Raw genomic sequence first — 288358 nt, 5'->3', positions numbered from 1 at the left:
AATAAAGATTGGATAAGGGAAAATGCATGCTGCTTATGCTAAAACACAATTATGATGCCCCAAATGGATTTTCAGAATTTAAGCCATCAGCAGCCAACATTTGAAGCAACATACAATTGAAAACTAGTTCTTAGAGCTACAAAGCATGTTGTGGATACTAAGCAGGCCAAAGATAGCACTTAGAGCTCAGAACCAGGGGCCTTTTAGGGATGGTTAAATGCTTGGTTGCCTGGGGTGGTCCAACAGTTGATTGCAGATTAGTTACTAACTTGGTGACTCACTTTCTCTTTTTAAATGATGGGCAGGTCATCTTGGAGGTGTTCAGTGCCACTAAGATAAATCTGCCACCTCCTTTTGTTGATATGCTGTCATTGTTTCAAACATACAATCTACCTGTCTGCTTCTGAGTTCATGGGTAGAGGGGGGCACTGTTGCTTCAAGTCACTTCCAACAGGACATGTATTGGGGACCAAGTAGAGACAGAAGGGTGGCAGCAAGTAATATTATCACATATCGGCAGCTTCTCTTTATGTCAGTCTTCCTCTCTGCTCTCACGTAGCACACATAGGCTGTCTGGGGTACAGGGCTCCAGACTGGCTGCTTTCTCTCTTCTGGGATGCCTACTTAACAATTGCCCCAAGTTTTAGATCAGGGGTCAGCAAACTTTTTCAGGAGACCTTGTGGGGGGCCGAACTGTATTTTGAAAAAAATAATAATGAATGAATTCCTACGCCCCACAAATAACCCAGAGATGCATTTTAAATAAAAGGACACATTCTACTCATGTAAAAACAGGCTGATTCCCAGACCATCCATGGGCTGGTTTAGAAGGCAATTGGGCCGGCTCTGGCTCCCAGACCTTAGTTTGCCTACCCATGTTTTAAATTATAGAAGCAGTTGTTGAGCAAATCTGTTTATGTCAGCAATGAAATTGTCTAGTCAGTTCCTCTTTTGGCCCCAAATGTAGCAGTGTGACTACTGCAGTTTGGATCTCCCCACCTCAACCTAGTGTGCTAAGTTTTTGTGTGTGTGTGTTTCTATTGAGGTGTCAGTTGTGTCTAGCAATGTATTCATTTAAAAACTAGTTCCAGCTGAACACTGGCTGAGAGACAGAATTTTTCTCCACTGGAAAAATGTCATTCTTACTAGGATTACAAGAACAGGGAGCAGAGGAACTTTGTCCAAATAAGGAGTGTGTTTGTATCTGATTAGTCTGTTAAAATCTAGCCTAGAATCTGCACATATCAGTAGCTGGGGGGGGGGGGGGCGAGCAGTTTTCTTAGCATTGCAACCTAAATTAGCAAATTCCTAACAATGTCTCTTCTTCCTGTTTTTTTTTATTATTATTTGCAGACACCAGTCAACAGGCTCGCTCTGTATCCCACAGGCCTTATTACACACTGCCTAACAGTAGCCATGAGAGGCGGTCTGTCCTCACCATTACTGAACCTCCGCGATTCCATTTCCAGGCCAAAGGAAAAAACATACGCCTGGATGCCCATTCCCGCAAAGCCACTCGGAGGAACAGTTTCTGCAATGGCGTCACTTTCACCAACCGGCCCATCCACCTCTACGAGAAAGTGCGTCTCAAGCTGGTGTCCGTGCACCACGGGTGGAGCGGGGCCCTGCGCTTTGGCTTCACCACTCACGATCCATCGCAGATGAGCGCAGACGACATACCAAAATACGCCTGCCCAGACCTGGTGACGCGGCCAGGCTTCTGGGCCAAAGCCCTGCCAGAGAGGTTTGCACTAAGAGACAACATCTTGGCGTTCTGGGTCGACCGCCATGGGAGAGTTTTCTATAGCGTTAATGACGAAGAGCCAATTCTGTTTCACTGTGGCGTCAAAGTCTCCGGGCCTCTCTGGGCACTGATAGATGTCTATGGAATCACTCATGAAGTGCAAATACTAGGTAGGTGTATATGGTCTGTTAAAAAAATCTCCTTCTGTATAGACCCTTTCGTCATGTTTCCCTTCTCTCAGAACAAGCTGTGTGAGATAGGTAGCGGTGCTTATGTTGTAAAGTGTAAAGCCCGGATACGAAGCTTGCATTTTCATTTTCATCCAGTCCTGTTACTGGGTAAAGGTAAAGGTAAAGGGACTCCTGACCATTAGGTCCAGTCGTGGCCAACTCTGGGGTTGCGGCACTCATCTCGCTTTGGCCGAGGAAGCCGGCGTACAGCTTCCGGGTCATGTGGCTAGCATGACTAAGCCACTTCTGGCGAACCAGAGCAGTGCACGGAAACACCGTTTACATTCCCGCCACAGCGGTACCTATTTATCTACCTGCACTTTGAGGTGCTTTCAAACTGCTAGGTTGGCAGGAGCAAGGACTGAGCAACGGGAGCTCATCCTGTCACAGGGATTCGAACCGCCGACCTTCTGATCAGCAAGTCCTAGGCTCTGTGGTTTAACCCACAGCACCACCTGTGTCCCTAACACTGTTACTGGGACTCGGGTTCAAATCCCTACTTAGGTATGAAGCTTACAGTCTCTCTGCCAAGCCTACCTCACAGGCTTGCTGTGAGGATAATAATGGAGAAGGAAAGAACCAGATGTGCCACCAAGAGCTCTTGGAGGAAAGGTGGAATGTAAATGTAATAAATAAATGAAATAAGCAAGCCCCTGCTTGCAAATGTGAAATCTTCAGGTGGGCATTCAGCTCCCTCGTGGTTAAATTGGATTGCACCATGGGGCAGATAAGCTGGCAACAGATATTTTTTCCCCAATTACAGTTGCCTAAATTAATACGCCAACACTTCAGAAATTTAAAACCAATGCCAGAAACTGCTCATAGTATTTATATTGGTAGCCTGTTCCTATTACATAAACTCACTTGATAAAACTGCAGGTGTATTTGTTGCATTGGTGCCCTTGGTGTGAGATAGCTTTTAACTTTTGGATCTGTGAGCCCCACAACCAAGGAGACCAAGCCAATGACATGAGGCCTTTTCCCCTTGCATTGGCTCCACAGATTGCCAGCTGTGTGTACCATTCAGTGCCATGACTCATCCTCCCTCTCCAGCTCAGGCTTTATAACCATTATCTCCTGTGACGGCCACTTAGAGCCTCTCATGTGGCATTCCTGCCCTATCAAGGTTTTTTAGAAAGCACAGCACCTTGACACAAGAGAAACGCCAGCTTCTCTGCTTATCAGAGGACTCCAGCGAGGGCAGCAATGTTGTAATTCTCTTTCCAAGAGTTTGGAAGCTTTTCCAAAGCATTGGGTTTTTCCTCTTCTTGAATCTATTCCGTCCAGGCAAGAGATTCCTCACTCTTGATTTATCACCTTGTCCTGTAGAGCTCAGGTGATAGCTTGGCTTCAGTTGGCGTACCTAGAAATACAGCTCAATGAGCCATGATTGTGGACTTATTTTTGTCCTTATAGACAAGCCTGATAGTATGTGTTTACAAAGCACTAGGGATCTTGGATGCTGCCTGTGATGTAATCTGCTGCCTCCAGTGTTCTCAGAACATGAGCACTAATACATGCGTCTAATGACAGCTTTATCTGAATAAAGCTGTCACAACCCCCTCCCCCCTTTCTGGTATTGGTTTACTGCACATATCTGCAGCTCTACAGTTGACTTCAAAGGACAGATTTGGCATTCCTGTCATCTTAATTGTGGACATGATTGTTAAAGATAACGTAGCTTCAGCAATAATGACATAATGAATGCATTAATGGAGAATAGTTCAAATCATTCTTAAATAGGCACAGTTTAAATTGGGGCTCTTAAAATTTTGAAAACCACCACCACAACCTCTCCCCATCTCCCCAAATTCTAAAGCCCCCTTTCCATGTCCTTCCACACCCCAAACAAGGGACACTTTTCCTGCTTAAAATTAAACAATCACCTATGAATAGTAAAGTGCCTTGCCAAAAGGCTATTGAAATTTATTCTGTGCCTTGCATAAGTGGGTATTTATGCCATACCAAGACCTAGCGTGATTCTGAAAATTGTCTTTACATTTTCACTGTGCCCTACTAAGCCTTGTCAGAAAGCTATGGTCTGTGGTGTGTTAGATCCTGCATTATGACCCTGGGTAGAGTTGAAGGAGCACAGCTCCTATGAAGTGAATTATACAATGGCTAGCTTGTCAGTGGAGGCAGCAGGTAGAAGCGAGGCCATTTCTCCCTCCCCCTGTAGTCTGTGGAACTATAGTTTACAATGTGCTATAGCACTTGTTGGCCACAGTCAATTAATTTGGACTGTGTGCCAAAAGCCCATTAAAATAAATGAGCATAACAGCACTTAACTCTTGCTGAATTTTGATTAGAGCCTTCAAAAGTGCTTGGCCGCCTCTTTCCCTTCAGAGCATCCATATGAAATAGATCACTATTATTACCATTTTACAGGTAGAAATGTAAGAGAAAGTGAGGGCCAAGTTGGATCACTTTTGTAGTGTCAGTAATTGGGGAGTGGCTGGAAGACGGGAACAGAGGGTATCCCAAATATAGAACTGTAGATGCTTCACAAAGCAGGATGCACTATGTACGAATTCATTATATCAACTCTTAAGATTGTAGATGTGAAGCTTTTATGACTTAAGCAATTAGAGAAAGCCACTCCTTTGAAATATTGAACTGGCTACTTGAGATCCTGAGGAGGAAGACAGGCTTTACTTTAACACCCCCTCCCAGATTCCTTCTGTCAAGAAAAGCTATGTGGCTAATCAAAATTGAAAGCTGTTTATACATTTGATTTTTCCATATATTGCATTGATAATCAACTTTAAGCACTTCAGATAAATTTTCAATACATTTCCACTTTTAAGGAGGCTAAAATACATGCAAATGCAGCAGAGTTATGTGTAACTTAAAATCAAGTTTAACAGTGTAAACCTGTGTACGTTTTCCCAGAAGTAAATCCCACTTAATTCAGTGTGTTTTATTCCTAAGTAAGCACGCACAGTACTGCAGCCTTAAGCTGCCATCCACAAGTCATGCCATGATTTCAGCATGAATTACTGTCTAGGTAGTGGCCCCCAGATTATAGATCTAAGATTTTGGGGAAATAATCTTATGATGATTCTTCCTTTTAGAAATCTGAATGTCCTAAATCAAAATTTGCCGAAGTATCTTGCCCTTTGCTTTCCTCATACCCATTCTTTTTCTCGTTATCAACTCTCAATAACTATACAGGGGAATGGTTCATATGGAGTGATGTGCTTCTAGTTTTATGCTTTGGGGCTAGAAATGTTTGTGGGTTTTTTTGTTTTTTTGTTTACATTGGGCACTATCAGATGGGAAGTTGTGCTGGGAAAGAGTTTGTCGCTTGTTCACATAGCCTGTCAGTAACAAATAGTCTAGTGTGCTTTGAAACATTTTTTTAAAGGTCACTACTGCTATTTTAGCATGCAAGTACATTACACACAATTTATTATTAATGGTCTAAAGTGATTAAAAGAGACTCTTTCCAGTCTCTCTTACATGAATTAAATTGGCAAGGACGGGGTGGGGGTGCGGAGGTATGAGAGAGATGAGACGAGGAAGGAATATTTATTCTCTCAAGTAGGTAGTGTAGTTTGCAGAATCTGCTTTTCTGCAATTAAGTGAGGCAGTGAACAGAAACAGGTCTCTTTTTGTGAGCACCAAATACAAGTCTGCAAGGAATAGAGGCCCCTGCATCAGGCAACCAGCTTGTAGTACGGTGTTCCATTGGACAGCGCTCCCGTAGAATAGCAAATATTGGTGGAGCTTTGTTTGATGGAAGAATTCCTAACTGCCTTGAAAATTCTGTGTTTCCAGATATTTTTCTTTATGTTCCTTTTTCCCACTTTAATTGGAAACACAGTTGGACTAGGAAAAGTATCATATTTGATGTTTTAAGTATGATGAAGGAGTGGCCAAAAAGCAACGATCAAGCCAGGGTAAGCTGCCATTTTCAGCTTGCCTCTAATACAGCTTTTCCTTCTCATTGCCTCACAGACAGCATGTTTGCCGAGACGATGACCTCCACCCGTCTCAGCAACGCACGACTCAGCACTTGCCTTCCACAGAGCAGCCACGACTCAGCCAACTTCAACAACAACGAACTGGAGAACAACCAGGTGGTGGCCAAAATTGCTAATCTGAACTTGAGCCGTATGCCTGCGCTGCCAACAGATAATCACACCATCCCTTGCTGTCCAAGCAGACGGCAGCTTGCCCAAGTGGTGCCTGCCTTTCTCGATACAGATCTGCGTTTCCACCCTACTCGTGGGCCCGACATTAACTTTTCTCAGGACCGGATGTCTGCCTGCACCAACTGGCAAGAGAGCAATAGGACTTTGGTGTTTTCCGACCGGCCTTTGCACATTGGCGAAAGCCTCTTTGTGGAAGTTGGACACCTGGGGCTGCCGTACTATGGAGCCCTCACGTTTGGCATCACTTCTTGTGATCCTGGTACTTTACGAACAAATGAGCTCCCAGCGGATCCAGACTTCCTTCTGGATCGCAAGGAATACTGGGTGGTTTGCCGAGGTTTCCCAGTCCTCAACAATGGGGACATCCTCAGCTTTGTGGTCTTGCCAAATGGAGAAGTGCACCATGGAATAAACGGGATCAACCGTGGGATGCTGATGTGCGTTGATACCTCGCAGTCACTGTGGGTATTTTTCACGATCCATGGTGTAATCAATCAACTCAAAATATTAGGTAAGTGCAGCTCAAAAATATGGGTGTAGTGTAGTGTAACGCTGAGATTTCTTTACAGCTTTGGAGAGGCATTGCATTCTCCCTGGCTTCAGTGGGCTGTTGCCTCTCTCTCTGGCATTTTATAGGCCAGCTAAACCCTTGTTGCCACCAGCTGTGCCTTGCATTGGCATTGCTGAAGCATGATCTTATATTTGGGGAGATATTCAAAACTAGATGACTCTGCCGCTTGTCTGGCAACTTGCATGTACTTTTTCATAAACTGAAGCTGGTAAATGTGCATACTGTTCTACAGTGGTACCTCGAGTTACAAACACCTCAGGTTACAAACGCTTCAGGTTACAAACTCCACTAACCTGCTAGAGTTACCTCGAGCTGAGAACTTTGCCCCAGGATGAGAACGGAAATTGTGTGCCAGCGGCGCAGCGGCAGCAAGAGGCCCCATTAGCGAAAGCACGCCTCTAGTTAAGAACAGTTTCAGGTTAAGAATGGACATGCGGAATGAATTAGGGTCATAACTAGATGTACCACTGTATACTGTTTCTACAAGCCTATGTGATCCATGCGATGGAGCAGAGAGGGATCTCGGTCACATCTGACTAGAACACTCAGGTAGGCCCTGGTGTATGGATCAATGTTACGCCAGTGCTGTAAGCTGCTGTAAGCAGCTTCAGTGGCCCTAGCACAGTTGCAAAGATGCAGATTGCCCTCTTGTACCACCACCAGTCCCCTTTTTGGTCACATACCAGTTTATGGGCCGTTTTGCCAATACAGAGGTCAGATCACTACTTGAGTTTTATATTCCTGGCTGAAAACTAGCATTGCTTTGGAATAGGGCTGATTGTAGTCCCATAATTCAGAACATCAGAATTGCCTTGCACAATCAGCCCAAGATTCCTCTGCTCCAGCATTCTCTTGCCAAAAAGCAGCCAAGCAGGGCATGAGGATTATGGCTACATTCCACTCTCACTTTGTTCTCAGCTTCTGGTCTGGATACATGTACCACTTCTGAGCAGGGAAGTTCCATTTAGCTATCCTGACTTAGAAGGCATCACTCTCAGTTGGCTGCACCCTTTTGGCTAGGTGGGGGTAGGCTGTATTTTAGTAACTTGACATCTTTCTTGGGGTCCTAAGTTCCTGTTTACAAGGTCCTTTGTAAGTGGAATTCACAGGACCTCTTTTCCTTTTCTTCAGACTGGTGATGCCTGCAAACCCTGCTTTGGACCAAACCACATACCCCACATGTATGGTGTCAGGTGTAGGGGCAGGTGGGTGTGGCTTGGTCAAAACAGTCTCATGGGCCCATGTTCTAGAGATTCTCCACCACTGGTCTTCAACCTCCTGGTTGGATCTTGCCAGTAAGATTTTTGCCCCTATCTGAATTGGGTGGGAATAGAGTGAGCTTTAACGAGGCAGTTAAGGCAAGCTTGGAACCAGAGGAAGCTCATTGTCTTTAAACAAATCAACCTGCTAATAAGTATTACAAAATACCAAGTTCCCAATTACACAGTAAGTCTGTTGTGGAGATGAAATGGATGGCGTTGTCCCAGGGTAGACTCAGTTCAGCACTGCATGCCTGAGAGATTCCTGCCCCACCCCTGAAGCTGACGGAACCTGTTATTTTGTATTTTCAGGCACTGTGCAGTCCAGCCCTGTGACAGTCTCTCCCTCAGGATCCCCTGGAGGCTCCCAATATGACAGTGACTCAGATATGGCTTTCAGCGTGAACAGGTCTTCTTCCGCTTCTGAGTCATCCCTAGGTAAGGGACCCTTTCGCTTTGTGCCTCCTGCACTCTTGTTGTTTGAATACACACATTTCACCCTGCCCAAAAGTTACGAGCCAGACCTTACAAGTTGAGTCTTGCTTTGCCTGAACGAGGCATGTTGCAATTTGCACAGTGTGTGCCGAACTTCCTCTTTCTTCCTGTGACAGAGGAGCGTCCAGATTTCCTGAAGCTGCTGTTGGGGTTGTGTTAGACTTTAATGCAAGCAGATGGAAGCCCTGAGAGTAACAAATGAGGTGACACCTGTTGCTGTCTGTAGGAAATATCTGTTACATCTTCCTACCTGAGGGATGGCTCAGTTGGTAGAGCATGGGACTATTAAGCTCAGGGTTGTGGGTTTGAGCCCCACATAGAGCAAAATATTCCAGCACTGCAGAGGGTTGGACTAGATGATACTCATGGTCCCTTCTAACTCTACAATTCTGTGAAGCCTAGAGAAACTAAAGCTACTTTACAAACCTGTCACACCCAGAACTCCATGGCATGATAAGTAAGAAGAGGAGTTTGGACTTGATATCCCGCCTTTCACTCCCCTTAATCTCATTTTCCCTTCTGTGAGGTGAGTGAGGCTGAGATACTTCAGATAAGTGTGACTAGCCCAAGGTCACCCAGCGGCTGCATGTGGAGGAGCGGGGAAGCGAACCCAGTTCACCAGATTATGAGTCCACCGCTCTTAACCACTACACCACACTGGCTCCCAAGAGTAGATGCCCCACTTTACCTGAACAGGAAAACCCATTACATGGCAGCCTGTTCTAGGGGAAGGGGAGCAAGGTGCTGCCCCAGTGCCCCCACAGAGCCATTGTTTGTCTATCTCAAGGGTGGGGAATCTTTGGTGGATGCCAACTCTCATCAGTCCCAGCAGGCATGGCCAATGAGTGGGAATCATGGAAATGGTCATGAGTCCAGCATCAGGAGGGCCGCAGGTTTCTCAGCCCTGGTCTATTCCCACAGTGGTTTCATGAACTGCTCCAGAAGGGGCTCCCTTGGTTGGGGTCATATGATCCCCATGTGACATTCGTAACAAGAAATGACCTTGTGTATGAAGAGCTGTCCTATGCTGTGTTTTTTTGCAGAACCAGGGTAGATAGAACATGAAATGCAATACAAAATCATTTGTATTAAAAACCAACAACAACCCAAAATTCACACAAATGTCACTCCACATGGCGCTACTGAAATCCTGCAAGGAATAAAGTTCCTATTGATGAGTGAAATATGGACTTCACAACCACTGAACCACAGCTGGATGAAAGCCAATACAGCATAATCCATCATCATGAGCTACTCTGCTCCATAAATATTAAGAGCTGGTAAAACATCCTTTGCTGGTTCAAAGCTCATGCTATAGGATTCTATTAATGGAGCTTTAGAATACAAAGTATATGATTGAAAACATTTTCTTAGTACTTTTATACTTTTATTTATTGAATTCATTATTAAATCTCCGACCATACAAATATTAACGCCAGGTAGCTACGAACAGCCCCAAATCCCATTCATTAAATGCAGAGCTGCTGTGCCAGTTACTGTAAATATTTTTTAAAGAAGCCAGCTTGTTTCTGTGATAAGTTTTATGTGCTGCTATATAAAATTCAGCTGAATATTCTGCTATGCACTTTAGAAATGGACTTTTAAAGAAAGTACCCCACCCCTTGCAAATACCAGATTCGGAAAGTTGCCGCAGCTGGTATGACTGCCAGGCAGCGAAACGGAATGGATAAGTGGTTCCTGCAACAGCCACAGCAGGGACAAATTATGATAGACAAAGTCTATGTAGCAGCACCCCATGCAAGTCATACTGCATGGCTTTGGTCTTTTAAAACCTCCTAAATGACAACTGTTTGAAACTGTAGTTTTTATGAATGTGGAAACAGGATTGATAGAGGTTTTGCTTCCCACAAAGGGTATATATGCAAACATTTCTTGAGTTCTGCTGTTCCCCCTCTGTGTCAAAGTGTTGCTGGTTTTAAAACATCCCCCAGACCTTTTTGTTCACAGGACGTTTGTCTAAAGGAAGCAGCCCTTTGCGTTCCCCATTTTTCTTTGCAGCCTGACATAAGAGGCTCAGATTAAAGGGAAGTGGTTCTGACTCGAGGTTTCTCTGTTCCCCATTCCTTGCAGTGACTGCTCCAAGTTCACCTCTGAGCCCTCCAGTGTCTCCCGTGTTCCCACCTCCGGAGCCGTCAAGCAGCAAGAATGGCGAGTGCACCGTTTGCTTTGACAACGAGGTGGACGTGGTGATCTACACCTGTGGACACATGTGCCTCTGCAACACCTGTGGTCTTAAGCTGAAGAAACAACTCAATGCCTGCTGTCCAATCTGCCGACGGGTCATCAAAGACATTATTAAAATCTACCGCCCTTAAACCCCATTTCCAGCCGTCCTGAGGGTGTGTGTGGAGGGGGCGAGGGGGCAGGAGGAAGAATGTTGTTACTCATTGCCACAACTTACCGTCACCGCTTATGGGTTATTGTGCTGGTTACAGAGTGGCTCTTTTGTCTATATTTCCGTGTTTTGACCAGTAGGAACCAATCAGGGATAATTAAGTGATCTGGGAAACACTCTGGTCCTTGTAGATGCTGAAGGTACAGCTGCTGAGTGGGAAGAGCTTCATCAAGATGCTGCTCTGCTGGGTTAAGGTGGGGGTGGGGGTGGGGGCTGAGCTGTAAGTACCTTTGCCATGAGGAGTCTCTCCCCACCCAGCAAAAGAAAATAAGACAGTGAACCCCACTTTGGGGGAATACTGGAGAAAACAATTGTTTGAATTAATAATAATAATTCTGGGCACCTCCCCCCACCATAATCATGGGATATTTACTGAATTAGGCAGTTTAATTACTGAAACAGCACTCTGGCAATTTCAAACAGGGATGAATATATGGGGAAGATTTAACAGAGGCACTGTGGAGTGAAATGACTCCTGTCATCTTGTTAAAATTGTGGGGAATAGGCAATGGATGACATTTGCTTCCTTCAAGGCACTTTTTCTCATTTATGGTTCAACAGGGGAAGCAGGTATGAGGAATAGGGAAGAAAAAGCTATCGATGTCCTTGGAACACAGCAAGTAAACAATCCCACTTTCCTCCTTTGTAAGTCACAGATTGAAGCTTCCTGTTGCACTGAGCAACTGTGAAGCACTTCTGTAGCTGGAGAGTGTTAACGTATTGGTAGGAGTAAGCCTCTGCATGCACAAGAGAAGCAGCTTCTTGCATGGCGGTTCTGAATCGTCACAGAAAGTAACCATGCTTAGAACCAAGCTACAAAGAAAGAAAGCTGATGGGGGGACTGTTAGGTTTCAAATGTCCAGAGTTCCCTCTCTTGAAATTTGTGCAAACAGCTGATGGATGTTTTCCTCTATTACTCCCCAGAGATTTTGTCAGTAAAGTATGCAGCCATGTGGAATCTCTCATTTCTTCCTCTCCAGGAAGTTGTCATCTACTCCACAATAGAGGCATCTTACTGAAATTTAAAAGCCCTTTTCTTGGCATTGTTTGTTGGAAAAAGAATTTGCAAGCTATTATTAGATGCTCCGGCTTTTAAGATAAATGCATTTTGATTGTGGTTATAGGAACCTCTGAACTCTACACTAGCCTGAATGGGATGTGAAATGTCTTGGGGCTTTAGGGGAGAGGTGCCATGCAAGCAATAAAGCAACTTTGCTTGACCTATCCGCCGATTCTCTTTCCTTGCTCAGTCTTTGTGTGGCAGCATCCTGCTACAGTGCACACAACTGTAGTTGCCCATAGGCAACCTGTCCCATTGCCATCTAAAAGCAGTAGAATTTATTCAGAGCAGGCTTTTTGCTGCTTCCACCTCAATAGAGGCATTCCATTCCATTGTGCAACAGATGCTCTAAAGCTGTGATCCTGATGTTTTATCTGATTTATGACGAGATCCTAGGATCTACTGTGGTGGAGCAGCTTGTAGGTCTTTCCAGGGCAGAAATGCTTACTTGGGAGCCTGCTAGGAGCCATTCTCAGCCCCAATATATGGCTGCATTCTTTTCCATAAAACAGCTATTCTGATCCTATGGGGCCCTTCTAGCAGGAAGAAGGCAGTTTTCCTTTTGGACAGCATACTTTGATATGCTGTGATGTCAATAAGGGAAATGTAAGCCAGTGCAAATTTTGGCCATAAATGACAAGGCATGTGGATCCCTTAGTGTGGAAAATAATACATAGTTTAAGGTGGAAGACAGCAATGGCTTTAGAGGGACAAATTATGTTTAGGGAATACGGAGTGCTTTGTAGACAAAAATGTGTGGACTAAGCTTCTCATAGTCCTTTGAGCAACATGGTAGCTGTACCTCATTGGGTAGCTGAGCCTCTCTTCTCCTCTGTCTTTAGTTTAAATGCTTTTCTAACCTTTAGCTCCTGGCAAAGTTGCTGTACTAGCATCGTTTGTGGGCTGCACTGGAAGCCAATGAATGCCAATGACACAATCCTAGCAGTCTTAAATTGCCACTGGCTACAGTTACATATTGGATAAGGAAAGGCATCAAACAAGACAGATAAGTTTCCATTTTCTTTAAGGTGCAGATAATATCTTTGTCAACAGGAAAGCCTGTTTCTTTTCCATTTTAGAGTGGTTTTGGACAACACTGTGGTGCATGATGACTTCCAGTAACTTTACAATAGTTTTGAGTATCCTAATTACCATACGGAAATGTGAAGGGCAGCGAGGTTAGTTTAAAAATGCCATCAGTTACTCTATAAACAACTTTTGCCTACATGGAATGCAACTGCTTTGTGATGAGATGAGTAACTGAGGCCTCCTAAAACCAAACAGGAGTCCTAGTCAGTGATTAAGAATCTCCATGAGCATTTACATTTAATTTTTGCACCGTCAGCTGTAGTCTATAACCATGGAGGAGACAATTAATAAGATGATTCCAGGTTGTTGAATCCACTTTAAAGAGTGGATCTTTGCATTTCTTGACCTCCACAATCAGCTTTTGCTGGTGTCAGCTTCTGACCCTGTTGTGCATGTTAATGATGGACAGCTGAAAAGTTTAGCGGGCAAAGGAGATGTGATGCTTGAATTGAGAAAGGGAGCAGATTTAACTTGGGCTACTAGTTGCACAGTAATATGTTAAAAAGCAGAGAGAAAGGGCAAAGCCACTCAGCTGATTGCAATTATTTAATCACCTGCTAAGTTCATTGCCATTGTTGGCACTGCTGTCAAGCTTTGTGCACGAAAGGCAGATCCTCCAAAAGTTATTTTTCACCATGCAGCTGTCTATTTGCTGTTAATACTTCATAGAGATACTTGTGTAAAGCAAAACTTCTTACCTTCTTCTTATGAAGCTGAGTCAAGCCAGCAACATGGAAGGGGCTGCCCACTTACTGACATGCGTTCCAAGGGGGTCTTTCCGCTCACTCTATTTCAGGTGCTGCTAGCTGCGCATGACCACAGTGCCAGATGTTTGCCGGGGACATGGCATGAATATATTCCTAGCATTTCAATTCCATCCTCAATTCCATCCTGCTTACTTAAGATGCCACTGAGCGACATAACTATGAATCAGAGTTAATTTGAATGAAATTTATTTGTCGTAGGTGCCATCACTGCAGCTAGAGTTAAGCTCTGGAGAAGCTTACCAGAAAGAAGTCAACAAATTTACATTTTTGCAGAGATGTAATTCTAAGGAAGGGTGACCATTTTTGTAGTCAGTGGGTTTGCTGATCAGTACTGATCACTACCTTCCATTCTACTCCCAACTCCCTGTGTAACGGGATTGGATTGTTCCCACCCCCTTTTAAAGTGCTGTAATTTTGGTAAAACTCTGCCAGCTGCTGTGTCATAGCAAAGCGCCCCTGAGCATTGCCCTTAGATACCTTTGGGCTAGAACTAGTTTCCAAACAGCAAGCCTATACACCACATACACCTGCCAGTAAGTCCCAATAGTCTCAATGGAGCTTACTTCTGCATTGACAAGTTGTGCTACAAGCGATCTTGGAAAGGTGTGCCTTTTTACTTTACTAGCTTCCAACTGCAATGGTATTTTGAAAAAGAAATTTGTAGACCTATGATAGTTCAAAATAAGTGGAGGAAAAGACATACGGTGTTTAATCTTTTCTGTTGGGAACAGACTGACCAAAAGGAGCAGCATCTGACATGAGCTTTATTAGGCAGAGTTAAGTCCACAGCCTAAGTGTTGCTGTGAAGCAAGCTGGGGAAGCAGCGTTAATGGACATGCAGCTTTACTTATTCCAGTCTCACAAGGAATTCTCAAACTCTGACAGACAACTTTTAGGAAGTAGAGGCTATTTAGCAACTTGTTCTTGCTATTGCTTTTTTTGTTTTGTTTTGAGAAAAGTATCTGTTCAGAAGATCTGTTTGTGCCTTATAAGGTGTCTGTGCACTTTTTATCCTTTTTAATGCTACTTTTAAAAATGGAGAGAAAAAAAGACCCTAATCGATGGTTGGTAGTTTTTATAGAATTTTATGTGTTCACCAAGAACTTTGCTCTTTTTTTATATTGGAGTGAAAATTTTATGTTTTAATTGAAACTTTGCTGCCGTCCTCCTCCCCATCTCCTCTTTGTATAAAAGCTTTTTAAAAAGTTTTGAGATTTCTGAAACTTCTTGATATTTTTCTGGTTCATGACAGTGATCTGTATATCACATTCTCAAACAAGCCAGATTTTAATCTCTCTGTAATAGAACTTTCAATGCAGATTCTTTGGGGAGGGAAGTTTGCACTTCTCTACATGTTAATACTCTCTAGCATTGTGATCTGTAGTGTGTGTGTGTGTATGTTTTTTATTTTGTTCTGTTTTACATTAATATAAAATTTTACCTGTTTTATGAAACAAAATGTTGGCTTGTAAAATATTCCCACCGGCCTGAAGTGGAAAAAATGGTAAAAGCAGAGAGCATGTCTGTTATAGGCTTTAGAAGCAGGTCCTTGCAACCTGAAACTTCTTTGATGGCTCTTGCCCAGACCTTTCACCTTCAATAAACAGGGATTTGCTGCTTAAGTTTGTCTGCACCTGTAGTACCCTTTGTTGCCTCTGGTAAAAATCCAATTTATATGCAGGACTACCACCGGTCCTGTTGTTAAGGTGACTTGTTAAAAGTTGGGGTGAAAATGAGAACAAATCAAAAGATCAATGGATCCAGGCCAGCATTCAGATGACCATGCCTCATGACTTTAGCCTGTTCATGTGAGCTGTGGTTAAACCAGGAAGCCACAAATGAAACAGTTTACAATTTTTGTCCAAACTGGAACAATATGGTTACCTGCTTTAGACCAACCCAGCATCTGGGTTGAAGCTGATTTGAGATCCTTGATGTTTAGGAGACTTCCTAGTTTAACCACAGCTCGCACAAAGGGACTCCATACAGATTCAATGGGCTCATTCATATCAGATCACTGTGTAAATTTTGCAAAGAAGTCAATGATCAAGTTGTCAAGTGGTGTTCATAGTTCGAATTACATTCTGTGAAAGGGCCTCTCTCTGCACACTAAGGTAATTTTGACCATGAATTGACATACCAACTATAGAAACTAACCGTAAGTATAAGAGTGACAGGTTTCCTTCTGTCTTTACAAGCCTATGTTACTAGGCTAAGCCTTGCAAAGAAAAGCTTTTTTTTTTTTTTTTTTTTTTTGGAAGAGAATTATCAGAATGAGGGATTGTTGTGGATCTGCATACACAACCATCTGTTTTTGAACGAAATGGGATATGAATGACACACAGTAGCCTGCTAATAAACTGACTACTGGGAAATGTACACAGGCTGTACCTGAGAAGGGTGATAAGCAAAATGTTGGCTAGTGTTCAATATCTGAAATTTGTGAAGCAACCCATACTGCTTAGTGTCGCCAATGCAGAGTAAACCACCTTTTCACTCTACTCTCACGCACAAAGGTGTTATGTGCAAAGCCAGTATGGAAAATTAGCAGGAGTTAGCCCCAAAAGGGGATCCAACATATCCTCCAAACTCAATGTTTATTTACCATGTCAACTACGAGAGCTGAAAAGGCTATTCTGGTTCCACGACTGCAAAGTACACTAACAAGAGTGACTTTACCACTTGTATCACTACACTCTGCTCCTGCGCAAGAGTCCTAACTCCTCTACATATGACACAGACAGTGGGGCCACAGACACTAACAATATCAGAATGCAAGACAGCTAAATGGATAGTTCAGGAGTTTCCAAGACAGCTTGCCTTTTTTTTAAAAAAGAGAAGCCATCAATTCAGCATCTTTCAACTCTAAAAGGAGTCATGGTCCCTTGCCTACCTGTAGCTGTCGGCAAATCCTCCCAGGCTTACGTTAAGCTAGGTTGTCACATCATTTTCCATTTCACTGTAGATAATTTGACAGATTCTAATGCTTGTGACATGGAAGGATGGCGAGAGGCCCTGGAAGGTTACAAAAAGCATACAGTAGAGACAACTCCCAAACCATTTTTGCTTGACATTCAGTCACTTCAATAACTGGGCACCGTCTCTTTGCATTAGCATATTTCTTGCAAAGAGTGAAAATACCAAGACTTAACTGTAACATCTTAGGCTAACTAATTACCTGAAGGTGCAAAAGGTTTTTAATTGATATTACTTTTCTGTCCTTCAGTTAATAAGTAATATTTATTTATTTATTTAATAAAATTATATACCACTTGGTTGTAATAAAACCTCTAGGCAGTTGCCAAGAAATATTAAAGTTATCAATAAAAAGCATTTTAAAACAACTGAAAAGTCAGCAGACAAAAAACATGTCAACATTTAAGCAACCCTATCAGGACACGTAAACAATCAGGCCCTGAAAGCAGGATACCACCTTAGATGCTAATATCAGAGGAGATTGCTCATAAGAATGTAACACGAGTTCTGTGTACACTTGTGCTGCCTTATATCCCATTAACTGAAGCATAGAATTGCTACTCACATGGTCACCTCTGCCAAAATGAATTTTCACAAATTCGCCATGCTGTCTATTACTGGGTTTATACACTTTTCAGACATTAAGCTAATCATGGAAGGCTTCCACTTTAAGAGCAGTTATGTGTGGAAACAAGTGAGACGTGCGACTTGGACTTCCTGTACATATTTCAACAACTCTTGGGAGCAAATAAAAGACCAATGATGGGCAAGCAACCAGAAAAAGTGTGTCTCTGTCACAATTAATGTAATTGAGAACACGGCTTGAAAAGCACAATACTTCCATCATTTCCATCCCACTGTGCTGTTGCTCATTTAGGTGGCCCTTCCAGGTCTTAGTTTCTCAGAGAGAGAAACAAACAAACAATGGAAGTAAATAATCTAAAACCACTTCTAATGCAACCTGCTTGGTTATTTGGACACAAGCATGGCAGTTAATGCTGTCTGGAAATGGTGAATGCATTTGAATTTCAGTTTAATCATTATAACAGGTCAAAGTTCCAAGTTGCTGCCAAGAACCTTCTCTTTATCAGGGCTCCAGGGAATTCTGGGTGTGGTGCAATCTGCTCCATGTGCCTCTCCATTGGGAAGGAAGCCAGTGTTGAGACTTGATGGGTTTTTGGGTTATTAACACCGTAAGGTTGGCTGCCACCCACAGTGCAGCTTGGACTACAGTGAACAGAACACAATGGCTCCCCATCAATCAATTCAAGCCCAAGATACTTCCTTGCCATGTGCTTTGCTGTCTGTCAAGCCCAAGCACAATTTAGGAACGAGGCAAAAGTGAGAGACATTCAACCAAGTAAAATTTGCAACTGGAGTGCTAGGACAACTGAAGGTGGGGGTTGGTATGGGAAGCCATCCTGCAGTCAGTTGATAATACTAGCCCTCTGGTCTTCACCGTGACTTTCACCTCATATACTACAATAAGAAGCCTTTATCTCCTACAATATAACATGGGTCTGGGCTGCTAAATGCCAAGTAGCACTGCCATTCCTTTGGCTCCTAACAGCACAAGGGCAGGATTGTTGAGAGTCAGGCACCCCATACGTAATTATAACCAAGCCTTAAGGCACATGCAAAACTACTCAGCTTTCTGCATTTCCATTTCTGCTATGTTGCTTCTGAGTAATTTATCAGGGACTAACTGAAGAGATCAAAGGCAGCAGCTGAAGACCAGAAATTCACTTCCACCGCTGCCTCTAGCTAACAGGTGCTACTCGACAGTTACAAGGCTTAATGCAATGGGGGAAACAAGATTTGGGTAATTGCATTAATAGCACCACATAGTGGTCATTTGAAGCTCAGAACTGCACTAAAGAAGGCTAGAAGCAGGTCATATCATAAGCACAAAAGGGGCTCCTTATCTTTCCCTCCTGGAACTCAAAACAGTTGCTCCTTTCTTACTGTTGGTACGTCCAGAATGTTAGGTCCTGGAGTGATGTGCAAAACAAAGTGATCCCCACTGAATGACTTAACTTCTCTTGGAAACCACACAAGCTTTTGATCTGTGCACAAATTTCTAAAGTAGTATATGAGAGACTTCGTTTTTTTCCAAACAAGCATGTAATTTAATAGCTCAGCAACAGGGGGACTACTCCATGGGATGGCAAATTTAACAAGCAATATAGCCTAGGAGGATGACTCTGAGGAGCTGGGTGAATAGGCTTAGTACTTACCCCTGAATTCAGCTCCCTGTTCTTGAGGTTGGCCTGGAGCAAAGATACTGGATGCCACTGTTGCACGAACATCTAGACTCCAGCTATAGGCCTTATGACAACCCTCCCTACTGCTTGCCTTCCTGCAAAATGATATTAAGTGGCACAACATTCTTTTTCTGTTCTATACTGCATTGTTTATTGGGCAAATAAACTGGAAAATCTATCTACATACATACACAGGTGTGAGAAATGCAGCAAAGTGTTGCAGTGTAGAGTGAAGATGCTCCATTCTCTTTTTCTCCCTGCCCATACCCCATAGCAGCACATCAACACTCCATGCCCAGTTAGATGCCCCGTCTTCATTGGGTGATTCTGAGTTCTACCCCCTCCCACATACAATGGATGGGATTAGCCTAATAAGTACTGTCAGCACAAGTCTTGCATGGGGGCTTCCGTTGGCACACACTGGGTCAGAAGGGACATTTGCCATAGCATGACATTGAATTCTACCCTATAGCAATCCCTCCCCGAAAGGGGTGGGGTATTTTGGCAAACCTTCATATGATCACAGCACTGGCACAATAGATTGACTTGCCATCCCCACCTAGCTGTAGAACCATCCTTGCCCTCACTGCTGTGCTCTGAGGAAGGGGCCCGGAGTGAGACCTTGAAGCTGAGATAGCCACAGAAATGGCCTCCACCAACACTGCTTTGACCATGACAATGCCTCACGCTAAGGAAGGACCCTTGCCTCAGAATAAGGAGTGGTGCGCCCATAGTGGCGTATGGAAGGCCACTGATGCTCCAATAAACTGCTGGAGAGGCACCTGCTGCTTCCCTGCAGCAGCTGCACTCCATGCCTGGGTGTGGGGGAGCAGCCCAGGATAAGCTGGGAACAGCAGCAGGAGCAAGGGACCATTGCAGCTGAGCAGCAGCTGCAGACAGGCCAGCAGCTGCCCAGCCACTATACGCATGGCAGGCAGAGGTGGATGGTGCAGTTTGCTACCCCTGATGCTGTACATTGACCCCACATTCTCACTGAACTTCCCAGCAGTGTCACCACGTGTACTACGAAGTTAGGAATGTTGTTGCATACTCACCCAGTTTGGACAAACACTTTTGGAGCTCTTTGCAGTCCAGTTGAGATCCTTTGATGCCATCCACACATGTGACCGCTTCACAATTCCTCGCTGCAGGTAATTTATGAACAAAGAGGACCTTATGGGACACCACAACTTACTACCTTTCATTGTGAAAACTTTGGGTGAAGGACTTTTTATTTTCGAACAAGCTTTATAGAACGTTTAACAAACCACTTGTATCCCCATTGCTGCTTGAGCATTCAAACTACTCCAAAAGGTAAAAAGGTCACTGCAACAGGTCTAGCCTTGGCAGAAGCAAGGCCCCCCCCCCCCCGTGTATGTTTAATAAATTCACGCTTGAAATAATGCATTATTCCCATTTCTCTAGCAGGTATGGCAGAGAAGGAAACAGTACAACCTTGGTAAAAACTTAGCTCTGGAAAGATTACACCAAGAGCAAGTAATACTCTTGCTTCTTTTGAGAGACAGATAGAGGCCACTTTCTAGGACTGTGAGTGGGGGGGCCTTGCAGGCCCCTAAGTAAGGCATTTGTTCTGTTAAAACAGCATTTGACACGTCGGATAGACAGAAGGAAAAAAGCAAAAGTGTTGTAACAATTCTGCTTGAAACCAGTCAAGCTCATTTTTTTATTTCTTTTCCTAAAAAAACCCCAACAGTCACCACCCTTTAATGTTGGAAGTATACATGATATTTTACACAGGCTACATCTATCATCCTCAGAAACCCTTCCCCCCACCCCAAATCCCACCCACGGTAAAGTACAGATTGATACAAGTTTACATAATACGAGACATTAAAACAGGCTTCTAATGTTTGCACAGGAAGGCAAGGCCATTTAGGCAGCCTCCCTCTGCCTCCAACATCCCAGTCAGAGGGCTGCAAAGCTGGCTTTGGTAAGCAAAAGGCTGAATATCCTTTATCCCCATAGTAAAGTTAGTTACCCTGGGATGTGATTTAGTGAGCTTGGTGGAAGGAAAACACAGTATGTGACTGTGGGCAAGTTTCACCTATGTGTCACAGGCAATAATTAGAATGACCCTGCCCCCCCCCAATTCAGCATAGGACAGCTTTCCGCAGCCTGTGCCATTCCAGATGTTGTTGTACTCTCAACATCCCTAACCTTGTTTGCTGGGTCTAATGGGAATTGTAGTCCAACCACTTCCGGAGAGCACTGGTTGTGGGAGGCTGGCCTAGGACAAAGTACTGAGGGAAGGGTTAGCTCACCAATGCTTCTCATGCCCAGCAAGTTAGGTCAGTATTATTGTCTGCATCCTGTGCAATAATAAAAAATGAGGCACAGAGGTGTGTGTGTCATGGACTGCTTTCAGACACAGCACTATCAGTCCGGGGCCCCTTCTGTGAAGGTTTTGCCAAGGATAGAGAGGTGTGTGGAAGGAGAGCAACTGGGACTCGCGAGGAAGCACCTCAAGATCTAGCAAAATGTGAACAAGAAAGGCCCTTGGAACTGAGACTGGGGTGGGTGGGGGAATGAGTCAAGTTGCTTCTTTTCACAGTAATTTATTTTGGTATAAAGCAATCTATTTTGGCATCGTGTTGTAGTGTTTACTACCACACACATATAATCGAACAGAGAAGAGGGGGAAAGCACCTGGGCAGTACGTGTTGAGATGACATTACAGGGTTGCAAATTCTTTACCTATCTGATGACATCACTAGAGCAGTTATCATAGGTTCAGAGCACAAAAAGTGAATAATCAAATTTCATCTCCCATATGGTACAAAGGATACCTTGCTTACTGGCCATGCAAAGATGAATGAGACTTATCTAACATAGAGATAACAAACGTGGTATCTTCCAGACATTGTCAGACTACAACTCCCATCAACCCTGATCATTGGTTTAGCCGATTTATTAATTAATTTTGGAATATTGATAACTGCTAAATGTTACAAAATGCCATAACAGTATACAACAACAAAACAACAACAACAAAAGTAAAAATACAGTTTTGAAAAATAAAATACTGCAGTGAACATACAGGTACATAGAGGTGATGTATCAGATACCCTGGTACCAAGCTGTTTAGGGCTTTATACTCTTAACAGTAAAATCTTAAATTTGGTCCTGTAAAGCTTTTTGCCATCCAGTGCAGTTCTCTCCAGAAGGCAACCTGGCCATAAGCTGTGACTCCACATTCTGCATCCGTTGCAGCTTCCCAACCAAACACAAGCTCTACACAGAGCACACTGCAGCAATTCCATTGCAAGGGGACCACTGCATGGGCCACTGAAGCTAAGCTATCCCTGTCCGGAAACAGCCATAGCTGGCACACCAGCCAAAACTACCAAGCATTCCAAGGTACTGGAGCCTCCAGTGATAACAATGGATCAAGCATCACTCTCAGACTACATACCTGTCCCTTCAAAGGAAGTGCAACCCCACCCACAGCAGGTAACTGACCTCTATCCTGGACAGTAGGTGCACACACACACAGGGCCCTGAGACTTACCAGGATTCAGCTTCAGTTTATCAACCCACCACTGAGTCCAGACACTGGCTCTGGGCTTGCACACCATACCCGACTCAAATGCCAAAGAGAAAGAGTTGGGTGACACCAGTTTATCAATGGCAGTTAGCTCCAAATATTCTAATGGCCTCACCCAAAGGCTTCATATAGGCATTAAACAGAACTGGGGACAAGATGGTAAGCTTTGGGACCTCTTAACATAACTGCCAGGAAGCCAACAGGCAATCTTCCAGTGCTACTCTCTGAAACAGGCTCTGAAGGTAGGAACGGACCACTGAAGAACATGCCCCCAGGTCCCATCTCTCAGAGCCAGTCCAAGAACACCATAGCAGATGGTATCAAAGGTCACAGAGATCAAGAAAGAGTAACACAGTCACACTCCCCCTATCCTTCTCTAGACAATGGTAATTTATCAGGGCAACCAAGGCTGATCTGTCTCCAAACCAAGCCAGAATCCAGACTAGAATGGATCTAGATAATCCGCATCCTCAAAGAATGCTTGAAGTTGCTTGAAGCTGGTGATGGGAGTTGTAGCCCAACATCATTTAGGGTACCATGTTGGCTACCGCTGATCTAAGGGATGGACAAAAGAAACACTACAGCACTAAAAGGACAGTACCTGTATCTAAGCTGGGACCAAAGCAACATGTCTTTAGGGAAAATGACATGAAGTGAACTTCAAGTGCTGATTTTCAGAAAGCAAAGTTAGGAGATGGACTCCTAAATCCTCCATTTTTTAAAAATACCCATTATATAGGAAGATTTATGACAGTATGCAGATTTAACTTAAGCCAGCCTTCCTCGAACTAGTACCCTCCAGGTGTCGAGTTGCATGTTCTCACCACCCCTAACTATTAGCCCTACTGGCTGGGGCTCATATGATGGGGGTTGTGGTTCAACATCTGGAAGGCACTAGATTGGGGAAGGTTGGCTTAAGTTAAATCTGCATACTACCTGATTAAAGCAGGTAAGTAGAGTTCAGCCCATGGGAGACCAAACTAGGCAGACTCAAACCAATAACACACACATGGGAAATCACTGATCCTCTCTTGGTCAATGCAAACATGATTTCTTTTTTTACTGTTAGATCAGCAGTGAATCTATCCAGGTTTATATTTCTGAAAATAAAACCACTGATCCATTGCAGCAATGGTAAGTTTGAAAACATCTAAGATTGAGAGCAGGAGGCATTGCTCATCTGGCTTTTTCACACCCTGGAGATAAATACACATACACATGTATTAAATGAAAGGGGGGCAAAGTATGGGAAGACATATATATTTCTAAACGCACATTTGATATTTCTTTCTCTGATGCCTCATGGCCACTGCTCCAAAATATACATATGTCGTATTAAGCACATTGTGCTCTGAACCCAGCCCTCCTCTCATGAGAGCCATTTCCATGGCATCACAGAAATTGGAATGGTCCATAGTTAAAGAAGCCAGGATCAGACACATGCCTTCCCACTCAGATAAGTCAGAGCAGTTCACATTGCTCCAAGAACTATTGTTTTAGCCTCGCTGCATAACATCCACATTTCCCCCTCTCCACCCTACAACTCAACACATGGGTGAGAAACATGCTTTTTGAAAAGGATAAGGAATAGATAAAGTGGGGAGAGGTACAGCAAAACCTCCGTCCCTTGTAAAATCTAGATGCTACTTCCAGGTTGGGAAGCCTTGCAGTATAAATTATTAGCACCCACTGGAGGGCTACCATCCTGGCAGCTGTCATCTACCAGACCTGAGGAATCATGATAGGACAGCACTAGAGATCTACTTGCGTACAGGCGTGAATGCAGCTGTGCAATCTGTCCCTGAAGAGGCAGCACTTTGTTCTGCTAGCAATCCTCCTGCCAGGAGGTCTTGGGAGTTATTTGAAACCTTACAGCGGAACAGTATAGATAACCTAATATAATATCTGCTTTATTTACTAAAAGGAGACTATAATACTGGGAGGGGAGCCTATACAAAGAGGTCAGCACAACAGACATCAAAAGAGGCATTAATGTGGGACCTACAGTGGCAGAAGGATTGCTCAAATATGGGGCAAAAGATACTTATACAAGGCTAGAAAGAATCTCTTAGCAGCTACTTGGACGGGCCTTTCCACCTAGGCATATCCTAGAACATCAAATTACTTATTCAGAGGCCTATTAGCACCTGAACAACAGCAAAATGTGGCACATGGTATTTAACAAGGGAACTCAGCACAAACAGTGGCTTTTCAATTTCTCATTTCCATTCATTGGTTAGTGGGACTCACTTCCATTTCCTCACCAAGCTGAAAACAAATCATCTCGCAGGTTTTTACATTCTAACGTGTGTGTGTGTGTGTGTGTGTGTGTGTGTGTGTGTGTGCAGGCATTTTGTGTGCTACTGTGTGTTCCAGAACTTGAGAGACAATTTTAAAGAACACTTTTTTTTATCAGCCAGCCCTGTGAGGGGCAGGTGGACCTAAACCACATGGAGGCTGGGGAAGGGATCAATTGTGTGTGTCTCTGTGAATTAACCTCTTAAAAATTATTTAGGGAATGAGCTGCCAAGAGTAGCAACAGTAGCAAAACTACACTAATAGGAAGGCCTGTTTCTCTTGCTATTCTTTCTTGGAAATGACACAAGTTGGAATGTATGGTGTCCCAGATACTTAAAAAAATAATAATAGAGCCAGCCTTATGAAAAACTATAAATAAACTAATTAAATATTTTGATACTAAAATGGGGAATGTTGAGCTGCTGCTTAATCTGAAGACAAATGGAAGGGCTTATGGCTTTTTTCTGAGATAATTGGAAGGAATCCAGCCTTCCCAACATGGCGCTCCAGCAAGGACCTTGCAGAACCACCAGCCGCTGCTGTTCTTCTCTCGGACTTCAAACAAGGTCCCTTCTTTAAAGCTGCTGGTTTCTTCATCGCCATCAAAATCTGCCACAGCCACATAGAGGGCTTCTCTGGAGATGTCTGAACTGGTGATGGGGACGGATCCTCTCTCCCTCTCCACAGGCTTGGGGATTCCCTTTGGGCCTAGGCCGCTTTTCGCTTTGGCTTCATCTTGGCACGGAGCTGGCAGGAAACCTTTGGCTTTTGGTGGAACCAGCATCGGCCTGCCAGGGACAGAGGCAGCTCTCAGTTCAGGCACTTCCCTCTGTGGAGCTTTATTTTCTGGAGAGGGGGCAAACGAAGATGCAGGCGATGGTGTGGAGGCTTTCTTGGGAGGAGGAGGCCTCCTGGGTGGCACTACGGGCCGCTGAGGTGGTTCCCTGGAAGCTGGAAAGCTACCCTTGGAATCAGCCTCACTCAGCTTTGCGGAGCCAAAAGGAACTTTGGATGAAGCAGCCTCCTTGAAGACTTGGCTGTCTGGTCTGGATGGAGGCCTCATCTCCACAGCTGGCCTTTCCTGAGACCGGACGGAAGATTCCACAGGAAGTGCGTTGTTACTGAAGGCACTCTCGCCAGCCGTGGGGTCCTGATCAGAAGGCTTCTCTTGCGCCTTGGCAGGCCTGAGTTTGCTCCTCAGGTTGCAAATGTCTAGTTTGTCATCTCCCTGAGGGGGATCTGTCCTAGGGGCTGCTGCTGGCTTGGGTCTGACCTGAGGCTTTGATTTCAGGAAAGGGTTTGGGGTCCCGAGCTCAGGCTTGTCCTCCGGGGGCTCAACTTTTGGCTTGGCAGGCTTAACAGTGGGCCGAAGGTTCGGCTTCTTCACCTCTTTGGGAGACACCTTGTGCCCACACTCTAGCCCCATTTCGTTTTTCAGCTGGAACAGTTTCCCCTTCTCTGTTTTGAGCTCTGGCTTCCTGTTGTCCCTCGGAGGAACAGCCTGCTTGGGGGGAATCGCAGGCAAAATCATGCCAGGAGGCTTTGGAGGTGGCCTCTGTTCCAACCGCTGCCTTTCTATCAACTCCTCTTCGGATTTAATTATGGATTCCTTCCTCGGAGGGAGGCTCGGCTTCTCTTCGGTGTCCCGATCACAAATCTCCTCGTACCCTACGGAGAGAGATGCATCGCTGCTCTCTGGCAGGGCACCCTTGGAAACCTCCTTCGCTTTCCATTTCCCTGCACTGTCTATGTCATTGGGTGGTGCTTCAGGCAGAGGCCTGGACGGCCCAAAGGCTTCTCCATTAGAGCTGCTCTCTGCCACACTGTCACCAAGCCGGAGCTGCGCCATTTCATTCGGCAGCGGTGCCAAGAAGTTAGGCCTAGATGCATTGCTAGTTTTCTTGTACTTGTCAATGAAAGTAGCTGGTGCCCAGCCTTCCTTCTCCTCTATCTGGATGTACCACCAACCACTCAGGTTCTTCTCAATGACCTGCGGAAGGAAAGAGAAACGCCATGCCTTAGATCTCTTGCCGCACCAGTTGCTTCAACTGCTCACATCAAAGCTGAGGGGGTTACTTAAGAACAGAGGTGTCTAACCCCCAGCCCAAGGATGAAGCCATGCCCCAGCAATTTCTTTTCTGCCTCCCTCCCAATTCTAGGAGCAAAGGTGGTGGTGGAGATTAAGGAAGAGCTTCCACTTTCAAAACCATCTTTTTAAATTGCCATGGAGTCTCATTTCAGCCTTGAATCTTTTGGCATTTCCTCTCATAGATAAGGAACTGCAGAAAGCTGTAGCTTCCTTATATTGCTCTTTAAACTTCTTATATTGTCCTAACCTTGGCCTTTCACTCTGCTTAACAGAATCTTCTGTTGTTGAATTTATCTAACTGTCTGAAGGCGAGAATCATTTCACAAAGGACATTTCGTAGGTGTACAAGTAATTTTGTGTTTGTGCACACCTAGAAATGTAATATGTGGATGCCATGCATGCATCTGTTGCAACAGGAGCCATAGAATGGCTGCAACTCCTTGTTGAGTTAACACTCAGTAACACAACTGGGCTTGTCTCAGTATAATGTATGAAATGGCTGAGGCCCTTGTGCAATACAAAATATAATCATGTACTTCTAGCTAGTTTGCACTATTAAATGAGAATCACTCTTGTACCTGAGCATCCACACATGCATATGTATACAGAGCATCAAAAGTAGGCCACCTTTCACAGCACAATAATCCAATTGGCCAAGAAAACTACTTGGCCACTAGGTGTCAGCAATGAGCCATAGATGAGGTACCACCAGCAGGATACTAAACTCCAAATTTTTAAAGGCTGATACAGCTAATTAACATCCCCATTTCTAAATGCACACACACACACACACACACACACACACATAGTGTAGTAGTGTAGTTGCGTGTGTGTTTTTATGGAGCGAATCACTTCAAGATTCTTGAATATAGTGGTTGCATATATAAAATAAATAAAAATATTTTTAAAATGTAATTTTAATTGGGGATGGGGAAATAAAAAGTGGGAGAGAAGTGCAATAAATGAATAAATAGTAAGCAGTATGCAAATATTTTAAGCTGATAAGGCAAAAATCTGATGAAGGAAAATGTGAAAGTTCAGGGTGAGCAGGCAGCTGGAGAAGATCACTGCCTGCATTACCAGAAGATGAAAGATGGTTGCAGTTTCAGCAGACATTCCATTCATGGCGGAGAAGCAGAGAATACCTCATTTTTATACTTCTACCTTCTCCCAGTGAAAGGGGCTGCTGTGCATGTGTGGAGGGAGGATGGAAAGGTGAGCTGTTCCACACACCTTTTAAAACGGAATACGAACATACCAGTCAGACTAGAACACAGCACACCAGGGAGGATTATCCTTCCTTACTCACCGATAGAAGGACAGAAATTTGACCCTAATCCCCAGTGCTTTTTTCTGGTGGCGGGTGCAGGAGTACGCATACCCCTAAACAATTTGTGAATCTTTGTACTTTGTCCATTTACTGTATTTATTTTCCCCGATTTGAACTATAAAATGGTGATTTTCTTGAGTCAAAATGAGAGTACTCCTAAACATTTTTTTTTAGGAAAAAAAGCACTGCTCATCCCTGTCAATCATCAGCATAAATCAATTGTATCAGACAACTACTGCAAACACAAAGGATTTAGCATGCGGACCCGTGGAAAGCCCCAAAGGGCCTGGAAAGAGCAGGGCGGATGCAGCCTCACCTCTACTTTCATTCCTGCTTGGAAGCTGATGCCGTCCGGGATAGTAGTCTGGAAGTCAGCAATAGTGTAATACTCCTCTTCCACTTGCGGGGGCACAGGAGGCTTAGGCAGGTTGAGGCCACGGGGCTGTTGCAGAAACAACACACATCAGCCTACTTCTGTCCGAAGATGACAAGGGACAATATACCCCACTGCCCTCCAAAATAGCCCACAAGGAAGGTAGCATTTGGCTGGCAGGTTCATGTGGCTTCACTGATTTTACAGTTACTGCTGACAAGCTCATCTTTCAAGAGAGGCCACACGGGATTAAAGATGCTGGAGATGTTTAGCAGGTCTGGGCCTGGAAATGAACTTCCAGACGTCATACTCCTTGCCTCGAAGGGGAGGAGAGCCTTAGAAGCTCATGGATTCTTGGGCAGCTCAGATTAAAATTCAGGTCTGCAGAGAAGTAATCCCAGCTTCAGCCCTGCTTTGAATGGCTGCTCCTGGGAAAACTATCGCTGAAGAAGCAAAAACCCCTCACTTTTCCCCAAGGGATCTTCTTACCCTAAGAGTTCCCTCTGTGGGGTTTTATTTTCAACTCTCTGTAGACTCTTTTATCAGTGAATATAGTCACTTTCTAATACTATGATATAAAAGGAATGACATGGAAAATGGGCCAAGTTTGCTTTAAAAAACAAAATCTATTTCAGGGACATCTATACAGGACATATTTCAACTGCTGACCTGCCAGCTGTGTGTGCTCCAGGGCCTCATGGAGAAGGCAACGTTTCCTTGGTCAATCTCTGAACTTGAGGGAAAGTTGTATGCATAGAGAAACACATGCATGAGGCTTATAAGCAAAGCTTTCCTTAGTCCATGCTCCCACGACAGATTAAGCATATATACTCTATATACATGCAGTGCACATTGTCATATATGGTAGGTAAGTAGGCTTATTTCCAGAGCACCTGTGCTATGGAAACTGCCACACCTGAAGTATATTTTGTGGGCAGCTGCAGCTATCTGCTGGCCATAAACACAACAGAAGAGGCCTGTGCAGCTACTTCAAAACAGAATGGTATATACTCATTCGTAAGGCAAGAGACCCTTGACAGAAGAAAGCAGATGGGGGGGGGGGGTTTAAGCCTCACTCCTGCACCAGCTATATTAGGTAGAACCACTGCACATGTGGATCACAAGGAGGAAGATTAGGGAAGCTTCTCATGCAATGAATTTTGTGCATGGGATCAATTGCACTGGGCATGCATGCAGAAAGCACTATTTCCCCCTTTATATATTGCGGCAATGGTCTGATCCTTGCCAGAGCATTATTTTATCACTTCCATATTCATCCATTCATTAAGAAGCAAGTTACATATACGGACATGTTTGCACATGGGAATCTATGCCAAAATGCAAAATGCGGCAAGACAAGCTGTGTCCCTTTCTACCACCACCACTGGTCTAGCTTATTTTTGTTCTATGTATTTAATAATGCACCAGAACTCCCCAGCTTAAAGCAACTGGGGGCAATACTTACTATTGTGAGATCTCGACGAGGAGGGGGTCTCTGTCTCATCTTTGGTGACTCTGCCAAGAAAATATTTCATTGTGACTGAAGGGTATCAAAACATGTTTCAAAAAGTGATACTTAAGAAGAACTAACAAGACCCCACCAGTCCAGTCTGAGGAAAAAAACAGCAAGAGGGAAAGAGAGACTGAGTACATATATTATAGAGACGGGGTGGGTAGGTTCTTCACACGCAAACCTACACTAAAATCCTGAACAACATGCCCCCCTAGATGCATAATGTCCAAACAACTGCCACCAAGTTTGAGATATGCTTCATTGGAGTAGCAGCAGAAGTAGAATGCAATACAAACATACACTAGAAAGGGTTCCAAAATTTACCATCAGCTTTGCTGAACTGACCTAAATAACCCCAGTTCTTCCAATTATAATTCTCAAGAAGCTACAAAACTCAAGAGCCATGAAGACCTTCCTGCACCATACCAGGCTAGCATGTCCTACAAAGAACCCAAAACTTTTGTTCATTCTTCCCAACTTACTTCGCCTAAGGTCCACATTTGGCAATGGGCGACCATCAAACCTTCCATCTCTTTGGTTGTTCGGCCCATCCTTGTCTCGGCCCGCCGAGTTCTGCTGCCGGGAGATTCCATCCAGGTCTAGTGCATAGGAGTGGGTGGAAGTGGCAGATCCCAGTTTTGGAGCAAGCATGTCACCACTCCCCTTTTTCAGGTATGACGCTGGGGCCCAGCCCTCCTGACCCTGATACCTGCAGCAATATGCATAGTCAAATTATTTAGACTTCTGTCTCGTTCTTATCACGGCTACAGCCATCCTGATTCATAGCAGTTCTCGAGAGGCGCAAAAAGGGTTCTAAATCAACATTCTGAGAAATCAGACTGATCAATACAGATTCCTCCCCGCCCCCCATTTCATTCTTCCGTTATCTGAGAGATACACTCTTGAGTATCTTTCAAGACCCCATACCTTCACATTTATGAATGTTTGCTTATTGTTGATTAAGCTGATTTATCTCCCATCTTTTCATACAGATGCCCAAGGTGGCTGTACCTCATTGGGGGGGAAAGGCTATATACTGGCAGTATGCTGTGCTGTAATAACCAGTCTCCAGAGGTGGAATGGATTATGGCATACAGCAAGACTAATCTGGAACACAGGAGTCTCCAACCCATTCTGGGTGCATCATGGGCACAGAGGAAGACCCTCTGATCATTTGTTACCTGTGCATTACGTGCCTTCTAGAAATGCACTGGACTACTCTAATGTATTGAGTCCAGAATCCTTTCTGCTTATTTTGAAGCCGCATGACAAATGTCACAGAGTCTAGTGGGCCTGCCTAAGGGCCACATCACATATTGCTGTGTCCCTCAAAACGCAAGGATGAGGGAACCTGTGGCCCTCCAGATGTTGCTAGCCTACAATTCCCATAATCCTTGACCACTGGCCATGAGGCTGGTGGGAGATGGATGTTAAGAGCATCTGGAGGGGCCAAAGACTGCCCCACCTCTGCTATATTGTGTAGAGGCAAACTGTGTACTCTCACCATGTAGACACCCGGGGGTGGGTGGAACTTTTTCAGCCTACACCCCCTTCTGGGAAACCACAGGCAAAAGCAGTCACAGCTGCAAATGCGAAATTTGCTGTTTGTACACTAGATTAGTTTTTACACATTCACACATCCCTCTCCATCCAGGCACATTCTAGCCAGGCAAAAAAAACACTCAAGGAGGGTGCAAAGCAGGACTGGTGAGGGCTGTGTGACCTTGGAAAAACCCTGAGGGCCAGACAGGCCTAGAAGGCCTCATTTGGCCCCTGGACCTGAAGTCCCCCATCCCTAATGCATACACTGCATATACATACGAGATCTATGGCCAATTACATTTCTCTGTGGCATAATGTAAAAAAGAAGAAGGTATAACAAGAAACAACACTGGGGCATGTGGTAATAACAGGTGCATCTACTTTTCTGTCACATGCAAAGCAGTCTAACTCTTGGTGTTTCCAGTTCTCATACAAAGGTCGCCACTTTTCCAGTGTGCCGTTTGTCTTCTTTTCTTACATCAAAACCATTAAAAGAAGAGAAACCCAAAACAAAACAATAGCCCTAAACCTTTACCGTGACTCAGAAACCACATCCACCAAGGACATCTGCCAGAGAGGAGGGACTGGTGCCAGCCACAGGAAAATGCCACCTTAGTGGCCAGAGGCAAAGATGCTAGGATCAGATGACGCCAGCTGCTGAGCCTTTAATAGACTCGAGATTCTTTGAAGCAAATTTCCTCGGTTTAAAATGTCAACACACATTCTTTTTTCCTGGTGTAGTGGTTGCCAATGCTGCAGGTTCATTGGAAGGTTACGGAAATCAAAGCCTGCTCTCTGCTTTACCTCGACACACACTTTGTCAGTGTCAGCCCAGTGTCAAGACTTACAACTATAATGTAGCCAGAAGAGACCTTTAGCTGACCAACCAAGGGTTAGATCATAGTCATCAAGGCATTCTTTTTTGTGCTTAGTTTGCCCATTATTTCTGCCTGCGTTCTGTTATGGCCCTGATCAATATGGCTGTAGTTGCCTTGTAAACAGAGTGTTGTATTTTTGCCCCATCTGATTAACACATACATTTTCAACCATTTTCTATTGCAAATGTGAACCATATTTTAGCTGCCCCGTTACAAGGCTGGCAGATACAGCTGATTCTCAAGTGGTGAACAAAGCTGTACTAAACACTTCAAAAATCTATAGCCAGAAAAAAATTCTATTAACGAAAAACCAAAACCAAACAGCAGCCTCTTTAGGCAACACAGATGCAAAAATCTGGTGGATGGTTGACTTGTTCAACAGCAAACAGAGTGGACAATTGAGAGAGATGCTTTGATTTAGGAGCAAGAAATATACCAGGCAAAAAGAACAGAACGATGGGAGACCTTCCCCCTTAATTTAAGGATGCTGGAGAATTTCACTCATCAATCTGCAGTTTCATTATGTTGGGAGTCAGAAGTGTAGAAATGGGTCTCTTACAAAAAGTAGGTACTAAAATAACGCACATTTTTTTGCATCTAATGAACCAACCTGTGCACCATCCAGCACTTTCAGTTGCAGTCATTGTGACAGTGCTGTGTGTGTTGGTTTGGTTTAAAGCAGAGACTGTGTGATAAACACATTTTACCACTAAAAGGAAGTGCCCTTAACTGCAAAGACAACTGCAGCAGCATGCAGTTTAAGCCAATAAAGAAGCATGGTTCAGGGCATTCTCTACAACCTCTTTCCCCAACTCAACTGTTCGAGTACCTTTCCCCCCTATGCATTACAGCATCTTTAAAGGGTTTTTTTTTTTTAAAATAGCCAAAGAACCCACCTCTTTGCACCCACCATTTTGTGATATGAAAATGTAGCTTCAGTGGCACATCATGCCTTGTTACCTTTTGGATAGTTCCCTGCACATGTTTCCGAAACCCACAAATGTGTTGGCAGGACCACCTTATATACCAGAATGTGCCAATGAGACTTTCAGGGCATCTGTTCATAATGCAAAAAGCAATTCCTTTCAACACTAAAGTATTGCCTCTGTGTGTCCACTCCTCTTCCAAAAAGAGCTTGTGTTATCTAATTTTTAACTCCTAGAAACAGAGCAGAATGCCACAAAATGCATTCCTCTACATCAGTCACTGCTGGAGCTTTGTGTGTCTTAACCTGATCTTTCCTTCTGTCCCTTCCTGGATGGAAGCTACCCTCTCCTAAGGGTGCTTTGCAAGAGACAGAGATAAACATCATTGGGTTTTAGTACACAAGACTGCAGTAATAAATAAATAAAAGTAGCTTGCCCCTTATATTCGGGCATGCCTGCCTCCCATTGATTCTTCTTCATTAACCCCAAATGAAAGGTACCTGATCTTCCACCATCCTTCCAGGTTTTTCTGGATCACCTCCACAACAGCCCCTTTGTCCAGGTTCATTTCATCTTGGTCCCGAGCAGTGTAGGGGTAAATGACCATATACTTCTCCTCTGTTGGGAGCAAAATAGAAGAGAAGAAAACAAAGCTTGTTAGAAGTCCCTGTTTTGAAAACTCTTCAAACTTTAAGTCTTGCACTCTGAACTGGATTACATGGCATGGAAAGGTTGGCAATCGGGTGCATCACACACCAGGGTCGAGAGATTATCCACCTGACACAAGCTTCCAAAAATCTACTCACATAACTTGTAATACCCTCCTGCAAGTCTAATGAACCCTATCAGCCCCTGCCTGGTGCGTGACAACCTCTCTGTTTTTCCAGTTGAAGACAGGCAGCTGTAATAGGTGGTCAGTGGAAATGAGGTGGGCTGTGTACGCCAGGCTTGTCGGGGTGGGGTGTTGCACAGGCCTGTTCTAAAAAGAATCTGCTTTTCCATTAGCCCTAAGTGTCCGATACCAAACACCTTAAGCATCAGTTCCGATGTTGTTTCAGCAGCTTTATCTGGGTGCACAAGTGTTCATTTGAGTGCTCTACTCACATGAGCGCTGTAACATCAGAGACTCACAGATAGCTTCTCCTGCGCAATTGAAGAGACCACGCTCCTCCCATGTTATAGCACTCAAGGAACCACACCACTCCAATAAGCAGCTATTTCACAGCTCTTGCAATAACTCCACTGGTTCCAAGATTGCATCCCATTCGTTTCCTCTGTTTCTCCTCGCCTGGGGTCATGATGCCACTGTCGAGCTCTCTTGTAAAAACAGTGTGCTTACTTGACCTCTGCCCCTGTTACCATGACAACCATTCCCTATCTCTTACATCACAGATAGCCAAGGCAGTAGTTTCCAAATATTGTCGGACTGCACCAACTCTCATAATCCCTGACCATTGGACATGCTGGCTAAGCCTGACAGGAGTTGGGAGGCCAAGCACATCTGAAAGGCTACAGGTTAGCTGCCACTGCCTTACATCCTCCCTAATAACAGACTGTTGGTAAAGTTACAGGGGAATGCGAATTATGCCAACACCAGGGCCATGACTTTTAACCAATTTCCAGCGACATTCCAGAGGAAAAGGAAGTAACAGCTAGCTAAGACTAGGCAGAATAACCTGGTATCACGGTATCACTAAAAATATAATCGCGGCAACTCTACAGAAAGAGAAGCAAGAAATCCAAACACACACACACCACCTGCATTACCGACAAATAACAAACGATGCTTTTGTGGCCTGCTTTCCCTATGCACAGCTGCCAAAGTGATGCCAGCTAGTCTGCCTCAGCAAGACTGCCATTGGCATTCAATACTCATCTGCAGCCTATACTGTGTCCCCATTTCTAGAAATGCCTTGTGCAGAGCCAGGAATCAGTTTCACAGCTAGTTTAATGATATCTCTGGCAGGAAGAGCTGAAACAACATGCACAGTCCTTTCCACTTACAGAACTGCAGTATATGAGCTCATCCACACTTCAGTTTGAGTCGCCACATTCTCCAGGAAAAGCTGCTCTTTACTGCTGATTCGGAGCAGGTTTTTCGTGGACTGACGTTTCCTCCGATTCAGTTGCAAAGTACAGGTTTTCCCGGGGAAGTGGTGGGGCAAGCAGAAAACCACTCAGACCCATGCTTTCTGGGATGGGACAAGCAAAGTGCGGACAAGCACTTGGTTAGACTAACATAACCTTGAAGTGCCAACTTCACAATGAGGTACTTCAGTGGATGTATGTGTCCACTTGAAATGTCTAGCCATAAAATGTGTTCAAGTGCCTGAGCACACAACCAACATGCTCCACACTTTACTTCCTGACAAATCAGAAGCACATCAGCAGAGCATCAAACAGATGTCATGGCATCAGGATGCAACAGGAATTATAAGGAACACAGCCAAGGCATGAAAACTCTGAGATGTGGTCGATTACATCAAGCAGGTCTGTGCCAGTCTTTGTTTTCCTTCTAGATTTAAGATAAGCTAGAAACACAGTGCAAGAAGGAAATATCTGAGTCAACTAAGGGCAACCAGACAAGACATTAAATGTAGCTTCATATTTAACATGCTAGTGTGTGCTTATTAATTGCATCAGCCGGACATGTGTGTGTGTGTGTGTGTGTGTGTGTGTGTGTGTGTGTGATAATTTATAGGCTCACAGCAGTTATGGAGGGAGAATTTAAACTTTGCACACACATATCCTTGCAGTCTTGAGGAAATTCCTCTTTTGAAAGGTGGTATTTGCTTTGGGAGAAAAATGTCTCCGAGAACAAATACTGGCTTCTGAGATTTTCCTTAAGACCATAACAGGGGAAACAAAGAGAAAAATTCTCTCACCATGCCGGCTGTGAGCCCAGTAATTATCAGCCCACCCAATGCAATTTGCATTTTTTAGCACTTGCAAGTTGAATGTAAAGGAGCATTTAACATCCTCTTTAGTCTGGCACAGAAGAGTAGAACTCCTAAATCATGAGGCATTGACACAGTAAGTACCAGAAGCAGGAGAAAGAGGGGTTGGTGGGGGTTTAACATATATGACTAGCAGTGAACACAAGGAAATACAAAGGGTGGATTCCCAGTGAATAAGTAATATATTACATGCAACAACGCATGCAAACACCACAATGGGCAGCACATGCAGAAACGGTAAGTAGACAAATGTCCAAAGCACAAATGGAGGTCAATAAAAGCAATCTCCACAGCATCCACCTTGACCCCATCCACTGGTGTACAAGTCCCCAAGAGTCCGACGGCGGCCCACGTGCCTGGGAAGAGACCAGTATCTCCATGGGACTGGGAGGAGCATGTTGGGGAAGCAGGAGAGGGACAAAACAGGGTGTAAGGAGGCAGCTCTTCACTCCTTAAAAGTATCAGCCTTGTTTAATAGAGCAGACAATTCCACAACCAGACAATGCACCTTGATCCCTCCACAGCTCATATGAAAGACTTGGATGCTTTGCTTAACAAAGGTGTCAAATTAAAAATGAGCAGTATCTGCACCTTCTAAAAAAGGAAGGAACGAAGAAATCACAACAAACTCAATAAGTTCCTCAAAAAGTGTTGTGCCCTTTGGACACTTTTGACCCGTTTTGTTGATGTCTGTCTCTGCATTTCTCATTCCATCACAAGAAGCCACCATGGGGAGGACCTAGCAAATGCCACAGGAGCACCTGCTGTTGCAGCATTGTTGAAAAGAAGTGCATGTGAACTTGAGCAGTAAGGGGAAGAGAAACCACCGTGGGGTCCATGTAAACCACTTGGGACTTTCCAGTGTGGACAGCCATAGCAAATATTACTCAGGTGCAATACAATAGGATAACAGCAGCTGTCATTTTTTAAAAAAATTACCCAACAAAGCACCCATTTAGGGGTCTTAATTCAGAATGTGCGCTCTTCATATCAAAGGCTGGTGTGGCTTGTGGCTCAAAGATGGAGGAAAAGTTGGATACTGAAGGCTGGAAAAGGCTCAAGCAAGCTCATTAGCACCACCTTCTCTGTCAGTGATATCCAGGTCAGCCTTCATGGGAGCTTGCTAAAGATGAGAGATACTAGGACTTTTTAAAATGCAAACCAAACTGGAGTTTTAGCTCCCTGGACAACAGCCTGAAAAATTTAGCTGGACTAGAGCAGTTCACATAATAAACCCAGGAATTACTGGGGAGCTTCTCTCAAGCCATTTTCTTACCTTCTTCAGGTTGCATTGAAAATTCATCCTGGGCTCCATCCTGAACTTCTAAGCATGTAGCTGGGACCCATCCTTGTTCATCTGATGTGCTCACAAACCACCAGCCTAAAGGGAAAGAAAAATAGCATTAGCATCTCGCTTTGGAACTGAATCCATTCCATCCATTCCAGCTGTGGAGAAACAGCTGGGTGGGACAAGAGAAGGAGAACACCTTCTCAGTGGCTGGACCAAGATAATGTATTACCTTACACTGTGAAGTGCAATTGTCTCCCTCCTACATGGCTTTACACCAGTTACTGAATATCTTTTTATTCTGTCAACGTTCTATTTCATGAAGCAATGATTTTTTTAAAAAAAGAAGTTACTATTTTGGAAATGTTTTGATAAAATTGTACTTCATCTGTTGTAAGGTCCTGGAATTCTGTGTTTACACTAAAATACATGTTCTAACCCACAAATAAATAAAACCAACCTCCAAGGAATTGGCTCGTCTTTTATTTTAGGCTATGGGAGAAAACATTCTCAGAGTTATCACATCTCAGCTGCTCCCACACTACAGACACTTAATTTTTAGAAGGTCACACAGTGTTTGAATATTTTTTTATTAAAATGATCACATATTTTAAAAGGCCATTGACATAATCATAGCTATACCCTATACTGCTTCCCAATCGCAAACGTTACATCAAATTGTCAGGATGTCCTTAAACGCTAAATCACTTGGTCTATATAAAAAGAGCTCAGTTCTTCTGGAAAGTCTCCAATAAGCTTATAAAGTTTTATGTCACCTGCTAGAAAGTAGATCAGCACTGGAAGAGCCTTCAGAAAGGGGAGAAGGGATATTCTTTAGCCTGTCAGGAGCAGGGGAGATTGGCATTATTTTGCCTCCTCCACAATATTGTCTTCAGGTAGTAGTTTTTGTCATATGAAAATGGAAGCCATTTGTTTTCAGGGGTGAAGAGACACCAGCTAAACCTGCTGCTGATTCTGGAGTGTAAAACAGTCAACAACCCTCTCAACTAGGTCCTAGACGGCAGCCCATAATGTTCCACAGAACCCAATGGAAGCTGCAGAGAAACAAGCAAGACTGTGTTTGCATAGCTCTGCCTTAAGACTTTCTTAGTCACACTAAGCATAACACAATGTTTGGGGAGAATGACAGAACGTTAGGAGCTGACTTTTACACATAGATAATTTTATTTCTTTATCATTCTCTTTATGTTGTTGAGCTCGGACAATAAACCCAGCTTAATTAATACAGTAATTCAATTTATTGTGCACTTGTCTTTTTATGTGAATTCAGAATTCATTAAAAAAAAAACTATTCTGAATGGTAACACAAGGTATTCAGGGAATAACTATGAAATGATTTGACCTCTATATGACATCGAAGCAAATCAAGATGGTAATTTATAGAAAGCTATTCAATAAGAGAATAATGTGAAGTTTAAAATTATCCATAAAAATTCAGCACAGTGTGCTTTGAAACAGCAACAACGTTGGTGTCACTGCTTCACAATGGATGGCTGGTGGATAGAAATTGAGCAGCAAGTAATTTGCTTCATTGTGCTGGAAAAAAACACAAATCGCCTACTAGTATAATCCTGTAGTGGAAGTTTCTCTGTTGTCAAAATGCAAGTCCAAAGCTATTTTTCAAGGCGACTTCTTATTTTACTTAAATAAGGAAGGCAAAAGTATTGTATATATTATTTCCTTGGGTGGGGAAAGAAAGAGATTAATTTAATTCTAAGTGCAGTTCCTTCTACAATGGGTCATGTTACTAAATAAACTAAGATAATTGTAAGAAGGTGAGCACATTACTTTCCCATCAAAAAAGCTGGACTGGCAACTAAGAATGGCATGGTCCTTTTATTAATGTAATATGGGGACTCTGAAATGGGAGCTTTGTGCCTGTGTAACTTGTTGCCAAGGACAATACCACCTAAAGCATACAGCTGAGTGATTTGTGTATCAGAGGCTGCGGTAGAAGCCCTTAAACCTTGGCATTTATTGCATGTAGATGTTAGTCATCACAAGCTGATACTTGTATGACCCTCCTATATAGATAGATGCCAGCCTGCTTAAATGTCCCATCCACCTCCACAAAACAGGCACTGGGCTTCAGATCTCATTTGAAACCTACAAGGAACAGGAGATCCTGTTTACAAGCTCTATTCATAGAATCATAGAATTGTAGATTTGGGACCCCAAGGGTCATCTAGTCCAAGCCCTTGCAAGGCAGGAATCTCAGCTAGATTGTATATGACGGGTAAAGGTAAAAGGAAGGATGCGGGTGGCGCTGTGGTCTAAACCACTGAGCCTCTTGGGCTTGCTGATTGGAAGGTCGGCAGTTCAAAAATGCACGACGGGGTGAGCTCCCGTTGCTCTGTCCCAGCTTCTGCCAACTTAGCAGTTTGAAAGCACACCAGTGCAAGTAGATAAATAGGTACCACTGCAGCGGGAAGGTAAACAGCGTTTCCATGCACTCTGGCTTCTGTCCCAGTGTCCTGTTGTGCCAGAAGTGGTTTAGTCATGCTGGCCATATGACCCGGAAAGCTGTCTGTGGACAAATGCTGGCTCCCTCAGCCTAAAAACGGAGATGAGTGCCATACCCCATAGTCGAATTCGACTGGACTTAACCGCCTAGGGGTCGTTTACATTTTTAGCTTTACATGACAGATGGCCATCCAACCTCTGCTTAAAAACCTCCAATGAAGGAGAGTCCTCCACCTCCCGAGGAGTGAGTGAACCAGCAACAAATCCACCTAACAATTATCTTGTCCAGTACACATTTCACCAGTTTCTCTGCAAGAATATAAAGGGGGGCTTTGTCAAAAGCCTTACTGAAATCTCAAGGCATGTATATAATTTAAAGCTTCCACTGAGCTCTCCTTACCAGATTCGTTCTTCTCAATTATGTCCACCACTTGGCCAGCACACAAGCTAATCTCAGAGCTTTCTTGCTTCTGGTAATCTGCCACCACCACATACTGCTCCAGGACCATGGGATCCGTAGATGCCAAATCTCCACCTGTGTCATAGGGAACAAGACAAACACTTTGTCTCCACATGTGCCACAGACTATAATGTGCTTTTCTTGTGATCATGGCAACATCTTAAGAGCCCAATGTGAGCTTTAGGAGGCTAGGTGATGGAGAGATGAAAACAGGTGACAATTGAGATTGGTGCAGATAGGTCCTTCTTGATACTTACTTGATACCATTGTTGCATGCTCTGAGCTATAGAAGCAATTACTTTACCAAAGATACCACCACCACCCACCCTATGAATGTCTAATAAACTTAAAATGTGATGGCACCAGGCTTGCCCTCTGGGGAAAGCATTCCATAAACAGGGAGCTGCCCTGAGTCCTCAGAGGAGAGCATAAAGATGGGTATCAGATGCCCATGTTGATTCCTATGAGGAGAAGTGGTCCTTGTGATAGGACCACTTTATAGACCAATACTTTATACTTTATAGACCAAAACCAGCACTTTGAATTGGAAACTACTTGGTAGCCAGTGTAGTCACATCAGGGCATGCAAGGAAAGTGACTGGGTATTGTAGTCAAAATAAGATGTAGGAAGAATTACTTTGAGAGCAGAGTCCTGAGCAAAGTCTTCGGCAAAAATTCCACTAACTCAAAACTTTGCAGGATTAGGCTACAGTATACGGTTGTTGGGGCAAAAATCTGATTACGCTAATAAACTTGCAAGACCTCACTCTTAACTTGGTTGTTAAAAAATGATGAAATGTTTAAGAAGGAGGGTGTTAATTCAAAAGCCTTTTTCAAATCTATGTTGCAATTAGGATATTTCCAATTAAGCACAGCTAGCCTATCTAGAGAGCTTAATTTCAGCTGGTGGTGGGGAAATCTACATTAATTGCAAGGGAGAGTAACTCTCCCCTTACATTAGGCTATTGCATGGCTCTTTGCCAAAGATGACTATCTGGAGTCATTTCCTGTGGTCACCCCATCTGGCCCAGCAAGAACTCAAGCTTTGTACTTCCGGAGGATGTGGTTTTGGGCTACAAGGACCACAGACCTCAAGAATTCAGCTGCTCTTTGCAGTTTAACACATGGCTCTTCCTTTGTATCCCAGATCATCATCCTGGCTGCTGTTTGTAGGGCAGATGCAGAGGAGATAAAGGAAAGGAAAAGAAACGAAAAAAGGAAAACCTGTAAGGCCCAGAAAATGTTTTCAGCTTATCCATGCAAAGAAAGAAGCTACGGGAAAATAAACTCTTTAAGAAATCTGTGGTTTGCTTAAAAATAAAACAAATAAATTCAGAGCCACTAAGGGGCAGCAGTGTTTACTCACAAAGATAAATGCATCCGAAACTGGATGTTAAGAGGGAGCAAAAAGAGAGAGAGAGAGAAAAGTGCAACAAAGCATGCTCCCTTAGAGGACCATTTCTTATGGCCATCAAACCCTTCTGTTTCTGTGCAATGTCACATGCACCAAGGCAGAACTTTAATCCCATACACTCTAAGTAACAGCCCAATTTTATGCATGCTTCCTTAGAAGTATATCCCACTGAGCTCAAGGGGACTTGCTCTCTCATAAAAGTACCCAAGACTGCAGTCTCAGGGGCAATGCTATTCTTGGCTGCAAAGACCACAAGTCACTTTTGCTTTTAACATGTTTCAGCACCATTCCTTTCACCTATGAAATATTTCTGTTCAGAAGACACAAAGTAAACTGGTCACACACTATTTTACACCACATTTACTATCTGGTTAACCTACATGCACTGACATTCTTTTTTAAGTTTGACACCCCCCCCATCTTAACAGCAAAGGAAAGGGGGGAAACATTTAATTAGATGGTGCTTGAGGGTGGGAGAGTTAGAAATCACCTTTTCTTCTAAACCTTTGATCTCTTTTCATAGTTTGGGTGCATTTCCTATATAACTTGTCCACCTCTTAACAAATAATGTTTTGCTGGTAAAGGGGAGCTGCAAAAGTTTCTTTCCCCCTCTATACTTTAGGCCAGTGATGGCCAAACTTGGCCCTCCAGCTGTTTTGGGACTACAGCTCCCATCATCCCTAGGTAACAGGTCAGGGATGGTGGGAATTGTAGTCCCAAAACAGCTAGAGGGCCAACTTTGGTCATTACTGCTTTAGGCAAAAGAAAGGTGTGATCAGTACCAGAACCAAGCTCACATGTCCTTTCACACAAAAATCCATTCCTGCCCCCCCACTTTTTAAGCAACCTAATCTAGGTGAAAGTTTCTCAGTTGTTGCTACTGTAAAGCAACTGGGAGTGTGCAACTTTGCAGTTCTACAGTAAGTCACTCAGAGACCTGCATGCAAATCCCAATCAAGCTCTGGACTTATGACCCAGAACCCTGATACTTCTTTGGCTTGTAGACTATCTAAAGATTTGAAGGCAACACTTAAAAGGTATCATTTAGAAAGCCAAGACTTCCATAATTAGTTCCCACTTGCACCTTCAGCACAGAGGAAATTTGAGGTGAGTATTTAAAAACCCATGTTGATTGAAGCAGAGCTTTCCCATGGAACACTGTTTCTTGGTTCTCTGGGCTCCTGAAGATAGCAAAGCACTCTCATGTAATAATAGCCAGAGAGCCCAAAGCCCTCAGAAGTTTCTGAAATGACCTAAAGGGGGCCTCAACCATTTCAAGGGTTAAAGAAAACTGAGCAACAGGGATCCTGGAGGGCAGTGAAAACAGTCAATACTCAAATGAGGGCAACAAAGCTAGTTTTATCAAAATGGACTGGTTTGACTGGAGAAAACAGACGGGAAACTCCACAATGAAAACTGCAGCAGAGAAAGACATGGCAGCCTTGCAGAAAGAACAGCACCGTGTGGCACAGCCAAAGGATCAAAGGATTTTGGCAAGGTTGTAGCTGCTTTTAGTTTATTGGATTCTAAGCTTGCCAAACAATTCAATTTCTAGGAAAGTCAGTTTTGTACAAGACTTGAAAAAACAACTGTAAGGAATAAAAGGAAGGCCCACTGTAAGGAATAAAAGGGCATTTTCTACTATGTTAGATCCAAACCAACTTCCCTCAGCATTCCAGGTGAGCAATGCAAAGCCCTACTTACTACTAATTAAAGCTCCCAATACAGTGAAGTGTATTGGAATATGTTGCCAGGAAGAAACAAATATAACTTTGAGAAAATAATGCCTGCGCTGTAGGACTGTAGGTCCCATCTCCTGTCTGAGGCCAACTACCACTCTGACTAGACCCAAGCACAGAGTGACTTGGCCACAGTAGGAAAACAACCACAGGATGAAGAGAAAGGAACCCTTTTCCGGACCCCAACCTCCCTATATAATTACTCATAGTGTTCTTGGGCTATTTGCAGCTTCAACAAGCAGCTCTGGCACCTCCAAACTACCTATTAAAACAGCAACACAATGCAGTAAACAGCACTGAGCGGAAAAGGTAAGGATTATTTTCAGCTGATTCCCTCTCAGGACAATTATTCTCAACCACTAAGCTGTGAGGCTGCGTTAACAGGAAAAGTGGTCATCTTTGGGACTAACATGAGCTCTTAAAAGTAGCACTGCTTTTTTTAACCTCCTGAGAGAAGGTAACAGAAGCCAGGATTGCCGTTTGATCACAATTCACAACAGATGGGACTTTCATATCACCCAACAACTTCAGTGATGACAGATCACACTTATGGTTGGAAATCACCAAAGGATTAGATACCAAGCAATGAACATGCCTGTGTGAAGTAGATTCAACATGACCAAGAAACAAATGGATTCTATGAACAAATATTGGACTTGAGAATGCTATATGGATCTGTGAATTGGTGACCTGTCACCAGAAGAGACATGCATACAACATATTTCACTCTGAAAGAGCCTCATGACTGAGGCATGATTACAGCTAGAGAATGGATCTACTTAAAATTGCAAATCTAGGTTTTGAACTTCCTCACATTAGCCTTGTTTGTAAGATTGCCTGCTAAGTCATGGATCCAGACCAATTTCTCATCTACTCCAAAGACAACAACAAAGTTATAGGTCACTTAAGATTCCTTAATATGCTCAGTTATTTGATCTCATGCTCTGCAGAAGGCCGAGCTGCAGGCTGGGCAAAAATTTATGCCCTCTTTTGACTTCTGAAACTGGCTTTGACCCCCCCCCCCAAAAAAAACACTCACACATCCTTTCATACCCAAAGAACAAGACAAGTTATGAATGATCATAGAATCCCATGAGGCTTCCACTGCAGCTCACATTTATTGATAAGCTTTGTCAGACTGTGGAGATGTACTTTAACTCCTGTTGATCAATACATAATCACCTGACATGTCCATTTAGGCCAAGTGGGCTGCCAAGAACAATTACCCAGCAGAACAAGATTTTAAAAGCAGCCTTCCAATTACTTACAAAGAGGTTTAAAAAATTAAAATAAATTAATAGCCACCCTAGTACATGCATACTAGCTAAATTAAGGACAAGTATATATGCACAATGAGCTGGATGGGTGAGTGTGGAATTGTCACTTAAAATTCAGATGCCAACACAACCTTTCACAACTAAGCACCTAAACTTTCCCTTCAAAGCGGCAAATCTAGACAGAATTTTGCAAGATTCCAGATTCCATTAAAAAGAGGGCAAAGCGTAGGATTGACACATCTTTTAAGTATCAGTATTTGCATCTAAATGTTGATCAATGGCAATTTGCATATATTTAAATGAACATGCAAATGTGCAAAAGCTGTTCATTTGTGTCAGATGTGGCAATGCTCCCAATCACCCAACAACTCCAGTTTTTTCTCCCATTAAAGCCACAGTGTAATTTATTCCCATCTATCACCCAAACCTTGAAACCACCACCAGCAAAGCAGTAGAGTTGCCATGTAGCGGGCTATAAACCATCCTAGTTGGGTTTCATTTGCTTATCCTCAGTGCAATTCAATGGAGATTTTTTAATAAACATCCCCTACCCACCCCAGCACTCCCCTACCCAACGGAAAGCAGCAACCTGACAAAGCAGTGGCAAGAGAGAGGAGCCTAGACTGCCCAAGAGGAACAGCACGTGTTGCCCAGCAGGGAGGAAACGTGAAAGCAAGGCCCAAGCAACAAGCTGCTGTTACTACCTCTCAGAAGGAAAGAAGCCGTTCTCTGGATAAGTCCTGATGGAGGAACAAAATGGTGGAGAAAGGCAATGAGGACACAAAAAAGAATATAAATACACAGATGTAAAGGTAATGAAAGATTAACAACCATGTGTTGTCTCCATTCATCAAGATGAGGCAAGATAATCATAATACTACGAATGAACTCCTACTGCAAGTGCAGATCTTCATGTGGTCAAAAGGCACCACACAGATACAGATACAGATACAGACACAGACACAGACACGGACACGGACACGGACACGGACACGGACACGGACACGGACACAGAAACAGACACACACACAGCAGTCTGGGGAGAACTTGAGGTCTGCAGAAGTAAAAACCAAGAACAAACTTGAGCAAGAAGTAATCCTTTGGCAGATCACAGCGACACAAAATATGTGCCCAATCTTCTTGAGCGACATGTGACTACCTGAATCTGCTCCAATATCTCTACCTTCCTTTAATGTTGTGTGTGGGTGTATTTATAAACTAGAATATGGTCCATGGTATTAAATTACTCAGGTTTGCAGAAACAAAGCTGACCAGTATTTCTGCACTGGGAATAAATAAACTTATTATAAAGTTCATTGTGTTTTCATGCTGGCAAAATTCAGAAGTACATAGTACTCCACTAAGGAAGCTGAAAGAAGCAGGCAGGTGCTTAGTTGCCCTGTAGGGTGGGGTTCCTGGTTTGCTGGTGTTTGGGAGTGCAATCAGCTAGCACTGAGTTTCAGAGCCAATGCAGAAGGATTTGCATGTTCAAGCACAAACTGCTACTGGCAAGCAGGTATGTATGTGATTGTTACGCTCCTTTGACTAAAACGGAAGGATGAATCCATTGTAGATTATTATTGGGAATACTGCCCTTAGAGGTCCTCTGTTTGCCGCAATCAGCTCCAGGCACCAAACAGCAAGCAGAAAAGGAAATTGGTCTTCTTTGACAAATGCAATAAAGAATACAAAAGAAAACAGAACAGCTCAGAACAAAGCCTCCTGCTGATGTTTACAACGATGCATGCTCAAGTTTCAGCTCAAAGGACTTTCTGAACTCAAAGAGCCCTCTAAGAACACGTTTCACACATCTTGCTTCTAAACAGGTTACTATTTTTCCCTTTCTTTCATTTCTACTGTGCAAACTCTGCAGCCTCTCCTATTATTCACTGCTACCTCAACCATCATTCAGCATACAGGCAAACTAAATGTAGTGTAAACTGCAACTAGACTAGGTGTTGCAGTGAAAGATGGCAGACATGCACAGATAGGAGTCATAATCAGCTGTGCTGGGGAAAAAGGTGGGAGTGATGCAGCAGCACAGAATATAGCTGCTCCAAATGCCAAGTTAGTAAACAAGACTACTGATCACTCCTACTGACAGCTATTAGCATATAATTGTACATCACATGTGCACTACACTTCAAGTGCCATGTTTAACCTGCCTTAATTGACCAAAGCCAACTTCAAAAATGGACAATGACATTTTGGCTAAACAGCAATCCTAGCTACAAACAGAACAGAGGGCTACGGTGCCAATCTGCTCTCATACACTGCTACAGGGTAGAACAGGGTGGGGAACCTTTTTGGCTTCCTGGACCAGATCTGTAATGGGATCACCCTCACAGAAGTAGAAACAAAAGAGAGGATGACAGAAGGACAAAAGTGAAAGAGAAACAGCACTTCTGTGACAAATTCGTCCAATCTCTTCCACCTCATCAAAGAGAAGTAGTATAATACAGATGGCCTGTGGAAGCACGTGGTTCAGTCCAGCTGTCAACTGGTCACTGGCTGTGGTCAATTCCATTAGCTTTATAAAAGATCAAGAAGGGGAATAAAACAAGTGTAATTGCCTTACCAGATCTCTTCTTTCCAATTGGTTCCCTGAGAAAGAGAAAACAAACTTGATTAACAAGACAACGTAACAAGCCCAGTCTATATGACTGTACATAAGTTGTTAGCATGAAGAAGAGTCCAAACTTTGGATAGTTCTTGGTCCAGAATCTGCAACTGTATTTATTTTTCTTTTATACCACTTTATATTTTGAGAAATCTATAAGCAGTTTACACATCTCAACAAAAATAACTATATATGATATAAATTTCACATTCAAGTTGCTGCTAATGGTTTATCTATTTTTTTATAAATTGTTTCATAAAATATACACATCACTTGTTTGTAAATAGAAACCTCAAAACAGTTCCTGCAAATACAGTGTCTGTCCCTGAATCACCCCATTGTTCCAAGAAATGAAAGCTGTGACAAAGATACCAGCCTTTCACCCAGCCAACATGTGCTTTTAATTTGACAAATGTGCAGCACTGACCCGATGCAGGGTTTGCAGGCAGACTCACACGACCAGCTAAAATGATAGCTGTCAACTAAGCTTTCCCCTCCTTTTAACATAAACTTCTCAGTAAAAGCCTAACTGCATTCACTTGATAGAGAGGCCTCATATTGATGTGGCCATTCTAGCCATGACAGCTATTTCACACAAGCTGCTATGTAGTGGTTGCAATTCCCATACAAGATTCTTGGGACCACAAAAACAGCTCTAAGAACATGTAGCGCACTAAGATCAATCTTTTATTTTGTTACTATAGGGAGATTTACCTCCCGGTAAAAAACACTTGAAAGCAAGCCATGTAAGATGGTTTATTATATACCTGGTATCAGCAGAACTGTGTCTAATGAAAAGTTTCCTTTCATTAGACTCATTTCATAGACTAGGCACCCCCAATCTTCGGCCATCATCCCTGACCACTGATCCTGTTAGCTAGGGATCATGGGAGTTGTAGGCCAAAACATCTGGAGGGCCGCAGGTTGGGGGTGCCTGTCATAGACTCATAGAATTGTAGAGGTGGAAGGGACCCAACACATCATCTAGTCCAACCACATGCAATGCAGGAATCACATTTGTGTAGTGCTAAACCAGGTTTAGCATTAAATTTGAACATGGGCAATGCATCTGCACCAAATCACAGAAAACATTTTTCTTATGCAAAATTATGTTAAGAGCACTGAAAACTGTGACCGTTCACAGGATGTGCTGCAGACTGCATTCCTCTTTCCAGGGATGCCAGCAACAGACTCTGGCGAGAAACAGCTGGCGCTCTCATAGCCTTAGAAACCAGACATAGGGGCCAAAGAGCAACTCAATAAAACATATGGATTCAAGTAAATTTCCTGGGTCTGAGGATTCTGCAATACAGACAGCAGCTCAGACAAGATGTAATAATGTCAACCACAGCTTGATCAGCAAACATGATAGGAAAGGCAGAAGCCTAAAGGATAAATAGCCAATCATATGGAATCCACAGTATTACATACACAAGCAGGCATGAGCCTGGTTCCTAGGCATGTGAGCAAACTAAGGTTTACACAGTTTGTCATTTCGCCAGAATCTGGCCATGTATGTTTGCTGAGAACCAGAAAAGTGTGGGGGTGGTACGGGGTGTAGACGTCAGAGGCTCAGGCTTGCTTGTACACATAACACCAAATCAGTTTGGCATTACATCTAAACCCCATCAGAATCTCATGAAGCAGACAATCAGCAGAGGGGCAATAATAATCAAGACAGTATCAGCCTTAAGCATTTTCTTTACTTGTTGGGCACCAGGGGAGACAGAGATTCCAATGGGGACCCAACTGAGTTCTTCCTGTCTAGCATACAATTTCAGTGCCTTGAAAAAGGTTGCTTTTCATTCTTGTCTGCTAAATGTATTAAGTGTAACACATCACTTCCCATCTCTTTTCTGCTATGCTTCCTGTCTGGATGAGGAGGGGGAAGGGAGGCTGCACTTTTATTTTCTTGCCAGGACCTTCTCGGGTTGACCAGATACACCTCTGAGAGCAGTAACTCAAGACAAGACAGGAAACTGCAGTAAGCTTGCAGCAACCTGCAGCTTCCTCCCCTCTGCCAATCACCCCACTCTGCAACAGGAGAAAGCAATGTGGCATTGGCCCATAAAAATACCTCTTAGAAAGGCTAACAAGTGAAAGAACATGGGGATGTTACATGTTTTAGTTCACAGGTCTGTTTTCCCAGGGGCGGAGGGGGATACTAATCAATCTGCCCTAAAATAATTACAGAACCCAGTCATTACCAAAAATGAGGACAATCTTGAAACAAAACCAGTGTTTGTCTTTGCATCTCATTCTAAGAAAAACAAGATCAACAAAGTGAATGCTCAAAACAGAAGGCAAGTCTTCATTTTTTCTGGCCAAGAATGACTACTAATGGGAGACTTTCAACACTTGCTCTATACAGAAATCTTGGTACCATCTTTGGGCTTCTAGGAACAAACCCTAGGATGTTTAGAGAACAATTCTCAATAAAAAGTTGATGTCTTCCATAACAGGACACAAAACATCTGCAATTGAACTGAGCACTCAGAAACAATCTCTAGCACAATCTGTCTCATGAAGTTATGTTTGTGCAAAATATATACAGCCTGAAAAATAGGCTTAAATTTTTAATATATAATATAAATTATAGTCCATATTGTACCACTTCCAAAATGACGGAAGGTATTTGATATTGCTCATCACCAGCTTCAAATGTAGCACATAGAAGGGTCAATTTAAATTTGACGGGTGGGGATTACACAGAGGCCACTTAAAAATGAGTGCTTCACGTTTCTGGAGTAGTATTTAGAAGTCTCTTAGCCTGTGCCAAGATGGTAGCTATGGTGCCCTGAAGAGAGGCTGCATATACATAGGTGAGTGTGTGGTCATAATCTTTTACAGTTACACAAAGCACTGTAGAGAGAAAAATGAGTTTTGGCAACTTTCACATCAGCACCATCACATTTAAAACTGACCCTAAGTAAAATCCTGTTAATTGCAACTGATGCAAAAAATGGAGTTTGACCAGACAGATCACATCAGCTGAACTCTTTTTCTGACCCATCTTTCCTCCTGGCTCCCTCGCTTTGATTTACTGGCAGTGCTGCAGGAAGCAATCAGTTACTACAAATACCGTTTCAGCCTTCACCTAGCTATATGTCTCTAAGTATGCTATACAATAGCAAATTCATTCTATGAAATGTGGCTCTTTTTATAGCCAAAATGACACCATTTGTGCACAATAGGAAGGCATTAGACTCAGCAGACTTTTCTTTGGGGAGGGAGGGAGGGAGCTTACAAAAAATGTGAAGGGGGGACCCTGCAAAACAGCCACCACCAACAAGGACTGAGCCTGGCTCAGCAGGCAAATAAGGTCAGCTGACTCTGTGTATGTGTTTGTGTGTTTATTATTTATTTTAAAAATCTATAGTCCCACTTTTCACCATCTAGGGCTCAAAATGTCTTATAATTATAAAAATAAACAAGCACTGGTGTATGGTGTAAACATTGGTGTTCCACAGAATCAGGGAAGGCAAGCACAAAAGCCACCCTGGAGTGGTTCAAACATACACACAGATGCAGCCTTGAAGAAAGATGGTAGAAAGAGGATTTTAAAACTGTATTGCTGACCTGCAAGCAATAGCCCAAAGGATTAAGCCAAAGGAATCTGAGAGTTTTAGATTGCTACCTTAATCAAAGCGTGGCTACTACTACATCCAGTTTTTCTAGGGCAGAAACTAAATAAAGATAAGGTCAAGGAAGGTGGTTAAAGAACAAGCTAAGGCTTAAATCAGGTATGAAGGAGAATAACTCAATCCTTTGAAGAGAGTTCAAGAAAGATGTTGACAGTGTGAAGCAGCTGTGAAAAAGGCGAATTCCATGTTGGAACACTGTGTCCCATTCTGGTCGCCTCCCCTCAAAAAGGATATTGTACAGCTGGAGAGGTTGAGAAAAGGGCAACCAAAAACGTTTAAGGAGATGGAGCAACTCCCCTATGTGGAAAGACTGTAGAATTTGAGGCTTTTTAGTTTAGAGAAAAGGTGAGTAAAAGGAAACATGACAGACGTGTACACAACTATGTACGGTGTGAAGAAAACGGATAGGGAGAAGTTTTGCTCCCTCTTTCGTAATATTAGAATGCAAGGCCATCCAACGCAGCTGAATGCTGGAAGATTCAGGACATACAAAAGAAGGCACTTCTTCACGCAGTGCAGAGTTAACTATGGAATTCGCTCTTCCCGCAAGACTTAGTGATGGCCACCAGCTTGGATAGCTTTAACAAAGGGACTAGACAAATTAATTCACTATGTATCTTTTGAGTTTAAATTCTGTGGATGTTTGAAATTCTGAACATCCATTCCAGAGGCAAGGCTCTGATGCTGTGTAATCAAAGTGCAGGCTTTATGCACAACCCCCAGAGGCCTCCTATTCAGTGATCCTGCAGATCTATAGATAAGGCACCAAAAATTAGATAAGCCACTAGAAATGTTTGTCAAGCACATTCCACCACAGATCTGTAGCTGCAGACAAAAACCTCGCATCTCCTTCTCCCTGCCATGGTGTAACTCACAGTGTATTATATTTCTAGTGTTCCTTTTAAGAGGAATGGCTCTGCCCTCGTTACTGGAACACAGATGACAAGGATGTACACAGGTCTCCAAGACAAGTTACTGGAAAGAACAAGAAGCCAGCAAAGAGCCTAATCTGTCCTGTCTGTTGCTTCTCTCTGGTAAAGTACAGCAGATTGTTCTTAATAGCCACTTAGGAGTCTGTGCATGGAAAGCTCAAGGCTCTCAGCATGAGGACTGTTAGCAGCTAAATCCCTTGACTCAGCAATGGCTTTTTTGTCGCACACATCAGACTTTCACAGCTTCACTGCTGCGCTCCTTTATGCCACTAGTGGGGGAAGGGGGAAGCCTATTTCAACTTGAGAAAAGAAAAGAATACAAAGAGGATTTCAGTTCCTGCGTGTCCTGGGACTTTCACAGATCCATCCAAGCAGCCTTACTGCTTTCCTAAACCAGTAAGTTTCAAAAGTTGTTACTAGATGCCCAGTCTTGCCTTCCCACTTTGTCCATGCAACCTTGGGCCCAATTAGATGAGACCAGTCCTAACCAACATGGCTAATGGCAAAGGGTGATGAGAGCTGGAGTCCATCGTCATCAGGAGTCCCGTGGGTTCCCCATCCTTGCTCCAGCCCACAAAGGCTTACATAACTATAAATATGTTTGCCTAAAGCACTAACTGGAGCCTTCTTTTACTTTTCTTTTTTTGAACAGAAGTCTCTGATTGGTTCACAGGTTATACCAAGCCAAACCATGGTTTGGCACTAATGCACAAGCATGTAAGTTCTTGGAGAGAAGAGGTCTGTTCTTGATTTACAGCCCATGGTTTGTCTAGAGGAGACAAACCATGGTTTAGCTCCAAGTAGGACAGCAGCAGCACACACAGTGCAGAACTGCAGGGCCAGCTGTGATCTTCTGTTCAGGAACATGTGCATTCCTGCTAAGCAATGGTTTTGACTTAGTGTTATGTGAACAGTGAGCCTGTACAAGTAATCCTCTGGAACTAATGTAATTGGAAACTTTAATGAAATCAGGCTACAATCCTGAATGCATAAATGAAGCAGGAAGAATAATCTGTTAGGTGGAGGAGTTTTTAATATGAACAAACCATTCTCAGAAAGATTGCTATATTTGGCTTTCAACATGATAATGTGTGCTTCACCTCACCACATATTTGCTACTTTATGATAAGGCATCTTCCTTTTACTGCAAGACCTGGCTCCAATTCAAGGTCCCAAAGAAAGTATTTATCTCGCCCATGAGTTATGACATCCGACCAAGCCCCAGATGCAGCACTACAATCCACCTAATTGTGGGTTTCATCGTGTGATTGGTAGGTTTGCAGCATATCAAGTGGTGCAGCACTGGGAAAACTGTTCATACCAGTCCCTCCAGAGGAGAGAGTCAAGGACTTTTATTAATTAACATTTTGAATTGTAGCTAATAAATATCCATCGAGTATTCCAGCTGGGCCATGAAACACAACAGAGATGTCCTTGAGACACAACAGCAGCTTGCTGCTGGCAGCCGAGAGGAATCTATTAAGCCACTCAGAACGGCAAGTCCTCTCTTTCTTATTATCCTTCTAGCAAAAGGCCAAAGGAAACAGCAAAGGGCTCACTCCATTCAGAGAATCACTACACAAGGATGCATAAATTAAGCTTCACTCTAATGTAATTATCAGGCACAAGAACACAAATATTGTTGTTTATTATATTTATCCATCCTAGCTGCTCAGATGTATGAAAGATTTATCTGTGAATGTGTGACAAGAGGTTTCTGTGAGTACCAATTAGCTTATCTTAAATTTAAGATTATTATTACAGCAAGAGGATAAGAAGACAAAGAAGGAAGTACAATTACCTCTCCCCCCCAAAAAAATTGTGCCTAAGTTTGTAATTCAGGCAATGTTTTCCATTCCATCTATAAAGGAGAACACCTTTGTCCCAAATAAGCAAAAAGGACATTTTCTTTTAAAAATCGACTCATTCAAACCACCACAAGCCCCCCCCCCACAACTTTTGCAAAAGAACTATTCAATTTCTACTTCATTGTAGTTCAGCTTCCTGGTCAATTTCAGAAGAAATTCTACATAGGAGACATTGAATGGGCTTTGAAGTGCTTCAATAAGGAGGACTATTTGGAGGGTTTTCTGTTGAAGGGAGAGGTGGTCTTGGTTTCCCCCACACAAGGACATTTGGAGTTGCAGCAGCACCTCTGAATATTGGACTTGTAGATTTTTTGCATATTGTTAGTATTACAATGGAATGAATAAAACAACATATAGTAAGGCAGGTCATATGGAATCAAAGAGAAGGTTAATGCAGGAAGGTTCAAAGAGCCAGTCCCCAAATATGAGTAGGTAGACAGATGTCAGAAAACTGTAAAGGAAGGAACAACTTGGGCTAGTGCAAGTATTTATCTGCATGTGGGATCTAAAAGAAATTCCACATACAGTAGAGAGAAATCTAGCACATACAAACTCCATGGTCAGGAGCAAGACTGCATATACTTGAGACTTGGTCTTGTTTGTGCAGTAAAAATGAAGTCTGGGCAGGCTCTGAACAAATGCCTCTTCAAAATCTAACCCCTCCTGTCTACAGTATAGAGCACTGAGGTTCTATAAAGGTTTTAACAAAAGCCCACAGCATACACCCACTTCCAGAATGATGCAGAAGCTATGCATGATGCAGGCCTGTCTTCAACTTATGTTTTTCATTGCATTAGTTGATGAATTAGCAAAGGGACATAGGGTTAATGGGCAAAGACATCTTAAATGCAGGATGGATGGAAACATAGGCTGACAGCATGTTATTAGTTAATGGGTACTAAGCCCTTGCACCAATCTAATCAACTAACTGGCAGTCATAAAAGAAACTATGACAAGCCAAGACGTCAAGAGAAATCAAAGAGGAAAAGCAATAACAATATGCGCCCAAAGGCAAATGGAAACATAAAGCCTGCCTGTATTGAAAGAGAACAACCCTTTGTGGCCAACTTGGGTGCTGAAAGACTCCATGTTCTAACACAGATAATGACAGAACTCTCTCTTCTCATTCCTCTGAAATACACATTTCTCCATGTCAACTTGCACAATCTATATCTTTGCACAATTAAGTGCTCTAGTGTCATACAAAGACAGAAATGAGATAGTGGTTGGTGTCTTATGCTCTGAATCCTCAACAAAAGAGCTTCTGGCCTCAAGCAGCTCATAGTCACAAGACCGTGTTGCGTCATGCAGGGAAAAAAGAGAGAGATTGCTGATGTTCCTTGTTTTGGGTGGAAAACAAACATGTGGTTACTGTTTGTCAGAATAAATTGCTCAAGCAACTGGCAACAGGAAAACAGATTTTGCTTGGGATTGCTCCTAAATTTAAAAAAAAACCACTACAGGCTGTTAGGCAACCTCCATTGCTCTGGGTGGAGAAAGGCATCTCTGACAGCTTACTGTGCATTTCTGTAAAGTTATATGGTTGTGTGTAATTAAGTCCTATCAGGTGAAATAAGTCACATCAGCCATATGGCTCTACTCTGAGTATGACTCAAATGGATATATCCTATGATGTTTACTATCCAACTATGAAAGTTCAAAGGCCAGTGATACTGAACAGAACAGATGCGGATAATCCTTTGTATGCCTGTAAAAATCAGTTTTCTTTATTCTTCGCAGCTAAAATTATCTAGGCAAGTGGCTAGCATGTATGATGTATTCTATTCTGTATTTTATTTTGTTGTAAACCAGTTGAATCTAGGATTATAGGTGATTCACAAACATTTTACATAAATAATAAATAATGATGATGATGAAACTGACACACATGATTACGGTGAGGGAAGGCAGGCAGCAAGATAATCACTTACTGAATAAGGGAGTCTGCCCTTTATTGGGCTGTAGTACAGGACTCAATTAAATGCATTTTGGTACGGGGGAATATAGAAGGAATGCATCTTGGCTCACACAACTTTGTTAATAGTTATAACAGAATTTGGTTTCTAGCACATAGCAGTTTCACTATCATATTATGTGTCAAAAGTTTCCAGTTACACTTAGAACATTTCTAGGCAAGCTCTTAAAAGTTCCAGCTATGCTTTAAATTGTATTTAATCATGATAGTTACAATCCATATATATTGGTTGTATGCACATAACCACATCTTATGCTTTTGTATTTATATTTCATAGTAAAAGTTCAATTTTTAAAATGTGGGCAAGTAAATGAAGGGAGTGCACCTCCCCCATGTATTGGAGAAATTGACCTCGCAGATATAAAAGATCAGATTTCAAAGTGGCAGTGACTCTCTCTTTAATGAAGCTGCCTTTATTTTGATCAGCGGTGGGGAACTAGAACTCACCAGCAGGTCAGATTTTTACCTCCCCCACCCCTCACAGGCCAAGTATGACAGGGGGCTGGAGCTACATGTCAATCACCTGATCTCACCATTATGCCAGGTGGTACTTTTTGCTTGCATGGATTTTGTGGATCACTTCTCAATGGGCTCAGCAGGACTGGGCAATCAGCTGACCATTGGGTCTTGCAAAGCCTTATGCACAGTGTTTTACATACAGTTTTGCAAGTGACTCTGATTGGCAGATGGCCAGTGGCAATAAACCCCTGTTCAGCTCAGACAGGTCTTAACCTGCCCTATACATGACATCATATATAATGTCAGGTGTAGTTCAGGTTTCCATGGCTTGGCTGAAACGGCCAAATGGGGAGTCCTGGCAAGTCTGGGCTCACATGTTGGAGGTTCCCCACCCCTGAATTTGGTAACTTAAACACTGGATAGCTCACTTGGTTAGAGTTGGATGCTGATAATGCCTAGGTTGCAAGTTTGATACCCATATGGAACAGCTGAATAATCCTGTATTGCAGAGGCTGGACTAGATGATCCTCAAGGTCCCTTCCACCTTCCAACTCAGTATGCAACATAGGCTGCATGTTTCTTTGACCTTCTAGCTTTCCCATTTTTTTTCATTATTAACTTATCTTTTGAGCTGCTTCATTCATTCTTTAATAGTGTTTTTTTTAAAATCTGATATCTGTACTATATGTTCACTGATGTTATGTGACTGCATACCTGATGTGTGAGGTTTCTGTACTCTGGAAAATATGAAACACAAATGCTGCTGTCTTTTTTTAAGAAACGGGGTTGTTCATTGGCTACATATGTCTCTCTCTCTCTCTCAACATTTCTGAAATGCAGCTGTGTAAGCTACTTATAACAAACTTACTCTTTGGGGGGATTTAAGTCTTCTGGTCTTGTCTCAAAGAACTGAAGAACTTCATCGCACTGAGAGATATATGGTGGCAGCTGAATCAGAGCCTGAAAAACAAAACAAGACACACATTTGGAAAATGAAGAGCTGTTTTGCCAATTGTTAAGTGTGTGAACATGAGACAATTTGTGCCTAGCCCAGCTAGAAAATCCAGGCACATTCTCTATCCACTGTGATCCTCCATTGCAAAAGTTTTCCTGGAACTTTAATTTCCAAGTACAGATTCTGATTTTATTATTATTATTAAATAAGTAAATCACTACAATCCCTGCTTAGAGCCATTCAACAGATGTAAAAAAAGAAAAGCCAGCAGCAGTGTCCTAGCACTTTTTGCAACTAAAGCACTGGATTTTATGCATAATGTTTTTTAGCACAATAAATCTACATTAATTTCTCATGTTTTGCTTAGAGCCCGCACTTCTATTTATATGGAGATACTGCATTTTCCAAGTAAAGTTCTTTGTGATCACAATTACTATTGCACATACTGTGAAGAGCCTTGTGATCTAAGTTTTATGGACCACTGCTGGATATTTTTGTGATGGGATGAAGGAGAACTGGCATAACTCTAATATTTCCCATCCTGAACTATGAAAAATTATTTAGAGATTGCATGCTTTTTAATACCGCAACTGATACTCAGCAATTGTACGGGGCTTAAGAATGTTTAAAGCATTTTGAAACCACGATCTTGTAGCCATCCTTGCTGATCTGCTTTACGGGATTCTTGTGTTGTGTCCCTGTTTCTGAGATGAGGGGCAGGGGCTGAGGATGGCCCACCTAACCCCCCAGCAGAGGCGAGATAGAACTGATCAGTTTCTATCAGCCTTCCCACATCTGGTGCCCTCCAGATGCTGTTGGACTGCAAGCTCCATCCTCCTTGACCACTAGCCATGCTGGTTGGGAGTGATAGGAGTTGGGGGACCCACCATTTCTGGAGGGCTACAGGTTGCAGAAGGCTGGTTTATATTGTCAGCAATGCCATTAACTGCTTGCTAAAAATCAGAGGATCGTTTACAGAGCATCTCTCAAACAAACAAACAAAACATCAAACAGCATATCAGTGCCTCAAAATTAATTCCAATGCTTTGGATGGAAGCTAGTGTGTCATCTTAATGTTCCTAAATATCCCAAGGGTCCACCACCCAGCCTCTGTCACATCCAACTGAAATCTGGACCTCTTCAGAACTTCCATAAACAGCATGTCAATCCTGTTAAATGACATTAGCCTCTCACTCTCTGCCATTTCCCCACCTTCCAAAAAGTAGGTCTGGTTTTCAAAACTGGATGTTAGCAGCATAGTTCCAGGGTTTATATGGTCACTTTCAACAATTCTTTTTCCTAAGCCAAATTTTGAAAATATAGGTAGGGGGAGTAGCTTTAATAAAACACGCTATGAAAATATGATTCTTTTTAGAGACACATGCAAGTCACAGCAGAAGTGGCCCTGTTCATTTACTACTCAGGACAGCATATTGCTTCCATAACAGAAGAGGGGCTTCATACTCAGAAAAACCTTTCCCAATTTTTGTGTGGCATAAGACACAATTTGGAAAGCCGTTGTTATTTAGATGCACCTTGTATTTCCACCTACACTCAGAAAAGGCTCCTGCAGCCTAACTGATTCTGGAGGTGAGATTTCAGCTAACAGGCAATAACTTAATTGTCTCTGCAGGAACTTGAGGGGACAGTACTTGGAATATCAGTATTTCTTTTGGACCAACGCCCAGAACACTTACTTTCCCCTTCTGTCTACAGGTGTTGGATAAATCAGGGAAATGATGCAGAGCAAGATCTGCAAAATGTTTAAGTATTCAACCTAAGAGTTTGCAGACTGAAATTAGAGAACTGAAGGTTTTACTATAGACAACATGATCTCTGATTTATTTTTATTTTTGTCAAAATGAAGTTCCTCAGCATTTCACCATTCTTCATCAACAGCAGGTGACCAAATGATCCTCTGCTTATTATTCACCACAAGTTGTTATTTCTGCTTTGACACAAATTATTCCCATGTCTGGTGGTCTATCAACAATCTGATCCATTTTTTGTGCCTTGATATACTATCCTCCTCAATACTTCATCTCTCATTCCTCAATCTATGCTGCCCAAGAAAAAGTGACCTACTAAGTACCAAGGGTTCGTAAGAATCCTGACAAACAGCAACTACTTTTTATATTGTGATCATTTGGGCTGCACAGTATTTTCGTTCACATAATATTGTATTCACTTCCTCTTAATGGCTCAAGGGAGGAGTCAGAGACTCGCCTGATATTCACATTTAAAGTGTTTCACATCTAACATGCTTACATAACCACGCTGCAAACCATTGTTAAAATTACTTTTTACAAATCCAACCTGCCTCTCTTATCAATAAATGTGATGTGAAGCAGTGAGTAAGATAATTTAGAATAAAACATTTTGCTTAATCTTCACCAGGCTACACAAATACTTGTGATTTTAAAACTCTGAAATCAGTTATTTGATCTCAAGAAATACCTGCTCTCCCAAATTTATCAACAACTCCTCATGTTATTTCTGCTTTGACACAAATTATTCCCATGTATCCCTCATGTAAGGAGGGGTTCAGGTCATGTAAAACTTTGGGAAATATGAAATGGCTGCTCTCTTCTTGCTTTGCAAAGTTATAGAGCAAGAGTCCAAGCCAAGATGGTTACCTCATAAGGAGCAAGCTAATTAAACATCTTCCCAAAGTCGTGACATATCTAAAACTGCTGTGGCCTTTTGGGAGTTGTATGCACCCCTCCTTGAGCTTCAACATTTACCATGTAAGAAATACTGATGAAACTGGGGCCAGTTTGTAAAAATATCCATAATTTATTGTTTGGGCAGAACTCCAAAACCACAGTACCTAATGTGATCAGTATTATAGCAGTTTATTATGTCAGTTTGTAGTAGCTTCTGTTCACTGCAGAATGTAATGCACAGTTTGCGTTGATATCATAGCTACTATGACTATTTGTACTTTTTTGTTAGCTTTAACCAAAAGGTTAGCATGGATCAGAACCCCTTGGTTATGGAGCTGACAAATATAGGCAGGGCTATTATGGTGTCTATTTCCTTTTCTCCTATGAGATCATACAATATCTGGCAAAGTAAAGGAAGGGGCATACAATGCTGGGAAAGATGAAGAACAGACAGGCGTTGGGATACATATGTATTCCTCTACTAAGTTTGATGAAAGCCTTCCAAGGCATGAATTTTGTACAATGAACAGATAAGACAGTAGACATTCATGTCACTGATGTGGGAGTTAGGCTGCCGCTCCCTAAATTCCTCAGCACCTGCTCAGAAGATTGATGGTTTGGGAAATGCCACGACTTTTGTGATGTGTGTGGTAAGATAGCCAAACATTTTGTTCCTTATGAGGTAATTACCTCAGCAGAGTCCTGGACTATGATCCTGTGGCCCAACTGGAAGAGAGTCTTTTACTGGTCTTCCTGCCCCACACTTGCCTTTTTAAGGATTTTATTGGATGGTGTATATCACCAACATTTTATCTGTATGCCGCTATACTGTAGTTAAAACCATGCTCCAGGCAGCTTGCAATATTAAAAGGTTTACAAAACACAACCAAACTGAACAATTGCCACATAAATCATGAATAATAATAAGATCTAAAAATGAAGATACAAAATAACAACAATAGCAACAAAATCCCACCAACAAAAACTGTTAAACAATACAGTGGTACCCCGGGTTAAGAACTTAATTCGTTCTGGAGGTCCGTTCTTAACCTGAAACTGTTCTTATCCTGAGGTACCATTTTAGCTAATGGGGCCTCCCACTGCTGCCGCACGATTTCTGTTCTCATACTGAAGCAAAGTTCTTAACCCAATGTACTATTTCTGGGTTAGCAGCGTCTGTAACCTGAAGCGTCTGTAACCTGAGGTACCACTGCATGCAGCTGCATTAGTTTAATCACCAGATTTCATTCTTAATGGGACAAATGTTGTTTGCAGTTAGTGATACTGCTAGTTCTCTTTGTTTAGTGAAGTTATTTTTGTGTGTTTTATGGTTTTCAATTTAGTACTCATTATATATTGTGGATCCACATTTTAGAAGTCATCTTGAGGGGGCTGACCTTAAAACGTAGCCTACAAATATTTCAGATACATAAATAATTGTAGCAGCCAGTGTTTCCAAGCTGGCCACAGAGGAGGGAAATCCTCCTCATAGCCAACATGGAAGTGCAGTGGACTAGTGTCTTAACAGGTAGGAATTGCTTTCTATCAAACAGGCTGGTGTAGCAGGAAACGGACTAAGGAATGAGCTTCCCTTTTTCTGCAGCCAGCATGCAAACATACAAGCTGGTGGAGGAGGGAGGGAGGGAGGGAGGGAGGGAGGGAGGGAGGGAGAGGGAGAGAGAGAGAGAGAGAGAGAGAGAGAGAAAGAAAGAAAGAAAGAAAGAAAGAAAGAAAGAAAGAAAGAAAGAAAGCCATTCTTCTCAACCAGCCCATTCACACATACTTCCATAGAACTCCTGGTCACAGCTGACCTGTGTAAGAGGTGTGTGCCACCCACCCAAATATATATATGTGTGTGTGTGTGTGTGTGTGTATATATATATATATATATATATATATATATATATGTATATATATGAAAGTGATTTTGTGTGTATTAAAAAACCAAAGCAAGTGCCCTGATCACCTGAACCCATGTTTTCTCCTGCTCCGGAGGCTAGGACACAAACCAATGGATTCAAGTTACAAGAAAGGAGATTCCAACTAAACATCAGGAATAACTTTTTGACAATAAGAGTTGTTCAACTGACTCCCAAGAGAGCTGCTGAACTCTTCTCCTTTGGAGGTTTGTAAGCAGAGGTTGAATGGCTATCTGTCATGTATAATCTAACTGAGATTCCTGCACTGCAGGGGCTGGACTAGACGACCCTCAGGGTCCCGCGCAACTCTACATTTCTATGATTCTGAAAGATTGTACTGGGAAATGATGCTTTCCCCTCCTTTCCCAAGCAAGCAAAGAAGAGAAGTGGAGTGATTGTTGCTTATGCAGCTTCTGAAAAGGATGTGGTCGCAATTAATTCTTGTAACGCTCAGCATTTGCTGTATATCCACAAACCACAGTCATCTCTGTGATTTATTTATCTGTGCTCAGTTGGAATACAATTTTCCTCCCCGTGGTGGTTTGCCTTGCAAAAAGCATGGAAAAACAGCAGCAGATAAGTTGAACTGCTAGAGTGGTGTCCATATCATGGCAAGCCAGGCTTCCTTGTGTGAGCCTACTCCACACCCATCCTTCCCTGTTAGCAAATACAGAGTTAAGTGTCAGCTGTTGGAAGGCCAAGAGTGCAGTCTTTGTTACCTGGTTATCATTAACTAAAAGAAAGAAAATACTAAGGTGGTTAGATCACATCTACAACATTATAGATGATAGAAAGTCAAATGGTTTTATTAAATTTAATGTCATCAATAGCATTGTTTTGCAGGAGCCAGCTGCTGCCTCATCACCTATGGACTTCCTTCCTCTTTAAAAGCAAATGTGTGAGTACACAGGTGTGCCTATTTGGGCATATTTTAACCTATTCCGTGACAAGAGGAACAAGCATATCAGAAGCTGAATGAATGAAAACTGTATATACACATACATGTATTTCACACACATTTTACTACAGATTATAAGAGTAACCCCAACACAAAACACACACATGATAAAACAAAACAAAACAAGCGCGCACAGACACACACAAAAACACACAGTTCCCCAGATGGTAGGAAAGATAAAGGGAAGATAATGATATCCTAATTATTTAATGCATTTCTAACTTCAAAAGGTTAAAAACCTAGAGAATTCAATATAAGAAACAGTTGCAATATAATTTTGATTAGTGATATCACATAAATTGAACAACCACTGGGGTATCTTCCCCAGAAATATGGGGCAATGCACACTGTGCTTTTTTCTGGCTTAAGCATCCCTATGACCAACACCACCACTCCAATTCTGCCGAATCCAATGCAGACTTTTGACTTCTCCATCCCATCAGCCCCTAATATAAAAAACAAATTGCTTTTTATACATGGCAAGTCCTACCAATTCCATCCCTGCAGAACTGTGCCATTTCTTTGTGTTTTTAATTAAAAATATTTATATGCGTTCCTGCACTAGCATGCACATGTGTACACCCCCGTTCCATAGGTGCTTCTTATTTCCTTCCATACTAAACTGAGAAGCATCTCTGTTCTAATGACTAGTACACGGGTAGGCAAACTAAGGCCTGGGGGTCGGATTTGGCCCAATTGCCTTCTAAATCCGGCCCGCAGACGGTCCAGGAATCAGTGTGTTTTTACCTGAGTAGAATGTGTCATTTTCTTTAAAATGCATCTCTGGGTTATTTATGGGGCATAGGAAGGAATTCGTTTGTTCGTTCTTTTTTCTTTTCTTTTCAAAATACAGCCTGGCCCCCGACAAGGTCTGAGGGACAGTGGACTGGCCCCCTGCTGAAAAAGTTTGCTGACCCCTGGACTAGTATAATGGGACTGAAGGAGGCAGTCTGAATAATATTCAAGTGAGATTCCATTTGAACTAAGCTATTTCAAAAGGGGAGTAGACTAACCTAACACACTCTGAAACCATTAAAGGCAGTTGCTTTCATTTGAGGGAGGGAGGCTGGTTACCAACAAAGCCATCATCTTCAAGCAACAATGAGAGCAGTTGTCACTTGGCATGAAAAGGAATTTTTCCAAATAACAAACAATGGCAACATTTATTAATTATCTTAGTAAGCACTGCTTTTTTCTGATGGGAATCAATGGTACGCTGGAAGGCTGGGTGGATGTGAAGTCAGGGCAAGGTGGGGGGAGAGACTGAAGAAGTGAGAGGGGGTCACAAAGTGGTGCTTCAATTAATTGAGGGGGGAGAGGAGAGAGTGTGAGGGAGAGAAAAAGGGGGGGCATGGTGAGTACCAGCACCTTCTTTTCCTAGACAAAAGCACTGTTATTAACCATTTATGTAGTGCATTGTAAATGTCAAAAGTGCTTCATTATGTCAGCAAAACTACTCGGTGGGTAAGTCTGCAGAGTAAGAAGCATTCAAGGTCATCGTTGATGAGTTCTTACTCAACTGAAAATGCATTAACACAAGCTATGGTAGCATATAATAAGACAAAACAGAAAAGATAACTTACTGTGTATCCTGGTGCCCTCCAGATGTTTGGGACTACAGCACCCCAACAGCCCGAGCCAGCATGTCCACGGGTATGATGGGAACTGTAGTCCAAAACACCTGGAGGTTACTAGAGCAGGGAAGGCTGCTGTACTGGAACCAGCTGCAAACAATGTATCTCAACAATCAGCACAAAACTTGGAAGAAAACACCACTCACCTTGCAGTACTCATCAATGGGTATAAGACGCTTGATAGCAACATCACGAATGTGGCTTCGGCGAAAGAGGATCTTGCCTACGGAATGAGAGACAAGAACAATGCAAGTCACTGCTTGTTTGGGTAATCCTCTGGTTCATTAGAACCTCACTTCTCAAATAACTCCTTGATTGCTATCTTTATTCAGCGACTCAAGCACAGACATATCCCATAAGGGCACTCAGACACATGGCACAGCAAATGTTACACTGGAAGAAGCAAATCACATTAACATAATCCCATGAAAATAATTTCATTCATAGCTGTGATTTTAGATTGCTGGCCATTCATTCCATGAGGGATTGTGGAAACTCTAAAAATATAAATTAGTTCTTTTTTCAAGTTCACAGTGTTATTTGTTGAATGCTTCTTCCCTGTTGGAACATTGCCCGGTTGATTTCAACAGAAATTAGTTATGACTAAGGATAGTGGAACAGGGTGGGTGTGTGCATTATCAGACAGGATAGAAATGCAAACCGATAAATTTTTATTTATTTATTTAAAAAAACCTTTTCAACTACACCTTTTTTTAAAAAAATACTATTAATGTTGCTCAAAAACTAGCAATTTTTTTTAAAAAAACCAATAAGAAATAAAACAGCAGTTAGCAGCAATCAAGATAAACAAACAAAAGAGAGAGAAGGGAAGGAAGCCTAATCTGTTGACTCATACTACAGAGCAAACCTGTTTGCAGCAGGTACACCAGAGTTATACTGGAGTTTCCTGCAGCAAACCCAAGGTGAAAACCACAGCTATGTATTCCTTAAAATACCCCTGTAGATATGTGTGGAAGCCTTGATTGTAAGTATGTGTATCAGTGATTTACACTTTTTGCCACAGATATACCAAGATGCTCCCTGCAACAAGTGCACCTGTCCCTCATAACGAGTAAAACTGCTTTGTCTGGAAGTTCCTGCTGGAACAAAAAGGCAATGGTGATTCCAGTCCATAAAAGCTTGCTCCATTTTCTTTTCTGCCTTTTTGGATAGGTGACCTCAAAACCGCCATGCTTGTAAGGTGAGAATGTATATACTTTGAGATGGAAGGAAGATGGGAGCTGTTCCTCCAGTGTGAGTGGCATTGAACTAAGAAAGCCAACACTCCTTTTCATGTACACATGCACTGTATGTACTCCAAGAGAGAGGACCAACGGAAACATTCAAAGATGCTTACTATAGACAGGTCTGGCCCTAAGTGAGACAGTTGCCTCAGGAGGACAGAGCTTGGAGTGTCATGTGGCCTGCTACACTAGCCTGCTATCTTCAGCTGCAGTAGAAGAAACTGTCCTTTCATCAGTATTGGAATTCCACCAGTCCAGCTGGCTTCTGTATGTGCCTTGGGGAAGGGTGCCATATTGTCCTTCACCTCAGGCAGCAAAGAATCTTGAGCCAGCCCTGGCTGAAATAACTCTGTCCTTATCCATTTGAGCGCATGTTTATGTCAAACTCTTGACTAGTAAGAGTTATCACAGGTGGAGGGGCAGACAGCTAGCCTAGAATCTATTTGCCCAACGAGCTAGTTTTGCAAATTCAAAGAAGAAATTAAGATAGTCAATTGTTTTCAAATTAATGACCGTCTGTTTGCCTTCTGAAGTTGCATAGCACCATGCAGGACTGTACCCCAATTGGATCTGATGACTCCTGAATGTTTGAACCACCCCAGGGAGGGAAGAATCTGTGTACAGAGCCTGAATGACAACTGCACAGGAGTTCCGCAAAGGAGTAACTTTTCAAAAAATATGATGTAGTAGAAAAGGCGTTCACAACTTTTTCTTCCAAGTTCAACAGCCCATATGAAGTTTCCCACCATCGTAGCTGCAGTTCTGAAGCAAGGAACATGGAAATTTGAATCAATCTGTCAGCAAGTCAAGATTGTGAAGAAGTCCTTCATGGAAAAGTTTAAGATGCTGACTCCTTTCTTATATCCACAATGGAACAAATTTCATTATCTTGGGGCTGGGGCCCTTGTTTTATTGACAAGAATTTTGGTCCAAATTCTCTGTGGCCACAAATTATAAAATGTAATGTGCCACTACATCAACTAAAATCATCATGGAATTTTCATTATATTTTTCCAGTTGGTAGAAACTGGATATTCCAGTAACTAGGGTCAGCAGTGCTTCTTTCTATATTTAGAACTCAGACAGCAATTGGGTTGGCGTCTCTCCAAGATTCACTCAGTCACCAGAGTTGAAAGAAAATTTATAACTCACATTTTCTTATTGATGTGCACATAAAACATGCAAGCAATCAGAGTAAATGGCCAGTTAATCTCTCTAGCCATTTGCACAAGCAATCACAGTAATGCATGTTCATTTCTTCAACACATCCATGAACATTATGGCTTTTCTATTTGATCCAGAGATATTGCATTCTTTTAAACTTTTGTGGGGTTTTTTAAGGCAGCAGACAATAGAGTAGGAAAAGCACAAGTGCTCTATGAGGACTCACAGAAAGCAGAACACAGCTCTCACATTTTCAGCTGGTGAAAGACACACCGCTATGCTTCCTGTACCAATTAATCTGGTCTGATACAGTTTAAACAACATTAGTGCCACATTTTTATTATTGTATGTGGGGCTAATTAATGAGAATGGATCCTGACAAGACAAAGATCTCGTGGTTGAGTGGTCCCCAGGTACAGGACCTGGGTTATTTATCTGTTCTGGATGGAGTTCCACTCTCTCTGTAGAAAGAGGCATGCACTTTGGGTGTGCTCCTGGAACCATCTCAGCCATTAAGAGGCCCAGGTGATGATATGTGCGGCTCATAATGCCTACTACCAACTTCGGCTGGCACAACAAATATTCCCTTTCCTGTATAGTACCAGGTGCACAACCTGCAGCCCTCCCGATGTTTCTGGACTACAACTTCCATCAGCCCCAGCCAGCATAGCCAGTGATCAGGGATGATGGGAGGTGTGGTCCAACAACATCTGGAGGGCCACAGGTTGTGCACCCCTGCTGTACAGGAATAGTTTGTCTATTGTGGCCTACGCATTGGCAACCTCGCAATTAGGCTACGGCACTGCATTATATGTGGGACGATCCTTGCACCTGCTCCAGAGGTTGCAGCTCGTGCAAAATTCAGCACTAGAGTGCTGAGTGAGGCAACTTACTGTACACGTGTCATTTGCGTTAAAAAAGAGAGAAAAGCACCAGCTGCCCGTTAGTCATTTTCAAGGTTTTGTTGTTGTTTAGTCGTTTAGTCGTGTCCGACTCTTCATGACACCATGGACCAGAGCACGCCAGGCACTTCTGTCTTCCACTGCCTCCCACAGTTTGGTCAGACTCATGTTTGTAGCTTCGAGAACACTGTCCAACCATCTTGTCCTCTGTCGTCCCCTTCTCCTTGTGCCCTCGATCTTTCCCAACATCAGGGTCTTTTCCAGGGAGCCTTCTCTTCTCATGAGGTGGCCAAAGTATTGGAGCCCCAGCTTTACGATCTGTCCTTCCAGTGAGCACTCAGGGCTGATTTCCTTAAGAATGGATAGGTTTGATCTTCTTGCAGTCCATGGGACTCTCAAGAGTCTCCTCCAGCACCATAATTCAAAAGCATCAATTCTTCGGCGATCAGCCTTCTTTATGGTCCAGCTTTCACTTCCACACATCACTACTGGGAAAACCATGGCTTTAACTATACGGACCTTTGTTGGTAAGGTGATGTCTCTACTTTTTAAGATGCTGTCTAGGTTTGCCATCGCCTTTCTCCCAAGGAGCAGGCGTCTTTTAATTTTGTGGCTGCTGTCACCATCTGCAGTGATCATGGAGCCCAAGAAAGTAAAATCTCTCACTGCCTCCATTTCTTCCCCTTCTATTTGCCAGGAGGTGATGGGACCAGTGGCCATGATCTTCGTTTTTTTGATGTTGAGCTTCAGACCAACTTTTGCGCTCTCCTCTTTCACCCTCATTAAAAGCTTCTTTAATTCCTCCTCACTTTCTGCCATCAATGTTGTGTCATCTGCATATCTGAGGTTGTTGATATTTCTTCCGGCGATCTTAATTCCGGCTTGGGATTCATCCAGCTCAGCCTTTCGCATGATGAATTCTGCATATAAGTTAAATAAGCAGGGAGACAATATACAGCCTTGCCGTACTCCTTTCCCAATTTTGAGCCAATCAGTTGTTCCATATCCAGTTCTAACTGTAGCTTCTTGTCCCACATAGAGATTTCTCAGGAGACAGTTGAGGTGATCAGGCACTCCCATTTCTTTAAGAACTTGCCATAGTTTGCTGTGGTCGACACAGTCAAAGGCTTTTGCATAGTCAATGAAGCAGAAGTAGATGTCTTTCTGGAACTCTCTAGCTTTCTCCATAATCCAGCGCATGTTTGCAATTTGGTCTCTGGTTCCTCTGCCCCTTTGAAATCCAGCTTGCACTTCTGGGAGTTCTCGGTCCACATATTGCTTAAGCCCGCCTTGTAGAATTTTAAGCATAACCTTGCTAGTGTGTGAAATGAGTGCAATTGTGCGGTAGTTGGAGCATTCTTTGTTACTGACTTTTAAAGCTAAAACAATTTAGGACCACCTTCCCTTGTACAGACCCAGACAAACTGTTCACCCTTTAGAGAAGGCTCTGATGGCCAGACCATTATAGTGTGTCATAATGTGATAGAACAAAAGCAGGTTCTTTCAGAGTCTAGAACACTATTTGGGAAGCTTCCACTGTGCTGGCTTTAAATGCCTACGAAAAACATGCTCATTTCTTCAGCCTTTCTGTGTCTCTATTTTCTGATCACACGGCTGGAACATTTCTGTAGTAATTTTTCACGAAATATTTTACTGGGTTACTAATGCATTTTGATATTATGTATTTATTTATTTATTGCTTGTGATACCATACTTTATGCAAACAGTTTAGAGATTTTGTTGTATTAAGTAGCATACAAGTCAAACAAACAAGGGATTTCCAGTAACGTCAAGATTTGTTTATAGTTTAGTTACAAGCAAGCCTTTAATATAGCCTTACAAATATGAACATTACAAATTTCCTAGAAATATTTAAAAACATTCTAATCAATTTATGTATATAGAGAGCAGTTGCGTGTTTTAACCTGATAAATTAAATAAAGGTATATAGCAGAGTTTGTAAGAAGCCAGCTAGTCATAAATATACACAAAATTTCTCCTCTCCTTGACTGCTAGGGGAAGTGACAGATACAGGAACTCTGCCAGCATCTTAAGATGTAGAAATGCTACTGGCTCCTTCTCCCTCCACTCCAAGGAGCAGGCATTTTATTTATATAGAATGCCCTGCCCTATTCTGAAGTCTCAGGGCAGTTACACTTTAAAAAAATCACCATAGTAGCCTTCTCCCCTTTGCAGCGGTTTCCTTTGCAAAGGCAACCATTAATGTCCCACACACAAAACCTTCCAAGAGACATAAATATTAAAGAAGCAATCTTGAAAGAGGCAGGCACCCTCCAATTATTCAGGCCACATTTTTATGACATGAACTGACCCCATACTTTTTTTTTTAAAAAAAAGAATGTATTTCTGCATAATTTAGCCATTTACTTTCAGCACAACTCTGCAAGAAAGAAAACCATGAAACAGAAACAGAAACATCAGCACTGTGTTTAGGAAAGAGTTCAAAGCCAAGTCCTTTAAAAGATACTCATACAAATATGCTTCCTTATTCCTAATGAGATTTGATTTGTTCTCAATTTTACATTCGACATCTGCAAGTATAATAGCTTCAGGTATAAAATGTTGTCTTTATTTCTAAAGCGGGCAATGCCAATGTGTGGAAATGTTGCTATTTAGGTTTGTGCTGTTCTGAAAATGGATTATAAGCACTTGCATTCCCACAACAGAGGATTTCCAAGGCAGCAATCCTGGTCAGTTGAAAAGAGCTGGACTAAGCATCCAAGCTTTGAAATAGGAGTGATGGAGAGCACAGCAATGGTGAGGTTTGTAAATCTACCACAAATTGCATCATATGCCATATGTGAAGAACTTCTACATTAGAACAAACAACTTCAGTTTCTAGAGACAGACAAGGCAGATTGCAATCGCAAATCCTTTAATCATTTAGCCATTTATATTCCCTTCCTTGGACAGTTCCATGTACCAAAATGCCTGCTCAAGAGGCTTCTTATCTGAGCATTCAAAGGGCAGGGATAGAAAAGGTCTGTTTATTTGCTTTTTAAAACCTCTCTCTCAATCACAAAATAATGTATAGCTGTTTTAAAAGCCCGCTCCTTACAAAGTCAACTATTAAAAGATTTCAAGTTTGTCACTTTAAGAAACTGCAAGTTAGCCGTTTCCCAAAAGGCAATCATTTCAATTAGCTAAGTTGTTTTGGTAGCCAATATGGCAAGCACCAAATATTGTTGAACCTGTGGCCCTCCATGTCACTGGAATACAGCTTCCATCATCCCTAATCACTGCTCATGTTGGCTAATAGGACTAATGGGAGATAGAATCAAACAATATCTGGAAGGTCCCCCATCAGTACCGTGATTTAAAGGGTAGCCAAAGTACCACCACTCACATTTTTTTAATATTTAAAGCTCAAAGTATACATGGGTTGGAATGCAAAACTATTTCCAGCAATTATAACAAAAATATCTGGGGTCATTTTAGACATCAGATAAATAGGTTGCATGCTACATAAAGGAAACCAGCAAAGCTATGTATGGGTACAATCCCCAGTGAAGAGGTAAGGCTTCACATCCCAAGCAGGCAATGTCAAAGACACCAGAAAAATCTGCACAGGAATATCCAATTACATTAACTTCCTCAATCTCCTTGCTTACATCAATTCATTTGGTTATTGCTTTTTCAACATCTGAGAGTATTAGGGAAAATCCTACATGGAAACAATATAAGGCTAAACTCTAGGAGCAGAGAAAGAAGTTCAGCTGAAAAGAGTCAAGACAGACTTTCTGCTAGGTAATTATCGAGCTGTTTTCAAACTAAATCAGTTCTTGTGTCATCACAAAGGAGCGAAGGCTGCTAACATACTAACATACATGAAGAGCTATGTGCATAAATATATATTCTCCTTAGAGATAGTTGCCTGGAAAAGTTTAACTGCAACTCTGATTTCATATTTAACAAGCATTGTACTAAGTCATACTAGGCGGCCTGAAAATTTATTTTATCAAGCAATTTTATTAAACAACTCATTTTTAAGGATAGAGGGAAAACTTTCCACCCCACATCACTGGGGTTTCTGTCAGATGTTGGATGGTGAGTCCCATCCCTCTTTGTACCTGTACAGCACTCAGGGTGGGCAGTGATTCAGCTGGCTACACCTTTTTTTAGGAAGCAAGGTTATCTTTTGGCAGAAGCTGCATTCTATGCAGAAAGTGCACCCGCCATACCTTTGAATGTAATTACGTACTGTGACTGTATTTCCTCACCATTCTCTTCCCATCCCACTTTTACACTTTTGAAAGAAATACACTTTTCATCACCTCTCAAATTACACCCTGTCTGGCTTGGCCTCCAGTTCACTTTTAAACATATGGACATCATCTCTTTCCAGGAGGAAAAATTAGTTGCCTGGAATAGGCAGATATGCAATGCGGCTACAGCTTCAAAGAGTGCTTACCACAAGAGTGGCACAGCGGCCTACTGTCAACATCAAATTAAATGGCCTTGTGAGTGCTGGTTACAGGGACACATCCTTCCGAGAGAATGCAATACAATTTTAAATGTATGCCAGGGGCTGCATGGTTGTGACACAGCATAAGGTGGAATGGCAAACAAAATCAAAGTTAATTGGGTCCAGACAGTCCAGGCAGCAAACGAAAGGCTGTACTAATAATTCTACTCACTATTCTATTATGCTGAGGTGATGTACTGCAGTGGCTAAGAGACAGCACTATGAACCAAGAAGTCCAAAGACTGAAACTTACCACGTCATGCACATGAGGGTTAAGTGCCTCACTCTGACAGTAATGGTTCAGATTCAACTTTTCACTGGTCTTGGGGAGGGGGGTGCATCTGAACTCTACTTGAAGCTTTGCCTGAGCAAAATAAGAACACAAGTACATGCCTCCCCCCCAGGTTGCCATGATTCTACAGGGAGTGTTCAAGAAATCTGATGAAAAAAGGCTAACAGGATCTCAAGCAGCGCAGCATGGGAGGGAGGCAGAAAGCAGATAACAATCTAACTTCAACATTTTTATCCTGTTAAATCTTCTCCTTTGGAAGTCCGCCATGGTCTTCAGCTTAAGCTTCCACAAAAGCAATTTCACAGCCAAAGTTAAAAACTTTGGCTTTGGGCAAAGTTTTGTTTCCATACAGTTCTATCCAGCCCCTTCAAGGAAACACTGGTGGGAACAGCCTCTAGATCACCATGGATATAGGGAGTTTGGAAAACTTAGTTCTGCTTATAAAAGCTGCTTCCTGAAAGATTTGGCAGACACTACACATAGCTAATCTAGAGGAGCTCATTTGTTGTTTCAGCTCTCTTTCTTTCTTGGGGTCTCCCTCTTTCAATTTCCCTGCCAACCCACCTTTCATCTGTAGAGCATTCTGCACAGTTGCTTGGACATTCAGAAGAGGGCATAGCCTCTTATTCTACCACAGCTTGTGAGCAGAGTTATGTATTTTGCAAGTTCATGACGTAAAAATAAACTATACATACCTACGACCATTTTAGGCTGAAGTAGGTTTGAGGTCCTGGTTAGGAAACAGATGTTAAACTACAACAGTTGTTTAATTAAACCAGGATGTAAGTACCAAGAATGGGAAGAATCACAGGGAGAGGCAAGGAGGGAGTACATGGTCTCATCACTCATCTCCAGCTACTGAACTAAGGTTCAGAAAGCCAGAAACTGAGCATCTGAATCAGGACAGAGGCTATTAAAAATAAATAAATCTACAGTTTGATATAATTTGTCCTTCCTGTGTGGGTACCTTGCAAAGCCCTTTAGGAGCTACTTCACACTGCTCCTTTAAACCTCTGAAATCAGGGCACCTTAGAAAGTCTGCTCACTTTGGTTGCATGTGCCTTCCAGGGCGAGAGGAGAAATAAGCCTTTTTCAAACCCCTGAATGGACCTTTGCAGAACACCACATAAGGTGACAAATGCGTGAGACAACCTACCTGTCAATCATGTGATGTCATGAAAGTATCATGAGACTGATGAGGTCAAACCTGATAAAGGTTCCCACCCCTGCCTTACATGATCAATATCCTATCACATCATAACAATTTATTGGTCTGTGAAGTTTCCTGGTACTGTTAGGATGGATGTTAGCTTATTGTGTGACCTCCAGGTCTGCTGGAAATGTCAAATGATACTAAATCATTTCACCATCATTTCAAAAGGCTTGTCTACTATTTATTTGAACTTTGCTTAGCCCTAAAGCAGTGTGTAAATGGAGTGAGAATAATGATGCAGAAACTTCAGGGTATTTTACCTTGATTCATGTTTCCATGGATTTTTCAAGTAGTTTGCAGTTTTTTATTCTGTGCATCTAAGAGCTCCGAGCAAGAAATGGCATTAGATTGGTCAAAGGCTTTAAATACTACCTTCTGCATTTCCAAACAATGCCAGAGCCATCTGGGTATTAAAAGCAAACAAATAAACAAACAAACAAACAAACAAACACCTGTGGCATTAGAAAACATAACCCTCAACTAAAACCAACACATCAGGACTCTGCTGGTCTGAGCTGTTATGCACATGAACAGTTTTCATGATTCATAGAGAGAATTTTCTAATATTCCTAAAGAACTAAATATTGTTGAATGCCAACTGCGCAAGATACAATATTTCATACCAAGTGTTTCCAACTTTCCTCTAATCAAAAGAGGCTGCCTTGGATCTACAGACTACAAAGCCACCTCCGGAAGTAGCTAGAGGAAAACTCTATATAGTGGTACCTTGGTTTACAGACTTAATCCGTTCCGGAACTCCATTCTCAAACCGAAACCATTCTTAAACCGAGGCACACTTTCCCTAATGAGGTCTCCTGCCGCCAGTGGCCTTCCACCGTTCAGATTCGGTTCTTACACCAAGGTAAAGTTTACAAACCGGGACACTACTTTCGGTTTTGCGGAGTTCATAAACCAAATCGTTTGTAAACAGGACTGTTCTTAAACTGAGGTACCACTGAACTCTTGCAACTTCAAGAAGATTTTGTAGCGCACATCTGAACAAGGTTAAACCCACTCTCTGATAAACTTCATTCTTATAGAAATGGTGAAACAGCACACAAGAGAAGCCCCTGTTTATATCAGTGTTTAAGGCACAGACCTCTGCTATGTGTTGCTGGCTAAATAATAGTAGTGTCCTCGTTCTCATAATGGTTGCTCAGTCTTTTTAAAAATGCACATCTATAACATGAGCAGTGAGGAAAGGAACAGGGAATGATTTCCATTACAGAAACAGTTTTATGGTAGCATTTAGAGAACTTTTTCAAATCTGAATACCAAAGTCTTTCCTAATGGTTTCAGAGGTAATCCCACACTAAAAACTAAATCTTCACTTAAAAAAAAAAAGAGGGAAAGAACTGATTGGGTGTTGCTATAAGAAACAAAACTAGAACCAATGGCATTTGTTCCCCACAGAAAAATATTTTGCGTGCTGAATCAAAAATGCTTCCTTGGTTCCTATCAAAGGCCTCAAGTCTGAATGTGTTATAGTTTTGTGAAGAATGCTAGAGGCAGCTGGATGGGGAGGATCACTGGAAACATTTTTTTTTTCAGGCGACAGAAACCACAATGTATAATGTTACCAATCAGGGCTTCCCAGAAAGCAGCATATTTGAAACAGAAAGCAGGAGCCAAATACCCACACTGGTAATGAAATTCAAGCGTTAGTATGCTATTGTGAGTGGGATGCAGAAAAAGCAAATTATAAGGGTGTGGGCGTGTGTGTGTGTGTGTGTGTGTGTGTGTGTGTGACCATTTTAAAAAAGGCGGAACACAGATAGGACTAATTTCTCCATAATATTAACCATTGGGCTACATGCTTAATATGCTACTCCTCTGGGCCAGATGTCTCCCACCCCGTTCCCAAGCTTCTTCTCGGGGGAGAGTTGGAAGGGCATCCAACATAAACATTTCTGCTGTACATAAGCTATTCTGTTTCTCCCTCCTCTCTTGAATTTCCAATCCATTTGGTCTTGGAAACACAGGAGGGTTGCTCCAATGGCTTGCATAAGGAGAGATTTAGAATGCTGCAGGGACATGGCCATTGGCAGTGGCCAGGATTTTGCTCCACCTCAGGGTTTGCTCCTGCCAGAGGAGCCAGGACGAACTCGGAGAGCTGTGCAGAGTCTGCAAGCCTGAGTTGGGCTTACTGATTTGGTAGGCGCAGATCGGGGAGCTTGATCTTCCCATGCCAAAGGTCCCCTGGCCCCTGGCTGTCAAAGGCTGTGCTTGGCCAGGAAAGATCTCCATCCCGGTGGCCCAAAGCATTTGTGAGCCCGGGAAGCTGGTGAAACTTATCCAGCTGGGATTAAAATCCAAGCTAGAGAATGATTCAGGGTCTTGTACAGCTTCCATTCCCTTTGGAACAGACTTTTAAAAGCTCCTCTGAGTTCAGCTTCAGATAACTTTGCCATCATCCCTGCTTTCCAGTGTAAAAATATTTCATAAAAAGAAAGACACGGGAAGGCATTTAGCAGGCAAAACACACCAGTCAGGGCAACCTTTCTGGAGGTGAGCCTTCCTCTGCTTTCCAAAAATAGGTTGCAATGCTTCAGAAACAGAATGAAGCCGAAATGTAATTCCTGTTTTTCCAAGTCTTGGATGCTGTCAGTTGGGCCTGGTACTATGCTCCCTGCCCCCCACCCCACCCCCAATCCCACTCTGCTGGAATGAAAAATTGCACAGCAAACTTTTTTTCTTTGCATCCAAGCCAGAGTTAGGCTTGTTTTGCTGATACCACAATTTATGGAACAGCTGGAACCAGAATGCACCTCCTGGAAGTAGCCATGGTGGTTGCTAAATTGCAATTACACCCACGTATACAAAAGGCACTCAGGTGCAAAATCGAATCTTTTAAAGGGCTTTACCAGACATATGAGCCTAAATGACTCCCTCCACCTTAAGCAGCAGAAAAATGGTTGAAATTTGCGGTGCTATAATGAAATCATGAAGTAGCAATTTTAGGGGTTCCCATTCTCTCCCATGCTCTCTCCTAAACCTAAACCCCTCACTGATCATATCTTTAAAAGTTTCTGTGTTTTCAGCACCAGATGTAGCAAAATTTCCTTTGCTGACCTGCTAAATCATCTCCAGTATCAGCAAGGAAGAGGACAGGTAAGGGGAATTGGAGGATATGGGAATTGTGAGAAAGGAGTTAGGAAACTACAATTGGGAATGAAGAAAACTAACTTTTGTATGTATTTAAGGAATTTTTTACACTGCTTTTCAGAGTCTTCCAAAGGCAACTTACAAATGTGACTGTAAGCATAATGAAATTTAAACGCATAAGTAAGAATACTCCAATGCCAAACTCAGAACAGCAATTTTAAAAGCACAGCATGCAACATCTCAGTAACAGGTGAACTAAAACATCCATTTAAAAAACCGGAGCTATGCATACCATTTCCAGGGGAAAGCTCCAAATATGTGGGGTCACTACTCAGAAGACCCTCACCATGACAATGAACCTGAGAGCAAGTCCTCTGGCACTGATTTAATGTGCCAAACATTTAGGATTTCCAAAGGTCAGTGCTTTAAGCCAAGTCCAGAAATGAATAGGCCACTATTGTTACTAATATTGCATCAGTTGAATTTGTTGAATAATCTTTGAAGACAGCCCTGTGTGAAGCAGTCTAGTATGGCTAACTGAAGCCTGTGCAACTCAGGCAAGATCTGCTTTTTCCAAGATCTAGTTGGCCAGATGCAAAACTCCCGCTAGCAAAAGGCTAGCCAGCAGTAGCACCTGTACTATCATATATGGTCTGGGTCAATAACTTTCAAGAGCGTGAAGCCCTGTCTAAATTATTGCATACCTCCATCCAGAACAGCATGCTTCCTAACCCACAGAACTTCTTCCAAATCTGGATTTAGCTTCTGCCTTCAGACATGTATCTGTTCAGGATTTCCACAGCTTCCCTTGGGATGAGCAGGTGGAAAGAACAGCATGCCATTTGCAAACCAACAGCATTGCAGCCCGACTGCCTGGATTATTAATATTATTATTATTAATATACCACCCTATACCTGGAGCTCTCAGGGCGATTCACAGACCAAAACCATCATCTCCCAACATCTGATGCACAGAGAGATTTGCTTCTCATATATATATATATATATATATATATATATATGGAGGATGAATCCTTTCAGCCCCTCGGTGTAGTAGTCTCAAGTTGTACAGCCCAGCCATAGGCTTATTTTATTTTTATATAATGCTCCCAATACATAATTTCAAGGCAACTTCACAATTTCAGCAGTGCAACATTTAAAGCAATGAAACATGCAACAGTTAAAATCTTTTACTATCCGTGAGAACTAGGTTTAAGATGTGCATCAGAAAAAAGGCTGTGAAGCAAAGAGGGGTTTACACCAAAACAGCCTCCCTTCGCTGAGCTTATCAGCAGTCACTTAAAGACACACACAACTCCCTCTGTGAATTAACGGGAAGGCTCCATTTTGCATGACAGATGCAGAACAGCATCCACCAGCCTGTTAAAATGTACACTTTTTCTGGGTTAAAAAAAAAGTGTGTTATTCTTCTGCATGTTTCAAGAGTGGAAAAAATGAGGAGGCAGCTTTGCTACTGGGTGCAGCCATGCCTGGCTTTGGGATTACTTTTTATCCTGTAGGTTAAACACATGGCTGTGTGATTCATGTGCTAGCTGCTTCAGATTTATGCTCCTGCTATCCATGTACAAGCCTTGAGTGACACTCTAGTGGTTACACACAGATGTTAAAAGCATATGGGGGATAAGATGGTACCTCTGCAGCATCCTAAAGGCCATGAGATGGAAGTCCCACAACACCACCTTCTGAACTTGTCCCTCAAGAAAGAATCAAAGCCACCATAACACTGAGTCTCCAAGTCTCAAGCGAGAGAGATGGACCAAAATGATATAATGGTAATGAAAGTTGCTGAAAACTCCAGGAAAACCAACAAGGGTTATCTCCCCATCTACCATTCCCTGATTCAAGTCACCCACCAGTATGACCAAAGTTGTTTCAACCCAAGACCACACCAGAGACAAGACTGAAGAAGATGCAAATGATCAGTATCACACAAGACTTTTAAAGATCTGTAAGGCACAAGTGCTGCCCTGGAAAAGAGCTGTTAATCTCCAAAGGGAAAAAGCCAGAACTTCTCTCTCCCCCCCCCCCCCCCCGGGCAGCATACATATTTTAAAAAGCTAGTCAAAGTGATTCCACTGAATGAAATACAGTGGGAAGCCTTTAGCTAAAGGAGTAGCAAGGAGGAGCTATTGCTGTTTTTAAAAATAAAAATGGTATGGACATGAGGAGTGTGTATCTCTCAAAAGTTGAGCCAGTAGCAGGCACTAGGCAAATACCGTATTTTTTGCTCTATAAGACTCACTTTTTCCCTCCCCAAAAGTAAGGGGAAATGTGTGTGCGTCTTATGGACCGAATGTAGGCTGCGCAGCTATCCCAGAAGCCAGAACAGCAAGAGGGATTGCTGTTCTCACTGCGCAGCGATCCCTCTTGCTGTTCTGGCTTCTGAGATTCAGAATATTTTTTTTCTTGTTTTCCTCCTCTAAAAACTAGGTGCGTCTTGTGGTCTGGTGCGTCTTATAGAGCGAAAAATACGGTATGTCCTTCACACACTCACAATTACATTCCAGGCTGAACTTAGAACAGTTGGCTAAATTGGCAGGGGCAGGAGGGGTAAGCAACAGCAAACTGCAATTTGGATTGAGGGGAAAGAAACAGATCCACAACAGAAGTGACATATTGATAAAATATCTGAATCCTCAGCAAAAAGTCCTAATGATACAAAAACCACTGCGTATAACCTACACACAAAATGAAACAAATAAATTGCAGGAGAGGTCCAAAAGGAAAGGCTATCCTCCCAACAGTAAACACCTCGGGAGATTTTAAAACTGCAGTAATCAGCTACTCTAACATATCCTCAGTTCCTTTGCCAGCAATTGGCTATAGCATTTGGCATGTCGGCTCTAGGGCTCCCCTCCGTACTTCTCCAGGCATTTTCAGAGACCACAGTAGTGTTCAGATTCCAAAAAGCAGTAGAACAAGGTATTAAAGAAAAGCCCACATGTGTGCCACTATTCCTTTAAGATGATTATGGTGGTGATAATGATCATCATCAATCTCATCCACCCATCTGAGTGGATTGCCCCAGCCACTCTGGGCAGCTTCCAACAAAATATTAAAAACACAATAAAACACCAACCATTATAAATTTCCCTGAACAACTGTGGGTACTGAACACATAAGTTTATGTTTGAAGTATATTGTTAGTGTCTTGAGGTGTCCTGTTATACAAAGGGGAGAAGGGGCAGCAAAGAAGAGGCAACATCCCAATGGATAGATCTGTATTGTTCACCTTACAAACCTGGCAGAAAGGGTATGATTCTTTGCTTAGGGTCCTTCTGTCCTCCTTCCATTGGGAATTTGTCCAACATTTGCATCTTTAAAAAAAGGGGGAGAGAGAAAATTAAAAGAACAGCAAAAGGAACACCTAACAAATGCAATAAAATAAAATAAAATCCCACATTTTTTTAAAAGAGAGAGAGAGAGAGAGAGAGTGAGAGAGAGAAATGAGGGAAAGTACAAGCAATATAATTTAACATTAACTATCATTATTTGACAATGACAGCCAAGGAAGAAAGCCAAGCATGAGATTGGGGAGGGAGGAGATTCCACAAGAGTGCAGAATAATGTTGCTGTTTTGGAAAAGTTTTGGAGTTGATAACAAGCTCCCCCATGATGTTGGTAATGTGGGTTACTTTTCTTTCACAAAGGGTTCAACAAACATGCTCCCTTGAGTAGCCATAATGACTAGTTAGCTGGCCTCTAGAGAGTAAGACTAGCCCAAGGCTTCCTCATCACAGTAACACTAGAGAGTGGGGGGGATAGTTCTCCTACCTCTGCTTTAAAGATGACCAGACGCCTGTTATTTGTTTAAGCTCTGCACTTGGTGGGTGCCAGAAGAGCATCAAAACAAACTTTCACCTGTCTTCTTCAGCTCCAAGGTGAAGAAAGAAGGCAGATAACTATTTGTCATGCCTTCTAGGTGGCAGCTGTGGGGTTCAGGCTGCTCAAGAGGGGGCAGAGACACAGCAAGGTGGGCATGCCTCTACTACTGACTGTTTCAGCAATGCTTCAGCTTGTCTCTTGACTTCAAGAGGCAAGTGTTTAATGGGTATGACACAAGGTTTGAGACCCCACCCACTGTGTTGAGGGAATGTCCTGGAGACAACACATTTCTGGCTGGCCACCAAGACCATGCAAAAATTCTCAACCCCTGATCTCACACAACGATGAATTCAAATTTGCAAGATTCTTATCTGCACCTTCTGAAGCTCATGTCAATGGAATCAAATCCTTCAAAGCTTTTCAGAGGAGTTATACATCCCAGGAGATTCAAGTTTTCAACATGAGGGTGGGGTGGGGGTGGGCATGGCTCAATGGCAAAGCACATGTTCTGTGTGCAAAAGGTCCCAGGCTCAGTCCCCCAGTATTTCTGCATAGCAGGACTGGGAGAGGCAGAAATGCTGGAGCGTCTGTGTCAGTGGACAACACTTAGCTAGATGGACTGGTGATCTGATTCAATTATTAAGCAAGTTTATTTCCAAACTGTTATGAGATGGCACCACAGTGAATCATCAAGCAAACTTGTAGTACAGTCAATACACCATGTTCTGAGTGGAGTAGAAGCAGAACACTAAACAAACGTAATAAGAATACGGCTTGTCAGGAGTTCACTTTGAACCTTTGAGGGACAGCCAGACACATCCAAAGAACTCTGACCAAGACAAGACTCCTCACATCTCAGACCCTGCCCTCCAATATTACTTCACATACTTGGCAGGGTCTATGTTTAACAGATGCCAAATTTTCAGGGTCTCTGTTCACATGCATCATTGCTGAAAAGTCAACTGCCTATGTATTCATATTGCTCCACAGGATAGGTTTCTAAGCATTTCACAAAAACAACAACAGAACTTCAATAAAATCATGATGCATCACATGAAAGGCAAGAATTGGGGGGGCGACACACCTCAAATTAAGAAAGTTTCCAATTTCAGCCAAATCAATGAAACAACGATCACTACTTGCTTTCTAGAGCTCATTAGGGAAGATACTAGGTCAACTTCCCAGGGCAGGGAGTCCACAAGAAGTGCATCATCATTGTTCTTTAAGTCCCTGCAATTTTCAGCATAGCACCACTTCGTCTACAATGCATATTCACATATGTGCGTCAAAAATATGGTGAACAGTAGAACACAGGTATGTTTTGTATGTAATATATGTAATGTAATATTAAGTATATATTGTTTTGTAATGTATTGATATTTATAATAAAATGATAAAAAAAACACACAGGTAGCTAAGAAGCTGGATTCCAATGGCCATCAGTCCCAGCCACTATGGGCAATGGTCAGAGATGTTCCAGTTGTGGCCCAGCAATATCTTGGGGGGGAGGCACCATTTTTACTATCCTTGCACAACAGCCATCGCTCAAGTTGTTTGGGACTATCATACAAATCTGGTCAAGTTCCTTTCGTTCCTCCAGTGCTGGAGCGGTAAACAAATCCTTCAACGGGTTAATCCAAAAACTTTAATTCATTGCAGAACTGTAGCTTTCTTTCATCCACAGTACACTGAAGCAAACAGTGATTACCTCATTAATATCATTCCCTTCCTGGAAATCACCCAGACTGGTGACTTAACAGATGCTTGCCTCTGTCAATGATAAAATATGAATCACTGGCTGGACACTGAGGGAACTGCTGTCACCAGAAAGTGGCAGTGCCACAAGTCCACCCTTGCCAGATCAGGGGGAAGAGCCCCTACTTGCAAAAAAACAAAACAAAAAAACAACAACAAAAAACCCACATCTTCATCTAAGTTGTAAACACATTCAACAATTCTACAATTAATACCTTTTGGCAATGGTATCAGGCCAACACAGATCAAAACAAACCAGACAAAAATGTGTAACAATTGGAAAGCATGAAATGGAGATGCAAACAGAATGGAGACAAGCAATGTCAATGGGTACAATTAATACAGAGCAGAGAAAGGATATGAACCCCAACTCTAAATATTTGCTGACCCTCCCATTCACTGTTACAACAGTATGCACACTTTACTAAAAGCAAATTCCACCAAATCAATTCCCCTTAAAGTCATTCCTACATCCAGTATTCCTCTGCTTCCCCTTCCTAAACAAAGAAACCCTCTTTTCCAACTTTTTACACTTGGTAAACAACCCAGGCAGGTCAGCTCCTTCTGCCTCTGCCCCTTCAGCCCCCTGTTCTCATTAAAGTTGCCTCGGGATGAATCAAGAAGACTGAAGTTGGGTTTCCAGCAGAGGGAGAAGCTTTCCCTGTTTTAAACTACCATGCTAGTCAAAAGCCTAGTGCTTGCCGATCAGAAGGTCAGCGGTTCCCTGTGCCAGGGTGAGCTCCCGTTGTTCGGTCCCAGCTCCTGCCCACCTAGCAGTTCGAAAGCACATCAAGTGCAAGTAGATAAATAGGTATCACTCCGGAGGGAAGGTAAACGGCGTTTCCGTGCGCTGCTCTGGTTCGCTAGAAGCAGCTTTGTCATGCTGGCCACATGACCCAGAAGCTGTCTGTGGACAAACGCTGGCTCCCTCAGCCTATAGAGCGAGATGAGTGCCGCAACCCCAGAGTCGTCTGCAACTGGACCTAATGGTCAGGGGTTTACCTTTACTAGTCAAAAGCCAGCTATCCAACAGCACCTCAGAAAATGAGCCAGATTCTCTCACTCATTCGTCCTCCGTGATCCAGGGGCAGTAGCAAAGTGTAAAGCCCATCTGGTGCTTCAGAAGGAACATGCAGGGAATAAGCCAGCATCTCATAGCCTTAAATTACAGCTGCCATCTTGAGGGCAAATGTCCAAAAAAACAGAATCCATACTTATTTTTAGTATGCTTTTCCTCCTGCCCTCAAGATGGCAGTGCAACGTGCCATGTAAACTGATGCATCCAACAGGTTACACTGGCCATGCCTGGATTATTCTGAAGCACTGCAAAACAGCATGCATGAAATGCTGAATGAGACATTCAGTTTTATGTAGAAGAAACCACAGGGCTCCAAACAAAGACACAGATAGCATAACAAAAGTGGAAGGGCTCAAGTGCATTCTCCACAGGAATATATTTGAAACAGACATGCAAAGTATTTGTTTGCTTGCTTTTCTGATTAAAGAAGCCACCACCTAAACATTAAACATGCCATTTTCTAAAGACAATATACTCTCCCTGCTAGCTGTAGTTACTGCACGGGTTTTGGTGCTTGTAGCAAGCCCCTGTTGCTCAATTTTGCTGTAGAATTAAAGGATTATGCAACATTATCATCTGCTCACATTAAAATTGTGCTGGGCCATTTTATGGAGAAAGGATGTAAATGACTAACACACTTCCTGTATGGGAAGGCCATTAACATTTACAGCAGACACTGGGTAAGTGATGAACTATCACTCATCACCACACTGATCCTTTGCGTAGGGCAGAAAGGAGAGACATTAACATATCTCTTGAACTGAAGGGGCGGCAATGATTTTGGGACGGGAAGTTCATGATTACATAACCACCACCAAGCTTTTCACCATATATGACAATTTTCCTTCTTTCTGAACTGTGTTCCTTGCAACAGAAGACGGATAACAGACATTGGCTGCTGTGAATGACAGACCATCAACATGTAGCAGCATGGAGCTGGCTTTCTAAATTGGTGGTCCTGGCAGCTGCATTTGGTCCTTACAAGGGAACAGGCTGAGGAATGGACTTTGGCCATTTTGATTCATCAGCACTCAGGAATTCCAGTGCAGAAACAATCACATACTTGGTGATGGGTTGCACTGACTCTTTGCCTATGTAGACCATGACCACATGTCCATCACATGAAACAGGTAACCGTTAACAACAAGCAACAGGCATAAAAACATAGTGATAAGACAACCCAGGTTCATATATGCTGAAGAATAAGATCAGGGATCTTAAAAACTGGAGAACATTTCAATCCCTTTGCAGCAAAACAAAATGTCCCTACATTTCCACAAGAAGCTAAGAAATAATTTTGACTCAAGAGGCGTTTTCCAATTTCTAGTCTACTAACATCTGACCTAGTAACCGAGGGAAAAGCAAAATCCGCTCTTGCCAGCCGTTCATTTAGTTGTTTCTTTTCCCTTAACATAATTTCAAATCCTCCATTCCAGTTTCAGAGCTGCAAGGCTGTGTCATCAAGGACAACCAAACAATCTGTGACCAAAAGCCTGGAAACCTCCAGACATCCAGCCTTGTTCCTTTATAACACAAAACACCTGTGGCGGCTATAGACAGCTGAGATACTGTTTTGCTTGGAGTGGATTATTAGCTTTTCTTCAGCCACAAGCTTATGTTTTAAACTGCTGAATGGGAAGAATGCTGCTCTCCCCACCCCCACCCACCTACCCGGTCCTGTGTGATGTGGCAGCCCACTGCCGGGACGCAGGCAGAGTTGACTCCATGTGGTCTGTCTGATTTACTCACTTGCTCACTCATTCTTCAAATAGCAGGGTGGGGGTTGGTCAGGGACCTTTTAAAGTCCTCTGCCGATTATTCTTATGTCCTTGGATTACTTAATGCACAATTATTCACTAAATAAAAGCCCACAAGCTTGTTATGATGATACCATAAGGTGTAAGGTGATGTACTTGCTATCAAAGTGGCAACTCTTTAGTTGGCAACGACCACTCCCAAGGTTTTGCAACACTTTGCTCCCTGATTGTGCATTCAACATGGCAAAATTTGCCTGAGTTTGAGCACTGAGAGCATGTGTGGATGTAGGAAATTGAAGAAATAGTTTTAAAACTAGGGCTTCAGGTGTCAGTTAGCGACAAGTTGCGATAAGCACTGAGGAAGGGTGTGCTGGGATGAGACTGAATTTTATGAAAACCTATTTTCAATGTTCCTCTTCTATCAAAACTTTAGGACAAAGAAAGCTTAGAGCCAGCATTATACAGCTTTAGAAATTTACAGTTGTTCCTTCAGCAGACCAAGTGCAACTGTGGAACCAAGTTCAAAGATAAAAGAAAGTCCCACCCACTGGTCATAACGCAACAGGGAATGTGCCAGAGTCATAAATCAGAGTGAACACCATTTGAAAGGGTGTGTGGTCAGGCTTTGTAAGTAGCAGTAAAATGACAGGAAACCCTTTGTACAACAATCTATACCTTTCAGAGAATAAGAAAGCGGAAATGTGGTGTTAAGTATGAGTGTGGGATGCAAGCAGGTTCTCTTCAACCTTTTCCAAAATTTGTTGCTTAGATCCCTCAAAGAAGGAATGATAGGAGTTAGAGATCAACATCAGCTGCAGGGCAAAGTGTTCCCTGTTCCTGCTTTATAGATGCTGGTCACATGCAAACCTGTTTATTGAACTTTTATTCCTATTTGCTTGCAGGAAGGTTATTTGACATTGAATCAAGCAACTGCTAGCCCACACTGTTCTGTGCATTGCCTCATCACTTTCCTTAAAAAATAATAATCAAAAAGTCAACAAGACTTTTTGCAAAAGTCCAATTTATTTCTGGAGGCAAGTGTTGTCCCCAACAGTTCTTTCACTAGGCTACTACTTTCACTACTTTTCACAGTATACAAAAGGGAAAGGCAAAAGGGAAATGAGTGTTCCAGTTTTCGAATGTTCTTTTGGAAGCCGAATGTCCGACGGGGCTTCCGCGGCTTCTGATTGGCTGCAGGAGCTTCCTGCAGCCAATCAGAAGCCGCACTTTGAAAGTTGAATGCTTTGGAAGTTGAATGGACTTCCAGAACAGATTCTGTTTGACTTCCAAGGTACGACAATATAGGAAAGCCTTTGTAGATCTAAAATGCAACATAGAGGAAAGGCATAAGAATATACTGGACGGACAATTTTCCAACCAACTACATGCTCCATGTTTTTGAAATTACACGTCTGTTATATTCTATGTATTTGTCTATATACATTCATTCATTCATTGTAGCAAAAAGTACTCAGAATTTTCCAAAACTGCTTTGGGGGGGGGGGGGAATCATTAAAAAAACAAAAACAGAACCAGAAATCAAATGCTAGCTGGAGTCTCAAAGAATAGAAAATCAATTCACTAGTTCAAATAAAATGTAGGTTTTTTTCTCCCCAGGTTCATTTTTATACATAAACAATACACATAAAAAGGATTGTTAAAGCCATGCACAAGGATATGGCTAATTGCTTCCGCCACCTAAAAGGCAATTGAAAACCCTATGTACTTACCTGGGAGTAAGCACTACTTAACCAGTAGGACTTACATTTAAGTAAATATGCATAGGATTGCACTGTTAATGACTATAGTGGTAGGAGCCTATAGGAGAACACGGAGCATCTCATACATCGATGAACAGTAGGTAAAGCAAGTCAAAAATAGAAGCTATAAAGGATGGCAACAGCATGAACACTGTAAGGAATTTCCTATGAAGTCACTGGAAACCTTATACATATAGCTATAAACTGTTCTAACTAGCTTAAGCATAAGAAAAATGTACAAAGACTGCAGCTGGAAACAGCAAAAAACAAATAGCATAAAGGCTGCCCCCAGAAATGCACTGGCAACACATTAAAGCCAACTTCAACTACTATACTGCACTGACCTCAGCTCTGACACCCACCCAATTAAATCTAATGAAAAGAGAAGTAAATCAGCCTGAAGCTGTTACAGTCCACAGTGGGGGTGGATGAAGAGTTGTGGTACAGCTCGGGTGAGGCTGCCTATTCCAAAGTGCAGAAAGCAAACGGCCTTGCAATGTCTCCTCTTCAGCACTCTCCTGCTCAAAAAAGGCCTTTCGTCTTTTGGCACTGCTTGCCGTTGCTCCCCTTGTCATGCCTGCCATGGATTCACCAACAGCAAGAAGTTGGAGCTCATCTACAACTTTGCCCCGAGCTTTTAAGGCACAGGTCTGTGCTTTAAAGCACAGTGTCCAAGCACTTTTTCTTACTTTCTTTCTGCCCTGGCACTTTCCCTGCAAAAATCCGCTCTTTAGCACTGAATCGGAAAAGGCAATTCTGGTTTTCTGCAAGTTCCCCAACCATGCTACTAGTTGAAACCATGCAAAGACAATGAAGCCTGTCTGGTGGCACAGTGAAGGAGCAGCCACCATTGCAGTCTCTAGCCGTCTCAGGAAACTAGTTTGAAAGTATATGTATATAAAATTTATACTGTAAACCCATGCTACAAAGTTCTAACAGAAATGGAAGAAAATAAGCTGGAAGAGAGTTTCATCCTAATGAATGAAACCTCTAGTGTGCTGAGAAAAACAGTTTCGCTTTCTGTCATCTTTACTATTCTAACAGGTTCTTGGGAATTCATTTGAAACCCAGTTTATAGTTGCTTTGTGCTCTGAATGGGCTTATGATCCTTCTGCAGACTGCTACGGACCCCTCTCTCCCCTGGCTCTTACTATTCCCTGCCTTTGTTACCTGGGCTGAGAATGAGAATGTCAGGAGGGGGACTGCATAAAGTAGACCACAGGCACTACTCCCAGGAATGCTTAAGTCACTGGCTTGGGAAGCCTTGCTGGTTTAAAGAAAAAGGGTGGTGGGATAGGTAGGAAGCTGTTCCCTTTGCCAACTATGAACATGCAAAAAGAATAAAGAAAGGGCTTGTTTTCAGTGGGGTGGAGAGTAGACTGTTAACACGTCTCACCTACTCCTACCCCTACCATGAAGAGAATTCATGACTATTAATGAAGCTGCCTTGGGGTTTTTTTTAAGCAGTTTTTTTATACTACATTAGTAAAATAAACTCCCCAGTTAAGCTAACTGGGGAAAAGAGGAAAGAGAAGATTCAGGATGTAATCCTACAAACATCTACCTACAAGTAAGTCCCCCAGAGTTCAGTGGGGCAGACAGATTATAAACCAAGGGTAGGCAAACTAAAGCCCAGGGGCTGGATCCGGCCCAATCGCCTTCTCAATCCGGCCCGCATATGGTCCAGGAATCAGCGTGTTTTTACCAGAGTAGAATGTGTCCTTTTATTTAAAATGCATTTCTGGGTTATTTGTGGGGCCTGCCTGGTGTTTTTACATGAGTAGAATGCATGCTTTTATTTAAAATGCATCTCTGGGTTAATTGTGGGGCAAAACATAATCCGGCCCCCCACAAGGTCGGAGGGACAGTGGACTGGCCCCCTGCCAAAAAAGTTTGCTGACCCCTGTATTTTTCAGACATAATGTATAGTAAATAATTTCTAGAATATAGGATTGTATCCAATTAAGTTGTCTTGCTAGTGCAAGGACTCCTGCCTGTACAATGGGGCATCTTCTCCCTGCACCGTCCCAAATTTATTCTGGGGGCTCCCCAACCCTCCATAGCAGATGGGGGGGTCATAAGAAGAGGAAGTCCCATTGAGCTGATGGAATTCCTTGTGCTAATGCAGTGACTTCATTGGTCACAGCCCCCTGTATATAGTTTTCACCACTTAGAATTACAATTAAGTGGTGTACAAATCTGTAACATAAAAGGAAAAAGTTACTAAAACTTTTAGAAGTTTTAGAATATTAATTGTCATTTATTTATCAACAATAGCAAACGTTGGCTTATAAGTATAATTTAAATTTTATCAATTTTTAAATGAGTGGCTTTGTCACATCAACTGAAATGTAAACAGCAAGAGGAAATTCTGTAGCCCTGTTAAGTACTAGCTTCATACCTGAAAGGCTAAAGCTGAAACAGGAAAAAAGTTAGACATGCCTCTCTCACCATCCCCCTCAGCAAATTGAGACTTTTTTCTTTATAGCCAAGAGCAGACATGCAGTTAGCTTCTGTTTTATGGAACTGGAGAGGAGACAGACATGGTTTTTTAAAAGACAATTTCTTTAGCAGAATCATCAAAAATGTCTGACTCCTTCAACTATACACCAGTACAGTATATAAAAGCCAGAGATAAAAGAACAGCATTGTACAGACGGCAATTGCCAGAAGTATCCCAGACTTGCCACAAAAGGATATTAGGAACAGTTCAACTGAGCCAGGATGCCATTATTAGCAGACTGAAGTCTTGTAAGAAGGCAGGAATACCTCAAGTTATTTCTCAATGGGGACCCAGACTGCCAGATGCACACAAAGAATCATTGCAACCATTTTTTTGCAACTCAAAACATGGATGGGCCAACAAAAAAATGGCAATAACCATTCTTTATAACAAAATGAAAGCTCCCATACCTTTTAGGCAAACATTACATAGCTGATAATGAGCTTTGCCTTTCCCTGTAGCTGGACAATAAGAGACACAGCTGGGGACCAATTTAACGTAAGTAATAATTATATCTGAAAACACAAAATAACACGCTACTTGTTTCTAATTGGTACCCACCCCAATATAGTACTCTACTTCCTGAACAAAAAAAGCACCTGAACCCAGGGAGAGAGCACATGGACTGTGTTAGGGTCCAAGCAAATGAAATAAAAAGGCATGTACCTCCAATTATAACCCTTGGTACTCACATCCTATTCTACCTGTTGCAGTTCATAACTCACGCATGTTATCCAACTCTAAGAGCAGGCTCATGAAAAGCAGCTAAAACCGCCAGAAAACGCTTCTGTGCAGTTCCTTCTTGTCGAGCTATCTAACATGGTTAGAACAATTCCTATGTGGGTGCAGCGATCATGGAAGTGACCAGCAAGGTAAGAAGAGCCTTGCTGGATCAGGTCAAAGCCCAGCAGTGACCAGCCAGATGCCTCTGGAAAGCCCACAAGTAGGACATGAAAGCAGACCCAAGGTGGATCCTATTTTTACAGACGTGCCACAGACCACCTGAGTGAACATGGAAAGCCCTTAAAACAACATGTTAAACCAAAAGGAATGTGTATGTAAATATATGTTTGTTGCTTTGTCCCAGTATCTCAAGTTGTTACAATTTTTTCTCCAGAAAGAAACATGAATTTCAATTAAAACAAGTGTGAGGACTAGTGGACAAACAAGATCCATGAGGACAGGTCAATGCTAAGAAGAAGAAGAAGAAGAAGAAGAAGAAGAAGAAGAGTTTGGATTTGATATCCCGCTTTATCGCTACCCGAAGGAGTCTCAAAGCGGCTAACATTTTCCTTTCCCTTCCTCCCCCACAACAAACACTCTGTGAGGTGAGTGGGGCTGAGAGACTTCAGAGAAGTGTGACTGGCCCAAGCTCACCCAGCAGCTGCGTGTGGAGGAGCGGAGATGCGAACCCGGTTCACCAGATTACAAATCTACCGCTCTTAACCACTACACCACACTGGCTCTGGATATAGAGCAGGGGTTGGCAAGGTTTACCTCGCCTGGGCTGCTTCACTCCAGCAGAGATCCCTCCGTGGGCCGGAGCCCGTGCGCCCACGATTTCTACATTTGCGCAGACACGATTTCCAGCGTCTGCACAGATGCGATTTCCGGCGCCGTGGAAGTGAGTCCCCGCGCCATGCTGTGCCGGTTTAGTGCAGTGCGCGGGGACTTGCCGAGTGAGCGGCTTGGTTCCAGGGTGGCTCGTGGGCCGGTTAAACGACCCCCGTGAGCCGCTTGTGGCCCATGGGCCTTAGGTTGCCGACCCCTGATACAGAGATCTGATTTCAGCTGTGTACAACATGTCCCCTTCTATACCTGCAAAAAGGAAAGCTCTTCTAATCAACATGCAGTGTCTGGAACACCTTCCAGCTACAAATGAGCATGCGAGTTGAAGTCTATAGAATGGGTAACAAATGCAAACACAAAACGGGGCAGTTACCAGGCATTTAAAACATAATACACAGGAAAAATAATCAATATGCCCTGCATAATTAATCACAGCAGACTACCATGGGTAAATTACTCTCTCTGGAAGAAAAATTTTGTGACAGAATGACAATGAAACAAAGAAGATAAATAGTCTTCCAGTCTCACATGCTTCCTTTCCACAATCCTACTATAATCAATGAACCTTTTCTCACAAGGCTGAGCCCTATAGTCACAAATACCTAAACTAGAAAATTCTGCACTTCTTCAACTGTGTCCCTGTTCAGTTGAGCAGAACCCAAACAAATGAGATTTCCAGAACTAGTCAACTTCTTAGGCATATAGACTGCTTTTATCCTGGAAGTTTATTCCTCAACACTAGTTCCTGCCAATAAATTTTGGGGGGGCCGTTTCACACGTGCATGTTAGTATGTGATTGTTCAATAACATATGACTCACAGCTGAATTTGTAAACAGACCGCAATATAAAACACTGTGTGACTACTGTGGTATTTGATCTGTGATGTGTCCGTGAATGAGCAAAGTTCTCATTGCAGTCCTCAAAGTGATAAAACATGCACAAGTGAACCAATTTTTTATTGTCTCACCACCCCACCTCTGTCAAATTACCATTCCTTCCTCATTTTCTAATTATTACACTGATTCTTAGAGGCTCAATTACAGCAGGGATGGAGGACCTCTGGTCTTCAGATGTTTGACTTCCAACTCCCATCCTCCCCGGCTAGCAATGCCAATTGTCAGAGATTAGGCTAATCTGTTACATCTAGGGATTTCCTAATTATCTTATATTACAGTATCTCACTAAATATTTTTTAAATTTCTTCCAGTCTTCTTGTGTTTCCTCCTCTTTCTGGTCGCGAATTCTTCCAGTCAGGTCAGCCAGCTCCGAAAAGTCCATCATCTTCATCTGCCGTTCTTCTATTGTCAGTATTTCTTGCAATTTCCATTTTTTGGCTAATAAAAGTCTTGCTGCTGTAGTGGCATACAAAAACAGTCTAACATCCTTCTTGAGCAATTTTGGTCCTGTTATTCCAAGTAGAAAGGCTTCTGGTTTATTAATAAATGCATTTTTCAACATTTTTCTTAATTCATTATAAATCTTTTCCCAGAAGTCTTCAACCTTGGGACACGTCCACCACATATGAAAAAAAGTGCCTTCTTTCTCTTTACATTTCCAACATAAGTTATCATTAGTGTGGTAGATTTTGCATGTGTGTGTGTTTGTTTGTTTGTTCATCACATCAAACTTGAAGTACAATTTCAGGTTTTCTGTTCTGCCACAGGACACACAGAGAGTGAGATTGTGTGTGTGTGTGTGTGTGTGTGTGAGAGAGAGAGAGAGAGAGAGAGAGAGAGAGAGAGAGAGAGAGGTTTCCCCTCTGCATCCCCTTCATGAGCTTAGTGGAGATCAATCTACAACATTATAGGAGCTTGTTAGCAAAAGGTAATCTCTGTTACAGTCTATTTCTTTTAGATTATCCACTTTGTAAATGAACTGTATTCAGAACAAAACCACCTTTCTGTGTAAGGTCTCACAACATCCCCTGGCTCTCAGGCCATAGTAGCTACTCACACTTCACAGAGAAAAGACAGGAGCTTTGTTTTGTTGCCCTAGCATTCAGTCCGCCACAGGTTCTTTTCACCTGCAAACATCAAACACACCCCTTCACAGGGAAGCCTTAGTTTGATTTTACACCTCCAATGGTCTGCCATGCTAAGAAAAAATACAGGGAGAATATTGCTCATCTCAAATATTTTGTAATATTTGTGTAAATATAATAGTATTATCTTCCACTGTGCACAGGTCACACATTTCTAGTGATCTTCACGCATTCAGAGTAATTCCCTTAGGTGCACCAAACAGACTTTAAACTTTTACAAAAAAAGGCCCATTAATTGGTTAAAGATTCCCGTTTGGGTATGGTAGAACCGATTTCACTAACAGTAAGTCCTTGGCTAACAAAAGCTGTGTGTCTTTTTCCTTCTTTCAAGTTCTTGGCACAGCGCTGTACCCACATGACACACCACACAAAACTTCAATTCTGGCATCAGTGCACAGAATAAATGGGTTGCTAGGATCAGCAAAAAATGAGCACTGCAGAGTGCATGAGGCAATTAATAATTTCCCTGAAAGCTTCACATTTTTCACTCCATATAGATCCAGTCATCAGACATGTCATGGAAGCTAAAGAGAGATATTTATACTCCTTTTATTTAGACACTGAATCATAGAATTGTAGAGTTGGAAGGGACACTGAGGGTCATCTAGTCCAACCCCCTGCAATGTAGTAATCTCAACTAGATCGTACATGACAAATGGCCATCCAACCTCTGCTTAAAAACCTCCAAAAAAGAGAGGGGTTTTTTTTATGAAGCCACACTGATTCTTTAGAGTCCTCCCATATTCTTTCTTGTTGGAATAGTCTGCATTTTGCCTTCAATATGTCACCTTAAAAAAACTCCCATCTACCTTGGATTCCCTTCTCTTTGAATATTTCTGACCATGTGATCTCACCCAGCACCTCCGTAAGCTTTTTGAAATCAGCCTTCTTAAAGTCCAGAGTACATGTCCAACTACACTCAGATTTCCCTTGCCTCTGAATCATTAAACCAAGGAGGACATGATCACTTCCTTCCAAGGTTCCCATGCTTAATATACCCACTGAGATCATTAAAAAAGTTTTTTATTGCTACCTTTGAAGGTGACCCAGAAACTACAACTAATCCAGAATGCGGCAGCTAGACTGGTGACTGGGGGCAGCTGCTGAGACCACATAACACCGGTCTTGAAAGACCTACATTGGCTCCCAGTACGTTTCCAAGCACAATTCAAAGTGTTGGTGTTGACCTTTAAAGCCCTAAACGGCCTCGGCCCAGTATACCTGAAGGAGCGTCTCTACCCCCATTGTTCTGCCCGGACGCTGAGGTCCAGCGCCGAGGGCCTTCTAGCAGTTCCCTCATTGCGAGAAGCAAAGCTACAGGGAACCAGGCAGAGGGCCTTCTCAGTAGTGGCGCCCGCCCTGTGGAACGCCCTCCCATCAGATGTCAAAGAGATAAACAACTACCTGACATTCAGAAGACATCTGAAGGCAGCCCTGTTCAGGGAAGTTTTTAATGTGAGATCTTAGTTTATTTTTGGTCTTTGTGGAAGCCGCCCAGAGTGGCTGGGGAAACCCAGCCAGATGGGCGGGGTACAAATAATAATAAATAATAATAATATTATTATTATTATTATTATTATTATTATTATTCTTCCCTTGAAACAACTGTAATAAGTATCTCTGTGCTATTTACTCTCACAGAACAGGTGAGCTAAGAAAATGAAATGCAGCAGCTACTTCTATTGTCCTTCCATCCCTGTGCACACAAAAGAATTGAGCTTGCTACTAAAATAGGTGCTGTAGAATAGAACTTGTTTCAACAGGTCACTATTCACACATGTGCACAGGGCCAAAACCAAATCAAACTTTTCATTTGACAGCTGATAAAGATAAGGCATGAAAAGAAGAAGAAACTACCGTAATTCCCAGTAATGTTAATGTTTAATGTAACTCACTGTGTTTTGGAACTGAACAAAATTGACAAATATAAAAGACCATTATATCAAACAAAACAATAAACATTGCTGGTGCTACATTTTTTAAAAGGGTGTGCATAACGTGGCACCTTTTAAAAACGTAAGCAAAACTTTTTAGCTTGCCATTGCTATTTCTGTAATTTGTGTTTAAGGTTATTGACCATTTTCTTCTTTGACACATTATTCTGAAAATATTTGCTTAAGAATGCAAAGTTACATATAACAAAAAGTAGTTTCAGTTGTATATACTGTTTTGTTTATGTGCTCTGTTATGTTTGATAAGTAGTTTCTCTTCCTTGCATTTTGTTTTTGTTTCAGTACCTCTAGCCTGTTTTGTTTACTCTGCTTAGTTTTTGAGAAGGATAATTGATCTGATTAGTCAATAAAGTCAGCAAAGAATCTCAGATTTATTTTTAAAACCATAGTCCCTTTTGCAAGTGGCATTTAGAATACAACCAGGTAGCCGCCCTCAAGCACAAATTGTAGCATAACAGCATATGGTTCAGCCACAGTTTTTGAACCAGACTGTGGTGAGAAGAGAGACAGACTCTTTGGAAATTAAGTCAAATAAACCAAGCTACACCTCCAGACCCAGCCAATCCCTGCCCATGGTTAATGGACCTCTAGTAGGTAAGGGATGATGTGATATTGGTGTCTCTTACCATGGTCTGACACAGCAACTATAGAACATGAGACAGGTTTTTGCTGCCAGACTCCACTAGCAGTAGACTAGCTGGACTTCTTTGCTGTAGCTTTTAATTAAGTGGCTGTGGGGTTTTAAAACATTAGCTCACACTTCAGGCTTCTTCAACTTAGAACCAGGGAGGGACAATTAAATTTTACTGTAGCAGTGTAGATCTGAAGGGCTTCTATATGCAAATATATCATACATCACACCCCCAGAGAGTGAAGGAGGAGAGGAAATACTATCTCACTCTTGAAAGCCAAAAGCCTATTTTTAAAAAAGTTGCCCTATCTTCAGGTTCACAGCACATGTTTCAAAATAAGTATTTTTTCCAGTGCACACCCACCTTAGGTGATGGTGAGCTTCCACCGCATCACTCTCAGAATTGGGAAACAAACAAACAGACAGACACCGTCTTCTCTTGGATATGTACACAAAAGACTACTTCGTCAAGGAAGTCACACACAGAGAGAGACATTATGGTGCATCTTCTTTTAAAGGACAATTGGGAACCAAAACTACATATTCAGAATTTTCATGAATACGGGCTTCCTGGCACTTGGAAATTGCACTTTTTGACTTCTGTCCACATAAAAATAAAATAAAAAAAATCTACATACAAAAACAAGGAACGAGGAACCTCCTAACCTAGACTTCTCCCTGACATGTTAGCATTAAAAAGATGCAGAGACTTGTTTTTGTGTGGGTTTGTCCAAACAGGCAGTCCACACAAGCATTTGGAAGATGCTGCTGCAGATGTTAGGGCTCTGGAGTCCTGCCTGCATGCTAAGTGTTTTGCTGCTGATTTATCTCCAACCAAGGCAATAAACATGTTCATTTTGAGCCTACCTCTCCAAATGGTTTGGGCACCCCTAGGGTTCAGCTGTCTTTTGCACAAATAATACACACCCATGCCCACTGAACTGCTCTCCCTCTTCCAAAAGCTTGCCCTACAAATGCTGGTGCACTTATACAACAACGTGTTCCCGTTTTCTGAACAGGAACCTGCTTTCACATGTAAAAGGTTTTGAAGCTTATGTTGTTATGAATGCAAAAAGGGTACCAGTGACTAAGGCTACGGGTTGTAGACATTCAGTGGGCCTACTCTGAATAAGACTTGGTTGGCGATAACTCTATATCCCCCTCCCCCCGCACATACCATCATGTCTACCACCAGTGCTTTTTTTCTGGGAATATAGTTGCCGGTGCTCACCATGAAATTGTTACAGATGTGTGGCATTTACTTTAACAACAACAACAAAGAGGTGCCAGTACTGTGTACCCTTGAGTACCCTCTGGGGGGAAAAGCACTGCCCACCACACATTTTACGCAAACACAGACAATCCATGCCCAGTAATGTGTTGAAAGCTGGATCTCTGCTTCTTTTAAATCTTCAGTTTAGGTAGTAGTAAATTGAGTAGTAGTAATTGAGCTGTTATGATCTTGGATTTAAAAAGAAGTTCCCCAAAGCTATGTACTTTTGATGTGTTTCTCTTATGTGCAAATTGCTTAGTGCTGCTTTAGCAAGCCTGGCACAGTTTTTTTATGGAGGTATTTCTCAAGTAAATTTCCAAAAGTAAGAATCAGATGGGATACCATTCACAGCAGTATATACAAGCAGCAGATAGTTAGTGTGTCTGTCTGTTTAAGCCAATTCCAAACCTGGCTGGGCTACTTTGGCACCAGAGCATTTGGTAGAATGAGCTCTCTGCTAGCTGCCAATGCAGGAAAGCTATTAATGGATCAAGACCAAGGAGCCAGCTTTCAACTAGTGTGTAATACATCATTATTATGTATTCGGGAGAATTCAGGGGAAAGATTTCTAAGATACTGCAGCTCCAAAGTGACTGGAATAAGCATATTTATGACTATACCCCCTGCCCCTTTAAGATTTCTTATTTAGAAGATTACTTGCTTTATAGAACTTGCACTGCTACCATACTGGGAAGTAAATTACTAATATTGGGGTTCATCTACTTCACTACTGCCTTTAAGCCTTATGCATCCTCTTAAAATCTGAATAAATAAGTAACAAAACAGCATTTATAAATGAGGCACAGGTACTGCTACCAGTACCACAAGATAATATCCCTGCTGCAAAGGGATTTTTTTGTAATGACTTAAATAATTAGTATTGTAGACTATCAAGCATTTGAGCTACTGTATCAAAATGATAACAGTAAACTCTTAGGCTAGAATAGCAAGTGTCGAGTCTACAAGAGATCCAGTGTGAAAGGTTTTTTATTGTTTTGTCATGGGGTGTGTGTGTGCTATATTATTTTGTTTATATGCTGAAAACAATGAGGTCACAGGGGCCTCATAGCCAAACTATGGTTACCATAAACAAGCAAGAATGCTGGTTCCCAGAAAGACATTCGTGGCTGTTTTACTGCTCCACTAGTCCCGCTGCTGCTGTGTTGGGAGGTAAGCTTAGTGTTTTGACCCCCACATCTGCTCTGGAGGGTTCACCCAACTCTCCAGAGCAGGTTTTTGGTATGTGAGGGCACTGTGGGGGCAGGTGGGAGGATAAAAAGGGGACAATGTGGGGTAAATCTATTCCACAAGCAGGCTAACACTGCTGGAAATCATCCCTGGCATTTAAACTGAGGGGCAGTATAAACAGATGAGAAAAAGGTGAGTTGTGCTCATAAACCTTCCCAAAAGGTGAAGGCAGACTTGAGAGCATCTCCCAACCAGAGTCAAATGGGAGTTTATACCAAATAGTGCAGTGGGAAGTAAGAGAGATAAGGATAGGGAGAGACATCTCACTGCATCCCACCCCAGTGTCAATACTATGGTCACTGGAAGGGACGCACACCTACAGTCAAAGAGAGAAGGATCAATTATGGGGCCTTCCTCTAGTTATTTCAGGTGGTATACCAACAGCAATGGCTGTAGTGAATATTATACAAGTACCGTATTTTTCGCTCTATAAGACGCACCGGACCACAAGACGCACCTAGTTTTTGGAGGAGGAAAACAAGAAAAAAAATATTCTGAATCTCAGAAGCCAGAACAGCAAGAGGGATCGCTGTGCAGTGAAAGCAGCAATCCCTCCTGCTGTTCTGGCTTCTGGGATAGCTGCGCAGCCTGCATTTGCTCCATAAGACGCACACACTTTCCCCCTTACTTTTTAGGAGGGAAAAAGTGAGTCTTATAGAGCAAAAAATACGGTAACATTAAGCTGTTAGGGCATGTCTATACAGTCTCACATGAAATATGGATTACTTGTCAGGATGTAACTCAAGGTGTGGACAAGGAGGTAAGAGTACGAAACAATCCTACCACCCTAATTCATACAAGTAAGGAAAAGAAAAGCCACTATGAATCAGATCAATGTTCCCCACCTGCACTCCCAAATTTAGCAGCAGTTATGGTAGACAGGACATAAAGCTGGCAGCTCTAAATGGGGGGCAACTGAGCTCTCTAACCAATTTTTAGTAGCAGGTGAAGAAGATGGAATTAAATTAAATTTTATACTCTAGACCTACATCCATGATGGTTTTCCTTTTTCAAAAAAAGTAAAATAAAAACCCCACTCACAACAAAGCAGTGAATGACCAAAGGAAACCTGCAGCATAATGGGAGGCAGCCTCTTGGTGCACATTACAATTTATTCTCATGCCATGTATAAAGTTTCCACCATATCTGCCAAATGGATCAGTGGCCAAAATAACTTTGGCACATTGAATGCCCAACCCCATTTTGATGGCAAAAGCACTTTGCTTCCAGGGTGGTGACACATACATCGTATCGCCTGGCACAGCACAACATGAGCTAATAGGAAAAAGGTCTGTTCTATGAGAACCATTCCTCCATCTGAAGCAACCTAGGAGAGAATAGCAAGTCCAGGATTTACAACACGTTGATCCAGATGTTTTTTTCTAAAACAAGAAATTATGGCTCACTAGTATAAGGCAGTATGAAATTGGGGGGGGGGGGGGGTATGAAAAGGAGAAAGAGGCCAGAAACCAAAAGAGCAAATACAGAGCAAACAGGATTCATGAAAGTACAAGTATCATAAAAAAATGATTTTGATTTCCATTGGAATTGGAGTACAATTCAGCAAGTTTGTTCCATTCAGGCCACTGATTACAATCTCAGCTACTTATCAAGTCTTCAGTGACTGCAAAGCAGCATTCACTGCCCCACCCCATTTTGTTTCAACAAGAACAACCATGTGAGGTAAGTTAGGCTGAGAGATAGTGACTAGATCAAAGTCACTCAGTCAGCATGGTAACTGACATCAGGACAAGACAGAGAAACCAGAAGAAGAAGAAGAGGAGGAGAAGGAGGAGTTTGGATTTGATATCCTGCTTTATCACTACCCCAAGGAGTCTCAAAGCGGCTAACATTCTCCTTTCCCTTCCTCCCCCACAACAAACACTCTGTGAGGTGAGTGGGGCTGAGAGACTTCAGAGAAGTGTGACTGGCCCAAGGTCACCCAGCAGCTGTATGTGGAGGAGCGGAGACGCGAACCCGGTTCACCAGATTACGAGTCTACCGCTCTTAACCACTACACCACACTTCACTCTCCCAGGACATTCTATACAAGATCTCAAAGTAGCTGTCTTTTTACAAAAGAATTTCAGAAATAGACTGGAAAGGGAAGTTGCTGAATTGCAACTTATTACCAACCTTAAAAGACCTGGTCATTGGATTCTTATCTCATTATACGTGATAAAGCTATTTTTAGCCATCTCACCCCTTGCTTTTTCCTGTAAGACCAATTGCAGTCATTAACAGTCATCAACAGGTTTACCACACCTTATCAGCCAATCACCCATTCCCACCACCCTTCTAAGTAATACCCCTCCCCACCCTCTCAATATATATAAGGGTCTGGTGACTTCTGTTGCAGTGTATCTGAAGAAGTGTGCATATACACAAAAGCTCACACCAATAACAAAGTTAGTCTCTAAGGCGCTACTGGAAGAATTTTTTTTATTTTGTTTTGACTACGGCAGACCAACATAGCTACCTACCTGTAATATGATAATTGAGGATTTGAACGTGGTCTCCTGATGCCTAGTCTAACACACTAGCCTCTCTAATGCCTATGAGTCAAGTCCTTTGAAACTTAATTGTGTTTAAGTGATCTGAAAGTGCTCTCTGTGATGTAATTGCTGGTGGTCCATTCATATTACAGTACAGCAAACATAATGAAGAAACCACAGATAACAATTGCAGCACTTATCTGTTCTATTATATAGGTAAACAAAAATAAATGGCTGATGAAGAACCTTCCCAAGCTGAGATCTCGCAAGTACACCTTCTCTCCTCCACCCAGTCTCAAAGGATCTTGAGTCATCCAATAGATTTTTACCCTCTGAACAGTTGTATTTCATGAATTTTGTGAACTACCTTTGCAGACTCCAGGTGAAAAAAAAAGTTGTTGCAAGGCACTCGATCAATAAACCAGTCCTTAGGTTTGCGACTTGCTATAATGCCCAGATTCAGATCATGAGGCTATGGAAGCAATTTTAACAGGTGCTCACTTGGGATTTTCCTCTTGTCTATGCAGCAGAGTTTGTGTTCTGGCTCATAAAGCACAGCTAGTGCCCTTGGCTCATCTCCCTTTGGAAAATACACTCTTCATCTTATGTCCAGAACTAGATAGGAATATTCTGTGTGGCTTTTGCCACCAACTTTCAGATCAAATCAGACCTTCCATGAGGCCTAGGCGATTTATCAATAGATCGCCCAGGACAAGTATGAGGAGCAGACCGCGATGTTGGCTTCACTCAGAGGTATATCACTGATGAAACCACCACAGCTCCTGAGTCCCTCTGCTAGTGACTTCCCCCGGCAAGCGTTACTAGCAGAGCGACTCAGGAGCAGTGGCGGTTTCACCAGTGATATATGTATCGCTAAGTGAAGCTGCCATCCCACTCTGCCCTCATACTGCGCAGAGAGACAAAAAAGCTGCATCGGCGAGGCGCCAATACAGCTTGTTCCTCCCTCTGCATCTTTAAACTGCTCAGCTGAGGAATGTGCAGTTGCCATTCCCCTCAGCTGAGCAGTTAAAGGATCCTCCAGCCTGGCACTGGCTCCCACGCAAGCAGGGGGAAACGCCAGGAATGGCTCACCTAAGGCTCAGGAGCCCTCCCATGCCCCAGCTGAGCCGTACAAACAAGCTGTGTTGTCCCAGCCTGCTAGGCACTGGGGTGAAACCGCCTCAGCTCCCGCAGTGAGACCTGCGGCAATTTCACCTGGTGCCTCGCAGGCTGAGGCCAATGCAGCTTGGTTTTTCAACATTGTGGTATATCACCAGACCGCGATGTTTTGCTGGTGATATACCGCAATGATGATATCGGCCAGCCCTACCCTCCATTGTGGTTTTGTCTACCTTTAGCAGCACCCGAACCACCCTCCTCGAAAATTAACTTACTACATATGATAATAACAGAACCACTGGGCAAAAGTAGGAGAGAGAGAGAAAGTTATGCATTAAAATTGGAACTGGCTATCACATTTGCGCTGCAGAAAAACAAGAAAACTCTGTAATATAATGTATTCTCTTTCCAGAAACCTGCAATGCATTATGCTGCCAACAATGCTGTGCAATGAATTAATTCTCTTTCTACATTCCATGGTGTGCATTACTGGCAAAATAATTCATTAGGGTCATTGTTCACGGAGAAACTGGAGAAAGGAGCTGAATGAAGGGGCTTGTATCAAAATAGGAATCCTAACCCCTGGATACAAAACCCACCAGACTCACAAAAACTTTGTGACCACCAGTTTACCAGAAACGGATTCCATTCACAATGAGCAGGAGCTAAATGAAATGTCACTTAAAAAGATGGCCCCAAACACGCACTCTGCATGTTCCAAGTAACCACATCAGACTATGGCCTGAAACATTTGGTAGCAACAAACACCCTAATTCAGCATGCTAGACATTTAGACACTATTAAGCTAATATCCAAACTCTGAAGCACCAGAAATAAAGCATCACCAATTCAACACAATTTTGGAAAAAATTAATTCCTCATTCTACAACCATTCAAGGAAGCAAAGCAACATCTGAAGCAGTAGTGGGTATGAAAACTAACACTTTCCAAACAACTGGCTCCCCCCCCTTTTTTTTACTGAAAGCTACTTTAAGACATGTAGGAAAAAGACAAATGTGCAAAATTCACATATACATTATGAAGACATGAGCATCTTGCAACTTTTAGAAATGAGATTTAAACCGGAGCTTGAAGACAAATGGGGCAAATTTTCAGGTCAAAATCTAACAGGCAAGGGATTAAAATAAGATAAATCCTGATAAAATAAACAAGTGAGCCTTTGCCCAACTGTACAGATCCACCACACCTTCACAGCAAATGGTTTGTGTTACTTGCATGGCAAGTGGGGCAAAGTCTACTAGCCACCTTCCTTGTTTATCAAACACAGCTCCATCCCTGTCTTAACTGTTAGACACAAGTGACTCCACTGGACACAGAAGGCCCATGGAACGCATGAAGGAAAGACTGAGGGAATCCAGACTACATCTAGGCTTCCTTAAGAGCAGGCCAAAATGCATCAGTTGTGACCTTGCACGTGAATCTTATGCCCAACCCATGTAACTCAAGTCGAGAAGCACTTGGGCTTAACTTAGGGTTTATATGAAGCTTCAGAGAAAGCAAGTTCTCCTCCACAACAAAGCAGTTGCAGTTTTAAAGGCCACATTCACATGCTGAGCATGGAAGACCCAGAGCAACTCTGGCAAAGTTGTGAAGTAGCTTCTTTGCTGCTGCTTCTCTCATTTATTTCCTACACGTCTAATCTCCTTTTTGGCCAAACTGACTTTCAAAGCAGCTGGCAACATTAAAATCAATCCATAATACCAAGTAAAACCTCCAATAAAGGCAGCAGTCAAAAATAAAACTCAAACACACAAAAAGGAAACAGGAGCAATAAAACATAACCCGGTTCCAGTAAAACTTTGAAGTCCAATATCTGCAGTGAACATCAAAACATGTCTTTAAAAAGCATTTCTGAAGAGGAAGATCTTAACTTTAGTTATCTGGCAGCCTCCTTGCATTTGGGAACACGCCCCCAAACCCCCAAAGCTCGCCCTCTTCTGTACTCGGGAGGTTGTAGACTCTCCTTCCTTGGAGGTTCTTCAGCAGAGGTTGGATAGCCATCATGGATGCTTTAACTGAGATTCCTGAATTGCAGGGGGTTGGACTTGATGACCCCTGGGGTCTCCTACAACTCTACAATTCTATGATACTATCCTGCCCCAGCATGTCTGGAACCAAGAGGGTGGTTCTCAGAAAGAAGGAAAGGTGTGACATGGATCAACATTAATGCTGGCACTTTCAATAAGCATGCAAAACCATAGGAGACGAACCAGCCACAGGACTTCATAATCCATTCAGGGCAGCTGTCATGTAAAAGTGTAAAACTTTCACCTGACCAAAATACTCTGCGCCATCCCAAACGTAGGTCAGATAATAGGTTATAGCCCTCCAGAACAGGAACCCCAGAATACGGCAAAAACACAGCAATAATCTTACCTGCAGGTCAAAGAACTTGCTGTACCGTCGGTAAATTGCTTCAGTGGCGCCATTGGACCAGGTGACTTTAATAATGTATACCTGTGGGGAAGAAGAAAGACACTTTAGGGAACTTAGATCACATCAAAATGCTGTTAAGATGCTTCCATAGTCCATTAAAGAGATACTTTAATTAATCCTTAGAAGATGATCATTGTCTGGGCAGCTATTCAGAAAGGGCAGTAGCTGGGGGTGGTTTCTTTGCATCATTTATATGCAAACCTTTTTTGTATTGAAAGGGGCCGCTTTAATGAAAGTCCTTTTTACTCACCTTTCTTGCCCTTTTTAAAGATTTATCTGTAATCCCCATAGCTTTGATTTTCAAAATTAACCCACAAGAAGCCCAAGTGAGGTCAGAAAGCATTAACTGTCATTCACACATTCCTCACATGTAGAGCTGCTGTGTTTTAACTGAGGACCAGGACCACACTTTTAACCCTGCTACCTAAAACAACCGTACATTGTCTACAATAGTCTGTAAGTGAACTCTCAATGCATGAGCTGCTCCACACATGAAGCTGCTCTGCGCAATCAGGCCACCCAGCTGTGCAGGTGTGCCAGCTGCATGGAGCCCCTCTAAAAGCAAGCAGAACCTTGCAGGTTTCTTGTTTCTTTCCAGGCAACCGCACACAATGCAATTTTGTTCCAGGAAAACAGATGTGCTCCCAGGGACAGAGCTAAAAGGCACAGCCCCACTTTACAGTCAATGCACAGTTGGCGCACAATTGTGTGAACAGGGCTTCCAGTTTGGCTGTATGATGATGCAATAGAACAAATAAGAGCCAGCTATGTGATAACATCTGTAACAGCTAGGGGAACACTTCCTGGCTTCACCGTGGACTGCGTTTTTTAAAAACTGGTGCTCAACAGCAACTGCAGGGAGTACTGTACAATCACTGCTATAGGCTTCATCCACGCTGCCCTGGAACCTTCAGGGTTGTGCTGCTGGGAAACATCTTGGCTTGATCTTCCTAATGGATGCTCAAGATAAATGAAGCCCCACAATGAAGAACCCTCACGCGGGCAAAATTAATGTATCTGACGTTGTTTCACAACTGTTTGTTTGCCTGTTTAACACATTTCTATACCGCTTAATCATTCCCATTTCTAAGGAGCTGCTTTCATCAATATCTATGACTAGCAGTTTGATATCCTTCATACACATTGTCTGTAGCCACAAATTCGAGTCTTGGAAAGGGACAAGAGTAAGCCTCGCTTCATTATCATCTAAATTTGGCTTCCAGTCCCTGCACACAGACATAAGTAAATTTATCACCAACACTACAATCCCAAAGGCCGGAGTGCAATGGTGGCACAGAGCGGACAGGGATTAAAAGCATCAGGAATATGCTCCCTGTGAATGTTCTTCAGAGTTAGCTAATTTCCCACCCACTTGCAAAATTTACTGCCCTGGGAAAACTGGTAAATATTTAGAGATCGCAGGCTGTTAGTCTTGGCTGTTGGCCATGCCAAACAACAGCCATATCTCCTCCTGGGGTTCTGCTGCTGTCACTGCTTTCCTCTGTTTGCTCACCTCTTGGGAAAAAGAGCATGTTGCATCCAATATTTGTTGTGTCTAAGAATCTGAAACCACTTTACCCAGCCTTGCTAGCTATTTAGGGGTGGACTGACCTGGGGCAACAAAGTTTTCCCCACAGTGCCATGAATTCACATCCCTGAGAAATAAAAAGTTCCAGTGCCACAAGGCTTGGTTTCCCAGGCATGAGAGCACCTTAAAACAAACACTATAAAAGGCACCTTATTTTATATAGAGAAGCAGAATATAAGTTGAGAGTAAGCAAGGGCCTCAGCAATACAGATTCATAAGACAGTAATGGGCAGCCTCAAACCCTCCAGATGCTGTTGCACTAAAACTCCCATAAGCCCTAATCATTGGCCATGTTGGCTAGGACTGATTTGAACTGTAGTCTAATCTTTAGGGCCACAGGTTCCCCAGCCCTGGTCTAAAGAGAAACATGGACAGCCCATCCTCAAGGCTATCCCCACTTTCTGCTAGCTCTTGCCAGAAACTTTCCTCTCTCCACCTCTTCCAAACCACAAACAGCAGCTTCTCCTCCTCTCCAAACGCACACACAGCTGTCATCCACTCCCTTCAGTTAACAAGAAATCACCCTCTCCAAGCCCTGATGGTCGCAAGGAAGTTCCTGATGATCAGGAAGCCATCTCCTAATTATTAGCCTCAATGGCAACAAAGAAACATCAACAGTTCATCCTGGACTATTAACCAGCATTCTGACCAACAGAAGCATATACCAACATGTTTCTCTCTGATAAAGCTTCTCTGTATATTTTGTGAAAATACATATTAAATGTTAACTTTATTCCATCTCAAAGCTTTTGTTACTGGTTGAGCTTACCTATGCAGGTCACTCCCACCACAGACAAGGTCACAGAAATGGAACCTCTACTGGGAGCCTGCAGCTTATTTCATTCTTTCCTTTTGCTCTCCTCCCCCTGAAGCTGCAATAACAATTCTGGTGTGACTCCCATGTGCAGAAGCACCACCATCTGCTTGGAAGTGGGACCTATAAACTGCACTTGGTTACATACTTCTCTATGGCTGGTATTCCAGTTCAGTTATAATAACAGCTCAACCACTTTTGCTACCTTGCCCACAAATCCCTGAAACATCTCCCCCCCCCAATGTACACACAACCTTCTGTTTCTGGAGAGCATCCATTCTATTTCCTAGGCTACCCCCATCTCCTCCACTCCTTTCTCTGTTGCACCTACACATTTAACATTTGTCATGTTGCAATCAAGTCCCTCTCTATAACTTTTTCTTCTCCTGCTCTCCATTCTTTGCCTTCAGTGGCCAGAATCACATACAAAGCACCCCTTAGCAACAGGTACCAGATGCTCCATGCTGTATATTGCTGAATTTCATGTCTGAGTGTGCACCACACACACACACACACACACACACGAGACTAGGGATGCATCAATTCCCATTTGAAGGAAAAGAGCACCCCTGAAGATTTGGTCCAGCTTCACCCCAGTCCTTTACAATCCTAGCAAAGATACCATTTCGAAAACCCCAAGTAGGAAGTCAAAATTATCGCTTTTGCAAGATGGATGTGGATTTCTCTCTCACACACACACTTTTCTTTCCCCCACCCTCCAGTATTGTATTGCAATCTCTTACTTTCCCAGGTTTTGTTTAACTACTCTGAGCTTTAAATAAAATCAGTCCCCTGTAAGTAGTTTCCACAAATCTGATTAAAGTCTCATGAGAATAGGCTTGAAATACAGGCAGCATAAAGAAGGGAAAGCAACAAAGATATACAGGCTTTTCCAGCCTCAGTAGAAGGCTCTCTCCCTCTCTCTCTCTCTCTAGGCAGGCTGCCAAAAGTGATCCATTACTGAAATGCTATAGAATGCTTAGCGAGCCAGAACTTCTGGGGGCCAAAGACCTAAATGATGTCATGCTGGCTGCTTTGCGGCAAGCCCTTTTGGTGAACCAAGTGCATCTTGGGAGTCCTCTAGAGGAAATGGAACACTTTATTAGCCAGAGATAGCCTCTGCATGCTTGATCATACTGCAGAAGGGGACTGTGTGTCTGATTTGCACATCCCAGGAAGACATTAAGAAAGAAAGGGAACTTTCCCAGCAACCTTTTAACTAATCATTCCGTGATCAGTATGACTCATGCACAATGAAATCGTGGATTGGCCCACACACTCACCATTTTGATAATTTCATATGCATAGTGGGACACTGGAGCTGAATGAGGTAACTAGCAACCTGCTCAAAGCAGCATCCGATGCACGACAAGAACACATATACTGCACACCACAAATTTCACCATACGCATGTCTTGCTTATGGGCTTCCCATGAGCATTTTATTGGTTACTGTGTAAATAGAAGGCTGAACTAGACAGGCCTTTGTCTGATCCAGCCGGGCTCTTCTTACATCTAAAGGAAGGCTCCCCTGTTGAAAACCCAATGTCCTAACTTCAGATCACCATACCAGCTATGACTTCTAGGTAGAAGGAAAAATCAGCTGGCTAATTTGTAGGGCTTGCTTATCAGTAAGAATTGGAAATTTGGTAAAAACTATTCCCCCCCCCCCCTGCTTTTTGGATCAAGTATCCACTATAGAGATGAGTATTCTCGTCACAAAACATTCTCCTTTCTACCCACACCCATTTATATGGATGGGAAAATGCTGAGGAAGTGACCATAGCAAAAGGTCAAAATAGAACAAAGGTACTCCATAAAGTTTTCTTCAAATGGACAACTTAAGTCTGAGCTGTACCAAATATTGACCTGTGATCCAAAGAACTGGGCAACAAGTTCTACAGGCCTAAGGGAGCTTCAGGGCCCCATTTCCTTAAGGGTAGTATCCTGTCCCATGTTGCATGGCAGTTGGCTTTTTTAAATGGAGGGGAGCAATAAGGCATGGATTAAACAAATGCATTTTACTGGGTACAGGTGATCCCTGGGAGACACATCTGAAGTAGCCCTTCAGATCACAGTCACCATCTATTCTTAAACAGTTTTATATAGAGCTTGGGTTGGTGTAGTAATAATAATTTATTTCATACACTATGGACAAATGTTTCTGACTCCCAAATGTTGACCAATGCTAAGAACAAAATAATTTACCACCACCACCACCAATTATGTCGCTGAAAAAATTGGGGAGGAAATAAACAGGGCTGGATTTTGTGCGTGGAAGTTCTAGTCTTCAAAAGAAAGTCCTGGGCTCATCATTCTTTATCTCTTGAACCTAGTAAAAAGCAAAGTAGATCCTACCAATCTGAACTCTACCCACCTGTGCCCTAAATGGCTTGGGAACACATTACCTCAGAAACTGCTCCCATGAGAATCTGCCTGGCACCTGGAGGCCCTGCTCTTACACTGGTGCCTTATGTGAATAATATGAAAATTAAAATGTGGTACGTTCTCCATGTATTTTCAAGGGGGGGAGAATCACTTTCAACAACATAAAATACTACTAGGATTGATCTCCAACATAGATGGGAGGTGCTGTCTCTTGCTAATTATGTTTTTAATTTGTGGTTTTATATATAAAATATGCCTGTGTGTTATATTACAAACATTTAAAACATGATGGGCATTTAACCAAGTTGGGTTTTAAGAAGTCTTTGTATCGTCAAGCTTAACCCCTGACTAATTAAAACCTTGCTGTATATGGAGAAGGAAAATATCTTTCTGGGTGATGTCCTGGCTCAAAAGAATATTGTTCCTCACAGATACCTCCTTGTATGATCTCATCTATATAATACAATTCCCTCCCAATCTTCCATGTCCCTTCACTAGCTGTAGCAACCACATATTGAAGGAAACAGGACTGGAAAAAAATAGCCAAAAGGAAAACTGCCAAGAGTGACAAGCTGCTAGAGAAATGCAAATGGTATCTGTCCAACTGTAACAGAGCTGTCAGAGAGAGGGGGAAAAAACCCTCAAAGCAACTGAATAGGGAGAAATAAAACCCAGCGAGTCACAACCCCCATCTCCACTCTTGAAGCCACATGATTCTTTCAATATGAACTTACACCAGAAGTCAGAGGGAATTTACCAAGTTCATCAGATGTGGCATCACTTAGCATTATCAACAGGGGAACCAAGTGCCAGAACCTTTTAGCAAGAGCAGAGCCGGTGGTCTTGAGACAAACCAGGCGGTAAGAGGAAGACACACCACAGGAGTCCAACAGGACTAGAGTCTAACCAAAGTTTACATTGAGGGGGTATTGTTTTCTTCTTCAAATACTTTCAGTTTATTGGCAACCACATCCTGCAAAACAAGTACATTTTAAGTGTGCACAAGTGGGTTTAGAAAATAAAATTTGACTTTATCAGTGACTTGGGGATAAACGCAGGGCAAGCCATGGAAATAGTGGATCAGGGATCCCATGTTTCATTTGGAAGACAACCCCTCCATTTTCTGCCTATTTAGAGATAGGGAAGCCAGAAGAGTAACGCTCCATCTGTTCTCACATTTCAGAATTTTCATGGTAGCAGCTTTGCGGCATGTTTCAGGACCAGATGTAAGTTTACACAATGCCAGTACTGTTAGATAAGGCACCAAGCCACATCTCATACCTTCCTATACTACCAAATGATAATCCGATGCCTGGCACAGCTCAGCACTGAACAACTGCCTAAATCACCCAAAGTCGACATTACAAAGCACCTATTGGGGGGGTATCTTCAACTCACCTTACAGTCATCGACCTAAACAAAAGAGGATATCATATCAGCAATTTCTGCAAATGCGCCAATTCATGAGCCAATATGCCTTCAGATGAGTGCTAACACAGAAGTCCAGCCACTTGTAATTCATATAGTGCAGTGGTTTGGTTGTACGTTGCAGGAAATACCAATGTATTTCAATGTAATAGAATCAGCAATGTTGTGCTGGACCAGTCACTGCCCCCAACTAAAAAGCTGCAGCTTGGAGCAGCGCATGCATAATCTTACAAAAGGAGCACTTTATCTGTCCTCATATTTTAAAAATAAAGATTTCAATCACTTACTTTTCTCATCCATCATTCATTACTGGTCTGGCATCACTAGCAAACTCCATTACTAAGACATCCATCAAGAGCTTATTTCCAATGCATTCATCTACTTGCTAGCATTATTAGAAGAAAAACTGTTAACAGCTACAAAAAGATGTAACCCTTTGTCAGCTGTGGAAGAGAAAAATGTTCTTAACAATTCCCAATAACACTGGAAGTCTAGCATTGCCAATCTTCTAGTCCAACCACACCAACATATGTCACTTCACACCGGCTCCTAGCTCATCTCTAAATTCAGAGCCATAATAGCATCTCCATTTTGTAAGTTGTGGAGCAGTATGTTGTGGTATCTATACTTTTTAAAATTGTATTCCTGAACCCTGGCCCCATGTAAGGGTTCCTATAGAAAAGGAACCAGATTACTGATATTTTTGTAAAGAAGAAAGTGTCTTGTGCTTTATTTACTGTGTTTGAGAGGATTAAGGGCACAGACATAGGATAACAGGCCTTGTACTCTTAACACACAGCCTTTCCCTTCAAGTCTCAGCAGTTGCATGCAGACTGCAAACAAGTACAACAGTCCTCTTTTTGAGGTTGCCACTGAGAAATCCAGGGATTAATCTAGATCAGTTGGAGCCATGGTACTAATTCAAGAGTGGGGAACATTTGGCTCTCCAGATGTTTCTAAACTACAACTGCCATCAGCGCTGGCAAGCATGGCCAATGGCCAGGGATTATAAGAGTTGTCATTCGGCAACATCTAGAGGACCAAAGGTTTCCCACACCTGTACTAAATAGTTCACTTTTGCCTTCCTCCACCTCCTCCTCCTCCACACTTACACTCCTCCCAGACTCAATCAATATCTGTCTTCAGACTGTTCGGCAACCCAAGGCAAAAGTTCAGATCCCTAAACACAAAGCTGACCCATTGCCCAAACAGGTGTTGACCCATTCATCAACCATGAGATGAGAGAAAAGGTTAAGTTCATTATGAAACACAGATTTGATATCATAACCCCACTAACTAGATGCAACAAGTTCATTTGAAGCAGGTTTCTCCAAAGCTGAGGGGATGTGGAGAGGAGGAAGAAACAAAAGTTATTTGCAAGTTTAACTCTGCACTCTGTTACAGCCACCACAGAGATATATGAGGACAGAAGCAGATCCTCAAACATCAGATCTTCTGAGCACTCAATAAATGAGTAGCAACTGTTACTCAAGGCCACATCTTCCTCAGTCTTTTCTCAGAACCAGTCTCCCCATTACTGCCCCACAGCTGAAAATACAACTTTCCATAGAATTAAGTGCAACTGTTTGTCTGTCTAGGGGTAGGGGTGGGGAATGCACAGGTCATTTCTAGGTCAGACTATGACACTCTGAAAGTAGGGAGTTTTCCAAACTCATGAATACTAAGAAACTGCCTTCAGGGAAGAGAAAGGCAGGTCTGTGCTCAAAGTAGTTGAGAAGGCCTAACAGGCCTATTTACGGTTGGCTCCAACCTCACAGAAAGAGCCTTGTAGGTAGCCAACAGCAAGATGACTCAGCCTCTCCACTTATTGTGTAAAAATAGGTTTGGAGTGTATATAATTAACTGTCTTTGGGAATCTGTCTTGTTCTTATGTACAGATTCAAGGGCAAACACTGTTCTCTTTCACTTCAACGTTAATCTAGTTCACAGGGTTTCAGAAACAGAAACATGATTTTCTTTAAAATGCATTTATTCCTCTAATGAACTGAAGGCAGCAGCTTACACCATTTGTCCACTTGTGGTAGTTTAGGCTGAGAAACAGTGTGCCTGGCAATGGCCACACAGTGAGCTTCATGGCCGAAAGTTTAGTGCAACTACGTTGTCCAACTGTACTTTTTTTAGCACCTGGGCACAGAGATGGTTGCAGGCTGCCTATGTGTACAAACTGGTTTACCATTCTTCATGTGGTCACTGTATGTATGCATGTACAACTGTCCATGATGAAATGGGGGCGGGGGGAGAGAGAGAATGGCCTTGCGAATCTTTCCCATTCAAGCTTTCTCTGAACAATTCTAATTATTTTTCCACAACTATTGTTGGAGTGGGGTTCTTTTGCTTTGGAATCACTGGAATGTCACCAGTGAAGAAACAGTGCATGTACCAAAGTAGTAAGATCTCATTGCAGGTGACAGACAAATTCACAGACAAAGCCTCTTAGATAAAAATATGTTTGGAGATGTCTTCTATCTGCAGGTTGGTGGTATAATCACATCAATTTAAATGTGTGTGGGTGTGAAGGTTTCAAAGTCTCAGAAACAAAACAACATAGGATTCCAGAGACAAAAGAAGACTCCTAAAATTGTCCTTTATTTTCACACCAGCCCTTCAAACGATGGAAATACATGGCAAGCTGAAAAACTATGGATTCCAAAGGAAATCTCATCCTTTATTTTCATCCACTGGGACGAGTGGAAAGCATATGTGAACATTTAAAAATAGGGTGAAAGACTCCTAGCTCAGGTACAAGATAAAGAACAAAGGTCTAGTCTTGGTGTGTAAAGGTCAGCAGCAACCAATTTCAAATCAACCACAACACAGATATTCCTGCAAAGGTTGTCAGAGCTGAAATACATAATCATAAATTCATTCTCTTTTCAAGGGCTAAAAACTTTTAACTGTTAAAGAATCATCTAAGGAATCAAATGAGAGCAAACATATTTGTGGTGGGTATTTTCCATTGCTGGAAGAAGAGGAAGGCTCACAGTTGCCAAGAGGGAAGGCAGCCTTTAATCCTTCACTTAGAGCAGTACTGTAATTTGAAGAGGAATTATGACATCACCAACCATTTTCATGCTACTCCAAAAGGGAGAAGTCAGTATTTTTTCCATCATAAATAACTGGAGGAAGGGCAAGACAGAAAAAAAAGATCTGTGTAAATAACAATGAGCCTCAGGCCTAGTTCACACAACATATTCTTGCTCTGTGCAAACAGTCCCAGGTATGCAGACAGAGAGCTGAACTTGTCTGAAGGAACTCATTGGATATATATGGCCAGCAGAAATCTTTGGACATAAAATAAATATAGGTTCTAGAGCCACCATATCATTATCATCCTTATTTGCCTTGTAATACTAATGGGGGGGGGAGGTATTTGCAGGTGAGAACCAGCACAGAAGGATGCTTAACCCTTTCCCTGTTCATCAGTTCTCCCCTGCAAATGGTGTTCTCGTTCTCTCTCTCTCTCTCTCTCTCTCTCTCCCCCTCTCCCTCTCTCTCCCCCCCCCCACTCTTTTAGTACATCCCCCCGCCAGCAGGGCTGCCCAATTGGAATCAACACTGATTAAGCTTTTTTCATTAAAAAAAAGTGAGGAAGAAATTTACAGGGCAGAATTCCTATTCCCACCCCAATTTTCCCATTGCAAGTGCTGTTTGAGAACACACATTGGCTAGCATGAAGTGTATTTCCCATCTTAATATTTGCTTCTAAAATCCAAAATCACAATTAACCACGCTGAGGCATCTGGTGAGCAGATGGAAACCAAATGCTTGACTAGATGGATATTTCGGTCTGATCCAAGAGGGCAGTTTGTGAGCAAGCTGATTTTTCATAACACACAATCCCAGTATGCAGGTTGCACACAGTAAGATGTATGCAAATGCACTCAGTGGAGACCCACAAATTTGGTTTGGGTCTTGGTAGTCAAGCAAAGATTGGTTGTCAGGACCTTACCCTTAAGAACAATTCGGTGCATTTTCGCACAGGAGTCCCATTGTGCTCACTGGTGCTTACTCCCAGGTAAGCGTGCATAGGGGATTGAAACACAAGTTTCTGACCTCACACTGCATCTTACTGGGAGGCTGGGTACAAGCCCCATTTCCTCCTCCACCTCCAAAACTTTCAGAGCTGGGAAAGGAGACCAAGGAATTAATCTACTCAAAGGAAGGAGGAGTGCAAATTACAGAGCTGATTTCTGCAGTAGCAACCATGGCATTTGAATTCACCAAGATACAAACAACTGCCCAACCCTACAGTCAGCTAGAAAGCGGGACTGCCTCATTTAAACAACAACAGGTCATTAGGGTATGACAGTGTTTTTCAACCAGTGTGCTGTGGCACCCTGGGGTGCCTTGAATGATGATCAGGGGTGCCGTGGGCAACACTGGCCTCCATCCATCTTTCCTTCCCTCCCTGCTCTGATGCCCTCTCTTGTCTCTGCCTCCCAAAGGCTTGCACAGCTGTTTGTTGCAGCAGCCCTGGCCATAAGCTCCATAGGTGAATGGTGCCTCTGGGAAACACCTCTCTTTGGGGCGGGGGTCAGCTCATGGACAAGGGACAGCTGCCCCAAGGACTCCCAAGGAAAAGGGAGAGAAGAGGCTGAGGGAACACTCCACAAGGGAGGGTCTTCAAAAAAGGGTGAGAGGCTGCCAGCTCTGCAGGCAAGGGGTGACATAACTGGGCTCCTGAGCCCCACAGGAGTGCCACAGAAAGAATGCAATTGGTTAAGGGAGCCGTGGACTCAAAAAGGTTGAAAACCTCTGGGGTATGATAATCAAATCTTATGTCTATCTGAACTGAAGAGCTATACCAAACTGATTCACTTCGCCTATCCTTCATTACAGGAAACAATTTCTTCTTGATTTTCCTTCTGATTTAAAGGATTGTCTTTTCCCAAATGACTCACTTTTTCTCTTATGTTTAAGAGCCTACCATCTTTCCCCCCTTTGATTATGCATTTCCTCCATACTATGATGTCCCAGACAGAACTAGAACACAGCTAAGAGCATCTCTATCTGTAGTCACTGGCAGATGCTTCCAAAGATTAAAAAAACCTATTCCAGTCAACTCAGGAATGTATTTCAAAGGATGAATGTGGCCAGCACTATAGCATCATTTGGTGCAAAGGCAGCATTCAGTTTTAAGAAACAAAAGAAATTATCCATAGTGAAGAGTAAAAGCAAGACCTACTAGTAATTCTGTCCCAGTCTAATAAGATACACAAGGAAATGTCATGCTATAAGCAAGGTATTTTAAAAAGCAAGCATTATAAAAAGCAGCAGCAATCTAGTAGAAGAGGCTTTTAAATGTGTTTGTGGAAGGGGGTATTGCTTTCTTGTTTTTGTTTTAATTATTAACTGGTGTTTATACCTTGTATTTTTATCCTGTGAACCACCTTGAGATCTTGTAAGGGTGGTATATAAATCTAATTAATTAATAATAATAATCAATATTTTTAAGTAAGTAGAATCTCATCTCCAACTACAGCCAGTTCTAAAGCACATGTCTGCAACTGCATTTTGGCTGAAATCCTAAACATATTTAACAAGGAGTAAACTCTAATGGACACAATAGTTTATTGGCATAGGATTGTACTGTAGATCATCCCCACTACTTGTTTCCTTTGTTTATCTTCCTATCCCCACCCGCTTCCCTGTGTTGCCTTCTCCACTATCAAAATTTGGCAGATTGTAGCTGTGGTGCAGTGGTTAGAGTAGCCCTCCCCAACCTGGTGCCCTCCAAAGGTTTTTGGACTGTAAATCCCCATCACTCCTGACTACTGGCTGTGCTGGCTAGCACTAATGGGAGTTGGGAGTCAAACAACATCTGAAGAGAACAAAGTTGGAGCTCAGAGACCAGGTTCAAATTTTTTCTCAGTAGCTTATTGAGTGGTCTCTGCCAAGTCCATCTCTCTCTCTCTCTCTGCCTAGCCTAACTCACAGTTACATTGTGGTGATAAAAATGGGGAACCCTGTATACCACCTTAAGCTCCTTTGGAGAAAAGTGGGATATAAATGCAATAAAATAAAAGGTCAGATTGTTATGACATTCTAAAGCAAAGTGACAATTGTTGCTGAGAACAGTATAAATATATGAAAACTATCACAGTATCATAGTTTTTTTATCTCAAAAGGACAGGGGAGGGATCATTACACCATTAGGGGTAGGTATAGTGAAAGACTGCTGCACCAATTTGTACAGTATAAGAGGATATGGAATTAAAAGACCTGCATTTTCTACTCATGTTTCATCCTATGCTACCATTCACTCCTTGTTCTCCTCTGCATCCTCCTGGCTGCCTCCTAACTTAACTCCTTTTTTCATTATTCTCAGAAACAATCAGGTTCCCATATGTGAAGCACAACCTTCCATCTCTGCTGTCTCTATTTGCACAGTCTCACCCCTCCGGCTCCTAGTGTGTGTGTGCATATGTGAGTGTGTGTGTGTGTGTGTGTGTGTGTGTGTTGTGAATGAATTAAACATTGCCATAGATTCTTTAACAGAGTTGCCAGTCAACTCTTTGGGTAGAGACTGTGTTCCCTCGCAATCTATAATGCACGAAATATTTGTGTTAAGGATTCAGCACAGAACAGGCAGGATATTAAAAGTGGGAGAACAGACCCTGCAAGAAGGGGAGGTGTTTGCTATTCAGCAGGCATACCCCAGTTTAGGGGAAATGACAAGCTGCAGCACCCAACCTGCCAGTCACCAGCCCCAACGGATACACACTCCAAACAGAATCTGACAGTTCTGACACATTGCAGCCAGGTTCCCACAGCCTTACAATGCCTGTAAAGCATAGCGGGCACAAAAGCAGGGAGTACCAGAGGTCTTATTGCCTGGGTATATCGAAATCTGAGCAAACTTCTCACACACCCTACAGATGCACTTCTAGGCTGCTGAACACAAATCTGGCAGGAAAGCCACTACTTTCCTTTCTGAGAAAGAAGAAACCCATGTAGATTTCTCTGCCAGGAGAGCAGCTGCTCTCCAGATCCCCTCCAGCAGTTTAACTTTCCAAGCAAACCATTAAAAGCAAACGCCAAGGGAGACTTATGCTTGCCCATCCCACGATGGGACCCGTCCAGAGCACTGGCCAGAGATTTAAAGTGACGGGCTGGTCAACATGCACAATCCTGCCTTTGTAATGTCAACGCTGGTGAAAGAAAAGAAAGAGCCAGGCGGCAAGAACTTCCTGCCTGGCTTGCTAGGAAGTTGCAGTGTGTGCACAGACAGACCATTCCAGCTGCAACATGCACTCACAGTGGATCCAGGAGGGAATGGAAGAGACCGCACAGAACCGGCTGCGGGGAGGCGACCCCATCGCCTCTCTGCTAGCTATGGAGCTGCAGCCAACGCCCCCCCCAAAAAAAAAACACACGAAGGGGGAAGATGCCCGTGCGAAATCCCAGCAAAGCAGCTGTATCAAGGGCAGCAGATCTGCCCCAGCATGTGAGGAAAATGAACGGCTGCAGTCCCACAACATCTGGGGACCCAAGTTTGAGAAACAGTGGGCTGGAGGATTTCAAGGCGCTCTCAGCAATTCTCCCCACCCGACCGCGGGTTACACACAAATACACATGCCACGCTCACTCACATAGTGTTTGTTGGGAATTCGCCGCTTCTGCACGTCCAGCACCTTCACCTCCAAGATACTCTTCCGGGGCATAGCGCTGGTCCTCTGCAACACGAACCCCAGAAGCAAGTAACAAAATAAAGCGGGAGGGCGGAGGGAAGGAGTGTAAATCTCGGAGACGGGTAGAGGGGAAGATAAGACGAAAGAAACCCCTCCTCCGGGAGGGTCGGCGCAGCCAACGCTCCTGGACCCAAAGCGCATAAACTTTTAAACGCAGCGGTTGCAGAGATTGCGCTGCTAAGGGATAGGCGAGCCTGAGCCCCACAGCACCCTCGGCGCCTGCCTGTGTCCCCCCCCCTTTCCCCTTTCTTGCTTCTGCTTCCTCTTCCTCCTCCTCCTCCCCCCCCCCAGCTCTACCCCCTTCGCTCTTTCCCTGGCCAGAGTTTGCAGATGCAGGAGGGCTCCTCCCAGCCCATCCCTGCCAAAGCAGCCTATCCCACTCAGGCGCAGGCGGTGTGGTTATGGCGCTCTCTGATCCAGCCCCGCTCCCCGGGCTTCTTAAAGGGCCACGACCACCGTGCGGCTCGCCAGCGCTTTCAGGCCAAACACGCAGAAGCGCCTCTCCGCGCCATGCCTTTCGCTTGTGCAGCTGAGAATGGGGGGTGCTTTGGGGGGCAGAGGCGGGTGAAAGCAAAGGCGCAACTTTTCAGCTGTGGCCGGAAGACCGGTGGGAAGTTGGAGCTGGGCGGCAAATCCACACGCTCCTGCCCACTGCCAGTAACACAACCAGCCCGCGCACGATCCTTGCCTTTCTTTCACGTCACCCATAACCAAGAACAGCAAGGGGGAAATGGAGGGATTAGATTAATATGAGGAGCGAGTCTTTTCCACACAATCCCAAGGACCATTTTAACCTCCATTTGACCCCCCAACTCGCCCGCCTCTCTCTCTCTCTTTGTGAAGTGAAGGAAGAGAGCTCGAAAGCAGCCGAGGTCAAACGCAGGCGTCGCCTTTTTCTCAAAAGAGGAAAAGGCGTCAATGAATCCTCGTCTGAATCTGGAATTGCCACACTTTGAAACGCTCCTTGTCGCGACAGGAGGCGGCGCAATTGGTTTCCGAGGGAGGCCTAAGGTCGCCTTTCGAGCCGTCGTCGCATAAAGCACTTTGAGCTCCTTTTCCACAACTCTCCCTCAGTCCCTCCTATGGAGTAAATATCCCCTTGCAAAACTTCGCCACCTCTCCTCCCCCCCCCCCCCGGCTTCAACTTTACACGCTTGCCCCGCCCCATAAAGGGGACGGGTGGGTCTTGAGGGGTGGATTCAGCAATCCCACCCGCCATTGTGCACTCACCTAGGGGATCGTGTTGGGATCTGAAGGGAGAGGGTGCGTGAGGCCCTGGGAGATTAAAAAGCATGGCCCCGAAACATAAACCAGCTCCCTCAGCTGCTGTAAAATACAAGAGGACAACGACTGGTTCCAACGCTGGATCTAGACGCATCGAAAGAAGCGTTTCAGTTTAAAGCGGCATAAATTTAAACGGGTAAAACAGGTAGAGAAAAAACGGAGCTCCGCATCGCCATCTGGTGGCACAATGTTATATCGCACATACAAGGCATATACAGTGGTACCTCAGGTTACACACGCTTCAGGTTACATATGCTTCAGGTTACAGACTCTGCTAACCCAGAAATAGTGCTTCAGGTTAAGAACTTTGCTTCAGGATGAGAACAGAAATCGTTCTCCAGCGGCATTAGCTAAAGTGGTGCTTCAGGTTAAGAACAGTTTCAGGTTAAATACGGACCTCTGGAACGAATTAAGTACTTAACCTGAGGTACCACTGTAAATCGCTTTTTCTTTACCAGTCTAGCTGAGTCTTGGCTGTGCTGAACTGCTTGAGAGGTGGCCGGTCTGTCTGCACCTTGGCGGGCAATTTTGGCCACAGTGAATCTAGCCGCTATGCTAGGTTGCGGGGGGGGGGGGGGAATCTGTGAGGCGGTGGCAACAAGTGCTCAAATAACTGAAGGTAATGAGCCAGGAGCCTGACAAGATTTTGGTGAAGACTGAGAAGGCAATAAACTTCCTGCTTGAAGATATGAACTGTAAATGCATGCCTATTGATGGCTTCACTTTGTGACAGAAGGCTCTCAGCCTCTAGGTACTCTCCCAGCCTTTTGCTGAGAATGGGCAGCCTGGGAAGGCATTCAAAGCCAGCCCCAGTTGGCTTCAAAGCTTTAAGATCCACTTTGACCTGGAAAATGTGCACACAACTGATGCTGCTGCACTTGCAGACAAAGAGGAGCAGCTAAGATCATGTACAGAAGACAAAGATGAGGATGATGGGCAGGATATGCCAGCAAGTTGGAATCTGCATCAGTTTGCTCTCCCAAGCACATGAAAACACGCGAATGAATTGATTGTTGACTTTCATCCTCCTATTGAACAGAGACTCAAAATCGCATGGGGCTTTACAGACACTTTGAGAGCTTATCCAGAAATGCTCCAGCTGTGAGACAACAGTGGCAGTTGCCAATCACCATGTTTCTCACAACAAAAACAACCAGCAGCAAATCAGTTCACACAATCAACTTCTGAAGCTTAACGAAGGCTAACCATGTCATCTGCAAATCTCTATTGGTTTCCAAAGCCTGTCCGATCATCTCCTGGGGCAATACCATGCTTGGAAGAGGATGACAATAACAACAACAACAACAACAATTTATTATTTATACCCCGCCCATCTGGCTGGGTTTCCCCAGCAACTCTGGGTGGCTTCCAACAAAATATTAAAATACAATAGTCTATTAAACATTAAAAACTTCCCTAAACTATGCAACACAGAAGAGGAAGAAGAAGAGGAGGAGGAGGAGGAGTTTGGATTTGATATCCTGCTTTATCACTAGCCGAAGGAGTCTCAAAGCGGCTAACATTCTCCTTTCCCTTCCTCCCCCACAACAAACACTCTGTGAGGTGAGTGGGGCTGAGAGACTTCAGAGAAGTGTGACTAGCCCAAGGTCACCCAGCAGCTGCATGTGGAGGAGCAGGGAAGCAAACCCGGTTCACCAGATTACGAGTCCACCGCTCTTGACCACTACACCACACAGTCGTCATGCACCAGTTTTTGTGTGGCATTTTCTGTTTTTCAGAGGGTTGTTTTGACTACACACAATTTTGGCTTTATGCACTATCCGTGGAATGTAATTCCCACATAAATTGCAGGTTACCTGTACCCTCCACTGAGGGAACTTGCCTGTGACACACAGGATGGCAACTAAAAATGTTCCTAGTCCCCACCCCTTGAAGCCTGCAACAAATAATAGGAGTCTGGATCTACATAGTTCCTTCATATATTATAGATCAACAGTGTTCACTCAGCTCCACATAGTGTATGAGGCAGCTGTTTGTATCTTTCATGCAAGTTGTAAACTCACTAGGGACGTGCTGCTTCACCACAGGCCAAATGAAGTAATATACAGGGCCATGGAGGGGTGACTGGCCGCCCCCAGAATATTCCAGGACCTCCGTCTGAACAGTCTGTTTCCATTAAAAGGTCTGTGGGCCTGTGACTTTAAAAATTCAGTATTAAGCACAGCTGAAACCAAATAGGGTGGGTCCTGAAAAAAATGCACCTCAGGTGTCAAAAGGCTGGGGTAAAAAAGTGCATCTTTAGCATTCCCTGAAAGCTGTCCAGTGAAGATCGCAGACACACCCCTGTAGGGAGGAGTGCTGTGGGAATGCTTAGTTACATTTTAAAGGGAATTCAGATTTAGTGCTGGCACATCACTGACTTTCAGATTAATTGGATTCTCTTATAAACATCTCATCTGTGTCCTTGGCAGCTACTGAAACACATCCCCCTTTCTTCAGCAGCAACAGCACTCAGCGCAAAACAGTATAATTTAATATACAGCAAAGCATATCTCTAGAACCTCTTTAGTTGCAGAGACTTAGTTCTGTTAGCATCCATTGGCACCGAGTAGTGTAATTGCTGCTACCTCTGTGAGTTGCTTTTGTACCAGTTGGGGCCATTGGAAGGACTTGTGATCCAAGTGGTTTTTTTAAGAGCATTTGCAAATTACATTCCTACCAAGGGTCTGGTACCACTTGTATGGCATGTTAGAAAGTGTTAGGAAAGCCTTTGGTCAGAACTTTGCACAGCCTCCAATAACACATGAACAAAAATGGAGGAAGCAGCAATTGCATTGTTTGGGGGACCATGTAAAGGCCTCTGCACATCTGCATTGTAACAGGTTGGAAAGAAGGGTGGGAAAAGAGCCTTGTGGTGTGGTGTAGTATGAGGCATGTGGCTGTATCATCTCTTAATGCCCTAGATGATTTTACAAAGTATAAGCGATGCAATAAACTTGACTTGAATTGTCCTTGAACAGCTTCAGTTTTAAAAGGACAGCTTTAAATTCTGGCAGGCAGCCCTAAGGACTATTATGTGTTTAACCCTGCCTGTCGCCTACACAACAACTGGAGAAAACTGGAGACACTCCCTATGTCAAGTAGAACTGCTATCCATTCTGGAATTTCAAAATTCAGTGCTAGCAAGTTTGGTGTTAGGGAGAAATGTAGTTTTCCCAGCTCAGACATAGGATGTACCATAATTAATGGCATCTCTAATTTTAATTGGTCCAAGGAACGCACACGCACACATATAAAATCAAGGTGGGGCTCTGGGGATTTACAAAAAAACTAGGCCCCAGTTTTTGTGTTCAGTCTACCTGATATCTGAATAGGAGACAGATGGCCTACTCTTGAGATCTGGAGAGGTGAGAGAAGCCAATCAGAGTACCTTGTACTTTCTGAAATGGCCTCAGCTGGGGATAGGGAACCTGGTGCCCCTCCACAGGTTGTTGGGCTGAAGCTCCCATCAGCTCCAGTCTGCATGGGCAATTGTACCGGGGATTATGGACAATAACACTGTACCATAAATTCCTGTGTCCTACACAACTCTTTCTGCAGGATACAGGACACCTAACAAAGGAAAAATATGGTTTCACTAAAACCTGGAAGACATACATTTGGACTTTCATTCTCACCGGCTTAGCTAAGAATTAAGGGTGTTAACAGTATGCAGTACTTTGTTCTTATGAAACAAAATATGCACCATTTTGTTCAATGTATTTTTAATTAGTTTTCCCAACTTTCATACCACCTGCACACTCATCCATAACTATATCCTTTCAACACAGGGTATTCATTAATTAATTAAACGAACATGTTAATTGCACCTAGGTAAAAGCTTCTGAAGTGTAAAATAACTGATTATAGACACTGGGTATTTAGTCGCGTTTCTGCCATTATGAAGAAATCACTGTTTTTAACATTTGTTTCTATGAAACCTGACCAGTTTTGCAACAGCTTTCAGAGAATCCGCAACACCCTTAGGCAGCTTATTCCAGTAGGGAATTAGCGTTAAGAACAAAAGCGTAAGATCAATCTACCTCTCTCTCTCTATAGTTTAATACCACACAAACTCACTCACACATGCCTTTAGCCTTTGTTTGGTGACCAACATGTAGTCAGCAGTCCCTTGGTTTGTTTTAATATTAATTGAGATTAATAATGTTTATCCTCGCAGCAGCTTGTTAAAATAAATCCCCCTTGCATATCTCTGTCCTCCATCACAAAGCCACTCCAGTGCACCACTTACAAGAAAACTGGCGTGAGGCCAAGATAAAGCCAAAGATCAATGGGAAAGCACTTAAGCATCAGAATGCCTCACAGTGCTGATTAATCTGGATGAAATTTTATTTGTTAGAAGGACTGTCTTCCAACCGGGGTGGAAAGCATCCGTGTGTATCAGTACCATTATATGCCTCCAATATTTATGTTAACAAGCACCTAGACTCCAAGGTATATGGTACAGGAATTAGGATGTTCCCACTGCCTGTCAAAATTCATGTGCATTCGTTTTTTGTTTTGCATGAAAATTGCTTAATACTAATGTAGTGTTGTATGGGCAGGGGAGGGGGCAAAAACATCTTTCAAAAAGGTTTTGGGTATAATCTTTTGTTTTATGGCTTGCTCAGTGCTGCTCCAGTTTTGACTGCTGTTGCTATTCTTATATAGTAATCTTGGGTGTCTTATGACTGTTAGCAAAAGTAGGTAAGATATGTTGCTTTTAAATATTGTGTTTTCAGCTTTGTTTGCTGCCCTGGAAAATAAGGTGGGAGATAAACAAATAAATAAACAATCCACTTTACTTGCCTATTATTGTATTGATAATAGTTTCGCAAGATGTTACCATAAGGCTACCAGATTTTTTTCAATGAATCCGGGGACACTTTTCAACTTCAATGGATTTTGTATGGGGACTGATTTGTAAATCTGGGGACTGTCCCCAGGTCTTATGGAGTGAATGTGTGGTCCCTGGGGCTGGGGGAGGGGGATCCGGGCTTTCCCCTCCAGCCCCAACAAACTCTGGGAGCAGCGGGAAGGCTGAGTGCAGCCTTTCCGCTGCTCCCCGACCTGCTTTTTGGGGCTGGGGGAAAGCCGGGCTCCCACCGCCAGCCCCACAAGCCCTGGGGAAGCTTCGCGCGGCTATCCCTGGCTTTTGTGGAAGGTGGGGGAAGGGACAGAGCGAGGCTCTCTCACTTCCCCCACCTCCTGCAAAAGCCCCCAAGAGTCACGCTCCCTTTTAAGAGCTGCGTGGAGTGTGTGTGTGGCTCTTGGGGGCTTCTCCCCGAGGAGGGAGAAGGGCAGCCCGTCACACACACACTCTGCGTGGTTCATGAAAGGGAGCGCTGAGCAAAGCCTGGGATACACACAGGCTCTGCTCAGCGCTCCCTTTAAATAATTTTTTTTTCTTGAATCCCCCCCCCCCCAAAAAAAGCGGTGCGCCTTATGGTCAGGTGCACCTTATGGAGCGAAAAATACGGTAAATTCTAATTTCAGAATACACATTCCAGATTCTTAGGCAGACAAAGCTAGTCATTTCTGCCATCTGCTGTTTTTTTTTACACACACAAACTCCTGTATAGGGTTGCTGGTGTTTCTTTCTCTGTGTAACCAGGTTAACAACAAAGTAAAGCTTAAACTTGCTTAGGTCTCAGTGGGCTTGCTTGAATTCTTTTCTTCACCAAGTCCTTTTGAATAATCCTCATTTCTATTTCCCCTCAGCTTTATTTCCCCCTTTTTCCTTTTGGGTGTTCACTGTGCTTAAATAACAGCTCTGTGTGGCTCAGTTCACACCACCACTGGGAATCTTTCCAGAATCTTTAAACTGGAAAGTTGCAATGCCCTTGCTGCTGATTTCATAATGCTGGCCTCTGAGGGAATGGGGTGATGTCATAGTTAAAGTGCTAGGATACCAGCATTCCTGCAGCAGCACAACTGGTCAGTCCTTTTGCTAGTCCCTGCTCATATCTTCACATCAAACTGCCCTATCTCAACAAATTCCTCAAAAGAGTAAAAAACAACAAACCCTTAAAACACACCATTTATTGATGACATTTAAGTATAAATCAGATTATGACAGGAACATCTCTCAAAACTTTAAGTCGAGCCCAATGTTTTAATGTGGTGCCCTCTAATGGACACATTGAAGAAATGCGCATTATATGGCCGCAGCAATTAAATATGTAATTCAGTAAAGGCTAACACTGAAGGGGGCAGAACTGGTCTAATAGAATCATAGAATTGTAGAGTTAGAAGCAACCCTGAGGCTCATTGACTGCGACCCCCTGCAAGGCAGGAATCAAGACTCTTATTCCTGCATTCTTATTAACAATGCCATAAGCTAGGATACATAGTTAGAAAGCGCTTTTACATCTTATTTCCAATAGCAGTTAGCTCAGGGCTCAAGGCATTTTAAAATACAACTTTATACAAAAGGATGAAGAGTGCTCACACCAGAAAAAAAATTAATTTGCATCTCCTGTGATGTCTGAAGTCATTCTTTGTCATTATTACACTGTGGATGAAACTTGGACTGCTATCAGTAGTGTAGTGGAGCAGGAATGAAATGCTGTTACTTTCTTCACAGCAGGAACAATGGTATTTTCCTGGTGCTATTTACCCATCCTTCCACACAATGCCCAATAAATAAGCTTTCAGCAGAGAGAAACCCTCCCATTCGCTAAGCCAGGGGTCAGCAACCTTTTTCAGCCATGGGCTTGTCTACCGTTCCTCAGACCATGTAGTGGGCCGGACTAAATTTTTTTGGGGGGGAAATAAATGAACGAATTCCTATGCCCCACAAATAACCCAGAGATGCATTTTAAATAAAAGGACACCTTCTACTCATGTAAAAAGCACGCTGATTCTATACCGTCCACAGGCCGGATTGAGAAGGCGATTGGGCCACATCCGGGCCCCGGGCCTTAGTTTGCCTACCCCTGCGCTAAGCAAAGGAAGAGGCAAGTCACCTTAGCATGCATGGCTACGGGTTTAACTGCCTCTTCAATTTTGAGCAATTCCAAAATCTATTATTACCACCCAAAATGCCACAAAATAGGGAGCAAGCTTTTGAGTCCAGGGAGTGTAGTTATAGGACTAGTCACAAAGGTTGCCTGAACTTCAGAATCTACCATTGCGTCATTGAGCAGGGTGCTACAAGTTTCCACAAAGAATGTCAACAGAGGGTTATGGAGTGAAAGCCCTTACCTTTTGTTTGTTTGTTAATGGTGCATCTCATATTCAGCAAGCCACCAAACTATGCTTTAATTTCAGAGGTAAAGAGAAGCCACCTCCACCAGCTGATTTGAAAATGGATGCAGGTGTGCCCAGGTTGTTTTCCCCAGTGAGATTCTCCATCAGCTGCTCTCACAAAGCCCTAATAATTAAATCAGGTGCTTAAGATTCTGTTTGCGGGGAACTGGGGGTTTTTTGGGGGGGGGGGGCAGCAAGGAGAAAGGTGCTGCTAGAGAAATGCTACAAATAGCCTGAGTGTTCTGCACACCTTGTTTTTAATAGCAGCCTGATTAGCAATAGAATATTAAAATCAACTTAATTATTCCCTTCCATCAGGTCTGGAATTCTAATACTATTATGGAGAGAGATTCCCCCTGCTTCATTTTTTAAGCTGTTGCTCTCAGCCCACCCATAAACTTGGGCCTACAAAATGATGTATAATATTCCTCTGTTCCCCAGTTAAGCCCCCCCCCCCCCCGGAAAAATGTATTTACTGTTTTGTTCTACTTAGTCTATAGATGGAGTTAATAGTTAGACTACTGGAGAATTGTGTTGCTTTTTATTTCTAGTACATATCGCATCAGAACATCTGGCTACCTTTAAAAGATTACACCTCCTTTTAAACACCAGATTTTAGGCTCCAGGAATATACATTGACTACTTATGCATCAGGAAAGAAGTAGGACTTGTGTGACCTAAAGCCAGTTTCTGCCAGTAGGTGCATCATGCATATTTTGCTCTGGGCAAGGGAACAGTATAAAATAGTCAAAATTCAGAGAAGTCTGCACATGCAGCAAACATAATGATCACGGAGTTGTGTTCAACACATCACAGCATTGCTCTAGCTCTGTTGCCAGGATATTTAGTCTCCTCCCATAACTATCCCACAACAGCCAGAGCTTTAAGCCAGCCCATAATGACTTGCTGTTGTATCAAGCTGTTTGACAAGATAGTTTAATATCTGACTTGCTCTCAAGTACTGGATTCTATCCGTATACTGGCTTTCAGCGTATCAGTTGGATAGACTTCCACCCTGATTGGATCTTGTTTTCATTTTCTCTCTGCACAGAAATAGGATACATCTGCTGCCATCTGTTCCTGTTGCCCCAGACATAAACCTCCCCCCACCTCTCTATATGTACATATCAGTTTAAGAGACCACACATTTAATGGGCTTTATTTAGCCCATAGAAACTTACACCACTTGTTAGCCTTACGTTACAAGAAGACTTTTTATTGGTTACAGAAAACACCTTCTGGAATTTGTCATCTGGAAATGCCACATTTTCCTGCATGGTGGTGGCATAGCAGAATAACTATCTGGGCCAATTCTTGTGCCTGTAAGCATGTGCATAGGTGCCTCACCACACACTCATTGCCCAGAGCATGGATCAGAGCTGGTGACCTCTGACAGATCATACAACAGCTAGCCAGCCCAACAACAAATGGTTTTGCTCACGTGTGTGTATATGGGGGGGGGGGGCGGGCGGGCGGCGGAGAGAGATGACACTTGATTGACAGTCTCTGTTTTATCTCACTTGGTTTCCTCAAGCTCCAGGAAGAGGACTGGAGCTCAAAAACAGAAACTGTGGGTATCTGGAGCTGAAGTTGTAAAATAGCACAATATGTGAATCTGTGTCTTCTGCACCATGTAATATGTAATGGAAGAAACTGTAATTTACCATTTCCATGTATTTCAGTACATGTGTGCATTTTAAGTACCATTTTCTTAAATGTAAGGTCTCCTAGAACAACTGGTTCCTACTTATAATAAACAATGTTTACTAAACTTCAGGGCTAGTCATGACAACATCTGTGCTTGCTGATCAATTACAATCTACTTGAGGGCCATGACAACAGCATTTATTGGTTTCTTTGACCTCAAAAGCACAAGATTCAACACAATGTTCTCTCTGCATGTGCAGAATTTTGAAAAGGATGTCATGTAATTCCCAGCAACTCCATCACATTGAGGGAATTGTGGAACCCCTACTCAGCAAAGATGACGGACCCATCAGTGGCAATTTCCACATGAAAACACTATCTAGCACACGTACTGTATAATAAATGGCTAGGTGACTATACGGGGGTCTTCATCCCAAGACTTTGCACATGCTTTTATAGGCACTGTAGGTGCTCAATAATTGCTAATATCAAAACATAAGAGCAACAGATTCAAAATGGGAGATGATGTGACGGCTGGTGGTAAGTGCAGGTCTCCTTCTTCACCAAACAGTGTCACCCTTTAGCTATTCTTGGATGTTTAGCAGCAGAAAATTAAAAACAGCTCCAGCTGGTCACAGCTAGCTTTGAGAATTAATAGCTTTATTACCAACACATTTCAATGCACACATTCTCAAAATGAGACAATATATATTTTAAGAAAAGTTTGTTTGGTTCCGAGCCCGAAAGCTGTTGATTGTGGGGTGATTTGAATCTCAGTAAGCAGGAATCAAATTCCATTACGCTCAAGCCAAATTTATGTACAAATACAAGTCAGCACTGCTGACCAAAACCCACAGGCAACAAGTACAACAAGTGTTCAGGACGCAAATGCAGGCGCTCACCGTGGTAACGTTTTTATTAGATTATTTACATCATAGTGGTTTCCCCAAAAAATAAAACCCTTTTGAGTAGAAGAATCAGGTCCCCCCATGTAAAAAATATTGTAGTTTTAAGCCAAGGAAGAGAAAGAAAAAGTTGGTTTTGTTTGGGTTAGGGGAAAGAGAAAAATAAAGAAAAGTGACACTTTCTTGCCACAAAAGGAGTAGGACATCCTTGCAACACTGCACGAGGTAAATATTGCACTTTTGTAAAATTACAGCAGCGCTTGGTAGCAGTCAAGACCAGACTGGCACACAAAGAAAGATAAGCACACACAAACTTGCAGCAGTATTAAAATTAGCAACTCTTGTTTGATTTCTTGGCCAAGGATGAAGACAAGTAGATGAACTACTGGCTGACTTATACGAGATTGAGCTGCATGTGGGTGTGTCCACAACATACACAAGCCTGTGCACAATGCAAACTATCAAAAATTTGCAACATAAAGTTAGAACAGAAACTGGCTATCAGGTTTGGAGAAAATTAGGATCTTTGAGTTTTCAGAACACAACCCATTCACAGGCTCTGTTCCAGTTTCTCTCAGTCTCACCAGACAGTATCTCAAAACACAATTATTTAGAACAGGACAGTAACCCCATGGTTTCTGGGTGCACATTTTCTAGCCTCTAAAATATCCAGAATATGGAGTCTCTTAAACAAGACAGTGAAACTGCAGCCTGGCAGCAGCTGATGCATTTGCTAGACTTCCGTTTCCATTCCAGTAAGTTAACTCTGAGAACAGAAATCACATCAACAGCAACATGGCTTTATAGGAAGACAGGGAAAGAAAAGCATTATTTCCTATACAGAGCTAGTGCTGGAAAAGTCCTGAGTGATAGACAAAAAGGAACACTGGAGCATTTTGCCAACCTAAGTGCTTTGAGACGGCACAATGAACTGTCAAGACTTTGTTTGAATGAAGTACCAATGAACTGTGAAGACTTTGTTTGAATGAAGTACCAAATTTAAGCATTTACCACAAACAACTGACCCAGATGGAGGATTATGTGAGGTGCACTGTGCAAAGCATCAAGACTTCAATATAGATTTAATGTCTAGGGAAATGCAAATTGGCGAAACTGATAAAGCCTTGACATTTCCTGAAATATGTGTTTTAATAGTGAAATGTGGAGTGAGCAAGGTGTGAGGGGGAAATAACACATCTTTGGTTTAAAAACAGCCTTTGGAAGACTTAAAGATAATGACATGCTGATTATCTTCAGTATTTCACATTCTATTCTGCTATATGGGGCTCCTCTTACCTGGATCATTCTGGCTTGCTACAAACTCAAAAGTAGCAGCAAAGGGATACACACTGGCCAAAATGCTGGTTTAGGCCAACATCATGTTCTCAAATCACAGCACACCCAATAGTTTATACAGTAGACCTTAAAAAACAAAAACTAAAAGCTAGCAACTGATGTCCTATGAAACTCGCATGAGATGATGCGAAACAAGATGCCTTTAACCTTAGGCCAGTTGTAAACTTGCTGCTACAAGGCATTTGCACTTTTCTTCTATTTAATATATTGGAAAGAGCAGCCATTAGCTCTTGCCATAACCTGAGCACAAGTTTTGCCTTCTGGACCAACTGGGCTGCGGAAAGAAATGGAGACAGGAGAGACAGAACTCTCTGTTGATGAACACAGGGAAAAGAAACCCATTGCCTCACAACAGAAGAGGAGGGGAAAGTGAAGAGCAAAGACCAGACCTTTATGTTACCCACCATTTTAGGATCTGAACTGTGTGGGCCTCTGCACGGCTTATTAATTGGGGCAGGTGTGCAAAGTTAAACATCCCAAAACTGGGCAGCAATTTCCACAGCTGACCATGTATATGCAGCCTTCACAATTGTTGAATTGCACTCTAAGTTGGATCATAAGCTTCTCATTGCCTTTTTGGTCAGCCTTTGACTTGGGATTGATTTGATTTAAACACTCCACTTGTATGTTTCAGGCTGTGGTAACTCTTTGAGAAAGGGCAGAAATTGTGTCACACGTTAGCAGGGTGGTGTTCTGGGTCACTTCAAAACAAGCTGAGGAATTGATGAGTTTCAATGGGACGGCCTAGATTCTAGGCCCTAGAAGGAGAGAAGAAGGAGCCCTTTGTTTAACTGATGGAGGCCACAATAAAAAGATGGAGGCCACAATAAAAGCTAACAATTTCTCGTCTTTTGTAAGCTGTGAAGCTGAACTCCCAGTGCTTCAAGGCAGTAAATGGTTTGACCATTAAGACTAAAAGGTTAAGTGAGATCCACTGGCAGATATAGCAAGTTGGGCCTAACAGGAGAACTAGTTAGAAAATTAAACAGGCAAGTTTATCAGCAGCACTTAACAGCCATCAACAATCTTTTAGGTCACCAACATTCATCCCTTCAAGAGAGAAAACTGCCCAAGGTCTGGGCAATGGGATCAGCAAGCAGTGTGAACTCTGCACACAACCCCGTTAGCTCTACTCTCTGAAGCTCATCCACAACTCTCCAAGTGCACCTGGTCAGCACCAGCCAGGGCCACATGAATGGGAAGCTGTCTCATCTCTAGGGGAACAGACCTCAGGCCACATTGGTTGTCTCAGACAAAAAGAGGAAATCAGAGTTGGCGCAGGAGAAAAGGGAGCCCTGACAGTCCTTTGGGTCAACTTCTCTGTGGACAAATTGCCTTTCTGTCCACTAATCCAAGGGTTATGAAGCCTCTGCAGAACTGAATGGGACAAATTTGGCAGGCTTGTTTGGTGACCTTGAAGGCTGACCATCGGTCTCATCACTGAGTTTGAAGAACATTTCTTGCTCTCGCTTCTTCTGATTCAGTTCATCTTCCAAAGCCTGAAATGCGAAGAGAAATGAGCTCAGTTGGAGAAATGCTTCAAGCTGTAATCACTTCACTGTTCTCAGCCACCTGGATTCCTGTCAGTTTACATCAGGGATGGGGAAAACTTTCTGGCCAGGAGGGGCCAGATCTTAATCTCCCAAGCCCTGGCAGACATCATAGTGATGTCACATGATGCTGCACTTTGACGCCCCTGTTTAATAGCCATTTGCAAACATCCCCATGCTGCTCCTTACATCTCTGAAAATCTGAGGTTTAAAGAGCAGTACTGGACTGTTTACAAATGGCAATTTGAATGCCCTTTTTCTCATTATTCCTTAACCCTCATTACTCCTTAACCCTCTGAAAATTGGGGCTGCCCCATGCTACTCTTTGAATCTCCAATTTGGGGGGGTTCAAAGAGCAGCATTAGAAGGGAAGAGTTTCCATGGAATGGAAGCCACTTTCCCCTTCTTAAGCAAGGCATGCACCCATGCACCCATCAGGTATGATGTCAGGTGGAGGGTGAGTGCAGCTTCCCAAAAATGATCTGGCAGGCCAAGTTTGGCCCATGGGGTAGAGATTCCCCAACCCTGGCTTATGTACATGAGTTGTCAAAAATGAAACAAAATTAGATGAAATTAGAGGGGGAGAGAACCAAATCAAAAAACCTAAACTTGCAACATTTCAGAAATAGGTTGTCCTAATTCAACCCTCCTCCAAATCCAAATTGTTTATTTATTTCATTGCAGTTCTGAATAGCTTCTTAGGAAGCATCTCAGACAATAACAACATATAAAACACTTTCAAATATAAAAACAATTTTAAATCCAATAAAAATACAGAGTGGAATAAAAATTACTGCTAGCATTTCAATGAACACAAAGTATTTCCCCCCAGAGTATTTGATTTGGCAAATTGATCTGAAAGTCAAAAGTTCAATACTGAACCTTTGATTCGTTCCCCCCGCCCAAAAAACCTCCTCTAATGGAGTTTGAAGTTTTATTCCAACTTTCTTTAGCTGTCACCTTTTTTCGTGGCCTCAGCTTATCCCGCCAGTCCTTCAAGTTCTGATTGTGGTTTTCATCCAGAGCTTTCAGTTTCTGGGTCTCATGTTCAACCAAGAGATGGCACTTCTCATTCTATACAGATTTAAAACATCAGAAGAAAAACAAATGAGGGAAGCTCTGCAGAGCAAAAAGGTCAGTATCAAACCCAGCATCCCTGCTGACTTGATTTATAAACCCAACATGACTTTCCAAGACCAGGAAAGAACAAGATTTACTTCAAAAGCAACAAAATCCCAACTCATTCTATGCTCATTCCAGAAAACTTTTGCATCCACTCAATTTGGAGCTCATGAATGTCATGGTTAGTGGCTGCTCAGCCACAAACCCCATTGAGAGGCTCTGGAAAATTCACTCTCTCCATGTCTATCATACCTCACATGGTTGCAGTGAGGATTAAATGAGATAGCCTTCATATATATATACCATCTTTATGGAAAGATAGGATGCAAAATGTCACGACATGCCAGAAGCAAAAACAAGAAATACTGAAGCACATTTTCCATTTCTGGGAGGGTTTTGTTGTCAGGTAGGATGAACCAACTTTTCAGAATGGATGGCAGATTTTTCTCTATGAGCCAAATTAGTGGCACGCCACACTCCGCCCAAGCATACCTAAAGCTGAGCCGGTGTTAAGTTACCTGTAACTGTTGGAGTTCATTCATGTTGCTCTCACACTGGGCACTCATATCCTTCGTCTGCATCTCATGTTTCTGCTGCTGCTGCAGTCGCTCAGCTTTCTGCCTTTTTTCCTCCTGCTGTGCAAACTGAAACAGAAGGGAGCAACCCAACATCACCATCGTTCACTGTGGTTTTAAATCACCAGGCTATGTTCACAGGAATTTTAAACATGGCTCCCTACATTTTTATATATATACCAGGAGCTAGAATGCTGCACAACGAAGACATGGAGGGTCACCAATGTGAGAACAATTTATTTTCAGGGGAAAATGCCCCCTCTCAGCTTCTGCGCTAGGAGTAGGACCCTCAAATACATGTACTCCTTTGATATCTGTTGGTGTGAGCACAATATGATCTGATTCCACGGCACCTTGTATTGGTTGCACCACAGGTGCCAGAGCAATGCAGGGGGCTTAGCTATGAACTTCCCACCCTTCCATGAAACCATTAACAGGTGTTGCAGGAAGGTTTCTTGAGCTACCCACTGTCTGAAACCTTCTGGCAGTATTAACTTGTGCTTCATATAGCATTGGAGCTTAAAACGTCAGTGATATCAGATGGAACTGAGCAAATATCTGTCAGCAGCCTGGACCAGTGGCTTCTGGAAGTACATGCTGTTGAGCAAGGGACCCTCCATGTATAGTCTACAATCCTCCTTTCCACATTGGGTGAAAGATTCCTGTATTGCAGGGAGTTGGACTAGATGATCCTCGTCATCCCTTCCAACTCTACAATTCTATGATTAACAGTCGTCGCTTGCAGGAATCCAAATGCAGTGTCACTGCCTCTCAGCCTAACCTACCTCACAGGTTTGTTGTGGCGGTTAACTAATGAGTGGGGGGCGGGAATTGTGTGTGCTACCTTGACCTCATTGGAGATCCATCTATAGATGGACGGATGAATGAATGAATGAATGAATGAATGCAAGCGCCACAAATCGAATCCTCCGTCAAGGGTTCTAGTGCTATCCTTCACCTGTTTTATCTTCTCCCTCTGTTCTGAGGCGCTTCCACTGGAGCTGATATGGAGGCTCTTCTTATACATGGCCATGCGGGTCTTCCCTTCGCTCCTCTGAATTTTAGGGAGACGGCCTTTCTCTTGCTGCTGCCGAATTTTCAGCTGCTCCATCATTCGCTGGTTATACCGTTGCATTTGCTCACGCTCCTGGAATAGCAACGGCAGCCCAGGGTTGGGGGGGTAAGTCAATACAATAAATGTTGCAAGTTTAGAGTCAAAGCGAATGGTGACATTGGATATTTGCTCAGGGTAATATTCAACAGACCACAAAGGGGACAGACAAAGATAGTGCAGGTTTAGTTTAAGGAAAACAAAACCACTTCTATGAAGATTCACCATGGCTTACTCCAGGGGCTCAGTCAGATAAAAGCTGATGGAAATGCAACAGACACTATGGCAAGAATATTTTGACATTTGTCCTATTGAAGCACACTCACTCACACAAACAAACCAATTGCATGAGAGAGAGAGGCTGTGCTGGCCTGGGCTGATGACAGTTGTAGCCCAAAACATTTGAGGGCACCAGAATGGTGAAGGCTGGCCTAAAGTAAGTAGTGGGCTCTTCTTCATTGGAGGTTTGTAAACAGAGGTTGGACTGTCATCTGTCGGGGATTTTTCAGCTGCGATTCCTGCATTGCTGGGAGTTGGTCTACATCAGTGTTTTCCAATCTTGGGTCTTCAGCTGTTCTTGGACTACAACTCCCATCATCTCTAGCTAGCCAGATCAGTGGTCAGGGATTATGGGAATTGTAGTCAGAAAACAGCTGGAGACCCAAGCTTGGGAAATACTGATCTAGATGATCCTTTGAGTTCCATTCAGCTCTACAATTCTACGAGTCTATGAATCTATAAGCACAAAACTGTACTCCTATAATTGACCATAGTTATTCCGTCTCTGGACTTTATATGTTTGACTGCATTGACTATGGTTAAATATATGCAGTACTCACACCCAATGCAAGCAAGCAACAGGGAGGCCATTTTCTGTAAATCTGCTGAGGTCAATTCTTTTACAGCAACACACCTTGCTCATCCGTAGGAAGCATTAGAGTCATTAAAGAAAATAAATCAGACTGAAACTCCGCTACCTTCTCGTGTTTCCGGACCAGTTCATGCCTCTGGAGGAAATACTGGTCTTTCAGCTGTTGCTTAATAAGCTGGTGTTTCTCCTGTAGGTGGTGCTCTTCCAGATCCCAGATGGTAGCTTCCCGATCTGAGAAAAAGGTATAAAATGGCATATAGTCATTACACACTTTACCACGGGGGGGGGGGGGGTAGGCAAAGATGTTATCAATCACATACAATTCCAGAAGATAAAGGGACTTCCCAATGGTGGCTGGTGCCCATGGGGAGCAGTAGGGCAGAAGGCAGCAAGACCCACAGCAAATGGAGCCAGAGCCAAAGACAGGCAGAGCAGGCCAAGCAATTCTAGTTGTATCCCCATCCTTCTCCCTGCCAGATTCTACAATGGCAACACTGAGATTGAGGAGGAGGAGGAGGAGGAAGATGACTGGCAATGCCACTTCCTGGACTGGTTGCCAGCGAGAAGGCAAGAAAGTGGAGGCTGGCTGATGGACCATCCTCCACTGGAGAATCCAGTCATTTCTCCGCTCCCCTTTCCAAGCATAACCACCACCTCAGCCTAACCAAATACCGTATTTTCTGGTGTATAAGACGACCCCCCAACTTTTCCAGTTAAAATATAGAGTTTGGGATATACTCGCCGTATAAAACTACCCCTCTTCCAACGCACACCAAATAAAAATTAAAAAACCAGTCTCCAGTCCGGCTCGGAAATCCGCTCCACTTCCCAGTGGCCGGGAGCTTCTGGGGCCAATTTTCAAGCGTATTTCTGCTTCATCTAGAGAGCTTGGTGTCCTCTGATTTAATTTGCTGTCATTTTATCCTTTGGTGGGGAGTTGCCTGGTGTCTTGCAGATGTTTTGAATCCCATCCCCATCAGCCCCAGCATGCCTGACTAATGGGAGCTGTAGTCCATCAACATGTGGAGGGCACCAAGTTAGAGAAATCTCTTCCCCACTTTTTTTTTGGGGGGGGGGGACAACACCCACTCACCTCTCATAAGCTGTTGTTTTTTGTTGAGGCACTCTCGCTCCTTGTCACAGATCTCCTTCCGATTTTGGGTGGTGATATTCTTCATGGCCTGTTCCAGATCCTCAGCCTGTTTGGCTTCAAACTCTTGCTCCTGGAAGAAAGGAGACAGTAGCAAAAGAGATGCTCTTATTGGTATGATGCCTAAAACTTTTCTTATGAGTGAGAGCAGGATGGGTGTCATGATTCTGCTTCCTCATCCTGCCTTACTCATGATAACTGGGAGGCAGGGAATCAAATGTGTCCATATGGGTCTTGGCCACACCACGGACTTAATATCTCTAGAGCTTACCATGACTTGCTTTCTCTGTGCAAACTCCTCCATCTTTGTTTTCATGGTCCCCTTGCGCTGTTGTCGTGGAAGCTTCTCAATGTCACTCTTGAGCTTGAAACGAAAGACACCAACAAAAGCTCTTACTGGTCCAATTTCCTAACAAGTCTGAGCAAAAGTGATTTATCACGTTGGCCGTGTCACCTGATGGTTTGGCTTTCAATTCTCCAGTTTTATGCTGACATTATGCTATCACTTTGATTTGCTTTCATTTCACCCTCACCTATTTTTCTGTTAGTGTTTCTTAAGTCTCTTGTTTCTGGGTGGTGGTGGTTCTTACTTTTATGTTCTTCCCTGGCAGCATAGTTACATACAAGTGAATTTAGAAAAAGGGTAGGGAACCCTCAGGGCCCAGGGACAGAATGTGACCCTTTGGCCTCTACCTGGCCCTCAGGAATCTCTAGGTCACGCTCCCTGCCCTGGCTGCACCCCTACCCACCTCCTCAAGTGCTTTTGCCTGATTGGAATGTGCCCCTGAGCTGTGACAATGGATGGGCAGGTGTCTGTCTGTGTGCATTTGCATAGCTTCTGTTTTGCTGTTCGCTGTTCACTCTCCTCCCTTTCTTCAGCACCCCTCAATCTTGGCGCTCTGCCCTCGGCTTCCCTTCCCTTGCACAGCTTGTCTGTGACATGAGAGCACCTCAGCCAATGACAGCAGGAGGACTGAGAGGGCTTTCAGATAGGCCAGTGCCAACAACTAAATCTAAGATTTCCCTGTGCAAGATTTTGGCCCAACGTCGACTCTCACCTCCTTCTTCCTTTGCTTCAGCTGCTCCTGAAATTTAACAAGATCTCGTTCCTGCTCAGCACGGATACGCTTGGACTCTTCACGGCGGCGCAGCGTGTGGTCCTGCTCCATCTTTTCAATTTGCTGCTTCTGCTGACGTTCCAGATTTTCCAGTTCAGTGTCATAGAATTTCTTCTTTGTCTATACGAGACCAAAGAGGACATTCAGACTTAGTTGAGAGATTTGACTACGTTAGTATTTTGGAGTATTATATTATATATAATATTATATATTATAATTTATATATTATTATATTATAATATAATATATTATATAATATATTATATAATATATTATATATTATATATCATATAATATATTATATATTATAATATATATATATTATATTATATTATATATAATTAGTATTATATTATATATAAAATACTCTGTGTAAGCTACCTCTGACTAGCAGAGTGACACAGAAATGGAAGAGAATAGTAAACAAGCTGCAGTAGCCTTCTAGTTCCCTCACATATATACGGCAGGGAGCAGACTAGGAGCTAGATGTGTGTGTGACAATGTTCTCTCCTGCCACACACCTGGATCTCCTGAGCAGCACTGCCTTCTGACACATTTAGCAGCAGAGATGCCTGGAGGGCATGAGCTGGAGCAAGCAGATGAGATGGCTGCATCTGCTTACAGGCTGTGGCTGAAGCAGAACAGGAAAGAATGCTCGCCCGCCTTTTCCTCACGGAAGGAGAAATATCTACCAGCAACAGGACTGAAACCAGCGCGCAGGATTTCGGCAGAGTTTTACAATAATATTTGGGCTAAACCAACTCAGTGAGAGGGTGGCTGAAGGAACACCCAATAATGGAACAGTCTGCATGTGCAAACTCTGCATTACTCCCTCTGGTTCACAGAATACTTCCCCACCCCCGCCCCACTTTCCATACCACAGTGCCTGTGTAGCTATTGCACTTCCTCCAAAACCATTCACACCTTCAGAAAGCCTTCTTCCCAAGAGAGATCTTAACTTACATAAGGGTGAGAAATGGAAACATTTTCCAAACATACTGAGCCTTAAGTACAGCAGAGTCCTAATGAAAATGCATTGTGTGGGTCACACATTTAACTGCTGCAGACAGAGCTACTGACGTACTGAACTCCACTTTAAAGGAAGGCTGGGAAGGAACCAAGTCACACCACTTGTCACTCTAGCTCAGTATTGGTTACATTGACTAGCAGGGTCTTTCTGGGATTTGACAGGGGCCACTGTCTGATGTTCCCTTAAACGGAGCACTGTACATGACACTGCTAGAGACACCTTGTGTGGGGGATTTTGTCAGGGGCCCAGCTCAGCCCTGTAAAAAGTTCACCTGTGGTCTCCTAAGGTCAGTCTCAGTCAATCTACTGGCACAGATCCTTGAAGGCCTAATAACCTTTTGCAACCCCCATTGTACACCCTTTGCCATTCTTTTAACTGTATGCCGTGGGGCTAGGGAAGGGAAAGGCAGGAGGAGTTGGCTTTAGCAATACTTAAAGTATGGAACAAGCACACATGCTGCAGAAAACTGGGGACTCCAGCCCCCAAATATGTGCCCTCGCTTTTAAGCAGAAATGAAAATGTGGAATACCTGCATGAGAGAGTTCGGGAAATTGTTAGGCATATGACGATACGTCAGCATCTTAAAAAGTAGAGACATCACCTTGCCAACAAAGGTCCGTATAGTAAAGGCTATGGTTTTCCCAGTAGTGATGTATGGAAGTGAAAGCTGGACTATAAAGAAGGCTGATAGCTGAAGAATTGATGCTTTTGAATTATGGTGCTGGAGGAGACTCTTGAGAGTCCCATGGACTGCAAGAAGATCAAACCTATCCATTCTTAAGGAAATCAGCCCGGAGTGCTCAATGGAAGGACAGATCCTGAAGCTAAGGCTCCAATACTTTGGCCACCTCATGAGAAGAGAAGACTCCCTGGAAAAGACCCCGATGTTGGGAAAGATGGAGAGCACAAGGAGAAGGGGACAACAGAGGACGAGATGGTTGGATAGTGTTCGCGAAGCTACCAGCATGAGTTTGACCAAACTGCAGGAGGCAGTGGAAGACAGAAGTGCCTGGCGTACTCTGGTCCATGGGGTCACGAAGAGTCGGACATGACTAAATGACTAAACAACAACATGAGGATACGTATATGGGGAGTGCCACAATAGCTGTGAATGTGTTGCATTGCAGTTTCAGCAAGTGCCTCGTTATTTTTGATTCCGCAAGATTTCCGTAAAATTTGAAGGCATACAGGAACAAGCTGAAACTGTTCCTCAATTAAAAATATGACAATCTTGCATTGTCTCCTTATCCTGTCAGGTTTAACACACAGGAAGAAACACGCACTTTGAAGCATCCAACCTATGCTAAGCTATTCTTTGCAGGAATGCCATAACATGGCTTCTGAGATGTTACTTTTCTTCTTGGCCAGATTTAAAATCAACACTGAACTGACAGAAAGAGAAAGAACATCACATCAACAAGTTCTGCTGAAAGGCTCCAGAATATGTAAAAGTACACATGTATTTATTGTGGGGGAGGGGAATAGCCTGAAGAAAATGTCACTTTTATTTAAAAAAGGGGGCAGCGGAATATATTTGAAACTGAGAAAGATTCACATAGGGTTTTAAGGCCTATTGTTTTGTTTCCACAACATTTCTTTTTGACTCCTCAAAAGCTGGGCTACTGCAGCAGACCTCTCCAGCATCCAAGGTGACCACTTTTTTTGTTGAACTGCTGCAAAGAAAAGGCCTTGTGCCACAAGAGCAGAACCAATGCCAGACCAGATGGAAATGTCCATTTACAATGGCCCTTCCCCTTGCCACATAGCCCCAGCATATGGAGGGAAAAGCTAATGATTCCATCAACATGCCTCCAGTTTCATTCCTAGTGGCTAGCGTCCTGCCTAGTCTGGCTAATAGGCTATACAATATATGCCTTGTGAGTGGTGTGTTTCTCTTCTCCCCACTGCTTCCCACCAGCATGCGGCCCAATATCTTTGAATAAAAGGGAGGGAAGAGGAATTTGGCTTCTCTTTGCCACGTACGTGCATTTCCTGCTCAAAGCGCTTCAGCATTTGCTCCAACTGCAGGTGATGCTTGCTGGTCAGCTGGGTCTGGTTCCGGTGCTCCTCTTTCTGAAGCAGACGCAGCTCCCGCAACTCCTGGCGCCTGTAGGATTAAAGTGGAGAAGAAGTTCAGGAACGGAGGACCAGCTCTCCCTGTAATGCCAGGGCATAGTCTCTGGAAGCTAAAACAAGGGAGGGGGAGACAAGGAGCACAATCCATACTAAAATAACCACAGGGGTGACTGACTGAGGGTTCCTAGTGTCAGAAACATTGCTTCAAGGAGTTGCTGCCTCCTTGTGTCACAGCCACACTTCTCAGCACTTGTCCCTTTCAGGCAGGATATTGAGAAGGGGCTGCTTCCCTGTCCGCTGGCCTTGAATTATTCACCTTCCTTGTACAGACACTTTGAATAAATAGACGTACAATATGACCCCACAATGAACTATGAGGAAGCATGCCTCACTAACTGAAGCCCAGTGGGCTCAGACAAATGCTACAAGCTATAGTTGTGGGTCTCCCCTGATTATTTTTAAGTCGAGGATTAGAAAGTTGGTGTCACCTGTCAGATTTTGTTTAGGTTGTAGACCTATCAACAAGGTAAGGCTTTTGAAAAGTATGCTTTTGCAGCTCTGTGAAGAGAAGTACCTGAATTTGCTGTTAGACACTCATCAGAAACTGCTGTATGTCTACAGTGAAGTCCCTATTGATCCCCTAGTTCAGGAAAAGGGATGGGAAGAGAAGAAGAGAGGGAGGGAGGGAGGGAGGGAAGGAGGGAGGGAGAAAGAAAGAAAGAAAGAAAGAAAGAAAGAAAGAAAGAGAAAGAGTCCTAAACTCATAGGTCAGTATTTATATTGATTATATGCCAAAAAACAACTATGTTGTGGGCTCTGGACCACAGACCAGAGCAGTTTAAAGGCTGTTCACTTTCTGGCACCAGGCTATATGGCAGTGCTGCTGCCAGGTTTTTGGTCCACACCATCCTTGAGGAGCACCTTGACTGCTCATGTCCACCATTTGCCATGTCAGAGAGGAAACCTATGAATTTGAAGACAGTCACTTCACTAAGCAGGAGAACCACCAGAAGTGGCACTTAAAAGCAACAGAACAAAAACAGGTCTGGCTTTACAAACACTCCTAACAAGCTGCTATATACACCATATAGCAACAACCTTAATTTGTGCAGTCAGATAGGCTCTGGAAATGGCCATAACTCCCTGTTACTCATAAGGAGATCATGTTTTTACAGTTCTGCAGCATTCATGCTATATTTTTAACTGCCCAAAATATATTGTGTGATGAGTCCCCTGGTTCCATACCACTTCATACAACTCTATGAAGAAAGTGAAAAGCATAGAGAAAACTATATTCTGAGAAAGCCTGGTGTGCCCATATCTCCACCCCACCCAAAAATCCCCTAATTTTCAGCTTGCCTGAGGAATCTCATCTCTTCATCTTTCTTCTCATCCTCACTGATGATTTTTGAGGTAGTGACGCTCACTTCTACTCCATCCACAACAAATCTCCTGGTCCGTTTCAGTGTCATCTTCTGCATTTTTGCATCCTATGTAATCAATCAAATGTTTATTATGGTGAACCAACCATTAAAAGAAAATTACATATATATATATGTAACAGCCTAACAAGAACAAAGGTGACTAAAGTTGGGAACTAACAATCACAGGGGGTCTAGGATATATTACAACATTCAGATTTATCACCACCTGCCCAATAATGGTTTTATCAGACTCTTCAAGGAAGATAACTCAGGAGAGACTTTAAGAATCAACTATCTCATGTAGGAGTAAATTTTGTGTCCTGACCCCTTGATAGAATCAGTTCGTTGGAGAATGAGTTAGAGAGACATCTTGCTCAAAGGTTTGCTGAGTGAAGCCTGGTTTCCATGATACACAAATCCCACTTGTTGAGCCCAAATTCTTACCTTAAGAGAGAGGGACCCGCTGCCTCTGTTCAGGGACAGGTCGGTAGACAAGGAGATACTGAGGTCCATGCTCTCTGAGGCAGAGGTGCTACCTGAATCAGAGTCCTGCTTGGAGCTGCCATCCTCAAACTGAGAGGAAGAACTCAAACTCCCATTGGGGAGCTTCTCTTCAACTGGCGTCTCAAGGAGGCTGCTCTCTGGCCGGCTTCCCACACTGGAATCATCTTTGCTTACTGGTTCAGTGTCCTTATTTTGGTAGACAAGACTGCTGTTCTCGGCTGGCTTAACGTTCTTGTTGAGTTGCAGCAACTGGGGGCTGGCGTCTGGCTTTTCTTTGGCACTGGCTTCATCTGTGTAATCCTCAATTCCAGACAAGTTTGTACTGCTGTTGTTTTTGCCTGGCTTTTCGTCGCTAGCCACTTCCTTTGAAACCTTGTTGCCCTTCCCATTTATGGCTTCAGTGACTTGCTGTAGAGGCAACATGGGTCCATTGGCCACAAGTGACAAACCGTTTTCTGGAGACTTCTCTTTTTGCAAACTTAGCTGGCTTGGCACAGAAGAGTCCCTCTTATTCGCATCAAGGGGCTGAGTAAAGAAAAGGGAAAAAGAAAGGTCATAAATTTTGACTTCGTTCTCCTTAAAAAACTTAACTGAGAAGTCAAATACCGAACATATGCATTGAGAAATGCACTGGGGTTGTGTTTTTTTTTTTAAAGAAACAAGACTAAAATGTCCTCTGCCTCTGAATATTTGTAGTGTAAGGAGACCATTGAAGCCTTGAACTAGCAGGTCTTTTGTCTTCTACTTTTAGTTTTATTTCAATAATTGATTTAAAAAATATAGTATATGCTATCCTTCACCAGAGCGTAACTGGTTGCAGAGCAGTTTACATAATTAAAAAGCTAGAAGATAAAAACACATGAATAAAACTGGCAGAAAAAACAAGTACCATCAACAAGCTCTAAAAATTTGTCATGGGTGTCGTCTCTTAGGAAACTCTGTCCCACTGGATTCTCTGGGAGCTCTTTAAGCAACAATTGAAGACTCTACTCTCCCCCTTACATCTTGGGGGTTGAGTGGAAGGAGGAGTGAAGAAGACCTGCCTGCAATTCCTGACACTGAGTCCTCAGCCTCCACAGATGAGGACCCCCTCAGGGACAGCAGTTGTGTTGCTCTTCCCACTTCTAAAGGTACTTCCAGAGTTGGGAGGGAGAAGGAAACACACAGCCACTCGTCCTCAACGCCCCCACCTCCCTTGAGGAGCCAGGCTTGCATTTCCTAATTGAAGCTTCAGTCAGAGAGGAAGCACTCCTTAACTTCTTTCTCAGGACTGGCACCAGGTGCTTGAGTTTAAGGGAACAATGGGTTGGGGTACAGGTGTAGGACACAGAGCAGTGACTCTGCTCCAACAACTAGAGCTTCCATGAGAAGAGTTTTCGGTTTGTTTTCATGAATGTTGAAAACGCACCTCTCTTGGCGATTTCAACTACCCCCTTGAAACTTTGTCTATTTTCTGTCCAAGTCCTAGACAATCGAAGGAAGTCTGCAAAAACTCCAAAGTCTGGTTTGTCAGGCTCCAGGGAACGGCGTTGTGCCTGAAGCAGTTTCATCATTTTCTCCACAGAAAAGTTCCATGTAGGATAAGGAACATGTCCCCCGCATCCCTTGCCCTGGGTCAGAACAGACCTCTTTTAGATTGGAACCCTGGCATCAGCCATCAACAGCATATTTAATCTTGCCAGTTGTTTCTGAACTGCTTCCATGAATGAATGAACGAATGAACACACACACACACACACACACACACACACACACACACACACACAACTTCTCCTATAGCCTCCTATCTGCACGAGCCAAGCCCAATACCAGTCAGCAGGATCCAGGGCGTAGAACACATTTTTAGTCCCAAATGGCACAGGGACATTATCCTTGCCGCAAAGGAGGCAGCAGACAACATCTTCCCATGTGGCCGTTTTAGCCATATAGTGAGTGTTACACATGAAGAGACACATTCAGCATTAACTTAGGAGACTTCTCTCACGAGAGGAAAGCGAAGGGACTGGCTTTCTGCCCATCACATTGTTTCCAGGGCTTGTTGGCTGCTGCGTGAAGAGGAATCGCTCCCCAACCAAGGAGGCATTTTTCCTGTCCACCTGCATGAGAAACAACAAAGTGGCTCCTTGCCCCCACCCCTGAGCAAAACACAGTCAATGCAGGGGTCAAAGGTGGTCCTCAGTTTACTTTTCTGTATCTAGCTAGCTTTCATTGTGAAAGCTTTTTGAAAAATATAAGCATTTTGTATATTCCCGCAGGTGTTGGGGTTTGCCTTCCTTCTTAAAAATAAGCGTTTCCTTCATGCAGCAGGATAGATAGAAAGAATGAAAGACGACAGAAAGAATGAAACTTACAGATGCACATTCTGGTGAGTCATCCTCTTCTCCTTCCTCTCTATTGTCTTCAATTTCCTCCATCACTTCAGCCTTTGCCTCAGCCACAAGCTCACGTAGGGCTCTGTTAGTAGTGACCTTGCTGACAAAAGGATGCTGAAAACCAAGAACGTGTGACAGTATTGGAATGAATAAATCTGCAACCCAAGTCAGGATGACTCAAAGTGGACTTCAGGGGCCACTTTCAGCTGCTCCCCTCACCCCTGCCCAAATTCATTCATGCAAGTAGACTCATAAGCAGTGTAAACTCTCATACAAGTGCTATGGGCAGTCTGCATCCTCTCTAGCTTTGAAATGGACATGCAAAATCACAGGCAGTATTCTTGGGAGCAAAACAGTCTCTCCAGGAGGCAATACAGGGACCAGAAGGGCATTTTGTAATGCAATTCGACCCCTGCATGTGTTGTGAGGGCTCAGAAAAGTTTGTGGCACAGTTGTGCTTAAGATAGTTGGAGAAAACAACTACCCAAGTAGAAAAAAATGCAAAGATGTAGAATACTTGTCTCTCACAACTGCGGGGAACAATTCTCTCTTTTTCCCTTGCAGGTGAAACTATGGGGGAAGAGTTTCAAAACACCTTGATTAAAACTGAGCAGGATTGCAGTGAGGCAGACAAAAATCCTCATGGGTCACATCCAATCCATGGGGCAGCAATTGGCTCCCATTTGCACTATACATATTGGCTCTAAGTCCTGGAAGACCTGCTCCCTCCCAGCCTTGCAGGTCTTTTCCCACATGACCTGGGAGGGCGAGACCCTGACTGACTCCAGCTACAAAAGCTGAGGCTGGTGAACAGAATCTTGGCCTGGGGTATTTGTATAGGGTGGTTTTTTTTGCGGGGGGCTGTTGCTGTTAATTTTTTTGTATCTTTATTTTGAATCTTAAGATCTATGTGGAAATTGTTCAGTTTGGTTGTGCACTTTTGTTGTTTTGTTTGTAGTTTATGACTACTTCTGTTATGTTTGTAGCTATGCAATTTTTAAAAAATATGTTGTAAGCTGCCTTGAGCGTGGTGTTAACTTTGGAAAGGCAGCATACAAATAAACTGATTGATTTGACTGAAAGCTGTACTGTGACACTTTGAACAGTCATAGCATCTCCCAAAGAACCGTGGGAACTGCAGTTGGTTAAGAGTCCTGAGAGTTGTTAAGAGATCCCTGTTCCCATCTCAGAGCTGCAATTCAGAGAGTAGTTAAACAACAATCCATCTTCCCAGGGAACTCTGTGAGGTGAGTAGTGCTCTCCTAACAACTCTCAGCACCCTTAACAAACTTCACTTCCCAGGATCCTTTGGGAAAGCATGACTGCTTAAAGTGGCATGATACTGCTCTAAATGGGCTGTGCAGATGGGGCCTTCGATATTAATGTTCTTGAACATGGAAGTTGTTACAGCTTGATAGCCATAATCCCCCAGACCCGATTACAATGCTTACACAAGAACAGTGTTCCCATGAGCAACTCAAGCAGCTGAAAGGAGCGTGTGACCTGGTCCTTAAGAGCCCCATGTGCTCTGTACCAAGATGGCTTGCATAAGTACAAACATACCTGGCGACAGTGCAAAAACCCTGTATACAAACTAAGCAGAATAGACTCAAAGTCTGTTGGCACATTTACCCTCGTTCACAGAGGAAAAGGCACATCGCAGGCTATTGAGGCTGCATAGTCCTTAACACTAACCTGGGAGGAAGCACCACTGAACTCCACGAGGCTCATTTCAGAGGAGACATTCATAGGGCTGCACTATTAATGTATGACACATGTGCTCCATGTGCAGCCCCAATTCCCACTCATGCTTTCTGTTCTTCCTCCTGGAGAGGAATAATCTCCAGATTTGGACCTCCATGTGCAGCGGACAAGTCACCTGTGCCATTACATGCATAGTGCAGAGATGTGTGCGCACATCTACTTCCTAGCACCACAGAAAGAGGGTCATCCAACCAAGTAAGCATGCGAACTGGCACCAAACTTCATTAAGAAATCGTCCCCTGGTTGACAATACAGTACTGCCAATTTCCTCTCTGTTGCATAGAGTCAATACACTCAGAACTCTTCCAACAAGCCACATTAGATGCAGACTCCCTCTCCTCCATCTATCGATTAGACAACTTTTCCTTTTTAACCAAAGGCTCATAGTAAAGCATAACCATTTGGACAGAAACTGAAAAAATACACACAAATGCTATGCATGGTTCTAAAGTAGCCAAGCAGAATTTTCCAAAATAAAGAAGTATCTAGGAATGGTGGCTGCTGTATGAGTGCTGCTAGAAAATTACAGTCACCTTTTTTACACTGGAGTCAAGTAAGAGGGTGGGTAGGTGGAAGCAACTGGAAGGCCCAGTAAAAGTATGGGGAGGCTGGGCAGTCAGCACTGGCAGTCAAATTTGCATTGCTATACCTCCTAACAGTGGTATAGTTTGTGTCCAGTTAGGAGCCACAATTACAGCAGACAGGCTCAACTTTTCTATGCATCAGCACACCAAAAACAAGTTTGTACTACATGGGCTACCAACCTGCAAGCAGTTGCTCATGTATGTATGTATTTTATGCATTTATTGACTGGGGATCCTGCACTTACCTCCAGCAATTGTGCCGCAGTCGGACGTGTCTCGGGGTTCTTATCAAGCGCAGTCTTCAGGAAGTCATTAAATTCTGGAGACCTTTATGCACAAAGAAACAAACAAGAGTTGGCTAGAACTTCAGAAGGGAGGAAACGGTTCCAAGCACCCCACAGCCCACACCAATTATATTCCCAGTATTATCGCGACAAATTATTGTTCAGTTAGCCCTAATGGGTTGAAAGGAAGAGCTATTGAGACAAAGCAGCACAAACATATTTAAAAAAATAACATTTTCTGAATACGCAGAAATGTTGCCTGGTTAATTACAGATTTAGCACTTCCCTTTAAAGCTCCGGAGCAACAGCTGTTCAAAAGCAAGTTACATGCTGTCACTCTATTTCTCAATTCATGCCAAAAAGCTCAAATGTTAGCAAGCTCACATGAGGACAATTGTACGCTTGAGCTCGTGTTAATACAAAGCCTTCTGTCAGGCAAGCGATAATAACATCATCCTGCCCCCCCGCTTTCCCATCCAATGTTGTCTTCTATGTAAAGCCAGGACAAAGAACTTGTTGGCAGTTTCTACACACGACTGCAGAAACTGTGTCACAAGCAAGTTTATCCATGGAAGCTACCACCCAGTGATTTTCATTGAATGTGATCCTGTATGATTTGGACTGCGGAGCATAGGGAGAAAAAGCTTCAGGGCTGTTCACTCCTCCCTTTAACAACCAGGAGATCTGGCTAGGTATTTACTCCAATGCAGCATCTAGACACTTGGAGAACGCACAGAAAATACTCTAAAGGACTGAAAGGGCAAAGATGTATAGGCCAGATGTGTGTAGAGAATTGAAAGTTGGCCTGTGAGGGGTGGGAACTGGGCAAGATCCAGTTTCACACCCATGGCTGACTCTGACCAGTGGTGGCTCTCAGGATGCAACCCAAAACATCAAGGAGGCACCAGGTTGGGGAAGCCTGGTGCTATTATATGCTAAGTTTGTATGGCACCCTTCCTCTGAAGAGCTCAGAGTGGCATACATTGGGTTATCTCCCCCATCCTCATGAAAGAGCTTCATGGAAATAGGGTAGGTTGAAAAATTGGTCTTGCCTAAGGTTATTCAACAACAACAACAACAAAGGTTATTCAGTAAGCACATGGACAAGTGGGGGTTTGTACAGAAGAAATTAGTCCTTGTTATTATCTTGATCTAGACAAAGGTGACCCACAGTTGTTTGGGTAAATAAACAGAGACCGACCAAGACTCCCTCTCACAGACCCACAAGTGTAAATGCACTTTAAAAAAAAAAAAAGGTCTTCTCACCACTTTGAGGGATAGTTAAGAGTGGGAGGATCAGATTTGGCTATTTTCAGCAGGACCCTCATGGGATTGAGTTCATGATGAGGAGGCTCTATCTGGGCCATTTCTATCAGAGTTATGCCCAAGGACCAGATGTCAGCCTTGTAGTCGTAGGGGGTGTCTTTCATGGTCTCGCACATCACCACTTCAGGAGCCATCCTAAAAAGAAAGTAACAAAGAATAGGGTGCTCTGCTACCAACATATTACTATTGATCAGTAGTTTTGAAGAACACCTCCCCATCCCAGTTAATCTATCTATTTAATCAGTTATTAGCCTAGAGTCAGTTGTAAGCATCAGAAATATGACTCTGCAGCTAGCTCTTGAATAAATTGGGGAGAAGCCTCTTCTGCTGCCCTTGGCATGATCTATCCAGAGTTAAGCACTTATAGGTCACACTGATTTTTACTGGAGAGTTGAGCACACACGTAATTCTCCCATTGCGATAAATGGGGCGTGGAAATGGTTAAATCTATCGGCTAAAGACAGTATCCAGTTCACCCGCCCCCCTCCGGCAACCACCATTCATCTCTCCATTCTCAACAGGCTGCAGCGACAGAAAACCAGCAGGCCAATGACATCTGGCCTGGATGTTGCTTTAGATGGCAAATTAATGCTCACTGACTGCATCCCCTTAGCAACGTGGCTGATTTAGAGATTAAATTCCTAGAGTGAATCACTGCTCTCATACACTTGGAACTGCTTCAGAAAGGACATTCCACCAAATGGTAGGGAGTAAAAGAGAGGGGCAGGGAGAGAGAATGGCCTAGATCCGTCAACATCTCATTCCAGTTACGAGACTTGTAGCATTTCCACTGATGTCACATAAAACAATAATTAAAAGCTGCCTTTCATCTCGGTTTGAAGCCTCTTGCATATTTGCATAGACTCATAGAATTGGAGAGTTGGAAGGGACCCCAAGAATCATCTAGTCCAACCCCCTGAAATGCAGGACTCTCAACATAGTTTCCCCCCTGTGCAAGTTTGTTGATGTACTCTTTGTGTCCCCCTATGCTTGAAGCACTTTGTAGTGAGAAGGGTCCAGAGAGGAGGCAGGCAGGGCTCAACTCTACAGGAGGGAATCTTGGCGGGCAAAGCAGGGCATGTGCCCCTAGCCAGCCAACTGGCCGGCTCCTGCCTTCTGAGCCCAAATGTGGCAACCACTGGCACAGCCTGTCTCCCACCAACCTCCAGGGCTAGCAGACATGTGCACTCTTATGAATCTCTTATGATTCAATTCATTAAAATACACACAAAGATGTAATTGCACAGCACTGAGAGTAAAACAGAGATCCTCAACCTTCTTGAGCCCTGGGGCACCTTTGGAAACCTAAGAAACCATTACGAGCACCACAAAATATCTGTTTTGCAGAAGAAAAACACGTTATACTCAGACACCATCAAATAGAGGCAGAACACCTACAATGCTCCCCCTCCAAAAACACAAAACAAATGAAATGCAGGCAAAAAACAGGCAACAGCCCACCATGGCAAAAAACATTTCCATTTTTAAAAAAGGCTAAGAGGGGCTGGGGACCTTGGCAGGTGTCTGATGGTGCTGGGGTGCCATTTGGGGGACCCCAGGAGTAAAACACCAAGCACACGGCATATACACATGGCCACACATTCTCTGACACACACTTCCACTTGTATGGATAGTTTACAATTCAGCCAAGAGGCAGGTAGCACCTTCATTCTTGAGCTAGAATATACATGCCCTTATTTGGTGGTAGCCTTTTCAAGTATATTGTAAATCTGAATTCATTTACTCACCAGTACGGTGTCCCAATGAAGGAATCCCGTCTTTGCAAAGTCTTCATGTTTTTGGCAGATACTCCAAAATCCGCTGAAAAGAGTTTGATCATGTTAAATCCTCTGATACCAGCTGCAAGGTGCTTGTATGCCTTAAGCAGCTCAAGCAAAGAGAGACCTTCTGTCACCAAGAGACTCTCTGAAAACAATCAACGATTATCGAAGTGGCCAGGACAATGCCCAGACCCTAGGCTAAGGTTCTGACACAGTGCAAGGGCTTATCCACACTCCCTCTTGTCTCCCCGGGAGAGGAGTGGGGCAAAGGGGAAACCACTCAGACCTGTGCTTTCTAGGCACGGGATAAGCAGAAGTGTGGACAAGCTCTAGGACTACTTGTAGCTGGACACATTTTTCATCAGCAGATGCAAAGTGGAACGTGATTTCAACAAACAGAGGAGTTCTAGGTAACCACGACGCATGCACAATAATCACATGGAGTAAAATCCATCTCACATCGACAAAAGAGACTGTCCCAATGAGGGTCGGAAGCTTAAATACTGTACCAGATTTTTGCTAACTGCACCCCACCAAAGCCAAGGTAATTGTATTTATTTATTTTATTCTGCCACAATAACAGGGGACGCTAAAGGAAGCCCTTTCATTTCCCATCAGGTTAGGGGAGCATTTTGCTTTATTTTAACAGTTAAGTAGTTGGATACCTCAGCAAAATCCTAACAAACCATCAATTGTTTTCTCCTGCTTCCTGCTGTTGTCTGCAGTTCTATTTTGTGTTAAGGGTTATTCTTCCTCCTCTTTCTAGAAAATTTCCACTGAAAGGGTGATGAAGTGTAGGAAATGTCACCCTGTCCTCGCTAACAAACTACACCCTCTCCAGCTTGCACAGAAAACATGCCAATTCCTGTGGCAGACATCCATTTATACACAATCCCATACAGAATGAAAAAAGTTGCATTTATCAGTCTCCCCTTTAAATTCTACAGATGATGACCCCAGATTTGTTGTTGGTTTTTTGTTTTGCTTTAAGTCTTTCTGGACCCAGTACAACCAATCCCCATTCTGAAGAACATCCATTCCGGTGGGTACTATCATTCAAAGAGGTGGAACTGGCATAATTTTAGCTCAGCAAGTCTGAGCAGGAGCCAAAGGGAAGGCCAAAGTTCTGCTAACATCCCTGTGTAGCTCAGTCAGTAGAGCATGAGTTTCAGCCCCACGTTGGGTGAAATATTTCTGCATTGCAGGACTAGATGATCCTTGTGGTCATTTCCTACTCTACGATTCTGTGATTCTAATAAAAACCGTCTCAGAAGGGGATAATCACAGCTAGCATCAGCAAAAGAGACCAACTTCTGATACAGAAACTGAACTTTGCTCCCATGCCAGGAAGATCACTTCAGGCTTCTTGCAGCACATTACCATAGCAAGCAACTGCTTTCTCAATGTCCTTCTGCCTGCCTGCATCAAACTGATTTTGCATGCAGAGGATTTATGTCCACATCCAGAGTTAATCAGCACAATCCCGTTTATAAAGGAGGGTCTTTGAAAAGTGTACCGTGCAAAGTAACTTCATCACAGTTTTTAGAACCCTATGAATTCTAGGGTGAAGAGAAAAAAAATATTCTAATTAAGCTGGGGGGGGGGGGGAACCCTCAGCACCTCTCCATTCAGAGATTTAGCTGATGTCAACACTAACTGATTCTAGGTTATAAATACGTTTCTGGAAACTCAAAGGTTTGCAAAAGTACAAACATAATAGGAAAACCCTCTCTAAGGGGCATCCCTCAAGACAGTCCAAAGAGGAATATGAACAGATATCAAATCATAACTGGTTATTCTGAGGGTGGGATAAATTGAATGTAATTGAGTATTTTGAAAGACCACATTGTTAACTGAGTGCAGTATAGAATTCGCAGCACTCCACACTGCAAAAATTTGTTTGAGACCAGTTAACATTGTTTCTGCTTTTTTGTCGTGTCTAATTCTATGCGCAGTTACCTGGGAGTAAGTCTCAGTGAATGTACTGAGACTGACTTCTAAGTAAATACACTGTTTGAGATCTTCTTGAGAGAGGGTTGAAAATCCCTGCTTGGCCAGGAAGCTTACTGGGTAGCTTTCAGTAGGTCTCTGTCTCTCTGCTCAAATGACCCCTCAGGGATGCTGCAAGGCTACAACGTGGCTCCCAGCTGCTCAGAGGAAAAGGGTGGAAAGAAAACAAACCTAACAAATGATTATTCTACAGCAGCCAAGCATGCATAATTTTCTCATGTGGTCACACAACAGCTCTTACAGTTGCTGTTTTTGAAATAATAAATAACAACAACAACAACGCTGCAGCCACTGTTTTCAGCCACTCATCTCACTATGTGCAGGAAGCAGCTTTGCACCCATCTTACACAAGGGCTAACTAGTTTGCCTCACCAAGCTTGATGTCTCCATCCAGGGTCAGCAGCACGTTGCCTGCCTTCAGGTCCCGATGGATTATCTTCTTGCTGTGGAGGTAGTCTAGGGCTTCTAGCATCTGGCGGCAGATCACTTGGATCTGGGGTTCGGTCAAGCCTCGATCCAGTTCTATAAAACAGAGGCAATCAGAAAATGCCCCTAAATTTAGCTTCAAGGAACAGGGTTGACTTTTGCCCTGAGTTTGAATTAACAACTGTATATACATCAGGGCTGAGCAACTTTTTTTCTGCCAAAGGCTACATTCCCTCAGATTTAAAAAAGAAAAGGGAAACGGCAGTGGATTATTCTGAGGTGCAAAATATCTGCCAGCTTTGGTTATGAACTGAAAGGGGGAAACCACTGCAGAGCTTATTCTGAAGTTAAACATTTCACTGATTAATTTGTATATGCAACATATCAAAGCTCATAGCCCTAACGCATAACCACTAGGCTGAGAGTAAAATACGACAAACATACAATATTTAATCTTGCTCTACTAGAACACAGTGAATGCAGATGAGGCGTTTCAAGACAATTGTTTCTGTTCATGAGCAATATGCCTTTGCTTTGGACATTGGGAGAGCCGTATTTGTTTCAGTGGGTAGTTTCTCTTTCACCTACTTTGATTAGGGAAATAGTGATTTTAGGCCAGGTATGGAGACCCTGCGACCCCCCAGATTTTGCTGGACCACATGCTAGATGGGGGCAATGGGAGTTTGAGCCCAAGAACACCTGGAGGGCCACTGGCTCCCCATCCCAGATGTAGGTGGACCCTGACGGAAAAAGAAAACAGGGCTGGCATTCCCTCAGATATATGGGTAGAATTCAATGTAGTGGTAAGGAGATCATTTTTTCAGGGCAAGCATTTCTGCTCCTATGCTTCTTCCGAAGGGTGAAATTCAATTAAGTTTTACTCAGGGTATGTCCCTTAATTTCCATGTAAGACTGCTCTGAGTAAGACAGAGTTGAATACCACTGAATAGGTTTCCCAAAGATACCAAAAAGCTGTCTAAGAGAATTTGCAGGATGCCAATCCTCTGCAATCCCAACTGTCTGTGTGGTTAGCTGTGACGGGGGGAAATTCATAACAAATACAAAAGGCACACTTGGAATTCATTCACCACAGTGAGAATCAACCCCCCCCCCAATGACTGGTCATGAATTTAATGTCCCAGCCCTTCTTTCCTGAAAACCACAGGCTGGGAGTTTAGACTTGTGACCTCTGTACATTGCCTCCTGTAAGAGTACGTAGCTTCACCACCTGCTGCCTGGAGCATAGATGCCAGACATGATCTAGGCCTTTGAAATATAGCTCAGTTCCCCCTCCTGCTCCCCCAATTTCCTCTAAAAGCGAATCCCCAAACCTGGAGGGTACCTGTGAAATGAGATATGCTTTGCCTGGTTAAACAGGAGACTCAGATCCTGAGAAGCTGAAAGCTCCCTTTCTCCCCCTTCCGGGAAGATTGGCAAACTCACACAACCCCCTGCCATAGCTACTGTTCTTGAAAACTCAGCCAGAGCAAATCTAGGCTATGTCCCATTGCTATAAGACAGTCTTTGTGTGGGCTTGCTCTTTTAAAAGCAGTAGCTGCTGTGACCCCTTCTCCTCACATTCACCCCCAAATACTATAACATGGAGCAATCATTCCCAGTAAGTCTGGGAAAGCACAGCAGCCACATGCTTGCTTCTTGTGTTGGGTCTGAGTCAAGCCGTGGAAAATAACACCCTCCTCGATGGCAGATGTCTTCCCCCTCCCTAATCCCTCATGCGTGCACATGATCAGTTTCAGCCTGTTCACATGCATGTTTTGGACAGAAACCTAATGCTCTGCTTTCCTGCAGGGATGTGAGTGGGAGGAACAACCAGAACACAGACATTCAATGTGCTGAAAGACCTTAAAAGGGGCTTCATTGTTAAGATGCTTCATGTCACTTACCCAGCATAGTAGCATCCACTGCTCCACCAGGGCAAAACTCGATCATGATCTGTCAAAAAAAGAAAGTTTTAAATGGGCAGCTGGAAATTATATTTCAGAGTACAGCTCGTTTACTATCGGAGAGAACAACAACAACAAAACCCTCTTCTTGGAACAAACCAGCTTCTTCTTCCCCAAAACTAAGTAACACGCCAACTATTTTTTTTATTGCTATTATTATTTTTGGCACAGCAGAGCAACTTGCTGTTGGGCACAAGTCCCTACTTCTAAAATGTTATTGTAAGGTGTTTTAAGTCAAACTCGGGTGCTTGCTGCTTAAGAACATTATAATAAACAACATACGATATCTCACACAAAATCAGGACTGCCTAACGTACAGCTCTTCCAAACAGAAATATTGCTACTGCCTCACATTCATAAACCTCTTTATTTAAATACTGTAGTTGTTGAAATAATCCTGAAGGGTTGTTCAGTATTATTATCCTCACACTGCAGATGCAGTGAGGTTGAGGCTGAGAAGAGACACTAAGGGCTACCAAGAAAGTTTTCACCGCAGAGGTGAGGATGGGAACAAGAGACTTCCTGGTTTGCAGCTGATTCCCTTAGCTATTATGTTACTCTGACATCTGCCTAACCCTGAAGAACGCCCATCCGATCATGTCCCTCAAGACCTCCCACAGAGTAAATGGGAGAAAACAAAGCCTTGACTTCAGCCCACAGGAAACTTCCTTTCAGATCATTGCCCTCTCACACAAAATGAAAACCAGCCCCCCTACGCCCCCTGTACCTGCAGGCCCATCTGAAGCAGCTTCAATGCTCATGACTCCACTTACGCATTTGTTTACAGGTTTCGATTGCAGCTTGAACAGAGAGGGCTGCTGCAGATACTTGAACTTGCCAACAGGATGAAATAGTTGTCATAGTTGAGAGCTGACGTGGAACAGCTCAGAAGCATCCTAAAACTCACAATGCTCCTTTTTCTGCTTTAATTCGAAGGTGAAGCCTGCAGCTGGTTCTCAGGGGTCTGCCTGTTGTTTTGTAATTGTGCTAAAAATAATATGTTTTGCCCATCACAACATTCCCTTGAAGTCCCTAAAAGTCACCCCTTAACATCACAACCAATCAGGCTTGAATTTTAATAATTTGTCTTGAACATGTCTATGAAGTAAAAGGATTAGCTACACTGGAGTCTGAACTAAGGGAGCAAGTCAAATTTGTCCACTGTAGTTCAGATATTTATACATCACATGCACATACCCCTTCATATTTTGCAAGTGGTGAACTATCTTTCTGGCTGCAGCTAAAAGTACCCCCTACCCCAAATCTCAGTCCAAGGAAGGAGCCAACTCCAAAAACTTCAACACTCTGTTCTATGTGCAGACTGGCTTGCTCTGTGCTGGATTATAAGGAATATATTCAGGAGTACACTTCATGCCTCCTCCTTCATGACATTGCCCTGTTTCAAGATGTATCTTGTACTTGGAATGACTTAGACTACATATGTGCCAAATTTCAGCTTCTGAGTGGCCTGGAAGTACCACTGTCTTTTGGTGGAAGGGCTATCCGTTTGGGAACTGAGGCAGCACTGAAGTGGTGGTATCATTTTGGTGACACAAGAATCGAGTTTCAGGGCCCGAACTAGTCAAATTGGTAACCCATGTAGGTGAGGCCTAATTGTCAGCTAGGGCATGGGCTGAGGGCAATGATGCAGCCACCTTGCTAAAACTAAGCCAGTCTCTCTGGTCCGTGCTGGGATGGGAAACCACCTCAGATCCTCATGCATGTTGCCTTGAATATAAATGAACTAAAATAAAATTAAAACCACATATACACACAGAAACACATCCATCCCTTATCCATCAGGTGACTATTCACCTGATTTGGAGGATATCCCCCCCATTGGTTTCTCCTACTCTGGAATGAGAAGTGCATATACTCTGCATAAGCAAGCTTTCAGCAGTACTCACATCAACAAATATTTACAGTGAGCAGTCTCTGAAAATTCTATTATCATCATTGTTATTCTATTATCACTCAGGTGTGGCTAATTTTTCTGTGACAGGAGAACCCCAATGGAGTGACCTTTGTTCACTGTCATGTGTCATAGAGCTTTGCTTTGTTGCAATAAACATTTCAACTGTGTCAAGTATTTCCTGACTCATGCACCAATAAATTCCCATGCACTGATCATTGCTGTTAATCTATCTATACAGCATGTTCTGGAACAATCTATAATGCAGCTTGAGCCAGGTTCTTGTCACAACACCATCAGGATCTATCTCACCTTGTTAGTGCTGAAGGGCTGACTGTACACTGAGACTGCAACCACTCTCAGTAATCAGTATCTAAACCCGTGAAAAGTAATTTTCCTGTTTGCTGCCCGTGTACTTGGAAACACCCCCCCCCCAAATAAAAACAGTTATTTAGCATGGTGGAAGGTGTTTATTACAGGTGGGTACTTGAAAACTTAATGGGGAAAGTCCTACTAGCATTATTTAATGTCATTTCTGACATAGATCATAAGTTTACATCTGTAAAAAAGAAGGGGGGGAAGGAATGCTTTGAAAACTAAGTGCACAGAAAATTCTGGAGTCGCCACTGACTCTTTGATAGCTTATGGCAGAGTCTAGGAGCATCTCAAAGTCTAACAGATTTATTATTGCATGAAGCTGAATGGGTTGGAGTTCACTTCAACAGATACAGAAATCCAGGAGCATTCTTGGGTGAACAGTTTGTTCATATGGGGTGGGTGCAAACCACTTGCTCAGAACAAGGGATGAATGAGTGCTTGGAAGACAACATGACTTCAACGGGACACCTTTGGCTCTTGAGAGAGACAAAGAAGAAAAGAGTAATGCCAAAAGCACATTCTTTGCGTTTCTGCTTCCTTGTTTAAAAAGCAAGCAATGCTATTACCTGGCTGTTCTTTGGTCACCCCCCCCCCCTTCTCCCATGTAATCTCCACCCTCTTAAAAAGAATCAAACTGCCCATAGCTCAATCTTATTAGTAATTGCTCTCCTAGATTTCAAAACTTCTTGAATGCTGTCTGCCACTTTTGTCTGCAAATCCCGCCCTTTGTCTCCCAAATAATACAAATCGAAAGCAAGTCAAATGTTTGCCAACTAGGTGTGCCGCTTCCTTTGGTGACAGAGGCCCCGGTGCCTTTAGCAACTGCATGACAGGCATTCCAACATTCCTCCAAGAGGAGAAAGCCAAAAGGCATAGCTAAGCCTTGTCCACTTCCGCTTCAGGCTCAGGTCCTGCTCCAGGAGAGGCCTTTGTGGAATGAGCGACGCTCAGACTCATTTTGCTGGCTGCTACCAATTGAGCAGTGTGCTCCTTGCACTGTGGCAGCAGGCCCTGTGATCGTAGGAAGTTGCCTTAGTCAGACCAGTAGGCCCATCTAGTCCAGCACTGTTGACCCTGGTTGACAGCAGCCCTCCAGGTTTCAGGCAGGGTGCAATGCCAGCCCCACTGAGCACAGGAACTTCTGCATGCAGAGTAAGTGCTGTAACACTCAGCTGTGGTCCTAACTAGTTAGGAGAAGACAGACTTGAGCTATATTACAAAATTTGACAGGTTATGTCTTGTGCCACCCTCAGGGTTGGTGAAAACAACCAATAAGCCTAAGGCACTTGGTTCATGGCAGGGGTCAGTAAACTTTTTCAGCAGGGGGCTGGTCCACTGTCCCTCAGACCTTGTGGGGGGCCGGACTATATTTTGAAAAAATAAAATAAAAAATGAATGAATTCCTATGCCCCACAAATAACCCAGAGGTGCATTTTAAATAAAAGCACACATTCTACTCAGGTAAAAACACGCTGGTTCCCGGACCATCCACGGGCCAGATTTAGAAGGCGATTGGGTCGGATCCGGCCCCTGGGCCTTAGTATGCCTACCCAAGTACTAGACAGGCTGCGCCAATCTTTGGGACAGACAAGGAGCTTGAGTGCCAGCTCTGCTCCCCTTGTAATCCAAGAGGGATCTTCATTGAGAGAAGCACGTTTCTTTCACCTCAGGGAGGGTCAAGGAAACTGGATATTATTGTGGAGTCCAGGTTTAAGTGTATGCCAACTTAAACCTATTTCCAACTTGGAGCTTTCAAAAAATCTCTCTCTCTCTCTTCCCTACCTATGCAACTAAGACCAATGTACACTGAAAATCTTGCCCTCAGATATGTAATATATTAATGCCACTGAAATATTTCAAACAAGCCAGTGGGCTTTGTTATGTACTGAAGTTCTCACCCTGGGCCAGCAGGGGGATACTGTAGATAATTCAGGTCCACATATGCAAATAAGGGATCGAAAGTGATGTTCAGTGATTGGATAGTTACAGAAAATGGTTACTCTTGCGTTCTAGTGGAGTTCTATATAAGCAGGCTGGCTGAACCCTTCAGTTCAGTTCAGTTCAGTTCTGGCCTGTGAATAAACAAGAGCTGTTTGAAGAATCTCTGTGTCGTCTGATATGTTCACCCGCAACTTAGCAGGCTTGCTCTGCAGTAATCATCCTACTAACCCTAGTTTCCCCCACTGAGACATTTCACTTCCTTGCCGTTTCTTTCTGCAGCCCTAGAATTGCTGAGATGAGAAACTGTAGAGTCAAAGCAGTCACATCAGTTTGGAATGAGTCAACTCAAATAACTTTGAATCTTGCTAATCTGATTATGGTGGCTGCATTCTCTCTTTTTTAGTCTTGTGCTGCATGCATGAAGGTATATTTGTGACTGTAGTTTTCATATTTCAGTTACAGATTTCTATTTGCCAGGCACAACCATTGTTATTCTCTATGCTGTAATTTGCTACCTCAGCTTTAAATTCGTTTAAATTCAGCTGCCTTCCTTCACTACTGAGTGGATATAGAATTTGATGTGGAGCCAGTTTGAGACCAGTTTGTAGATGAATGGAGAGGACTAACCCCAGCTTAGCTTGGATCAATATTAGCCATGTTACGATATTTACATAGCCTTATTTGGGTTTGGGACGGGATGAGGAGAAAGGAGTGTGCCAGTCAATTTAGTAAGGCATAAAGGTTAGAAAAGTCAGTGAATACAGGATGCAGGGGAGGAAGCCAGAGAACCTTAGATAGGTTTTTTAAAAAAACAATTTGCAATTAAGATAAGAATAAATATGGGCGGGGACTGTTTGTACACAGTCTCCCTACAGCTCAGAAATCCAGTTTCAGTTGCAGTACAAGCTCTAATAGTTCCAGATGTATGAGGTTCTAATAGTTCTAATGTCAAAGTTTGCCTTCTAGCACTAAACAGGATGTTCTGTACATTCCACTCTGCAGAACACATCATTAAGCAGTACTTTTTTTTAAGGTTGTGCCTATCAGCAAAACCTACATGATCAAATTTAACTGGGGATGGTTTCTGTGCTTCTTCCAAAATGGCACCCAGCTGCATTTTGTGCTGGAGTGCAGACATGGGCGTAGTCAGGATTTATTGGGGGACAGGCTTTATGTTAGGGGGAGCAGAACTGAGTTATCTGTGATGCAATTGGTCAGTTAGTTATTTTAATTTTATTTTCTAGATTTTTTTTTGGGGGGGGGGGAGAGGCAGCTGCCCCTGGCCCCTCCTGGCTACGCCCTGGCTGCAATAAGGAAAGGAGAGCCAACAGGCTCTAACCAGCCACACTTGGAACAATTGTCACGCTCTCTATTCTAACTCCAGCCTAGAACCGTAGAGTTGGAAGAGAACCCAACAGTGTAACTCCCTGCAATGCAGGAATCACAGCTAAAGAATCGCTGATAGATAGGAGAGGCCACCACTTCCACTGTTGAATGGCTCTTACTGTCAGAAAATTCTTCCTAATGTTTAGACATCATGGTTGATTTCTGGTTCAGTCATGGTAGCAGTTAGTGGAAGGTCACCCCTAAATACCTGTACATCGTAATCCATCCCACCATGGAATTCTGAATACGTTTTCCTTTATTGTGGGGTGGGGCTTTTAAACTGGTCATTATTATATTAGAAGCTAAAATACATGACCTTAAAGGAAAGACTCTCATGGCCCAGCAATCCAAATAATGCCTTTTAAATGGATGCTTGAATTAGCATCTTTTTGAGACAGCCTTGCAACTTCTAACAGGGGAGATAAATTCCACCCATTCAAACCTTTTAACACAATCTCCACTCCTTTCACCAAAGGGGATTTAAACTCTTTGGCATGGCAATTTAACTGCTGAGAAAGCAAAGATTAGTGTTGCAAGCTTGGCACCACCCTTCCTATGTGAAGAATTCATGACCTTTGGTCCCTCCTCTTACAAACTGGCAATTCACTCAACTATTAATCCTGCAGGGGGAAAAACACTGAACAGTAGGGTGTGCGACAGATACACAGATACACACACACACACACACACACACACACATTATTGGGTGTGTTCTACTTCTCTGAAACTCTCAGAATTTACAGCTAAATTCTCTGTGAAAACTATTCCAGCCTTCTGAAAGTACTACCCTATATGCAATTCATCTCTGTGTAAGAATGAATTAAATGCCCTAGTGCAAGAACCGTCTGTAAAACTGACTTATTTGTTATCCTACCCCTTTTTGTGGCAAGTGGAAATAAGCAGAATTGCCTGAATAGTATTTGAACAGCAAAAAATCAGTTCTGAGAGGACTGGCCCTAAAGTGGACCTTACTAGATGAGTGATAAAGCAAAGATGGGAGAGTCAGTTGTTATAGAGGCAACTCCTTCTCTGAGCTCTGTAATTTTTAAAATATTGCAAATACAAATTGATCAGTGCAAGTCCCTAGAAATCTTAACTGTGAATAAGGTCTTATATCCTGTTGTAAAGAATCCCGTTGACTAGCTTCTGCAATATAAACCTTACCTAATCACAAGCAACAGAGGGAGTTCAGGGTTAATAGGTCATATAATGGCCAACACAGGAAGGGCTTGGTCAAAGAACTTGGCCAAACAGCAGCACCTCTTGAACAAATGGTGGTGCAAGGATTCTGCTCTGGCCAAAAGGAGGAAACCGTACTCATACTAGGCAAATGGAATATTCATGCACCAAGAAGCCAGCATGTCGCATGCACCAGTAGATAGCACAATAGATAGCACTCCCTGATCCTTATAAAAGGTCCCAGGTCAAACTTGTTTGCTGATAGGAGACCTGCTCTTTATGACTACAGATCAGCTTCACAGCACTACAATCTCTCTGAACAGGAGTGCTCTCGCTCTCTCTCTCTCTCTCTCTCTCTCCAGACTAAAAGCTTCCCTCAGACTTTCTAGGCACTCACATGATCTCCCAAAGCCATAGCAGATTTCTGGTGATTTCACAGAATACCACAAAACAAACCTCATTTGGAGCGGGGGGGGGGGGGGGGAGAGAATTCAAATGTCAACAGCTTGTCTGGCACACAAGTATTCTGTAGGTGGAATTTAAATAACCAGCTCTCTGTAAAACAGATTGCTTCCATTTTGCCATTATTCTTTTACAATACAAGGGTGCTATTCACTAGGGAGCTCAGGCATAATGCTTTATTTTTTCCTGAACAAAATAGCCTACAAGGAGAAATATGTGGGAAATTTAGTACTGGGGACATAGTATTATTGCCCCTCTGACCAGAAGGAAGTGTTGTAGCAACACATGACTCCTTCAATTAGCCCACATACAGAGGAGGAAAATGCATGTACTGGTCATCTATATATTGTTCTTCCCTAGGTAAGAAGCTGCACCACTTACAAAGTGGCCATGGGTTTCTTGTGGCTGTCTCCTGCTTCCTGCTCCATGCATAAACCAAAAGCAGCAGCAGCAGCTTGGTCCCCTGGGATTGGAGGAAGAGAAACTATGTCATTCCCATTCATCTTCCTTACACCTGCCTAGCCAGTCCCAACAGCTGCAATCTGGATGGTGCTGTTGGCTGCTCCAAGCCCCTTAAGGACCAGGCATGGCAAACACACCACAGTAGTGACAATGTGGTTGGCAGCCCCTGAGAGGCAGCAGCGGCAGCAGCGGCAGTGTCATTCAGAATGCAGTGGATGTCCTCAGCCATCTCACAAATGGTGCTAGTGACTGGACAGCCCAGTTCCATACTTTGGCACTGCACCAATTCTCTCTCCCGCCCTCCGTGTTCACATTTAACTATTTCTTCCTGTATAATTTCTTGTTAGCTTTTGGGAAAAGTTATAGGCTAGGCTGGGTGAGATGGTGTGCTGTTTATATAAATGCGTAATAATACAAAGCAATACAATTTGCAAATGATTAAAGAAAAATGCATACTTTGCCAGTAAAACCTACATCTGATAAGGGATGGCCTTGTCTGAGCGATTGCTCTTCAAAACGGATGCCTGGTTAAAATCCAGATATGCTTGCATTTTAATCAACAAAGAGAGCTAAGTCATAATTTTCAAAAGGATACAAGCAAGCCTGTACCAAAACCCAACTCTCTAATTTAATCAACTTCCTTTAAAGCACTGTTCTGTATTAATAAAACAACAAGATAGGAGCTTTGCTGATTCATGAGCATCTACATGCTGATGCTTGAACTGCAGGCCTGATGCTTCATTTTGACCTTAAAAACATGTTTTTATTGAAGACGTGACAGCTTCCAAAGAACTGCTAAGTGCCTTCTTCCTCAGGACATGCCCACACTGGAGTTCCTTGCCTTTCCAACATTATTTCTGCAGGCCACAACCTGAAGTGTTGGGGGAGTTGAATCAGAAAGCACTGCACAGGGTGTTGTTCTACCCTGGGAGCTCCTGCTAACCACAATGGTGCTACAAGCCACAAACACATCACCCCAAATCTGCCATTTGGAGGATAAGAGACAATTTGCCAGCGTGTGTGTTTGTCACAGCAGAGGTGCAGCACTGCTTGCAAGGACAAGATAATTGAAAATAGCCTTATGCAGACATGTCTTTATAGAGGAGAGCTTAGCTCCAGGCAAATAAACTTCTGCAGGAGATAATGGCATGGTTCTGCTTCACACAATAGGACAGGGCTGTGTGTCACAGCTGCTGGCTCTGCTGCCAACCTGTGTGTGCTGACCTTGCATGAAGCCAATCCGTTCAATGAGGAGCTATGCCATGACCATGATTCCCAACTACACACCTGAGTAGGACTTGCCATTATGTTCCACTGAACACACACAGATTGGGAGTGGGGCTCTTATCCACACACAGGTGGGCAGCAGAGTCACCTGCCGCAATCCTGCAACCTTCCACATGTTGATCAAATGAGCCCCATCGGCATGATATATAAGCCAATCCTTGGCTTCGCAAGATCATGCTCATAGCCACTTTGCTCCTCTCTCGTAATTTTTACTGCTGCACCATTCTGAGCTAAGCTTTGGCTTAGGGTTGGCTTACCATGTCAGCCCAACTCTCAGTGAAGCATTTTTTTAACTTACCACAAGCTGTAACCATGGTTTGTTCTTGGCTCAGCTCAGCACAGCAGTCAAAAGGAACAGAGAGGAGTGAAAGTGGATATGAGCTGTTACCTGTAAACTGGAACGTTCAGGCGGCTTTGCGAAGGCGTATTTTGTATTACCGTGTCTTGCAAACCAGCTCAGTGTGTGGAGGGGGAACAAGACGACAGGAATTCAGACACCAGAAGGGAATTGAATTTACCGTTGTGAGTGACAGAAACCTGGGCATGATTTGGTTAAGAGAATCAAACTAAATCATGTACATATTTTAAAGAAAATTGGATATTAGCTTTTTTCTAATGCTCTTGAAAAGAAAGCACACTTCACTTGATAAATACTGTACACATTTTACTCTCACCGTTACAAATCTGCAGGAAAGAGTGAAGGAAACTCTCTTCGGCCTGTAAACATGACCATAAAATCTGTGTGGTCTAGAATATGCACTAAAATGGTTCTTTCCTGATTTGAACCTCATTATAAACAGCACCCACACGCACAGACAAATGGAAGAGAGACTGAAAAGCATTTTAGGGTTGTGCATGAAAAAGCCATCATGCAAGAGAAAAAGGTCTGAAGAATAAATATAGGAGCCAAAAACTGCAACAGCTTGCAAGTGGGAGTCAGATGCATTTTCTATTGCAAAACTGAGCAAACCCCCCCAACTGCTAACGTCTTATTTGAAACGTGGAAGCCATTGTTCATAGCTGTTCCTGTATCAGGAGTGATAGTCCACCACAATGAATAAAGCAGGAGCGGGCAAGATGCTACCTGTTCCACCCACAACATCCCCTTTGAGCCATTTTTTATGCAACTTACCAGTTCAGCATGCCAATCACTAAAAAAAAAAGAAGAAAAAAAAAGACCTAGATCTTTTACGGCTTTCTAGAAAAGGCTGAATACAGCGATTGCATATCTTTAAGCAAGTGTGTCTCCTTCCAAGAAAATGTGATTAGAATCAATGTTCTAGGCAGCTGGGGAGAGAGGCTACCATGTGAGTCATTCCCCTCCTTGTCCCTGTAGCCATCTCCAATCGCGTTGCCTAAATACTTCCTTCCAAAAAGCCCCAATGTGCAACCTCCTGCCCATACCCACCAACCATCTTTTCACTAATAATTAGGTGAACTTGGGTAATTTCTTCCACTTACATATATTCTGATTGGACAAGGTCCATTTTCTTTATGCATCTCTTTTGATTTCCATATCGTAAAGCCAGGAATGTTTTGGAAAAGGTTCTCTCCAGGTCTTAGAGCCAATATTTTAAACAATCATCATTATGCTTTTAATACACACACCCTCTAAAGAAAAGCTCTGAATACTTTCTGCTGTCTTTGCAAGAGGAAATGAATAACATATTGTCCTTTCATACTGGCTCTAGAAAATGGTCATATACCTGAAGACAAACTCCTCCCCACCGAATTTTGAAAGCTTTTCCTCACATGAGCTCACCTGGACCCTGCAATCACCATCTAAGGCCTTTCTCCACTTGCCCCCTCCACAGGTCATCTGGAGGGTGGTAACATGAGAATGAGCCTTTTTAGTGGTGGCTCCTTACTTTGGGAATGTTCTCCCCAGGAAGGCTCACCTGATACCCTTTTTGTCTAGTTTTATGCACCAGGCGAACCCTTTCCTTTTTATCTGGGCTTTTGGCCCTTAGTTTGAGGGATTAAGAATTTGTGGCCTCTGCAGACCTGTGCTCCATCACAGACAGTTGGAGCAACAGTGTAGCCATGCCAATTCCTACTTTCTTAAACCCCCTGGTTTGACGCAGGGCACACAAGCACCTGATGGCTTCTCCTGGCAGGTAGATCCAGCTGGTCCCATTGCTTCAAGTCCCTCCTTGAGCATGGAGGGGATTCCTAAGGCTCTTCAACTTCTGAGACCCACCCGCCAGCTCTTTTCCCGCTGCCTCCCTGTCTCTGACTGTCCAGTCACTTCCCCTTGACTCCCCTCTACCTCCATCCCTGGCAGCCCCTCACGGGCAGCACAGAGCCCCACAAATCACTGGCCCCTCCCCCTGGATCATCCTCCCTGTCACCTGCCTCTCCCAATCCCCCTGCTCATCCCTGACATCATGTTAAGCCCAAGAACTGCTCACAAGTTCCTAGCATCATTCGGAGACTATTTTGACCTGAAAGAGAAGAGAGCAGTGTATTAATCTTACCCATAGTTTGCTGTCATGATAAAAGGCTCCTAGCAGCTTTACAATGTAAGGGTGGTCACAAGTTGCAAGGATCTCAATCTCCACCGTGTAGTCCTCCAGCTCATCTTCACTCTTGGTCTCAATGACTTTGGCAGCAGCTAAGGCACCCGTCTCTCTGTTTTTGGCCTGTATCATAAAAGTAAAGGAAACAGTGTAAGAAAGTATTGCCAACAGCAAAAAGGTAGTGACCATGTTCACACCTGATACCAAACCATGGTTTTCAACCAAGTGCATGAGCAAAGCAATGGGCTTATACACACAGACCTCTCCTCCTGTGAGCCAGGAGAGGGACTTGTGCAGAGGTTACTTTTGCTCTCTCTTAATCTCAGGTTCTTGTGTAGCATGAGGCAGAGATCATGGTTTTGACCAGATATACTGATGGATAGCTCAGTCAGTAGAGCAGGAGACTTTTAATTGCAGGGTTGTGGGTTCAAGCCCCACATTGGGCAAAAGATTCCTGCATTGCAGGGGGTTGGACTATATGACCCTTGTGGTCCCTTCCAATTCTGCAATTCTATGAACCTATGATTCTATGATGTTTGGTTGAGTAGAAATCTGACAGTGTTTGTTTCACACAACAAGAAAAGCCAAGATAAAAGCAAAGCAAAACACAGCTCCGCAGAAGTCTTCCTCCTGGCCACGTGGAAAGAGAAGATGGGAGCACATACAAACATGAATCTTTGCTCATGTTAACTCCAACTCATGCACACAGCACTAAACCATGGTTTAGTGTTACATGAGAACCAGGCTACTGGCACAGCAGTTGCACAACTGTGAACCCTGTACAGGGTGCTATTTCTTTACAGCTGGCAGTATAATTTGTGATATTGGGTGTTAAGACTTATGTGCCAATTAAAATGATGTACTAACAGTCTAATCAACATGTTAAAATGAAATAATGAATATGGATGCTACCCAATATAAGGTGAAGCATTAACACAATAAATTTCTAAACCATCCCCACTCAAATATGCACAACTTCAGACAAAATGCTGAAGGAAAGGCAACTAGAAATGGGGGCAGGTGGGCTCAAACCCAGGCCCCCAACAGGTAGGTCTGAACTACCAGCACCCTGAACTACTAGCACCCTGGTTTGACAGCAATGTAAGCAGATTAAACTCTGTGGGTCAAGGGTGCCCCTCTAGACTTCAGTTCTGGCCAGAATACAGTTGTCTGGCGCCATAAGCCAGTCAAGTTCCACCAAGTCCTTTAAAGCCTTAGCAGCTCTTCATCCACTGAGGAATGGCAGTTGCATATGTCGCAGCCCCAGGTGGTGGAGCTTCAGAAATCTGCTGGTGGAATTCTCTGAACTCCCAGCTCATCGTATGTTAGGTCAGCGGTCTTTGCCCACCTGCCAACTCTTCTTTACACAATGCAGAGGCGACCACAGGCAAGGGAATGACTATAAGCAGGGTTTGCCAGACCTGGGATATTTAGCACAAGCTTTCCTAAGGAAAATAAAGGCATATTCTCTCTCTCTCTCTCTCTCTCTCTCTCTCTCTCTCTCTCACCACCCCAGATCAACAGCTAAAATTAGTAGTAGCCTTATTAGGTAACCAATCTGTGTAAATACAGGGCAGTACCATACACTCCAGATCACTATCTAGTACTCGGTACACAATAAATTCTCCAGATGGAGGGGCATATAAAACTTTGTCTCTGCATAGACAGGACCTTCCAGGCAGAATCTTGCACAAGGCACTCATCAGATGGCATGTGTGTGTGTTATGTTTCTACTAGAGGAACACTGAGGCCAGTTTTTATCTACATTATTGCTTTCTCTTTTTAGGTCTCTGTTTAGAAAGCCTGTGGAGAGTTTACAAAGGGATTAGTTCCCAACATAAACACTCAAGGTGTGCTTGAGTCAGGCACATGCTATTGACGGTGGTAACACAGCTGCGATTCTGAGGTAAAAGCCAGCACGGTCTGGATGACGACATTTTGGAGACTGGTGCTGAGAGAGTGCCTTTGCTGGGTGTTGCATGCACATTATTTGCACAGTCCTGTTTCTTTCCAGGAGAAAGAGATATGGCCTATTCCCCTCTCCCTCTTCTTCCATCCTTCTTATATGGCTCTTTACAGAAGTGTCATGAACACCAGGAAAAAAGCAGGATGAGAAGCACTTGTAAATATGCCCGCTTTTCCATTTAGAACTTGAAATAGAAGGGTCACTGCTCAGCCACTGCAGGAAAAACTGCAGCCTGTTGCTGGAACTCTTTTCTGGGGTCCTTTCTTATTGGGCTTTATTAAAAACCAGAGGACCTCAGACTTTTACATCCCTGCCAGTGACTGACACTCAGTCATCCAAAAAACCCACACAATCCAGAAGCATCAATATTTGAAGATGTGAGACCCGTGTGATGAACCCCTATAATTTGATGTAGACCAAACAGCGCCACCTATAGGATTTGTGACTTGGAACCCCTGTGGAGAAGTTCTGAAGAGGCCAATATGCTGACTTTTATTTCCAATACACTTTCCCAATTTAACCCTTTATTAACAGTCGTCACCACTGGCAAGTTCTTCTGCAATGGGAGTTCAGAAGCACAGGAAGGTGGAACTAAGCTCTAAGTGAATTCCTGACTGGCTACTTTGACCACTTGCGTCAAGAGACAGGTTTTCCTTTGTCACTGCTACACATGATACTTCATCTAATGAAAGAGCTCAGCTTTCACTGGTCTCAAATTCCCCCCCAAAATACGAGGCATTTCCCTGTCTCCTTCAGAATTATGCTGATCAGGAGACCCATTACAAGAAATGGATGCTTTCTCAGGCAATTTTGTCTAGAACTCTGCACATTCTCTGAAACCCAAGACTTTACTCAAGCACCCAGAAGGTAACAAGCTAAGTGAAAACAATTATGCCTTCCTTTCCCCTTCCTAGTCCCCCTCCCCTCCAAATAAGCTTTCTTCATATATGTTAACATTTGGTTTAATTGATTAAAAAGTTCTCTCTCTGGAAGTTCTTTCTGGAATCCTCATGTGCTAAGACCTAATCGTTCTTAAGCTAGCCCTTGTCTTTCCAAGGAGAGTCCACAAGGTTCAGTACAATTTGGAGCCCTCCGGTACAGTAAAATTAAATAACTTTTCTTCTTTATCCTCACAAGAATTGGGCTGGACAGAAGAACTTTATAGGACTTAGAAACCCCACAAGCTGCTTGACAGTCTAGGGGGCAGGGGAAGAGAACCTCAGGACCAGGGGCCAAATGTGGCCCTTGGTATTTTCCCACAGTCAGGATCCCTCTCCTCAGGCCATACACCTCACCAGCCCTGCTTCAAACACCAAGTATTTTTGCCTGGCAGAATTGTGTCCTTGAACTCAGATACTTCTTGCTCGTCTGGATGGAGGCATAGATGACTGTGTGTAAAAACTACCTTTCTGTATGAAGGTCACATTTTATGTTTGTCACTCTGCCCACTTTTGCCTCTGGTCCCGCCCACCCCTGGGCCTTGGTCCTCGGAAGGTCGCCCAGAAGATAATATGGGCCTTGGACTGGCCTAGGGTTTGTCAGCAGGCTCAGTCTGAGCAGTCAATCATATTTTTTTTCTTGGAGGGGGGAGGACCCTTACGAAAAGGGAAACTGCCAGAAAGCCTCCCCACCCCCAGGTTCTTCATACCTGCAACAAAATGTTGTCGTGTGGAGTGCTCCTGTACAGGATTCCAGCTAGCCAGCCACACCACAACACTCCATTTCATTTTCCCTGCCTCCCAGTTTTCCACCCCATCCATACCCTGCAAACAAGTCCCCCAATTTCCCTTTCCACCCACCCAAAGGTTTGTGTTTATCTGCCAAACATGGAATTCCCCTTCCAGCTTAGCCTGCTGATACTTCCTTCTGCTGTGTGGGTGGTGCTGCCTTGGATCCATAAAGATCTACACACTTGGAGAATGAGTTCGCTGCAAGAGCCATGGATAATGATGAAGATGATGATCAGATAGTGGATGCAAACAGTTATGAGGCGGGGCATTAGGCCTGCTTGTGAGGGTGGGGCATTTCGCCACAAACTGCTGAAGAGAAATGCAGGCACCACCCATTCCTCTCAGGACCGCTGCTAGAATTCAAGAGCCGACTGTTATTAACAGAGGTTTCACTTGTGAGGAACTGCAAGCCCCTTGCAAGAGCCCTGCCTTTCCTTCCGTGGTTTACACAGCTTGTTTTTAGAGGAGAGCTACTAGAAGAAGCTTCCTTTTCAATTAAGCTTCTTGGAAGGCGTCTGCAGCGTAGCAAATTCCTCCAGCTCTGGACTCACACTTGAGGTGTGTGGGAAAGGAAGCCTATGCTGTGCGATAGCTGCACTGGACAGAACAAAAACAGGTGTCTGTGGGAAGCCTGCAAGCTGGACATGAGCGCAGGAGAACACTCTCCTCTTGCGGTTTCCAGCAACTGGTATTCAGAAGCATTCCTGCCTCTCTGACTGTGGAGGCAGAGCAGAGCCATTGCAGCTATTAGCCTTTGATAGCTGCCTTCTCCACGAATCTCTTGTCTAACTCTCTTTTCAAGCCATCCAAGTTGGTGGTCATCTAAAGGCACTGCTGCAGCTAAGCCTACACATACACACGGATTACAGATGAGGGAGAAATCTGGTTTGGTTTGGGTTTTGAATATGAATCTACTTAATTAATACTTCTGGAAACAATACGCAAACCAAAAGGCAGCTGTCCTTCAAAATGCACACCTCTTTGAATTCTGCAGTGCAGTTCTGCACCTAAGAAAAGGTGTACAGAAATGTACCTATTAGGGGAGGTGTGCATGAAGAAGCCAATATTAATGAAAACACACATAAATGCATTACAGTTAAAAGCATTATTAAAAGCAGCATTTTGGCATCTGTGCAGAAGAGCATAAAGGTCTGGATTCCACATGGACTGGGGAAGGGGATGAGAAATAAACCCCAAACACTATCAAAAAGAGGGGAACCCCCACCCCCTGCTGCGAAACAAACGAGGCAGAAGAGATGATGAAGCACTGCCTGCTACTAGAGGAACTTGCAAAATCACAGTTCACCGGAAGCCAGCCTGGAGCCAGAGGAACCTTTTGAGCCAGCAGCCAGAGCCAGCCTAGCTGTTTTCATTTCAGAGGAAGCGAAACAATGACTGGGGGGAACAAGCCTGTATTTAGAACACTCTGCTGCCTTGTAGGACAACAGTGATGCTGCTCTTATGACCACCCAGCGGAAGGCTGATATCATGAAACAAGAGAAAAGGGAGGATGGTGAATAAGGAGGTCACTTGGATTGCCCTCTGGTAGAACTGATCTCCTGGATGTGCCACATTCGTGATCTTTGGTTGGGGTGGGGAGAATCTCTCTAGAACTTATTTTCTCATTTGGGACACCCATAGCTTGGATCCACACCTAGCATAAATAAACAAAAGCATCTGAGCCACTCACATAACTAAGTTTAGAGTGGTCACATATTCAAGTCACCCACAGCATTCCAACCTGCAAAATTCTCCCAAGCAATTTTTTTTGGTCAATGCTAAACTTTTGTTGTTTCCAATCCAGAGCCAGCAGCACAGTATCTTTATTTCTTAATGAAGGGAAGAGGGGAGATTTGAAGATAGCATTGCTGGAGGAAGATAGCTGCAATAAATATAAAATGCAAGAGGCACACATAAAAGTGGTAGAGGCGAATGGTGAGAGAAGCTGGGTCATTTATCGATGACCTCTTGCACATTATCCAATAAAGCCACATTCCAAACAGGGCTCACAAATCATGGATGACAGAGTGGGAGGGAAAAGAAAATATGGTCAAGAGAGAGGGGGGCAGAACCCAAGGCCTTTGACGTAGAAAGGGTCGATACGGGCTCCTGTCCCAGGTGTTAACACGGAGACACACACACAATGTGCAATACCTGCGTATTCACTATTAAGTGAATCAGATTTGTTGTGGGTTTTTTTGTTTTGTTTCTAGTTTGAAATAATTCAGAGATGATTTAAATATAAAATATTGTAATGAAAAGCTTCCTCAGAGGCTTAGTAGGGGCAGAAGACCAGGCAGAGTATCACCCTTGCAGCTCTTCACTGGTCCTGTGCTGGCAGCCTCCTAATACAAAGAACACTTGACCTTAAAGCATAGCTAGGAAAGAGAAAGGGAAAAAACACAAACTGGTGAAATCTTCGGATAGTCCTGTATCACTTCCCAAACGGATCAGTCCAGGAGTAATTTATTAGCGGGTGGGCAAAAAGCAGGTAATAAAATACAGTGGTACCTCAGGTTACAGACACTACAGGTTACAGACTCTGCTAACCCCGAAATAGTGCTTCAGGTTAAGAACTTTGCTTCAGGATGAGAACAGAAATCGTGCTCCAGTGGCGCGGCAGCAGCAGGAGGCTCCATTAGCTAAAGTGGTGCTTCAGGTTAAGAACAGTTTCAGGTTAAGAACGGACCTCCAGAACGAATTAAGTACTTAACCTGAGGTACCACTGTAATTTATCAGCGGGTGGGTATGGAAATGAGTTGTGCCAGTACCATGGAAATGTCTATTGTTTTTTGGGTTTTGTGACACCATTAAATGTTTTACTAAATAGCGCCTTCTAGAACATTTTGTTGTGAAGTGGAGACACAAGTTGCCTGAAGAGCTTTAAATGGGCAGAGAAGAAAAAAGTGGCCATTGTGACTAAACCGGTTATCCAGTGGTATTTTGGACGACTTAAAACCTCTCTTACTAGTTTTAAAAAGGAGTTTTGCCTGACTGACACCAAAAAATGCCTCCATAGTGTTCCCCAATGTTAAAAATAAAGGAGTGATTTATACAGAAGCCCTTTCTTTGCTTCATGCCTATTGTGAACAACCAGCCAGGAAAAATGCTGACATTCAGATTGGAAGATTAAGCACCTTCCCTTTCTCCCTCCCCTTCAGACAGCAAAACTCCCTTCAAAGGATTTTTTTAAAAAAAGAAATCAGTAATGTTCAAAGACCTAAAATCATACTGAGAACTCAGCAGGTGAGTGCCCGTGTGCCAGAAATATAAGCTGCCCAAAGCCAGCTGGATTATGAACCACAGCAGTTCCATTTTAAGAAAACAGTGCAAGCAGTCCAACATACGGTCAGCTTTCATATGAATGAATATTTAAATCTGAACTGATCTTCTAAAACTCAGTGTGTGTGCATACTAGCTGCTAGCAGCACAAGACTGTAAAAGCAAGAGTGGCATCTCTTCCATGGTTGCAAGAGCGCCTACCACATTGAAGCAGCACTTACTGGGACAGTGAATGCTTGTTCCCTACTTACCGTATTTTTCGTCCCATAGGACGCACCTAGTTTTTTGGGGGGGAAATAAAGGAAAAAAATTTCCCCTTTATTTCCCTCCCAAAATCAGGTCGGGGAAACCAAACCAGGTCGGAGAACAGCGGGATGGCGGCGCTGCGCCTCCCCGCTGTCCCCCGAGCTTGTGGGGCTGGCCGATGTCTGCCCGAAGCGCGGGGCGCTCTGCTTCAGCGCGCCCCGCGCTCCGTGCAGCAGGCTGCTATCCGCAGCCTAGGGAGCCCTGCGGGAACTCCCGCGGGCTCCCCAGGCTTGCTGATAGCTTCCTGAAGCCTGGAGAGCGAGAGGGGTCGGTGCGCACCGGCCCCTCTCGCTCTCCAAGCTTCAGCGAAAGCTTGTATTCGCCCCATAGGACGCACACAGATTTCGCCTTCATTTTTGGAGGGGAAAAAGTGCGTCCTATAGGACGAAAAATACGGTATGTTGCTACTAGGTAATGTTGATAACTTTAGGTGATCCTGAGCACCTAAAGCACTGTGTGTGCGTGTGTTCCAAGTACCAGAGATGGAAAGCACACAGCCTTCTGTGTACAAGGATAAAAATAGAAGTAAATAAGCAAAATGTTCAGGATTAACAAGGCACTGCAGGGTGCACAAATAATACTTACTTAGTGATTCCTCCCCACAAGTATGTAAATATTCTTTGTCCTGGTAGAGCCAGGGAGCACTCTGTATCAAAGGAGAAATAAAACATCACAGAATGCCACAGGCTCATGGAACTGCATTGCCTCATCAAGACTGCATATCATAGGCTGTCGGAGAATCAGAGTTGGAAGGGATCTCAAGAAGCAAGTTGTCCAACCACCTGTCACTACAGAAAAGCCACTGCAATAGCATCCCTAGATGGATGGCTGATGGACCGACCGGAAGACTGCAATGTTGCATTCTTTCCTTTGCTTCTGTTGATGCCAACGAAAATCACATTAGTCTTTTTAGGCCACGGCCCCACACACTCACTCTTGTTCTAGGAACACTATCTTTAGTTCAGTTCGGAATTTGGTTGTTAGTTATGAGAGCCATCTGCAAGTATTTGCTGGGAGGAGACACCATAATCTGGTCCCAAGAGATCTTTCTTGGTTGATAATTGGCTGCATTCTCCCTTTCAGAGATACAAGCACACTCTCTTACTCCTTGCTTAAGGATTATTGTGGAGTGGCAAGGAATGGCTCTGCATTATCTAGACAAGTGTATAATGCCTCCTTTCCTTTTATGGACATGATGCACAATGACACTGTGGCTCACAATTGGTTATTGATCCATGCTGCAAACATTGTGCATGTAGTAACAGTGGCAATAGTAGCTTCACTTCTTAGAATAATAATAATAATAATAATAAATTTTATTTATATCCCGCCCTCCCCAGCCAAAGCCAGGCTCAGGGCGGCTAACAACAAACAAATAATCAAACAATCAAATAATCCAACATTCTAAAACATTTCATTATAAAAATTAATTAAAATCAAATTAATGGCAACCGTTAAGCAAAGTTCTGTGCAGGTTGCCGGAGGTGGGAGTCAGGCTGGGCCCTGACCAAAGGCCTGGCGGAACAACTCTGTCTTGCAGGTCCTGCGGAAAGATGTCAGGTCCCGCAGGGCCCTAGTCTCTTGTGACAGAGCGTTCCACCAGATTGGAGCCGCAGCTGAGAAAGCCCTGGCTCTAGTTGAGGCCAGCCTAACCTCTCTGAGGCCTGGGACCTTCAGGATGTTTTTATTTGCAGACCGTAGGTTCCTCTGTGGGGCATACCAGGAGAGGCGGTCCCGTAGGTACGAGGGTCCTAGGCCGTATAGGGCTTTAAAGGTTAAAACCAGCACCTTAAACCTGATCCTGTACTCCACCGGGAGCCAGTGCAGCTGGTATAGTACCGGATGAATGTGATCTCGCAGCGAAGACCCCATAAGGAGTCTTGCCGCGACATTCTGCACCCGCTGGAGTTTCTGGGTCAGTCTCAAGGGCAGCCCCACGTAGAGCGAGTTACAATAATCCAGTCTGGAGGTGACCGTCGCGTGGATCACAGTGGCTAGGTCAGGGCGAGAGAGATAAGGGGCCAACTGCTTAGCTTGGCGGAGATGAAAAAATGCCGCCTTTGTTATAGCTGTAATCTGCGCCTCCATAGAGAGGGAGGTATCGAAGATTACACCCAGACTCTTAACGGACGGTGCTGGCACTAATTGCACCCCCGCAAGAGATGGGAGTTGCCCCCCCAATCCCATATCGTCCCGTCCCAGCCAGAGGACCTCTGTCTTCGAAGGATTTAACTTCAATCGGCTTCCGCGTAACCATCCAGCCACAGCTTCCAAACATCTGGTCAGTGTGTCTGGGGCCGAGTCAGGATGGCCATCCATCAACAGATAGAGTTGGGTGTCATCGGCATACTGATGGCAACCCAGCCCAAAACTCCGGACAAGCTGGGCGAGGGGGCGCATAAAGATGTTAAAAAGCATCGGGGAGAGTATCGCACCCTGAGGCACTCCACACACCAAGGAGTGGCGGGATGACAATTCCCCCCCAAGCGCCACCCTCTGTCCCCGACCAGAGAGAAACGAGCGCAGCCATTGAAGGACTGTGCCCTGGATCCCCACGTCGGCAAGGCGGTGGTCCAGGAGTTTGTGATCAACCATGTCGAAGGCTGCTGACAGGTCTAGAAGAATCAGCAGCCCCGACCCGCCTCGATCCAGCTGCCTGCGGAGATCATCTGTTAGGGCGACCAGAGCCGTCTCGGTCCCATGACCAGCGCGGAAGCCAGACTGGAATGGATCCAGAGCCGATGTTTCATCCAGAAACCTACCAAGCTGTTCAGCAACCGCTCTCTCAATCACCTTACCCAGGAATGGAAGATTCGAAACCGGGCGGTAATTGGATAGATCTAAGGGATCTAATGATGTTTTCTTTAAGAGCGGGCGCACCACTGCCTCCTTCAATTCCCCTGGAAATATCCCGGTGCCAAGGGACAAATTGATGATATCCCCCAGGGGGGCCCGCACCTCGTCTGGACACGCTCTAATCAGCCAAGACGGGCACGGGTCAAGAGGACAGGTGGTGGGCTTTCCAGCTCGGAGGAGTCTGTCCACATCGGCTGGGGATATCCGATCAAAGTGGTCCAATACTGGACCCGAGGACAGTCGAGGGGCCTCCAGTTCCTTTATTGTATCCAAATTGGCAGGGAGGTCATGGCGGAGCAACAGGACCTTCTCCGCAAAAAAGCTCGCAAATGCCTCACAGCTGTGTGTCAGATTGTTATTTAAATTTGGCTGTCCTTCAAGGGACGTTAAAGACCTAATTATACTAAATAATTGCGCCGGGCGAGAGCTAGCGGATGCAATGGAGGCCGAGAAGTAAGACTTCTTAGCGGCCTTCACCGCCATCTCATAGGTTTTCATAAAAACCCTATAAGATGTTCTTGAGGCTCCGTCACGGGCACCCCGCCATACTCGCTCTAGCCGTCTGAGGTCCCGCTTCATTTTCCGAAGCTCCTCGGTAAACCAGGGAGCCCGGTTTCTGCGGAGTCGCAGAGGGCGCTTAGGTGCGATCTCATCTATGGCTGCCAGGAGCTGGGTATTCCAGCCCTCAACAAGCTCAGTCAATGAGTCGCCAGGGGGAGCAAGGTCCCGCAAGGCTTGACGGAATCTATCAGGGTCCATCAGCCTCTGCGGGCGAGCCCAAATCGGCTCGCCACCTAAGCAGGGTGGGGGTGGAAAGTCAATCCTGGCTTTCAGAGCGTAGTGATCAGACCATGGCACCTTAATTGAAGGAGACATGATCACATCTATACCTACGCCAAAGATCAAATCCAGCGTGTGGCCTGCTTGATGTGTGGGGCCTGAAACAAACTGGGAGAGCCCTAGTGTTGCCATGGAAGACACCAGGTCCAGAGCCTGTGAGGAGGGAGTGGCATCAGCATGGATGTTGAAGTCCCCCAATACCAATAGGTTAGGGAACTCCAAGGCCCAGCCGGCCACCGCCTCCAGTAGGCCTGACAGGGTGGCTGCTGGTGCGCTAGGTGGCCGGTACACCAGCCAGACAGCCAAGCTCACCTCAGAGCCCCACACTAGGCCAACACATTCAATGCCGGGGATCGATGGCGATGGTAGAGCCCTGAAAGGACAATCTTCCCGGATTAATAATGCCACCCCTCCCCCCCGGCCCACAGTCCGTGACTGGTGGAGGACGGAGAAACCCGGGGGTGCCATCTCTCGTAAGGTAACTGTTGCCCCTTCGCGTACCCAGGTCTCCGTCACACAAGCCAGGTCAACCCCCTGCGAGGTAAAGAAATCTCGCAGAGTGGCGGTTTTGTTGCCTATAGACCTGGCATTGCACAACACCAGTGACGGAGGTGAGTAATCCTTGCTCACCCTACCCTCGTCCCTCGGGATGGGGCGCAGATTGGAAGGGGTACGAGCATATCCGTATCTCGATCCCCTTCGCCTATAACATCTGCCCCCACCACCATACCTCCCTCGCCCCTCCACGGTAGCAATCCCAAGCCTCATACAAGCCTCCATTTACAAAATAGAAAACCAAACCAAACTGAAAACAATTCTACCTAAACAAAACCAATCCCCACCCCAAACCACAATAAAACAGAACAAAATAAAAATACATAGATAAAAACCACTGTTCACGGTGGTACAGTAAAGTAAAAAGTAAAAACACCTTTAAAATACTTTAAAATATATAAAAACATTTTTAACATTTGCTGCAGCAGCACCAGTGTCCTTAAAACTGTAGCGGAGGTGAGTCTGGGCCCCGCCCCTAGGCCAGGTGGAATCAGCCTGAAGAGGGAGCGGCCTTCCCCAACACTCACGGTGCAGCAGCAGCGATGTCCCAATGCCTTAGTGAGGCTTCTTAAAGCTGTGGCGAAGGTGAGTCTGGGCCCCGCCCCCTAGGCCTGGTGGAATCAGCCTGAAGAGGGAGCGGCCTTCCCCAACACTCACGGTGCAGCAGCAGCGATGTCCCAATGCCTCAGTGAGGCTTCTTAAAGCTGTGGCGAAGGTGAGTCTGGGCCCCGCCCCCTAGGCCTGGTGGAATCAGCCTGAAGAGGGAGCGGCCTTCCCCAACACTCACGGTGCAGCAGCAGCGATGTCCCAATGCCTCAGTGAGGCTTCTTAAAGCTGTGGCGAAGGTGAGTCTGGGCCCCGCCCCCTAGGCCTGGTGGAATCAGCCTGAAGAGGGAGCGGCCTTCCCCAACACTCACGGTGCAGCAGCAGCGATGTCCCAATGCCTCAGTGAGGCTTCTTAAAGCTGTGGCGAAGGTGAGTCTGGGCCCCGCCCCCTAGGCCTGGTGGAATCAGCCTGAAGAGGGAGCGGCCTTCCCCAACACTCACGGTGCAGCAGCAGCGATGTCCCAATGCCTCAGTGAGGCTTCTTAAAGCTGTGGCGAAGGTGAGTCTGGGCCCCGCCCCCTAGGCCTGGTGGAATCAGCCTGAAGAGGGAGCGGCCTTCCCCAACACTCACGGTGCAGCAGCAGCGATGTCCCAATGCCTCAGTGAGGCTTCTTAAAGCTGTGGCGAAGGTGAGTCTGGGCCCCGCCCCCTAGGCCTGGTGGAATCAGCCTGAAGAGGGAGCGGCCTTCCCCAACACTCACGGTGCAGCAGCAGCGATGTCCCAATGCCTCAGTGAGGCCTCTTAAAGCTGTGGCGAAGGTGAGTCTGGGCCCCGCCCCCTAGGCCTGGTGGAATCAGCCTGAAGAGGGAGCGGCCTTCCCCAACACTCACGGTGCAGCAGCAGCGATGTCCCAATGCCTCAGTGAGGCTTCTTAAAGCTGTGGCGAAGGTGAGTCTGGGCCCCGCCCCCTAGGCCTGGTGGAATCAGCCTGAAGAGGGAGCGGCCTTCCCCAACACTCACGGTGCAGCAGCAGCCTGCTCCTCATGGTTCTGTTTTGTTTTTAATCACCATGGGTCTAAAATGACCATTTCCTTCTATTGCCATGAGTTTGGTTGTTCTGGGTCACATAGCATGTCTTGATTAATGTGTGGCAATCAGAATGTTGCTTTTTTGAGCTTTATAAAGTGTTACTTTGTTGTTCACGAGGCAATGGCGGAGGGTTGTTTATCAATGGTCAGATTTGTGAATTGTTTCATAGGTCACATTTACATGCTGCATTCCTTTGGGGGTGCAGCTGACTTTTTTAAAACCTGGAAATTCCCAGCCAAATTGATTGCTCTGAACATAACACTTGTCTTTCTGTAAATTACATTCCCATTTGGAAAAACAGGGTTCGGTCAAGTTCAGTAGTCAGCCACTGTGTTTCATTGAGAGTAAAGGAATGAAATGATGATCTCCAACAGCAGCTGCTGCCTTTCAGATCATCTCATCTGATTAATTCAAAGGAAGTCCACACATACTCCTGAAAATTTCAATTTACATTTTAAGCAGGGGAAATGATTTCAGGGCAAGGGAGCTTTTCTTGGAGTACATTCAGACACCCTCTACAACAAGTGTGCATTTATCAGGTTAAAAGGATTATTCTGTGAAAAGGTGCATAGCATTAGATAACATAGTCATGACTACAGTGTGGCAGCCAAGCTGTTTTGCTTGGAGGGGACCACTTTTCAGAGTTTAAAGATTCAAAACCCTGAAGCACAGCTCTCTGTGGTACAAAGCAATGAGCTCACCCAGCAGAATTTGGAAGACTAATGACCAAAAAAATAAAAAGAGCCAGAGTGAAAAATAATATTTAGAAATAATTCACTGAACTGCAAACAATGCATGTGAATCTAAACATCAAGTTCTGCTGATTAAGAGGACACTGTTTAGGATTTAGTCCTGGAGAGAAATGGCAGCTATTATCCTATTATTCTCCTAGCACATGAGAGGATACTGTGCTCCTGAAATGATATTTTGGTGGTAGAGCATATGCTACTGTTCAGTCTACAAATAAGGAATAGAAACTGTCCATTATTTTTTTTGCTGGGGGGGGGGGTGTTGAGAAGATGAAGAAACTGCAATCCACCACTATGCCTCCGCCTCAAAATTGCCCAAGGTGAAAGCTTCTCTAGGTTCCAGTAAAGCAAGAAAGCATTTTGAAGAATGCAGAAGTACTGATACTAAATTGCACAAGGTTCCAGGTCAAAGATCAAAATAGATTCCCCCACTTCACCCCTGCAATTCAGAATCACCACAGAACATATTGTGGGGTCCAGAGAGTGGCAAATCCATTTAAAAGGTTTGTTTCTAAGATGGATTCCATGCCCCAATGCACGCCAGAAATGCTCATGTTCCAAGCAATGCTCCCACAGAGGCCTTGAAAGACCTTCTGTTAACACATACAAGCAAAACAAGACATGCCAGAGAAGTAATTGTTAAATAGGAGTGCCTATAGAACCAGAGACTCTGCAATGAGGGAAGTTAGGGATCCTAACCAAAGCAAGCTGTCAATATGAAGCACCAAACCAAAGCAGTTTTCTTTGGAAGGAACAAATCTTTGCACGCTACATGCCCCTGCTCACAATACATCAAGTAATTGATCCTTCAGATTATCACAGGAGGACACCAAGATGGTTAATTGCTTTCTGATTACCTCAGTGTGACCCTACAGCCAGATCATAAGATAGTTTGAAATTGGTGCCATGTTAGAGTATCCCAACAATGAACATGTTTACCTTGCAGTACATTACAGTACAGCAACCAGTAACCAAGAAGCCTCAACATTCAACTGAATATATAGAGGGAAACACTTAAATTAGGTGATAACTTAAGAGGTAACTATTTATTTAAAATGCATGCCCCCATTTTTCACCACATTCTGGAATACACACCATTACTTTCCAAGGGATGGCTATGCTCATATATACCACTGCATGTAAACAATCCAGGAGAGGTGACTGACTTTGCCAGTATATACATAAAGAGATATAGGCACACATGCATACCAAACAAGATAGATGAGTTCAAAGCAAGGGTGCACATTCTTAATAATAACTCATTATGGAGGTTTTAGAGATGTGGTTTGGGAAGAGGTTATTAGATGAGAACAGGGAGTGGCATTTCCTCAGAGCATCCACAAAACAGAAGCTAAGCTGTGATCAGCATTGATTCAACAAGAATTTCATCTTCCAAAAAAAAAGTAAAAAAAAAGTGGAAGAATAAAGTGTCATCTCTCAAACTTTTACTCCTGTGCCATGTTGATAAATTCATTGGAAGTAATGGGTTCCAGCACATTTTATCTGTGTAGTCCAAATAATGGAGTAAGATCTTTAAAAATGCTAGCAACAATTACAGCACCACATAATGAAGTCAACCGCTGACAGCTCTGAAATGAATCATACTTACACATGAATGAGCCAAAGAATGTGCAAAGAATGTTCAGAGCCTGGAAAGGAGTTCAGAACTATAGGTAATAATTTACCTGCTGCCAAGAGGGGCAGTGAAGAACTTCAAAGGCATTCTAGTCAATCTGTACCTTTGAGGGGTGGGGGAACCCACAGCACAGCCCTTCTGTGCCTTTCACCTCAGAATGCAGGGGAGAAGCCTATCACTGCATGCTCTGCAATGTCTGGGAGTGTTCACTGATTGGCTCCTCCACAGCATTCGAAGGTCAAAGTCACAAAAGAGATGTAACAAACTCCCTTATTGCAAAAAAGAGGAAGCAATGCTTCCAAAATGCCAGTTGCTGGCGACCCCAGGAGGCAAAGAATGCTCTTGTGCTCAGATCCCACAAGCATCAAGTTGGCACCTGTGAGATCAGGATGCTGGACTAGATGGGCCATTGGTCTGATCCAGTATGCTGTTCTAATTGTGGATAAGGGTTGTCTCTCTCTCCAATGCGTTGTCTGTAGCATGAGGAACATTCAAGCTGCAATCCTACGTACATTAGCCTAGGCATATGCTCACGGGTAGTGAGGGAAGAGCCTAGCGACGTCTCAGCTTGGATGACATGCTAAGTCAAACCTTGGCATATCTCAGAGTGACACAGCAGTAGAAAGGAGCCGGGAGAAGCAAAGGGTTACAAGCACTGCTCAGGGAGCACACATGTTCTCTCTAAGCCATAGTTTGGGCTCACCATGTTGTGTGCACCGACTTGGAGAAGTGGCACAAGGCTGTATGGTGACAGGTAGCGAGAATGCTTAGTTTGTTTTTAACGCAATCCATTCTAGAACAGAGGAAGGGAAAGAGGAATTGTGTACAGGAGTGAACCGCCATGTAAATGTTCGGAGACTTGCGCTTCAACATGCATCCTTCAGCATGCAAAACATGTGTTCTACTACTGAGCTGTGTCCCACTCCTCTTAGGAGGAAACCTGGCCTGTAGAAGGGTATGTGTGGGTGTGTGGTGGGTGTTTTGGGGTGTAGGGATGAGGAAGAATATTTGATCAAGAGGGCAATTTCCCCTACTTGCTAGATGTTTCCTAGCAACTCATTGCAACTGACTTCTTTGGAACCACATTGCTGAGCAGAGGGTTGCACGGCCAGCATGAGTCAGTATAAGGGAATGGGGTTTAGGCAGCCAATGCTACAGTGAGGTTATGTTTTTGTTTACTCTTTGTCAAACATGCCAGAAATGTGTCAGATTAAGTAGGTCCTTGTGGCAAGATTAGTTCTTCCACTTCTCTTCCTCCAATTATGAGAAATCTTCTCCACCACAGTTCTACTGTGAACTGGTAGTGCCCCCCTCCCAAAAGCAGGCCTTCTTCAATGGGTCCCAGGGTGGGAACCACGGCAGCGGAAAGCGGTCCTATTTACAAACACAATTCCAAATAAAACTTGGACAACAGTTCAGAGCTTCAGACACACTGCTATATGGGAACTTTCAGCCAGAAACCCTGACCTCTTCCCAATTTCAGTAATCCACCGACCACAGAGGTGAAGTGATGGGTATGCTTGCTGGCTGAAAGTGCATTTGAGCAAATATTTAGTATTCAGCTGCATATAGGAAAGGATAATTATCTAGTGGTTGTATGAAAGCAGTCACAATTTTACTGTCTCTAATAGAGTATAAGAAGATACTATACTGTTGCTCTGTAATCATGTAGCTTAAAAACCTGCTTTTATTTATACTGAGTTAGGTAGGTTTTTGTCACTCGGGTGGGGGAGACAGTAAAAGAGGTCAGGAAGAACTGGAGAAGACAACAGAGTGGAGAGATGGATATTGTTTGAATAAAAGTGGTAATGGGTACATTTAAAAATCCATCAGGTGAAAATGTCAGTACCAGATTTTCATTCCAACAGGTTTTTGCTGGCTATGTTTACCTTTACCTATTATTTCTGCCATTGTTTTCGTATTGTGATTTTGTTGTAAGTTGCCCTGAGAAGTACAGGCTATCAATTGGTCTCAATTTATGGAATGTCTGTGAAAACCTACTATGTGATGGAAGAACAAAGCTAATGACAGAAACTAAATGGAAAAAAGCAAGATAAGAGCTCTTTGAAGAAGGCATTGTAGCATAAAAACCAATACAAAAGAGAGAGGTTAAGAGGTTAAGAGTGTGGATTAACAGCTGTATTGAAAGCTGCAGATAACTCAATGAGTCTTCAGTTTTAAGCAGGCTGCTTTTAGGAAAACTTCTGGTCAGTGTGCTGGCAGGGGTTTGGATGGGACAGAGATGTCTCTTCACCCTGTCCTGCCTAGTTCTGCTGGAGGGAAGCTCCACCAGCAAGGGATGCCCTAATGTGCCTCCCCAACAGGGGGTGGGCAGCAGCTATTGCTGATGGCATGCCCACAGGTGGTGGCAAGCAGAAATGGCTGAAATGGGGCGTTTTGAGACTGATCTGTCCCTGCTGGAAGTTGGACTAGCGAAGGGTTGTTGTTTATTTGCCCTGTCCCCACCCACCCCTTCTGCCCTTGCCAGCACAAGTGGCTGAACTGTGGCAGTGTCTATGCTGCTCTATTAAGCACTAAATGCCAAGAGTTTGGATTGCCACCAAAGTGCAGCTTTGGCTGAATGAATGGGATGAAAACCAAATTGAAGAGGGTTGAGGCGGGTGGGTGGGGGAGGGATATTGGAAAGTTTAAAAGTGCAGTGCATTTTCAGATATAGGTATTCCCCCCACCCCCCGCCCATAAAAAGAGTCAATGGCTTTGTGGAAGGAGGTGGCATTTCAGGGCCTTCAGACAGAATGTCTGAAGCAGATTAGAAAGTCAACATGGGCCACATAGGATTGCTACAAACATGAAGCTACATGAATAAAGCAAAAATTGGAAAGGCTGTGCTGAGTGGCACTATTATTTCTCTAGTCATTGTAGCTGGATGTTTCAGAAGCAGAGAATGCTAGCCATGGAACAAAGCACCTGTTATATGACACCATTTGTGTAAGAGCTTATCAGAATTGCTTTAAAGCTAACTAGGGCAAGTCAAAACACAGGAGATGCAAATACCTATCGCCTTGCCTGGAGCCGACAGGGAGAACAGCCCACGAATTGAAGACAATAAGTATTTCATCCACATTAGCCTTACATAGCTGTTCAGCAAGCCCCAGGGTTTCTGTGTCTTATTGTGAAGGCCAGAAGGCTTCAAGTGGGCAAAAGAATGGGAATGAAGTTCAAGACTGAGAGCTATGCCATTCAAGAAAGACTCTGCTTAATTCAGTCAAACATTGCCCTCTAAGAGTTTCAGGTCTCACATAATGCACGCAGGAATCCCTGGAATATTTGAAGCATCTCAGCGCCACCAGTGCTATGCTGGCATTTTCCTCTTGGAGAGTTTGCTGAAGCTTTACCACAAATGTCAGAAATCTCAATTTCTGCTCGCTTTCAAATGCAAGCCACTGCATTAAAAGGCCAAGATGTCCAGCAGTTACAGCAGAGGTCTGCAGTATGGAAATTAATGTCAAGGAACTACCACAAACAGCCCTCTGGTGAACTGGTTGAGAGCTCAGATGAGGTGTGGAGGCAATAATCCCCACCTGGGAGATATTTGGACCACCTCACAATAGAGGTGGCTCTGATCCAAAATGAAGCAGGCTGGCTCCTGGGCTTTGGAGCTATGCGGGAGCCTCTAGAGCTCACTCACGTAATCAGGAAGAAAGTCACTTATTTCACAACATAAAAATATATTCATTAGCGGAAAATAGCACTGAACTGTAATTGGCACATGCAGAATTTGCCAGAGATATATTCGTACTCGAAATCCAGGAAATGTAGCACTAGGGTAGGGTCAAAATAAATTTCATTCAGCTAGGAAATGACAACATTGCATCTGACAAAATGATTGGGGTGGGGGAGGGAGGAAGGAGAGAAGGGGATTTGCAGCGTTCAGATCATTCGAGGTGGTGTAGGGAATTCCCCAGCCATTAGATTCTAAAAATAATCACCTCAAATGTTTGAATTATGGCACAATCCTAATCAACATGTGCAGAGGGGGCAACCAAGATAGCAAAGGTCTGAAATCCAAGCCTTATGAGGAACACTTGAGGGAGCTGGGTATGTCTAGCCTGGAGAGGACTGAGAGGTGATATGATAGCTATCTTCCAATATTCAAAGGGCTGTCATGTGCAGGGGCCAGCAAACTTTTTCAGCAGGGTGTCGGTCCACTGTCCCTCAGACCTTGTGGGGGGGCCGGACTATATCGGGGGGGGGGGGAATGAACAAATTCCTATGCCCCACAAATATCCCAGAGTTGTATTTTAAATAAAAGCACACATTCTACTCATGTAAAAACACCAGGCAGGCCCCACAAATAACCCAGAGTTGTATTTTAAATAAAAGGACACATTCTACTCAGGTAAAAACACGCTGATTCCCGGACCATCCGCGGGCCAGATTTAGAAGGCGATTGGGCTGGCTCCGGGCCCCGGGCCTTAGTTTGCCTACCCATGGTCATGTGGAAGATGAAGCAAGCTTGTTTTCTCCTGCTCCAGAGGGTAAGACCCAAACCAATGGATTCAAGTTAAAGAAAGGAGATTCCAGTTAAACATTAGGAAGAACTTGCTGATCGTAAGAGCTGTTCAATATTGCACGGTGGTGGACTCTCCTTCACTGGAGATTTTTAATCACAGGTTGGATAGCCATCTATCAGAGATTCTTCAGCTGCGATTCCTGCACTGCAGGGAGTTGGACTAGATGACCCTTGGTACCTTCCGACACTAGAATTCTATGATCCTATATTTACTCAGAAGTCAGTCCTACTGAATTCACTGGGGCTTACTCCCAGGTTAGCACGGTTAGTATTGCAGCCTTAAAAAATGATGATTTTGCACTGAATGGAGGAGAAGGAGACAGACATTTTCAGTGTACTTAAGAAAATGGCTATTTGAAATGGAAAGCGGAGGATTGCTATAGTTATGGTATATTGCAACACCAATAGAACAGAGAACTTTACAAAAACAAAAAAACCCAGACCACATTTTCAGCAGGAAGTTACTTCAGTACATTGTTTGCTGCAGAAACAGGCAGTGTCAAGAGGCCACCCTAGCAAAACACATCCTGCCACAGTCGAGTTATCAGGGGCGTAGGTGCTCTCATCAGTAGCCTCTGGAACACAGCGATAGCATTTCACAAGAGGCACAGATGCATCCCTGCTGTTTCAGCAAGGCGGGCAGCCCTGGTTTGGGACACGCTCAAAAATGCAGATAAACTTTCCTGCTCCAGTATTTGCAGTTGTACAACAACATTCTAGCAAGCTGACCTTCAGCCTGCATGTGTAAAAAGTTTCTTCGGGCTATTTTGCTTCGAGCATCCAGCACTGTGGTATAGGTCTGTGCATCATACAAGCTGGTCAAGCATTTCAAATGGCCCATAACACAATATACCTTTCCTTTGCCTGGTTTACAGCTAACAAAGCCCCACCCACATAACGCTGAGAGTCACGCTCAGCTTCTTGATGCTCCAGGGCATCTGTTTTTACTGTCAGAGGAAAGGAAGAACAAAATGTTGGCAGCAGCAAGGAGCGTCAATCCCTTCTGCTGTAGATTGGAGACTGATATACATATATACCAATGAGGGACGGGGCCACTGGCAAAAAATGGCACCCCCATGTCAGGTTCAACTCTTGTATCTTGATGGGCAGTTCTTTGCACTCACGAGTGGCAGCTGTTTATGGGGAATTGTGGAGGCAGTGGGGGTGGTACAGAAAGGGCAGAGAACAATGGAGTCCTGACACAGGGCACAGAGCAAGATGTTAAGGAGGAAGAGGAAGGAACTTGGCCATGGGCTGCCATTTTTAGTAGACAGAGATGGAAAGTCTGCATCCTGCAGACTTCAGAGACTCTCCAAATTACAAGGGATTACTTTCTCATACCTAGCAAGCTCAGATGTACAGAACTGGAAGATCCAGAGTCCTCAGCAGAGCTTCTAATTGCTTTGAATGGATTTTGGACTGGATCAACATAAACGCTAAGCAGACTTTGTTTCAGTAGTTAAGAGTCTTATGCTCTCCACTAAGTGCTGCACCTGTCAGTAATGCCTCGTGCAAAATCTCTCCCAGTGTATCTGCTTCAACCTGTAACACCAATAGTTCCTTTGATCCCCGTGCGTATATGCAAGTTAACCAAAAGGTCTGCTTTATTCTGTATTAAAGAAAGCTTCAATGGTGTAGAAATAAAATTATTTTAAAGGTTTTTTCTTTTTCTTTTTAAGGGCATTGTGCCGACACGGTAACATCTGTTGCAGAAAACCAATCAAATTAGTATTGTTTTGCTGAGAAAGATACCCATTAAAATGAATCTACACTGCAATGGTGCTCAGCACTGAACCACCACACCACTGACGCCCCCCTTACTTCCCTTCCCTTTTCTTAAACAACAAGCAGCATTTCTTTTGTCCCAGTTTCCACAATTTGAGATGGGAGATGTGTTTTCTTATCAAGTTCCCCCTCAACATATGCATGGGTTGGGGAAGATGATGAAAGACAAAGTGAGAGACACTTGTTCTAATCTAGGCAAGTTACACATTTTAAAGGCAGCTGATAAGCCTCATTTAAAAAAAGACAGGGCAATATATTTTTCCCATAAACTCATTGCATGCAGCCCAAATTCCTCAACGTAAAACATTCAGAGTGCTTATTCGTCAGGTTGTTTTGCACCCAACAATTATTTTCTGTGCGTTGCTGGCAGACACAGGACATGATGATGAGGACATGATGAGGAATGCCTTGGGGACAGCCAAACTTACCCTAGTTAAATTGGTAATTAAACTGGGAAAACCGCAGTAATTACTGAGCCATTTGCTGGATGTCATAACATTATTCCCGATTTACTGGGATAATTGTTGTTCAAGACACTGGCTGAGAGCTGTCTATGGCTTGGTACAATGGGTTGTCAGGGGGAACCAGGGCCTAAAGGCATCTGAGCCTCCTGCACCCTGCCTGGAAAGGATTGGACCCTCCTTGCTGCTCCTACTGAATCATCTGGAGGCAGTGCAAGAAGGTCCAACAGGATACAGTGCAAGGGTGGCAACCTTTGACCCTGAATATGTTGTTGGCACTCCCATCAGCCCTAGGCAGAACAGTCACTAGGTCAGAGTTGGTGAGAGTTGCAGCAGCCCAGCAATGCCTGGAGGACTATCCGTTTCCCTCGGGGTTCTCAAGCCCACTTTACCCCCCTCTCTCAGCATAGATCAGGCCATCTCAACCATAGTGTGTGCCATCCTATCCCTGTTGACGAACTGACTTACACAATACACCCGCCCCTTCCTCTCCTGAGTTCAGATACATTTGTATAGTTCTTTTGCTCCATGGGGAATGGAGAAAGATGCTAGAGCTAGAATGCCCACTTGAAAGAAGGGGGACACTTATGGCAGCTCCTTTGTCTTCTTGTCCACTGCTCTCTGGAGAGCAGAAAAGTTACCCACCTGCATGCAGCCTGTCTTTTTTTTTAAATTATTATTATTATTATTTATTTCACAGCAGCTGCATCAACAAGTGACCTCAAGAGAGCGTGAGGGTTGCTAAAGACCACTTTCTGAACTACTGAGTGACCTTGGCCCAATCTCTGCCTTCCACTTGGTGTTTTAAAATGAACCAGGAAGTCCCTGTTCTGGCTGAGAGGAAGTCTCATGGAGAGGTATATAAACTGTATGTAAAGTAAACATATGTGTTGATAGGCACTTCTTAAAATACATTCCATTCCCCCTCCCCCAAGCTTTTCATTTTCATTTCATAACACAAGCAAGGGAGAGTATCCTTAACACGCCAACAAGATGTGAATAAATCACCCAGAACGGATGACCAAGAAGCCTCAAATTGTTTGACACAATCATGATTCAACTATGACACCACCGCCAATCATGCAGTCTTGGGTTACCAAAGTTATACAGTACACCTCAAATTTATTGAAAAACAAGTGCTATATGATGACTGCTGCGTGTGCAAATTACAGTCCAGTCCTAAGCCCCACTGAAGCCAGCAGGATTCACTCCATGACTGTATGCTATGCATGTTCATAATAACAACCCTGTAAAATAGGGAGGATTATCTCTAAATTCGCAGGTGAGGCTGAGCAAAGAACAGTTTACCCAATTCTTGGTTGAGGTGAGATCTGAAGCAAAGACTTTTCAATGCAGGCTGGTTATTAATTCATAGAAAGCCAGTTCAGAGAAACTGAATGATACCTGAAGCTCTCTCAGCCACAGTTCAGTTTAGGGGACCAGTGCTGCTGCAGCTATCCACCACCCAGGCTGCATGAGTCCCACTATGAAATATATATGGTTTATATTACACAGCATTTAAACAAAATGGATGTTTATACAGCATGTTGCTTATATGCTATGTAGTTCAGTTTTCTTAGATTTAAACATCACTCTGTTGGAGTGTTTTACGTACTCCTCACCCCGTCTCCCAATCAACTACTAAGAGAACTGCATGTACAAGAAGTTTGAGGTTCTGGACAAGGATTCCAAGCTGATAATCTGACAACAAAGCTGCCACCCTCGTCATGGCATTCGGAGGGCAGGGAAGGCCCAATCCGCCCTGTTTGTGCAGGCTCAAAGGTCTCTGGGCTGTGGCTCAGCACCAGTGACATCACTGGGCATACTCTGGAGCCTACGGGCACCCAAGCTTGCCATGCCCTCTTCCCATTCAGTCATACAAGAAGTGAGGTAGGGAAGTCTTCCATCTTATGTTACTTACAGCACAGTCCCATGCATGCTTAACTCACAGAAGTTAAGTCCAACTGTGTTCAGTGAGGCAAGTGTGCATAGGACTACACCTTAAATTTGTTTATCTTTGCACAGTTAAATTCCCTTCCAACCCAAAATTTTTACAAGAAGCTACTCATACATCAAGGACTGCCCATGTCGGCAAGGGGGCATAATCTGGCCCTCCAAAATGCTTAAATTCCACTATTTCAATGGGAAAAACCAAGCACAGGCCTAAAGCCGCACTTTCCTGAGAGGTAAGCCCCACTGAAAGCAGTGGGACAACTTCTGAGTAAGCATGCAGTGGCAATTGTGCTGCATCTCTCGCCCACTGGAGCTCTGCTTGACTTTGGCTGGATTTAAAAACAAGCAAACAGGAAAGGGGGTATAAGGAAGAAGTGAAAGGAGGTGGAGGAAATGGAAAAGTCTGATCAAGTACAAAGAAAGGAGTGGAAGCTGAGCTCATTCCCTGGGTTTTTGTTTGAACAATGAAGCCCTTGCCCAAAGAAAAAATCATGTTTAAAAGACCATGAAGAGAAATCATGCTTAAACGACCATGAAGTAAGGAGAAGAAATTCATGTTGGGTATGAATGGTACAATGATGGGGTTGAGGAGTGGTGCACTCAATCAGAATTATTCCAGGGAGGCAACTATGTCTGTTGGTTTAGCTACAATCTTATGCCAATTTATAAGAAGCAAGCCCCACTGAACCAATTGTACAAGATTGTGGTGTCTTAAAAGTTAAGCTTTTGTGGACCAGAGCCCACAACTACTGGGGAGATGGACAGTCTTGGCAGCAGACATACACGGAACAAAGGGAAGGGGGTCAGGAAGGCTGTTGGGGGGTTAGTTGTGATAATTCATGCAGGGAAATAACCAGAGCATGGCCTTTAGACACACTTGAAAAGATCCATTTAAATGGATGTTAATTTCCAAATAAATGCTTTTTAACAGTGAGCTACAGTATTCCCAGAGTGACACATTCCTCCAGCTGGTATCACAGACTGGGTACCTCTCCCATTCCCTGTTTCTTTCTCTTTTATTGATGAGTGCAGTGCTTCCCCCATCCAGTCTTTTTTTTTTTTTTTTAAAAAAAACACAGAACAGGGACAACTAGCTGAAAATAAAATTATCCACATCATAATGCCACCATCCAAATTTATGATATGACTGCTTTGGAATACTGTGTACTGTCCTGATCATCTCACATCAAAAAAGATATTGCGGAGTTGGGAAATGTTCAGAAAAGGGCGACTGGGATGGAGCAACTCCCCTATGATAGGTGGGCATTTGCTCCCACAGGAGACAGTGGTGGCCACCAACTTGGGTGGTTTTAAAGGAGGATTAGACAAATTGATGGAGGATATGGCTATCCAATGGCTACTAACCCCGAGCGCTATGTTCTACCGTCACTGTTGCAGCCAGTATGCTTTTGAGTATCAGCTGCTGGAGAACAGGATGCTGGACTAGATGAGATACTGGCCTGATTCAGCAGGTCTCATTTTACTTTCTTAGCAGGAGAGGCTTCTGGCATAAATGAGTGATTTCCAGAGACTTGCAGCAGCATTTTAGTCTGACAGTGGCAGTCTCTATCTACATTGCTTCTACTAAACACACAAGTTCAAAGCTTTTCTGAACTGTAACAGGAAAGACAGTTCATTACTCTTGTGGTTTGGATGGCCACACTAATTCTTGCCTTCCAGAGTAGTGGGAACACACATGCATCACATGGTTTAAATAGTTTACCACAATGGATTCTTGACAGCCATTATTGTGTGTAGTCAACAGAATTGTCAAAGAACCTAGACTGAAGTGCAGTCAGATGAGCCATTATCAGCCCTCCTCAAGCCTAGTACCCTTGCATATTGCTTAAGCCAGCTTTAGCCAACCTTCTGGCCTCCAGGTGTTTTGGACTACAACTCACCTCAGCCCCAATTAGCATGCTGGGTATCAGGTTGGCCAAGCCTGCCTTGTGCAATTGTGGCAGTGTTATCTGCTGCAACTGCTGAAAAACAGGTCAATTTTTTATTCTTGCTTCCACAAAAATGGAGCTGCGGTCCCTGCACTACACCAGCCATTTCAGCAATTTGTACTGCACTCACCAAGGGCAGGGATCCAAGCCAGTTCCCTTCATCTCTAAAGTCTAACGCTTGGCCAGACTCCATCACTAGCCTCGCCTTACAGTACCACCTCTACTTGCCCAAGCCCCAATCAGGCTCTTGCTAACCTTGTTCCCCAGAAATCTGTCTTCAATATAGCAGCATTCATATCCCCCCTGCAAATGAGCCCAGCTGGCCTCTCATTAGCTTCTAGTCACTATTACTAACAAGATTTGCCAAGTCAATCCAGGCTCCCCAAAAGGATTTGTCTGGTAAATTTGAAGACAGCTCTAGATTCAACACCTGAAGACACTCAAATGGGGGAAGAGGGGGCGGGGGAGGAAAGAGGTCTGAACAAGAAGCTATTTTTATATATGTAAATATAAAGCACTAAGACCAACATCTGGAAGAGCAAGCGATCTGTAGAGCATCTCCCTGACATTTTATAAATAAAGCTGCCCATTATCATGAATTGGACCCAATTAGTTGACTCAGCTGAGATACGTGGCAGAGAGCAGCCTTCCCCAACCTGAAGTTCTTCAGATGTTTTTGACTATAACTCAGTCTCCCATCACCCCCAACCTGGTGCCCTCTACAGCTGACAACAGCTGTAGACCTTAAAACCTAGAGGGCGCCAGGTTGGGGAAGACTGATGAACAGTATTGTTAAAGCATCCATCTAGAAATACCTACTAACAGGAACTTGATGTGCCTTGCTGAAACATACTGGGGCTGAGCTTCTAGGGTTTCTGCTCAGAGGAGCTTACAATCTAAAAGAGAGGTGTTGGATCAGAGGCAGGGAGAATAGAACAACAAAATGCAGCGCACCCCTAAATCTGCACTACCTCTTTAATCCAAGATTACTCCACATCTCCCCTGAAGGAACACACAGTCTATATGATTTACAGACTTCTGGCAAGACATGTGCTCCTGCAAGGGGGGGGGGGGACTCCCACTACATGGACTTATAGAAAGAGGACACTTGATCCCCAACTCCATCCCCACCTGTTGCCGTGAATGTCACTCTCATAAGAAGCAAGGATAAATTAAAAATTCTCTTGCGGAGTATTTTCTTTCATCCCCCCATTGCCCAACACCATTCCTACATGAAACGAAACCCAGTAAGAATTTGCTATTAACCAAATGGAAGAAGGATTTAACCTCCTCTCAAGGCTTTGCAGGCTACATGAATGTGACAGCAGCTATGGGAGGTTACTAGTTGTGATCGCTTTCCAGGGCCAGAGGCGGCATGCCTATGAATACTACTTGCTGGGGGAAATCGGCAAAAAAGGGCAACTGCATTCGTATCCTGCTCACGCACGGGCCCTACCAGCTGTGTTTTGGTGCCATGGTGGGGCATCAAATTAAGTTATTTAGTTTAATATTTATTGCACTTTTACTGCTGGAGAAGAGAAAAATTGAAAGAAGAGAAAAATTGTTGCGGAGCTTTCTACCTTAAGTGCCAGAATAACTTGGCTGTGCTTTAGAACTTTAACTGGTTCAAGCAGCAAAGTATTTAGGGCCGGCCCTTGCAGCTTCTGGTTGGCCAGTGGCCTGGCCTATGCTGGACCAGAGAGGCCTTTGGTTGGATCTAGCAGGTCTCTGGCTATTTCTCCTTGCAATACTTAATGCCTTTCAATCGCTGAACTGTATTATTCACGCTGGTAAGGAACAACATTTCTCTATCCAGGATGGTTTGCACGGACTTGCCATGTGTACAAGGAGTAAAGTTATCCAAACAAAATCTGTATGCACACAGCTGTGGGGTCTGCAGGATTCCTCAACCTACTAAAAAGCCGGGAGAGGGGGACTGGGAAAAGCAGTGAACATTCTGATCTATCCACGTGTGTTCCCAATGCAAAAGTTAACTCACACCACGGGATACAGGTAAGTTTCACATTTATGAATGCCCAAATCCAGCTTCACACAGGAGTTGAAGCAATTAAGGAGAGAAGGAAAGGCACTTTTCAAAGAGAACGAGTTACTTGTTAAAGTGACATGCTACAAGATAATTTACCCCCCTCCTCCTTTCTCAGAGTACAGCAACAGAAGTATAACAACTTATCCTGTAGGTATGAAACGAAACCCCTAAGTGTTTGGGGAGAACTCCACGTGACTTTGGTGAAAATGAACTCTCAGCTCCTCTGAGGAAACAGTCTCGTGTCACGGCTCGCCACCCTCCGAACCGCATACACTGCTACCTAACGCGGTTTGCAAGGTGTTATTGTGAACGCGAGAGAGACTCGAGAGAGCCCATGCGCCAGCCTTTCCTTCTTCGTTTCGTGAAGTTGCCGGCTCATTTACCTTTTTACCTTACCCCACCAAGCAAACTCCACGCGCCTACAAGGCGCGCCGAACTCGAACTCGCTCCCGCCACCGCATCTTCTTGCTCACCTTGTACACTTTGCCGAAGGCGCCGTCGCCCAGCTCTCCGACGATCTCCCACACCTCGTTGGGATCCAGGTCCCGGCAAACGTGCTCATACTCCTTGGATCGGCGCTTCTCGAAGGCAGAGAGGCGCAGGATGCGGCGGAAATTGGCGAACGCCATGGCACTGCCCCGGGCTGGCCCTCGATGGTCCGACCATAAACCGAGAGGGCAGAAGGGAAACGGGTCCGGCGAGCTAGCAGGCGTTGCGGTCGGCTAGTCCGCGAGCGGCGAGCGGCAGCAGGCACCGGCTGGTTGGGCGGCAGCTCTCGAACCCAGAGCCGCTCTGGAGAGCAGCGCGCAAGAACAACTCCTGCCCGGCAGACGCACCGTTGCCTCGGCTGGGAAAGCGAAAGGATCGGCTCAGCCTGCTCGGCTGCCTCTCTCTGCGCTTCCGCGGCCACGCGTGGCGCGCCCCCTCGCAGGAGAGCGCAGGAGCCGGCGCTCCGCAGCGACCACCCCGGGGCCCCTCCGGCCCGGCCGGGGAAGAGAGCGCTCAAGGCGAGCGCGTGGAGTGGCCTCGCAGCGCCGCTTCACCTGCTGGGACTTGGGCGCGCATCTCTGCCCCCGCCCCGTCCTGGCCACACCGGGAGCCCTCCGCGTCCCGCTCGCCCCGCCTCCTCCTCTCGGAGCAGCCACTTGCGTGTCTTTCCTGGCCCCGCCCCGGAGCCGTGCGTCGTGTGAGCCCGCCCTCCGCTCGGCCAAGCAGCCCTCCGCCGCTTCCACAGCGTCCCTCCTTCGCAAACACCCCTCGCAAGGGGCCAAGGGAATTGTAGTTTCCGTTTCCGATTCCTTTGCCCCTGCTGGGGATCGGGAAGAAGAGGGGTCTCTCCAGGAAGGGAAGCCACCCGGCGAGCAAGCGAGCGGTCCCGGCTGGCGCTCCAGTGGCTTCGTGGCTAAGACGTGCAACGGAGCTCCAGTCCGCCCCGCGAGGAGGCTTAACCTGAAAGCGGGATGTTATCTCGTGCGCCACCGGCACACTTTCTAACTCTGGGAAACCCGGGAGGATTAAAAATAAAATCACTCTTTGGAAATGGTCGGAAGGGAGTTAAGAATGTGCGTGTCGGGGAAAGTGTCCTAAAGGAACTACGAGAAGCGATCTAGCAACTCCGCTTACCTGGGAGGGAGCGCCACTGAATGGAACAGGAGTTCCCTTTGAGCAGACTTGGCTCAGATGGTGGAGCTGTAAATGTCATTCTTGAGCAGAGAGTCTCTTATTCAGATAACGATTTGTAAATTGTAGCTCTGCATTGATTAGTAACACTAGCTTTAGGGTTGCAAAAAAACACAGACACCCCCCCTACTGAGTTCCTGAAGGGTGGTAGAAGCGGTATTTGAATGCGTGTCTTTGTAAACAACCAATATTTGTGTGGAATTAATAATATTACCACCAGTACCCATGGTTTGGTGGCAGTGGCTTAGTCACCTAATTCAGTATACAGTGGTATCTAGGGTTACAGATGCTTCAGGTTACAGACTCTAGTAACCCAGAAATAGTACCTCAGGTTAAGAACTTTGCTTCAGGATGAGAACAGAAATTGTGTGGCGGCGGCGGCAGCAGGAGGCCCCATTAGCTAAAGTGGTGCTTCAGGTTAAGAACAGTCCTCCGGAACGAATTAAGTTCTTAACCCAAGGTACCACTGTACTGTAATTGAAGCCACTCCACCCATGAGGCTGGGTGAAGCGCTTGCCTCAGGCAGCGGAAGTGCAAGAGGTGGCACTCTGCTCACTCCACTGCTTCTGTCACCACCAGAATGCCACCCTCTTGCTGGCCACATGGAGGTGTTATGGTGCACGGTGCTCCTCTTACCCCAAGGCAGAGGAGCCAAGCGGCAACACTTTGTGGAACCCCCTGGCTTTTGCCGAACCTGGTGGGAGCTGGGGTGTTGAAGTGGTGGTGGCGTGGCATGGCGGGAGCAGTGGGCAGAGAGCAGGAGGCGGCAATTCCCTTTCTGCCCCAGGTAGCAGAACAGGCCAGGGCGGGCCACCTCTGATTGTAATATAAAATTATTCAGAATAGCATGTCTTTAGTGGGCTTCATACAACATAACACACACAGACCTATTATAAGTCATGCCAAATTTACCTCGCAAAAATGTCAAGGAGTAAGTTAGACAGGGTTACAGCAAGCAAATATGAGCCAATTACAGCTGTAATCAATGGCCGTTTGCTGAACCTGTCTTCTGAGGGCCCTGCTCTCTCTCTTTTGGCTTCTTCTAAGCTCACTTCTGTAGTTTCTGAGGCCTCTGTATGATCTTTCCAGCTTCAGGATTGCCTGATTTACTCTGATGACCTTTGTTACTCTGGCACATAGCTTGCAACTCCACTATGACCTCGCAGAGGCTTAGAGTATCACATCCCTTTGGCTGCCATTGGCTTAGTACCTCTCATCTCACAATGGGGTTTTGCAAAGACACTATCCGGCAGCTGGACTGATAGGATAATGTTAGATAAACCTGTTTTGAGATCCATGAACCAGTTTTACTAAATGAAACATATACTTTGACTTAATTGGACCTTGAACAAATATTCTACTAGATTGGTACAGTAGTCTTGGCAGAAACAGACCACTTCTGCTGCTCATACACACTAACAAATGTAAATGAATAGGGACATCTAGAGGAACTGCTTGGAATTACATAATTTGGAAATGACAGGACTTGCTATGTAGTAAATCTTCACTAGCTTTGCCAGTTGCCATTTTGGCTGTGCATCTTGTGACCCACCAGACTGAATCATCTCCAGCTGGGGTGGGAAAAGCTCCTGGTCTGAAACCCCAGAGTTCTGCTTTTCCACCCAGGGGCCACATTCCCTCCTGACCACCCTTCTAGGGGCCAGTTTCTACACATGCTCATACATCCTCCTCTATTCTCCATCCACCTAAGCAAGAGGCATTGTTAAAGGACACATTCGTGTCTGGCACAAAAACACCCAATGAGGCGTGAAGCCTAGCAAAAATGTATCATACTCATGTTTATAAATGCTGGAAATGTAAGGAAAAAGAAGGAACCTTTTACCACATGTGATGGACGTGCCCCAAGGTAAAAGACTTCTGGGAAAGGCTTTATAATGAACTGAAAAAAGTGTTGAAAAACACATTAAGAAACCAGAAGCCTTTTTACTTGGTATAGTGGGGCGTGAAATCCCCAAAAAGGATGTTACTTTTTTTCTGTATGCCACAACAGCTGCAAGAATATTACTAGTGAAGAATTGAAAGAAACAAGATTTACCAACTATCGAAGAATGGCAGATGAAGATGATGGACTATATGGAACTTGCCAAACTGACTGGGAGACTCTGGGACCAGAGAGAAGAGACGGTGGAAGAAGACTGGAAGAAGTTTAAAGAATATTTGAAAAAATATTCTTTAAACTTTGCTGCCACATACACCCGGACAACACCATTACTGGCCCCAACAACATCACACATACCATCTCGGGACTATTTAATTGCTCATCGTCTAACATTGTGTATGCCATCAAATGCCAACAGTGTCCTTCAGCTCTCTATATTGGACAAACAGGCCAAACCTTACGCCAAAGAATAAACGGACATAAATCTGACATCAAGAATCACAAAACAGAGAAACCAGTAGGAGAACACTTCAATCTCCCAGGACATTCTATACAAGATCTCAAAGTAGCTGTTTTACTACAAAGGAATTTCAGAAATAGACTGGAAAGAGAAGCTGCTGAATTACAACTCATTACCAAACTTAAAACAATGGAGAAACCTGGTTTGAACAAAGACATTGGATTCTTATCTCATTATACATGACTAAGCCATTTCTCACCTTCTCACCCCTTGCCTTTTCCTGTAAGACCTATTACAGTCGTTAAGAGTCGTCAACAGGCTCATCTCAGCTATCTGCCAATCTCCGATTCCCACCACCCTTCTAAGTAATACCCCTCCCCACCTTCTCAATATATAGAAGGATCTGGTAACTTCTGTTTCAGTGTATCTGAAGAAGTGTGCATGCACACGAAAGCTTATACCAAGAACTAACTTAGTTGGTCTTTAAGGTGCTACAGGAAGGAATTTTTTTATTTTGAAAAAATATGTTAATATTTAAATCTTAGAATAGCTTTGGATGTGGATATAGGCTGTAGGGTTAGAAGTCGAAGATAGTGTATTTTAAAACAGTATTACTTATAAGGGATATTATGTAAAGATTTTAATGGTATAAGTAAGTGATTAAAAAAATGGTTAAAAATTATGATATATGTAAAAACTGCTAAAGATGAGGTAAAATGAAAATCAGATAGGGGGGACTTGGGGAAGCTCACCTAACAATGTTCAGAAAAAATAAGAATAAGACAATAATTTGTTTGTATTGGTTTTTTTTTCTGTTTGTGTTGTTTGTTAGTGTTATAAAATGAATATAAAATTCGGGGGGGGGGGGAATGAGGTGTGAAGCGAGGCCACTGAGGGCCATGGCCTGGGGAGAGTACCAATGACAAGAAAGAGAGGCCTAGATAGCAGCATTTGACCCACAGGACTGAGGTTCCTCACTCCCGGTATTGAGTAGATGGTATGGTCTAAATGGACCAAAGGTCTGACTCTGTAGAAGACAGATTTCTAAGCATTGTAGCCTGTCAGATACTGAACCCTGTTTTTGCAACTCCAGGGAGAAAGCACAAATAATGATCCAAGCCCTGAGAGCCTGCCATAAGTGGCAGGTAGACTGTTCGGCTTGGCGGGTTATAAGTTGCTACTATTCTTTGTTTTACATTGATGTTGTGGGTTTTTGTATGCTGTTAGCTGTAATTCGTGTTTCCTTTTGGGGGATGAAAAGCAAAATATACATTTTTTTAAAAAAATAATAATTGCAAAAACAAGTAAGTTGTGATGCCCTGAGTTACAGCTTCACGATGCCCCGTGTAGAAAGATTAACAATGACTGATACCAACAGGGGGCAACCCCACCTAGCCCCTGCAATGAGAGCAGGCAGCTGATAATGTGAGAAAGCCACTTTCAAATCACTGTTAAGCTTCAAACCTCCCTGGGTGGCCTTGAGCAACTCTCTCTCAATTCCTCTGACCTATCTGGGCCATGGTGGGCTAACACACCACTCTAGAGGGCTCTGGAAAAAGGATGATGTTACCCGGAAATGTAAGATGTTCTCATGACATTTCCTTAGACAAGAAGACCCTTCCAAGTCTACAATACTAAAGGGCAGTCCATGCAAAGTTTACATCAGGATTGTGGAAAAGACTCAGAGGCGGTCAGGTGAAAAAAATGAGGTTCCTGCACCTTTAAGAGCTGTGTAGAGGAGGAATTGATGCAGGTGTTGCTTGCTTTGCTAGTTACACATGCTGAAATTGGCCCTTCTACCCGATTATTAAAGGTGCATGAGCCCTGTCTGCTTTTTTCAACTGACCATCCTACTGAGCACACATGCTATGGAGCCCAAACCTGTGCAGTAAACTTTCTGCCCCTATCCCTTTTCTGTTTTTACCTTCACCTTGAAGATTGCAATTTGAGGGAAGGTAAAATGCACACATCAATGCTTAATCCACGGAGCAGGAGCACATTCAGCCATTGGACTCCAAATCATCCTACCACCACCAATGGTCAGCGATTATGGGAGTTGTAGTCTGGAGACTCCCCCGTTTCCCCCTCCCAGCCTTAATTCAACTGATTTCAATGTGACAACCCCCCCCCCCCATTTTCTGTGGACTGTTCCCAAAGTATTAATACTTGATCATTTCCAGTTTTGGTCATGTATCGCCCCTGGGTCCCTTATGGCAGAGAGTACCCATTTTGAACACGGTAGAAGTGGGGGGAGGGTTGCTCTTTTCACCCTCGTGTTCTGGTTCCAAGGTGGAATTATTTGACTGTGATGCAGCCGTCGCCGTGAATACCTGCCAGTGTTCCGCAGGTGAACGGTTTTCATTGTCGGCAAGATGAAGCTGAAACCCAAATGCTTCCTGCACTTTTTGTGTTTGGATAAAATCTACTGCTTGTTATCTGTCAGAAACGCAAGGGCACTGGCGTCCTACTTTCAACTGCTCGATGTTCACAAAAATAATTCTCTGAATGGTAAGTTTCACACAGCAGCTAAAGTTAGGCCACAAAGGTGTGAACTGAAACTCCCAGAATCATTTTACTTTGCCTTCAAGCAGTTGCTGCCCCTCAGATCAGCTAGAAAGAGGGACTTCACACGCTAATTGATCGGAAGAGGGAGGTGGGGATCAGAGCAGAGCGCATGAACTCTGAAGGATGTCTTCAGAAATGAAACCTGTGGTCTTTCATTCTTAAGGGGTTTGGCCACAAGCCAGATTATAAAAAGAACCACCCCAGACTGGACCAAATATCTGGGAGGGTACACTATTAGCACTGCTGGGCGGGCAAGGTACCCTTGGGAAGTTTACACACAAAATGTGGAGGCATAAACTTTCCCTTTGTTGTCCCTAGTATCTGGAATTCAGAGGGCAAAACTAGGTTTAACAGCAGCAGCCCAACATGCAGAACTGGGTCTGACAATAAATTCCTATAACTTGACAGGGTGTGGTTTGGAGATTTAAGTGTAGGGCAGGTGGCTGTGGAGAACAGAATTCTTTCCTTTGCCTTCCATCTGCTGAAAATATACAGGTTTTCTTTAAAAAAAACTATAGTTTTTTAAAAATCGGAAGAAACCCACACTGGAAGAAAAATGGCTTATTAAAAAGCTATTTTGAGCGACAAAGCATGGCTACAGGAGGGTTCAGCCTCCTGCTGGCATACTGTGATTTGAAGTGTCATTGTTGCATCTAGCTGCTCCTCAGTGTTGGAGCTCAGAATTCATCTGCTCATAATCCATTCCTGGGGCAAATGTAGGAGTGGGTGTTTTCTGAATATCGCCTCTCCTAACTTATGCTTTGAATATAAGCACAATATGCTGAGTACGTGTTTTCAAGTAAAATCATCTTCAATTGATGGCTCTTTAATGAGCATCAGTACTAGTTCTGCGACCACTTTCAGACCTCAGATTGCACTGCCCATACACTTTGAGGATTACGCGAGGCAAATGAAACGGTACGTCTCTTTCCAACTAATGCATGCCAAACATTTTGTGTCAATCAATCAAAAGGGGGAAGCTGATTTCTATGTTGTGGGAACATTTATTGCTAGGGAGTGTGTTACCAAGATGCTCAGTATAACTGGAACTTTGCACATGCCTCAAGACTGTGTGCATTTTGGCTTTGCTCTTGAGCAATGAGATATGGCCTAAACTTTCCCTGCCCCTCTGCCGTATCTATTGCAAGCAGGTGCTCTCACTGAGTCTTAAAGTAATGGAGGCAACCTGCACCAACCACCTTCTCCTATAGTCTGATTGCCTAAACTTACATTTCCTGGGAAAGTGGTTACTCCTTTCTTGTAGATAAAGTTGAATATTAAGAGCATGCTCTGATTTACAAGGCAGTAAAAAGAGGTCTCCTGGTCGCTCTGTTGTGGGGAAACCACATTGTATTCTGAGATGAATATGTAATTAAGGATGTATTTAAGGACATATTTAAAACACACATTTTTATGTGGATTTCCCCCAGATCTGCAGTTTTACAACTTTCTCCACTATGTAACTGACCTGAGCAAGGCTCAGATCATGCTGGTGTTTGACCTACTGGACTGGGATGGCAAAGGGGAGGTCAACTTTGATGAATTCTACATGTTGGTGTGCATCATAATGTCCCATGAGGTAAAGTTAACTTAGCAATTCCAGGCTGGGCTGGGGTAGGGGAGATGCTTCTGGCAGCAGAAAAGGTAGTAATGTTCAGTACAGTATGTTTTGAATTCTATTTAGCTGAATAGGGGGCATTAAATGTAATATGGAGCCAGAGAGAATACATGCCCACCGAGCACTAAGAAAAAACAAACAAACCTTAGTTCTGGTATCACTAATGTGGTATCTATTGGTGTCACTACACTCCCAGACATCTGTCGTGGTGCTTGTCAATGCCCCCTGCAGCTCCCCTTCTTTTCAAAGTGCATTTGCTTGCCTTGGGGAGGAGTAGCTTGTTCCCACATTTTATTTATTCTTCTGTGAAATGGGTATTTTGAAGTGTCTATGACGGTTTTAGATTTCCATATGTGTGCCTGGGCCACAAAAGATTGTGAGCCCATGCCTTTGTTCATCCTAATGCAGTGTTGGCCAAACTTGGGTCTCTAGCTGTTTTTGGACTACAATTCCCATCATCCCTGACCACTGGTCCTGTTAGTTAGGGAGTTGTAGTCCAAAAACAGCTGGAGACCAAGTTTGGCCAACACTGTCCTAATGAGCTGGTTCAGGCATGAACATGGTTGAGGAAGCTGGAAATTGTCAGGCCTGCACACTGCTCCCCTTCTCCTCCCCTCAACCCACCCACCCACTTACCCCACCCTGCCCAGCTTTAACACAAACATGCTAGTTTGTGTTAAACAGAGGTCTCCATTACATTCTAAAAAGGGAACTCTGATTTAATGGTGGCTTACTAAACCAGATTGTGGTTTAAGATCCCGGTTAGTAAACCAATATTTAAATCAGATCTCTACTTTGAAGCTGGCATCTGAGGGAGGATTAGGATCTCTGCACTGAAGCCAGCACATGAGGAAGTGGGGGGAGGGACACACATCAAGAGGAGACATCATACTGTGCAGGATTCTCAATGCATTGCCAGTTCCAACGTTCTTGGACAACCTCAATTTCATCTTTCATTAAACTGATCTGGGCAAATCTAGTGCTTCAGTTCCTACAGGAACCACTGCATTTTGGAGACTACAAATTCTGTTCTCGTCAGCGAGGTTTATCCTAGTTTCACCATTTGAGACAATGGTCCCATTGCTCTTAATAGCAACCTCAAAGAAAACAAAACACAAAGACCGGAATGTGCAGATGAGGAATGTTAAAAAGTCATATCCCCCCCCCCCCCATAACATCAGAGTAACATATGTGCCAATGCTTGGGTTTTATACTGCTGGAATTATTTTTTTAAAAGAAACTTAATTTATACTCTAACTTCTCTTTCTGGGATCAGAACCACCTTGAAAAGCAGTTCATGTATCGTCATTGTCATCCAGTTTTTGAGCTGCTGGACATCGATGGAGGGCACACAGTTGGCCCAGCAGAGTTCCAATCCACTCGCTTCCTCTTTAATATTAAAAAGACCGAGCTGAGTCAGATATTCAAGGACTTTGACATCTCTGGTGATGAGGTAACATTGTGTGTGTCTGTTGGTAGGTGAGAGTGAGAGAACAAATGAATGGGGATATGTGGGTACAGGGGCATAGCCACGCGGGGCAGGGAGGGGCAGTAAAACAATAAAAATACTTTACTGACCAATCACATCAGTTCTCCCCCCCCAACAAAAGTCCTGCCCCCCCAAAAAATCCTGGCTATGCCCATGTGTGGGTCCCTCCCCACCTATATTGCCCCATCTTAATAAGTCTTTGACTTTCAGTAGGCTGAAGAAGCCTCATCTAAGACTGCAACAACACGCACTATTGTTCTCTGTGATGTCATGTGATTGACAGGTGGGTGGCAGTCCTGCCTACCTGTCAAAGTTGGCATGATGGGGTGGTGTATTTTTTTTAATTAAAAGCATCCAGTCGCCAGCCACATCCAGTCCCACACCCCCATTCAGAAGTCCATGGTAGGATTAGTTTATGTTCACAAGAATACCATGCACAATCCTGAGCTCCCTTGAGCCTACCCTTTTATCAACTTGGCAGCTCCTCATGAAGCTGCTGGTTCCTCTGTGTGCAGGAACCATACCACACACATGAAAGGCATGCTAGCCTTAGACTTGCTTACCCATCTAAGATTCAGATTTAATTATAGCAGACGTTACAGAAACACAGGTAAGAAATTCCACTTGTCCATTTGATAATGCAGGCCATAATGCCTACCAAAAATTCTTGACTAGAGAGATCTGAGGTTTACCTTCAAGACCACCTCAGAAGGGCAGAGGGAAGACTTAAAGGGAAGGGTGGAAAATGCCGCGTTCCTCCCATAGAATACTTGCTTATGAACTAGCCATTAATATTTCACGAAACTGCAATATTACCTTTTCCCTTCCATCACCAGCAACTGAACTACAAGGAGTTCAGGATGTTCACTATCTTCTGCATTGACCGACAACAGAGGAAGGCAAGGGAGAAACTGAGGAAGCAGATAGCTAAGGCTGAAGCTGCAGCAGCAGAAGCAGAATCATTATCTGAATTTTCTTTCAATGACCTTTAATTACATATGGAAGAAAAGAGTGTTGTTTCCCCGGCAGCCAGAAATTTAAAAAACGAAACAACCCGTCTCCACACCACATGAAGCAGAACACACGATAAACACTCATTAAAAACAATTTGCAGGCTGTTTACAACGATCAGAAGAGAACAGTGAGAATAAAATGTGTGTTGGGCTATATAAACACAATAACTTTCTAAATAAATAAATAAAGGTTAGTTTTTCAAAAGAAGAGCCATCCATGCTAGATTGTTTACTCTTACTGCAAGAAGACCCACACTGACTTTCCCCCCTCCTCTTTCTGCTCCCCACCCCAACAGCCTGCTCTAGAGGATAGAGGGAACTCTCCAAAACATGGCATTGGCGGGGGTGGGGGGGTGGGCTGGCGGCAGCGGAAGAGAAGAAATCCCATTGTGTAGTCAGATGTCCTTCCGCTAATGGGACAATTCCATTGACAAAACCCCAAGTGAGAATCTGTGGCCATCTCTCTCTTCCCCTCTCCTGCCACAAATGCACACCCTGCTTTTTTCAATGCAGCACTAGGAGGAATGTTCTATCAGCGCAGGGATTTATCTGGGCACAATAGAACATTTCTCTCCTCTCCTCTCCTCCCAAACTGTTCTGTGGAGTTTTGCAACCCTCTAGAATAAATTTGAAGGTACAGGATATGCACAGGGAGTGGGCAAGTCCCATTGCACTAGCACAAACATTTAGCTGAATATCGTCCATTATTGTAATAAATTGATATGATGCAAGAGTTTAAAGTGTCACCTACAGACAAAGTTGTAAACCCAAGAGCTCTTAAGAGAGTTTAAAAACAGCAGCAGAATATAACCAAGAAGGCTTTTGCTGAGACCCTTCTCAGACAGCAGTGGGACCCAAGGGAGAGCACTCAATGCAGAACAAAGGTTGGATCATGGATTGTATAACAGCATCATAATTATCAGCAGTTTTCTTTTCAATTCCTTTCCTAATGATCCCCAGCATGGGATTTTCCTTTTTCACAGCAGTCACACACTAAGTCCACATCTCCATTGAGCTTTCCACTACGACCTCAAGGTCTTGTTCAGTCACGGCCAGTTCAGACCCTCAGTGCTTGCCAAATACCTGGGAAAACAAAAATGTCATTGCCTGATGCTGAAGCAATTGCAGGCAGGCTTCCCTGGGTAAAATGGGTGGCTACTACAAAAGGCCTTTTCTCGCGTTGCTATCCTTTAGACCTTCCTTGAATGTAGAATGACAGAAAGAGCTTCAGATGATGATCTCAAGGATTGGGCAAATTTGAGGTCTTTTAGGTAGAATGGTGATCAAAACAATCAGATATCTGGGCACCACAAGAACATCATTTCAGAGGACATCCCCCAGACCACGAGAATGCAGGGAGGGACAAGGAAATGTTTTACCCTACAAGATGTTCATTTAGATCAATTGAAATAACAACTACTTTGTATTAAGGTTAGCAAAGTGGAAACCCCTCCCCTCCCACATTCAGATAACTCGCAGTTTGAAAGAAAGCATAACCTGTGCGGCAAAAATTAAAAGGAAATAGAGAAGCGCCAAATTCTGAAGGGGTCACTGCAATGTAAGGTGTCCTGCCAAAGGTTACTTCATGAATGAATGGCTGCAGCAAGGTGTAAACTAGGATCTTCCAATCCTGTACTCTCAGTTGTCATGCTATACCTGCTTAAATTCTACTCTTCCCAGAGATGAAGAGATATCAGCAAAATAATCACCATCTCTAGTTGTCAAGATTTAACCTCCGGGTTTTTCTCAAAGGCAGTTAGTGTCTGTTTGCTCGCTGTCTCTCCCCACCTCCCTAAGGAATTTAAGGCAATTATCTAGGTATTACCATGGCCATAATTTTAATATATTCAGCAGCTCATTTGAACTTCCTAACGAGGATGATTCAAATCAGATTGACTGGTTTGGATCAAATTTATGCTAAGCCATATTTAGTTTATGCTCACATGCATGGCTAGCTGTTTTAGAAATTAAAAACTAAACCCAGAATAATATAAAGGGTTAATTGCTGGCCTGTGATTGGATTGCCAGTGACTGCCATTACTAAGATCTCTGTAGAAAGCCTTATATTTTGCTAGCTGGGTATACCAAAGCATTTCTGTAATGATACAGGCCGTTCACTGACCTAAGGACTCCAATAAGACAGAAGAGACACAAGAGGCATTTTGCAGCTATGTTAAGTTAAGAGAAAAAGGACACAGAGTTTGTATTTTAAGGCAAGGCATCTACAGTACCAATTTTATTTTTAAAAGCCAAATAATAATAATAATAATAATAATAATAATAATAATAACCAGGTTTTCTTGTTGTTTTTCCTTTCTGTTTAATACATAGAGTACTATACAGCATATTCCTGACTTTTAGGAAATCATGATGCTACACTGATTTACTTCATTTAATTGGTCAAAAAAGAACCTATTTGTGCTTTGCTATAGAATTTTAAAGGTGTGCACATACTACTGCAATGTCAGAACAACATAGGTACAGTATAAATATATAGTGCACCTTGGAAAGGCTAACCCAAATGTTAACTGCATTTCCAGACATTTCACCTTTGGGCTGAAGGAGACTGTAAGAAAAGTTTCGCACATCCTGCATGTACAAAGCTAAAAGATTTAGTTTTATAAAAGTTGCACGGAGGAGGGGTGGGGAAGTGCCACATCATAGGAATTCCCCTAATCAGACTTCCCTTTTTAGCTACTGAAAACTGTGTTTCTCTGTATTGGTACCCAATTGCCAACCACCTATGTAACACAAATGCTTCTTTTGATACATGGCACAGAACAAACACTGTACAAAAAAAGATTTACCAGAAAAGAGAAGATTTTTATTCAAGAAATACAAATTGATGGTACCAGCCATCTTTGGAAGCCACTACCAAGAGGCAAATAGGACATTTAAATCCAAGTAATTTGCTCATAGCACATTAGAGAAGAATGTCTTTACACACCTCCAGCTGCCTAGTACACAATTTCAGGCATTGCTCAAAAGGCGATCTCCAGTTTCTAGACGTTCCCAGGATATGGAGAGGAGAGGCACTGGTAAGACCCTTTACAGAAGACCATTTCACTGTTTTTGAGTTTAAGACCCAGCAAATTGTTAAAAAAATAATAATCAAAAAATCCTTTCCCATCTTTGGCTAGATTCAATTGCCACAAAAAGGGGAATTAAAAGTGTCAGGTGAATTTTAAATATCCATAATGAAAACGACCATGCTTGCATTTTTTTTTAATTGACAACATGGTTATGATCCAGAGATAATTAGCACAATATTGAAGAGTATCTGATACATAGTGTCCTCAGCCGAAGGACATGAGTCTATTTCCTCACTGATTGCCATTGAGAGCAATGGGGTTCCAACCTCCTTAGGAAACCAACCGTATTTAAACAAACAAAAACCAAACCATTAAGCCACCTTCATACTCTTAGTTCTTAAATAAGCTTGCTGGCATGCATCACAGTGCACTCCTCTTTCAAAAGGGGAGTCACAGCCCTGGATTTAAGGCTTCCTATAAATGGGACCAGAGTCTACATAGAAAGAAAAGCAAAGAGACAGGAAGGAAATAAAAATAAACCGCTGAATTAAATTAAGAATACTTCTTGGACACAGAGATATTTTTAAACCAGCTACACTAGTCTTGGATACATGGCTATTAGGCAAAAGAATCAGTAACGTCACAAGTGTTGCATTTTCATATTTTCCTGCTTTAGAATACAAGATGTTGAAAAGGCAGGTTTGCCTCTAAATTCAGTTCTACAACTCCCATATATTGTATTTCTTTACACCATTTACATACCGTTGGGTACAAATTGTGTGTGTGGTGTTGTTGTTGTTTTTAAAAAAACAACATTCAGGAAAAGGGTTGTCAGAGAAGTAAACTGAAAATGGAATATTATTGCAGACAGCTGAAGAAATGCACCCCCAAAAAGCTCCATATAATCTTAAGCAAAAACAACCTAGCCAGGGACAATCATGTAAAGACCAAAGGAACTGCTGTTTGAAAACCATATAGTTTTAGACATCCGATATGCATAACTAACACTCTGAGACAAATTAAGAGATATGTCAATGACTGCAATCCTAAAATGATTTTCAAAAACAGCACAAAGTTGCATTAACCTACCAGATATGGTTTTGTTATATTTTCTCCCTAAGGAGCAATGCACTAAACATGAAGGCCCATTTACCCATCTTGCGAGCGACACTTAAAATCTTGTTTTATCAAAACGCATTGTGCCACAGCTGAATATATTGCTCTCATCACATCAATCTGAATCCTGATTATTTTTGTAAAATGAATAATGAAACTACAGTATTGAAAAAAGAGGTATTATCTTTGTCCATCAAAATCCTCTCAAAACCCAGTTTATTACACTGCAATTTCACACTACACCGTTTCCCAAATACCTCCTTAGTCTCTCTGTAAAGTTTAGAGATCAAGGGAATTACAATCATGGCTTTTAATGTGATCATTTTCTTAATCTCGTTGTCTCATGGTAGAATTTTGTGTAATGCCAATGCAACTAATGTACTAAGCCAAAGCTCTAGTCACATGTTTTGTTTTCAGAATAGGATGGAGCACAGTAAGCAGTATGTGTCTCCTATGCCTTCATTCTCCCCGCAACCCGCTTTTTTACATAATGCAGTATCAACAGCGCTACTGTCCTTTTGCCTTTCAAGCTCATCCAAGACAGATTACAGAGAGTCCATTACTTCTGGGTCATGTACTAGTGACACGTCTGCAATAACAAGCATAAAAACCAAAGCTCTGTGCTAAACAAACCTGCCACCACCATATGTCTGTAGATATAATTCACTAGCAAAGGGGAGAAGGTAAATCAGAAATGGCGTATAAATGTGTTAAACTGTAAAGAAACAATATTGTAACTGTTTGCTTGTTTGCCCTTGGTAGCTCTATGCTAAGTGTTCTGTCTTTAGAATGTATGTGAGTGTGTGCATGTATGTCTGCAGAAGAGGCAAAGCTTTGACTCCAAGGATGGAAATGAGCTGGCACAGGTGAGAATCCAATCTGCATGCTGATAAAACGTTAAATGCATGCAACAGTGCTTACTTGAATTAGTCTTCTGTTAAAAGTAATAAATGAAATTGCTCGGCCTTGGAGATTAAAAACAATGAAAATCCAGTTGCCTCGCTTATTCTAACTGCTGGGTGAAGGTGAACAACATTAGGTGAAAGGGATATTCCTGACTTATAATCAAGTTTACCCTAAAAAACCCAGTTCTTTCTAGAGCAGGAAAGAGTAAGAGTAAGGAAGAAACTAAGACTCCTACTTGGTTAACAGATGCATGCAATTTCCACTCAAAGTAAAAACTATTCACGATACCTGAGGAGTTACTTTTGTTTAGAGCTTGAGAGGTGGTTAAGTCACCACTATGCTTATGAAAGACAAGCAATCCTTGGGTGCCTGCCATCAGTACAAAAGGGAGGTATATTGATTTATTGTGCACTTATGTGCGTGCACAAGTTCCAATATGGTCCTTCATCACAGTTCGGAGGAATTTCACTACCATTCCAACTGTAGGGATAATGACCTTTTCCTTTCAAGCTGTTCCATTCTAACTGCTGAAGTGGGAGTGCAGCTCCCATTTTTCAGTGCAGCATCATCTGGAAATGTCATCAGCTTAAAAAGTGTCAAGCACACGTTTTTATTTCTTCACACACATGCACACACACACCGATGTGAAAATATTTGTCGGAGAAGGTGACTGCATTTTTAAAGAACTGTAGAGCTGCATTCATGGAAGCCAACTTGTGGCAGAGGTAAGTGGAGCTACTCCAACACCCTCTTGTAACTTGTTCCCTAAGAAAAGTCTGACTACCACAGAGCATTCTACAGTCGGGGACTCATATTCTTTGCCAAATACATGCTGAATACCTGAATGCATGTTGGAAACCTATCTTCATCAAGCATGGCCAGTGCCATGGGTCAGCATCCTTAAGCAGCTGTCATGGGCCCATCATTATCACCTGACCCACAACACTGGCCACTGAAGAACAGCAGAAACCATAACTGATACCCACCCCCTTTGTCAAAGATGACTGGCAAACCTCCACCCGCCACACAGATAAGCAAGTGGCAATAGTGGCTGAGAACAGCAGTGACTGTTGCTTGCTCATCCGCTCTGTCAATGGCAGCAAGAAGCAGCTACTACTGCCTTCCTCCAGGCATCAGAAGTATGAGAAGTGGCCCACTGGAAGGCATCTGGCTGAGTGAGCCTCACATCACAAACCTGGAGCTGGCCCAGCCATCAAGCAACGTGGCTTGAAAACATTTCAAGTAATCCTGAACACATTCCCACAGAAGTTATCAGCCTATTTTTAGCTCAATTCAATTTTAATATCTATAAATTATTTTTGTCCGTTTAACTTGGGAAAAATGAGACCACTAGACACATATTTTTATTTTGCAAGGTATACTTCTTCTGATATGTAATGGCTGTGGTGTGCACCAAATAAGTTTATTACTTGGAAATTACAAAGAAACTAATTGGTACCAACTAAACGGATCAACACCTAGGATGCCTCTCCAAAAATCAGCATTTAGAGTTTTTAGGCAGCAGTCTAGAATTCCTTTTCACTTCAGTACATGTGGAATGACTTCAAAAAGAGTCACAATGACATTAGATTTTGCCTTAAATATTTTAGCTTTTTAGTCAATTGTTTAGCATGCACCCTTTGTGACAAATGAAGGATCTGCATCCTTCTGAACTTCTAAAATATAAGTGTTTGCTCCTAATATTAGCACAAGTGAACATAGTATCTGAGAAAGTGGGGGAACTTAACAAATCCTAGAAGACAGATACCCTTTTGCTGTATGCTGCTGCCATCTGGCCAAAACTACATTGAAAGACCCTGATGCATTCGACTGTGCCCAGAAGAATGCTGTGGTTGTGACACACAATGATACATTCATATGGCAAGTGGTTCCAAGTCTGAACTGATTTCCAAAAAGAGAAACCTCCTTTGAGAAACTTTGCAACCTACCCTACACTGAAAATGCGATATAATTTTAAATTTTTATGTTTCATTGTTCTAGTTTCTAGTTATCACAGCAAGATAACCCGAGTAAGGCTAGGTTAGTTATAGGACACTTAAGTATTGTAGCTCTGCAGAGAGGAAGAGGTCCACCCTAGATTGTTCCATCAGTGGACCAAAAACATGCCTTTTCACAGATAAAAGTAACTGTAGATTCAGTGCTTAGCAAGAAGAATATTAATGAGTTCTGTTTGAAAAATGATTAATAATAGTGGTGCTAACAGGAACATGACCACACCAAAAGAACAGAACTAATGATCAAGTATACATGTAATATTAAGCTGCACCATAGCTTAGTGCAAACAAGCAGGCTTCCCCAGAGAAAATCACTGTCACTTTGCTCCCCTTCCAGTCCTGCTGCTGCACTGCTGTGAGCTAAGCTATGGCTTGGCTGAGCATTCTGTCTGAACCCAAGTTCATGGTTTTTCTTGCTCCAGACAAACCGCAAGCTGTAACCAAGGGGAGAAGGAGAAAAGCAGCCACAATCTTTTCTCTGGGAACCCATGTTTGCTCTTTTTCCGACAAGCCCATGGTTTGGCTTCGTGTCATGTGTGAACCAGGTCAGGGACAACAAAAAGCACAGAGAATCTAAACAAAAGAGTTATGTATACTTCTTTTCAAAAGATGCACATTGCTAGGACTGATTTGTTCAGTATTACTCAACAGAATTTAACTGGACTGCTAACAATCTTGCCCAAAGCCCTCTTAAAAGGATATACGTCCTACTCTAAAGAATGGCTTGCTTTCACATTCCGAAGGGAAAATGCTGTGTGATATTGCTAAGGTTACTGTGATGTTTCAGATAAATCTGCCAAGTAGAAAAAGTGGCCCATCAATCTGACATACATGCACTGCATATACACTGTCATATGCATGAGTGTGAATAAGTATAACTGAAGCCATGGCAGGGAAGATAAAGAATGCTTGAAATATGCACACTGCTTTTCACAAACCAACTCAATCCACTTCTTTCTGTAAGCTACCCATCACCAGCAAGATACAAAAGTATTTAGGTCAGGAGCAACTAAGCTGTGGCCCTCCAGAAGCTGCTGGATTCCAAACCCCATCATGCCTGATCGTTGGCCATGTTGACTGGGGCTGATTGGGACTGGGATCCTACAATTTCTGGAGGCCCACCGGTAAGCCACCCCTGATATAAGGATTTGTGGAATAGTAATACAAATATTCTTGCAATATACAACTCTTCCCCCCCCCCAATATTGAAAGATCTAATGGTGTAAAGGAAAGATCAGATGATTTAACAATCTACAATATCTTCCTAATTTTCAATAATTATTCCCATCTCTTCCCCCAAGGGTCAAGTGTGTGTGTAATCACTCAGCAGAATAAGATGATGCATCTGAGTCCCAGTTATGCCAAGCAACATAAAGATCAGTGGGGAGATATATGATACTGTCAAGCAAGTTGCACACCCTTACCTTACAGAAGTGTATGACAGGATTTCCTGTGCTTTTCTTCTGTAGTATGTTAATAGCTATTGCTGTGAATAAAGGGGGTTTAAAATCACTATATTGGGCCTAAACATTATCGGCTAACATACTAAGTGAAATAAGTCCTGTGCCTTCTTTTGTTTTTGTTTCTCAGGCTGGTGAACCTCAAATAATAAGCTTTTTAACTAGATACAGAAGTATACAGTAACTGCAATTCCATGTAACATTATATATTTGTTAAACAATAGCCTAATTTTTCAGAGAGCAATATTTAGCACATACTGAAGCCAGCAATGGCAAATCACTATTGCTTGCTATTTCAGTATATACCAAAAAACTTTAATTTGGGACCATCCATACTAATCAGATTGCACCTGATAGTCTGTCCCAGAATCCTTCACCATCCCATTTAAATATTAGCCTTGTTGAGCTAATGTGAAACTAGAATAGACACAATCCCTACAATTATCACAGCATACTGGATTTACCAGAGCAGCTACACTGATTGGCTGAACTGTAAGTGATGCTGATTTCACAAAATACTTCAGATTGGTTTAATCCTTTTAAAAGTGCCTTTCCCTTTTATGGATCAGTACTTCACTTATAGTTCAAACCACTTTTTCAGCATCATCCTCTGTAAACTTCAGGATCTCTTTCACACACATGTTCCAGATTTACTTTGTTAAGAACGTCTTACTGTGGTGTCAAGAATTCCTAAGTTGGGCAAAGTCTCCAGGGGCAGTTTAGGAACGTGTGTGTGCTTGAATGTGTGTGTGTTTCCCCCCTAAAGCTCCATCACAGATGGAATTTTTGCTGGTCATTGTTTAGAACCAACCCACCAGTCGGAGAGAACAAAAATAGTGAAAAAGTTCCCACGTGGTAAGAAGAGCAGAAAAGGAAAAGAGAAACATACAGGCAAAGTCAGTTCTCCACCGGGGTGGGGTTTGTTAAGGGCTGGCTCACAATGACTTGCACCACATAGTCCCTTGGTATTTTCAACTCCTCCAGTTTCATTTTGTCTGCCAGGGGCCTGCCTGAAAAAAACCACCGCTGGCTGCTGGGCTCCACACCCTCTGCTGTGTGCAGTCTTCTCTTCATGTGATAGACAGTGTCCATACTGCGGACCACAAGTTTGAGGTCTTTGCCTGTTGAGAGGCGTAAACGAAGCTGACATTCATGACCCGAGTTAGGTGGTGGATCGGGAATATCCAGAGTCTCTAAATCACCCTTCTCTTCTATCATGTTGATGGGCGGGGCCAGGCAGTAGACAGGAAGCTGGTACCGGTTTCCCAGTTCGTCATAGCACTCGGTAAGAGCACCTTCAGAAGAGATGAAAAAGAAACAGGGTTAAGTGACAAAGTTTTAAATAAAATCCACATTACACTCCTTGAGATGTTCTTTGATTCTCGTACTGTTTATGCTTAAACTCCTGAACAGTGTGTAATGACCACCTCCTTCCCCCAGCTCCAGAGGTTTAAGTATTATTACTGAGAAGCTATACCACAGTGAGTACTTTTTCCTCCTTGTGAATATTGATTTTTTTTTAAAAAAAAAAAAAGCTCAAAAATGAAATACAGAGTAGATGTAACTTACCAACCCAACAAATTATGAGTGATAAATATAAAGGAATTAAAACACATTTCACTTTCTTACCTATGTTTTTCTGCATAAAAGATGCAAGAAAAATTTGGGCTTATGCTACAATTTTATCTTAGGCTCTTAATAGAAAATGGTAGTTTGGGATATTTATGTTTTCTTATTGAGTCATGTAAGAGTTTATGCCATTAAAAGAATGTTCAGAGGAGAGCTAAAAAGGCAAATAGCTATGTGCAATAGTAAAAGCATGTAAAGACAGATTAAAAACAAGCAGATAAATGTCTAGATGGCTTCCCATATGCATTAAAACCTTGAAATGTTCACATTTCTAATTCTAATTAATGTCTAACAAGCCAACATTTCCTATTCTATGAAAGTCTACAGCACAGGCAAGTGCAGGAGGTGTGCTAGGTGTGCCCAGGCATACCCTAATGTTTTTTTAAAATGGGGAACAAAGGAAGCAGAGAGAGAGAGAGATATAAGTACAGTGGTACCTCGGGTTACAGATGCTTCAGGTTACATACGCTTCAGGTTACAGACTCCGCTAACCCAGAAATAGTACCTCGGGTTAAGAACTTTGCTTCAGGATGAGAACAGAAATCGCGCAGCAGCGGCGCGGCAGCAGCAGCGGGAGGCCCCATTAACTAAAGTGGTGCTTCTGGTTAAGAACAGTTTCAGGTTAAGAACGGACCTCCAGAATGAATTAAGTTCTTAACCCGAGGTACCACTGTAGAATAAAAAGGCTGGAAAGGATCTGCAATGGATCTGCAATTTCTGCCTGCAACTGTCTCTGGAAACAGCAGTGGGGTGACTGGCACAAGTGGTGGCAGTAAGGGAAGAAGAACTCCTTCCTCTGCAGGCAGAAGCTGCAGATCCATTCCAGACTTTTTCTTTTGTATACATGCATCTCTGCCCCATGACCCTGCCTGCATCCAAGCTTTCCTGACCACCTTTTGTGGAAATAATATCTGTGGGGGTGAGGAGCTACTTTTGTGATACACAAACAAAGAGAATGCCCCCAGACATCCAGATCTGCCCAAAACCTGTCCAGCTTAGCATAGGTCTTTTTCTCCGCTGGAATAATCTGTTTTTGTTTTTTTGGCTACTTGTGTTGCACTTGTTTTGTTAGATTTTTATTTCTGTATCTCCTCCTTGCCTTATCGTTCCCTCCTCTTCTTTCTTCACTGAAATTATCAAATAATAATAACAACTGAATGCACACCCTAGTGAATTGTGCTGTGGTTGCCTATGGCCCACAGGCAAAGTCCACAGAAATCCAGAGTGGGCGGGGGAAGAGAGGACTGAAGGCAGAAGAACTGTCAAACCCAATGCCTTGGCTGGACTTCTGTTGGCAGGGCAGAAGGGAGTATTTTTCCTTTTTGGGTGTGTCTTTTGTTGGCTTAGAAAAAATGACTTTCCTTCCCATTGGTCACAATGGAAAGGAAATCAGTACACCAGCTGGCAGCTCTTGGCGGGTTTGGGGTGGGGTTTGAAGGAACAGGAGGACTTGGCACACAGCAGATTGTTTTTGCCATCTCTATTTTGCCTCCTCTGCCACCAGAGCATTGATGGTGAAGGACAACCGCAGATATTACCATAGCTGCAATGAGAAGGTCTCCATGGGTAGACCTGCTGCTCTTCCTATGTACCCTCCTCCTCCTCTCTGTGTTCAGATATGTCAAATCCTCTGGCCCTGCCAGGAACCTAACACCTGTCTCAGCATCCACAAGGTCAGGGTTTGCGTCATGCCTTCCACTCACTGTGTGAGGAACAAGGAAGAGAGTGGACAGTTTCACCACAGGCAGAATAATGGCAGCCAAGTGAGGAAATTATACAAATCTGCATATTCCAGTTTCTTGAACCAGTTAATTTCATTTCTTACAATTCTTTGCATGAGTATATGAAAAGGGATGCATATAGTAATCTGAGCTGTTGATACACAAGAATCTATAAACTAGAGAAAAGCGTACTCATGCTTTAATCCTCCTAACCACATTACTGCATTGCTATCCACTCTCTGATTCACCAGGGCTGAGCTCTAATATATTAGCAGAGCAGCTTTCATGGGCAAAAAGCATTGCAGCTGGATACAAGACAATGATAACAAAGTATCATTGAACTATTCAGCTTTGCATTTCTCTAAAATTATCTGCCATACTTATACACATTTCTCAAAAGGAATTTCAATAATTTCCATGGAAGCAGTTTGCTATTTACATTTGGAGGTCAACATATTATTGCCCTTTAAAGTGAGTATCTAAGAATGCACATAATTTTCTGCCTGAGCTGCTTAGCAAAACAGCAATAGAATTTGATGAATTGTGGAAGCTGGGCACTTTAGTTTTAAAGAAACAGGGACAGACATTATTAAGACTTGGCTTGAAGGCACAAGAGCTAAAGTGACCAGCTGTAAAAACCAGTCAGGGACAGGATAGGAAGGGAATACTGGATAGTTCTTACCAGTGAGGAGCAAGGAGCAGCACTGAAAGTGGAGAGTCAATCCCCCCCCCAGCTTTGTGAGCAATGTTCCATTTAAAAATCCCCTACTAAGATAATGTGTGCCTCCTTCTTGCTTCTAATTCAATTCTGAAACACATTTTAAATGGGCTCAGCAGATAAGAGATGTTGTGGAAGTTGCAATGATGTTTAAAAATAATCCTTGAATACTGGGGAGTATCAATCACAAACTGAGGGTGGTACACTTCACATTTTGCCTGCTTCTTGTCTGAATGACAAAGCCATTAAAAAGAACTTTACTTTCTTCATAGCTATGGCCAAGAACATTCTTTGATGTTCCTGCTTTGGCAGCAGTCAAAAGAGAACTGAGCAGGAAGACATTCATCTGCCTCTTGAGCAAGGTTTGAAACTCCCATTGTTCTAAGTGCGTTTTGTGACGGGGAATTTCATTAAGGCGAGCAGTTTCTGAGCTCTGGGTGCAGTACTGAGCCTAAGATTTAAGATTAAAACTGCCACGGCTGGAAGAAAAGAAGGACCTTTTTCTGCCTCCCCACTTCCAGCTCCTCTCTTAAGACTGGAGAAGGGACCCTCAAGAATATTAGGGCAGGCGGGCAGGGGAAGCATGGCTTTGCGTTTTTTTTGCAGTCTTCAGATGAGGACTAAACCATGTGAAAAATGAACATAAGATACTAGCTGCAATTCACTGATTTTCAGCTTAGTATTCTTGTTATAAAGAAAGCGTGCCAAGACACTCCATTGTGGTGCCCACAACCTAGGTTTAAGGTGCCATTAGCTCCTAGCTTTCATATCTCTGTTTCTAACACAGCTCTTGATACAGACATCTATTTTGGGGGCTTCTCCCTAAAGGGGAGCAGCTTGAATGCCTTCTTGTGCCATTTTAGCTCCAGACATTTCTATGTTGTTACTCCAACACAAGTGTAAATCTTGTGTGTGGCTACACAAGACCACAAAAAACTGCCTAATTTTACGTACAGTGGTACCTCAGGTTAAGTACTTAATTTGTTCCGGAGGTCCATACTTAACCTGAAACTGTTCTTAACCTGTAGCACCACTTTAGCTAATGGGGCCTCCTGCTGCTGCTGCGCCGCCGGAGCACGATTTCTGTTCTCATCCTGAAGCAAAGTTCTTAACCTGAAGCACTATTTCTGGGTTAGCGGAGTCTGTAACCGGAAGCGTATGTAACCTGAAGCGTATGTATGGTATGAGGTACCACTGTATTCAAATGAACATTAACTACTCTCAGGAGAATTTAAGAACAAACTTCAACATATTACAGAAAATATAGGGGAGTATTCAACATAACAGTTATGCTAGCACAATGGTTTTAAGCTACACAACTTAACTTGCCTCTCCTCTGCCCCAAATATGTGTCAACAGACACTGGCGCATTGCTCACAGAAAAAAGCTCTTTGCCTATCTTCTCTTATGCATGGCATGGAAAAAGTAGTTAGATAAAAAGCCTTTTCTTCCTCTTTCATAACAGTAGACCTCAACAAGAACCCTCCCTCAGCATATTAATCAATTTGGCTAACTTGACCCAACAGCCCCCACCGCCATGCAAACAAAATTCACTGCAGTCAATTGAAGGCAACCAACCAAGCCCTGGGCCTCCCCCCCAACTTTTCTCAACACCAATGAAACCTAACAAATGAATAGATAGAGATCCTACCTACGGTGATGATGACACCTTGCACATATACTATGTAAAAGAATGAAAGTTCTTTCCCTCTTCTCTCCCTTTACCTCTCTTCTCCCCCAACCTTATACTGTATACAGCATTAAAGTCTCACATCAAATATAACTGATCCGTAGAAAGGACTTTATGATCTGAAAACAGAGATGATGTATGTACTTTTGTAACCCCAGAAAATCTTTCATAAAAACAATAAAAAACAACAGTAGAACTCATGGACATCCAATGAAGCTGAATGTTGGAAGCATGCCTTCAGTCCTGATATCCAATGAAATGTGGGCATGTATATGGGGACATGTTTCATATAGCAGAGGCTAAGTACAAATAGGAACTGAGTAGGAAGAGCAAGCAGCCTTGTCTTGTGGATTTTTGAGAGTGGGTACACTGGCACTTGCAGACATCATGCTAGCAATCTCTGAGTTAAGAGCTAGCTCTTGGAAACAGCAAAGCTGTTGAAGGTATACAATTTAACACTCATATATTGCTGTTTGTGGGCAACAACAGTACAGAATGAAAGCTGCCCCCATTCAATTAGTAGCAGTTGAAGCTGGATTTCTATAATGTTGGAGGGAGGGAGATAGGGGAGGGAAAGAGGTCTGCAGTATGCTAAATAGTTCTTGACCGTATTTTTCATTCTAGCTGTCATGCTCACAAACATGATTATATTGAATTCTAACCACCATCCTCATTAAGGTTTGTTTGTGCAAATGTGGCACTCAGAATGAAGACCCTAGAGCACATTTTTAAAAGGACAAAACCAACGAGTAAACAAGCAGAAATTCAAGAAAGCACTAGCAACATCCCTCATTAAGCTAGCTTCAAAGAAAACCTATATGAATATCACTGACTGTTTCAGTAAACTGGGCATTCATACCATTTGTTTTATTCTCATAGTAACTTTCTTTAAAATTGTGACAGCTAAAGGAAACAGCAAGTATTAAATAGGAGCATTAACTAATCTCAAAGTATTGCAAAGATGCATCATCTTTCTGTCTGGAGCCCACATTACTAGTTTTAAGCCGGCTAATGAGCTGCCAACCAGGAACACGTTCCTGCCTGATTCACACAGCTACTGTTATCCTGCACTATGCTGCCAAAATTCTTCACCCATCTCAACTCACTGATTAATTCCTCCTGAAATTCTTACACTGGTTTCCTGTTCACCCTCTTCATTTCAGCTTCAAAGCCCTACCTTGCCTTCACCCTCGCTTTTCTCCCCTTCTCTGCCCAATGTATCCCTGACCAAGACAGTCAGGCTTCCTGTAACATCTAATCACTTCATCCTGTCGCCCTTCCTGCCTCTTATGCTGTGAACTGCCTCCCAAATCACCTGCGTGGTCCCACTGCATTTCCTTCAATTCCCTTCTCAAAAGCTCTTTCCCGTGAAGTTATTGGCACAATCTCCTGGAAACCATACTCTATTGTATTTAAATCTAAGTATAAGAAAGTGAAATTGATTGTTATTTCCTTCTTTAACCCTGCCTCCATTTCTCTCTCCTGTGTTGAGCCAGCTGGATGTAAGCCCTCTAGGCAGGACCTGTCCTCTGCTACTCCCTAAACCATTATTCATACCAATGGGAAAACAACAAATACTACTCTTGGGGCTAATTTTCAATCTGTGCCAATATACTTTTTGAAACTGCAGTTTTAAACTTGGTCACCAGAGCATTCCTTCATAGGATAATGATTCAGTGGGCCACTACAAAAAATTGTTCACTATTTTCGTTGAAAAAGTAAATCCGGTTTTGGGCCCAGAGTGGCTACTTCAAGGGAGGCACAATGAACCTGCACCTATGAGAAGTCAATAGAGGTAATAATTGAACATATGTTTTACAGTTGTGTGCACATGCTCTTTTTCTTTTGCTCATTCACATTTTCTCTACTCCACCTCCAAATCTCCTTTGCCCTGTATCAATTTAGGGTCACTTCATACATTACTTTGCATTTTTGCTCTCCAAGAATATCTTATTCATATAAGAAGTGTACTATACAAGCTCAAAGCTTGCAGGGCCATTGGAAGGCACTGCAACCAACTCAATGAGTTCCTCATTTATTCTGAGCAGGTGTGGGAGGCAGCCCAGAAGAGAGAGGTTGACAATCAATATCTTGTGGGAACTGAAGTTATTGTGCAGAACCCTGACTTTTATATACTCATAAGGCACAAAGAGTAATCTTTGTGACAGGTATTTGGTTGGTGGCAACAAAGACTGTGGATTTTATTTATATTCCTGAAGTACCTCCCAGCATTTTGGGAAACCTTCCAGGAATGTAAATGGTAAAAACAAGGAGAGTCCTGTTTTGTCAGTACTATTATTAAGCGTAATCTGACAATATCAATAGGGCGTGTTAGCTTTCATAATAGATGCTACACATGACCTAGGATTTTATAAATACAACCTAGCTTTCCCTGTTTTGATGAATACAGCCCAGCAATAAAATAAATATGAACACTTTGAGATAAATATAGAGATATTAGAGCTGCATTAAATATTAATGAACTGCCCAAAAGGTTTCAGAACTTTGCAAAGGCCTAATAGTAAGCCACCAAGTTGGTTTAGGAATGTCCCCTTCCTGAAATCCTGGATAGCCACTGGCAGTCAGTGTAGACGACACTGAGTTAGATGGACAAATGGTTTGGGCTCAGTATAAGGCAGCTTCCTATGTTCCTACATCTGCTCTGGGCAACATCTTGCCTAGTGAAGAGAACTGGAAAGTTTGCCACAATTACAAGAAATAAAACCTTAATATTAAATAACTTGTATGCATGCACCTATGAAGCAGTGACTTTGGGCATTTAGTACGCTGAACACCAAGCACACAAGCAGAAAAGTTTGTTTTACATTTCAAGCTAGTGAACATTTGTTGAAAAATGCTATTCAATTTGTAATATAGCTGAATAGTATGAGCTGAAAAATGTGTGTTCTGAACCAGGTAATAACAAACTTTGGTGACACTGCCAAAAATAATTACTTTTGGTGCCATGTCATCTTGTATCCAGGGCACCATAAAATTCTTTAAAATCTATATTGGTCCACAGGAAAAATTATCCACTGTTCATCCTCATAAAGGAGTTAAAAGCGAGGAAAGAACTGAAGGAAAGATTCTTCTTTAAGCAGGAGCAATAACTACTTGTTAATATGAAACACTGCTTGAATAAGCCTAGTCTGGCCATTGACCGGACCCAGCAGGTCTCTTGTGTTTATGCAAGATGTAAAGTGGCATATATATCCAGTTGAGGCCAAGCTGAACTTACTTTGCAAGTGGTTTTGCTTGGACAGAGATGCTGTAGCTGACCCAGTATTCCTTGCTTCACTGGATGGTGACACTGGCCAGAGCATCCATAACAAATATATTTTATTTTATGTGATCCTAGCTGTGGATCCCTTTAAGTCAAGCACTGGAGACCCTCTAGCCCATGAGCCAGCTCCAGCTCACCCAGGCCCCTCCCTGAAGTCCCACCCCTCAGCAAACGCAACAGGAGCCCAACTAAGTGACTCCTTCTTTGTCACTGCTCAGCTCTTTCCTGAACAACTGAGCACTATCTTGTTTAAAAGCTCCCCCTCCCACTGTTCCACTGTTCAGAAAACAGCTGTGCATCAACAAAGAGAGGAGATGCTCTAGGGGTTCTCTAAAGGATTCGTCTTTTTGCATGGAGAAAAGTGTGTACAGAGAGAAGCTGCTAGGAGCTGCTATCCAGCAAGAGCAGCTTGCGGCATTTCCTCTCTGTGCACTGAGAAACAGGAGTCGCTTTCTCTGTGCACAGGACTGGAGGGTGGAGAAATAGACAGAGCATCTGTGTTAAGGGCCTGTGTGTGTGTGTGTGTGTGTGTGTGTGTGTGTGTAAATTAAGGATGTGTGACTGTGAACTGTCATGCCCAGGCTAATTTGGGGTTGGCCCCACCCATCTGGAATGCAGACCCAACAGCTTTCCACTGGGTAATGTAGCCATCAGTCCAAAAATGGTTTCCCACCCCTGTTTTAGATACTTCCCACCAGCTCTTAATTCCTTTTACCTCAAACCAAGTCCCCGAGCAGTTCATTCCTTGTAGGATGAAAAGCTGCTAGAATACACACATATAAATCTTCTCTTAAACTATAATGTTGACTTTATTAAGATATAAGGGTGTGCAGAAATGCTATGTATATGCCCATTCATGGTTTGTGCTTTGAAAACAATTTATGTGATGTCAGAACTGTTGATGCCACAGTGTAAATGTCACAAGTCTCAGGTCTCGTGCTTCTATTCTGTTGCAGGCATATTTCAAGGTATAGTCAAACCTCGGTTGTAATCCGTTCCGGAAGCCCGTTCGGCTTCCGAAAAACGACCAAAAACCAGAGCAATTACTTCTGGGTTTTCAGTGTTTGGGAGCAGAAACGTTCCTAATCGGAGGCGTTCGGGAACCAAGGTTTGACTGTAGCTGCTGAGTAACAGGTTCTGAGGGAGGGAGCTAGAGGGAGACACAAGCGCTTCTAATTTTTACAGACAAGGCCAGGATAAGGTAAATCCATCTTGATTGGGTCTGGGAAACAACAGATTCTGATTTCCTGGTGGTTCTGGTCCATAATAAATGGTTAACTGTTAGTTGGAAGTTATCTTTCAGTAGGGAAAAATCTGCTGAGGTATGAGGCAAAGAACAGAGAAAGCAGAAGTGAAAGAGGACAGTTGAGACCTGACTAAGCAACTATTCATCCTCAGTGTGTTAACAGTACTTTGCTGGTGAAGATCAGAAAAAGGGTTATGCTAAGAGGCTGCCTAGAAAAAGGCTATAAAAGCGGGCTTTTCAGAAAGTGGAGTATAGATGTTCATATTACCGATGGTTTCAAATAATTACAAGAGATGGCAAAGGAAGGAGATGATACAGGAAGAATGTGAACCAAACCCTGCTCTTTAGAGGAGCAGAACAAAAAACACACATGCCCATTTCTCCTTACAGCATAAAGGTTGGTAACAATCCAACAGTTACAAGCAAAAAAGGAACAATTGCTTAAATGACTGCTTTTAGAGGGTTACCAGGAACTTCTACTGTCCCCAGAAAGGATTTCTAGAGATGTGTCATGCCAGTCTTTCCCAGGTCTTTCTTTTGCTTCAAAGAAAAGAGGTACTGTCTCTCAAACTGAGTACAGTCGTACCTTGGTTTTTGAACAGTCTAGTTCTGGAATCCCCTTCATGGATCACTGCCTTGCCATGGCGAAGGGGCTTGAATAACTCAGAGAAGCTATGAGCTATGCCGTGCAGGGCCACCCAAGATGGACAGGTCATAGTGGAGAGTTTTGACCAAACGTGATCCACCTGGAGCAGGAACCGGCAAGCCACTCCAGTATCCCTGCCAAGAAAACTCCATGGACAAAGACAACAGGCATATGAAAGTTATGACGCTGGAAGATGAGCCCCTCAGGTCGGAAGGCGTCCAACATGCTACTGAGGAAGAGCGGAGGACAAGTACAAGTAGATTCAGAGCTGATGAAGCGGCTGGGCCAAAGCCAAAAGGACGCTCAGTTGCGGATATGCCTGGAAGCGAAAGGAAAGTCCAATGCTGTAAAGAAAAATATTGCATAGGAACCTGGAATGTAAGAACCATGAACCTGGGTAAGTTGGATGTGGTCAAAAATGAGATGGCAAGAATAAATATTGACATCCTGGGCATCAGTGAACTAAAATGGACGGGAATGGGCGAATTCAGTTCGGATGACCATCATATCTACTACTGTGGGCAAGAATCCCGTAAAAGAAATGGAGTGGCCCTCATAGTCAACAAAAGAGTGGCGAAAGCTGTACTGGGATGCAATCTCAAAAATGATAGAATGATCTCGATACGAATCCAAGGCAGACCTTTTAACATCACAGTAATCCAAGTTTATGCACCAACCACTGGTGCTGAAGAAACTGAAATTGAGCAATTCTATGAAGACTTACAACACCTTATAGAAATGACACCAAAGAAGGATGTTCTTCTCATTATAGGGGATTGGAATGCTAAAGTAGGGAGTCAAGAGATAAAAGGAACAACTGGCAAGTTTGGCCTTGGAGTTCACAACGAAGCAGGGCAAAGGCTAATAGAGTTCTGCCAAGAGAACAAGCTGGTCATCACAAACACTCTTTTCCAACAACACAAGAGACGACTCTACACATGGACATCACCAGATGGGCAGCATCGAAATCAGATTGATTATATTCTCTGCAGCCAAAGATGGAGAAGCTCTATACAGTCAGCAAAAACAAGACCTGGAGCTGACTGTGGCTCAGATCATCAGCTTCTTATAGCAAAATTCAAGCTTAAACTGAAGAAAGTAGGAAAAACCACTGGGACGGTAAGATACAATCCCTTATGAATACACAGTGGAAGTGAGGAACAGGTTTAAGGATTTAGATTTGGTGGACAGAGTGCCTGAAGAACTATGGATGGAGGCTCGTAACATTATACAGGAGGCAGCAACTAAAACCATCCCAATGAAAAGGAAATGCAAGAAAGCAAAGTGGCTTTCCAACGAGGCCTTACAAATAGCGGGGGAGAAAAGGCAAGCAAAATGCGAGGGAGATAGTGAAAGATACAGGAAATTGAATGCAGATTTCCAAAGAATAGAAAGGAGAGACAAGAAGGCCTTCTTAAACGAGCATGCAAAGAAATAGAGGAAAACAATAGAATGGGAAAAACCAGAGATCTGTTCAAGAAAATTGGAGATATGAAAGGAACATTTCGTACAAAGATTACCATAATAAAAGACAAAAGTGGAAAGGACCTAACAGAAGCAGAAGACATCAAGAAGAGGTGGCAAGAATACACAGAGGAACTATACCAGAAAGAAATGGATGTCTCGTATACCCCAGGTAGTGTGGTTGCTGACCTTGAGCCAGACATCCTGGAGAGTGAAGTCAAATGGGCCTTAGAAAGCACTGCTAATAACAAGGCCAGTGGAAGTGATGATATTCCAGCTGAACTATTTAAAATTTTAAAAGATGATGCTGTTAAGGTGCTACACTCAATATGCCAGCAAATTTGGAAAACTCAGCAGTGGCCAGAGGATTGGAGAAGATCAGTCTACATCCCAATCCCCAAGAAGGGCAGTGTCAATGAATGCTCTAACTACCACACAATTGCACTCATTTCACACGCTAGCAAGGTTATGCTTAAAATTCTACAAGGCAGGCTTAAGCAGTATGTGGACCGAGAACTCCCAGAAGTGCAAGCTGGATTTCGAAGGGGCAGAGGAACCAGAGACCAAATTGCAAACATGCGCTGGATTATGGAGAAAGCTAGAGAGTTCCAGAAAGACATCTACTTCTGCTTCATTGACTATGCAAAAGCCTTTGACTGTGTCGACCACAGCAAACTATGGCAAGTTCTTAAAGAAATGGGAGTGCCTGATCACCTCATCTGTCTCCTGAGAAATCTCTACGTGGGACAAGAAGCTACAGTTAGAACTGGATATGGAACAACTGATTGGTTCAAAATTGGGAAAGGAGTACGGCAAGGCTGTATATTGTCTCCCTGATTATTTAACTTATATGCAGAATTCATCATGTGAAAGGCTGGGCTGGATGAATTAAGATCGCCGGAAGAAATATCAACAACCTCAGATATGCAGATGATACAACCTTGATGGCAGAAAGTGAAGAGGAATTAAAGAACCTTTTAATGAGGGTGAAAGAGGAGAGCGCAAAATATGGTCTGAAGCTCAACATCAAAAAAACGAAGATCATGGCCACTGGGCCCATCACCTCCTGGCAAATAGAAGGGGAAGAAATGGAGGCAGAGAGAGATTTTACTTTCTTGGGCTCCATGATCACTGCAGATGGTGACAGCAGTCACGAAATTAAAAGACGCCTGCTCCTTGGGAGAAAGGCGATGGCAAACCTAGACAGCATCTTAAAAAGTAGAGACATCACCTTGCCAACAAAGGTCCGTATAGTAAAAGCTATGGTTTTCCCAGTAGTGATGTATGGAAGTGAGAGCTGGACCATAAAGAAAGCTGATCGCCGAAAAATTGATGCTTTTGAATTATGGTGCTGGAGGAGACTCTTGAGAGTCCCATGGACTGCAAGAAGATCAAACGCATCCATTCTTAAGGAAATCAGCCCTGAGTGGTCACTGGAAGGACAGATCATGAAACTGAGGCTCCAATACTTTGGCCACCTCATGAGAAGAGAAGACTCCCTGGAAAAGACCCTGATGTTGGGAAAGATTGAGGGCACAAGGAGAAGGGGACGACAGAGGACGAGATGGTTGGACAGTGTTCTTGAAGCCACAAACATGAGTCTGACCAAACTGCGGGAGGCAGTGGAAGACAGGAGTGCCTGTCGTGCTCTGGTCCAGGGGGTCACGAAGCGTCGGACACGACTAAACAACAAATAAGTTCTGGAATGTTTGGCTCCCGAATGCTGCAAACCCAGAAGTGACTGTTCCGCTTTGTGAACTATTTTTGGAAGCCAAACTTCCGACGGGACTTCCGCAGCTTCTGATTGGTTGCAGGAGCTTCCTGCAGCCAATCCAAAGCCGCGCTTTGGTTTCCAAACGTTTTGGAAGTCGAATGGACTTTTGGAACGGATTCCGTTCGACTTCCAAGGTACGACTGTATGACAATGGAGTAGTAGAACACAAATTGTTATTTGATACTAATCACTTTGTGCATTTGTGGAGCTGTGGTGTATATTGTACTCACAATTTTAACCCTGGCTGATGATGTCAGAGAGGAAACATACACAACTCTAAAGATGAAACTCACAATCTGTTCCTCATGGTTCTATCAGAAGGTGAGGGAATGTGTAAACTTGAAGGTTACTGAGGCTCCTTTGTCATAATGCTAAACTTTTCTAAATAATTAACATCAAAAAGCAGTCATTATATTCATTTACATGTGGACCTAGTCATTTGGAAAGCATGACTTCAGGAAAGTTGTCTAAGCGAAATTATTTTCTACTCACTGCTGCTAAAGTCCATCCATTATGGGCATACTTACCATGAGGTAATGTTATGTTTGCACCATCAATGATTGCCTGTGCAAGTTCATGATCATTATTCTCAAATGCATGTGCTGCAGCCTTCAAGGCATCCCAGATTTCCTTGCGGCCTTCAAAAGCAGGTGCGGTGTCCCAAAATTCGTCTCTTTTGCTGCGCAGTTGTCCATCTGTCATCGGATAATCACTTTTCCATTTTGGTTTTTCCTTTTTCAAGGGCTGATTACGACCTAGTGCAACTGGGGGTGGGGGAGAAGAGAAGAAATCAGGCACTGTGTTGAAACAACTTGCTCCTTTTCTCTGGTTGAGAGCTGTTCAAACTGAGTAACAACTTTTGGTTATCTCCTCCCCAGCTCAAATGCCTTTTCAACAGTACTCCATTCTGATCTTCCACAGTGTTTTTGGGTTTCTTCACTTTTTGTGACATCTGTTACAGTCTGATTAATCATTTGTAACAAAAAAAGTTTCAGAATGCCATTGCCCCAAGAGCCAACTATTAAGTAAGAGCATCTCGTCACAAAAGGCAAAAATACATTTCACTCTTCCATTTCTGAGTTACCAGATATGATCAAAATACGCTGAATTGTTCATCATTAAATGCAAGATTTTTATATAAGGAGTGGATTTCCACTGGAGCCTGTCTCCCATTGCTGTATGCTTTCGGCCTTTTAAACTGGTGATCTCTGAAACATATATGAATGTGAAGGGTAGATGCACATTCCTAAACATGTAGTGCTTCACACCAGGAACACATACAAATATTTCCTTACTGTGTTCTCATCACCAAACACATTCCCTTCACATTTTACACTTTTGCTGCATAGAACACTCATGCAGTTACTACAAGCAGGATAGTGAATAAAATGCAAAAATACTTGTCAATATTATAGTGGCCATTTCATAATTTTGAATGTTTGAGGATAAGATGGCTCTTATTCACCAGACGTGACTGAAAGAGGAGACAAATATTTGCCTAATCTTTTGCTGATCATGTTTGTGCAAACAGAAATATACAAGTTGCCAGTAGTTCTTCAGTGTTGAGCAAGTTACCAGATTTCAATGTTCAGTTGGTTTAGTTGATTATTGAAGCTAGGAAAACTAAGCAACAATTATGTGACTCTTTTTGCAACAAATGGCAAATTCTCCAAAGAATATCTAAAATGAAACTTGCACTCAAGTGAGCTGTAGGAATCTTCGAAGAATACGTCTCACAAAAAAATACCGTATTTTTCGCTCTATAACACGCACCTGACCATAACACGCATGTAGTTTTTAGGTGATTTTTTTGGTGCAAGATGTAGCCATGGACATGCTATGTGATCTGATGGTGAATTTGGGGTGACCCAGTGCAAAAATCCTGAGGATCCATGTGGATCCGTGCTTTGTAACCACGTTTTAAGTGGGGAGGGAAGGAAAAGCACTCAAGGGACAAGGAGCACACGTGGGGTGTGTGGAGAAGGATGCTGCTAATAATGCAGAAGAGGGGTTTAAGGGGAGAAGGAGCACGCGTGGGGTGTGTGGAGAAGGATGCTGCTAATAATGCAGGAGAGGGGTTTAAGGGGAGAAGGAACATGCGTGGGGTGGGTGGAGAAGGATGCTGCTAATAATGAAGAAGAGGAGTATAAGGGGAGAAGGCTCCTCTCCTCTCCCGCTTTGCTCCTTTAAAGCAAGCAGGCTCTGCTTTTCTCCCTCCTCCCCGCTCATCCCCGGCTTAGCGAGCAGAAAAACTTTGCTGCTATTTAGCAAGCTGAGTGGGGAGGAGAGAGGGACAGAGAGCCTGCTTGCTTTAAAGGAGCCAACCGGACAGGAGCCGCTTACACTTGTGTAAGCGGCTCCTCTCCTCTCCCGCTTTGCTCCTTTAAAGAAGCAGGCTCTCTGTCCCTCTCTCCTCCCCACTCAGCGGCTCTTCTCTCGCTTTGCTGTTTCAAAGTGAGCCATGGAGGAGGGAAGGAAGGGGAACCGTGGATCCTCTGCTCACGACTGCAGCAGATCCCCCCCGCCACCCGTAGGCATTCCCTCCATAACACGCGCAGACATTTCCCCTTACTTTCTAGGAGGGAAAAAGTGAGTGTTATGGTGCAAAAAATACGGTACTTTGTGTTTCTGAGTAGCAAGAGCTAGAAACAACAGCATAAATGGGGGGAAATAAATAAAAATGGAAACTTTTCCAACACTGTTCTGTATAAACAAGTCACATTGGCTGCATTTAAGCGGCTACTGGAAATCCAACAGGATATATTCTAGAAGACGAATGTGTCTCCCCACAGGAATTGCACAAACGTCAATTATCTCTTTTTGAAAAGAGTAACAGACACCCCTATCTTACAGCTAGCAGATTATATAGTTTAACGTCATTCATTCAATAAGATACGTTTTATGTTTACCAATTCAATATGGTATAGTGCTCAGCAGGCTGTGAATTCATTAAAATATTTAACAGAATAATGGTCTCAAAGCAAAGGAAAATTAAGGTGAACTATCTAAGGTTGAGAATGCTGCCAGAAAATGCAAGTAATGAATCATCTGAAAAGTCAGGTTGATCCCATTCATATTTTGTGTGCCTTATATGTTTTGGTGTAGTGACTAAAGTGTTGGACGTGGGTCGGAGACCCAGGTTTAAATCCTTGCTCTGTCATAAAACACTTATTGTCTGACCTAGGGCCAATTACTGTATCTCAAAATAAGCTACAACCAATTATGATGTTTAAAAGCGGGTTAGTTGTGTATGCTGCTAGGACTGTAGGGTAATAATAGTCTTTTCTTTAGATACTTGACCATGCAAATCTGCTGCTCCTTTATGTTTTATGCAACTAGAACAAGTTGCCTTTTGTGCTGACCATCTACAAAATCCAGAACAGTAGATGTAACTGTTCACAAAACAACCAGCTTGTTGGAAGGCCTCAAATATACAAGAACTGTAGTCACACACTGAATTTAGAGGAAATTTATAGGTTGAGTGCAAATCTGGCAGACTCCAAACTATTATGGACAAGTGTATGAAAGCTTTTCAAACTCCCTCCCCTGCATCACATCCCCACCTTCATACACTTTAAAGAACAATTAAATGGAACATTTTGAATCCCATTAGTATGTCATCGGATTCTAAACAGCAACTTCAGTAAACATTTGGGTTTAGTAACAACTAGCCTCATCTTTGAACACAAACACAATGAATGTAAACGTATACCAAATGATTTGATTTATTTATTTTTTGCTTCCCCCAAACATTAATTATTGAAATGGCTTACAGGCAATTCCAACATTCTTGCTGTTTCTCAACACCTTTTTTCTTCTCCCCAGGTATCTATCCTGCTGAGAAGCTTACCCTGCATGCTGTCAGGATACTAATTTTTGTCATAGGTCCTCTTCTATTTACAGCTTGATTATGCTCTCTTCCTTCAATATAGTGAATGAGAGAATATATTGTTTTGGACTGTGTTAAGTGTAAGGTAGAACATCAAAAGTACAATCTCTGCAACAAACGTGTGTAATAGACAAATGACTAAGGATTAGATTGCTTAGAGTTCAGGTCATCTAACACAACAGCTGAAGCACTTTAAGAATAAAGGGGATTTTGCCTGTTCACCATGAGTCACAACAAATCTCCAATTCCTTTCATATACAGTGGTACCTTGGGTTAAGTACTTAATTCGTTCCGGAGGTCTGTTCTTAACCTGAAACTGTTCTGAACCTGAAGCATTACTTTAGCTAATGGGGCCTTCTGCTGCCGCGGCGGCACGATTTCTGTTCTTATCCTGAAGCAAAGTTCTTAACCCGAGGTACTATTTCTGGGTTAGCGGAGTCTGTAACCTGAAGCGTATGTAACCCGAGGTACCACTGTAGTCTAAAATGGGAATTCTGCTGGTGTACACTAGAAGTGGTATTGGGATTGGGATTGAGAGCACATTTTATTATCGTATAAATAAGAGTAACTGAAGGAAGCCCTGTTTAGGGAAGTTTTTAATGTTTGAAGTTTTATTCTGTTTTTAATGTTCTGTTGAAAGCTGCCCAGAGTGGCGGGGGAAACCCAGCCAGATAGGCGGGGTAGAAATAATAAATTATTATCATTATCATTAGATTACTAGTTTGGAAGATATGAGATGCAACCGTTCTATCCAGGTTTGTTGGGCAAACACACAATGCTGGCAGGAAGCCTGGTGAAAATCCATTGTAAGTCTACCACCATTAAGCCTAAATTGGAGCTGAATTGAGTGCCCAGCAGCCACAACTGAGACACAAATCTTCTCAGCTAGTAGAATCACATAATGATCTCTCAATCCTTGACTCTTAAGTATTATTCCTTTCTCTAGAAGGGATGATCTACAAGCTACTTCCCAGCTCAGCTAAGATCTACTGGTTTTAGTTAACAGTACATTAACAGTTTGTCCCACTGTGACATTTATTGGTAGGATCACATTAGCCAATTAACTAAATGCCATTAATAGCTCTCTTCAGCTATTTGAGCTCATCACTTAATTAGAAGATTGGCATAAGCTTGAAGCGGAAATGTTAGCTGACAAACTCACTAGCAATGATTAAGTTTATAGCTGCTCCTATCAGCGAAGCACTATCACTGTTTTGCCTTATTTCAAAAGCTACTACCGTAGTTTTCGCTCTATAGGACGCACTTTTTCCCCTTCAAAAATGAAGGGGAAATGTGTGTGCATCCTATGGAGCGAAGACGCCATAGCCCCGTGACCCTCTCCTGGCTGGAGAGCTGACGCGCGGCTATGGCAGGAGCCTCTATAGCCGCGCGTCACCTCTCCAGCCGGGAGAGCACTCGCGGGGCTAAAGCAGCCCCCCGCGACCCTCTCCCTCTCCGCTGCGCCTTTCCGCTGCTCCCTGACCTGCTCTTTGGGGCTGGTGGTGGGCTTCCCCCCGCCAGCCCCAAAGAGCAGGTCGAAAGGAACCTGAAGCCTGGAGAGCGAGAGGGGTCAGGGCACACCGACCCCTCTCGCTCTCCAGGCTTCCAAGGTAGCCGCCTGAACGCACCTTAAACGGCACCTTGTTTTAGAGCGGGAAAACAAGAGGGGGGAAGTTCTCCCCCTCTCTGTGCAGCGCCTCCTGCCGCTTCACTGAAGGGGCGCTGGGCAGAGAGGGGGAGATTTTTTTTTTCTTGTTCTCCCCCCTCTAAAACAAAGTGCGTCCTATTGTCCAGTGCGTCCTATGGTGCGAAAAATACGGTACTTCCACAGGATTTTATTTCATGTTCAGTTAAACTGCCAACAGAATACTTCACATAACTTTCAACTCACTCCATTTTTAAAAATTCTAGTGACGTACAACATAGTGTTTCAATTTTGGTTAGAATCATGTCACTGTAATTTCTTAAAACACCTCTGTCACTGGAAGATCAGTACAGGAACTCTGCATGCCTGCAACCATGCTGGCCACCTGCAGTTGCAAAAAGACTGCATACTGAATGTATAATGAGAGGATAACATTCTCTGGGCTCCTCAAATGTCAGGCTGCTTCTCTCACACTCAACTACAAACAGCTGGAGGTTCAATTCTCAAATCATTCCCATCCCACCCCCATTCACCTTGGCACGGTAATTTAAAAGGCAAAATTTGCCATTCTTAGGTCAATGGGCTACAGTAAAAGACTTGCTGTAGCACAGAATTATCACTAAAACAAGGGCAGCTGAAGACCTACCATAAAGGAGAAGTATCCACTCCTGCAGGGCAAAATTTCACGAACATCAGTCACTTGGGCAGAGCCACACCATACATTTAAAGTGCATTCAACACACAGTTAAAGTACATCAATTCCCAGTACCTGGGAGAATGCCGCTCAATGAAGATCTTAAGGCCCAGGCTAGTATATATGGGAGGAGAATACGCTTCAGGTATCCTGTTCCAAAGCCATTTAGGGCTTTAAAAGATAACTATTAGCACTCTGTATTGGGCCCAGAACCAAACTGAAAGCTGTGACCATCAAGCTGTGCATTATTTCCTTTACATTCTCTCATTTTTTACTACAAACTTTACTGAAAACCTTTAAAACAATTTGCAAGGATAAAGTGTCTTCCTGGACAAACACATATCCACATCCACATGGAAAAACAGACTTGGAAAATACCTTAATGCTCGAGATCAGTGGTTCCTAATTGGTGATCCATGAACTCCAGGGGGTCTGTGTGACCCACTCAGGGGGTCCGTGGCACCATTCACATAACAAAAACTACACCAGAACTCTTGTAGACAGCTTCATTCCAATCATTATTACAATGGACAGAAAAGTCTGAAAAGTGGGTTGCAGAAACTGGAAAAAATAGCTGAGGGCAAAAATAATGATCACAGGTAACATTTTGTGAGACAGGACACTTCTTTTGCATTAAAAATGTTTTCCTCCTCAACATGTCATGGGATTTTGCATACAATTGACTACTCAGATTATGTGAGATTTTGATATGAAATATATCCTTTAAAGACCATATTCTGCACTGCTATGATAAAAAAAAATTCTGTAACATGTTTTGATAATCCATCTGCCATATGAACCAGTGGAAAACACCCAACACTTCAATAGGTAGGTGCAACAATTTTTTTGTAGCTGAACCTAAAATATATATTAAAAAATCACTGTACAGTTGTACAGTCTTGAACAAGAGGAAAAGTGTTATTATTAGGTACAGAATGAACATCAGTTTAGACAGTCAAGCCAAGATTTATCTTCCCAGACTTGGCAGATATGATAACCTCACTGGCAGGCTAGCAGAAGGGGATAAATTTCAAAGAGGGTATGCTTAGGTTTTCAGCATACACAATTTACTCTCTGAGCCTTGTTTTTCTGAAGGGATTGCAGAGTTTAATAAGGTTTAAACAATAAAAAGCAGTAGTTATTATAATTAGTGCCAGAAACTTTAATTAATCCATCTCAGAAGGCCATACTACTTTACACTCACATTTGTGCATCATTACTGCCTCGTAATGTGATGACAAGAACTACTGTTACATTAAGGAAATGAGAGAAATCGGGATAAAACTTTCTTAGCAGGGAAATGTTGGGGCATGGTTTAATTACTTGCTGTTGCTCAAGTCAGGTTAATTTGACTGCTTTGAAAGAGGGGTAAGAAAAAAATTAGTTTTTTTCATTAATTAAATGCTTTCAAAGAACAATCAAATAAAATGTTTGGTCAAATTTTAATGGCTGGTTGTAGTTTTGGTTTTTGTATTTGATCTTTATTAATGGCTGGTTTTAAGCACGGGAAGGTCAATTTTAATTTCTATATTTTACATATGATCTGAATGTTATATTTTTCTTAAACTAGAACAAAGTGCTAAATGCTGATGCCCATCAAGGAATAAGGCAGAGGTCACTCATTATGTCACCATTAAATCTTCAGCACCTCTCAAGATCTGAGATACAGAAACAATGGTACCAAGCACACAGTACCCCCTTTTAAGTGGAGGATAAGTACAAGAACAGCCTGTGCTTGATTCTGAACATTAATCAATTTTTTACATAAACAGCAGAAAAAATAACTTGCATAAATACATGAATATCATTTACCATGTTGCCTAGTCATTTTGCTGAAAGAGACAGCTTTGAAATTTGAGTCCTAGGCCTCTTCAGCACTGAAGGAGACTGCTGATATTACTACTTCTTAAAAATCATATTTTGCTCTATTGAGCAGTTTACAACATTGGTGGTTTATATAAAGAAAGGGGAGTAAAATCAAGTTTTTTGAAAATGCACTTCAGAAGGACCATGGAATGCTCTTATGTGTGCCTTCAGGAGCTCTAGTGTTACTTTTTAAAGCCTCACCACATGATTTCTGCCACTTCAGAGAGTACTACAAAAGAACTGCATGCAAGTTGGATAAAATATTTTCCCTATTAAAAAAAGGTATGGCCCAAATAACTGGGAAATATTGGATTATTCTGTGACAGGGAAATACAGATTATTCTGTCACCACAGAAGCTATCATCGGAGAATGCACTGACAGTATGATGAGGTGTTTTTTGTTTTTGTTTTAAAAAGTCCACAGAATTTAGTGGCATCTATTTAATCCTCTAAGCAGCCTAATAAAAAAACACAATTATTCTAGGACTCTAGTCAAAAGATTAGGGGGGGGGGGGGCGGGAATCCAACAATATCATGTGTAAGCTCAGATTTGACTGCTGCCAATATTAAGCATTAATTACTCTGCCCAGTCAAAGCAGTACTTAGCAATCGGTTAGTGATGAAATCATTTGAATGGGGAGAATGGACACACTCCTTTAATCAAAGTAGTAAATGTTTTAAAGTTAGTAAAATATTAACAAACCAGAATTTTGAATGCCTCATCTTTTCTGCAAATAGAACTACAGCTGATAAGGTATCTCACAGAAAATGTAAACAAATGTAAATTAAATTTACAAAACTTTCTTTAGGAAAGTAACTTTATCAATTTCAGTAGACTGGGATGATATTTAAAAATATCTAAGAATATCACAAACACTTCAATTTTCAGTGGAGATGGGAAACAACCTCAGCTCTTTTTACAAGGCAATCAGTTTGATTAATGAGAACTTTACATTGCCAAATTTCAAGACCCCATCACTGACACAAATAAATGCCAATAGGTTACTCAATAGATGCTGGCAGTGGCAATTAAATGTAACAACAACACATCTTTGCATCAATGTTACTCTGTTAAACCCTTGATGGAAAAAGAATACATAGGAAGACGGCCAAAGAAATTCATGGTATGTAAGAGACATCTGGAATGGCAGAAGTTGATCCAAACAATTCAAGCTTCCAACTGAATTTGCATTGCAAGAAAAAAAATATCTCTGTAGTTGCATAGTTTGTAAAAGCTAGTCAAAAGCTTTATCAGGCATAAAATGATATCCTATCATTGTGCATTCATTGCAGTAAACTAAAGCAGGGAACTGATAAATCCCTGAACTAAATCTGACTGAGGGGTACCATTCTGGCTCCCAAGTTGTCAACCCCTGACTTCCACGCTCAGCACTACTGAGGGGGGGCATATGCTTATTTGCACACTCATCTCCCTGCTTCTCACACGACTTCCTAGTCATGGCTAGCCCTGACATGAGACAGGCACTTCAGGTGGCAAATTCTGAGTGTGTGTGTGGAGGGTATGTGTGACCTGTCCTGCAACGCCTAAGATAGCATCCTTCACTGCACCTGAAGACAATCTGCTATCTCATAGCTGAGATTCAACTGCTGGTCTGGGCAGCTTTGGTACATGGGATGTTATTTTTACCTTAAGCAATGAAGTGTCTTGGGCCAGCCCTATTTCAGCTAAGGGGGAGGGAGGTTGAAGAAGGGGAGTACAGTGGTACCTCGGGTTACATACGCTTCAGGTTACAGACTCCGCTAACCCAGAAATAGTGCTTCAGGTTAAGAACTTTGCTTCAGGATGAGAACAGAAATTGTGCTCCGGCAGCGCGGAAGCAGCAGGAGGCCCCATTAGCTAAAGTGGTGCTTCAGGTTAAGAAGAGTTTCAGGTTAAGAACGGACCTCCGGAACAAATTAAGTACTTAACATGAGGTACCACTGTAATGGCTTAACATGCGTGCCACTTCTCTGACAACACCCTTCCTTCTCGGTCAGAGTGGCTCGCCAGCAAGACTACTTGCTAACTTTTAAAATAACATCTGTGGTGTGAATGTCTACACAAATGTTTGCCACATGTGCGGAACTTCTCTGCATATACAGTGCTGCTGTTACTGCAGTTGTAGTGAATTTTCATTCAGTTATTACACCTTACATAAAGTTCAGCAGTGTCACTGTGCAGTAAAAGAGCATCTGTGCAGCCTTCCTTCCTTGGGCTATGTCTTCGGAAATAACTGGTGCAAATTTGTGCTTCATTCTCGGTTATCCCTATCCTGAAGACACTACTTCCATATTTTGTTGCTAAGTAACGAGCATATTATTAAGGAGAAACTTTAGCCCTATTCAGCATGATAATGCAAGTACCAAATATGCTCTGTAAGCAGGTTACATGCATACTGGCCCCCACCCACACTGTCCCCTACATGCCAGGCATAGTCAGAAGCCTCTGAGCAATACTGCAAGGTTCCTAGTATTGTAGAGACTTTTAACGGCATTCCGCTGAATATGGTTAGAAGCCCACTTCAGATTTTTGTGCTGAACACATGACAGTCAGAAGTGGTGTTGGGGTATCTAGTAACCACAACATGTTGGGATTGGTGAATACACACTTAGCTCCCTATACAAATTTAGCCCTCATGTGATCAAGCAGAACAGAGTTACGATAGTAGAAACAATACTGCCATGGAGCTTGTCACTTGAAATAGCAAACTAGGATACTTACGAATTGATCAACTTGTGGAAAAGAAGTGTTTTAGCTTTGTTAAATGTTTAACTGCTGATTTAATTAATTTCACTTTTTAAAAAAAGTTTGCATTTACTGACCATTTGAATGTGTATCTTACATTCTTTGTAAACCACTTGGAGGTTCTAATTACAGATAAGCAATATATGTATTTTATGAAATAAAAATAAAACAGTAGAAGGTAATGACCCCCTTTCTTTGCTGTGGGAGTTCAACAGCAATCATTCTGAATTAGGCTGAAATTCTAAATATTCTACTGAAATGTGTTTTGCTTTAGTCTATGACCATGGACATAGTCACAATATGTCTTGCTGAGATGCATCGTAGGTACAGATCTAGGCATCCCATAAACAGCCTCAGAATACTTTGTTTACAGAAAATCAGAATGCACATATTTTCATAACATTGAACCTCTTCTCACATCCACATATAGTACAAGTCCAAACATATTTTATTCACCCAAAGCCTTACCTTAGACTTCAGTAAAATTAGGCCTTCCCTCCCATTTGTGCCTCATTAGAAGAGATCATGTTTCTTATGCCACTGCTCCAGGAAAGGAGACAAGCATCCTCACACAAATCTTGATGTATGCAGTAGGGAATGTATAATTGCCTTCTACATACTGGGGTTAGAAAATTTAAAATTACTGAATACTGTTAAAATATTTGGAACTTAATCCTTTATTTCACTTGATCAATATACCAGGACCAAAGGTCTTTAGGCTTCTTATTGTTCTTCTTAAAAAATAGATACTACCATACTAACTCTTAAGACAGTAAAACATTTCCATTTTTCATGGATGCCCTTTCAACAGCTCTGGGCAGGAATTACTTTAGCCTGCAGTTATTGGGAGGAAGGAAAGCTGACCTCAAGAGTATTAAAGTGGATCTTGCAGCTCCCCAAGCTCTGACCAATTCCATGCAGAGATAATTTAATCACTGTCTTGCTTCAGAGCAGAAGGTTGGACTGGATTGATAAGATCTCTTCCAACCCCAAATCGTATGATTTCTAAAATATTCATTAACAAAGAGAGACAATTAAGTTAACTACGGTAACTGTTAATCAATCTTTGTTAATCAATCATATAGCTCACTTTAAAAAAAGATATAAACCCACTATTAATTAAAACACTTCAGCAATAACCTCATGTGTTCAAAGAGAAGAGCGCATCAAAATTAGACACACAGCTGGAGTTACATGAAGTTCAACTTTAGTGTTTCCACACACTGTCACATTTTGGTATACCTTTCCTGCTCCTTCAACAATGCATTAGTGATTCTACTGCTAGGGCAGCTGTCTGCGTTCACTCTGTAGCTTGAAGGTTCTTTGTTGTCAGAGGGAGACAGACTTGCTTCCAGATACAGTCATACCTCTAGTTGTGTTAGGTTCCGGTTGCGGATTTTCGGGTTACGAATGCGGCAAACCCGGAAGTGTATACTTCTGGGTTTTGCCGCACGAGCAGAAGCGCTCTGCACGCTTTGCGCATGCGCAAAAGCACTCTATTGCATCATGCAGAAGTGGCGCTTTACTTATGGACTTTTCGGGGTGCGAACGGCACCCCGGAACGGATCGCGTCCATAAGCAGAGGTACCACTGTACTATACCTGAGTTGATTGCATTACACATCAAATACATTTGATGGTGCTGCAAAGTTTCCCTACTTCTATTGGGCTTTTTACAGTCCAGAAAATTTTCCATTTAGAGCACACTGGGGGCAACTGACCAACATAGTAAAGGTTTAATATTTGGAATGTACTGAACAATGAAGTAGAAGAATTACAGTCAATTTTAAATTCAGGTATGTAGTCGTGTTGGTCTGACGTAGTCAAAATAAATAAAAAAATAAGAAAATTGTCCAGTAGCACCTTAGAGACCAACTGAGTTTGTTCTGGGTATACAGAAATAAAGCCAAGGTGCAGAAATCATGTGTGAAAAACTAAGTACACCCTTACAGCTTCCATAGGAATCAAGAGGCTAAGTAGCAGACAGGGGCTGTTAATCAAATGCCCTTGGTTAAGTGATCATCACCAAGTGTGCCCACCTCTATAAAAGCCTAAGTTTTTTCAGATTGCTGGTCTGGAGCATTCAGGTGTGCTTTAACACAATGCCAAGAGGAAAAGATGACACAATGCTCTTAGAGAAGCAGGTGCTGCTGCCCATGAAATTGGGAAAGATTCTAAGGCCATCTCCAACCAATTTTAAGTCCATCATTCTACAGTGAGAAAGATTATTCAAAAGTGGGAAACATTCAAGACAGTTGGCAATCTTCTCAGGAGTGGACGTCCCCAGCAAATTCACCCTGAAGCCAGACCAAGCGACGCTCACAGAAACTGCAAAAAACCCAAGAGTTCCATCTCAGGACCTACAGGCCTCAGTTAGCTTGCTAAATGTTAAAGTTCATAGCAGCGTAATTATCAAAAGACTGAGCAAGTATGGTTTGGAATGTTTGCCAAAGAACATGGCAGCATGGCTTTGGTTTGCAAAGTTGCATCTGAACAAACCACAAGACTTCCAGAACAATGTCCTTTGGACAGATGAGACCAAAGTGGAGATGTTTGGCCATAATTCACAGTGCCACGTTTAGCAAAAATCAATCACAGCATATAAGCACAAGCACCTCATACCAACTGTCAAGCATGGTGGTGGAAGGGTGATAATTTGGGCTTGTTTTACAGCCACAGGACCTGGGAACCTGGCAGTCATTGAGTCGACCATGAACTCCTCTGTATACCAAAGTATTCTACAGCCAAATGTGTGGTCATCTGCCCAACAGCTGAAGCTTGGCTGAAACTGGGTCATGTAACAGGACAAGGATCCTAAGCATGCCAGTAAATCTACAACAGAATGGCTGAAAAAGAACAGAACCAAGGTGTCGCAATGGCCTAGTCAAAATCCAGACCTCAACCCAGCTGAAATGCTGTGTATAAGAGAGTTAAGAGAGCTGTGTATAAACAAATGTCAGCAAACCTCAATGCACTGAAGGCTATCTAAGTGTTACTAAAGGTAGATCCAAGAGGTAATGAAAAGTGTACTAGGGCATATTAAGATACAGTGGTATCTTGTGATATGGACGGGATCTGTTCCAGAGGCCTGCCCGTAAAGCGAAATGCCCGCAACTCGTAGCACTGTGTAGGCGCGATTTGGCACTTCTGTGCATGCGCGAAGTGCGATTTAGCACTTCTGCACATGAGCGAGCGGCAAAAGCCGGAAGTAACCCATTCTGGTACTTCTGGGTTGCTGTGGGACGTAACGTGAAAAGACGCAACTTGAAGCGGACACAACACGAGGTATGACTGTACTGTGGCACAGTTCCATGTTACCTACATAAGATGCCAATGTTTTAACCTCTGGCAAGACTACCTCTCAATGAAAGGAAGTCCATTTTTTTAAAAAACTGTCATCTTATGTTTTCCTCATGTATATTTGATAAACTACTTTCCATTCTACATTTTAAGCTACAGGAAATCCATAATGTAGAAAGAAATCCAATAATTTGAGAACAAGGTAGACCAGAAAATATCAATGAGAATCATCTCATTGCCTAGACAGGCCATTTCCTGGTTCACGTTAAGAAGCCACTTTTAAATTTCTCCCAGGGCAGCATAGGGGGAGCAACATGATTGTAATTGGCCAACAAAATGTCTATGCTAAACAAATGGTAACCACACAAGGGAGGAATAAGAATGGGTCTTATTTTGTGTAAACAAATGGATGTTGTGTCTTTTAAGTTTTTTTAGTAATAAAACAATAATCCTGGCAATGCAAATGCAAATCATATTGCAGATTGTGTTTTGAGTGCAGAAGTTATAATATGTTCAAAATGGTACATTCTTTACATGGTTTCCTGCATTTTTCTTCTTGCTATATCACCAAATGAAGACATTACTTTGTCACAGTTTCAAAATGTGTTTCAAAAAATTTCGTTTGCTCATCTACAAATAATTTTCTTGTGTTGTTGCATTCATTTTTGTTTAACAGGCAATTTGTAACCTCTGCAAAATCTCTATTGTGCATCCAACTACACCCCTAAAAGGCCATGTTCAGGTTAATGCAATTAACAAGAATACTAGTCAGGGGTTTTTTTGGTCATATTACAGCAAATCACAGATGTTTTGAAGTATGTTGAATTAACTCTAAGAGACCGCACAACACCATTTCAGCAAAAATGACTGAGTTATAAAGTTTAACTGTCACAGTGAGGAAAGTGTTTTGCTATTTTAATATTTTTAATGTGTAATTCTGCAGGGCATACCTCAGTATTCAGGCGGTTACTTGCACACTAGATAAGGTAAAGGTACCCCTGCCCATACGGGCCAGTCGTGCCAGACTCTAGGGTGGTGCGCTCATCTCACTCTATAGGCTGGGAGCCAGCGCTGTCCGCAGACACTTCCGGGTCACGTGGCCAGCGTGACAAGCTGCATCTGGCGAGCCAGCACAGCACACGGAACGCCGTTTACCTTTCCGCTGGTAAGCAGTCCCTATTTATCTACTTGCACCTGGAGGTGCTTTCGAACTGCTAGGTTGGCAGGCGCTGGGACCGAACGACGGGAGCGCACCCCGCCGCGGGGATTTGAACCGCCAACCATGCGATCGGCAAGTCCTAGGCACTGAGATTTTACCCACAGCGCCACCTGCGTCCCCACACTAGATAGTTGCCTATAAATGCCATGTCGTTACTGTGACCATATGGAGAGCTGTCTGCCTACAGAATCCAGCAAGGTAAAATTTAGCACATCTCAAAAACCAGTCAGAAATGTCAGGTTGCAGATATAATGTATGTTCTGTATGGCTGGGATGTTATTGACAGCTAGCAGCTCATGTTGCAAAATTAGGTGGTTACCACAACCACAAAGCGCTACTGAATCCAGTAGCAGAAGTAAAGAAATAAACGCACACATGATCCCAAAAGGAATAACTAATAATGTTGCCACCTTCAGAATTTCCTGTATTGCAGGAGACTGAATAGCTATCCTACTAAATTATTTAGAATACTGAGGGATCCCTGTTCTTTAGGTATATATTCTGCCTTACCTGTAAAAATTTAGAAACAAAAAATTATAAGCAAAGCCAAGGAAGCTGACAGAAACATAAAATGCAAGATGCAGCTTTCACATTCATAGCCCACGTTCATTGTTGTAAGAAAGATATACTCAAGCCTGTATAGATCACCAACCTTTATCAGAAGAAATGAGGAAAATGCATTCAAACTGAAACTCTAAAAGAGTCAAATACAATTGCGGGTGGGGAGGGGAGATTAAAATCCAGAGGTGTTCAGGTGTGCAAACATACTCACTGTAGTTATTGACATTTTAAAGCAGATAACTAGACATTCTCAGCAGACTGGTGGTTCTGCCTGGCAGCAGAATAACTGATTTCAAGAAAATGGGGCAAAGAAGACTGTGGTGGGAATCCATACAGGAAAAGTAAGTTCCAAAGGCAGTGCAATTCATTCCATTCTAGCTATCTCAGGGTACATGCTAGAAAATTGGAGAGAGACCTCCACATTCCTTGATGACTCCACCAAGTTCATGACAATACAGTGAAATAATAAAACACTGTGCTTTTTGCATAATACTACCATGGAAGTACAAGTTGCTTAACTCAGAATAGACCCATTAAATTAATGTGCATGGTCTACTCTGAGTAAACCTAGGTTGAGTAAACCACCCAAAACTGTATAACGTTCAAAGTTAAAACATGCATTTTTTAATGTTGGCAACTTTAAAGTTTTGGAATTTACAACGAACGGCAGTAATCATAGGAAGAGACAATGTGTAATTATTTTACTGTTCCACCACCTAAAATAAAATAAAATGCTTGTTTACAATTCATAATTAACTGCAGAGAATCCTCAATTTCTCTATGGTGATCACATGCTACATTTATAGTAATTTATGGTTGAAATTAATTTACGGAACAAGTCTGTGGTTATAACAGAGTGAACTAAAACCATTAGCTCCTGTAAATTATGAATAATGTGAATGTTAGCTACCACTCAAAAAGCACCAAGAAGTATGTAAGCATCAGTTAAAATTTAACATTTAAAACTTATTCTAACATTCTTGCTTGCTTCATGTGATGAATTACTGAAAAACCTTTCACTTAAAAAGTGGGGTAAATATGAAAGCTGCTGGTACCTAAGGCTGAACTTTATAGAATGACAAACCTTTTTAATCTTACAAATTGTGCACCTGCAACCTTACTAATCAAACCAAGTGGAGTCATAATCTAGACTTTGGAAAATGTTGGTCTCGACTGTTCATAGTTTTGTACTGTACCAGTAAGATGCAAAATGGTTAGAATCAAGCTGGAAACTCATGACCTCCATATAAGACACACTACATTCAAAACACCGAGCTCTAAGAAAGAAGATGAAATCTTAACTGTCAATAACTTATGTCTATTAAATCAAAATATTTTCACCTCACTCCTTAGAAAACATTTCCAAACTATCCACCCATTGTTTCAAAGGACTTACTTCTGCTTATTCAACAGCACAATATTTCTTCACTGCAAATACATACACAGCTCTTGAAATGTTTTACTTTTCTGTAAGAGGTCCACAACTACCTATTTTGCTAGAACAGTTACACTGATCTTGGGTCAGCAACACTTTCAGCTTATTTCTAAGAAACAACAGTGATTCCGTAACAGTCTTGGGCTACAAACAAATGCACACCACCACCAACACAATATGGTTTCATTCTGTATATTTTTGTGTTTGCTTTTGTTTGAATATTACCGTATATAAACGATCCCGTGCATAAGACGACCCCTATTTTTGGGAGCCCTCAACAATTGCTGAGCTTCTTTTGTAAGTTTGCTGAGCTGTTGAGCAGCTTTTTGAGCATCCCCCACTCTGGCTGAGACAACTGGTGCCGTAATACACCGCATACTGGCACTCACCAAATACTCTTCCTAAGGCGGGAAGACTGGGTAAGCAGCCTCCTCTCCGACATTTTCCTGCTACCACCACAGCACCAGCCCTCGCTTACTTAGCATATTAACCCGTGTATAAGATGACCTTCAATTTATCACAAAAAAAATCAGAAAAAGGTTGTCTTATACATGGAAAAATACGGTATTTTATTGAGTTTCAGAACAAACAAACTAATGTACACCAACCAATGGGACTAAGGCCTGTTGAACACAGTGTGTTCTACTTCTGAGTAAGCATGCATAGGATTGCTCTGTCAATGCTACAGTCATTTCTCTGATATACTACCCCCCCCCCCACAAATGAATGATCTTCAGGGTAGCTTATGGTTGTAATAATACCCCACCCCCAAACCTGCACAACTGAGTAGCCCATGGTCCCCCAGTCAATGTATATGGCCAGAACATACCTTCCTTCAGTTCTGTGGTCTCATAACAACTTGCCGCTGAAGTACTGTAGGGTTTTCTTTTTGGCAGGGAGGTTGGAATAAAGATCCCTGAAGCAGCTCCTTTTCTGGCCAAGGTATGGGGCCACTTTAATCTCCCCTTTGCCATGTTGTTCCTGGGAAGGACCTCCTAATGGTCCCTGGCTGATGGCAGATAGCTTCCCAGTTCTGAGGCAAGAATATCGCTATTAGACATATGGAAGGCCAACTTACACTAAGCCAGACCATTGGTCTACACTGGTTTTCCCAGGGTTTCAGAAAAGGAAATACTTCAAGCCCTACCTGGAGATGCTCTCCTACTGAGCTACAGTCTTTCATAGATATTACAAACACACATACACATCCTCTAACGGTCCAGTTCAAGAACAGAACAGTTTTAAGCAATGGCACTGCTTTTATAATCACTTTAAAACTTTAGATCACAATGACAGCATTATATCTGCACAACAGTGAATGGAAACCCCCACCAGAGCTTTAAAGCCCATTTGCTTCTCTTGTTCTAAAGAGAAAATGAAGACAGAATCTACGGGAGTTGCTGGAAACCTTGCTGGGGTGGAGTCCGCCAACTACAGAAAAATAGTACTTTTTAACCAGTTAAGTTTCCTTGCAATAGTATAAATGCATGGCCTACATTTACCGAAATAATGAATAATAGTTCATGAAAAGAGCAGTTTGAGAGAATGAGCAGAAACCATGTTATCGGACAATTAGCACCCAGTAGTTAAAATAACACTGCCATGTAATGTTAAACTGTGGAAAGTATCTATTACAATAAATAATGCACAACTGCTGTTCTGATACATACATGTAGAAGGCCATTCAAAAGATGGGCAATGCTAATTGTAAATGGAAACTTAGGAGAAATGAAGTTATTTAGACACTATCCAGTTGCAACATATTTTGTTAAGGATTTCTAGTGCAACTGAGCAGCATCCAGTCAGGCAATGGGGCAGTGATCACCCACTCTTCTCCGCTTAGATTAGCACACTGCTCATTCATGTATACATCGTATTAAACCCCTTGCTACACAACCGCATCATCACTAAGGGCACAGTCCACTCCCAAAGCCTTAGAATGCAACTTTAGAGGCCTTGGGAATATGACTGTCAGACTTCCATTACTCCATGTATAATCTTGCTCATTACAATTCCCGAAGCTAAATTCAAGTTGAGAGAGTTTGCCTGCACAGTTCCAAATTGCTTTAGCTCTATTTATACACGAGTACATCTTAATAAAATCTCAAAAGAATTTCAAAGAGTGGCTGGGGCAACTCAGTCTGATGGGCAGCAAATAATAATAATAATGCATTTCTGATATTTATAGTGCATTTCTAACAATGTGTTGATACTGCACTGATTTCCCACTCCCCACTCCCTCATGCTCTTGCTAGTCCACTCTAGAAAAGGAACTTAATCCAGGCTTAGCTTTGCTTGTCACGTTTGTAGGACTAGTCCTCCCCCCCAACAAAATGGTAAAAAAAAAGTATACATTTTGTATCTCTTCCACATTGGCGGCGGGGGGAAGATTAGTTCATCATATGCAGTTTCAGCATTTCCCTCAATCCATTATTTCAAGGGTGGGCCTCTAACTTAACTATGAAATGGCCCAAGAAACATACTGGGAATAGGGGAGGGGCAACTACTATGATAAATGAAAGAGAATGGGGCATCAGAATACAGCACAGTGGAGGCAGAGTTCTTCACAAGAATTGCTGCTGTGGCAATCCCCCTTTCTATTCACCCCAGTTTCTGCAGGAGGGAGCACGAACCCCCCATCACAATCCCAAATTCTTATTAGCAGAGGTCCAGAAGCTCCTCACAAATGTATTAGAAAAACTAATACATGAGACTTTCATTAAACAAATAATTTGGTTTCTTTCTTCGATAGGAAGAACAACCGCAAGCAATGAGCTAAAACTGGTCATGTCAAAAATTCAGAACTCACAAGCATTCTAATGCCACCCTCGAAACAGTAGAATTGGCATTATAGAAGTTTAATACATTGACACACACACAACTGTTATTTATATACCACACAGAGCAAGGTTAGAAACAAGACTGATTTCACTCTTCTTTTTTAGCAGGAGACAAAACCACCAAGGCTTCAAGTTTGTATGGAAGAGCAAGCAACCACACAATCAGTTTGGAAAAAAGTATTGGGGGTGGAATCATCACCCTAGGACTTATCTATCCTGATTTTCAGAAAATTGATAGACTTCCAATGACAGATAGCAGCAAGACAATCACAGATCTGATACAGAGAGAAGAGACAGAAAATGAAAGCAGTCTTTAAATGCAAACTTGGCTTTCCAACTCATCAGACATTTCAAACATGGTCAGTACTACTGAATAAGTAGCCTACTTCTACTCTGAATTAATGTAAGGATTTTCTTTTCAACAGTTTGCAAAAGTACAGTCCAAGGGCTATATTTGGCACTACAGTTAAGGCTTTACACGTAGTGGTTTTTTTTATCATGTCACCAGTGTGTGCAATTATGTGATTCTTACTGGTAGCCACTGGTCATCTTAGGATACTTCAGAAGACAGGATGGTAACAAATCAATGAAGCTGAACTGTTAGCGAGCTTCATACCATGAACAGGCAAGGCATGTGTCAGAAAAAACAGCAGCAGACAGCTGCAGACCACAGGTTTAAATCTGTAATGGCTTACAAGACCCGTATTTCAAATATGGATCTCTTCTCTTTGTTCTGTACAAGCAACAGAAGGTCTTGCTGAACTTTGAAAAAAGAAAACAAACACTCACAATTTCTAATGAGATATATCCTTAAAAGAGTGAGTTGAATAATAAAGAGTTTATCAACAAAAACTCCAACGGGAAAAATTAAGCTGCAAAGCCTGTAACTGCCCACTTCAGTAGAGAGAATATATTTAATCAATGTGGGACTAAACTGAACTGATTCTGAATTAGGCACACAAATGAAATAATCTAAACCACTGCAGCACAAGATTAGTCCAAATGATGTTCAGTCAGGGTTGCCATTTGTCCAGGAAAACCAGAACATGTCCGTTTTTTGGGGGGCCAACATGCCCATCTGGGCAGGTTTTTACATTTTAAAGGAAATGTTCGGGTTTGGGAGATTTTTGGGGGGTTGGGGGGCACGTGCATGCTCAGTACGGCGCTGTGCTGCAGAAGAGGAAGCGCCACAACAAAGCAAGGCCATTGCAGCGAACATCAGGTAGGAGCTGGGGTCCTGCCTCTGCTTGGGCTGGCAGTGGCTCAGGCTGCTCTGCATGCCGCAGCCACTGCCGGCCTGAGCAGGGGAAAGAGGCGTGCTAGTGTGGTAGCCCCCCACGCCTCTTTTCCCAGCTCAGGCTAGCAGTGGCTTGGGCTCCCCTCTTTTTTGCTCTTCAATATATGGCAACCCTAGTTCAGTAAAGCTGAGAGAACTTCAAAATGTCATAGCAGTCAGTTTGATCTGATGCAGCCTAGTGATCTGATCGCATGTACCGTATTTTTCGCTCCATAGGACACACTTTTCCCTCTTAAAAACTAAGGGGAAAAGTCTGTGCATCCTATGGAGTGAATGCAGGGGGGAGGCAGGCAGGAAAAGCGCGGATCTTGCGGGCTTTTCCCCAGGAGGGAGAGGGGACCGCCGCTCCCCGACCTGTTCTGGGGGCTGGGGACGGGGGAAGCTCGGGCTTCCCCAACCCCCAGCCCCGCAAGCTCCGAGAGCGGAGACAACGTTTCGCGCAACCTTGCCGCTGCTCCCGGACCTGTTCTGGTGGCTTGGGATGGGAGAAGCTCAGGCTTCCCCCGCCCCCAGCCCCACAAGCTCTGGGAGCGGAGGCAAGGCTGCCTGAAACCCCCTGAGCACAGTGGCAGTCCGTGCTGCGCTCCGGGGGTTTCGGGCAGCTATCCGCAAGCCTTCAAAGAGCAGCAGGAGTTCTCGCTGCGACCAGAAGGCTTGCAGATAGCCGCCTGAAGCCTGGAGAGCGGGAGGGGTCGGTGCACACCGATCCCTCTTGCTCTCCAGGCTTAGCTTTGCTGGAGAGGCTCTGCACAGTTTTCCCTCTCTGCGCAGCGCCCCTTCAGCAAAGTGGGAGGAGAAATGGAAGGGGCTCCGTTTCTCCTGCCACTTTGCTGAAGGGGCGCTGAGCAGAGAGGGGGAGAATTCCCCCCCCCCCGTTCTCCTCCTCCTATGGTCCGGTGCGTCCTATGGTCCGGTGCATCCTATAGAGCGAAAAATACGGTACATATCAGCTTTATTAGGATGGGACGTAAATTTATGTATTTTTGTGTTTTTATGTTGCAAACTACCCTGTAACCCTCAGATGAGGAGTGATGTAGAAATTTAATAAATAATAATCTCAAACACAGACTGCTTGCTAACGAAACAGCTACCCAGCAGACTACCTTCAGTTGAGGCTCCTCCTCATGCAGACGAAGCTAGAAAACCCCTTGAAAACAAAAATGATTCCTAAGAAGCTACTCATAAATGAAAAAATAAATAAATAGCCACCCAATACATTTTTTTTGGCTTCAATACCATATCTCATTTATATTGGACAAATTATTTCCCCATAAAGCAGCTAAGCGGGGACCTGTGTCTTTACTATAGCCCCCATCATCACTGAACACCGACCATAGTGGTTTAGGCTGATGAGAGAAGGGAGTCTGCCAACATCTGGAAGGCACAGGTCCCCCCCCCCCCATTATAGAAGTCTAATTGCACTGATGTCTATCACGGAAAACTGCAAAGAGAGATCAAAATTATACCAAAGTGGTTGAAAAGATATATCCTGACATTTTATATCACATGCACACCCATGTACTTAACATATGCATTACAACATCCAGCAAATTTTAATGTCTTTCAAAGTCTGCAGTATATTGCATATTTGATGGAAGTAATAAGAGAGAAAGGGATTATTACAGGAACTTCATTGATCAGTGGTGACTTATGAACAGTAATAACTTCTTATTACCTCTGGACTCTGTGTAATTTCACAAGCTATATCTGCTTCTGGTTTGAGATTTGCCTCTAAAATGTTTTCCTACTGCACAAGATCTCATCGTAATAATTTGCAGGAGCCTGTAAATTGATATTCTGTGACCTAGCACTGCAAGTGAAATTAGAGACAGGAGTGACCTAGTGGGCTAGCAAGCCTAGCCTCAAACTCAGTAAGGCTGTTCCAAAACTTGTGCTCTAGTGTTCTCAGCAACCCACTTGAAACTTCAAAACAGAGTTTCCCTTGAGAGACTTTTAGTCAGATTGTACACTTACCACAATCACATATTTAAGAAAGGTTTTACCTTTTGAGAACAAGAGAAAGGTGTACTTTGACATCTTGATTGGTAGATTACGGTACATTAATTTTTAATAGAATGGCTCAATCATATATTTTATTTTTAGGAAAGAAAACCTTACGTAGGTTACGCACATGCGTACACATAGACATTGCAGAAACTTTCATGCATTTAAGAATCATGCCTGGATGCCACATAATTGAAGTGGAATCATACTAGATCTCATTTTAGTGAAATAGCTTTAAATGTATTTATCCTTTGATCCTCAAGCTTGCACTCTAGTATATGATTTGAACAGATGGGCATCCTAGAAAATCCAGCTGTTGTAACACGGATATTAGGCTCTTTGCACCAAAATACAGCAATGTATAATGTGTATGTAAGATATTCACAAAACCTTAATAGGGAAATCTTGATAAGAAGCAGCCACAATTCCACTGAATCGTTTATCTTATAAATTTCCCTGTGTTGGAAAAAAACCCTACTTTGATGATCAGAAGGATAACATAAAAAAGCCAGGAAGTTCATGGTTTACAGGTGTATCTTCTATGACCTTGCATTGCCTCATAATACTTAGCCAGTGTGGTAGTTTCTTAATAATGGGTGACATTACATAGGCATAGTGAATTATCTAGGTCCAGTTCATGGTTTCAGCTACATCGCAGCTTCCACTTTAAGCCTAGTTAATTTTACATTATCCCCCATTGTCCTTGGTTGTGATAACTTATTAAGCAGGTCTTTTCAATTTTTACAAGTTGTTGAGGGTGTAGGTACCGAAATCCAATCTCCTCTAATGGGAATTCTATTGCTAAATGCCGTGCAACCCTGACAATTCAGAAATTTATCCCATACAAACATTACCCCTGAATGTCAATTGTAATATAAAGTAGGTTTGTGAACCGTAACACTCTGGCATTTAAAAATGCATCTAACACACAAAGTCCCAAGATATTAACACAAATCCGTAAGCAAGAATATGCTATAGAGAGCAATACTGATATGGTGACTGAAATAACCATCTGTTAAAGGAGAATGGAAATTTGGTGTTGCCACATGATTTGCCCTTTTAAATACATGTGCAGTTAAGAAAAATTGGTAGATAGTATTTAAAGTTATTTAAACTGGGGGAGAGGTATCAACATTTAACTAGAAGAAAACTGGGTACAAAATCCTAAAGTGGCAGGTAAGTGATCTTCAGGTAACAGTAACAGAACCATTTCAGAGAGAAAACTCCATCATCATCATCATTATCACCACCACCACCAGTTTGATCAACATATAAATCTTTGCAAAGCTGAATAACAGGCTTTACACAAACCTACAACTTTTGAGTTCAGTCCACTTTAAGGAAGATGATTGTTTCCAGTAAGAATTCCATCCTTTGGCACAATATATGTTTATCTGCTAAGTATGTGGAAGGGAGGTTCAAGAAAAGCCATACTGACAAGAAGAAAGCCACTTTCTCATCATGTACATTTGAATAAGCAAAGTCAAGAGAAGGGAGGCGGTGGCCCACATTATTTATGAAGAGACTTCTATAAGCCACCTTTAAACTTCTCAATACACACCACAAATAGCAGGATGTACCATAAAAACAAACAATATACTTTCAATAATAACAATAACAACAACAACAATAATAATAACGAAGCTCAAAATAGTTAAAAGTATTCAGAAGAGAAAGAGGATTGTTAAGTTGCCTTTCTCAAGGTGTGGGTGCCTCAAGTGTGGGTGGCGGAGACTGGCAACTGGAGTACAGATGGGAAACAATTCTTTTCCATACCTGGGCAACGAGATGGGAAAGGGGTGGGTGGGGGGGGAGCTATCCCACCTTGTCCGCCTCGCCCCCTGCAGGTCAGGGCCCTGCCCCTCACGCCCAGCCCCTGCCCCCCCCCCCGGGCCCAGAAATACCTCTAGGCGAGCGCCTGGAGACCCTTTTTAGTTGAGGAAAGTTGAAAAGAAGACCCCCCCTTCCGCTAGGAAGGGGCGAAGGGGGAAGCGAGGCGCTCCCTCTTGGGGGGTGGGGGGAAGAGAGAGAGCGAGGAAGGCGAGGGATGTCGACAGAGAAGCCGCGGGAGGGCGTGTGGGCCCCTCCCGGCTTCTCTCCCCATTGTGGAGGAGCAGCAGCTGCCGCCTCTGCGCGCTCCCCTTCCCCGCCTCGGCCGAGCGAAGCCCCAGCCCCTTGGCGCCGCCGCCGCCGCCTCCTCCTCTCACCTCCGGTGCCGTCCGAGTTCTCGTTGAGGCTGCCCGAGGAGTCGTGGTGGGAGCCCACACACCCGCCCATGGGGCCCGGCCGCCCCGGCCCGGAGACCCGCCTCCTCCTCCTCCTCGCCCGAGCTCCTCCGTCCCCGTCGCTCTCGCCGCCGGTCGGGCAGGCGCGCTGGCTCCGGAGCCGCCGCCCCCTTCCTCCTCCTTGTTGCGCTCGCCCCGGCCCCGCCTCAGCGCCCGCCTCCCGCGCTCAGGCGCCCGCCCCGGCGCTGGCGAGCGGGGATCCCACCGCCGCCGCCGCGGCCTCTGTCAAGGCAGCAGGCCCGCCACAATAGCGGCAGCGCCCGGGCCGGAGAAGGAGCTCTGGCGGCGAGGAGGGGGCGGCGGCAGCAGCAGCAGCAAAGGCAGTCCTGGGGTCTGTGGTGGGGCTGCCCGGCCATGCCGCCGCCTCCGCCTCTCGGGGAGGAGCTCCTCTTTCTTTTCAGCGCCGAGGGAAATACGAGCCTTTCCACTTCCCGGAGCGCAGAGCCTGGTGGTGGCTTAGCACCCGAGCACAGACTGCCTCGTGGAAGGCGGAGACCCGCAGGAGCCTCACTTTTCCTCCCCAGCCGGGCTTCACAATCGCTTGGCTCCTTTACTGACATGGAAAAGAGTCCCAAGAGCGCCGAGGTGGCATTATTAAGGGGCTGAATCGTCAAGCCCTCCGCCCTCTTCCCAAGCAACCACTGGGGAAGGCCTGGGACTTGCCCTCTGCACAGTCACATCATTGCCTCAACTTGCCAACCTCCCTGGAAAGAGGAATGGCCTCTGGGAGAAGACCCTGGCTCCACAACCTGAGAAGATAACTGGCCTTTATCCCCTCCATCTCTCCGCTCCTCCTCCTCCCCACAATCTGGAGTTAATCTTTGCTGTCAGCATCAGAGCCCTTGTGCCCCCAGCATCATGCATTAGCTGCTACTCTCTCTTCCTCCTGCCCACATCCGGTGGTTGGAAAGGAGAGTGTTTCTGAGCACAACTAGAGTGCCTTTCTCTCACCAGTGTGTAGTCCGCATACATGTAGACTAGACGCTTTGATCTGAGCCTCACTTCCATGATTTCAGTTAAGTGTTGTGTCCCGTGCTTTTTTCTGGGGGACACGGGTCTGCATGCCCCTAAACATTTTGTGAATCTTAAGTTTGGCCTCATTGAAGGGCAGTATTTCAATGTGAGTAGGAAAATGAGAGTACTGTACCCCTAAACATTTTTTTAAAGAAAAAAAGCACTGGTTGTGTCTAGCAATATGCTAGAATGACATGGGGCATGCACTGGATTAATTCATCAATTAGGATGTTCCTCAAAATGTATTAGTGGAGTTTCCTTGGTTTCCTCCCTAATAAATGCACTAAAACATTTATTTGTGTTGGTGGTGCTGGTTGTTTTAAAAAAATACTCTCATATTTTCCTTATGTAACACTGGAACAGTATTAAAAATGCAAGCATACAAGAGAGATCACCATGAACCCCTAGAGAAGTGCACAAGATTGTAAACAACTGTAGCCATATGTGACAACAGCAATGCCCAATTTGCAGATTTTTATTTCACACTCCCACATGGCAAGGTTTTTTCTTAAAATAGTACTATTTGCAGCACATTGATTCCCAAGGGGGTTCCCTGGAGACTGTAGATAGGTATTGTAAAAGGTGTGTTGGCATGTCCTGAACAGCAACTGTCATCAAACCCATACTGATATTAAAGTGAATGCCCGTGAGGGAACTACGGTATTTGTTGGTGCTGATGTGCTCTTCTTTGTAGATATGACTCCAACACTTAAGTACAGTGGTACCTTGGTTCTCGAATGGCTTAGTTGTTGAATAAATTGGCTCCCAAACACCACAAACCTGGAAGGAAGTGTTCTGGTTTGTGAATGTTTTTCGGAAGCTGAACGTCCAACACAGCTTCTGCTTGAGTGCAGGAAGCTCCTGCAGCCAATCAGAAGCCGCACCTTGGTTTTGAATGGTTTCAGGAGTTGAACAGATTCCCGGCACAGATTAAGTTTGAGAACCAAGGTACCGCTGTACTGAAACCTGGACCTTTCGATATACTTTCCTCCTAAGTTTTCACTTTTTCCTGCAATTAGTCACATATCATTCTGGGACTGAGTGCAAAGAGAAACAGGAATGGTTTTTGAAAAGACACAATATACTTGATTAGATCTGAGCAGATGGCATACCATCATAGACCAACAGCCCTGAAACAACAGCCCCTGAGTTTTGATTGTGTAAGCAAGTGTTAAACAACACATAAACCACATTGTGGGCACATTATTTTGTTAGCGGACCTTGCCTACAGATCCTCTAAAGTCAGGCATGTCTATGGTCCTTCAAATGATTGCAGCAATATTTATGTTTCAGTACTCAAGTCAAGGAATTGCTTTCCTGACATTTGGAGAAGCAGTCCTCAGGTGATCTGTCCGCATCCAGAAGTATTCCATGCTGAAAAAAGAAAGTTTTCAGATGCATGCCACTAAAGTGACAAATAAGGTGGATAAATTAGGATATCCTTGGCCATAAAACCAAGCATTCTATTAATTCCTGTCATTTGAAAATCTCTGAACATCAGCTTTTAAAACAAACCCTCCACAATCATCTTGACCTTACAACTTAAATCCTCAGAGCACTGGTAAATGCTGAACACAGAAAAATAATAATCTATTCAGAGGCATTTCCTCTTTAATGCAGTGTACAACTATGTGGATGACCATATAAACAATTTTAGACCATAAGCCCACTGACCACAAGGTCTATCTATTATTCAGTGTATCCAGGTAGATAGGAATCATCACCTGGGAAGGCAGCCCATCTAAGAGAAAGGAAAGTCTAATCCTAAACCTGTACTGCTTTGCAGGATATCTTCAGGAGAAGAAAAGGCTCAGGAGTAGACCCTACACATATCTGGAATGGAGTCCCTAAGATGATTGGCTGGTGCCTTGTACGCTTCTTTCTGGCAACTCCTGCAGCCAAGCTGGTGCCAAATGTATTGTTCTGCTTTCCTTTGGACCACAGCAAGGCCAAGAGAGAGAGGTCTTCTTGTCTGGACAGCCCAGGACCTCCATAATACTGCCCAGGCTTGTGCCTCAGGGAGGTCACTTCAATGCTGCTAATGCAGCGGTTTGACATCACCCCCAGAAGTGCACTCCATTGTCTTTTGAGACAGATGGATGCCAACAGCATCCATCTCTCATTAGCCCCAGCCAGCATGACCGGTGGTCAAGGATGATGGGAGTTGGGGTCTAGCAACATCAGGAGGGCCACATGTTGCCCACTGCAATCTTGAACATTGCATAAAATGCCCTTGCTTGGTTTCTTGCTTACAATTACAGGCCCACTCTGTCAGGTGTGTGTGCAGGAGCCAGGCCCTGTGACCAAGAGGACTCTGCAGGACTGGGGCTTTCCCAAGTTTGTTCTGAAGAGGCAAGGCATGGCCACACAGGTGAGGCTGATTGGTAACTCACAGCACCTGGTGGCAAGAGCCAGGAAGAGATCTAAGGTCAGCATTTTCCCTTTGGCTCTTTGCCACAGCAACACGTTTCTTGCCTTGCTGTGTTTGACTCCTTGCTTCTTGATCCTCGGACCCCTGACTTCATGACTCCTTGCTTCCTGACCCTCGGACCCTTGGCTTCTTGACTCCTGGGTCTCTGACCCTCAGACTCTTGGCTTTCTGACTCCTGGCTTCTGGACTCCTGTTCCTGCTCCCACCCTGTCATCTTGCCCCCGGTCCTGACGTCCCCAGCTGGGACTTCGATCGCCCATGAACCGGACCGTGACACACTCCATTCGTGCCATGCACAGAACCTTCTCCCCAAGTCATGGCTTGGTGATTTACCTGAAGCCCCAGGTCAAATGATTGCCTATATCATACAACTGGGCTACTTTCCTCCAGAGAGACTGTGGTGCCTCTCTGGTCCAGATATCTTCTTGTCCTCCCCTCCTTTCTTCAGCAGTTACTGTCAGCACAAGCCCAGCTGTCTTCTGCTTCAGTTCTCCTCCACTAGGTTTCCCCACTTCTGGGAGTTTGAGTCTGTTCTCTTGGCTTCCCCTTCTTTCAGTCTCTGTCCATGCGCTCTCTTGCCCTCTCATCTCCCAGCTTCCCTTTCTCTGTACCTTGCTGGAGGGTTGATTCCACCCCAGTGTGGTGTGGCTGTTTCCCAAGTCCACAGCCTTATGGCCTTGCTGGCATTTGTCTCTTCCAGCAGATGCATCCTGTCATCTTGCTCCAACAGCTCTTGATTCCTCTATGCAAGCTTTCCCATCCAGTGCTTCCTGCTTAGGACAGGTGATCACTGCAGAACCTGCCAAGCCCCGCTCTCACAGCTCATTGCTTTTGGATTTTGGCCTGCTTTTCCTTAGGATGGCCCTATTTTCATCGGAGAAACGTTGGAGGGTACGAGAGCCCATCCCCTGCATTGCAAGATCCCAGGCTGTTCTGCAAATCACAATCTCCTTGAGGTGCTTATCCAGCAGCTGAAAGAAAAAGGGAAGACGAGAAAGGGTGGCAGTGTAAATTTGAGTCTCTGCTTCCCTCTTGTGGTGAATGTGTTGTCCTGTACAATACAGCAAATACAACACCACCTTCTTCCCTTTTGGTACTTAATTTGATGCAATATGACTTGTTTTACAGTGTTTGGTGACCATTTAAAATGTCTGAAATTTTAAATCCAGGACCCTAAATGAATAAAGATATCACATTTTATATTACCCTGCAAGCAGGCCTCAGTGTTTTATTTCCTGAAACAGGGATCAATGCATTAAGGTTAATCAGAAAGGTGTGTCAGCTGGTATTAATTTCTGAGATAAAGCATTTAGTGCCATCTTTGGGCCAACACCTAAAGAGCACTGGCTGTAGGTCAGGAGATGGGGAAAACAGGAGAGAGTAGCCAGGGCTGAAGGCAGCTGTGAATGCCAACAGAACGCCAAACCATTGCAAGCAAAAAGTTCAGGACTATATTTGACCTCACACTTCTTTCAGTTCAGCCTTCCTTTAGGGTTTCAGCCCTGAGCAGCCTGATCTTGTAGTCCACTAATGTTTTATGGCGACTTATGCCAGCATAAGGGACGCGGGTGGCGCTGTGGGTAAAACCTCAGCGCCTAGGACTTGCCGATCATAAGGTCGGCGGTTTGAATCCCCGCGGTGGGGTGAGCTCCCGTCTTTCGGTCCCAGCTCCTGCCCACCTAGCAGTTCGAAAGCACCCCTAAGTGCAAGTAGATAAATAGGTACCGCTTTATAGCAGGAAGGTAAACGGTGTTTCCGTGCGCTGCGCTGGTGCCGGTTCGCCGGAGCAGCTTCGTCACGCTGGCCACGTGACCCGGAAGTGTCTTCGGACAGCGCTGGCCCCTGGCCTCTTAAGCGAGATGGGCGCGCAACCCCAGAGTCGGTCATGACTGGCCCGTACGGGCAGGGGTACCTTTACCTTTATGCCAGCATAACATTGGTGTAGTACAGTGGGTTTTCCCCCCTAAAAAATGTTTAGGGGTACTCTCATTTTCCTACTCATATTGAAATACTGCCCCTCAATGAGGCCAAACTTAGATTCACAAAATGTTTAAGGGTATGTGTACCCCTGCGTACCTTCAGGAAAAAAGCAGTGGTGTAGTGTAACCACGATCACCTGCCCTCTCAGCAGCAAAATTGATAGAAAAAAAAAGGGGGGGGGGGAATCAGCAGCACTCACAGATGACCCACAGCAGCCATAGCAATATTGCCCACACTCTCCAACAATGGTGCAGTGCTCTGGTGACATCCCATCCACCCACAGTGATGGTTCAACACCTCCATGACATCACTCAACCCCACATGTGCACTGCAGAAACTGGCAGAAGCAAAGATGCCACAGAACCCTCACACAGGTGAACTCACTGTAATATTTCCAGCGTGATTCCAACTGCTATGCCACAGCGATCCTGTAGCTGGGATGGGGGTTTGAATTCCCTGTATACCACAAATACCATGCCACCTGCAGACTATATAACCACTCACCTCTGGAGCTCATTCAAAGCACACATAGAAACATCCAAGAGTTCCTCATGCAAATGATTCCCGTCTCAACACTACATGAAATCTAATAGAAAGTCACACTCCATGATCACAGGAAGCAAGCCCTTGATCTTCCTGGTGGTATCTTACTGGAGAAAGCATAGCCTCCAACACTTTGAAGCCAAAATGCGCTACTTATTTATACTTTTCAGGTTTATACATTTCATTAATTTTACAATCATTTTAACATTTCAAAGCTTGACTTCCTTCCCCCTCTTTCTGTGGTTCCTTAAATTTATTTTATAATATCTTCTGCATATCCAAATTCATTTAATTTGCTAATTTAATTATTTACTTTAAATATATACTCTTATGAAACTGCAGGTTATTACAATAATCCTGCCAATGTCCTTATCTGTTTTCAGTTTATTTGTACATATTCAATAAACCATTTCCATTCTTTAATAAAATGTTTGTTATCTTGATTTCTTATTCTTCCAGTGAGTTTCGCCATTTCTGCATGTTCTATAAGTTTTTGTACCCATTCTTCCTTTGCTGGGACTTCTGCTTCTTTCAATTTTTCGGTGAGTAGCATTCTTGCTGCTGTAGTAGCATACATAAAGAAACTATACAATTTAGGTAGTTCTGTCCCTCGAATTCCCCAAAGAAAAGCTTCTGGTGTTGTTATTTTTTTTTAACAAATCTTATTTGAACATCCCTTTTAATTCATTATATATCATTTCCCAGTAAGCTTTAACCTTACTACAAGACCATCACATATCCATCTTCCTGTTTTTATCATGAGAGCATGGGAGGTATTTTGGTTGCCATGCTCTCGTGTGATTTCGTGCCACTGTTTCCCTATTCCCCAAAGTGCTATTTTTTTGGCATGGCACCCAAAACCACATGTTTTGGGGGCACCATGCAAGATCACAGCCTCAAAGAAAGTGCTTTCTTTGGAGGGAAAACATGCCATGAAATTGCACAAGATCAAAGCAAACAAAATGGCTGTCATGCTTTCATGATAAAAAAAGGGATGTCCCGTTTAATTCCGAGACACTTTCAAGGTTTGAGTGGTGGAACATCTGCTTTGCATACAGGAGGTATTGGGTACAATCCTTGGCATCTCCAGATAGGGCTGGCAGATACCCTATTCTGAAACCCTGGAGAGTCAATGCTAGTCATTTCTGAGCTAGATGGACCAATGGTCTGACACAGTATGCGACAGGAAGTGGGTGCCATAGGAAAATAGGAGACAGTGTTTCTTGGCAGAACAACATGGACATCAGGTGTGTGTGTAGGGGGTGTATGTGTTTCAGAGGAAAACACTGATTTTCCCAAAATAGGCTTCCTGTTCTGCTGACACGAGCTTCACTGGATTTAAGAGCCTTTCGTTACCAGAGGGAAACCATTGAATAAAACCCACATTTATTAATGATATTCTAGGAGAAAGGTTAATGATATTTTTATTGACCTTTTTAAGAGGTATTCTAGAGAAAAGCAGTTGACAAGCTGTTATTTATTATATGGAAAAGTCGGTTTAAAAAGAAGTTCCAGAAATAACAGATAGCCGCCGTCACCCCTCAGAAACATGTACGCTTTCCCTAAGTATTCCAAGCACTGTGCAAATGCTAATTTCAATTATATTTGGAATAACTCTGTAAGGTTATTGCCTGTGTAGTTATGATTTATCTCTCTGTTATAGATAAGGAGGTCATGGCTGAAGTGCTCTTTGAATTCGGGATTTAACAGTTCTCAGTCTGTGGTGCAATGGGCTGTTAACCAGAAGGTTGGTGGTTCGAGCCAGCATGGTGTAGTGGTTAAGAGTGGTGGACTCGTAATCTGGTGAACCGGGTTCACTTCCCTGCTCCTCCACATGCAGTTGCTGGGTGACCTTGGGCTAGTAACACTTCTTTGAAGTCTCTCAGCCCCACTCACCTCACAGAGTGTTTGTTGTGGGGGAGGAAGGGAAAGGAGAACGTTAGCCGCTTTGAGACTCCTTAAGGGGAGTGAAAGGCGGGGTATCAAGTCCAAACTCCTCCTCCTCTTCTTCTTCTTCTTCTTCTTCTTCTTCTTCTTCTTCTTCTTCCCCACCAAGGGATGTCTGTGGGCAGGATTCCTGCATTGTAGGGGGTTGGACTAAATGACCCTCAGGGACCCTTCCTACTTTACAAATTCTGCCTTCTAATGCAGAGGTAGTCAACATGGTGCCCTCCAGAAGTTGTGACTCCAGTTCCTATCAGCCCCAGACAGCATGGCCAGTAGTCAGGGATGATGGGAGTTGTGGTCCAGCAGCATCTGGAGGGCATCGTATTGAACCCCCCCTGAACTAGTTGCTAGTTAGGGAGCTATTCTTTGCCACCCGAAGCTAAAATGCTACCTTGTGTTAATTTATAAAAGGACCTGCCAGCAGCGCACATTATCTTTTTTTTCCAAAGCAGAATGTTGGTTAAAAAGGAAAGAGGCCATTCAAACCAATGGAGCAACAGCGTCTGTAGGCTGCTGATATCCTTGTTTAAAACAGATGTCATGCAGATCTCTTGGGCTACTTGTCTGTAGGTGGCAGCAAACTTCTAAAAACAGACATTTTATGAGGCAGTTTGTCAATGAAAAAAAAGAGGAGGAAGCTTCAGGCTTGCCAGTTTCACTGTTTATATGTAGGGTTATCCAACTGCCCCCAGCTTGATTTTGCTGCAGAACTATTTTAGCTCACCTGATCAAAGCAGCAGATTGGATTGGTTGTGTACACTAATAAATCTTTGTTATGGTTGAGAGAAGGAAGCTGATATATATTCCCAGTGGTGGATTTATGTATAAGCTAAACAAGCTATAGCTTAGGGCCCTCACTCTCTTGGGGGCCCCAAAAAAATTTAAAGGGAAAAACAACCTGGATGTACATTTCCAAAATATAAGGTAAAAAAACAAATAAAATAAAACCTACATTCAGCAATAGTGTTTTGTGTTGTGTAGGCTCCTATGATGTAAGCAATGGGCCTCGCATATAGCATATATTCAACAAAAAAAACCAGCGAAAACAAAAAAATCAAAAACCAGTGACAATTTGTTGTTGACAAAGAACATTTGGACATATGAAGGGCCCCATTACCTTCAGTAGCTTAGGGCCTCATCAAACCTAAATCCGGCTCTGTATATTCCACATTCCCACACAGCCATGAAGCTCATTGAGCGGACCCTGGGCCATCTGCTTGCTGCCAACCCCACCTACCTTGCAGGGCTGTTGTAAGGATAAAATATAGGGGGAGGAACCATGTTTGTTGCCTTGAGCTCTTGGGAGTAAAGGTGGGATAAAAATGCAATAAATAGGTAAATAAGTAATTAGATCATTTCCCTACACTACATGTTTGATGGAGTTCAAGGGCCCTTATTCCCTTGCAAATCTGCAGCCACAGATTTACAAGATTTGTTCAAATTCATTGCTGATAGCATGTGATAAAGCTTATCCAGGAGTCAAGATTTCCTGCTATATTTATGTTTGTTTTCTTGTAATTCATGGTGACAGCAGAACAAGTCCGTGGATATATACATGATGCATTTGATTTATTAACAAAAAGAGAGCTGTAGTACCATAACGGCTAACAAATTTATTATGGCATTTTGTTTTGCACCTTGTTAGTTTTTTAAGGTGCCACAGGGCTATTGTAGCCACCCCTCTGGAATCTGATTGATGGAATCTGTATACACTGGAGTGAGTAAAGCCACTGGCTACTTTAGGGTCATTTTAGAACAAATGACTTGAAGATCACAGCTATATATTATGTGAAGAGTACCCATTAGCTCACTCACTCATTCATTCATAGGAATAACTTAAAGCTCAAGGAATGTATTGTATTTTTCTGTATTACACATTGGATGAGTCTTGGCAGGAATGGGAACGTTTCATAGCAAACAATAATTGTTCCTGTTGTGAAAGCAGCAGACTGGCTTACCATTGGCAAAAATGTCGTATCTGAACTTGCATTAAAGAATGAAACATCAGACAAGTAGCAGCAGAAAAAATGAACTTAGTTTTAAAAATCCCTATCAATTTGATTTCAGTTAATATAAGTGAAAACACCCTGCAACGTTGGAAGGATACTGCTTTAATTTTTTTTTATCTGGATCAATAAATGACTGCGGATCAACTTTAAAATATCTCAAGAAGGAAGGAAGGAGAGATGGCTTAATTGTAAATTGTATAACAAATATTTATTATCCCAGCTTTCCCACAGCAAACTCTGTGTCAAAGGTGAGGCTGAAAAATGATGACCAGCTCAAGGTCACCTAGTAAGAACCATGACCGAAAAGATATTTGAACCTGGTCTACCCATTCCTAACCCTAACCTCTAACTGCTACACCACACAAGGGTCTCAAAAGAGTGAGAAAGTTATAGGAGAGCCAGTTGCTGTTTGAGTGAACAAAGGAGCAGCTAGTGAGGCAAACTGTTACCAGGTTGGCCCCCTCTTCTGTGTTACAGAAGGCAAGGCCCCTCCTTGAGGACATGCTCTGCAATGGAGGGAAGCCCAGTTCAAGTCCTATTTGAAAATAAAGAACCTTGAGAAGAGAGAGCGAGGCCCTTGGGGTGGCTCATCCACAGTCCCTGTCTTAGCCACCGTGGTGAGACGTATGGTATTTCTATTTAAATTGCAGTAATTATTCTTAGCTTTGCATCTGCACATACATATGCAAACTGGTGTCTTTTCTGCACATGCACAGCACACTTTCATTGAACGTCATTGTTACCACCATCACTTCTTTATACAGGCTATTTAAACAACACACAAACATTTACTGTTCCAATGTTATTCTTAGGACACTTCCACATGGAGCCTGTGTCGCAAACAAGCCCTTGCCGTTTAGATCCAGTTTGTCTGTGAACTTGGTTGGTATGGAGCCATACATGTGCTCTATTTTTAGTTCTATATATTTTCATGGGTATTATGCTGCTTCCTGTCCACACTGGTGGGTGCTCCTTGATGGAATATTTGCATGCTGTGTTTCTCTTAATCACTACTCCCCCACCTGCCTCCATTACCTTTTCCAGTTTGGGGCATACACATAGGGAATTCTGTACCTGGGCACAGGCATGCTTTTTTCTCTTTCTCTCGGAATGATATGCAAATACTGGAAAGCGGCGTTGGACAAGAGCTCTAACACACAAACACACACACACACGTTCCAACATGTGTGCTGCTATTACAGCCTTGAAGGCAATCTCCTCTGAGATCTTGAGAGAATAGCTTCTCTGAGCTGGGTTGTTGAATTTTTGACATGCCTTCAGAATGTGGCAATCAGCTGATGTAGGTATGCTTGTATCAAAGGAACACACCCTGTCCTCACTGGCCCCTTTGAAGCAGAATGAATAGGTTGTGCTCAGAGCAATGGAAATTTGGGTGTGGCTATTAGGGACCAGCCACTGAAACATCACCACACATGTGACAACGCCCCCGCCCAAAGTACTAATGAGCTTCCACCTAGGTGGTGACTATGGGTGTATAATGGGCAGTTTTTACTCCACAGATTTGCTGTGGTAAGAGGAAATCCAGATTAAATGTCATAAAAGTGCAGGGTGGAATTTTGAAAATGGCAACATCATGTGGATGGTGCAAAAAACTTCTGTGTAGGAGCGCACCGAATGCACAACAAAGCTCCATCTAGAAGCACACCTTCTCAATTGTACGTTGACACTTGTTGACTGAAGAACAAGGTAAAAATTGTTAAGATAAATAAACACTTTTTTGTCTAGTTGAGTACATATTTATGATTCTATCATTGTGTTTTGCAAGTGCTTGACTTCAGCACCTTAATCCAAGGACAATAGGAAGAGTTAGTAATTCAGGATATATGCAGCTAAAGGAAGAACAATCACATGGAAGTGTTGATGACTCATCCTTTTGGCAGAGGTGGGTGGGTCAGTTGCTTTTGAAGAATGCTTCAATTATTCCCTCTCCAAGTCAACAGCACTCTATAGCCCAGTTTGAAACATTTATATACTGTATGCCACCCCAGAAGAATAGAACAGTTAAGGGAATGCGTAATTTTATAAACTGAATTCCAATTTTCCAAAAGATTCATCTTGCATTTGTATTTAATATGGGGAAAACTGTGAACCTGTTCAGTAAAATTCTTTATGAACTTTCATTGTAGTGCCATATGGGGCAGGTTGACCCTGTGTATTTAAACTGTATTAAAAGTATTTACACTGACTTATCATGAAGCCTGCTGTGACACCTTCTAGTTCCTCTACCTGCAATAATGCAAATATCCCTCCCCCCCAGTAAATCAACAGCAGCAGCTGCAGCAACAACAGATCCTGTCACCTTGTCATTCTTGCCCTGGACAACTGTAGGTAACATGGCAGAAAAGAACTTGGCATGTTGCTAAAATGATAACTAGTATGTAATAGGTTATTACCTTGCGTTAGCTAAAGAGTATTCTCACTGATGATCCAAATTGTGCTACCATATCTCAAAAAGTGAAAATCTGGACACAAAAGTCGTTGAGCTTTGACTATCTATCTATCTATCTATCTATCTATCTATGAAGATTTGAGCTATTTCTAAGGAAATTCACCAGTATCTACACTTCCAACATTGATAGCCATATGTCCAGATTTTCCTGGACATTTCAGCACTGTTTATTTATGGCAGCCCTAAAAGGTAATGGTGCTTGTGGGGTGTGTGTCCTTTGGGGAAGCGCCATGGTTAAGTGACAGAATTTCTGCTTTGCATGAATTCCCAAGATCAGTGCCCATTATTTCCAAGTAGGGTTGAGAGAGACCACATCCAGAGCCAGCTCACCCATGATGCAGGGTAAAATGCCAACCTCAGGTGGCGAAAGTGCAAGAGGCAGCGCTCTGCCTGCTCCACAACTTCCACTGCTGAGAGGGAGCCATTCCAGAGTGCGCCATTACCACTCGTCTTCTCCACTCACAGGAAGAGAAACCAAGTGAGCAGCAATGCTTTGAGGAACGCCCCAGCTCCCGCCAAACCAGAGCACGGCAGGTGGGGGCATGGCAGGGGACCAGGAGGCAGCAATTCCCATTTTGCCTCAGGGGTGGCCCATCGTATTTTTGCCTCACCGGGATGGGCCTGTCCCTGTCTGAAACCCGAGAGAAATCTACACTGCCAGTCAGTGTTGACAATACTAAGCTAGATGAACCATAAGAACATCAGACGAGCCTGCTGGATCAGGCCAATGGCCCACCTAGTCCAGCATCCTGTTTTCACAGTGGCCAAACAGATGCTTGTGGAAAACCAGCAAGCAGGATTCAAGCCCTTGTGCAATCTCCTCTCTGGTGGCTTCCAGCAACACCAGTTCAGAAGCATTACAGTCTGTGGAGGCAGAGCACAGCCATCGAGATTGGTAGGCAATATTCTGGCTCAGTATATGGCAGCTTCCTATGTTCCTAGCCAATCTTCTTGCCCATGGAACTGCCAATGGTTTGCCGGTACACAAAAGATACAGTCAGTACAGAAGGGATAGAATAAGCGGCAAAAAAAATATATCACCCTGCCGACTGAAAGTGGATGCAGGCTTCCTGTGAAGCACTGCCCTCTGAAAGGAAGCACGGAGGGAAAACAAATGCGAATTCACAAAATACAGAACTGCTCTCATGATAAGAAGACTGCTCAGAAACACAGGTGCTCATCTACTTATTTGTATCACTTTCTAAAGATGCAGGGAAAGATGGAGGCAATAAATTGCATCTTTCTACCTGGCTCAGGGCTGTTTTGTGTGATTTGCAATCCTTTTGTGGGCAGAGCCGTGAAGTCTGTTTATTTCAGTCCCGCTGCAGAGTGACTCACCTTATGGCACGGGTTCTGTCAACAGTTTGACACAGGAGAATACTTTAGCATGTGTTTCTGGCGAGGGAGAGGCTGTTTTGTTATTGTTTTCTTTTAAATAAGTTAAGTCCTCTTGAAACAGCTTGGAACTGCGTGCCAATTTCTTGTGTGCAAGCGTTGCTGGCTAAACAAACACTCCTCCTCATGCGAAGAGCAGGACACCATGGAAGAGCTCATGAGCAGAAAAGGGCCATAGAATTCTTCCTTAAATTCCTATGGAAAAGAGAAAGAAAAAATGTTAGCTTGTACCAGTCGTGGAGCGGCAAATTCAGAAGCACAGGGACCTTGCATGATAGTCACAAGAATGTATTTAACTCCTACAAAACTTGCGAAAATGTATAAGAAAATGTCCAATATATGTTGGAAATGTAAGGATAATGAAAGTACATTTTATCATATTTGGTGGACCTGTAAATTAGCAAAAGTCTTTTGGGAAATCATTTATAATGAGTTAAAAAAATGTTAAAAAAAACTTTTGTTAAAAAAAACCCAGAGGCTTTTCTATTAGGTATAATAGGAAAAGAATTACTGAAGGAGAAGAAGATCCTATTTATGTATGTGACAAAAGCGGTAAGAATGTTGTATATAAGAAATATTTACGAAATTATAAGTGGTATAACGTCTGTGGCAGCATTTGATTGGCCCTTATATAATGAAACATGAGAAATAAGTCAAAAGGTAGTAATTGTTGTAAGAATGTATTAGAAGGAATATAAAGAATAACCCAATAATAATAGGTATATTCATTACTAGAATAAGGCTATACACTGAGAAATGATAGGAAGTCCAACTACACCTTTTTCTTTTTTTCTGGTTTTTTCCTTCTTTAATTAATGTTAATAAAAAATAAGACAACAAATGATAGTAAAAATATGAATCAGTTTAATTTATGTAAGTAAACAGAATACTACTTGCATATGGTTGCTTACATGGATTATATATGTTTACTCAAGAAGGTGTACAATACATATGTATATGTTATATGAGATATGCTATATGAAATGTGTCATATGATATAAGAGATTGTTAATAAAGCTAAAAAAGAAAAAAAGAAAAAAAATGTTGTATGCCCAGGGATGGAAGGAAGAAAGAACCCAATCGAAAGAAGAATGGATATTGAAACTGATGGATTATGCCAAAATGGTGAAATTGACCGGGAAGATTAGACACCAAGAGGACAATAAATTTTAAAAAGAATGGATTAATTTTGTAGAATATGTGAAGGAGCATTGCAAACAGTTATAAAAGGTAGCAGGACTGGACTAGCACTTGTAATATAATCTGACAAAAGATATTAGCAAAGAAATTTAATATTCTGGATAAAGGTATTTAGATGCAGAAAAGAGAAGAGATAATAATTGGAAACTGGAGAGAGGGGTGGGGGGAAGTCCGGGGGTTTGAAGAACCCCCATAAAGGTATTGAGATTGTTTGTGGAGTAGTGCAAATAATAATGTATGTTAAAACTTTTTAAAATTATAGAATGTCCCCTCACAACCACACCCTCCTAAGAATATGCAACATTCTAAGATTATGCAACCTTCTAAGATTAACATTATACAATAATAATGATGATGAGGGATGCATTGCAACAATCGGTGCAAATCTCCATGTGTTGCATAGGAACCAACTCTTGGGGCCAAGGTCCCTTTGCCCCCCCCCTAAAATATTTGATGGGTATTGCCATTCAAATAGTCTGTGGATGCCACATCATGTGATTGATTATTCAGGATGGGGTTTGCCTGTCCTCCCCCATATTTTACTCAAGTTGGCCCCCAGGTTGCGTTGCTTTCTGCTAGACCTACTATTTTTTGTGCCCATGCATGGGGAAATGCTTTGGAGTGCTACAATATCTCCTTTTGGAATGACTTAAGTTGTGTTTTCTGAGAAGCTCCATTGTATGTAACGAAACTTGCACACCATTCACTTGAAACTGAAGCACCTTGTACTTTCTGTGTTCTTAAATGCTGAACTTTGGAGCTCACGGTGGCTACAAAGCTCCCCTTTCATGCTGATGGGGCAGCTCTAGGATATGGGAAACAGGGACCCTGCTGAGACCCTGCTGCAGAAATAGTAATGGATCTTCAACCCCCAGTGACCCTGGATACACTGCACCGCTGATCACTAACCACAATGATTAATGAACACATGGACTTGAAGCCCTGAAACTAGTGGCATTCTCTCAGTACAGGTTGAACCACAGCAAGAGGTGTGAGAGCCACTGCCCCTGTCATTGGTCCCATCTCATGAAGGTGGCTTACAAAAATCCCACTCATGTGGTTTGAGTGGCTTGTGGGATGCTCCTACCCACAGAAACACTCAAATCTGGCTTAGACCAGCTCTGACTATTTGTCCGTCTAGCCCAGCAGTCTGCTAACTCCTGCTTTTAGCTGAAGATGCTGGGGATTGTACCAGAGACCTTTTGTATGCACATGCGCTGGACCACAGATGCTTCACAGAACTCTTACAACTGGTGGGGCTGCACTGGAAGAGCCCTGGTGAGCTGCTGGGTCAATGGATGCTTAAGCACTGCTTTCAGCTGCACATGCCATGCCATTCTTGGGAGGATGCTAGTCAACCATTGGGGAGAGATGAGCAGCTGGAAAAGAATATCCCCAGTGTTAAGCATTCATCACTACTGTACTTGTAGCTTAGACAGATAATTGATCTTATCCTTTAAGAAACTGGGAGTAGGATTTGTAAAATTCAATACACTGTCAAAGATTTAGCAACTAAAGGTGGAACCTGAAGCATCATGACTAAGAATTGTCTTAGCAATGGGTAGCTTATATCTGTTACAGACTCAAACAATGATATAGCATCTTGAAATATGCATCATGTCTTTATTATTGGCTTGATCCTGTCCACTGAACGGAAGATGGTAGGATCCCAGAGGACACGCTCTACAGGCAGCACCAGGCCCATTGGCAGACCAACTCTGTGTTACAAAGATGGAGGCAGATGTGACATGAAGGCTGCCAACATTAACCCTGCTGTGTGGAAATCCCTTGCCTACAACCGCAGTGCCTGTAGACAGTCAGGTCGTGTATCCACAGCACTGACCAGAGGAGGAATGACCACTGGGAGGAGCACAGAAAAAAGAGACGGCATGGTATACCCACATCAGCACAACCAGAAGCCTCCATCTGTCCCAGCTTCAACTAAACATGTCTCTTTCGTATCAGTTTCTACAACCACAGCAGGCACTGTAACTCTCCAATGGTTTGACTTCACCCACAAAGGCACACTCTTCCTTTGTTGAGTTGACAGATGAATGCAAACCAATCTTATTACTGCAATTTCAGGCTTGCTGCAAATTGTTTAGAGCCGAATTGCTGCAAAGAGTTTCAAACTAGTCACACTAACGAAGCAGCAGCATCAACAAAACCAAACAAGCTCTTTTAGCTTACTTTCTGAGTTTCCATCTACAAAAGAAAATTTATAAGTGAGATTTTGCCAACAATTATGGAAAAGACCAATTGTTTACAACTAAAATAAACAGATCCCATTCTTGTGCTGCTTTAAAGGCTTCAGGATAGCTAATTTTACAGACATTTAATTGGGAATCTGTGACTTGTAAAATATGAGTAAAGGAACATGAAACCAGGCATTTAGAACAGGTGTTTATATATGACAAAAGGCTAATCTGCCCTGAAGGAGTAATATATATATACAAATAAGTTGGATGTCAAGAAGGAATGTAGGGATTCCATTGAATCTTGCTGCTAGAGGTGGCACTTAGCAAAGTTTGTCTAAGAATCTGATGCCTAATCCAACTCTTAATTGCCTTTATGGTGTGCTTGGTTTCTAGGCTTGAACAAGATGCTGAACTTGCTACTAGGGCTGTGCAGTGGCTTTGGACAAATCCCAGATCCCAAACCAAACTGGGCAGATTCTGGTTCATCTAGGATTTGCCTGGAGTGGGTCAAGGCAGACGCATTTAGCCCTGGGTTGGGTCCACCGGGAGCAATCCACGGCTGTCAAAAAGAGTGGCTGCGATCAGGTGAATGTATATTTAACCAGGGTTTCAAACCCTAAATAAACATAGTGGAGAGGAGAATAAGGAGCTGCAGGCAGACACTCCCACCTAGCCTTTACCTTCCCATCACCACTGACTGCATGTTTAATTAGGGTTTAAAACTCTGATAAAATATGCAGCAGGGTGGGTGGGGAGATGGAGACACAGGCGAGAGCCTTTGCCTGTATCTCCACACCCTCCACACCCCTGCAAAAAACCCTGGTGTGTTTAATTACAGTTTACATTTAGGGCTGTGCAAGGTCCTCAGTTTGGTTTGGGACCATTTTGGAACTGGTCCAGGTAATCCCAGGTCAGATTAACCCTGATCTCAGATGCAAAAACCAACCCGCAAACTATGTGTATGCGTGTGTGGGGAACTTGCCACAGGACTCCTAACAGACACCTATCCATCTGGCTATCATTGTCCTCCTCTTCACAAAGTTTTTATAAGTTGCTGCATATGAAAAAATGGTTTGACTGAATAAGCCTCTGAATAAGCCTTTAGAGTTACATTTTGTCCTAAAGCACCCAGTGTAGCCACAGTTTCAAGCTATAATGTGCCATCAGCGTATTTTTCGACAACAAAAAAGACACCATTTTAAAGGGTGCTTTAAGAAGCATTGCAGTGTTTAAATTTGTTCCCTGCTTGCTTGGCATTCATTAGGCGAAGCAGCTTTATTTAGCTAGGGAAATAAATGCCTACTTGCCATCCTGTCGGCAAATGCTCACAGTCCTGAAATGGAGAGCTTAATCACATTAGGAATAATATATATCTATTCACTGAGCAAGATGGGCTCAATTAGTCACCAGTGCTGGCTTGCACCAAAGATGCTTTTGACCCACTAAACTATAATGAGACCTTATTTGCATGCAGATCAAGGAGCGTGATCAGATCAGGACAACCAGTTTTCAAAGCACCGGCTGATCTACCAGATTTTCTCTCCAGTGGCTGGAAAATGTGGAGACTTCATCACTTCCTCATTGCAGGGGAGCAGAATGTACCAAGTACCCACCAAGATTGCAACAGGCATATAGTCTGCCAAAGCTAATAGGCAGTCCCCCTGGACGCATCCTCTGAGTAAACACCGAGTGCAACCAAATAAACAAGGCCGGCAGGAATAAAGGAATCCATTGACTCCAAACAAACCGCCACTCTGCTGGAAGTGCAAGGAGATGAACTTGAATCAAAGTATTATTATCTTCCCCATGGATTAGACAAGCACTATGGATCAAACAGCAACCAGCAGGCTGCACATCAGGTCGCTTTCAGATTTTCATTTAAAAGTCTTAAAGGAGGGGCTGGCTGCAGGCTGAAAGGAAAACAACCCTAGTTCCAAAATGTATTAAGAAAGAAAGGAATACATTGAACGCTGTACATGAGGAGGATACTGTATTAACATTTAGCAAGAAAGAAATGGTTCCCCATGCATTAAGCACTGTGTCTCATATTGCTCTGCTAATCAGTTATGGGTGTAAACTCAGATTGGCTTTCCTATGGCCCTCCAGAGACTGCTGGACTGTGACTCCCATCACCTCTGACCATAGGCCATGCAGGCTAGGGTTGATGGGAATTTATTTTTATTTTTTAATTTATGATTTTCAGTTATATACATTTCAATAGTTTTACAGTCATTTTAACATTTCGAAACTCGACTTCCTTCCTCCTCTTTCTGCGGTTCCTTAAATTTATTTTTCATCATTTCCTGCATATTCTAAATTACCTTAGCTTATTCTTTTATTCATCTACTTGAATTATTTACTCTGCAGGTTATTAAAATAATCCTGCCAATGTCCTTATCTGTTTACAATTTATTTGTACATATTCAATAAACAATTTCCATTCATTTATAAAAGGTTTATTGTCTTGATTTTCTGGTAAGTTTTGCCATTTCTGCATAGTCCATGAGTTTTTGTATCTATTCTTCTTTCGTCAGGACATCTTTTTTCCATTTTGGGGCAAATAACATTGTTGCCACTGTAGTTGCATACAAGAATAAATTTCGATACTGTTTAGGTAGTTCTACCCCATAATTCCCTTTTGGGGGTTGACACGAATTTAGGGCTGCCTTATGTCTGGGATTTACCGGATGTTACCAGGATTTCAAAGGTGGAAGTGACGCCTAGGTGGAAGTGACGTCCGGGGTTTGTCCTGGATCTTTGGCAAGTAAACTGAGAAATCACATTTTTTGGCGTTTCCGTAAAATACAGCTCAATAACTTTGAGATTTGTCTAAAACCCCCCCCCCCCCCAATTTTGGGCATGTCTGGATTTTTACTTCTTGAAATATGACAACTCTATATTGGAATCCAAGAACATCTGAAGGGCTGCAGGTTCCTCATCTCTGCATGATGAAATATGAGAGGTGCCTTGAGTCAAAACACTTCTTATCTGAAATCCAGTATGCATGCAAAAATCATCATCATCATCATCATCTTATTTACAATTTTCATCTAACCATAGCTCATGGAAATGATTGTCTGGGAACATCCTGGCTGCATCTACTTAAGAAAGAGTCCTAGTAGGCATAATGAGAAAACACAATTCAGAATGCAGTCTGGTATCTATTAACCTACACGTGATACAAACAACATATAAACAACCAAATGGAATTCAGTGGGACTTACATGCTGAGTCGACATATATAGGATTGTCCTGCAAGTTCTGGGTCCCCATTACTAATCTTGGCATAATACTCTGTGTACAGCAAGGCAATCTAGTTAGTGTCTTCCATAAAATGGGGGTGCAAAAACTGATACACTTTATTATTGTCCGTTGTATGGAAGAATCAGTACATAACATAAAATGCTGCAAAAGAAATGATGGCTAAGCCTTGTATTTTTTTTATTTGATGTTTTATTAAATGATTTTCATAGTTAGCAAGGGTTACATAGAACATTTGTTTTCAATTAATGGAGTGCTTTCTACAGGTCAGTTACATTTGGTGTGAGACACTGCTGTCATAGGCACTGTGAGGTTGGGTGGGGGGAGAGAAGAATCAGGAAGAGGGGGGGAAGAAGGGGGTGGTGATCTTTCATTCTTTTGTTTGAAGTATGTGCAGAGTTTTTGTGTCAGTGTTGTGAGGATAAGGTCTTTGGTATAGTTTGTTTTTGCATTTGACTTATGTATTTGTTCACTGTTAGCCAAAATAGAATGGCCAAGCATTGACTGGAGCAGAGGATTACCAGAACGTGTATGTTTTAAAGGGCTGTGAGGTCCTTTGTTCAAGCTGTTCCAAAATGGCACTGAGAAGGCCTTTGACAATATCTCCTGGAAATTTATGATGGGAAATTTAAAAGAGATGGGAGTGGGACGGGGTTTTGAGAATGGGATCGGGGCGATATACTCAGAACAGAAAGCTAAACTGATAGTTAATAATGTGGTTACAGAAGAGTTTAAAATTGAAAAAGGGACACGACAAGGTTGCCCTATTTCCCCTTTGTTATTTATTTCGGTTTCTGGAAGTGCTATTGAACATGATTAGAGAGGATCGGTTGGTGGAAGGAATTCAGGTCGGTCAGAAACAATATAAATTAAAAGCTTTTGCAGATGACCTGGTTTTGACCTTGCAGAAGCCAGAGCCCAGTACGAAAAGAGTATTACAACTGATTAATGACTTTGGTCGGGTGGCTGGATTTAAACTAAATAAACATAAAACTAAGGTTTTGGGGAAAAACTTGACTGATACAGAGTCAGAACGGTTTCAGAATGAGACGGAACTTAATGTGGTTAAAAAAGTAAAATACCTAGGGGTAAACATAACAGCAAAAAATCTAAGTCTATTTAAGGACAATTATGAAAAATGTTGGACAGAAATTAAGAGAGACTTAGATAGTTGGTCAAAATTGAAACTTTCTTTGTTAGGCCGAATTGCTGCTATCAAGATGAATGTATTGCCAAGGATGTTGTTCTTATTTCAAACACTTCAGGTCTTGGACAAAACGGGGTGCTTTCAGAAGTGGCAGAGAGACATTTCTAAGTTTGTCTGGCAGGGCAAAAAGCCCAGAATTAAGTTTAAGATATTAACTGACGCAAAACAAAGAGGGGGCTTTGCCTTGCCAGACTTAAAGTTGTATTATGAAGCCGCAGCGTTCTGCTGGCTAAAAGACTGGCTACTTCTTGAGGACACTGATGTGTTAGATCTGGAAGGGTTTAACAATGCTTTTGGATGGCATGCATATTTATGGTATGACAAGGTTAAAGCAAATAAGGCCTTTAAGAACCATATTGTCAGAAAATCATTGTTTAATGTCTGGATAAAATATAAAGACTTGCTGGAAAATAAGACACCAAGGTGGCTTTCACCTTTGGAAGCCAAGGCCCGAAAAAGACCCAATATGGAGGCTAAATGGCCAAAATATTGGGAAATACTAGAAAAGGATGGAGACAATTGGAAATTGCAGAGTTTGGAGAAAATGAAAGACAAAGTGCGAGATTGGTTACATTACGCTCAGATTAAAGAAGTTTTTAAAAATGATAAAAAACTAGGGTTCCAGGTGGAGAAATCGAAATTAGAAACAGAATTGTTAGAACCAAAGATTAAGGTACTTTCAAGGATGTATAACTTGCTGTTGAAATGGAATACACAAGATGAAACGGTTAAATCGGTTATGATAAGGTGGGCACAGGACATTGGGCATAATATCATGTTTGAGGACTGGGAGAGGTTGTGGAACAATGGATTGAAATTTACTGCATGTAACGCTCTGAAAGAAAATGTAATGAAAATGATTTATAGATGGTATATGACCCCAGTCAAACTTGCCAAAATTTACCACCTGTCTGATAATAAGTGTTGGAAATGCAAAGAGTGTGAGGGAACGTTCTTCCACCTCTGGTGGACCTGCCCTAAAGTGAAGGCGTTCTGGGAAATGATTTATAATGAACTGAAAAAGGTATTTAAATATACCTTCACTAAGAAACCAGAGGCCTTCCTTTTGGGTATTGTCGGCCAAGGGGTGGCAAAGAAGGACCAGACATTCTTTATGTATGCAACAACAGCAGCAAGGATACTTCTCGCAAAATATTGGAAAACTCAAGATCTACCCACACTGGAAGAATGGCAGATACAACTGATAGACTACATGGAACTGGCTGAAATGACCGGCAGAATCCGTGACCTGGGAGAAGAGAGGATTGAGGAGGACTGGAAGAAATTTAAGAACTATTTACAAAAGTATTGTAATTTGAGTGAATGCTAAACAAGACGCTAGATCAAAATAACTGAGCACCACTAAATTTAGAAGTTTTTAAGAAAATAAGTAAGATTGTGAAACTTAGCTCCTTTTGAGAACTATAAGATTATGAAATATAAGGGATATAAGAATTTTAAAATAAGATGATAAATTGCTGACAAAACGTTATAACGATGAAAATGGGAGCGGGAGATGTGAGGAAGTCTAAAGAAAATGTGAAAATATGTTAAGATCAATGTTACATTGTTTATTATGTTTATTTTTATTGTAAAACTTAATAAATTGCTTTAAAAAACAAAAAAAAAAAAACAAAATGGCACTGACTGCATGATTAGAGTAACTGGGAAATTTCCCTGGAGCAGTTCAGGGTACTTTAGTTTGTATGAGCAGCACTTAGTGATTTGCTGCCTGCATCAATAAAAGAGGGGAGACAAAGCAATAAAGCTTAACAAGTAATTGAGTGATTAAGTTTTCTTCCCTCCCAAAATGTGTTTTGAGCACAGTAAGGGACTGTAGCCTTGTCAGCTAAACACTTCGCCACCCAAAAGCAGCCTGCCAGAGCCTGACATCAGAATTATTCAGAAAGAGGTTGATTTTTTTTTTTGGTTTTAAGAAGCCTTTTTTTCTGACTTACACATGCATAGATACATCTCCAAGCATTGCTTTCTGCATTGTTTGGTTTTATAAGATTTTGTTGAATGGATTTATGCTTTTATATTCTTGATAGGTAAATCAAAGAATATAAAAAAGCAGGCCGTAACTTTTGTTATGACCAAGTACAGAATGTCAGAGCTGAAGTAACCTTGTAATTTTATCCAACCTCTTCATACGTTCCTGTTGGATGCCTTCGGTCTGCCATGAGGCCTTCCTTGGAAAACAATTGCCACCCACTTCCTTTGAAGTCAGCTTTCAAGCTGCCACAGAGTTTCATTGCCTTTTTTATTATTATAGAACACAGATGCAATAGATAGAAAATGAGACATACTTAGGCTCCAGGGAAACTGGTGGAGTGTATGTGCCTCTTTCCCTCCAGTTTCAATGGGAGCAAACAGCTTCTACAATTATGCCCTAACACCATGGGATTGACGCTTCTGTCACTTATAGTTGATTTATTGGAATATAAGAGGGCATTTCCTTTTTAGACTGCAGCCACCAGAGGGTGACATAATTGCAAAAAATTGAACTTCTGTCACTTGATCTGTCCAGGGATGATAGAAGCTATTGTCATGCTCATTATGTTGTGTAAGATAAGGTGAAGTGGGGAGACACACACCAACATGGCCCTGAAGCAACAGGAAGCTAGATAAGGCCTCCAGCACCTTTGCTGTGAGCTGAGTGAATTAAGCCTCCTCAGATGCATTTTGCTTTTCTTTTATTAATCAGCCTTTCCTTATTTGTTTAACTAATAGATTCCAGCAGCTCGCCCTCTCTCTTACACACAGCCACATCTGCTGTGTAAATACCTGTGTGACCCTTTCCTTCCGGTGTCAGCAAATGGTACCTGGAGAGAAAGTGTCTCCTTTTGATGACATGGAAGTCCCAACTTCCTGGCATGGGAAGAGCGAACTCCCTGTACAGCTTCTCCCCCCTTTCTAACTAGTATGTTGATTTGGAATGGGAGCAGGTTCTTGGCAAAAGAAAAAAAATAATGAAAAGCTCTCTCCAAATGGGTTTGTGGCAATATCCATGAGGTAAGTTTACATCTGGCAATTCCCAACGTGTCTCATGATAGCATTGCTAAGGGAAAGGCTCCATTCCTAAACTGCACAGTTGTGTTTTTCAAATTCACATTGTCAGGAGTGGCTGGTACAGCAGCTCCCCACCCGTGTTGTCTGCTCAGTGGTCAGACCCATGGAAGTGAGGGAAACAGAATGGAAGAGGCTGGGCAAGGCAGGCCCATCAGATGAGCGATGCACAACTAGCCAGAGGAGAAAGGCACGTTGGGTGGCACATTTAGAGGGGGAGGGAGCAGGGAAGGAGTAAAAAAAGAAAAAGGAGAAGGAGGAGCAGAGAAAGAGGAGAATAAAACGATAGGCGATGAGTAAGCTATGAAGGAACACTGTGTTTTATGAATGGACTCTGTATTTTTGGAATTACCTAAGAGCCATCAATAGGCAGCTCTAGAATCTGATAGCTAACTAACTGGGTACTACCAAACAGCTATCCCTATTGCTGAAAGCAGGTAACCAGCAGGAAATGCTTCAGCTCAGCCTTTGCACTGTTGACTGAACACCCCCTGCTGTGCAGATAATGGTGAAAGCTCTCTATTGGAGTCTCCAGGTCCAATATAAAGACTATAAGAAGGGAGAGCAGGGACCTTGAAGTTCCCAACAGCTGTTAATCAAGCAAGCAAGTAAGCACACAGGTCACCTTTGTCAGAGGATGCCTATAATCCTGGCCAGGCATGCACCCAATCTTGTTTTTGTACAATCTTGTTTGTTCTCAGTAACCAAAATTATATTATCAACATATACAAGCAGAAAGGTTGTTTTCCTTCATTTGCAAGGAATTGTACAAAACAAAGTGGCACTAATAAAGAAAAGTTCCAGGGTGGCAACAGAAAGCAAACTAAAAATGCTTTTGCAATTCACCAGAACTTTCCAGCAATATCAAGTTATAGGAAAACTGGTGCTATTAACAGTAACCCTTCTAGTTTGGTTATTGATTTGGCAACTTCTATGCACATGACGTCTGATGCTAACCCCCCCCCCAAGAGTTAAATGATAACTCATCAGAAGCAGCTACAGTTGGAAATGGAAACAAAATATTTGTGAAAGGAAGAGGAGCAGGTTTGCTCAAGTGTTTTGCAGGTAGAAATACTGTTTGTAATGAAGTGAGAACAGTAGTTGCTTGAATTAACAAATAAGAAAGTTTTGAGAATTTACATGCTAGATTAAAATTGATTAATTCATTGAGAAGGGGATTGTAAGAAAAACACTGGGGCCTAATTTGAATAATAGAGTGCCTGGTATCTGGTGGGCAATCTCCTCCTTTATTTCCACACTGTGGCTGCAGACCAAATCACCTGTCAGGAGAGCTATGAGATTCAGGTGAGGGTCATAGGGCTGTCAATCCCAGCAGGTATATAACAGGAAGACTGGCCTGCCCAGGCCAATTACAACTTCATTTTCCTAAGAAAAATGGTGGATGGGGGGGCCCCTCACAAGTAGAGTAGCTTAGGGTCTCTCTTCATCTAAATCCGGTCCTGCCCAGCTGGCATGGCTAATGGTCAGGTATTGTGGGAGTTTTGGTTCAGCAATGTCTAGGAAGCCAAAGGTTCCCTACCAATCATTTACAAATTAGGACAAGCTAAACAAAGATTTTAGTGGAACCAGAATGACTGACCCTGAAACCTGAGTCAAAATTATTGTCATGTTACTGTATTCTTATCCGTCTTTGGCTGATTGGGTAGCATGATGTGCTTTCATAAACAAATGTACATGAGGCCTGTTATCTCAGTTTCATCACTGTGTTTTTTGCAAGGCAAATCTACACTGGGTCTTGAAAAGAAGTCAAAATAATGGAATACTTGTACCATTGTTCGAATACTGGTTCTCCTTTTTCCTTGGCAGTCAGCTCCTCCAAAAGCGATAGTGTCAATATAATATTGTTTCATGTGCGCACAATTGATGGGTAGTTCTGGTTGTACTACCACAACCCTACAGTCATAGGATGCGCATGGAGGTTGCCTGAGGACACCCAGACAGATCTAGAAACCCCATCTCTTTCTAAAGATATACATACATATACATATACATATACATATACATATACATATACATATACGTGTGTGTGTGTGTGTGTGTGTAGTACAGGGACTGCATGGAAAGTTTACCAGCTTTTAAAATGAGCAATGTATGTCATTGATAGCTGACAGCTGCATAACAGGCAAAAACAGGCAGATTCATGGAGATGCAATGATAGGCAAAGTGTCATCAGTTGATTTCTGACAGTTACGCAGCTGTGAAAGTCATGAGGCATCTAATCAATTCACCAGAGTGTTAGTGGCAAAGCTAACAAAGGGGTGAATAAGACCGAAGATGAGAGAAGAGGAAAGTGCTCATTTTACAGCCACATTTTGTACCAAGGACAGCTCAAAAGAGTTGATATGGGAGGCAGAAATTACTAGTTGCTAATTAGAAGTGCAGTATAGCCAACTGGAGCAGCATTAGATGAAAGTACGTAACCTAAAAAAAATGGGCTTATTTTCAAGTACGAAATCAAGTATTGTCCTTGTGTGAATTGCAAAGCCCTTAGAGTTAATTCTACCACATTTAGTGCACCCTTCAGTTGGACATAACCAATAAACTGTGAAAGCAAACATTTTCCTACTTTCTTTTTCTTTATGTAGGTTGAAGACTGACTTGGAATTAGCTATGGTAGCAATCAATACATCCTTAATCCACTGCTGCCTGAATTTATTTATCCTTGTGCCTACAAGGATAAATAATACATGCAGGGCAAATAATTCTCTCTTCAGTAAGTGGCTATTCAGTGGTCTTAGAGAATGGCACACAGCTAGGCTAAATGTTTTTTTGAAGCGCATAGGTACGAATGGGGGAGAGGAATTTGTTTTGGTTTAATGTGAGCTACCTAACTGGTACTTCCTTAAACAATATGCAAACTGAAACTCCATAATCTTTGGAAATTCAAACATCTCTGAATTTTGCTATCTCGCTTCAACCAAAAAAACCTGTCTAAATGTTTTGCGTAAATTGTAAATGTTAATGAAACAAATACATCATATTAGGGAGATACAGTTTTTTTCTTTTAAAAAATGTGTATATTAGGCAAAACTGTGTACAATATTGCTTTGAGAAAGGACAAGTTTGCAGGACAACAAAATTACATTTCCCTTAAAGAGAGGAGGGGAAACCTCAGAATAGCCCAAAGGGGACCAAGTATGCGAAAATGGAAAATGGTGGAGAGGTGGGAGGGAGATGAAATGGAGAGGCTGGAAATACTCCAAATGGTAGAGTTCACCAACTTCAACCCATCTTTTCTAGCCCCATTAACCTTCTTCTGTCCAAATTCCCAAACTTACATTTTCTCCTTCATGCTCCTTAAAGAAACTTTCGGAGGGCCAGCCTATATTCTGTATCATGTTTAGTCCTGAAGAGAATTCCGATGGGGAGACGTTAGTTCTGTCAGCCACCCTGGAAATATATATGTTGAAAAGTGGATGTAACTGTGTTAAACTGTGTGTAACTCCCCAAAATTCCACACAAAATTAACAGTTGATTTCCTTTCCGGTTATGAACTGTACAAAAACCCTGTATATTTCAACAGCACTGAAAAAGATTTTGGTGAAATGAGGCATAGTTAGGCCTGCTAGTCAACCAAGGAAAGATGAGCAAAGGAACATCTGGGCCATCGTGTAAAGGTTTAACCTCCATCATACTGCATTAATGCATATCAATGACTTTGGCTTTCCATGGCTGTATCAAGCAATACTACAGCATGTGTAGATAAGGACATAACGAGAGCCCTGCAGAATCAGGCCAAAGACCCATCTCTAGTCTCACAGTGACCTCTCAAACGCCCCTAGGAAGCCCCTAAGCAGAACCCGAGTGCAACAAAATTGTGTTATGTATTGTGGGTTGCAGCCAATGTTAGAGTAGACCCATTGAAACAGGTGCATATAACTAACTTAAGTCCATTAATTAGAATGGGTCTACTTGGAGTAGGACTTAGTTGGATACCACCTTGTGCATGTTGTTAAATCCAGTCACAGGAAATATTTGATTGAATTATACAAATTAGACATACCCCCCCCCCCGGTGCGTTTTGAAATCATAAATACTGCAGCTGTTTGCAGATTTAAGCAGATAATGTTAATTTTTGGTGATCCTCATTTGTTCTGCTGTAGATAGGTAATACCCATCTTTAGTATCACTATTGAACTTAATAAATTTTGGAGTCATAAAATCAAGGAATTGTAGAGTTGGAAGGGACCCACACTTGGGGCTGAGTACATACTATCCCACAAGTAATGAACGGAAATTACCTGGCAGACAGCTACAAAGCAGACCGAGAGCCACAGATGATGAAAGTCAATGAAAAGCAGAAGCTGTTCTGAATAGCAATATTACTTTCCTTTGTGCTACCTAGCAGGTTCCTGTCATTTGAGTTTCCCAGAATCCAGAAGGTAGCTTTGTGGATTTAAATGCCTGGATAATAACGTCTGCACGTTTTCAAATAACCAAGTGACTTTCCTTTCCGATACAGGAAGAGTAAGAGGCCTGGGTAGCACCCTTTGTTCTGTTCCAATCAGGGCTATTTTCTTGTCTTTTTCTTTTGAAAATTTCCAGATACTATAGTCATAGCATCTCCTCCGACTGCCCTGTCCTGCCTGCGTAATTGCACGCAACTTGATATGAGCATCCAGAAAGAAACGGAACTCATGGCAAATGTGAGTCAAGGCCATTGGACAGAGGGAACAAATTGTTTAGCCTCTTGCTTGCTTTCGGTATCCACAGAACTGAGCAGGAAATGATTTTGACAGGAAAGCATGTTCTTCTCCAGCCACCTGCAGCCCATTGATTTCCTGAAGTTCAAAGTTTAGAGAAGAAAAGAAAGCAAACAGCCACCTCTCCCCACCCCGCCTGCCCGCTGTCCCAGGACTGGCTCAGCATTTTTAGCTAGCACTAACCCACTGCTGAACTTATCTCTTAATGTTACGCTACAACCCAACACACTATGTAAGGCAGACAATCTTTGCTGGATGATTGTAGCACAGGAATGAGAGCAATTTGTACATAAGAACCTAGGAAGCTGCTTTATACTGAGCCAGACCCATTGCTCCATTGAGCTCAGCCTGCACTGATGGGCAACAGCTCTCTGGGATGTCAGACAGGGGACATTTTCTATAAAATGAGCCCTAATTTACCGAGTTCAGCCCTCTATTTCAGTGGTTCCCAATCATTTTGCTATGTTAACCAACAAGTCCAAATGTCCTTGGTATGGACCCATCTTATTATCACACGAATTTTCAACTTTAGGTGCTTGTCAGCAAGTGGTTTCATGTATTTTAATGCAAGTTTGCCTCTTTTATAACCATTACTTGAGGCATCCAAGCAAAAATTTACTTAACCTGCCTATTAATGTGGCATTTGTTAAAATATTTATAGTGCTTAGAAAGTTATTCAGTTTTGTTTATGGGAACGGAAGATCACCAGCCATGTGATTGCAGGATATTGCCTCGTAAGCTATAAAAAGTTATTCTACAAACATGTGGTTACACAAAGCAGCATTAGATGTCAGAAACTATGAATATTTTAAATAAGTTAGCCACTTTGGCAAGTACCAGTGGGATGGCTGAGCTTGCATTTTGCCAATGAGAAGGCCAATGAGGAATTTGATAGTCATCAGACATGGTCTCAGATCAGATCGTTTTTAAGATAATATTTTAAGATAATATTTATTATTTTAAGATAATATTTATTATTTCAACTCAGTAGACTTCAGATCACCCTTGGTTTAACTATTAACTAATCGTGGAGAGGGGTCCAGTGGAGGTTCGCCACAAGGCACCCATACAGGGAGTTGTTTCGAGTGCCTATTACAATTCACCTCTGATGGCAAGCACCTTGTGGCCAGAGAACAGTTCCCAAGTATGAAAATGCAAGACTTGAGCCTTTCTCAAGTTCAATTGCAGGTTTCAACACAGCATTATAATAGGCCAATGGAATAAAAAGTTTTGGTCATATTCATACTAGTTAAGGACTAAAAGCAATGTTTATTTTAAGTTTATCCATTTGCAAGCTGCAACTCACAGATCATTAAACTCTGTTGGAAGGGCTGTTGGGCCTAAGTCTGGTTTAAAGAAAAACAGTTGTTGGTTTTACAGATGGATTTAATTGTTGTTGTTGTTGTTGTTTTAATTAATGCCCCCTTTTTTGGTACACTGTCACAATATTTTGGAATGGTGGGTGGTTTTTAAGTTATTTGTGGAAATAACCAATCTACGAAACCTTAAGAGGGCAGACCAGGGCACTTGGAGTTGCCTTTCAACATTTAGCATGTAACATTGGTCACCTGGTCACAGTCCTGCCCACTATGGGGAGATAATGTGTATTTCCATTTAAATTATAGGCATGTCTAGATTTGCATTTAATTCAGCACATGCAGATTTTATGTAAATATATGTCTATTTATTTATTTATTTATTTATTGCTGATACATTCTCTCTTTTTTGGCAATGCATAGGTGTCCATCGTTCTGCTCATTCTCCCTCAGAAATGCTCCTACAATAGTGTTAGGTGCACAACATAGCTCTTAGGGGTATGTTCCCCATGTGTTCCCCAACATTTTCCAGAAATTTCAGTATTCTTCAAGTGCCACACAGGTGAAAACACATGCTGGGTAAATGCTGAGATAGCCTTTAAGGGGGGAAAAGCCAAATGTGGGGTTTGAAGGAGATGGAAACACCAGTCCATTTTTCATCAACACGTTTGCAAATGCAGATCAGACAAAAAGTGGTTGGCTAGTATGCAGAACATGGCCCCAGTGGTGGAGCTTCATGCTCCGGCACTGGGGGGTGGAGAGCAGGCGGGGGTGTGGCTGACGCACGTTCCGGGGGTGCGGCGCCCAGCACAGACGGGGGGCAGCCACAATAGCACTCCACCGGGATTGCACTGTCGGGGGCGGTGTGCTTCCCCTGCCCCCCTCTTCCTCCGCCAGTGCACGGCTCAGGCCAATGGCAGAAAATGAGCAGCGGATCTTGGAAAAGCCCAGTTGGTAATGGCATTTAAGGTGGCAGTGTTTGTGCTTAGAGCAAACAATATCTGAACTGCTTTCATGAAAGCAAATGCTGTATAGACTGTCAACAGGCTGAGGCCGAGTGATTTGTTTATGGTCAGCTGGCCAATGGTTTTAAATGTTCTGTTGACTGATGTTTTGCAAGTATTTTATGATCTTCTTCTTCTGGCTGTCCTGCTGAGATAGCAAATCTCAGCAGCAATAAACAACTCACAAGGAAAGAAAGATGAGGAAGGAATTGCAAAGAGATGCACGTCATAGTGTAGGGGCCTTGCTGCAGAGTGGGATGGAGGCATAATACCAAACATCTGAGAACACTGGTGTTCACAGGGTTGGGCAAATATGCCAAACTAAATTAAAACAAAATAAAATATAACTAGCATCAGAGTACAGATCTGGTAAATGAATGGCGGCAAGACCTGGAACAGACCTGGCCCCTGATAAATTTATAGTCCTCAGCTATTCCTTCTCCCAGGAGCCCTCTGTCCAGCACCTATGCCTTGGTTGACAACAAAGTTCCACAATGGAGGCTGCCATGCCTATCCTAGGGACAGCGAATCTGGTGGTGGAAATGAGGGAAGATATTCTAGTCAGCTCTCCTTGGGCCCCCAAGCTAACGATATACACAGTGCTCCATTACCCTGTGGGAATATGATTGGCAAGATGTCCTGTGTGTGAGTTGGCAATAGACATTCTGGTCTCTTTCCCTCTCCACCCTTTTAAGGATATCACACTCTACTGCCACATTAATTGACCTCTTAAAAGGAGCTGCACACCACCTGTAACACCCTGTGCGCCATCTGCTTCCTTAGGGAAGTGAAATTCCAACCTGCCACTTGAAACATCTTGTTCTTTTGCTATTGGAAGGTGACAGAGTCATGCTGCTCTACGTGCTCTGTGGAGCACACGGCCAGCACGCTTGCTGTCTTGCAGCTGAAATGGACTCCTTTGTGGAAACAGGCAATGATCTGTAAGAACTCATGCCTAGTCAAACAGAAGGGAAACAATCAAGGTGGAACATGATACTGATAATGCGTCACCAAGCCAAGGCTGATGAATGAGCAAATGAAACCCTAAAAGGGCAGGACAGTGTGGCAGGGAATGTTTGTTTCTCTATATTTTTGCATGTGATTGTATCTATACAAAGGGAGGGCTTAATTTATTTCCAGAGCAAGTTGGCCATTTGTTCTCATTTTGTGCCTACTTAGATGCGTCCTCTTGCACAAAGGAGAATGAAGGCATTGTTCGTTTGGCTTTTTGTGGGGGTGGAATCTTTCACCAAAGTCTGCAGCATTTTAGACAAATACCATGGTTTGATTTCAGTGTTTCCTAATTGAGCTTTATGCCGCTAGGGAATATAAGAAGAAAAGGTGTTTGGTGCTCAAATTTCCCTCTGCTTTCCAATGGACTGTGGGGTTTTTTTGCAGCCTCTGCCTTTGACAGACCACTGTTTGAATACAGGCATTTTCACTGTATGAAAAAGTACTTCCTTTTATCATCCCTAAAT

At 43.2% G+C, this 288358-nt stretch overlaps 5 protein-coding genes across 12 annotated transcripts in view; 2 read left to right on the top strand and 3 right to left on the bottom strand.

Annotated features, from left to right (window-relative positions):
- Positions 1-10798, top strand: part of NEURL1B (neuralized E3 ubiquitin protein ligase 1B) — a 210317-nt gene extending 199519 nt beyond the window's left edge. For all 3 annotated transcript variants that reach the window (XM_080997200.1, XM_080997201.1, XM_080997202.1), the window contains 4 exons: positions 1354-1914; positions 5935-6642; positions 8274-8399; positions 10548-10798. In XM_080997200.1, coding sequence (XP_080853326.1) covers positions 1354-1914; positions 5935-6642; positions 8274-8399; positions 10548-10792 — 1640 coding nt within the window. In that variant the 3' untranslated portion in view covers positions 10793-10798. The remainder of the gene's footprint in view (positions 1-1353; positions 1915-5934; positions 6643-8273; positions 8400-10547) is intronic.
- A 12845-nt stretch (positions 10799-23643) lies between these two features.
- SH3PXD2B (SH3 and PX domains 2B) lies at positions 23644-125700 on the bottom strand. 4 transcript variants are annotated; one of them, XM_080997120.1, is made up of 14 exons: positions 125539-125700; positions 104623-104703; positions 80460-80535; positions 64938-65014; positions 57528-57619; positions 47740-47765; positions 45866-45901; positions 40672-40806; positions 37776-37880; positions 34043-34160; positions 30679-30905; positions 30149-30198; positions 28627-28752; positions 23644-26881 (listed from the first exon to the last, which is right to left on the bottom strand). In XM_080997120.1, exons 3-14 carry the CDS (start codon positions 80533-80535, stop codon positions 25343-25345), a joined length of 2607 nt encoding a protein of 868 aa, XP_080853246.1. In that variant the 5' UTR covers positions 104623-104703; positions 125539-125700; the 3' UTR covers positions 23644-25342. The 4 variants fall into 4 exon arrangements, with proteins under 4 accessions (XP_080853246.1, XP_080853247.1, XP_080853244.1 ...); XM_080997121.1 differs by lacking the exon at positions 125539-125700 and adding an exon at positions 119842-119860; XM_080997118.1 differs by lacking the exon at positions 125539-125700 and adding an exon at positions 118513-119141.
- A 3732-nt stretch (positions 125701-129432) lies between these two features.
- Positions 129433-197023, bottom strand: STK10 (serine/threonine kinase 10). 2 transcript variants are annotated; one of them, XM_080997116.1, is made up of 19 exons: positions 196381-197023; positions 167581-167745; positions 156037-156085; positions 154079-154228; positions 151664-151736; positions 149856-150050; positions 148551-148632; positions 145937-146071; positions 143526-144110; positions 143017-143147; positions 141565-141688; positions 138492-138671; positions 137705-137797; positions 137377-137506; positions 136390-136514; positions 135260-135448; positions 134245-134370; positions 133565-133678; positions 129433-132553 (listed from the first exon to the last, which is right to left on the bottom strand). In XM_080997116.1, the coding sequence occupies exons 1-19, from the start codon at positions 196534-196536 to the stop codon at positions 132413-132415; spliced, it is 2943 nt and encodes a 980-aa protein (XP_080853242.1). In that variant the 5' UTR covers positions 196537-197023; the 3' UTR covers positions 129433-132412. The 2 variants fall into 2 exon arrangements, with proteins under 2 accessions (XP_080853242.1, XP_080853243.1); XM_080997117.1 differs by lacking the exons at positions 167581-167745; positions 196381-197023 and adding an exon at positions 156824-156914.
- Positions 197024-202298: 5275 nt separating this feature from the next.
- Positions 202299-206840, top strand: EFCAB9 (EF-hand calcium binding domain 9). Its single transcript, XM_080997297.1, has 4 exons — positions 202299-202455; positions 203943-204091; positions 205407-205583; positions 206456-206840. Exons 1-4 carry the CDS (start codon positions 202320-202322, stop codon positions 206609-206611), a joined length of 618 nt encoding a protein of 205 aa, XP_080853423.1. The 5' UTR covers positions 202299-202319; the 3' UTR covers positions 206612-206840.
- Positions 206841-209434: 2594 nt separating this feature from the next.
- On the bottom strand, positions 209435-255209 carry UBTD2 (ubiquitin domain containing 2). Of its 2 annotated transcripts, none has more exons than XM_080997283.1 (3): positions 255035-255209; positions 229860-230096; positions 209435-216456 (listed from the first exon to the last, which is right to left on the bottom strand). In XM_080997283.1, the coding sequence occupies exons 1-3, from the start codon at positions 255102-255104 to the stop codon at positions 216059-216061; spliced, it is 705 nt and encodes a 234-aa protein (XP_080853409.1). In that variant the 5' UTR covers positions 255105-255209; the 3' UTR covers positions 209435-216058. The 2 variants fall into 2 exon arrangements, with proteins under 2 accessions (XP_080853409.1, XP_080853408.1); XM_080997282.1 differs by lacking the exon at positions 255035-255209 and adding an exon at positions 247516-247675.
- Between the last annotated feature and the right edge of the window lie 33149 nt (positions 255210-288358).

Source organism: Podarcis pityusensis (assembly GCF_964106645.2).
Source record: "Podarcis pityusensis genome assembly, chromosome: 2".
In the NCBI taxonomy this organism is placed as follows: Eukaryota; Metazoa; Chordata; class Lepidosauria; order Squamata; family Lacertidae; genus Podarcis; species Podarcis pityusensis.
This window is presented reverse-complemented; position numbering and strand designations above follow the sequence as displayed.

Coding starts and splice junctions, on each gene's coding strand:
- STK10 (XM_080997116.1), bottom strand. CDS start 196,536: ATGGCGTTCGCCAATTTCCGCCGCATCCTGCGCCTCTCTGCCTTCGAG. Junction 167,746..196,380: donor CCTTCGGCAAAGTGTACAAG/GTGAGCAAGAAG, acceptor TTTATGATACAG/GCCAAAAACAGAGAGACGGG. Junction 143,148..143,525: donor GCGGGTCCCTCTCTCTTAAG/GTAAGAATTTGG, acceptor TTGATTACATAG/GATGCAAAAATGCAGAAGAT.
- UBTD2 (XM_080997282.1), bottom strand. CDS start 247,660: ATGGCAAAGGGGAGATTAAAGTGGCCCCATACCTTGGCCAGAAAAGGA. Junction 230,097..247,515: donor GACCACAGAACTGAAGGAAG/GTATGTTCTGGC, acceptor CCCCACCCCCAG/TTGCACTAGGTCGTAATCAG. Junction 216,457..229,859: donor AAACATAACATTACCTCATG/GTAAGTATGCCC, acceptor TCTCTTCTGAAG/GTGCTCTTACCGAGTGCTAT.
- SH3PXD2B (XM_080997118.1), bottom strand. CDS start 118,752: ATGCGCTTTGGGTCCAGGAGCGTTGGCTGCGCCGACCCTCCCGGAGGA. Junction 104,704..118,512: donor GAATTCCCAACAAACACTAT/GTGAGTGAGCGT, acceptor TCTTCCCCACAG/GTATACATTATTAAAGTCAC. Junction 30,199..30,678: donor AAATGTGGACCTTAGGCGAA/GTAAGTTGGGAA, acceptor TTTTCTTGGCAG/AGTCACCAAAGATGAGACAG.
- EFCAB9 (XM_080997297.1), top strand. CDS start 202,320: ATGAAGCTGAAACCCAAATGCTTCCTGCACTTTTTGTGTTTGGATAAA. Junction 202,456..203,942: donor CAAAAATAATTCTCTGAATG/GTAAGTTTCACA, acceptor GATTTCCCCCAG/ATCTGCAGTTTTACAACTTT. Junction 205,584..206,455: donor TTGACATCTCTGGTGATGAG/GTAACATTGTGT, acceptor TTCCATCACCAG/CAACTGAACTACAAGGAGTT.